The 269770-nt window shown below is 45.0% G+C and overlaps 3 protein-coding genes across 7 annotated transcripts; all 3 read right to left on the minus strand.

Annotated features, from left to right (window-relative positions):
• Positions 1-62035: 62035 nt before the first annotated feature.
• LOC142587574 (uncharacterized) lies at positions 62036-191534 on the minus strand. 3 transcript variants are annotated; one of them, XM_075698684.1, is made up of 8 exons: positions 191346-191534; positions 186706-186842; positions 186567-186640; positions 185508-185594; positions 79406-79479; positions 78637-78661; positions 71976-72062; positions 62109-62555 (listed from the first exon to the last, which is right to left on the minus strand). In XM_075698684.1, the coding sequence occupies exons 1-8, from the start codon at positions 191460-191462 to the stop codon at positions 62395-62397; spliced, it is 762 nt and encodes a 253-aa protein (XP_075554799.1). In that variant the 5' UTR covers positions 191463-191534; the 3' UTR covers positions 62109-62394. The 3 variants fall into 3 exon arrangements, with proteins under 3 accessions (XP_075554800.1, XP_075554801.1, XP_075554799.1); XM_075698686.1 differs by lacking the exon at positions 186706-186842 and having other exon boundaries at positions 62048-62555; positions 191346-191528; XM_075698685.1 differs by lacking the exons at positions 78637-78661; positions 185508-185594; positions 186567-186640; positions 186706-186842; positions 191346-191534 and adding exons at positions 79545-79681; positions 86204-86468 and having other exon boundaries at positions 62036-62555.
• LOC142586880 (uncharacterized) lies at positions 129909-161023 on the minus strand. Its single transcript, XM_075697758.1, has 5 exons — positions 160724-161023; positions 142245-142381; positions 142082-142179; positions 137007-137093; positions 129909-130198 (listed from the first exon to the last, which is right to left on the minus strand). The coding sequence occupies exons 1-4, from the start codon at positions 160838-160840 to the stop codon at positions 137047-137049; spliced, it is 399 nt and encodes a 132-aa protein (XP_075553873.1). The 5' UTR covers positions 160841-161023; the 3' UTR covers positions 129909-130198; positions 137007-137046.
• Positions 191535-207746: 16212 nt separating the features above from the next.
• On the minus strand, positions 207747-239729 carry LOC142586881 (uncharacterized). 3 transcript variants are annotated; one of them, XM_075697760.1, is made up of 5 exons: positions 239533-239729; positions 238044-238137; positions 223348-223415; positions 209890-209973; positions 207747-208743 (listed from the first exon to the last, which is right to left on the minus strand). In XM_075697760.1, the coding sequence occupies exons 1-5, from the start codon at positions 239663-239665 to the stop codon at positions 208568-208570; spliced, it is 555 nt and encodes a 184-aa protein (XP_075553875.1). In that variant the 5' UTR covers positions 239666-239729; the 3' UTR covers positions 207747-208567. The 3 variants fall into 3 exon arrangements, 2 of the variants coding, with proteins under 2 accessions (XP_075553875.1, XP_075553874.1); XM_075697759.1 differs by having other exon boundaries at positions 207764-208743; positions 238044-238180; positions 239533-239715; XR_012829273.1 differs by lacking the exon at positions 223348-223415 and having other exon boundaries at positions 207758-208743; positions 238044-238180; positions 239533-239715.
• Between the last annotated feature and the right edge of the window lie 30041 nt (positions 239730-269770).

Genomic DNA, 269770 nt, shown 5'->3' on the forward strand with positions numbered 1-269770 from the left:
CGATCGTGTATGATGTATTTGACTCAGCCAGGATGAAATCACGTCAATACACGGCTTCCTTTTGCAACGTGGAAAAGTGAACTTGCATTTAAGGTAACAGTGTCTTTTCTTTATGTTGCAATTGAACAGACATAAGTAATCGCCGAGATTGCTTCTCTGTCGCCGTGCCCAGATATCTGTATTTAGTTTCATGCCTTATAATAAGGAACCACGTATTTGCAGACACAAATTCACTATAAACATCATTATACATCGTTTAAAAATGTACTACAAACAGTTCAGTTGAATGGCACGAAAAAAAGCAGAAATTCTACAACAAGGCTTGCAGTAAAATGAGAATATGTATTCCAATTGGCCAAAAAGGGCAGGATGGTGCAAAAAGCGCAATGTCTTCCTCTGCTCCTTCAGTGAAAGGTGATCGAAAATTTTCTGAATGGTAGTAGTCACAAAATATTATCCCGGAAATATAAACTGGAAGGAGATAAGCATTGGCGGGTGGTTAAATTGCAAAATAATTACTTCTAGCTGGTGAACGTGCACAATATCTATCATTTATGTCAAATGTTGAAGGCGGCCTTCCGGAAAGCCCGAGGTCGCGTTCTTTCTTAAACCATTTGTATAGAGCGGAAGAGCAACTAAACTACGCTGCGCAAAGTTTTTCATGTAGCGCTTATGGTGGACGTGCAGTAAAGCTCGCAATAACGTCAGGAAGTGAGGTTAAAAAAAAAGAACATTCGATAATACAATGCGCGAAATCACTGTGCAGCTCATATGCGATAGGTATTTAGGAAGACAATAATGACTTCAACCGTACCACCAATATTTCAATAAACAGGTTATATATTAATTCCAAATTTTACATTGATTGTTCTAGCACTCTTTTCTAAGGCAATTGTGTAACATAATTTATGGGCTCAATGCTGAATGATGGCGAGTTCAATAAGGGCTCATGTTCGGATTACATTGTGCTTGTCAACGTTGGACATCGTTCGGCAGCTATGCCACGTCATAGTTGCATTTGAAAAGCCAAGCATTTCTTGGGGAACAGTTACCACTTTCAGAGTATCTCTCTAGCCACCTACGCCTTGGCGTTCTAGTGGTCGTTTCATTAAATTAGAATATGGCAATATTGTCATGGTGTGACAAAAGTGTATGCCAAACATGAATGATCAGTCATAAACGGAATGTCATGGTACGTGTGTCAGGTAGCTCATGAAACAGCTGCCTCCATCTTGGCCCCCTCATCGTCGTTTCGTTAACTTGGATGTACCAAAATTGGCATAGTAGGACAAGTTTGTAGGAATAACATAAATGATAGGTCATGAAATGATAGGTCATCACATGCTTGTGATGTAGGTCATAAAACAGGCACCTAAGTTTTTGTGCTTTCATGGTCGTTTTGTTAACTTGGTAGGCTCCAACAAACTGCTTCGCATAACATCGATTCCGGCAGCGCGAGGGACCTGCCGGTTTTTCATGATTCTCACTCATCATAGCCTCATCAACGCCTGACGACGGGGAGTACTTACTTCCTTTGCCTCAGGTAAGAATTGGCCGCAAGCTGCTTTCACGACAATAACTGATTTGGCCATAACATGAAAGAAGAGGGTGATCTTCAGGACGCGATGGTCTACGTGTAAGAGGACTCTCCACAACTGCATCCGCTGTGCCAGACTGGCAGATGATAGCTTGGAAAAGGAGGGCTAGATAAGTGGAAAAGAGGTTACTGCAACATGAGGGGGCAAGAGATATATAGTGAAAATTTTGATGTACACACTTTTTATTAATATAGTTTTCAAATAACCTACTTGCGCACCGAGTTCATATGACGGAATGTGTGGCATATGTTTGGTTTTCAGATGTGAAATAATAAAAAGAAAATACAACTCATATGTTTATTTCTCAATGCTTTAGTACTTAATGCGAAACACGCAATGGGATTTCTCGCTGGCAGTGGTAAAAAATATGGTGGATATTGTTTATTTCGTTTTTCTTGGTATTGACGGGGGACGAGTCATTTGCGACCCGTAGCAAAGCTTCAAATGGTTAGTGAATCAAAATATTTTCAGTAAATGCCGCATTCAAACGGTCCAGGGTGTTTTATCTTTTACGAGCCACATAGAATTTAGCCCTTGCCGCAAAGTAAAAATTTGGCTAAAACAGAGGTAACATGTAATGCGTAGGCAAATGTTATGGAATTACATTTTTCGCCGTAAATAATTACGTTTTGCTGAGTATTCACACAGCAGTTACCTTAAATGAGTTTATTCACATCGAAGAGCTGTGTAGTGCACGTTTTCACATTTGGTAGAAATGCGTGCAAAATGGGAGCTGTATACGGCGATGAATTGATGGTTGCTCGAGTAATCTGGTTCGCTGAATAATAGAAAAAACTCATTTACTTCTTATTCCGTCTATTACAAGTTGTATTCCAAGTTTTGTTGAGGTTCGGCATGAACAGAGGGTGACATTGTCTTCATATTGTGAGGAAAAAAAGGGAAATGAGGCACATCATGCCCTAGTGCATCGAACTGAATCGTTGCAGAAACGCTTTTCGCGTGTTTTCTTAATGCACAAAGAGAAGAAATGCTGCATCAACTTTAGGTTTCTGCAATATATATGCTTGTACTGACCGATAAGCAAGCAGTGCTTTCAAGAGAGTGATTTCGGTATGGAGTCACAAAAGAGTTCTGTGTTTTTTGAGAAACTGAAGTCTGGAGCTCTCTTATCTGCCTTACTCAAGCTACCGACATTAGACTGTATTCATCAATAAAAATTAAAATATGGGTTTTTACGCGCCAAAATCACTTTCTCATTATGAGGTGCGCCGTAGTGGAGGACTCTGGCAATTTACAACAACTGGAGTTCTTTAACGCGCACCTAAATCTAAGCACACGGGTGTTTTCACATTTCGCCCCCATCGAAATGCGACCGCTATGGCCGGCATTCGATCCAGCGACCTCGTGCTCAGCAGGCCAGCTCCATAGCCACTAAGCAACCACGGCAGGTTAAATAAATAAAGAGAAATGATATTAGCTATTTTTTATACCTGATTTACGGAGTTGCATCACGTTTTGTTCTTGCATTGGAAATATTCCCATGTAGTTGTTAACAGTTGGATGCCTGAAATAAAGAAAGGTATGGTAAGTTCTATTGCAGATTTTTAATAAGAGCTTGAAGCATCTTACAATTCGTTGTTAGTGTAGAATGTTCTTGTGAAGATAATAGATTTTTGTGCCAGGCTCTTCATCTGGTCCACATTACAGGAAACATGCTCCTTTGTGGTGGTATTCCAAGTCCATATAGGTTCCCGTGTACCTACAAACTGCAAGAATCAAAGGAAGCGCAGTCGCCAAACTGGCTGCTCGTCAACGTCGGGTTTAAACTTTCGAAGTGCAAGGGGATGTCCTCACCACAACGTGTGTCATAAACGCTAATCCTAACGAAGGCTGTCTTTAAATTGCAAGTTATGCTTTCGGCCGATTGGTACAGCATGTTGCTCACTGGAAGGAAACCGACAAAACCTTAAATCAAGGTTCGAAAATATGTGTTCAGATGCAAAGTGTAGAGATGTAAATGTTGAGCGAGAGTGTACGGCGTAAATTATAGCAACTCTACCTGCACCGCAGAGGAAGTATTGTGTAAGAGGGCTCCTAGTGGACTATACCTTTTGACAACTGCTGATTGGCTGGATCTTTACGAGTGAGGAAGGGACTGGCTCAGGCAACACTGGCTGGGAGTGCTTGTCTCCTTGTTGGTCGTACCGCTCCAGCCAATCAGTGGTGAGCGCAGCAGGCAATGCAGATGTCGCACCCACCGACGCCGCTAGTCGGGGACGCTATGGTCGTCCCTCTAAGCCGGCGCCTTGTTGCCGGTTGCGAAAGAAGAGAAAAATGAAGATAGGCTACGGTGTGGTCGAGGCACAAACAGGGCATTCGCAGTTTTGTTGTAAAAGCCTAATAACTGGTCTACTTGGTGGGGTTCTTCGCGGAGACCCCTCGGTTGCCGACAAAACACGGCTTTCATTGAGAGACACGTTTCCATTGCTAACTGGCTGTAGCTTCTGTTCAGCCCACCGATTCCACCATTGGGGTCACGCTACGTCGGTACATGGTTTGCGCAGTGTGAGCCGGCCTTGGAGCTGAACAACATCACGATCCAGTAGTTAAAGTACAGGGTGCTGCTCCACGCACTGCCACTTGACCTACAACTCCACCGGAGCGTTCTGTCGCCTGGCCCGTGCCCTCACGACGAGCTACGACAGGCCATGCTGAACTTCTGGGGCGCTACGTACTGCCCTCTTCCGGACGTTGACTGCACGATACGCGAACCCTGCTCATGTCCTAGTCACCATTCGTCTACGCCAACCTAAATAGCTTCTGCGTGTTTCGCAGAAATTTCGACGTGCCTCGCTAAAAGCTCACCGACGCCACCGCGACCGACGAAGGTGTGTTGCTGCAGTGGCAAGTGGACCTTCCATCACATGGCGCCACGCTGCAGTCCCAGGGTACGGACTGTACCGTCTACCACCTCCAACCGGAGGTCGTTCAGCCCCACGCTACACCGCAGTATCACAAGCCAGCAGATTCACCGGCGATCTCTGTTCCTTCCTTTCGCGACCCATCCTCTCCTTCAGGCAACTTCTACAAAGTCCCTCGGGTGAGTGCTCTGACAAATTCGAGATCGACGGCTGCCAACGCTCTTCACGCGACACAGACAAGGAAGCTGAACGAACACTAGCATCTTAAAGCACGAATCCCAATGGCCTCTCGCGTCTGCCATATCATGCTGTCTTTTATGTTGTACCCATACCTGAAGACGTGAAGCCGCAAAAGTAACCTACTAGAGCTACGACACGCAGCGGCTTACGCATCTCCGCGTGAGAGTCATCGAGCCATCTCGAGCGCCACTGGCGTCTAATGCCCTTGAACATGCTACGCCCGGAGCTCCAGCCAACGCATCACAGAGGCTTGTTGCGGCCCATGTGATGTCGACCGCAGATGTCTACGACTGGCAAAGTCCATCGCAATGCAGACTGGAATAGTAGCCGAGAATGTGAATATGTGTCATCCAAGAAGGCTTGCGCCTTCGACCAATAGTTGCGATAAGGCCTGCGTGATGGCCTATCCTCTGCAGACGACTTTACTTCGTTGCCCTGTTCGCGTATTCTCCCTCACCTGTTCAGAGAAGCTAGGTCTCTCCAATACTCTTCGCACAAAGACGTCGTTCGGGACCCGTCCGCTGCACTACTCCCAGCCTCGACATTCCGAATGTCTTCGCCGAACCATTTCGCTTGCAACGGTCTCAACTTGCACTACATAGACTGACCACGGACCGTTTTTTATGCGATTGCAGTAAATGGCCTTATGATCATTGCGTCTTGACGGGGGAGGAGTGCGGCGGGATATAGCGCTCACCGACGCCACCATCTGGGGACGCTATGGTCTGCGCTGTAAGCAAGCGCCTTAGCGCAGCTGCGAAAGAAGAGGAAAATAAATATGGGCAGCGCTTGCTCGAGGCGCAAGCACAGCACGCGTAGCTTTATTTTAGAAGCCTTCTACATTAGCCCTCGTAGTCCTACGCATGGTAATACGCTGGCCTTCCGCGACGCGTCTCCTTGGTTCCCGACAATGCTATAGGTACTTCGGCATCTGTGGACACATGCCATAGGATTTCCCAGCGACCCAATGCATGAGTGACTTTTTCGATGTTTTAATTATCACAGCAGCGCTGCAAACCACCATGTGTGTAAGGCTCACACCGACGTAGATATAAAACCTCAATCGCAGTGTCAGTCCAGTTCACCTATATTGCTACAGGTGTGCTGTTAACAGCTCTGTGGAGAGAATTATGCAATGCCACAATGAGTTAGGTGTTTCAACGGTGTCGCCACGGTAAAGAAAATATTGGTACTCCTACGGATCGTGTCTTTAGCATAGCGAACAACTTTCTAGAAGCGTTTGGCTTTAAGCTTACATTGATAATCATCGTCAATGATTTGTGCATAATATTGTTTGCTTGTAGAAACTTCAACTATCAAAATGCAGCATATCTCTAACTTTTTACTAGGCTATTTGTTAATCTAGGGGATGATTTAGAGCAGAAAAAACATAACACTTTGACCGAAAGACGAAGCACTGATAGTGATTGAAAAGTGTGACGCAGCCACATGAAGTTTTGCAGAGTTGATAGTCGTGGTAATTGAATTTAACACTATCGTTCTAATCAAATTAGGAATTCTGGTTTCACGCAGGCACAAGAAAATAGGCACAAATATCACTCAATGACTAAAACCAATTTCTGTTACAAGGCTGCCGTGATGAAAAGCACAAAGGAACGGAAACGAAAGCTTCTGCTTCCTTTCGCTTCAACGCGTCTCCGAAACTGGAAATTAGGCGTTCTCTAGCACAACGGAAGTGGGAAAACAGCGGAAACGTAGCCACCCGCCATATTGGATCGAATAGTTTTATAGACACTGAGATTGCTTCCAACACAGGGCGGAGATGCCACGTGGCAGGGCTAGTTGAGATGACGAGTGCTTGCGTGTCCTCGCTCTTCCCTGTGAGACTTGCGGCCGCTTTATCACGTGACCTCTATTATTGTGTGGGCAAGAACCCACCATGCTTCACGGCTCACCCTCGCGCGGTTCCCTCACACCCACAGCTCAAGGAGTCTGGGGCGTGATATCATGATAACCTTTACACGGAAACTCATGGCGACACGGATGACACCGGGGAAAATTCGCCTGAAGTAAAATATACATCAAAGAAATACAAACGCCTGAAGGGTTAAATACGCTAGCATGTGAATATGAGTGAAATGCTGAAATGTGTGTCAGCCGGCCTGTCGACGGCGTGCATAGCAGCCCTCTATTACCTATGCCGCTGGTTGTCGGGGGCTATCGTATTCGTAAAAGAGATAATGAAGAAGTCCACTTGTCGAAACGTAGGCTCCTGCTTTCACCTTGCTCTCGTTTTGCGTATCCTCTTTCTGATTATGAGGCGAGCCGTAACAGGATACTGCGAAAATTTGGACTACCTGCAGTTCGTTAAGATGCACCTAAGTCTATGTACAGCGGGGTTTTCGCATTTCGCACCATCGAAATGCTGCCGCCGTGGCCGCGATTCAATCTCACTACCTCGTGCTTAGCAGGACAACACCATAGCCACCTGTGTTTGAATGTTGTTGATGCGGTGTGAAAATACACGCTGAACTTGAAATACTCTAAACATTAGAAGCATGCGGTCTTGCGCATAGACAAATGTTAGGACAAATGTTTAGTCATTTCTACCTAGATCTTTGCCGAGAATTTCTTATGTCTTGAGAACGTGTGTCAATTAGAAAGTTTTTGACGGGTCAGGGTCAAGAAGGTGGTTATTGGGGCCAGCAGGTACTGCTTTTCTTAACGAATATCAACTCTAAACAAAAAGCTCTATGCTATTCATTCAAAATAAGAATGAATAGAAGCAGATAACCATAAGGTGCCATCAATCTGTGATGTGAATCCAGGCATGTGCCCCATGGTTGCAGCACTTTTATTCACCGTTGATTTCTCGGGAACTGCGATGATCCACGGATCTGCCTGTCAAGCAATGATTTCGCCACACAAACATCTCACCAAAATCTAAATGACTCATTGAAAGGTAATGTACACGTCTACCCGCAGCGTTCACTATTTTTGACGAGCGCTTTTACTGTTTTCAGGATGATAAGTTGTAATGTCAGTATCGAGATACCCCTTGGATATCAGGGCTTCTTGTAACGTACTGATCGAATGTATCCTGGAATTCTAAGCTGCATAAACACAGACTTTAAGTCCGAAAATAAGCTTGGAACAAGTGTGCCAATGCTCGGTTGACTAGGTTAAGGCGCTTTTCTTTTACGGTGACAGCTCATCCAGGAACATAGCTCAGGCGTATTGATACGGAACAGCCGCCACAGTGTGGCTGCGCTGAGGAGGAAGAAGACGACGTGTGTGCACGCTTCATATAACGTCGCCATTTTGACTTCCGTTAGCTCCCCTGTAAATAAATTGTAAATAGGATTGGGCATCAGCTTCACGTAACATTCATGTGGTGGGGCGGGCGTTCCCCGTACCCGTCATGGAGCTCTGCAGCGGTCGCAACGGCGGCAGTGCATCTTCGGCTCCTGCTGGTGGCATTTCATCTACGCAAGCGTCTCCCCCTGCAGCCCCGACTGACATCGCTGTTTCCCCCCTCGGGATCCTGGTGTTTTCACCGGAGTCGGCAGAGCTAATGTTGACGACTGGCTCCGCTTATACGAACGTGTCAGCACCAGTCACAAGTGCGATACGATTATTATGCTTGCCAAAGTTCTTTTCTACCTCGACGGTGCTCCACTGGCATGGTTCAAGACTCACCAAGAGGATATCTCGAGCTGGGTTCTCTTCAAAGAGAAGCGCCGCGACCTTTTTGACAATCCGTTCGGTCGCCAAGTCAATGCCAAGAAAGTCCTTGGCGCACGTGTACAGACGTCGGTCGATTGCTACGTGTCGTACATTGTCGACGTCTTGGCGCTTTGTGCCAAGACTGACCCGAACACCTCTGAGGACAGTAAGGTTAATCAAGTCCTCAAAGGCATTGCTGATGACGCCTTCAATTTCCTGGTGTTTACAAAGGTCACCAGCATTGATACGATCCTCAAGGAGTGCCGGTGTCTCGAGCATGCTAAAAGCCGCCGGGGATTACAGCACATCACTCCACTTCCCAACACAGCTGCTACGTCATCCTGTGACGACCTCTTCCACCGGCCGTCACGATGTGTCAACTTGACCCGCATCATTGATCGTGAGGTCGGAGCAGCACAACCGCCAGCCCCTTCATTCCCGTCACATGATCATTCTTCGGTGACAATCTCTTTGATCCAGGCCGTCATCCGTCAAGAGTTGTCCAACGTCGGCCTGCGATACATTCGTTCCGTACACTCGGTACCTCTTTCTGCGCGCACGTCCCCACCCCGCTCTTGTTACTCGTCTTATGGACAGCGCAACCTCTCGGAATGGCGAACCGTGGGCGACAAGACGATCTGTTTTAACTGCCGACGCATTGGACATGTGGCTCGCCACTTCCGCAGGCGCTGGATTTCTCCGACGCGCCATTCTCCTAATTACCACTCTCTTCCCTCTAGCGCGTCCTTTTCCTTCGCTCCTTCTGTGCCCGCCCCATCATCTGACCCTGCGACAACTTTGACACGACCCCACTACTCCCGCTCGCCTTCTCCGTCCCGCCGTCAAACTCGTTCGCCCCTTCACGCCGTGCTCTTTCTCCGACCTACTCGCAGCACCCCGACCGGAAAACTAGACAGTACAGCTTCCTTCCAGAGGTGAAGCTGCAATGGCGACATCGGCACGAAATCCTCCCTTCATCTTACCACGAACAAGAATCTTTTGGAGATTCTCGTCGATAATGTTCCTGTGCGCACGTTCATTGACACCGGGGCGCATGTGACCATTATGATTGCTGCTCTTCGCTGTCGGCTCAAGAAAGCTCTGACGTTTGCCCCGAATTGGGTTGTGCAAGTCGCCGACGGAGGGACTGGCGCAATTGTTCGCATGTGCTCAGACTGACCACTGCTGAGAGGCACAGCGACGTTCTCTTTACCGTCACCGACCATTGCCCTCACGAACTCATTCTCGGTCTGGATTTCCTTGCCAATCATTCTGCCCTCATTGACATTTCGGCCGGCTCACTTGGCTTTGACTTGCCGGTTCTTGCCAACCCCGTGGACGCGCCTCCAAGCTTATGGATTTTATTCGCCTACCGCCTCACTCTGTGACACACGTCGACTTGTTGACCTCACCAGCTGCACCTGACGGCAATTACGTGGTCGTACCAATTCCGACTGTTGTACTTACACATGGTGTTACCGTGCCGTACACTGTGCTGACAATTACTGGAAACCGTACTTGCCTTCCCCTTGTCATTTTCCCGCTAACCGGGCAAGTTCTGCGTCAGGGGATCTCATTGGCTATAATTAGCGCTTTGCAGGATGATGAGGTCGAGTCATTCATAGTGGATGTTTACAGCCCAGCCTCTATCGTGACGTCATCTCACGGTACTGACGTCGACATTGAGAAGATGGTTTCCTTTGGCCTTACACATGCTCAAGATGAAGCCGTTTGCCGCGTTCTTGAAAGCTGCCGCGAAATTTTGGACTTTGACAATCGACCCTTACGTCAAATGTCCGTCGTGACCCATCACAAAAATACTAGCCATGCGAACCCTATTCATCGACGTCCATATCGAGTTTCTGTGTCGGAACGAGCTGTTATCCAGCTGGAAGTAAAAAACATGCTTGAAAAGGCCATCATCGAGCTTTCCTGTAGTCCCTGGGCTTCTCCCGTCGTACTTGTCAAAAGGAAGGATGGAAGGTGGCGCTTTTGTGTAGATTATCGCCACCAGAACATAATCACAAAAAAGGACGTGTACCCTTTGCCGCGAATTGCTGACGCTCTAGACTGCCTGTATGGTGCCACCTATTTGGTTCTATCGACTTATGGTCCGGCTGCTGGCATGTCGACGATATGGACCAAGAGAAGACTGCGTTTGTCACCCCTGATGGCCTTTATCAGTTCAAGGTCTCGTTTCAAGTTCTCCTTTCGGTCTCTGTAACGCGCCCACCACCTCCGAACGAATGATGGACTCTTTGCTTCAGGTGTTCAAGTGGTCCACCAGTTTGTGCTACCTGCACGACGTAATCGTTTATTCGCCCACATTCGACACGCATCTAGACGTCTTACAGCAATTCTTGACGTGTTCCACTGCGCCGGTCTCCAGTTGAACTCGTCAAAATGTCACTTCGTTCGTCGCCAAATCAACGTCCTTGGAAACCTCGTGGATGCCAGAGGCGTGTGGCCTGATCCAGACAAAATTCGTACCGTTACGAACTTTCCTGCTCCGAAGTGTACCAAGGACGTTCGTAGTTTTGTAGGGCTGTCCTCTTATTTCCGACGCGTTGTGAAGAATTTTGCGACCATCGCACGTCCCGTTACGGACCTCTTGAACAAAGACGCCCAATTTTCTTGGGGTACTGGCCATGCCGCATCTTTTTCGCAGCTCAATACCCTCTTTACCACGCCTCAAATTCTGTCCCACTTTGACCAGTCTGCTTCAGCGGAAGTTCGATCTGATGCCAGTGGTCACGGCATAGGAGCGGTGTTAGCACAAAGTCAGCCTGGGCATGATCGCGTTATAGCCTATGCCGGCCGACTTCTGTCACCCGCCGAGCGCAATTATTCAGTCACAGAGCGCGAGTGCCTCGCTCTTATGTGGGCTGTTGCGGAGTTTCGTCCTTACTTGTACGGACGCCCATGTTGTGTCATCACCAATCACCACGCTCCTGCTGACTATGGGACCCTATGGGACGACTCGCGCGCTGGGCGTCACACAGCTGCAAGAATATACCACATCCGTGGTAGATAAGACGGGACGCTTGCACCAGGATGTCGATTGTTTGTCCCGCTATCCCCTCGACGAACCGGCTGATGCAGACGCCATCGCTTGCCTTTTCTCTGTGTCCCAGTTGCTTCAAATTGCAAAGAGCAACGCCGCGATCCTTCATTACGAGCCCTCAGCGACCATCTGGAGTCAACGCCTGGCCGCTCCTCTCTCCGGATGTTTCTCCTCAAGGAGGGCACATTATACCACCGCAATTTCGATCCACGTGGCCCAGACCTTCTGCTCGTCATTCCATCACACCTGCGTTCGACTGTCCTCCACCAACTTCACGACGCTCCCTTGGCTGGACACATGGGCGTCTCGTGTGCATACGACCGCGTACGCCGTCGATTCTTTTGGACGGGTCTCGCCTCTCCGTGCGGCCCTACATTGCCGCTTGTGAGCCTTGTCAGTGCCGGAAGAAGCCCTCCACACTTCCAGCTGGATGTCTCCAGCCAATCGACATCCCACCCGATCCCTTTTTCTGTGTTGGTCTAGATCTTCTTGGACCATTTCCTCCCTCGCTTCGGGAAATAAATGGGTCGCCGTCGCCACTGATTATGCTACGCGGTACGCAATCACAAGTGCCCTCCCGACAAGTAGTGCGACTGAAGTTGCTGACGTTCTTCTCAATAACATCATTTTAGTGCATGGTGCTCCGCGCCAATTACTCACTGACCGTGGCCACAGCTTTCTCTCGGCAGTCGTCGAGGACATCCTCCGCTCCTGCTCGACAAAGCACAAGTTCAGCCCGTCCTACCACCCACAGACCAATGGCATCCCGGAGCGCCTCAACCGGACCATTACCGACATGCTTTCGAAGTACGTTGCGACCGACCACCACGAATGGGATCTTCATTTACCATATTTGACGTTCGCGCATAATTCATCGCGTCACGACACAGCGGGCGATTCACCATTCTATCGCCTATATGGCCGAGAACCCGCGTTGCCCTTGGACACTTTGCTGCCCTCGGCCGCGCGTTAAGCCACTGAATACACCCGCAACGCGACCGCACACACCGACCACGCGTGCCAGCTCACCCGCACCCATCTCGAGGCCTCACAGGAGCATCAGAGACGCCTCTGTTATTGCCACCATGGCGACGTGCACTTTTCTCCGGATTCTCTGGTGCTTCTCTTGTCACCTACTCGACGTGTCAGCCTTTCTGAAAAGTTGCTGTCGCGCTACACTGGGCTACACCGTGTGGTGCGACAAGTGACCGAATTCACGTATGAAATCATCCCCGCCGACCTCTCAGCATTATCGTCAGCTGCAAGTGACATCGTTCACGTGGCGAGACTAAAGCCCTACCACGCACCTTTCACCGCAGATGTGTAGATTAAGCACCGGGACGGTGCTTCTACTGCCGGGGGTGATGATATGGAGCAGCCGCCAAAATGTGGCTGCACTAAGGAGGAAGAAGACGACGTGTGTGCCCGCTTGATATAGAGTGGCCATTTTCGCCTCCGTTAGCTCCCTTGTAAATAAATTGTAAATAGCATTGGGCATCACCTACACGTAAAGGTATGATCTTTTCGCTGCCAAGATGAACTTTTATCGGCGACACAAGAACCACTTTCAGGGGCACATTAATCTGCTTTTCCATTTTCGAGATCTGTCTGCAGTATTACTATTACGCAATATGCTATCGCTGGTAAATCTTCGGGGCACCGACTCCCACACACTTCCTGCTGACAAAGATGTCTATCCTAAACGCCATCACAGAAGCCTTAAAAGGGCCTACTCGGAAGCCTGGGTTCACTTCCCTCGCCCCTAGATCAGCCTCGTAAACCCAAGCAGTTTCTTACACAAAAAAAATATGGACGGGGACCGACAGGGTTTCATGGATAAAGATGGCCATATGTAAGCCCTATTCTGACTTTCGTCATCCATTCAACAGCCCGCTTCGTCGTTTTATCCCATCCAGTTATCGCTGACCCAACTTCAAGTTAATGCCGGGTAAACAAGGGAAATTAAGAAAGGTGAACGATGCACGAAATTTGACCCTTCTAAAAATAACTCATTGTAAGAGAAAATATCTTATAGAACTTCTACAGGCAATGATGTCCAACAAATAGCTACATAGATTTGCCTATGGTGAACCTGCTCGTTTCGCACAGAGGTGGGAGTCTATGTGCCCCAAGTTTTTTTTAATTTTCGTAGAGGAAAACTACGAAAACCACTGAGTATTGCGGGCGCCTATTCATGCGGCACAACGAGAAATGACAACAATGGCCTCTTAATTCTGCCCTTCCACCTGCACGCTATTGACGTTATATTTCTTGTTTCGGAATATGAACAAGCTTCACTATACCTATCCCTAGCTTTCCTGTTGTGAACAATCCCCAGTTATCACAAACTCAATCTCCTGATAATTATGTTGTTTTATAATACTACAAGAATATTCTCTTTTTCGCCTTTTGTTCTCTTTGGGCTCTTTCTTGCCCACTCCTCTTTAAACGATAGATTACTGGTCAATTCTACTTACAATCCCGCAGATTCACCGTCGCCTTATTACTGAATACACTGAGTAGCTCTAGAACTATGTAAATTTTCACTTGATCTAGCAAACCTAAATATACAAACAAAAGGATATTTACGTAAGCATCGCCCAACTTGTCATCGCCTAATGGCCATGTTGCACTGGTCAGTTACACTTACTACTTTCTACGCGGACAATCGGGTTCATCGTTAGTAGTGGTAACATTGTGAGACCTGAAGTTATCATTTACGTCGCAAGGGTGAGACAGCAGGAACTCCTCAAAAGCGTAAAAAAAGCGGAATGCGCCGGCTGCGGAGTTTTGTAGGAGAAGACTAAATCCAACTGATGCTGGCTGATTAGGTAGGCTCTACGTATATGAGACTTCCAAAGTAGACTCTGACAACGTATTTCGAAGTGTCAGAATTCTACGAAGTCTTGAAGTGGGTTAATACTTTTTCAGCTGCAACTATGTAATTGCGAACTGCAATTAGTTATTTCAGACAAGCTTTTCTTTAAACCCTGAAACCTGCAGGAGCTACTGGCCTTCAATCAGCGTTCATCGACGAAGGCACTTTGCAACTGTATCTCACGACAGAACGTTCCATTTCATGGGCGCTGAAAGTCCCGCCGCCATCGGCCACCACAATAACCGGTGAATAAGCAAAAAAGCACTCGCTTTAATATGTTACTAATAATTGTGGTTCAATTGGGTTTCTGCGTCTACGTATTATAACAGCATATATGTAGGTTGTCATACCGTCTTAGAAAAGCTTCGTCACGTCCTACTCTCTTCTCCTGCGGCAATGAAATACTCGCTCTTGCACCTTGATAAGCTATCATAAGGAGTAACATGCCAAGTGCACCCTCAATAAAACGTAAACTACTATAGTGATTTACAATGATTTCAGGGTCTTGCACATGTTGTACAGGTTGTCGTGCAGGCGTTTTTCACCGTGCTGCCGTGGGCACTGGCGTATTTATTCAAGTGGTGGCGCATGCATTGCTTTCCATTGTCGGGCGCCGCTGCCTCTGTGCAGTAGCAGAGCATAATGACGGCACGCAACTAGCTGCTGTTTCAACAGCCGTCGTCAGAAATTTGCGGGTAAAGGAAAGGAGCACTTTGCCCAAAACATCAGAGGACCGCTCCTTGTCCTATATCCGTTGTTGCCGAACTTCTTAAGCTTCCTAAAAATGCGTCGAGCTCTACCGCATGTTGCGCATACTGTCAGGCAGAGCTGAAAACTATTCCCCGTATACACAGTGGTACACAACTTCAACCGCCGCAATAAATAAAAAAAAGTTCGATGGCTTTTTTTATTGCGATTAGATTTCAAGAGACAAATTTACCTCTATTTGGTGCAGTAATTCTTTTTCCGGCAATGCCATGCAATTACTGATTTTCTGCCTAGTCATTCATGAATGTGCCAGTTACGTTAGCTTTGTTTATGGCGTGCTCGGAACTATAACATTCAGTTGAATCCTGGTGTTTTACGCCAAAAAATCATGATTTGATTACCAGACCCGCTATAGTGGGGAACTATGGATTACTTCTGACCACCAGGGGATCTTTGACGCGCATTAGAAATGCACCGGACACGGGCGTTTTTGCATTTCACCCACATCAAAATGCGGCTGCCATGGTCGGGATTTAATCTCGCGACCTCTTGCCTAGCAGCGCTACACCATACCTGCTAAGCCTCTGCGGTGGGGGAGAGCTAGAACATTTAAATCTGGGCATTTTGTACACACAAGACGTAATACCATTCGTCCCTCGGTTACGTTGTGGGTTGAGAAGAAACACTGAGCTTCAGACATTCTTGCTCAACATAGCTAAGCCACACATTAGTAGGAAACTTTCTAATAAGTTCAGTGATTCCTAATACGCGACTTCCTCGCTAGTCTTAGTGAGCTTTAGTGAATAGGTCTACGTGTTGGCGGATGCAAGAGAAATAAATTTTCCGAGCACCAACGAGTGTCACCTCAAATAACGGTGCCATACAGACGTCATATTTTTCCTGGAACGTCGCTTTTGCTAAAAACAACCGCTAGACCCTTCCGCTACCGCAAAACCATGGTTTGAGTATGATGATGGTTGGACGTTTGAATCCTCGGTTGGCACGACTAGATGCAAGGCTGAAAAAATACAACAAAGCAGTCACCTAAAGCAGAGTTAGCAATACTTTGTTGTAAAAAGGTGTACATTATAAATAATTGTTCTTTATTGGTGAAGGAAATCTGAGCTGATCAATTTTCTTGCACAGATATCCATGCGAAAATGTCGCACCTGTCAATCCACTAACCGGGAAAAACGAGCCTTTCTGAAGTATGAACGCGAACAGCGTGTTTAGCTTTACTTAGCCTCCTCGGGTTGTACTTAGCCTCCTCAGACTGCTCAGACAGCACAGTGTGTCATGAGGGATGTGCACGCCCGGACTACGTTTGACCGTCTGCCATTTTTTAACCTGTACCTAAATCTAAGTACATAAGGGTTTCGCGATCCCCCTCCTATGGATTCGCCGCTGCGAAACCGGGAATCGTAGTGCTGCGGAGGTGTCATTCCATTTCGTGAATCATGAAGTGACCAGGCGAGCGCCATCCCATTCATATTGACGCACGTACTTATCTTTATCGGGCGACCACGTTTCGCCGCCTAACAAATGTCATCGCACAGCGCGGGACGCGCCTGCATGTATCTGAAGTTTCCGGAAAGTTATCGATGCTTCTATCCGCTGCCTGTTGTCGCCGAACCTTATCTTATCTGATTTTATCACCTGAAGCGAATGGTGTAGAACTTTGTGGAAGGCACGGGGGTCCCAACGATTAGGCTGGAACATTCGACGATTCATGTATAAAAGCCGACGCGCTTGAGCCGTTGATCAGATTTTCGACGATCGCCGACCGTGTTCGCCGCTATCGTTGTGCTATAAGTGTAGCCTGTCGTGTGGGCACAGGTTCGCCCAAGAAATGTTAGTTTTGTCGTTCGCAGCATTGCGACTGTGTTCTCCAACGTCACCACCACGTGACAATTGATTAAACTAGCAGGTGAAAAGAGTGTGCAGCATGGACTGTAGGCGTTTGCGCGAGCATGATTTGCGGAAGAGATATCACTGCCGCTATAGTTCACGAGTAACGCAGACGACAATATTGACGTATCCAGTTTACCTTTCTGATATCCACTTTTTTGATGAGAACTGGTGCGCATTCGGAAACACCATTCAACGTCACGGATGTCACTGATGTGAGAAGCAAGACAGCTCCAAACAGCGCCTTTTCTGGCATGTTTTAGCGGCAACAATTTCAAGAAACTTAAATAGAATCTGGAAAGTTAGCAGCTGCTTGTTCGTGCCAAAGCTTTTTAGATATTACGAATGAGCTGCAACGTCGTTTGGGTATCTTATAGGGAGTTTTGCAGGTGTGCTATAAGAAATAATTGATGACTTGCCACAGGCCTTAAAAACTTCGTCCTATTCTATTCTTTGCGGTATGACTCTGCGGAGCCCTGTTTTTAGTTTTAAGAGAAATAATATACACCAAGCCTTGGTGTGTGCGTGTTATGTTTTCAAAGAGACTTTGGAGAAATTATATTTCTTCTAGTCGTATAGTTATTGTCCACAAAGGAGGAAAACAAAAATAAAGCACATGCAGTTTCAGCCTCATTTATTTCATCACTAACATCGCTGGGCCAGCTCCACAAATATTTAGACTAGCTGAGCTGAAATACTTGTATAATATCTTAATTGTTTTCACCTATGTAAATTTTCTCATTGCTACCTAATTTATTGATTGTGATGACAAGAGGTTTCGTCATAAATGCGAGTGGTAAGAATAAAACTGAGTGGAATAACAATAATATTGATGTGATCTTTCATCTATTTCATACCTGCAACCGTCTCTCCAATATTTGTAGCTGTTAAATTATTTTAGCGAATTACAAGAAAAAGATCGTCGTATGCCCAATAAGACCAAGCAAACCCCTCTACCAGAGACACATAGGCTCAGCACACTTTATAGAGCAGACCTGCCCTCAAATTCATGCTATGCTTTAAAGAAACACTGATATGTAATGTCATGCATTTTTTACTAGCGAAGTGCTTTTGGAACATTTACACAAAATGGTCTCCTTGGAGAAACATTAGCTAAGCATGGCAACAAATAAAGATAATTCGTGCACAGCACAACTTGTCATGTCAGATACAACTCCAAGTTTGGCTGGGAATAGATCATGGAGACAATCCAGCTTACAAATCACTAGGTTGTGGTCCTCCTGGTAAAGTCATTCATCATAAAGCGGCATACTATGAAAACAGTATATTTGTTAATTATTGATTCACAAATAAAAACGGCGCTTTACTTTCATAAGCACATTGGGCATCCTAGGTTTACTGCAGGTTAGGAATGTGAACACTGGCAAATCGGAGATTGCAATAGTTAAAAATGCAGTTTGTAGCGATGGTGGAGTTAACATGATCTGCATTATTTCGCCGTTGACTCTTGTGCTCACTGACGTAGTTGGTGCACCTTACTTGTACCTTTGTACTGTTTGTATCAACTAGGCTGCGTGCTGTGTGTGTCATTTGTTTGTGTCACCTGTGCGTGGTTTATATCATTGATCAATTATATGCCACAAAATGTGTGCCTTTTAATAAAGACCTTCGCTCTATCTCTCTCTCCTCATGTAGCGCTCTACGGCAATCCAATGATCGTTGTTTAACCTTGTTAGTGAACTTAATGAATTTCTTATGTCATATTTACCTGCGCACGAAGCGATCTAATTGTTTCCAGGAGAAATACATTTTGTTTTAGTTTGTCTTTTTTGAGGACACTGCAAAACAAAAGTTTTATGTGATCGTGCTTTCATAGTGGCGCATTAAACATGCAACAAATATGCACTGAACCTTTGCGTTTGTGGAGCCCAGCCTTCAGACCGCCAGCACTTTGAAAGGGGTACGAGCTGCTAATCATTAGTAAATACAGGTGAACATTTGGCGCAATAAGAATATAAAATGAAACGTTATTTGTTTAGCCCAGAAGTCACTGCAAATTTTGTCTAATATGTACCTGTCGAAACACTTGCGAAAGGAAATAACTTATGTAGCAGATAGAAGCATGATTGACGAAAGTTGCTTTAGTTTTCATTACGAAAGACATCTGTTAATTATCATGTGAGCTCCTTATTGAATTTGGAAACTACCTGCGTTTTGACAAACAAAGGCTGCAGACCTAACTGACCAGATAATTATTGTGGAGCCTCGTACTCCCTGAGGCGTTTGAGGTTTCCAGTGAAAAAGGGCTGTAGCTCAAGATAATTCACGTCTAAACAGTCAAGGAATGGTCTAACTTTGCGTATGGTATTTCTTAAAAACGTTTTCCTGGGGCTGTTAGGTGTATATCGCAGCGAAGTTCGCAGCAAGGTAAGAAAGATTCGTTGCCTTCTCGTCATTCAACGTTGAATCAGTAGAAACAAAGCGCTGCATGGCATCTGAATCTTGGGTAGAAACGGGACGTGCATCTGGTTACCCTCCTTCCCTTTCCTTCCTTTGTTTTTCTCCTCCTCCTCCTGTACACCAGGTCATCACAAATTCTTTCAACTTCAAGCTCCCCCGTAGGAGTCCATCCGGAAATGTCGAAAATACAGCTTTGGCTTCCTCATACGAGGGCAGCAGAATGCAGTGACCGTCGACTTCAGAAGACGTGAGACGAATTTTTCGGCGTGAAATTGAAGCAACTCAATGTGCCACCCTGCCTCCACGCGTCGATGATCTCAACAGCTTGCCTGTGGTACCACTTGCTCAAGCAATAGTCCGCGAAAAACTCGAACATCTTGGAGTTCGTTACGTCTGCTCTATTACACCTTCGTGACGCTCTGATGGACCTCGTTCTTAAACTAGCCAGCAGTGTGGTCCATAGTGTCGAAACCCTTCCGAATGGCGAACTGCAGACGATCAACCAATGTTCTTTGCCGGCCGCCAGATCGGGCACATTGCCCGCCATTGCCGCAACCATAACGCTTCTTCACTGCCCTGACCGACCTATGATAATTACTGTTCCGGGCTTGGCCCATGCCATTTCCAGTCCCCATTGCACCAGCAACCGCCAAACGACGGTGCCAGTGCTACGTGAAACATTTTCTAACCGTCATACCGCCGCCACCAGTCGCTATTGCCACCAGCTCGTCGGCCGTCGTCCCTATCGCTCCAGGCTCGTCGCCCCTAGTCCCCAAGGAACCTCCGACGCTCTTCTTCAGAGAACTAACTTCTGCAGCTCCCGGAGGTGATGGCGCACTGACGATCCGCCCTAAACATCGTGTGCTCCTTTTACCGACCAGACAAGGTTTGATTAATGTTACGGCCGACTGCGTAAACGTTCTGGCGTTGATCGACACTGGCGCGCAACAATCTGTGACGCGCCGGCGCTGGAACAAAGTGCTCACAACTGCCACTTCACGAACCGTCCGCGTCGCCGATAGAGGGATGTCCACCATGCTTGGAATGTGCACTGTTCACGTCAGCATCGCGGGGCACTTTACTACTCTTTTGTTTGCAGTTTCGGAACAGTGCCCTAAAGGCAGTATACTAGGATTTTATTTATCGTCTCATTCCGCCCTCTTTGACTACACGTGCCGTGTGATACAGCTGCAACTGCCCCAGAGCTGCGACATTCCACATAAGTGCGACACAACTGCACTTATGTTCCCTCGATGATATCCACCTAGCACCACAGGCCACAAAGTACGTTTATTGTTACTTCATTCCGACTGTTCCTGACGCCGTCTATGTGGTGTCCGAGTGCTCAGGCCATGCTTGAAAGGAATGTCGGCATACCGCACGCCCTACTCACCGCCGCCGACAACTGGACTGCAGTCCGTCTCCTCAACTTTGAGCTACTTCGTACAAGTTATGCCCAAACGCAGGTCGCTGACCAATATCTCGCTTAACAATGACGGCTATATATCTTTATTAGACGCCGAAGTATCGCCCTAATCCGCAGGCAAGTTCTATCAGCGCATTTCTTCATCAGACGGTCTACGCAAGATGATCGCACCTGACCTTTCTACGCAGGCTGCTGACATACACCGTATCTTGGAGGCTTATTGCGACACCTCTGATTTTGGTGACTGTCCTTTAGGCCAGACATCAGTGGTCACTAACCGGACATTTACCGGACACCCCAACCCCATACGTAGACGTCCGTATCATGTTTCACCTGCGTAACGTCTACTTATACAGCAAGGGGTGGACAAAATGCTGAATAAAGGCGTCGTCGGACACTCCTCAGGTCCGCGGGAGTTCCTAGTTATCATTCTTAAGAAAAAAGGATGGCAGCTGGTGGTTTTGCATCAATTGCCGACATCTGAATAAGATCACGCGCAATGACGTCTATCCGCTGCCACATATGCATTACGTCTTGGACTTTGCATGAAGCCAAATAATTTTTGTCCATAGACCTTCGCTCTAGGTATTGGCAGATCTCTGTAGATAATATGGACCGCGAAAAGGCCCCCTTCATAACACTGGAGGCGCTTTATCAATACAAGGTTCAGCCATTCGGTCTTTGTAATGCGTCGGAAATCTACGGGAGAAGGATGGACTCTCTACTTCGCCGATATAAATGGTCCACTTGCCTAAGTTGCTTAGACGACGCGATAGTTTTTTCACCCACATTTGTGAGTTACCTTATGCGTCTGTCCGCCACTCTTGCTGTTTTGCAAGGTGCTGACCTGCAACTCAATTCGTCTAAATACCACTTTCCACATCGCCAGATTACTGTTCTCGGTCACCTTGTCAGTGCCAGAGGAGTTCAAGTCGACCCGGACAAAATTCGCGCCGTCCAAAACGATCCGGTACCGTTAGCCACAACAAAATGCCAGAAGCTTTGTTGGACCATGGTCATATTTCTGTCTCTTCATCAAGAACTTTGCCGACACTCCGAGCCAGTTCACTGACCAACTCAATAAAACTGTTTCCTTTTCATGGGGCCCTGCGCAAGCCGACGCCTTCGCCGGCCTCGTACGCGTGCTCACGGCTCCCCCTTTGCTGGCTCACTACCACCCATCTGCTGCAACTGATGTTTACACAGACTCTGGCGGCCATGGAATAGGAGCTGTTCTCGTCCAATGACAGGACAAAGGAACGCGGATAGTTGGATACCCTAGCGAAGTTTTCTAACACTGTGCGCGAGTGCGTGGCGTTGGTTTGGGCAGTAGCTAAATTCAGGCCTTGCTTATTTGCCCACCCATTTGCCCTTATCACTGATCACCATGCCTTGTGCTGGCTCTCATCGCGGAAAGACCCAATTTGCCGACTTGGTCGGTGATCGCTGCGGCAACAAGAATATACTTTTACTTTACCGTACAAATCTGGTTGTTTTCGCAAGGTCATCGATCTCTCTCGTCACCCGGTCGACAGTCCAGACCATGATTTGCAGGACGCGGTTGCTTGCATCTTAGGCACTTCAGACTTGTATAACATTTGTAATGCACAATGCCTTGATGACTCTTTACGTCTCCCCATCGATCTCGTAGCTTCTGTGTATCCTGAAGCCGCTGTCAGCGCTTTCGTACTCCGTGACGGCGTTCTGCAGCGACGAAATTTTCGCCCTGATGGCCCGGAACTTTTGCTCGCCCTACCTCGGCATCTTCGGGCAGTAGTTTTTGCGCAGCTACACCACGCGCCCACTGCCAGCTACGTCGCTGTCTACCGTACCTACCACCGCGCACAACACCGCTTTTACTGGCCCAGCTTGTATCGCTCGGAGCGTCGCTACGTAGCTGGCTGTTCATTCTGTCAGCGACGCAAACGAACTGCTGTATTACTCGCTGGACGCCTACACCCCCCACCCCATCTATGTCCCTTCCAAACCATTCTTTCGCTCCTTCGTCGATCTTCTTGGTCCTTCTTCTACGTCCAAATTCGGCAACAGACGGGTCGCTGTCGCAACTGACTACACGACGCGTTGCGCCATCACGCGAGCATTGCTGACAAGCTGTGCGACGGACGTTGCGGACTTCATTCTGTGTGACGTCGTACTGCATCACGGCACACCGACGCGAACTGCTTACTGATTGCAGCCGCACCTTCATGTCCCGGGTTGTCGAAGATCTTCTTTTTTGCTGTTCTGACATGCACAAACTACGCACCGCATGTCATTCACGCACAAACGGACTAACTGAGCGGCTCAACCGGACGTTACCGGAGATGCTATCCATGCATGTTTCTCCACAACGCAGTGACATGGATAACACGTTACCGTATACAATATTTGTGAATAATTCGCTCCGTCACGAGACCGCTGGTTGGTCTCGCTTTTGTATGCTGTTCGGCCGCCACTTAATTTTGCCTTTGGACACACTTTTTCCACCCACGTCCAACATTCCAACTGAGTATGTCTGTGACATCTTCACCAGGGCTCACTCAGTTCGTCAGATTGCCCACTCACGGCTCACTGCCACACCGATTGCGCAGAAGAGGAGGTACTGCACCCGCCCTCGGTACGTTCATTTCTCCCCTTGGCGCTGTCACGTCTGAAGACGGCCAAAGGCGTTAATAAGACATTTACCACGAGGCAGATCCCACCCATCCATCAGCACGAAGTCACCTCAGCATTGACACCGACTGCTGACGGGTCCACAAAAGGCACCCACCTGCACCGCAATCTGTCAGCCTGAACTAATAATGAAAAGGGCGACCACCAAATGCTACCGAAGAGTGGTGCCGACGGTGGAGTCCCAGGTTGCTACCCTGTCCCCTGCTCTTTGCTTCGGGTGTGTGAAGGCTTCGGCGAGGTGGATGCTGCGGAGCGTTGCGATAGCCGGGCGTAGTGTCGCAACCAATTTGACGATGTTGATTGACTGCAATACAGTCATCAGGGTCCCTAGTCGAGTCGCCTAATAAAGACGACGGTAATTAATGCGGAACTTTTCGTGCACTGAGGTCATGGTGTCCTGATGTGAACTCGGACGTTTAAGTTGCGCATGCATAGATTGGGCTTCCGCAACTGGAGCCATGTCACTAATGTCAAATAAACACTTTTTCCTTAATCCCTTGTATTAGACGTATTTGTCGATGGGCTTTGTGGATTACTTGCCTTAACTCCATCTTGAGCCGGAACAGTCTGTAGGGCTTCTAAGGATACCGTACCGCCGCATCAGATGGTCCAAAAAGCTCCTGCGCTACACAGGGCCTTATATCTTCCTGCGCTAGTTCGGCTATTTAAAGTACGAAGGATCCCTACTGGAATATCGTTCATCATCTGCCCCTATGCCCACTGATGTTGTCCACGTTTCTAGGCTGAAAGGCTACTTCACCGCAACTTCGACCCCATAAACACTACCGCCGATACGGCAGCTTTCCGGCCGGGGCGTTATGTAATGGAGTAGTTCGGCATTTTCATATTATAACAATGAACAATGACAACGATATGTCGAGGAGAATGTGCTGTAGGTTCGGGCAGCCATCTTGTGCACGCAGTGTTGATGCCACTTGTATATATCTTATATACAGCTCCGCTTCTCTAATTGTGCCCCGTGGCAATATGTGGCGCATATTGGCCACTGTAGAAGCTGGGCTTATTAGGAGCCGCTATTGGAAGAGGCACTTTGACGCCAACTTGCAGCACGGCCTCTGAAGGAACTCAGAGACCATGCGCGTACTTGTCGTTCGTTTACTCGAAGCGGCGGCCACTGTTCGCATAAAAAGATTTAAACGCATGAACTACTAAATAACAAATACAGAGAAATTTTTGCCTAATTACCTTATGGCCTCATTGCAATATACAAATTCTAGCCATGGAGTTCGCAAGGCGGGTCCATTTGGAACGAATTCTCAGGATGACACCACTTTCGAGATATTAATTCCCGAACTTTGCGAGGAAATGCATTGGCATTCCAGTTACTTTCTTAAAACGCAATTTCATTAAAGCACAAAAGTTGTTCGAAATTAAGTGTCGCCATATTTGTCGCATATATGTTATTATTTCTAATTAAGAGCGTGCACACTGTACAAGCCCTGTTAGAACTCCAAGACGTGAACTGCAAGGAATTTCGAAAACATTTATTTAGGAAGACCCGCAAGGGCTAGTGAATCAAATTACTACAAACAGATTGTCTACCTTGGAGGGTGTAATTTGCAGAAAAAATAATGACACCCTCATAGGAATTCACTCGCGAGATCAACGCTTCATAGTGCCGCTTGCGTAACCAACTAAACTAAACAAATAATTTGACCCCAGCTATTTTGGTTTGCAGGGCTCTTTTGAATGGCAGACTTTTATGACTATTCCCTTCAACATTCCAATACAAGCATGTCCCATAAAGTTGCCAAAAACAAAGATTTTTGTGGGAAATCCTTTATCTAGCAAATTAATTGCTTCGATTTTGTCTTGCAAATGATGTCAGCTTGGGCGGATAATTTATACGTAGAGACATATATCAATCAAGTATGGCGGTTGAAGTGAAACAAAGCATTGAAAGCAAAAACATCAACAACATTGTGTATGAATATACGAATACAGTTAAGGACACATTGTATAAAGGCATAAATATTTCAATATACTACCGAATAATTTTATGTCATAATTCAAAAGGAAAATAAAGAACTAATTTGTTCTTTGTATGCCACATGTTTGCTTTTTCCCACATGAACCGGCTCCGGACACATCGTGATCGGAAGCGAGATCTGGTAATTGTTAGAAGAAATAATACGCAGCAGGAAGTTACGGCCTATTTTTTTCCTAATGGCAATAGTACAAAATCGGAACTCTGATTTTAAGACTAATTGCCTCAATCTAATTACTCTAATGCCGTTGGCCCCATATGAACAGACAGAGAGGGCTGATGAGTATCTTAAATTCGACGTATATTACAGCCGGAGCTGAGTGAAGAGTTAACAAAATGAGCTTGGCTGTTCTTGGGAGACAAGGGAGTGATCGGTGTAGTCAAACTGCAGGTGACTGTTCACATAGAACTATTCTATATATCCTAGACAGTTCTAGCGATTTCACGATATATATGTTTCACGTTGCTAAATTGGTACCAGATGTTGAAATACAAAAAGAACTGATGATTTTGTTATCATGTGTAGCTCTTTTAAAACAACTATGCACAACGCAAAATTCATGAGGGCCGGAACCAACTATTCTGACAGCACATGGCCTTCGGTATTGAGAGAAACAGTGAATATATATCACCTGAGAGTGCAGTTCATCGTTGGCACTCATTGCTTTCGTAAGCACATATTGTAAAGACACGTTGGTGTGAGTCAATAAAGTACAAATTCGACTGTTTCGACCGAAAGACGAAGACGATTGTTATACCCGTGTTTCGCTTCGAGCTCAGATTCATCGGGTAGTGTTCTAACTACACGCAGTTGCGACATCTTGGTGAGAGGCAGAACGAAATGCAACTCTTGCTAGTGTTACGGCTCGCGCCGGTGACACAGTATTTGAGACAACCGCGAAAAAACGCTGGCGGCGAAAGCTATGCACGAAGGCGAGCATTCTAGTAGAAATGCGGCCTCTAGGGCCACGATACGGTGGAGGCGAGCGCCATCTGGTGGTGTTGCAATGAACCGTGTAAGCCGCTGCGTGGGCTTCAATATTTGTGTACGCCGGCACGCACAAACCTCGGAACCGCGCCAGAGTGGTGTGCAAGTTTCGTTATAGTTATAGTTACGCAGAATAGAGCGTAGTGACTAATTTTGCTGAGATATTAGGTCGGTGACGTGAGTTATATTACTAGGCACTCATATCGCCGAAACATATTTCAAATGTGGCCGGTTTTTAGTGGTGCAAAGCAGGTAATAACGGCTAGCGTTTCGAATGATTTAATTTACTTGTGAGTTGGAAGTTATATCAAATTTGACATATACACGTAGATATTTATATGATCACACTACATCAAGGACCGTGTTAAACATCAGAAGTTCGTATAACGGGAGGCGCGCACTCATCTGCACTTGGACGTGTTTATTTCCACGTGTCACGTCTGACACCAGTTAAAATGTAATAAAATTGACTCTCAAAATAAAGATTTGCTTATGGCTTGTTATGTTGAGTTATCACCAGCAGAAAAATACTCAGACATACATACTTTGGAAGAGGTAATAGTTAGGATACCATTATAATCAATAAATATATAGATCCTAGAAATGAACTTTCCAGAACACCTGAAAGCACAGCGGATGCAGAATTGTCAAATCCATTACTGGACACAAATTGAGTAGGGTTAGCATGGAAGACACTCATTCATTTGATGGCATAATGTTGTCTAGGAAGCCTGACTTTTTTAGGTGGACGCTAATGAGCCACATTATCCAAGACATTGAAAAATTCACAAAAATACAATCAGGTGTTGATACACAACCAGGAGAGATATTGAGATCATTATTAGTAACTAGTAAGTGGGCTTCACACAGGAAGAGCTAACGGAAGCAGTGCTGCGGGGGTGAGAATAAAATGCTGTTTTGCAGAAAAGCAAGTAGGCCGTGAGGAAATGATATTCTCAATAATTTTGCATGATATGAACGCGAGAGAAAATGGAGGACAGTATTTAGAAATAATATGATCGAGACTTATCAACGGGAATGTCTTTGCGCATCAGCCGGACTTCCAGAAGGGATTATTGAAGTGATTGCACGAATATGCGCTGTATAATTATAGAGGGTGTCTTTTTATGAAACACCATGCTTCACTACAACACGACCACCTCCACCACCGAGAAGATTGACTGTAGCGCTAACAAGTAGTCCACTTCGTCATTTTCACAGCCAAACGCACTCGGGTCTAAGGCACTCTCTGGGATGTTGGAAATGTGTGGTGTTTCCGGAGCACCATTCAGGTATCAAGATGTAATGTATTTGTGGGGGCTCCACACATTTGCGATTTGTATGTATGTATGTATGTATGTATGTATGTATGTATGTATGTATGTATGTATGTATGTATGTATGTATGTATGTATGTATGTATGTATGTATGTATGTATGTATGTATGTATGTATGTATGTATGTATGTATGTATGTATCAGAGTTGTACATACCAAACTGGATGTGAATGACTGCTTTCAATCGATTATTTTTTTGCAATGTAACTCAACGATTACATTGTTTACTTGTTAGCGGTCCCTATATTTCAATTACTTTTTTTAGTAAGTGATTGCTTCTAATCAGACGTATTGTTGATGACAGACGCTTATAGAGGCGATGCAGGATTGAGAGCCTAAATTTGGCACGAACTACAGAGTTCAAGATGCAGAAAAATTTACTTGCTTTGCCTCTTTCCCACAATCAGTGTACTGCCGCTATGCATGGCTGACCTCGCTGAACACGCAGGCTTGCATATTTTATTTTGCAGATCCGACCGCTGAGCTTTCCTTCCAGAATAAATTTGTCTTCTCCTCTCCTTGAAGCGGTTATATGAGGTCTTCACAGGAGCTAAGAGCGGATGCGTAATTCTCCTATTGAAAATTTGCCAGTTGCTGGGCGTGACGGGATCCATCATCCATCATCATGGTGGATTATGGTGCTGGGTGGCATGCTGCGTGCTGGGTGGCATAGTGGGTGATTGGTGCCATGCTGGCTGCGCAATGCATACTGGATATGACACGAAACACCAGTGGCAATGCTTCACCAACCAAGTGGCCTACGTCATTATCTGTGCTACAGTGCAGTGCTTCGACGATCATAGCGTATTGTCTGCGCGAAACATTACAGCAGTTGCTTTTATGCGACGGTGGAATTTCTAGTACTTTTGTGATAGAACAGGAAGGAAGAAAACGAATAGAATTATCCTATACTATGGGGGCATAAAAACCGAAAGGCAAATCTATATCCCTTAAATGTATTGCACTCAGTAAATAATTCATAATCTGTATTGCATATACAGCCGCTAGTTATTGCCAATAAAGATCTGTGATAACTACGCCTTGTAATTTAAAGATATTTCTACCCATCGTCAATTACAATTAAATGGCATACTTCTCACAAATTATAGAAGCACCTGTGCTTTGAAGCTCACCCTGCAAGGCCTATTAATCACTGCAATTTCTTATGCAAATCATCGTTCCATACTTAGCGTCTATGCATGTATGCGCTAAATGCCAGGTTAAAAAAATACAGCAGATCGAAAATGCACTAGAGTGCGTTTTCGGATACGCGTGTGATTTGCCCAGTATATCCGTCCTCGTATTTAAGGTGTGCCGAGCCTGGTGCATTCGACGCAGTGTGTTTGGTATCCCGCCTATTTTTTTTTGTATCCTGGTGTGGTGTCTACATGGCACCATGTTTGTGTCTTCTGGTGCGCTGGCGAAATTTTCGCGCATCAAATATCCATACGTAGAATTGCTTGAATCACATTACCTTAGTTTCATTTCGTAGTATGCACATTTACTATGGGAACCGATTTACGTTTATCAGTAGATGACAAGTTGTTCTAGTATAGGATGTAAAAGAGCAGTGCAAATATAAATTTATTCAGTTTATGAACTGAAAATGTAGATTATGCTATGAAAATATAGGCATAACGTAACTAAGAACACCAAATTTCCTATCACGCGCTCCATTTGCCACGCAACCAATTAAGTTGTCAAGGCGAAATGCTAAGACAGAGTTGCTTAGATTCTTTATTCCCAACCAAATGACAGTGCAGCTTCATGCCTAGAAGAATGTTGTTATGAAACATGGAATCCTTGCGGCCGATGCAACCAGCTCACAGTCAGTCGCACCCTGTGAACCTCCAGAGAGATGCAGCACTGCCTAAAAAGGACAAAGGAATTTTTACATCACAGGAAATTATTTTACAGCAAACCTGTCTATGGAACAAATCAGGGGAGTTTTTCGACTCTCTCTACAGGAAAAAACCATTTCATGAATTTAGAAGCCAAAATGGCTATCTGCTACGGAAGCACACGTGCAGCATACCTCACAGCATTTGTTTCAATAAAAAAATCGCATGCAACAAGCATCCAGACCACGTGATTGATGGTAAGGCGCGCCGAACAATGCCAAGCACATAGCGCTCCCCCGCATGTGTTCCCGGCAAGACTGCTTCTATGTAAACTGCCACGACAACAGAGGAGTTCGAAGTGGGGAGTGACGTCACTAGCGCGGTAACAATAGGAAGCAAGTAGTGCTCCTCGCATATATTTCTCGATTGCGGGTGCATACGCTGCTGCGCAACCGGTAGCCTATAAAGTCTTTTATATATAACATATCCAAAGCAGCATGCTGGTTGCTCTCTACAGCTTCGCTGATCAACCACCTTCAAAGAGTAGATTGGCGTACCCTTTCACTTCATCGCACTAATAAAAATGTTTCACGTAATAAAGTTACCCCATTGCCAGTTTTATGTCTTTAAGCACTGGTTGCAAAAGGAGGCCTGTGTAACTGTACTCTAAGTTTCACTGGAAAGAGCAGGTTCATCCAGTGGCATAAGCGTAGGAGCTGCTCACAAAATTACGCGTATATGGCACACCTTTGTTTGTAATTAATTTATAAAGTGGGTATACAAGCAACGCGGAAGCAGTTTCAGTGAGCCCAAGTAGAACATTTGATCAAGTACAGAAAGAGGTACATGTTGTGCCAGCCAACCAGAACAGCTTTCCTAGTATGTGCATCTCATCACCCTGTGAGCAATTCTGACAGCCCAAAAACAGCTTGTATCTCTACAACACTTCGCGTGTGCTATAATGCTATAAGTACATAAACCATAAATGCAGAAGTGCGTGAATTTTGACATCATAACCTGCGCAAGGGAACGCTCGCAGAAAGAAGAGACACATAGACCGGACTGGCGCCAGGCGTCAACTAAAGGGCTTAATGTGCAAAAACATACACAAAGAAGCAGGAGGCACAGTGGTCTCTCAAAAGAAATCTTGTGTACCTTGAAATATGCTTTTTTCTTTAGCACGCTAGGCCAGGCAAGGAGTGGTCACACGTTTTCCAGTTTGGTTGTTAATGCAGAAGGCCTCGAAGCATGCTGCATTGCAAAGCTACGTAACATGCAGCCAGCAGTGATCTGCCAAATGTCCACCCACTGGCAATGATTTAACAGCGGTGGGATGCTATTTAACTCTTTCATTGACGGATCGACCGGTCTGGTCAACATAACATTTTCTGCATGAAAGTCAGATTCTGCACACCAGACCAACTCTACAGTCCTTGAAACGTGCGCTGTGCTTTCCTGTGGAGCCGACGTTAGCAGCATCTTTCACGATACTTCCCATATGGGCAAAGCTTACCAGGCAAGAAAAAGCGACCGGGAGGCCGCATTACCCCGTCACCTTCTGTATATTGTGGGACAGGTCATCAACGTATGGCACAAGCACAGACCGCGTCCTTTTTTAATTTCAAGCTAATTGTGCCATGTGTCGCTCCCTAAATTAAGTTCTTTAATCAGGCTTCCACCTATAGACGTCAACTGTTCGGCGGGAAAGCCAGCATGCGCAAGCGCAGCACTTGGAGCTGAAGGTTGGAAGTATCTTATAGTCACAAGCATCTTTTAGAGTTGCGTGAAAGGCAGTTTTTGCAATACCCGTTTTCAAATTAGGAATGGGTCAAATTGTAGCTAAGGACTGTTATTTTGGACTGTACACATTATCTTCAACACACCTGCCCATCCTGCTAAACGTTACTACATCGAGAAACTTGAGGCGTCGGTCTTCAGGTAACTCAGAGGTGAATTTGTGCCTTTTGCCACAAGAATCAAAAACACCAAGCACTTTTTTCACTGGCTCCTCAAAATGCTCAGGGCGCACGTCCTTTTGGAAAGCTCAGTAATCAGCAGCATATCCGAAAATGTGTAAAACCTTAATTGCGCATGCTGTGTGAAGGCATGTAGAAATAAGTTAGTCACAAAAGCATAAAACATCACTTAAAACTGGAGCCCATGCATGATACATTACAAATCCGCTCTTTTTGAATGGGAGGGGTGTGAATAAAGTTAACTGAGGTGGAGCATCGGTAAAATCTTATGAATTCCCTAAACTCATCAATGTTCAATCCAGTACAATATACAATACAATATTGATAGACAACAGGGCCAATGTGGTGGCTGCCTTCAATGACAGTACGAAAAAGTTGGAGTTGTGGAATAGAATGAAAGATCTATCCCATTAATAGAAAATGTGTATAGCGGCGGCAGAGAATACTAATACTTGGAAAGGTAATCTAACACACTCTCCAAATTAGGCACGAGATAACGGTGATTTCTTGAAGCAATTTGAGATGAATTTGCAAGAATATAGAGAATGCACCTTGCCATGGATCTTTCTCAGTAATAAACAGCACGTAATGGCATCCCATTCTTTTGCGTTTTTATAGAGAAAAACATATCCAGGAGGCCGCTTTTTGAACCGCCTATGGTATTCTAGAGGCTCTGGAAGTTCATCTCCACACAAAGAGCCAACGATTTCATCTTCAATTCTTTCGGCGAGAACTTGAAGGGCATGTAATTCTTTGGTACTGCTAGTTGAGCAATTTCCAGGTAGACTACCTTATCAGGTGCCATAAATCCACCCTATTTATCATACTCCGGTAATGCAAAGGTATTTTTCCTAATTATTAATGAGGTTCGCCCACAATTATACAACACCTGTTAATGTGTCGGCCTACTGTAGAGCATCAAACGAGGTTGTAGCCGGCACTTTTACAAAATTCAAGACGCCTTGATTGATTATTACCCTTGACACGCTGTCATTTGCCCAAATATCTGGGAAGAACGGGAAATAAGATGACAAGACGGTCGAAAATGCTTTGTTAGCAGGCGCCACTAACTTTGGTCTGCAGTCAGTGAAAGCATACTTCGCGCAAGTGCGCATTTTTATGAAATACAGGGCAATTCATTGGACAATTTCAAAAATTCCTACATGTTTCCTGTGACAGGCATATAGCACAATTCTTTTTCATGAAGTGGTCAACTAGATGCGGCGAACAATACTTGCACAAAAAAATTGAAACGCGTAATCGACTATTTATCAAAAATTCGCCAATAACCTTTTTACCTATTGACCTTATGGTCCATGTTGCAATTTGCAAATTCTAGCCATGAAGATCACAAGGCGGATCAACTTGAAACAAGTTCTCAGGATGACACCAGTTATTTTGTGATTGAATGCATTAAACGACGTTTTGTTAAGAAAGTAACTCAAACGCTAACGCATTTCTCCACAAAGTTTGCGATGAATGTTTCAAAACTGCTATCATCCTCAGAAAGCATAATTAATAATAATAATATTTGGGGTTTTACGTGCCAAAACCACTTTCTGATTATGAGGCACGCCGTAGTGGAGGACTCCGGAAATTTTGACCGCCTGGGGTTCTTTAACGTGCACCTAAATCTAAGCACACGGGTGTTTTCGCATTTCGCCCCCATCGAAATGCGGCCGCCGTGGCCGGGATTCGATCCCGCGACCTCGTGCTCAGCAGCCCAACACCATAGCCACTGAGCAACCACGGCGGGTGAGAAAGCATAATTAGTCAATTATGCATTTCAATATTTTTGTGCAAGCAGTGTCCGTCTCTCCAAGTAGACCAGCTCATGAACTCGAATTGTATCTGCTACAGCAACCTTTTAAGAATTTTGAAACTGTTCGCTGAAACACCTGTTATATTGACGCTGTGGCGTTATGTGGACAATGGCGAGGTTCCTATTGAAACTGGTCCCAACACAAAAGTACACTGTACATTTTAACTACATAATCATATTTGTGAAAATTTCCAGTACAAGTCAAATTACTGGAAAGTGGTCACGACTTGTCGCATACTCAACAGTCCACCAAGAAGATGCACAGAGACTCGGTCCACAGAATGTAAGATTTATTGCAGAGTGAGATGGACCCGGTATAAACGTAATAGATCCACCGTTTGCACAGGTCAGCACATTCTTCAACGAGCAGTTCCATTATCCGGTGCTTCACAAGCTTGTTCGTAATCCCTATGATATATCGTGAGAATTGAAGTCACCTAAAAGTAGGACGTCATATGCAGAAGAAATAGGAACCCTATCCAGTGTGTGTGTGTGTGCCCCTGTACACCAAGAGGAGACTATTCGTTTACATCCGTAAAGGGGCAAAATCCAGAGAGAATCACAGAATTTTACACTCAGTAGTAGAAAGTAGAAATGACATTTGGTGCCTTATGGAAATCATGAGACGAAGTAAATGTACTCCCCCACTTCTAGAAGCACAGTCTAGAAGAAATGGTCTGTAAAATTGTATTTCAAATTGCTTCGCACAGTTCAACCAAGTCTCTTGTAAAAGAATTAAATCAGGGTCTTATTGATCAGTCAGACAACACAAATATACTGAACGAGAATACAGAGAGCGACAGTTCCACTGAAGCCCTCTCAGCCACCGTATGGTTTATGAAGTGTCGAAGCCGAAACTGCCATCTGCTGAATGCTTTCTTTTGGCATAGCGCTGGGCTAGCGATTCTTAGCTTGTTCGGGAGGACAGGAGGTGGGAATCATTGGTTGATGACATCGTCTTGTATATGCCCTTGAGTTTTGTTCCAGATCTCTCATTTCCAAACCTGTGTTAATTAGCTTACAAGTAGCAGGCCCCACGAATAAGGAAGTCGGAGGCTTGATACCGTGATTAGAAGGATGAGTACGTAAGCTTCTATCACTAGTTTGTTGCTTAGGATCAACTGTTTGGGTCGCCGCACGAATTCGACAAGTAGCTTTCATCAAATAAGTGACTAGAGATTGCATGCGATATACACTCCACAAGGCTCATAGCCGGTCGTTTCACAGCTTTTGTAACTGCCTTTTCCGCAGCGGCTTTATAGTTGCTGTTAGCGATACGTCAGATATAAGAGTTTGTCTACCTGTAACGCCCGCACAGCAAAGCACTATTTCTTTCACAGTGCCTGTCGCCTCCTTCCTAGAGCAACATAGTCTGTCAACTATTTCAACCACCCTCAATTCTTCAGCCGTCACGCAGCAGTAAAAATAATTGACTGGGGGCTTCCACCACAGATGCAGCATCGCTCATACTTGGTGCTACAACCACTTTGGTTATTCCCTTCCCCACATGTACAACAACGCTTGCTTCACTTGCACCCTGCACTACTTTAGCCATCTCGCCAGCAATTACGCCACTGTAGCAGACTCGAAGTAAAAGGTTCAACTCTGAACTCAAGGGGCCACTCCTTTAGTTCTGATCAACAGGAAGTTTCTGCGAATGTTCCAATCACCGATTCCGCTGGTGCCATGTTAGTGTCTACCACTCGAGTGCAGCGATAAAGAGCAATTACTCCAGTCCATGACAGTCTCTCTAATGTTTCTGATGGAGACAGATAAGCATCGACAGCTCTCACTATACCCTTAGTGCATTTGAGGGGAACAGGGATGAAAGCAATAAGCGGCACTGAAGTTAATGATGAACAATTAAGCAAACCCGTGAAACAGGTCTGGTCTGGTGACCTGCACGCGATACCTCCGCGGCAGAACCGTCTCACTTCTTTGATGATCTGGTATACAACGCCAGCAGCACGTATAGATTTCTGGATAGGCTGAGGGTTGGTCAGCCGTATAGAGCCCCCAATGGAAGGAACCAGAACTACTCACACCTTTGTGGAAAACAAATCCAGAGGTAATTCGTCTTTTGGATTAGAGGACGCACAAGAGGAAAACGCCCTGCCGGGGGGATTTTTGGACATCAGCCTCTGATGGAGGAGGCGGCATTAGGAAATCAACCAATAAGCCCTGGTAAGCCTCATACCTCCCACAACCTAGCCAAGTACCAGGAGCCTCAGAGGGGTCGAGGAACGTCCCAGCGTGGTAAGCCCGGGAGTGATCACTCGGAAAGGGATCTCTGATTATATAAATCCGGTGAAATGTAAAGCTTTGACTTGTGGTTCAATTTCCCTTGCTCTTCGACATGATAGCCTCCTTGTTAACTCAGAAGATAGAGCAACGACCTCGGAAATGTTTTGCTCCAGGGACAACATGTGGCCAATGGTATGCAGTTCCATGATGACTAGAAATTCGAATATAGTAACTGTATATTACCCTCCCCAATGCTTTCGCGCTTGTCGCAAAACATGCAGCGATTTTTCCAGCTTTTAATATTGAAATAAATAATCTACATTGTTGTAAGTATTGTGATGGTGGTTAAGAGGTCCAGTCATCTTCTACAGGCACATGTGGGACGGAAATTCAACATTTCTAGTAAATTCCTGATTGACGCTCTTTAGAGCGTGATGTGTTTTACAAGTAACGTGTAATTTATTTCTATGTCCTTGTAGGTATTAAAGAGCCACAAAGATATAATTTGGCCAAAACAAGGGCAACGTCCAATATGTCTGCAAAGGCAAAGCAGCGAGTAATTTACGTTCTTGCAGCAATTATTTATTGAAGTGCTGCCAATCGTTCTACAGAAATTGTCCTCAAATATTTATAGTTCCCGGGAAATGCTGTGCGCTACATGGTTTTCATATTAGGTAGAAATAATCAGCAAATTGCAGTTAGTGTAGCAAAGGTTGAAGCTTGTGGGAATAATACCATTTGCAGATTCTTCAATAATACTTATTTCTTTCTTACATTCATGTTTATTATTGGTCATGGAATATTCTTCTGTACACACTAAAATTACTTGGAGATCTTTATATTTGGTGAAAATTGGCTTAATGACGCACGTCAGGTCTGCTGTGTTCATCCGGTTTTTTTAATTTGAATACACTGCAGGCCCTTCATGGCCCGTGCAGGAGTGGTACAGAAATGCAATGAAATGGGTTTGGTAGATTAGCGAAAAAAGCTCTTTGCAAACGGTGTACACGTGGTTATCTGATGCACTAAAATCGAAGTGCGTCATGAACTGTTAGTGTACAACAATCTGATTTTTGTTCTGAATTGGGCAGAAGGTTTTTGAGTGTCTGCGGTTTGATTCTTTGCTTAACAAGACAAAGGGGGCTTGGCCTAAAATTTTTCGATTGATTTTTTTTCTTATTTATTATGCACAAACTGGGAGGCCTAATGAAATATGCAAAGCTTTAAAAACTAAGTTGGACGCAGTAGGTTAGCATTATTTTTGAGTTGCCAGTTGAGTGTATCGTCCAAGAATATTGTTTCGAGTTGCCCATAAAAGACAGCATCACACCATATTTAGAGATATACAAAGGATGAAAAGAAACAAAGAGCTCGTTTGGACTCTTCAAAAGCAGGAACTGATTGCGTGTGGAACTTGTGAACCACGAAGCGTCTGTGTGTTACAAATATTACAGTGGCCTTTTTCCTAACTAGTGGCTGGATGAGAACTGAAGAGTTAGTTTCCTGCTACAACTAGGGAGCATGCGGCAATATTTTCGTGCGTCAGCATAAAAATATTGCTTTGTCTTTGCTTAAATTTGGTCTCAAAGAGGTGTTTCTTTTCGTTTTGTTGCACTCTGTGCCTTCACGTCACTAATGGGGTATATAGAATATGTAGCTTGTTGGTGTCTTCAAAAACGTGTGACTTTGGTTAACCTACAGTAACGTTTAGTATGTTGTGGCGTAGGCCCATTTCGTCCACGAGAGCCTTGCACTTTTCTATGGCCTTAATAAGCTGCGGCTTTCTCTGAATTTTCCCGTCCTCAATCCCCAACTATTTACAAACATAATTACAACTCTGGCTTTCTCCATTTGCTGAAATCCATGATCAAGCCTGAATGAGGACTTTCTAACTCTGCTGTGATGTGCGGAACCTTTGAATAGGAGCCTGCACTAAAAGAAACTAATGTGCCGTTTTAGAGAACGCAAGCGCTCACAGAAAGTCACACATTCTCAAAGAAAGTCAAGCGCTCACCATTCTGCTGAAGCCAGGATGAATGGTGAAGTACCACATTCATGATGACCCTGTATGACACTTCGACGAGTTCCAAGTGTCATACAGTTTTCAAACCATGTCGCAAAGTAAAAACTATATGCAGCCGGTTTTAATTTTTGACCGAGACATATGTGGCCATTCGATTTTGATGTTTTGACTCAAGGATCCACAATGGTTCAGCACGAAAGTTTATAATTAATGCTGCTCTGTAAGCTTTGTAAACGGAAACTTTCTTACGAAAATCGACACTACTCTTCTCCAGGTACCCGTACCTGCGTAGTGTTTCGCTCGGAGGCAAACGGAGAGGTATTCTGCGAATGTTATGCTCTATATGGAAGGGGAAGGGTCATTCCTTATGGTGGCGCAAGACGTTACGTCAAATTTGTTAAGGCATTAAGTTTGCCTGATTTGCGCTTGTAGTCAGCACAGAATTTTTTTGTGTCGATGTATATAACCTAACTGTCTATTTTAACTTTTTTTAATCTTCAGGTTTTCTCAGGATTCAAAATTTCCTGCAGATGAGACTTATACACACTGCTTCCTTGATACACACCAAATTACATAACGCTGACCCTATTCGCAATGTGCATATTTGAGAGAGGCGGGAATCACCTGCTGGATATTTTACCTCGTCCGAGTTGCAAACCCAAACCCTCATAAATTAAATATGGGTCATTCACTTCAGCAAACATTCCGCACTTGAAAATTTGAAGATGAGCTGGAGTGAGGACATGTTTCCCTTGTAAAAATGCGAATAGCACCACTTCGAACATGTTTAGCCCCTAAAGCGTGTCACAATATTGACACACGTAGTAGTTTGCCTTTTTCCGTTGACCGTTTTTGATAGGATAGCAAATGTTAGAGTTCTCACTAAGAGTGAGACGAGTCTTGCTGTGTCGGAACATTATCGATAATTGGTGTCAATTCTAGGTATTGTCCGTGTTGTTATCGAACTTTCTTGGATCATATTGGATGCACGACGCGAGCGATGTGATAGATTCTTCAACGTGCGTGAACGCACATGATTATGCTGAACTTACCACGAGTACTGTATAATTAGCGAACGCGCTTGACGCGTTGATAATTTTTTGATGACCTCAGGCTCTGTTCGCCGCATTCGCTGTGCTTTGAATGTTGTTTAGACTGCTGGATATAAGTTCTCGCAGTAAAGAGTTCAATGTTTAACCAACATTCTGGCAGTTCCAGTTTTTTCACGTGAACGTGACAACTTTTGGGGCTGATTTTGCATTCATGTTTTGGACACCCCTCAGAGCCCCGAAGAAAGCGCAATGCGTGAACGAAATACCAACGTTGCCCCACACATTTGAACTAGTATCAAGCCTTCAAGTATTGCCCTAGTAGCACGTACCTCCTACACGACAAAATTAGCAAGACGATGACCAAGAGAGGTGCCATGATGTTAGCTCCCTTGTCTCCTGCACTCATCGTATTGCAACAGCCTGCTTTCTATGGAGCTTCATTGAACGAACCCGATACCCGACACCTGGCTCTAAGCTTGCAACAGACAGTCTGCCTACTACATGCGGTACTCTTAAGACAAATTGCCCCAAGTCTGCTTTTCATTGAAAAACAGCACCAGGACTTGATTTGAAAGTTCAGAGTCCTAACTTACGACATGGCACATGATCTGCAATGAGTCCCTAAATACCTTCACAAGTATCGTCAGAAGGTACTGCGCTTAATTACTACTGCAAGTCCAAGTGTAGCTTGCCAACGAGAAGATAGTCATCCGTGTGGAAGGGATAACCCATGTTTGCCGCTATGCCGACCGAGAAATTTTGGAGAAAAAAAGTTCGTTTGCTCATGAGGTGCTGCAAAAAAGTAGGCAGACTCAGCTCCAGTTGTCACCTCCCTAAAATGAAGCATTCTTGGTGTCAGTGATTCATGAACAATGTGCGCATGTTTTTCACGGTACGAATAATTGTATTAAAGACATGCTCGATATTATATACATATATTTCCATGAAGAACATCATATATATATATATATATATATATATATATATATATATATATATATATATATATATATATATATATATATTATTTCACAAATTTTCAGTGGCGATACGAAGTGTCGCGTCGTACTCGTGGTGTTTCCGCTGCATCGGCTTCTTGTCATGCATGACCAACTAGGAAAGGTACTCTCATTGTCCTAGCCCCAAGAAGGTTTGACATCTCACATCTAACATCGTCCATTAAGAGATGCTTCTGAACTACAGGGTGCGATGCCGCAGCCAAAAGCCATGACCCATGTAGAGCGACAGAAAGCTGAGCTAGTTGGTAAGGATTCATTATGCAAAAAAGAAGTCAGGCATGCAGACAGCACAAAAGAGTTGAGAAGTCAACAACACGCTTGTGTCCTGTCTGCACGCCTCACGTCTTTTTTGCATAATGACCCTAGTAACCGGCGTCCAGTGCCATCATGTTCCTCTCCGTGATTACGTCAGTCAAGGCTCCGTAAAACCGCAATTCCGTGGCAAGTAGAGGCCGTCACCAACATGCGCGTGAATGCCTCAAGCGACTCCCCAAAGAAGATGGACATTGGGCGTGTGCCCGGTGACCATCTTCTGTGCTATGACACCGAAGATTCTAGCCACATCTTCCACCGTTGCCCAGACAGAGACTCTCCGTGAACGGACTCGGCAAGGACTGGGCGTGAACGTAATGCTCCCCGGAGAAATGGAACCAACGCGAGACATTGTGAATACTATGGTGGCAACTAAATGGACAGCTTGACATGCTCTCCTTAAGCCGTCACCAGACGGTAGTTGTCGCCGCATCGCCAATGGTACATTGGCCTGATTTCCAGCCGATTCGTTAACTATCTCTAACGCCTTATGCAGAAAACAGAAAGCAGCAACTAATGGAAGGGCAGGTGTAGTTTGCACCTGCACCGCTGTCAACAACGCGTTTCAAGATCCATACCGACGTCGTAGCAATGAGATGCTGGCATTTACACAAAGCCTCGAAGCCAAGACTCCAGCGCATAAGGAGACATGACGATGCGACCTAAGGGCAGTAGAACATTGCGACGCAACCCTGACCCGACGCCATGATCTGGCTGCAATGCGAGACCAAGGACTAGCGACCATGATTTGGCTACTGATGGCCACTAGTTGGCCGCGGTCTGTTGTAGCCGGCTACTCAGCTTTCAGCCGGCAATGCGCCGCCAATCTGACGAAATAAAGAGAGCATGAAAAGACTGAAATTTGTACAGTCGGAGGTCACTTATTGACACGGGCTTGAATATGCATAGCGAGATTTATGGCTTATAACGACACGCACCTTGCGAGTTTGTCACAAAAGTGCGAATTATCAAAGAACACGCCGCGTATAACCCAATCCAGCAAAGAGGTACGTGCGCCCCGCGACAGCTTCGAAAGAGGGAGCGAGTGCACACACCAAAGACGAATGACGCCATCCGCGGCAACTAGAAGCTTCGACAAGTGACTGTAGAAGAGAGAGGAGAACAGCATGGCCCAACATGGTCTCTAAGACCTCGTAAATTGCGTGCTTATAGAGAGGGGAGGGCAACAACCCAATCGTGTGCCAGCAGATGGGCCACCACCGTTCTCAAAGAGCTTACAGTGGCCGCTGCCTAAAACCGGGAAATGTCTAGATAATTCACAGGGTTTTTTCATGCTATTGAAGCACTGGTTCGTCGAAAAGTTCTAGAAAGGCCAGTGGAGGTGATAAAAGCGTCGTGACGAAATCAGGCAGATAAGATCACGCCGGTGAAGAGATGTGACACGTAGGCCGGCCGTCTGCTGAAAAAGGGGGGATTCCCCGGAAAGCTGGCCGACTAGTTTCTCAAGCGTCTGAATTTCCGAAAGAAGTTCCTTCTTTAATATTTGCCTGGAGCAACGCCAAGAACCTCTTACCGAAGACCAAAATGGGCGAATAGGAGTGGGCACTTGGTGCTCCTATTCATTTGGTACTTGAGGCGTTGAACTCTTTGTGTTTGTCCTTAATTGTTTTTGAGAGTTTTGTCAATACCCATAATAATATCATTGTGATGTGCCAAATGTAAGTGTGCATGCAGGAAGGTAATTGCTTTTTTGAAAACAATATTTCGTGGAGTTTTCACAACTCGGGGCTCTGACTCGGGCTGTGGACCCCAACCGCTATTCATTGGTGCATCAGAATTCCTCTTAATATTTTCCGTACTTTTGTGGGGCAATCTTCAGAGGCTGATAAGTCGGCTTTGGAATATGATGGGGCGTTAGCGTGTGTGACAATATTTCTGGCGTCCGCGACAGGATCCTCTGGTGCAAATGATGTGTCCAGAGTAGGGTCCATAGTCCGTAGCACAGGGTGTTTTACATTGTCATCGCAAACAATTTTGAGTGTTGCACCACCTTTCGCTAACTGGTGCACAGAAAACCGTTCCATGTTTGAAACCTAGGCAGGTACTTCTTGCACGCGGCTAGCACGTGTTTGAATGACGACGCACTTAGTGTGTGCTGCAGACTGACCCTAGCGGATGCCTCTAATTTTGGAATGGTGAAAGCCACTCTGCTAAAAAATTTTAGGTTCGCAATAGAGAGTTCCGATATAAGTTTAGGACCAGAAAGCACGCCGATGGTGAGACTGCTCCGCAATTTCCCGCACGGCTCAGCCACTATTTTGATAGGTGGATCGAAGTTTCAGAGACTGCACAAGAGTATGCTGCACTTAGAGAGCTTCTGATCAAGCAGCAATTCCTCATCTTCCACTTTATCTGAAAGAATGGAAAGCAAAGCCGGTTCAAGATCTGCTCGAATTGGCAGACCAATTTCTGGAAGTGCAGGCAAGTACCAATCTTCAAGGTCAAAAAAGAGGTGCCAGAACACGCAAGGAAACCGGTATCTGGCGAAAGGAGAAATCCTCAGACGCCTGTTCTGAGCTGTTATCTTTGTAACCGACGGGGCCACCATGCTAGCAATTGTCGGATAAATTGTACGCGCCCCAATGAAGGCAAATGTATTAAATTTGGGCAAACTGGTCACAAAGCCAACACATCTCACTACGGAGGAAAAGAAGCTCTTAGGTGTCATGCGTGTATGCTCGGACAAAACTCTAATTAGAAATCATGAACGCCGGCTTTGAAAAACTCCGAAACGCGAAAAAATTCTGGTCGTTAATGCTGTGATGATAACCCGGCCAGAACTTCTATGTAAAGTAATGCCTTTATTTGCTGGAAAAGTTGTAGGAAAACTAATCACGGTGTTAAGAGATACCGGCAGAAGCGCAATGATCACGCGAAGGGACTTGTTCAACAAAGGCGAGCATACAGGCGAAACCAGTTTAGTTTACCTGGTCGATGGTGCGCCTAAGAAGCTTCCCAAGCCGAAATTGAGGTCGAGAATGTCTATTACAGCAGGAATGTGACTGCTTTTTGCATGACCTAATCCTACGAAACATCAAGAAAGTTCCAGCCCAAGATGATCCGAGACCTTTGGAGGAAGAGTCGAAGACAGAGCGGTCAGTACAAGTGTTGTCAGAACTTTGGCGCCGATTAGCTTAGTCGCGTTTAAAATTGCTAACTATAACGTGTGGTGCAGACTGTTTTGTGAGTGAACCGAGCCTTTCTGCACGTATCATGGTTTTTTTGGGTTTACGTAAACTACCCTGACAAAATTTTGTATACGTGATGTACATGCAGTGTTTTGAATTTACTTCAGTTTGCATACGATCTATTGCGAGTGAAGCAGCGTGTTGTTTATGGTGGACTTATTTGTGGACCTACGGACTTTTTGTGCGCCACTTTTGTGTTTTTTTGAATTATAATTGCATAATATTTTGAAAGTGGGGGTATACCGTCACAAAGGTGCGCACTATGAATGGGCGCGCCGCGTGTTACCCAGGCCAGCAAAGGGATATGTCGGCCCCGTGACAGCTTCGACAGAGGGGAAAATGCATACACGTGAGATATCCCATGCGATCAACGGTGACTAGGAGTTTCAAAGAGGTACTCCAAGAAGAGAGAGGAGAGAGAGGGCGCGCACCGGAACATCCTCTCAGACCACGACACATAGGGAACATAGCGAGAAGGAAGGGCAACAGCTGGAACATGCGCCAGTAAATTCGTGACAACCCTTTTCGAAAATCTTCCAGTGGCCGTTGCCGAAAACGTGAGAAATCTCTAGAAGATTTCCAAGCTTTTTTAATGCTGGGGAAGCACGACTCTGTCTGAAAGTTCCAGAAACGCCGGCGGATGCGATAAAAACGCCGTGTTGGAATCAGGAAGATGAGACCGCACCTATGAAGATATGTGTCGCGCAGAACGACCGCCCGCAGAAGAGGGGATTCTCCGGCAAGCTGGGCGAAGAGTTTCTCAAGCTTCTGCATTTCGGGAAGACGTGCCTTCTTGGACATTTGCCTCGATCTACACCGGGGACCTATAGCTCAAAATCAACACGGCTGAATATGAGTGGACACTTGGCGCTCCTATTCATTTTGTTACTGTACGCGTTGAACTCTAAGTCCTTGTCATTAATTATTTTCCAGAGATTTCTTAATACGCACCTAAATTGTATGGTGATGTGCCTAGTCCAATTGTACCTGCGTGGATGTAACGACCTTATTTAAAGAAAAAGTTTTGTTGAGTGTTGACAACTCTGCGCTCTTACTCTATCTTCGGACCACAGCAGGCATTCACTGGCGCACCAGAAGGCCTCTTATTAATTGTCCGTGCTTCCGTCGCGTCAGTTTCGGAGGCGAATAAGCCGCTTTTCGAATTTGACCAGGATTTGGCGCGTTGTTCACAGGGTGTGTGACAGAGTTCCGTAATCCTGCAGGATTGCTCACAGGACGTCCACTATGGCATCGACTGTTTAAGCCAACACCGTGCAGTCACCTTACGATTCAAGTAAAGACTTCTATAGATCAAGCAATACCTCTGGATGGGACTCATGGTTAGGATTTATTTATACAATTCGAAGCTCAATTGATCATCGCGCCTCACTCCAACTTGATGGTTTCCGTCGGTACCGAAACAGCCGCAGGCATAGAAGGCTGCGTCGAAGAAAGCCAACATGTGTGGCTAGATTGTGAAATATCGCGAAAGAAAATCACCACTTCACTGCAGGACAGGAAAGCTAAAGCGATGGCCACAAACTACAGCTAAGAAAACAAACAGCTAAGCAAGGACATGACTATAGTAAATGACGAAGAAACTGCGGAGACTAGCAATTTGCTTGGCTTCCCGGATTCCGCGACATGTGATCGATAGCTCTTGTTCTCAAGCGAAATTGCCTCTTAAGCATTGTCTATGCATAGCCAGGTACACCTCTGAAGTTTCCTACAACTGTACAGAAACTGCTTATCGGCGTAATTTAATATTCGCCAAACACGAAGAGCTAAGTTCCACGTAATGACTGCGTATTGCGCCCCACCCCACCGCCATAGTCTGCCCAAGTTTTGGCGCGAGGACGAGAAGTCAGAAGGCCACAAGTCGGACAAATGCTGCCAGACAAAATTGTCCGCCAATCGAATACCCTCTCGGCGTCTCCTGTACTTTTGGTGAACAAGACTGGAATTCCCCATATTGCGTCCAGTATAGGCACCTGAATAAATTCACGGGTAATGTATGCCCCTTCCTCGGGATAGATGTCGCGCTGGGCCTGGTTCTTATTGAAAACTATTTCTTGGTGACGGGCCTCCCAACGCTGGGTACTTTCTAAATGAAGTCGACGAGAGGGATCTACACTAGGCAGCTTTTACCACGCCGAGCGCTATGCAAATTTAAATTGGATTGCAAATTTAGAGAACCCATCAGGCAGCCTAGAAAAGTAGAGCATAGACTGCAATGTAGATGACTTCATTGTGATGTACGGATGCGGAGGGAAACACCGTGATGCTGATTGAGCTTCCCGCACACTTATTGATCCGCCATAGACAGCACAGAGAGGACTATGTCACCTTCCCAGGATGAAGGCAACAATCACCCATTATACTAGTCCATACCTAGACTATTAGCGACAAAAGAAACCACAAACATCAGCAGGAATGCTTGAAACAATAAAATTTGCATGCCGATTTTTTCAATAGTTTCGGACAGGCTTAGCCGTGCTTTTTTGACGTGAAGGCCTGCCCAAAGGTAGTGGGACCTTAGGGATGGAATACTTGTGCAGAGCATACTGCTACGACACCTTCTCCAGGGGTCCTCATCACTGACAGAGGAACGGTTTTTACAGCGTACTATAGTAAAGCGATCTTGGAATACAGCCAGACAAGACATGGAACTTCAAACTCCTACCAACCGCAAGCGCTTGAAAAGTGACATGTGAGCAATGTACATTAAAGTAGAATACAAGGCGTGTCACGTCGTGCTTCTATATGTAACCTTCGCGTACAGAGCGGTTGTGCAAGGAACAACAGATATGACAATCTTGAGCCTAATTTCAGGTGGCAGCCCGGTAATGACGCTTCACGTAATTCTGTTGAGCGTCAGCGGCGAAGAGCGAACTGGTTTCAATAAAAGTTTCCTGTGATACTTGCGTTATTCAGCAATTCAGATAAACATAGCCCATTTTCTTTCTATGAATGAAAACGCCGTCAAAGCAGTTCATCAGCCACTAATTTATGACACCTCTGTAGGCACCGTCCTCTACTCGTGTTCCCCGATCCGCGAGAAACCAGTTTGCCTCGTTTGGGGTGCTTCCACACATGGGTCATTGTCCCCTGTTCGCCAGACGAGGTATAACCACAACAACTCGGTAAACCTGCTTTTACATCTGAATAAATCCAGCCGACTTTCCGTTCTCAGCCTGTAAAAACGTGTACTAGTTGCATCCGTTTCAATGAGCTCCCAACAGGTGGTGAAACAGAACATTTATGCTTTTTGTCTAATGCTAGCCATGGACGACGCTGCTCCTACTCCTGCTGATAGAGTCGATTCCACAAAGACGTCTCGTGTCTTCGCCGCAGAACTTCAGCTTCCCCTCTTTTGTCCCAAGAATCCTTGTGGTTTGTTTATGCAAATAAAAGCCAGTTTTCAAGTCCAGCGCTTCACTTTAAAGATAGCAAGGTACCTGCACGTCGCCGCCACGTTACGCTTCGACATCGCCGATGCGCTATACAACTTACTAGCGGGTACGCCTTCGGCTACAGCATATGACGACCTGAAACATACTGTCCTGCAGCGCCTCTAGCCATCGCAAACAGTAAGGTTCTTACAGCTCCCTTCCCAGGAAGTCGCCCACCAACGACCGTCCCCACACCTGCAGTGATTGCGTCAATTATTGGGCGAGCACTCCACAAAGGAGAGCCAGCTACAAATTTTGGGTGAGGTACGTTACAAGAATGTAACGCCTCCCACAGTCCGCACGCATGATACTGAAGGGTTCCGACGAGACTTGTCTCGATCGGCTAGCAGCACGCGCTGACCGCATATGCGGCTGCTCGCCTGTAGCACGGCTACCTATCACCACCGCGATAGCCTGAGAGCCAGGAGACTGACTGCCGCTGCTAGAAGGAACAGCCGATCGCCTTGCCAGATCACTAGAGAACCTGACGACGGGATGCAACATTCGCGGCCACCTTGGGCGCAACTATTCGCCTACGCAGTCTCCCAGTGCACCTAAGGACTCGAAGCACCCGTTGTGCTGGTAGCACCGCTGCTTTCGCGAACAAGCAACTCGCTGTACCCAGCCCTGTTCGTGAATGCGATACCACCGGCCAGTCGATAACGACGGCATGCAGCAACGACCCTCACGAAAGCCGCCTATTCTCCGTAGTCGACCGCATCACCGGCATCCACTTCGCCTTTGACGCCGGAGCTGAACTGTCAGTTGTTCCCACCACAGCCGCACATCGCAACTCGGCAAGTCCACACCAATGCTCTACGCAGTGAACAGCACTGCCATCGCATCGTGCGTGCTCATGTCAATGATGCTATACATCCGACTCCGGCTCTTGCACAGATAGGTGCCTGTGTTCGCCGACGCCAGCTTTGCCACACTGGGAGCAGATTCCCACAGCCATTTCAACGTAGGTGTGAGCGTTCGCGATTGGAACCTAAAGGTTAACGTCACATCGCTCGGTGCAGTTGGCCTACAGACCAACGTCACTTCATCTTGCATCCGTACGTTTCAGCCAGTCTCAACGTACTACAACGTACTTGTTGAGTAACCGCAACTCACGAAACACCGAAACGGTGCGCCGCCCGTTATGCACAAGGTGGCGAATCATCTCGCCACCACCGGCCGACCTGTTGCCACCTGGCCACGGAGGCTCACTGGGCGGAGATTGGACGTCGCCAGCTGTGACTTCTAACACTCTTTTCAGCACAGCGTTATGTATTCTTCCTCCAGCAATTAATTTTCACCTCTTCACATGGTTCCAAAGCCGGACAGTAGCGACTGACGCCCTTGCGGCGATAATTGATCTTTCAATGCCGTAATTACTCCGAATCAATATCGTCTTCTCCACATACATAACTTCGGCGCTCGTCTGGCAGGTATCAAAATCTAGAAGACTGATTTGATAAGCGTGTACCGCCAAATTCTTGTCGAACCCAGCGACAATACGATGCCAGCCATCACAACTTTTTTACCTATGTGAGTTTGTCCACATATATTACGGTTTAAAGAATGCGGTACAAACATTTCAAGGGTTCATGGACGAGGCTACGCGCGGACTCACGTGCTTTATCGCCTGCCCTAACGAAGTTTTTGTTCCAAGCCGCACATGCGGAGAGCACAACGATCACTTCCGCCTTTTATTTGCGTGACTGGGGGAACACAGCCTATTCCTAAAGCCCTAGATATGCATTTTAGGAGTTGAAGCCGTAGATTTTCAACGCCTTCACATTCCACCCCAAGGCAACAAGCCACTGCAATCACGGGTACGGGCCATTGAGGATTGGTCCTCTCCGTCCTCCTTCCCAAGGTTGCACAAGTTTTGGGGGCTCATCAATTTTCACTGACGCTTACCGCCTACCTGCAACTGGTCTTCGGAACGCGAACACCCCTTCCGGGAAGCCGAAGCGTGGTGGGCGACTGCAGTGTTGCCGGCTCATCCGTTGCCCGACGTGCGAACTCGCCTTATGGCAGACGCCTCGACAACGCCAGTGGGCGTAGTAGTGCAACAGCACCTTGGCACAGACTGGAGGCCGCTAAGCGTCTTCTCAAAGCGCCTTAAACCAAAAGAAGCTCGTTACAGCACCTTCAGGAGGTAGATGCTGGCCATCTATTGCACTGTATAGCCTGGCATGTACGTTCTTTATTTCGGGAAATCCTCGGCGCAGGCAAACACACGCTGCCTGCGTTTCGGGAAACCGCACTACACGCGGCTTGCTCCGCCGATTTCTTCACTCACTCAGTTCGTTGTCCGCCGCAGGGGTGTCTGCGTCAGCAGGCGTTTGGTGTGTTGCGACACCACGTACCCGAGCACACGAGAATTGGACCCTCCCGCGTGTTGCCGTGCGCGGCTTAGCCGTGTCTGGGGAAAAGGGGATCCTGGGGGTTGGACCCGATGCCTGGTGTTTGGACCTTTAAGGCCCCCCGGCGGAGGCAACACACCTCTTCGCCCTCGGCTTCACATAGACGGCACCTCCAGACTGACCCACCTGGAGGACATCGGCAGTCGCCTTTTCCTGTCTCTCTCTCCCTACAAACTTCGTCTTTCCCTTACTTTCCACCTTTCCTGTCTCCTTCTCTCTTCTATTTACTTCCTTCTTCTTGGCGGCAAGGGTTAACCCTGTGTGGTTATCCAACCTTGGGTACACCATATTTGGTTATAGTGGCGGCGTACGACTGGCGTCGTGCAGACTTGCATGCAAGCTCTGCCGCGTCCCCTGGTTGGGCTCCGTGGTGGGTGGTCGGCGCTGTTGCCGAGTGTACACATATTTTCATGGAAACTTCTTTCCCCTCCCTTGTTGATCGCCCTCAGAAACGAGGGCGCAGCGAAGATGTCTTCAAGTATTTTGGACACCAAATCCAGAATTTCCCGCGCTTCCACGTTATCCACTCTGAAAAGCCAAACAAAGCAGCTCGAACCATTTCACCATTCCTTGTCTCAAAGTCCTTTACTGATGTTTTTGGTCCAGGTTACAAGGTGTCAAGAATGGCAAGCGGTGACCTCCTCTTGGAGCTCCGCGATCTGAAACAATATGAGAATCTACAGAAACTAGTATCATTTGGCGAGACCCACATAACAGTAACGCCGCACCGTACCACCGACATAACACCACCCGTGGTGTTATGTTGGGTGATGATCTGCTTGACCTGACTGAGGCGGAACTCCTCGAGGGCTTCAGTGAGGAAAATGTGATCAATGTCAAAAGAGTTAGGATGAGGAGGGATGGCAAAGTGATCCCGACGAAGCACCCAATAATTACCTTGGCTCAAGTGTCTTGCCCGAGTAAATCGAGGCCGGGTACATCAAGCTCCGTGTCAGACCGTACGTGCCCAATCCGCTCCGATGTTTCAAATGCCAGCGCTTCGGCCACAGTTCACAGAGCTGCCGAGGCCGCCAAACATGTGCCAAATGCTGTGCCCACGAACACACATCTGAAGCTTGTGAGAATGCTCTCCACTGTGTAAACTGTGATGGGGAGCATGCCGCGAGCTCGCGGTCGTGCCCATTCTGGAAAAAGAAAAGGAAATTGTAACAGTTAAAGTAAAGGAAAATATAAGTTTCAAGGAGGCACGCAGGCGGGTATCGTACCTGCCCAAGAAAACCTTTGCCGATGTGGCGCGTCAGGGGGCAGCGTCACAACGGCCTCCGGTGGCTGTCCGACTCACAATCAGTGAGTCGGCAGCTACGTCATCTGTCCCAGCATCGGTTGCAGCTAGCGCTGCTCCGCCAACTCAGCAGATGGGGCCATCGCCCTCGAAGGTGGGTGCAGCCGAGGCTGCTCCAACCTCCCCGGCCCCTTCCAGCGCTGGCAACAGCCGGTGCAGCCAAATCCCCAAGGGTGCCCCATCGACCTCCGGGCAGGTGGGCGCAGGGGTCTTGCCCTCCAAGGCAGGACTCCTTGTAACTTCTCGCTCGCAAGAGGACGTGTCCGGCGCCTCAAAAGAGGCAATAGACACTACACCTGTCCTCAAGGCGGATCAAACGCCTAAGCAGCGGTGAGGCTCCCTCGAACGCTCCAGAAAGGGCAGAACACCCGTTACAGGGCCTCGAAAGAGCCCTGTAACCTAAGGCATCACTTCCGTTTTCGTAAACACAGCACAAATTTTCTTTAAATATGGATAGACAAGTCATTCAATGGAATGTCAGAGGTCTTCTTAGGAATCTTGATGATGTGCAAGAACTCATCCATAAACACAATCCAAAAGTGTGCGCTTACAGGAAACACACTTAAAATCAAAATACACAAACTTTCTTCGACAGTATGCTACCTTTGGCAAAGATCGCGATGATGCTGTCGCATCATCGGGCGTGTTGCAATTGCAATACAAAAAAGCATAGCGTGCCAACGTTTACAGCTACGAACGACCCTTGATGCAGTGACGGTTCGAGTTGTACTGCTAAACAAACTTATCACTATTTGCTCGCTTTATATACCCCCCATTACAAACTAAGCAAGCATGAATTTCAGTCCTTTATAGATGTATTACCAGAACCCTATGTTGTTCTTGGCGATTTCAATGCACATAACTACCTTTGGGGCGACCCTGGTATAGATGCGCGAGGACGTCTTGTTGAACAGTTCCTTTTTTCTTCTGATGCTTGTCTTCTGAATAAAAAGGAACCCACATATTAATCTCTTGCAAACAGTACATTCTCTTCAATTGACCTCAGCATAGTTTCGCCGTCTATACTGCCTGAACTTGAATGGGAAGTTAACAGCAATCCTTACGGGAGCGACCACTTCCCAGTACTACTAAGAACATCAAAAGAAAACGAATACCCACCACAGGCTCCTAGGTGTAAGGTTGATACAGCCAACTGGGAGAAGTTTTTTGGGGGGTTTTACGTGCCAAAACCACTTTCTGATTATGAGGCACGCCGTAGTGGAGGACTCCGGCAATTTTGACCACCTGGGGTTCTTTAACGTGCACCTAAATCTAAGCACACGGGTGTTTTCGCATTTCGCCGCCATCGAAATGCGGCCGCCGTGGCCGGGATTCGATCTCGCGACCTCGTGCTCAGCAGCCCAACACCATAGCCACTGAGCAACGACGGCGGGTGGGAGAAATTTCGAAATCTCACGAGTATCTCATGGGATGAAATGTCTTCTTTAGGAATTGATGCTGCTGTGCAGTATTTTACAGCCTTTTTTATAGATGCCGTATCTAAATTCACATCTGAAGTAAGTGGCTTGGCATGCAGACGACGTGTCCCGTGGTGGAACGACGAATGTAGCATCCCCCGTAAGAAACAGAACAAAGCGTGGGGGTTGCTACGCGCTTCTCCCACTGCAGAAAATCTTATCAACTTTAAAAAAGTAAAGTCCGAAGGGAGGCGAACCCGCCGTCAGAGCAGAAGAGAAAGCTGGCACAAGTTTTTATCGGGCATCAACTTGTACATAGATGAGGCCAAAGTCTGGAACAGGGCTATTAGGATAAGAGGGCGACAAGCACATTCACTCCCTTTGGTAAACGCACAAGGCGATACGCTGCAAGATCAGGCAGACTCACTGGGGGAGCACTTTGAGAACGTGTCGAGCTCAACCAATTATTCTCAGTCCTTCCTCAAATATAAACAAACAGAAGAATGTAAGCCACTAATGAGAAAATCCAGACAGAATGAACCCTATAACCGGCCTTTCAGTATTGCCGAGTTGAGAGCTGCCATGAACACATGCAAAAGCACTGCACCGGGACCTGACAGAGTCATGTATGACATGATCAGACACTTACATACTGACACACAAGTTACACTACTTACAATTTTCAACACTCTGTGGGCTGCGGGATACATCCCATCTACTTGGAAAGAGGCGATTGTGGTTCCTGTCCTTACCGTCCGATAGCTCTAACAAATTGTCTGTGTAAGCTTTTTGAAAAAATGATAAATCGCCGACTTATAGATTTCCTTGAGCTCAACAATATGCTCGATTCTTATCAGTGTGGCTTTCGAGAAGGACGGTCGACTAGCGATCATCTTGTGCGCATTGAAGGAAATATCCGCGATGCATTTATACATAAACAGTTTTTCCTATCGATATTTCTCGATATGGGGAAGGCATATGACACGGCATGGCGTTACGGGATCTTGCGAGACCTGTCGGAAATTGGCATCCGTGGAAATATGCTGAACACAATTCAAAGCTATTTGTCAAATCGTACCTTCCGAGTAAAAGTCGGTAACGCACTGTCACGTCATTTCACTCAGGAAACTGGTGCACTCCAGAGAGGCGTGCTCAGCTGCACTCTCTTTATCGTCAAGATGAACACACTACGTGCTTCACTGCCACCGGCCATTTTTTATTCCGTATACGTAGACGATATACAAATAGGCTTCAAATCCTGCAACCTCACAGTATGTGAGAGACAGGTACAGCAGGGCTTGAACAAGGTTTCCAAGTGGGCAGGCGAAGACGGATTCAAAATCAACCCCCACAAAACCTCTTGTGTTCTTTTTACAAGAAAGGGAGGCCTGGTACCAGATCCTTGTGTTCAACTGTGTGGACATCAAATACCTATCAACAAAGAACACAAATTCTTAGGTATTATTCTAGACTCCAAGTTTACTTTTATACAGCTCATTAAATATCCTAAAAAAATGTCTAAGGACAATGAACTTACTTAAAATTCTATCCCACACACAAGGAGTAGCGATAGGAAGTGTCTGATGAATATTTATAAGAGCCTAATTCGAACACGATTGGACTATGGTGCCGCAGTGTATAACTCCGCCCCTCCGAGCGCACTAAAGATCCTAGATCCTGTCCACCATCTAGGTATCCGCTTAGCCACTGGCGCTTTCAGAACAAGCCCGATTGAAAGCTTATACGCGGAATCAAATGAATGGTCCCTCCATCAACAGAGATCTTACATCAGCCTTACATATTTCTTAAAAATACACTCCAATCATTAACATCCATGTTTAACACTGTTAACGATATGCCCTGCACAACACTTTTCCATAATCGGCCCTCTGTAAGAAAGCCTTTCTCGCTTCGAGTGAGGGAGCTTATTGATGAAATGCGTGTCCCACTCCTCGAGCTTCGCCTAATGTATCCAACCAAGTTGTTACCGCCTTGGGAGTGGCAGGTCATAGAATGTGACATATCCTTTATTGAAGTAACAAAACACGCACCAGAGATCGAAATACGAACTCATTTCCTAGAACTCCAGCACAAGCACTCCTGCGCAGAGTTCTACACAGACGCTACGAAGTCTAATGCCGGGGTGCCGTATGCTGTCGTCGGCCCATCCTTCTCAGAATACGATGTACTACATACCGAAACAAGTATATTTACGGCCGAGGCCTACACATTACTGTCTGCTGTGAAGCATACAAGAAAATCAAAACTCCAAAAGTCAGCGATATATACAGACTCCCTAAGTGTCGTGAAGGCCCTCATGTCACCCTATACACACACAAATCTAGTACTTAATGAACTATATTCCGTCTTGTGTATAGCGTACAGATCTACCCAGCGTATCATTATATGCTGGGTGCCTGGTCATAGGAGCATCGAGGGTAACGTTCTGGCGGACGAGATGGCCACGTCAATCGCATCGCAAGCTGTTAACCCTACCGCTGCGGTGCCTGTCATAGATCTGAGGCCTTTCTTGCGAAGGAGATTACGAGACCACTGGCAACGCATGTGGGACGCGGAAACGGATAATAAGCTCTACCTGATAAAACCACAGTTAGGATTCTGGCCCTCTACTACAAAATCGCGCCGAACAGATGTCCTATTCTGTCGTCTCAGAATAGGACACACGTTTGCCACCCATAATTTTCTACTCACCGGAAGTGAGCCTCCAACCTGTGGTAGATGCGGGGAGAGGCTGACCGTGCTCCACGTCCTCCTGCAGTGTCGGGAAGCCGAATCTGAGAGAATGAGACATTTTTCCTTCGCATACAGACAACACATTCCTCTTCATCCAGTAATGTTCCTCGGCCCAGAACCGCTTTTTAATACAGGCACAGTCCTAGGTTTCCTGAGAGATGTGGACTTACATGTTATTAGCCCCATCATACATTCGATGCGCTTCCTCTCTTTGGAGGATGCCGCTGGGATAGTTGTACTGTATAGCGCTTGCCTCCAGACCCTTGTGTTTCAATGGCTCTAAGGAAGCAGTAGTGCTCTAGCACTTCTTATAATCTGATATATTTTACCTATCGTATCGTTCTTTTTAAATGCATAGGAATGTTCATAGTACAAGTCATACGTCATCGCCATAATCTTATTATACAGATTTTACGCATTTTAGAGCGTATATTTTAAGGCCCCTTTACAGCCACGTCACACCAACTTCGTAGTAATCATAAGTACACTGCAAACCCATTACCACAGACATGTCGCTCTTTGGCCATACCTGGCCCTTGCGCCATAAAACCCCATACATCATCATCAGTTCGTTGTCGTGCGCTCCCCGCATGCCGACCGTGCACACACGCCTTTCATGTTCTCATCTGCGCCGCACACCGTTGCATACCGTCCCGTGCCTGCTACTCTACACAGTGGCATGCCGTCTCGCGTCTGCGACTCTAAGCGACCCTACGTCGGCCTGGTACCCTCACAGATACCCACCCCTTTTTATATCCTGTTAGGAGGGCTTCCAACGCACATCATAAGGGCTCAGCTGGTGTGCATTAGCGAGGCCTTCCTGTTTCCCTGTAGACGGGTCTCTGAGCCTATAGGTGTTGCATCCAATGTGTGCAGTTTCTCTAAATGGTCCAGTGGGTCGAGCGGCAAACTCGGCTGTGAATCCACGGCTGCCTTACTCAGCGGTTGTGTGTCCCAGAGAACACAGTCTCCAACCTGGAAGGTAGCTGGAGTGCGCGTTTTGTTGTAATAATTTGCCTCGCTGGTTTTTGCATAAGTTTGGTGGTCCTTTGCAAAGGCCCAGGCACCTCGAAGGTACACATCCAATTCAGCAGCTAGGGCATGAGGCAAGCTGCCTGATTGTGATGGCTCCATGGGTTGCGTAGCTCCCGCCTATACTTTAAGTTTCAGACGTGCACATTGAAAACACCATTTCCGGCTGCCTTCTTTCTCAATCCCTGTGGGAAGTGCAGTAGCCCGTCAGGCATTGCTCAACCGTTGCGTTATGGCGTTCCAATTTTTGTCCTGCTTATCTGTATGGGACTGCGTGGCTCTCTCTGATTTCCCAGTGCTGGAGAGTGCCTTTCCACAGTTTGCTTAGGAATGATTTGCCATTGTCGCTAGAGATGGAGTTAGTCACACTATGTCAGAAGAAACATGGATAATGTTATCGATGATTAATTTGGAGGTAGGCGCACGTAATGGGAAAAGCTCCACGAACCTCGTGAACTTGTCTAGCACCACCGGGATGTACTTGTGTCGCCGAGGGGTTGTGGGCAGTGGCCCAAAAAGGTCCAGGCTCAGCTGCTACAATGAGTGGGTGGCCCATGACCAGCCCATGACTCCTTTTGGTTTTTGCCGGTGAGGTTTGAAAGCCTGGCGCTGCTTGCAGGTGCGGAGGTTACGGGAGATATCGGAGCGCATACTGAGTCATGTGAATCGGCTCTTCACACGTCTCCACGTTTTAAAAAAGCCTAAATGCCCACTTAGGAGGTGGTCATGCTCTATTTTCAGTGCCACGTCTCATAAGTGTTGGGGATCCCCGGCGACCTTACGTTCACCGATAGAATACATAAGGATACCATTGCTCGAGATTTCGCTGTCGTCAACTAGGTCCTGCACACTCTTGGACACTTTAGCGTCACCGGATAGTAGGCCATACTTTAATATTACAGCAGCCGCAGCATCAGTGGATCTTTGCATTTCTCCAACTGGAACTTTGCAGTGTTGGTGAGTGGGGACATATCAGTATCAGTAACCCCAACAGGGGCTGCTAACAAAAAACGAATGGTTTGCTGTGGCTCTTGCATTTCGGTTGGGAATCTCTGTAGAAGGATCGACATTTGGGGGAGCTAGTACTGGTTGAACATCATGAAGGGGTAGCGCAATAAGACGAAGACAGAAGGCAGGAACACACGCGACAGTGCTGTCCTGTGTGTTCCTGCCTTCTGTCTTCGTCTTATTGCGCTGCCCCTTCAAGATGTTCATTGGAAGTCAGTCCTCTGCCAAACAAGGCTGAGCAGATTCGGTAGCATGGATGCGGCACCTGCTTAGTGCATCCGCTGCGATGTTCGCCCGTCCTTTGCGATGCCTTGTGGTACACTGAAGCCTTGTAATCTCAAAACCCTACGTCGCACTCTGCATGATGTCTGCTCAGTTGTAAACATCAAAGCCAAGGATGCATAGTGACAGGGCACCTCTAATGATGTGAATTCTACATATGGTCGGAATCTATCCACAGCCCACACCACAGCAAGACATTCCCATTCTTGGACAAAATAGTACTTTTCAGCAGCGCTGAGGGTCCTGCTTAGAAATGACAGAGGCCTGACTTCCCCTTCGACTTCCTGCAACAACACAGCTGACATGGCAGTGCCACTGTCATCTGTTTCAATACCAAAGGACGTGTTCAGGTCAGGCAATACATAGCCATCTCTCCTGCCAGCGTGAACCTCAGTCTCGAATGCTGTCTGTTGCTTGGCACTCCAAACCTAAGGGCCTCGTTTCTTGAGGAGAGCTGTCAGGGGTTTGGCTTTGTCAGAAAACCAGGTGATTATATTTCTGTAGTATTTCACATGGCCCAAAAATTTTGAGCTCCTTGACTGTTTTAGGGCATGGGAACTCTGCAACCGCTCGCATCTTGTCCGGGTCAGTTTGGCATTTGCTTGCAGTGATTACATGTCCAACAAATTTTAATGCCTGTTCACAGCGTGTAACTTTCCTGGGATTGATTGTCAAACCTGCAGAGCCAGTTCTTCGCAGTACGTCATCAATATGTTCTAGGTGGTAATCAAATATTTCTAATAAATGAGCACATCGCCAAGAAATGCCACGCAGTAGTTGTGTTTTATTCCTTCTAACACTTTGTCTATGAGAGACTGAAATGTTGCCTGCCCACCTGCTACCTCCAATGGCATTCGCTTAAATCGAAACACTCCTTTATGGCACAGGACTGCAGCCTTCGGTACATCTTTGGGAGCAACCGACACTTGAAAGAAGGCCTGAGTAAAGTGGAGGCTCGTAAACCACCTAGCGCGGTCGAGCTGAGCCAGTACCCAGTCTGTGCAGGGCATGGGATATACTGTCACAGTTGTGATTGCATTTAAGGGTCTGTAGTCGACCGCAAGGCGGTATCCTCCAGTTTTATTTTTTACTAATACAAGAGCACTGGCCCATGAACTGGAGAGGGGCTCAATAAGGTCTTGGTCCGCCAAATATTGGAGACATCCATTAAGAATTTCTCTCTTTTGGCTTTTAACCGGATGTAGCTTGCATTTTCCTGATGGTGGCTGCCTGTGTCTATTTTGTGAACCACCAGGGACGTGCAACCTGACATAGTGGTCAAAATATTGTTATGTTCTGCAAGGCTGTAATTAAGTTTCTGTTCCTGCTCCTCCCGAAGGTTATCTAGACTACATTCGCCACTCTCCTTCGTATCGTGGTATGCATTCTCCATATCTGCAAAAAGTGCCTGTAGAGAGCTGGCCACATTTTTCTCAGGCTCTTGACCTAGATTATCGCATTGCAACGCTGTCTTGCAGACTGACAGGGTTGGTGTCCAGCATCCGACGCACATGACCGCTTCGGTGCATTTTAAAATTTGGCGAGCCGATATGGGTCACAGTGCAGTGACCATCCGCCAAGGCCCATTGGAGAGAAATACCTGGCACCTCAAGAAAATCCTGCCCAAAGACAACATCATGACACAGTTCTGGCAAAAGAAGAAAACGCTGCTTCCTGAACCCTCCTTGCCAACGAATACGACAGCGAATCGATTGTGCTGTGTGTGACCAGCCCTGAGCAAGCCTCAGGCTTCGTGATTTCTCCCTGAAGGTGGCTCCCGTGCACATGGCCGCTGTGATGGCACGACTACCTGTTAAGCTCACGCTTGCCCCAGTGTCCATGAATGCATAAAGGACACTTTTACCAATCAACAGTTCAAGTATTGAGTGGTTCTTCATTTCCACCTGTTGCGAGCACTTGCAGGGACATCAGGTAGCCGTCAGGCGGAAAAGCGACTACGCTCGTCCATTTCCCAGGCAGTCTGCTTCTAGGTGCCCCAGGGAATTGGAGTGAAAACAGCGGGATTGGCTGCGTGGACAAGCAGTAGTGCATTGACGTGCAATGTCGCCAAGACCACGCCGCCACCGACACGTGATACTGCGGTTTGGCGGATCAAATCGCCGCATACCTTGCGTCGCTTGAAATGCGAAGTTCTGAGGCGCTCTCCCTAGTCGTTGCCGTACCGAAGTATAGTTGCCCCGTGTGTTTGAAGCGCGAGCGAACGGCACAGGTGAGGGGTTCCACTCCGGGTCTCCAGCGTGAACCATCGTTCTCCGTGGACACTCAGAAGCCGAAAGTGGCGCAGGCTGCAGCTGCCACTCTCGTTGATGGGCCAGTAGGGTTTGGTTGGGCGTTGCAGTGGTGTGAGAAGACCAACAGACGAAGGCCAAATGAGCTGCTACTTGTGCAATAGCGGTGGTGGCAGTGGCGCGTAGCGCAGGCGATGCCAAGCGCGTTCCATGATAGGGCTGGCCACGTCCGCCATTTCTTGCCTGTTTGCGAAGCTCATGCTGGCTGTAAGTCTTGGAATGTTGGATGCATTTGTCAGCGCACGCGTTCCACATTTTTCGGCATCGTCGGGCTTATCTATGCCGGTTGTCTCGTCAGGCCTAAGTATGTCATTGAGCAGCCTGGTGCGCAAAGCTTGAGCTATAGCAGCCGTGATACTCCCCCTTTCCATTGTGTTCCCGGAAGTCGAAGCCAACAGTCCTTGGACGACCGAGGCTGCGTAACTGGCTGGGTGGCACTAGACGATTCTTGGTCCTTCGTGTTAGGTCCGGTTGGACAAGCCCCCACTTGTCAAGTATGTTCTTTATTTCGGAAAATACTCGGTGAACACACACACGAACTGTGCGTACCGTCCCGCCACAGCGCCAGCGGCTTGCTCTGCCGATTTATTCACTCACTCAGTTCCTTGTCGCGCGCTCCCCGCCTGCCGACAGCGCACACACCGTTTCATGTTCTCCCTCCCCGCCACACACCATTGCCTACCATCCCGTGCTTGCTACTCTACACAGTGGCCTATCATATTGTGCCTGCGACTCTACGCCACCTGACATTGGTCTGGTACCCTCACAAGCATTTCAGTTCTTTTGTTGAAGGCTGTAGTGGCTGTAGCTTTTCTATTCTGACCGACCGCAAGCCGTTAACCTTCGTTCTCAAGAACAACAGTCCCTTGTACTCAGAGCGTGAGCTTCGGGAAGTTTCCGTTAGCTCTGAATTTTCTACGGACACCCGCCGTACCTCTGGTACCGAAAATCAGGCAGCTGACGCACTTTCGCGGATCAGCGAAGTGGCTTCTAGCCCTGTAGATTCCTGAGCTCTAGCCTCCGCCAAGCAAAACGACCCCGAGCTGCGCCATTTGCGGGAAAAAAAACTTGTCACTCGTCCTTGCGGAGGCGCCGCTCGCCTAAACAACATTGGTCACGTGCGACGCACTTATTTATTTTATTTATTTATTTATTTATTTATACATACTACAACCCCATTGATGGGGCTATTGCAGGAGCGGGTTAGACAAAATAAGCCATACAAAAAACAAGTAAACAATAACATAATAAAAATTCACAAGGAATAAGGCAGATGACACAAATGAAACTCAAAATACGAGCAACACGGAGAGTCAGTACAAACACGAGAATGAGTCAATACACTGTAACAACAAGAAAATACATAAAATCAGGTATATTTATTTTTTAACAGGAAATCATTTCATGGCAGTGAACTAATTGCTCCGGGAATTAAGTTCCAGAATTCAATAGTACGTGGGGAAAAGCTGTATTTACATTTATTCGATCGAGCAAAGTAAGGCTTAATATTAAGGCTATGGTGACTCCTACTTGACCGAAGAATGTCTGAAGAAATATATATGGGATGTGAGACAGGATAAGAAAAATTGACTATGCCATGCCGAAACATCAATGACTCAATCTGATGGCGTATGGATGAAGGGGTTAGGTTCAAAGAAGATAAGGCACGAGAGGGTGAAAAACAGTCATCATAGCGACGATATATGAAGCTAATAGATTTTCGTTGTATGCTCTGATTGGAGTTAATGTCGCCCTGCTTATGAGGGTTCCAGAAAAGAGAAGCGTAATCTAGGATTGGATGAAATAAAGTTTTTTACATCAGTAACTTAGTTTCCTTTGGAGAATTGATGAAATTGCGCCTCAAGTACCCGAGCTTCCGGATTGCTTTAGGGAAAATGAAATTAATGTGTTTTGACCAGGACGCGTTAGTGGTAGATGTGACGCCAATATACTTTTATTCCGATACCCTGTGCAAGGACAATTCGTTGAAAGTGTAATTGAACAATAAAGGAGAGGCACTATTAGAAAAGGACATTATCACAGTTTTAGTAAAATTTATTTTCATTTGCCAAGTGTTGCACCAGGTGCGGAAGCTGACAAATGAGGAATTTAGTCCAAGATGATCTTCTGGTGTGTTAATCACGCGATACAAAACACAGTTGTCCACATAAAAGCCTATGCGTGAAGTGACCTTTCGAGGTAAGTCATTAATGTATAGTAGAAATAGTAAGGGACCAAGAACCGACTCTTGGGGTACACCAAATGACACGTCAACAGAAGAAGAATTAGTTGAACTATAACATACAAATTGTGACCGATGAGAAAGGAAACTGGCAATCCAGCTAACCAATTGAGAATTTTTCGAGATCATGTTAAGCTTTATCAAGAGATTAGAATGCAGTACAGTACCGAAAGCCTTGGAAAAATCTATAAATATAGTGTCGACCTGGGTGCCGATATCAATGGCGCAGAGAGTGTCGTTTGAGAATTCAACTAGTTCGCAGACAGCTCCTCGACCATTCGTTCCCCATCAGTTTCGGCAGCCAATATTCGATCCACAGCACAGGCTAACCCATCCAGGCGTCAGAGCGACACAGGGACTTTTGGCGGACCGCTTCGCCTGGCCAGGGGTCAACAAAGATTTTCGCAGCTGGGTAAGAAGCTGCCAAGCCTGTCAAGCCATGAAATTAACCCGGCAACCGCGTTCAGTGGTGAAGCCGTTTGACCTCCAGATGACCGATTTATACGTTCTGTGGCCTCTTCCACCCCAACAACGTTTCAGATACCGCCTTCTGTGTGTCGACGGGTATCCAAGGTAGCACTCAAGGAGGTACTCAATACGTGTAATACTTGCGTCCGCAAACCAGAGCTCCCAACACCGCCACCACATTTCTTGAAGGACGGAACCACCATTGTGTACCTTTCAAAGGTAAGTTACTAAAATTTTATAAATTGATTTGCAGCCATGTTGCGCAGATTTTATTTCTTCGGATGAAGCAGTGCCTCCATGGTCTTCGTTTTATTGTTCTACACCTTAATGCCACTACAACAAAAAGTTCATGAAATGGCCATGCTGTTTCGGTTCTTCATGCTTTCTCTCTCCTAAACTAAATAGCCTTCATGGTGCAGATTGTCATGGCACTGCAAATCATAAATGACGTGTCCGCTGGGTGCCAGCTTCATGAATCGTGCAATACATTTTTCGTGAGGGCCTTGCCGAACTGCGGAATTCCATAGACGGAGGTCATAATAGGGTAGGTGACCTGAAAAGAAGGAAGAAAAGGATGCGAAGCATCAAAATACAAGGAAATAAACAGTTATGTAGCAATAATATTGTACCGCAAAAACACTTCGTAGTTATAAATTGGGCCTCATCATTTTTATATTTAAATATTGCCACGTGCGTTTATTTCGGCTTGTAGCGACGCAAGCGACGCAGCTCGCTTCGCTGCGACGCGACCGGTGTCACTGCGACGCAAGCGCCGTCGCTTGATGCGTTTCTGTCGTGGACGCGAAACGTATAAATACGGGACCACTGCTTGCGCTCACTCCGACGAACGCCCTAGGCGCGCTTGCTGCTTTCGCCATCACCAAGTTGTTCGCTTGCTTTAGGGCACAAGTTCCCCTTATAAACTCTAAATTTACCGCCAACGCAGTGTCCTTTTCTGTCTGCCTGAGTGCCAGGCAGCTCGTCGTCACCAACGTGACATCTTGATGGAGCTCCTGTTCCTCCGCCACGTAGTTAATCACGAAGGTGTGCGTACTGACCCAAAAAAGACGGCAGCCATCGAACGTTTCCCTTTACCCAGTGAAAAAAAAAAGCTGTTCGTAGATTCTTGGGGCTCATTGCGTTTTACAGGCGGTTTGTCCGAGATTTCTCACAAATCGCTGAGCTTCTATATCGCCTTACGAAAGCCGACGTGCAGTTTACATGGCAGAAGCCCCAAAAAGATGCCTCTCGCGAACTTCAAAGACGCTTGCAGTCACCGCCAGTACTTGGCTATTTCGACGAGAGCGCTGACCCCGAGATCCACACGGATGCAAGCGGCATGGGACTCAGTGCTGTGTTGATTCACAAGAAGAACGGTCTCGATCGAGCCATCGCCTACACCAGCAGATCCCTGTCGAAAGCCGAAGTGAACTATTACGACGACCGAAAAGGAATGCCTCACTGTCATTTGTGCGGTCACAAAATTTCGGCCATATCTTTACAGGAAGCACTTCAAGTTCATCATTGACCACCACGCTCTGTGCTGGCTCGATAACCTGAAAGGCCCGCCAGGTCGCCTCGCTCGTTGGAGCTTGCGAGTATAGAAGTTCGACGTCCCCGTCGTCTATAAGTAAGGCCGAAAGCACACAGACGCCGAATGCCTTTGGAGAGCGCCTGTCGAATCACCATGCCATGAGACGATGAGGACAATGCCTTCCTTTGAGCCCATAAGCGTTAACACCTTCGCACAAGATCAACGCGCCGATCCTGATCTACGCTTTGTCCTTGAGTAAATCGAATGCAAGACCGATTTAGCGCCAAAGGCATTTATACGTGAACTTTCGTCGCTGTGCCTGCTCCAAAACGTGCTTGTGAAGAAAAACTTCACGCCGTACAAAGCGGCATACCTACTCGTCGTGCCAGTTAAGCTACAGGAAGACATTTTAGAAGCGTCTCACGATGAGCCGACTGCAGGGCATGTGGGATTCATTCGAACTCTTAGAATTCAACAAAAGTACTACTGGCCGGGCATGAACGCAGACGTTGCAGGCTACGTGACAATGCAGAGATTGCCAACGTCGTAAAACACCGCCTACAGGGCAAGTCGGGCTCCTGCAACCAATCCAGCGACCATAGAAACCATTCCAGCAGATAGGAATAGATTGCTTGACTCCTTCCCGACTTCTACTTGCGGGAACAGGTGGATAGTGGTAGCAATGAACTGCATGACGCGCTATGCCGAGAAAACGACGTTAACGTCGGGAAATGAAATTGAGGTCGCCATGTTCTTCGTAAAGAACACCGTTCTCCTTCATGGTGCACCGGAGGTCCTTATTACGGACAGACGTACGGTATTCACAGCACAACTTACGCAACAAATTCTGCACTTCAGCCACACGAGCCATCGGGGCCCTACAGCGTGCCATCTGTAGACAAACGACCTTACATAGCGTTTACATGAAACCCTGGCCGACATGCTCGCCATGTATGTCGACGCCGGGCACAAAACTTGGGACGAAGCCCTTCCGTACGCGACGTTCGCGTACAAGACCGCGCCACAGGAGACAACGCAGATCAGGCCATTCGAGCTTGTTTTCGGTGGCCAAGTCGCCACGGTGGTGGATGCGATCTTGCCTCACGTTGAAGAGGACAACATACTTATAGACGTTGCCGGCTTCCTTCAACGCGCCAAGGAAGCTCGCCAGCTAGCTCGGATGAGTATTAAAGAGCAGCAAAATGTCGACGCCCGACTTTACAATCTACGACGACGAGACCAAGAGTACCTGCTTGGTAACCTCGTTATGGTGTGGACACCAATTCATAGCCGCAGGCTTAGTGAGAAGCTCCTGAGCCGTTATTTCTGGCCCTACGAGATAACTTGACGACTTGGGCCGCTGGTCTACGAGGTTGTGCCCGATGGAGGGACATAGTCACAGCGACGTCGCGCGGGACCTATGGTCCGCGTCGCGCGCCTCAAGAAGATATTTAAGCGCTATAGGACTACCAGACATTCTTTTTTTGTTTCGCATATTTGCTGGCATGCTTACAGGTTTCTTGTTTTGTTGAGCATCGGGGCAATGCTTTGGCACGGGAGGGGGGGGGGGGCGTAATGCCACCTGCCTTTATTTCGGCTTGTAGCGACGCGAACGACGTCGCTTGACACGTTTTCATCATGGATGCGAAATGTATAAACAGGGAACCACCGTTTGCGCTGTCCGACGAACGCCCTAGGCGCTCTTGCTGCTCTTGCCGTCACCGAGTTGTTTGCTTGCTTTAGGGCACAAGTTCGCCCAATAAACTGTCTTTAAGTTTACCGCCGACAGGCACTGTTCTTTTTGGTCTGCCTGCGTGCCAGGCAGCTCACCCTCACCTACGTGGCAATATACACTAGAATATGCATATTTTGTAGTCAGTGAAGGTTTATATTTTACAAAATATATGATTTCTGCGTTTAACTTTACGTTCATGAAGGTATGTCACGGTTTGTTAGAGGGCCGTGAATACCAAATTTTTCGAATACGAATGAAATACTAATAGTGTGTCTTGAATAATGAATTGCCTAATGCAGATGTATACATTTTTAACTGAAATATTGCTTTCTATACTGTTAAGTACCAGGCTTGTACTGACAAGGAAGAAAAGACAGCTAACTATAGTTATGATCAGTTTTATACAAAAGGTTAGTAAATAAAGAAAATCCAGGAAAGGCCTCTAAGTATCTTGAGATCCTGGCGGCAAGCTAGCTTTCAAAGAAATAATGGTTGTTGTGTGGCCACATTTCCGAAAACACTAAATAAATGGCTGCCGTAAAAAAGATCGCAAATTGCGAAAATGATAACAATAGCTGGGGCTGCAGGATGTGCATGTGCGCCGTACACGCATGTGATATAGCCAATTACAATAAACAAACACTGATTGCAGCGTAAAAGATGAAACTGCTTCATGACTACGTCACCATGCACACAAAATGATAAGATATTAAGCAAATAGAACAGGTTGTCCTGTACGTCTCAGTCACAAAAACACAAAGGAAGCTTGCATTATAACAATTTTCTTTCTCCGTTCCTTCAGAACTTTCCCGTTGTTTCACTTCTGACAATGTGTAATGCCTTGTTTATAAGACAAAGAACTTTAGCCAGGCTTTACGAGTTCGTTGCTGCCCAATGTTTATTTAGCTTAATATTCATCGCCATCATGATCATTATCAGCCGATTTTGTGTCCACTGCAGGACGAAGGCCTCTCCCTGCGATCTCCCGTTCCGCCGTCCTGGACTGCGCCTCCCTTCTTTTCGCACACGTTCTGTAACCCTAACGGTCCACCGGTTATCTAACCTACCCATTACATGACCTGTCCAGCTCAATTTCTTTCTCCTAATGTCAACTAGAATATTGGCTATCCGTGTTTGCTGTCGGATCGACACCGCTATCTTCTTGTCTCTTAACGTTGTGCCTAACATTGTCCGTTCCATCGCTCTTTGCGCGGTCCTTTACTTGTTTCGAACTTCTTTGAGAATGTCCAGATTTCTGCCCCATATGTCACCACCGCTAGGATGCATTCATTTATACTTTTCATTTTAATGATAATGCTAAGCTTCCACTCAGAATGTCACAATGCTTGCCGAACGTTCTCCAACCCATTTTTACTCTTCTGCAAGTTCCCTTCTCATGATCAGGGTTCCCTGTGAGTAATTGACCTAGGTAAAGCGCACTACTTCAGATTCTAGATGCTCACTGGCGATTCTGAACTAATGCTCGTTTGTTTGGCTATTGATCATTGTCTTCTGCATAATAATCTTCAACTCCGCTCTTATACGCCCTCTGTTAAGGTCCTCAATCATTTGTTGTAACTCATCCTCAGTGTTAAAACACCAAATAGTTCAACTTTCAATACAGATACGACGGCTCAGACTGTAACATTCGATTCATATTCGAAACTTACAATATTCGCGCACCTCCAGTTTCTTAAACAGTGTACATGTAGTTGATGACAGGTACTTTGTTGAGCAATTGGGATTTGGAAATGAAAGTATGTTTTCCAAAAGCGGAGTTGTAAGTATGATTTCCTGATTGTTAGAGACTAGATAAGAGACGGGCATGAACAGAGAAATGTAATATGTAAATTCAATACTTCAATGCTTATGCACAAGAAAAATATTTCATCTGCCACACTCATACGCTTGTAGCATGCAGTAGTATTTCAATTTTTTATCAGCATTATACGGATATTTGAGGTGCCTTCACACCACTGCAGTCCCCACCGATGCGGGAGACGCAGTGCTCTCTCCGCAGCGACGGCGCATGCCCGAGACGCTTGGAAGCGGGCTTACGAAGACATGAACATCACGTGTCATATCATTTACTGCGGATGCAAGAGAGGCATGAGAGGGCAGAGCATGAAAGGCTTGTATCTTGATGCACGCTGTCTCCCCACTCCTCTTGATGGCGGTTACGTGACGTGCTGAATAGCTCGGGTCCAAAACGTGATATCCATGACGTGTTTTTGGCTCACGCTATCTTTTCCACCGCATGTGGTCAACAGAAGTATAACCTTCGAGAAGCCTATTTGCTATCGAAAGGAGACTTTGGGCGAGCATTTGTATATCCTATATTGCGCAAATGGCCGTATTGAAATCGTGAACAAATCGGAAGTGCGAAGCATTCGCTTAGGGACAAGTACGCGCTCTGTCCGGACCGGTGACCTTTGTCACGCTCGTGCCGTGACCCTGAGTGCTCGCGCCTATTGGGTAACATCTGATCATTTCTTTCAGTGTGCGTTTGACAGCACTGGTTTCTTAGGAAGTGAATGTTAACTGATATTGCTCACAAATTTACGAACTTTACTTCTGGTAACGTTCAAATAGGAACTTGTTACGCAACGCGAAGTAGAGGAATGGCTGTGGTAACAAGGACTAAATGCGCTCCATCTACGCACCAACTGGTCGAAGGAAACGCGTAAAGTTGAAGTTCTAGAAGTGGCAGTTGATTCCCTGCTTAAATCCCGACACTGTGACCCAATGAAGACTGATGCATGCGCATGGGTTCTTGCTTGTCGTATGCGATGTACAACACGCGGAGATTGTTTGAATAACAACGTTTTATGACTAATAAGCGAAAGTTATGGCAGCAAAGCTTGAGCGTATGCATTATTATGCAATGTACTGCGGCCGAATCTATTGGCGGTTTTCGGCTTATTCAACCCTGAATATTTCGTATAGTTTAACGACGGCACACATTTTTGCAGGTAATTGATGTTATGAGATATGAGATCTATATTGAATTATGAATTAGGAGGAAGAAATTATCTGCCTCATTAAAATGTAACGAGTGATTGTTTGACAGAAGTGCTCGTGGTATTGTTCCTTTTGGCATAGCTTAATTTTTGTTCACTGCAAATCTTTTAAAACTATCATTTTTTTTAAATGCATCTCCATTGTTGTCGATTTTCGTGAAGTGCAGCGCTGCCGGTGTTGAATGTGAAAGGCGACCTTTATAGTGCGTGCCACTTGGCTCAAAGTTACGTATGCAGGGCCCAGTCATAAACATGACCTTGAATACAGCATCGAAATATGCATTTCGAAGTATGTCAGCGCGTCTGTAGCACATTAGATAAGAAGGGTGTTGATTACATATTGTTCGGCGGCCGCTGCAATGGCATCTACCTAACCCTTCCAGTTGTCCAAAGACATGTCCCACACACTTATTCTGTGTGCTTCGACAGCCATATTTTCCTCAACCTTCACGTCATGTTAGTCTTTCAAAAGTGCTGACCGGTAGGTGACAAGACCACCGACAATCAAAATAAGACGCGGGCGCGATTGGCGCTTGACATGAGTATAAACTTGTGATGGTTCTGCACGTGTGAAAGCCTTATACGGTACACTAAAACATTAAAAAAGCAATTTTTTAAGCCATGCTGTTTGTGTTAGGTTAGGTTAGGTTAGGTTACGAATAGGCACGAATAGATTTGTACATGTAAGATTAGGTTAAATGGTTTATGTGCGACAAAACAATAATATGTAGCCGTGCTATCCTTGCACTTACGGTGCACAATATCATTGTTTGCTACCCATTTTGTGTTTGCTTCTGTGGCCTTAGAGAAAAGTATTCGACATGATAACTCTGATGTTGCTTTTTTCTACATTTTCTGTTTCAGTTTTCCAGTCAGAAATTAATACAAATGCATACATGCAAGAGAGCGGCTCTCACAATACATGCCATTTCGCTTTTTTATAGAAAAATAAAGCCGTAGCTCTATGTAAGTTCTGCACTTTCTTTGTTGCGCACGAACTGTCTTAAAGGGTGCGCTAGAAGAGACACTACGCCTGAAGCTCGTGTACAATGGTATCGTTCTAACCTCCGATTGTACTGTAATTTTCAGCCTAATTGAATAAAAATGAAATTGTGCAATTTTTTATATGTAATAGCTTCATTGAAAAAGATGTGAAAAACGTCCAAACCTATTTCTGTTTTAGCTAAAATTATGAATACAGCGAATAAATGCAGAAATTAGGGGCCCATATGACTTTGCATTACAAACAGGTGCACATAAACTACGGTGCGATCATGGAAATTGGGCCGCCTGCAGCACGAACAATTGCAGGTTACTTAGGGCACCAACTACCTGTAATGTTCACATGATCTTTTGTGACAACGGAATATTTCGCGTTTCTGAAATGTCGCTCTTCCAGTGTTATGTATATATATCATATAACGTTCTGTATATAAAAATTCAACAGAAACACACGGTCCGTGGTTATTTTTGCAGGAATGGTTTGGCAGTGCAACATGATAGCAAAACTTTACCTATAATATCAACGAATACCCAAAAAATAACATTGATACTTTTTAGATCACAGCTATTGCAAAATGCCATCGATGAGCCAAAGAATGCATCGCATGGAAATCGGGCTTCTCATATTCCCTAATTTCTTTTGACTCATTGCGTATTGAATGCCCCGATTTTGACAGTATTGATGTCATGTAGCAGCGCAACAGGGTTCATTAGTGGGCTCATTATACGTAAACGCGCACACTGCTTGACAACTGCGGTTATCAAGGCGTTCTGCGCACGCTGCAATGGCCGTGAGTAGCGCTTACGAACACACCCTGGTTAAACAATGTGTACACGCACCTCTATACATCATCGCTATATCTTGCTTGGGTATTTGTTTCTTGTACTTATTCCGTGACTCATTTATTCTGAGAATAAGTTTGGAATGGAACCGACATCCTGATTTTGTTGGTACCATCGCGGACAGAGGAAACTTCAAGACAGCGGGGCATAAGTTTTTTTGCGTGCCAATGTTAAATTATGCACATGTTTTCCTAAAAACCTACTCTTTCTTTTGTGGCGCGTGTGGGTATTGCATGTAAGTAAGGAAAAGAAATAAAATGTATTAATGAAGAGGAGCCTGCTGATAGTATCGGCGTAGTATAGAGCGTAGAATTGTGGTTGTTGGCGCCGCTCTTACTAGACCCACGTAACAATTGTTTGATGGTTAGCTTCGATGCACATCGAGCAAATATGCGTGAAGTATGAAAAGTAAGACAACCAAGAAAAGCAACATAACACATCTTGTATTCAGTACATTCTCGCAATGGGGAAATGTGTGCTCGTGTTAAACATGTGGACGCTGTACCGTAATAGTGGGTAAGAGGAGGTTACTATACAGCGAGAAAAAAACACTGTAATGGCGTACACCACAACCGCGCTATTAGGGGACAGACAGCAGAAGACAGAAAAGAAAGAGTGGAAGAAAAAAAGCGTAACTGTGGAGTGTGCCCAGCTCGACCGCAAAAAACATCATGGCTGGGCAGAGTTAATGCTCACACAACACTGTTGTTTGGCCTGGGTATATGGGCCGTGTGGGCATAAAGGCAGGCTGAATTATGGAAGTCCTCCGCGAAGTCGAGCAGAGCCGGGATAGCTCTGGTGGCCTTGTATGCGTGACGAATGTATTCGTCACGTTATTCACCTTTCTCATGTGTTCAGTGAAAACGATCCCACACTACTACACCTTTTTCTCTGATTTATACATTTTTACGGCTCTGAATATAATTGCACTGTGTCCTACAAGAATATTCATTTTGCTCATATTATGTTCATGCTTAATTTTGCCCGCAGTACACACAAGTTTGGGCGCGGGCCTCTGAAAACCAGTTGGCGGACGAAATGTGACTTACAGGCCGAACGTCGTGCAGCCTTGGTTTAGAACATACGAGCAGCCAGTCAGCGCCTTTAGTTCATAAAAGGCCCACAAAAAGCAGTGCCGCGTGTCTGTTTGGGTGCATATGTGACAAAAAGTCACTTCTGAAAGAAGCTGTGCTTTAGAGTATATGAGAACATCTTTGGATGCTCGATTTACTATTTGAATTACATGCAGTGGGAGTTTTTTGGCATACAATGCATTCTTTGGTTTGACTAAAAGACCATGAATGTTTTAATATGACTACAGAAAAGTACACAGCAAGCACCATTAACCACCATCTAAGTAAGTGGCACTTCTTGTTCCCATGTTCACGCTTCTGAAATTTACTCTCCAATTTGCAAAGATCACGCCACTGTTCACGCCAGTGTTAGCGAAGTGTTTGTAACAAACACGCGGGTAATTGTGTGTCAGTTGCATCAAGGCAGAAATAGCGGCTTACATTGTCTAGGTCCATATTTAACACATCCACCCTTTCATGATTCTTGTTTATGGCCTGGATTTCTTCAAGGGGCCTGTTTTGTTGATGGTTAGTTATTTAGTATGTGGTTAGTAATGAGTATGCTCCTGTCATTGCGCGTATTATTACAGTTTTAAATTCCGTTTTCGTATACTGTTTAACCAAAAGAAAGTATTTGCATGTTAGCACTTCAGTACATAAATGATGCAATAAAGCAGATCATTCCGTAGCATAGGAATGTCCCAGTAAACGCAAACGCAATAATATAAAGCGATTTGCCAATTTAGGAAATATCAGCATTACATACCTCGTAAGGTAGGTGTCACCTTAATGACTGCGCAGCGATATGTTTCACTGAGAAAAAGAATAGTTTGCTTCGCCACAAAGTGGTAACCTAGAAAAACAGACGAAAATAAAGCAGTCGCTTATCGAGCCCAACTTTGATGAAAACGTTATTAGCGCTGATTTAGCAGTGTAAAGGAGCAGTCGATCGTGTGTGATACATTTGGGTTAAGCAGCATGAAGTCACGTCAATTCAAGGCCTCCTTGAGAATTGTGGTAATGTGAACTAAAATTTAGGCGTACTGTGTTCTTTATTTATTGGGCAATTAGACAGATATAAGTAATCACAAAGATGACTTTTCTGTTGTCGTGCCCAGGTACCTGCGTTTAGTTTGACGCCTTCTATCAATACAACACCTATTTCAAAACACAAATTCACGATAAATTTGATGACACACCGCTTAACCATGCGCTGCAAGTAGCCCAGTGAAATGGAAAGAAAAACAGAAGATGCACATGTCAAGGCTCTCAGTAGAACGAGAATATGTATTCCAATTAATAAAAGATGAACGGGATGATTCAAAAACGGCAGACGATGTGCTCATTGACTCCTAGAGTGAAAGATGACGGATGAGTTCCTGAATGGTTATGATTCCAAAATATAAATCCGGAAATATAAACTGGAACAAATAAGCATTCATGGGTGATGAACATGAAAAGGAAACTACTTCTAGCTGGTCACATTTCGCATCATCAATCACTTATGCCAACTCTTACAGGCGACACTGCAAGAAGCACGCGGGCACTTGTTTTCTAACACCGTTAGTATTCAGCGAAACAGCAACAAAACTACGCTCCACTAAGTTTGTCCTGTTGCGCTTATGGAGGACGTATAGTAAAATACGGGACAGCGTCAGGTAAAAAAATATTGTGAAAAAAAAAGTATTGCTCAGTAAAATGCTGCAAATCACTTTGCCTCTTGTAAACCCTTTCGGGAGAGGAATTTCGGAAGTTTAGTTCAGTTGAATCACAATCTCGGTAACACAGGACGAGGGAAAAGGGGAAGAAGACAGGGAGAGCGTAGAACAGCCGGATCAATGAACGAGTGTTATTTCTGTTGTCTCCTTTACCATGACGCTCTCGCGAACCACGGATCCATCGCATATTGATTCGCCTCCGCACACGACCCTTGGAAGCAGACGAGTCCTTTGTCGCCCGCAGTCACTACCACCCGCGCCGTCCCCGAGCCTCCACGGGGACTCCAAGGTAGGGCTGTAACGCCACCCTTGCCCTGGCCCTGTTCATGTTGTCACAACAGATGAACAACATGAGAAACAGCTCTACTGCCGCCATTTGGTACGCCGCACTTACTCCACTTTCTGAAAATGCAATTACAGATTTTATTTGGTTTAAAGACGACTTCACCACTTGGGTCCGCACCGTAGACTCTGTTGCGTCAAAACACTCTTGGCCAGAGTCCACCAAGAAATCAATCACAGAAGGGCATCTCCGATGTGTGGCTGAGGCCTCGCATAGTTTTGATGGAAGCAAATGTGCGTCATGGCCAACTTATGCGCTGCTTTCACGACCGCGTTTGCAGCTCTTCGAGTGCTTATGCGTTCTGTTGATGGATATGCGGTCACGCCAACAAGCTCCAGATGAAGACATAGCCGAATACATTTACCACAAGCTGTGGCTCCTTGGCACCTGCAACATTACTTGGGCTTCCCCTACGGGCAAGCACTATGACATAAATGTTATTCGCGACCGCACACATGCTGTCGTCCTGTCAATGTATATGTTAGAGACAGCTTATGTCACTTTCGTTCACAAGGCTTCAGTGCTACAGGGCGTAGCTAGATGGCGTAGGGCATCTACCATGTAGCCATGTGCTACCTCGTAAGTTTCCGTGCTGCAATGTGGCCGCTTCCCCGTTGTGACGCTAGCCACTGCTCCCGCGATGGATTGCATGGTGCAAGGCAGCACATACAATATCAGAGTGGCTCACTGCCGTTGGTGCCGATTCGCGCAGACGGTATCGAAAGCTGATAGCACTTGTAGACACCGGCGCTCAGAGTTCAGTGCTGCTTTGGCGACACGCTCCTCCCACTGTACAGCCCTTGACTCAGTCAAGCACGCGAAGCCGAGGTGGAAATGTACAGCCAGCAGGTACTTGCGGCTACACAAAACTACTGGGACTAGGAGCGTACGCGACACACGCGTATTCAGCGTCCTGCCTGCCGACATCATTTTTGTCCCGCACTACATCATTTCCGACGACGTACAACTGAGCATTGACGCCGGTAAAGTTAGGCTCCGCTCAGCGACCTCCTGTGCGCCACCGACTGATTCACACAGAGGTGAGCCTTCGGGCAAGAAGACCATTTCTAGCGTTCTCGACCAACACCGCACCATGTTTGCCGAGAAGATTGCACAACTTACCGGCTCCGACTTGTTTGAGCACCGCGTTCTAAGAAAGGCCATCCACCTATATGCGTATTACGTCGATGGTATGTTGAACGCGAACCGACTGTCATAGCCAAACAAGCACGTGAGATGCCAGCTGCCGGCCTGATTACACCGTCGTGCAGTCCTTGGGCCGCAGCTCTTGTCTTCGTTCGAAAGAACGAAAACAAGACAAGCTGAACTGCTTGGTAAGCAGTTCAGGATGTTAACAAATAATGCAGCAATTTCATGGATGTTCTCAAAGCAAGAGCTGCAGTATAACTACGCACGATAGATAATACGACTCCGAAAGTATGACTACTGCGTCCGACATAACGTCAGTACATTTAACCAAGTAGCTGACACATTGTTGCGAAGTTATAGCGGAAAGGACTCATCTGGCCTGAATGAAGCGTGCGTAATATATTTACAGCGAGACGTCACCGAGGTGTGATTTCAAGACACTGATGTCGTGGTTATCATAGCTTCAGTTGTGGACGCGTAACCCAACAGCAAATTTATCATGCGTGACGCAACTCTTCTTTCTTGCGAATGATACAATAACTGGAAAGATGAAGAACAACTTCTGGTTATCGCCGCTTCATTATGGCCTGCTATTTTTCACGCCATCGACGACACACCTGACAGCGGGCACATAGGTCAGCGAGCGACGCTGAATGAGTACACCAGAGCGTCTTGAAGTCCAAAACAAGTAAGAGTGTTGGCTCTTATGTGACTAGCTGCGAAATATGCCAACGACACAAACGGCTTTCATAATGCCAACCTGAGCTACCGCTGCAATTGCACCTCCTACTACTATATTTTACACGGTTGGCAAAGACCATGTTGGCCCGCTAGCAACGACAGCTGCTGGCAGTCGCTACATCCTGATTGCGGTTGACGGCCTATGAAAATTTGATGAAGTTGTTGCCATGCTTTCTCTCGCACCCAGCTGTGTGACAAGATTTTAGAGAGTGATCTGAACTGTGGCATGGTCTTTGGTACAAAAAATATCGGATCGGTTACCTACCTTCCGCAGCTCCGAACTACGCGCCTACCTACGCCAAGAAAGAGTTCGCCAAATTGCCTCAGCCTACCATCCGCAAGCAATCGGCCTGACGGAGAGAGCAAATCAGACAATTCAAGCATGTTTGGCTTCCTATTGCAGCCATTGCAAGCCGAGATAATTCGACTGGGACGAACATCTCCAGGCGGCTGTTTACTCATTGAACACTTCAGTACGGAATTCAGCTGGGAAATTGGTGCATGAAATAGTCTATGTCCAGCTGCGCCGACTTAACGCGCTGAATTTGGATGAACTGATCAGCTTTGGTCGAATCATTCTGTGACATACCTTATACCACAATATTAGTGAAGAAGCTCGCAAGAGTCCCGCAAGAGCTAAAGTCGTTCAAAAGCGGCGTTACGACCGTCGTCACAGTCCCGTACCTCAGTACCTGATGGGAGATGAAGTATCGTTTCAACGAGGTAGTCAACCACCGGGCAAGAAGCTATGTGTCAAATTTGAGCTGCGCTTTGTTATCACAGAGCGCCTAGGGAAGAACTCTTGGCGGGCTCGAACTCTAGGTCAACAGGAAACCTTGGACAGAAGAAATAACCATTTCGCCATTCACGTGACTTGTCTCAAGGAGAGAGTCCACCGACACATCTGATATGGTTGTACGCTAAATTTCAAAAACGTAGTGTGACCAAGTGTAGCGAATTAGAAGCACAAGCTCGGTAACACAGCACAAGGGAAAATTTGAAGAAGACAAGGTGATAATAGAACAGACGGCCAAAGTTAGCGGGTATTGGCACTGTTCTCTCCTTCACTGAACCTAATGGTGACTTCAGGAGTACCACCAATACTTTAGTAACGAATCAAAATATTCCTTCCCAATTTTACATTCCTTCTTCTATCACTGTTTGTTCAGGTGATATTACAACATAATTTATCGACTAAGTACTGACTGATCTCGAATTCAATAAGAACTCATGTTCGGATCCCATAGTTCGACAGTGCTCGGTGGCTCGGCAATGGCTGTGTTTGTTTTTGGATGGTTCTCACTCGTTATAGCCTGTCATAACTTCCGACTACTGCGAGTGCTTTATTTCCTTTGTCTAAGATCAGAACTAACCGTGAGCTGCTCTCTCACTAAAATAATTGATTTCGCGATATACACGAAGATGGGGATCTCCAGAATGCTGTGGTCTACGTGTAAGCAGACTCGGCATGACTTCATTCAATGTGCCAGGTTGGACGCTGATACCTCGGTAAACTGTATTAAATACGTGGTAGAGCGGTTATTTAACAAGACGGGCGTGGATATATAAAGTGAAACTTTCGATGTATTTGACAAAAGAAAACTACGTTCTCAAATCCTTAGGTAACGGACGCGCTCATGCTTTCTAATAAAACGAAATATAACATCTATAGGGAAATAAAAAGGCAACCTTATAACACTTCCTTGAAGGAAAGATACCCTATGTATTCGCAAACTCCTAATACAACACTTTATGCAGCAAATCAAGCTTATTTTAGCAATCGCATTGAACAGAACAGAAAGAATTCGAAAAAAAAAACTGGTGGCTTTTCAACCAGTTTCTAGGGCAAGACGTAAAACAAAATCCCCCAGAAAAAATAATATACAATGACTTTGTGTACACTACACCCGAAAGTATCTGTAAGGCTTTCAGTGCCTATTTTTGTCCCACATTAACTCAACTGGTAAGGATATTGATGCAACGTGCATTCCGCGTACAAATGCTTCTTTTTACCTTTAACCTACAGATGAGCTTTAGGTAGCTTCAGTTATTTCTCCTTTGCGAAACACAGCCTATGAAATTGACAATGTTTCGGGGCATGGCGTTAAACTTGTAACTGGCATCGTGTCACCAGTTCTTGCGCATATCTTCTATACTATATTTGTCACGGGTGTGTTTCCAGCGCGGATGAAAATTGCCAAGGTGCGGCCACTGTACAAGTCAAAGGACAAGCACAGAATAGAAAACTACCATCCAATTTCAGTGCTACCGTTCTTCAGCAAAATACCCGAAAATATATTCGCGAAGGGCCCTAATGACTACCTACACGAGTACAACATTCTTTCTTTGCACTAATACGGTTTTAGAAATGGCCTTTCCACACAAACTGCTGTCTCAACATTTACGGACTTAATTAGAAAATCAATAGACGGTGGTTATCTTGTCGCGGGACTGTACATAGATTGTGCGAAAGCTTTCTATGCTCTCAGTTATATTATATGCAGCGATAAATTGCTTAGTTACAGAATTAACCGAATGCTTTTGACGTTGATTGACAGTAATTTTGAAAATCGGCAACAAATTGTTCGTCTAGACGATTTTCAGTCCAACAACACCGTTATTAACCTTGGCGTTCTCCAGAGATCCATACTTGGACCTTTATTTTTTTTATTAATATAAATGACTTCCCTTCACAGCTTGTATGTGCTACTCCTGTAGATTATGCAGACAATACTAACATTATTATAGCTGATCGTGAAGAATGCAACCTAATTAATGAGCTTCACCCGTATTACAAATTTTGCACCGTTGCTGTACCCTGAAGGCCCTTCACCTTAAGGCAACGAAGACAGTTTTTACCTTATTTTACTCTGAAAAAAAGAAAGCGACTATTCATTGAGATGTCGTTTACAGTAACCATCCCATAAAACAATCTAGTGAGACAAAATGTTTTGGTGTTGTTATCGATAACCACTTAAAATTCTGCCTTCATGTGCGTTCTGTAGTCTATAAGGCTTCATATGGCTTGCATGTGTTGTTGAAATGTAGAAACTATTTCTGTCCCAACATACTTATCAATCTTTACTACGCATTTTTTCAATCTCACATTAATTACTCCTTAGCGATCTGGGGTTGCACATACAAAAGTCATCTGTCACCGCTGTTTGCACTTCCAAAAAGAGCTCTTCACAATATAGCACCGAACAATATGCATATTAGGAGTGAAGATTGCTTGACAAGAGTCTCGCTCCGTCCCTGACTTCGAAAAGTAGGGAAGGCATCTTGTTGTCGCTTTTTATTGCCTAGGGTAAATACTAATTACGGTAGCTCTACACTACAGTTTACAGACACCTCAGTTTAGAATAAGCTTGATAGTGACCTAACCATTCTATGAACATTGCATACATTTCTTAAACTATTAAAGCACTCACTTATGATCAATGCGTAACAATGCGCAAGCTTGCATATGTCCCAACCTTTATATTTCTTTATTTTCTTTTCCTGTGCCAATGTTTTGGATGACGTAAAAAAGAAAATTGTTAGAAAAATGTGTCCCATTTGTGAAGTTTTCCCTACTACTGTATTTTGTTGTGCGTAGGCAAAGGTTGATCAATAATGTTTTTTTGCAGTGAATAATTGAAGCAGTGTTGCTTAGTGTTGATAGTTCAATTATCCGTAAGAATTTTAGGCACCTAGAATAGCTGTTTTCAGCACGTGTTTACATTTAGTGGAAATGTGGGGCACATTGTGAGCAATATCTGCCAACGGATTGATCCTTCGTCAAAAAATGTGATTGGCCGAATAATAGAGAATATTCATTTCCTTCCTATTGCGCTGTTTATTACAGTTGTTTAGTAAGTGTTTCGAGAGTTCAGCATGAATTGAGAATGACATCGTCCTAATTATAAGGAAGTAAGAGTAATGAGACAAATCATGTCTATTGTGCATTCATTTTAGTAATATGAACTACACCGTTACCGAAACGTTTTACGCTCGTTTTCTCAGCACATTCATAGAAGAAAATGCGACGTCAATTTTAAGTTTATACTAAATGATATTTTTGCACCGATGTAAATCCACGGAATCTTTCAAGTGCATGGTTTAGGTACGAGGTCCTACAAGACAGTGGTGCTTTTGAATAAAATGCAGTCTGGCACTTTCCAATTTACATTACACCAACTACACGACATTAGACTGTATCCATAAAAAATGAAAGAAATACCATATGAGCTTCATTTTTCATACCTGGTTTGCGGAGTTCCATAACGTTTTGCTGGTGCTTTGGAAAGATTCCTTCGTAGTTCTTTGTAATCGGATGCCTGAAATAAAATAAATATGGTGAATTCTATTGCAAAATTTTTAATAACGTTTTAGGATATCTTACGATTTACGGTCAGTGTGAAATTTTCGTGTGAAATAAATGGACCCTTGCGTCATACTCTTCATCTCGTCCACTTCACAAGAAATATGGTCCTTTGTGGTTGTATTCCAAGTCCATATAGGATCCTTGGTACCAACAAACTGTAAGAATCAAAGGTAGCGTAATAACTAAACCGCCTGTTTGTCAATGTCTGAAACTATCTAAATGCAAGGAAATGTACTCACGCAAACCCTACCGAAGGTTATCTGTAAAAGACAGGTTCGGCCGCACCTTCATTCGTAGAGAATGCTACTCACTGAAGGGAACCCGGGAACAGCTTAAATTAAGGTTTGGAAATCTGCGCTCAAATATAAACTGCAGAGACATAAATGTTGAGTGCCAGTGTACAGCGTAAATTATGCCAGCTCTAACTGCATAGCAAATGGAGTATTGTGTAAGAGTCTTCCTAATGGGCTTTCCAGTTCGGCAACTGCTGATTGGCAGGAGCTGTACATGCGAGGAGGAGGCGGGCTGGTGCAGCATTGCATGGTGACGTCTGTCACCTTCTCGCTCGTACCACTCCGGCTAATCAGCGGTGGCCGCAGTAGGGAACGCAGGTGTAGCGCCCACCAACGCTCCAGCGCGGGGCTGCTATGGTCCGAGCTCTCAGCCGGCGCCTTGGCGTCGGATGCAAAAGAGAAAATTAAATTTGGGCAGCACACGCTCAAGGCGCCAGCCCAGCAACTGCGGTGTTGTTCGAGAGGCCCCTGGTTCTTACGCTTGGTACTACGCCGCTATATGAACTTCGGCACCTGTGGGGACATACGATAGCCTTTGCCGACAACCCAATTATCTATAAATTGCTCTAGGCGTTAACTGTCACAGCTCCGCTGCAAAACACCACGTGTCTGAGGAATAAAACAGTGTAGTTATGAACCTTAATTCCCAGTACTACTTCAGTTCACCTATACTTTTACCACAGGTGTGCTGTTAACAGCTCTGTTGACAGAAGTATGCAATGAAACAACCAGTGGGACCTCAGTTCCCTCACTCTACTGCTATGTAGCCGCTCCAGTGGATTTTGTCTCTAGCACAGTGAATAACAATCTAGAAACGTTCGGCTTTACGCTTACATTCAGAATTATCGTCAGTGGCTTCTGCATATTTTCGTTTTGTATAGGAAATACAGCCTATTAAAATGTAGAATGCCTCTAGCTTATAATATAAGGCTTTCGGATGATCTAGATGATAATTTAGAGCAAGAATAATGTCACACCTTGCACGAAAGGCGAAGCGCTGATAGTGGTAGCAAAGTATAACACATCCACATGAACCAAGTTCGTAGAGGGGATAGTCGTGTCAATTGAACCGAACACTCTCTTTATAGTTATATTAGCAATCATGGTTTCCCACTGGCACAACCAAATAGGCACACATATCACTTGGTGACTACAAACAATTCCTATTGCAATGCTGCCTTTATAAAGAGCACAAAGAGACGAAAACTAAAGCTCCAGCTGCGTTTCGCTTCAACAGGTCTTCGGAACTTTAAATTAGGCCATCTCTAGCAAAACGCACGTGGGAAAACAGTAGAAACACAGCCACCCGCCGTATTGGCTAGAAGAGCTTTACACACACTGAGATTAGTTCCAAGGCAAGGTGGAGATGGCGCATGGCCGGGCTAGAGGAGACGACGAGGCTTACATACCCCCGCCCTTCTTTGTAAGACCGGTGCGCGCTTTATCACGTGACCTCTGTTATTATGGGCTCAATGAGACACCATACTCCATGGCTAACCCTCGTGCCCTTCCCTCGCGCCCACAGCTCAAGGCGTCTGGGGCGCGATACCATCTTATCGCATTTGACCTTTACGCGGAAGCACAGTGCAACATTGACGATTACAGTGAAAATTCGCAGTGAGTAAAATATGCATAGAATAAATATAAATGCATAAAGGGTTAAATACGCCAGCATGTGACTGCGAGTAAGGTGCTACAATATAGCCATTACGCGAAACCATGGCAAAAGTGCCCCAGGACGTGCTTGAAAGTTGGTGGGGTGTGAAAATGCACCCTTAATATAAAATGCACTAAACATTCGAAGCTTACGGCCTTGCTCATACAGCTACTGGTGCCAGTGTCCCACATGCTCTATTTTAGGACAAATTCGCGCACTCTCTAACTTCTTCAGCCTATTCTTCATAGACCTTTGCCGAGAAAATCTTATGTCTTATGAACCTATGGCAGGTTGGAAGCGTTTGTCGTGTCAGTGTATCAAGCAGGTGGTTATGGGGCGAGCTGGTAGTAATTTTCTAAACAAATGTTAGCGCGAAAGTAAAGGGGACCGCGCCTGTGCCTAATCGCTTTCTGTTTCGCTCTAGTAAATATTCAGAAAAGTATGACTGAAGACAGACAACCGTAATAACTAATCGATCTGTGAGACGGATCCCCGCATCTGCCCCATGGCTGCAGACTACTCAGGGCCAAACATTTTTCAGGAGCTTTGTTGGCTCACGGATCTACACTGCGAGCGATGATCGCGCAACACATAGCTCTCAAGAAAATCTAATTTACTCATTGAAAGCTCATGAACACATCTACTCCGCATCTTTCAGTATTTTGGCCAAGTGCTGTTATTTTAATCTGGGTGCTTCCCGAATTTCTGCTTGTATTCTAAGCTGCATAAACAGAGACTACTTCGCAAAGATCGTTTGGAACAAGCATGACAATTCTGTGTTGATTAGGTGAAGCGACTTGGTTTTTACTAGGACAGTCCATAAATGAAACTAGCTCGTACCTACGATCTTTTCGAAGCCCAGCATAACTTCCATCGGCAACACTCGAACAACATACAAGGGGACTTCAATCTTCTTTTGCACTTTCTAGCTCTGGTTGCAGTAGTATAATTAAGATATATGCTATCTGGTAAGGCATCGGGACACCTACTGTCACGCAGTTGAAGCTCACAATGATGTCTATACTTTCTCGGAACGTCTGATTTGCACGAGCGGCTTTGACTCAATGACTGTCTCTATACCCTCTCTATCCCTTCTCCCTTTTCTTCGCCCTTTCGCCAGAGTAAAGTAGCCAACCGGCCTCTTTAATGGTTAACATCCCTGTCTTGTATACCCTCTCTCTCTCTCTCTTGTAGGGGAACACTACTAAAACAACCAATTATTGAAGGAGCCTATTGATGTGGCACAACAAGAAATGGCCGCAATGGTCCCTTGATTTTACACTTGCACCTGAGCGCTAGTGGCCTTATATATTTGCTGTTTACAAATATGAACAAGCTTTTATGTACTATCATTAGCTTTCTTTTTGTGAAAAATAACAATTTATGACAAATTTGAGTATCCTAATAAGTAAGCTGTCTAATATTACTACAACAATATTCCTTTTTTTGCTTGCTTTCCTCTTTAGGCTTTTTCTTGCCCATTCCTCTTCACTCAATATTTTACTGGCCAGTTATCCATACAATGTCTGTCACACCGACTCATCATCGCCTGATTAATGGACATGCAGAGTAGCTCTTCAACTATGCAAATTTTCACTTCATCTAGCAACCCTAATTATGCAACCAAAGGAATGGTTATATACGCGTTGCTTAACTTGTCATCACTTGATCGCCATATTTCCCTGGTCGGTTACTCTTTCGACTTTGTACGCCTACAAACGGGTTCATCGTAAATAGTGGTAACATCGTGAGACTTGAAGTTCCCCTTGACGTGGCATGAACGAGACAGAAATAACTACGCGAAATATGTGCGCTTCGACAACCCAGCGTACAAAAACCGAATGTGACTTCTGCGTAGCTTATTACAAGGAGATCAACTTGAGCTAATGCGGGCTGATTAGGTAGGCTCTAGGTACATGAAATTTCAAAAATAAGCTGGCAGCTTATTTCGCGTTTTCGTAAATCTAAGCAATTTGAAGTTGAAGAATTCTGTGCAAACACACAAGGGAAGCTCACAAAGAAGTGATGCTATAGCGCCAGTGCTTGTGTCATCTCTTCTTTGAGCGTTGTCCTTTGTATCTGCGCTGAATTTTTCACCTTCAAAATGCTATGTAGGAACTATCCCTGGCAGAAGTTCTACTGTAAAAAACCTAAGAAGCATTGATGTTGGCTAATACTTTTTACTGCTGTCACTATCGTATCGTGCACTGCAATTCTTTATTTCAGGTAAATTAAACACCGAAATCTGCAGGAGCTACGGACATTAAGTTAGCGTTTGGCGAGGAAGGCAATCCGCAAATGGCTCACGCAAGAGAATGTGCTCTTTCCATGAAGGCTGAAAGCTCCACTACCACCGACCACCAGGATAAGCGGCTAATAAGCAAAAAAGACACTTGCTTTAAAATTTTACTAGTTCTTGTGGTCGAATTGTGTTTATGCCTCGACGTGTTATAACAGTGTATATAGGTTGTCATACCGTCTTAGAAAGGTTTCGTCACGTCGTTGTTCCTCCTGCACCAATGTAACAGACGCACTTGCACATTCTTCAGCTATTATGAGTTGTGACGTGTCAATGTATTCTCAACAAACTTGAACCACTATCTTTGTTTACAATGGCATCACGGTGTTTGATGTATCGTGGCCAAAATGTACAAGTTGCCGTATGAATGTTGTTTCACCGCGCTTCCGTGGACCCTGTCGTATTTATTCAAGTGGTGACGCGTGAATTGCTTTCCATCGAAGGGGGGACGTGAGGTGGTGTCACCGCGTGCGGACGTGTCTCGGCGGCTCCGCGAGTTTTTGTGTGCAATCCCTGTTTTTTTGTTCTATTCTAGCGGCTCTTTCATACGACGTGTGTGAAGATTTATGTTACGTTTTGAGACTATTTTTGAAGAAGTCTGCGCCCTAGAACGCCTTTAATCTGACATTTACAGTTCCTTGCCTACGATTGTTTGGTAGGCAAGGAACTGAACTGTTGTATCAAGACTCACTCTGTAAGGACGCCATCGCGGCCACTGCCAAGGCTCCTGTATAGAAATAGATGATCTCCAGGAATAACAAAGTGAGGCATCCCATGTGACCCGAAGGCTCATACAAGGCTATTTTTCGCATTCGCGGAAGTTTCGAGGCCTCCCGCTTCAGCCACTTCCAACTCACGAAGCTTCTCTATACGGCAGCCGGCTTGCTAGCCACTGTTACGCTGCGCCAAGACGTCATTACCATCAACCCCACGGCCTACGCAAATACCCTCAGCACGGAAAGCTACGATCGCCTGACGAAATATCTCGCAAGCGAGTCGCTCACGGTCGACGGCCAAGAGTACGAATTCACCTCCTACAGCGTTGCAAACTCCAAGACGTGCAAAGGCATTATCTGCATTGATAAAGAATGCCTAGGAGAAGTTATCTACGAAAAAGACAGCCTACCCATGATTCCTGAGTGCAACCCACAAATGTGTTTTTCAGATCAGACGAATGGGAAAAACTTTCGACGCAGATTTCAGGTCTTCCTTGGGCATTTTTTTTTATTCAAATACGAAAAGGTGGTGCTCCTCCTACAGTAGTTTCAGGAAGAAAATTGTGTTCTGCGTAAACAAATTCTTGACCTCCCAACCCCTTCTCTATGTGCGACTACTACCTCTACATCTCAACCTTTTACTGATAAACAACCGTCTATAACCTCTTCCCAGTCTGAGAGAATAGCGATCCTACTTTAACTATGGACACTTCTCCTCCTCCCACTACCAGTACTGCCACGAAGCGCAAATCTATTGATGATTGCAGAGGTACTTGGAGGGAACACGATAAGCTAATATTTAATTTGGCGACACACATTCGAAAGTGTAACAATCACTTTGAGGACCCTAAAAATGCATGCATGCTGTAGAACCGAAGCATGAGTCGCTTGCTACTAATGATCATAACCTCAGTACCCATATAAACGCTAAATTTAGTCAGGATGACACCCGACTTCCCCAAGTTGATCAAATTACCTAAACACCCGATCTACTGCATGGCCGCATCCCCTAAGCGCTCCAAAATAGTCGTGCGGCAGTGCAACTGTAGAGGCTTTTAAAATAGAAGACACAATCACACACAATCGCCCGCAGTCATTGCTTTATAAGAAACGCATGGTTACGTTAAAATCTCGGGCTACAAAACATTACAATTCAGAAGGTGCGAACGTCCCAATACCGCTATCCTAGAGCAAAGTCATTTGACCGTTCCTTGCTCCCATTTCGAAGGTACCGAGTATGGACATTGATCACTACTTTGTTGAAATACTTTCTAAAAAGACGGGGTCGGCTCCTGCTTACACCCTTAACATTTACAGCAGTCCCAGCTCTAAAAGGCGCCGTTTTATTACCGTTTTTGCTCGTGCTAAACAGGAAGCTCGGAGAATCCCGCTCCGAATGTTGGGAACTCGACCGTATGTTGTGCATACTACGATGCAGGGCTACAAATAGTTTTCCCAATACACAATGTCACACACACTCAATCTCTGTGATAAATCAAAAACACTTCAACGGGGCCATTGCGTTTCCTTTTACGGCAAGTTGATGTGAAGAGACACGTTTCCTTCTTTTGTTGTAGTAACGTCCTTTTCCTGCAATCACATCATGTATTAAAATTTTTACCCAATCATTCGTGTATGTTCCGATTCCTTTAAGTTTGCTTACGGCGCGTTCCGAGCTGCAGCATTGAATTAAATTCTGTGGTTTTACGTACCAAAACCACCATTTGATTCTGAGGCACGCTGTAGTGGAGGACCGTTTTGCTTCTCGCATCAGTAACATTCTTTTCTTCGAATGATGTTCTAAAATGCGCACCCGTTCTCGACAAAAAAAGTGGATATGTGACCAACAGGGGATCTTTAACGCGCCCCACATGAACAGGACACAGCCGTTCTTGCATTTCGACCGCTTTGAAATGTGGCCACCGTGAACGGCACTTGATCTCGCGACTTCTTGCTTAGCAGTGCAACGCCGCACCCTGTAAGCCACCACGGCGAGTAAGAGCTGGAACAATGATATTTTTAAATTCTGTACAAACTGACACAAAAAATATCATTTGTTTCTCGGTTACAATATGGTCTAAGGGAAAAAAACATTGAGCTTCAAACATTCCTGCGTAACCTAAGTAATGGACTGATTAGTCTCACACTGGCGAATAAGTTGAGAATTTTCTATTATGGGACTTAATCGCTAGTCTTAGTTTGTTTCAGTGATTGGGGCTACACGTTAGTGGATAAAAGAAGAAGATTCTTTTTAAAGCACAAGCAAATGTCAGCTAAAATTTGCGCGCGATCTAGACGTCATATATTTCCTGGAACGTCGCCTTTACTAAAAACAGTCTCTGGACTCTTCCGCTACAGCAAAACCTTCGTTTCAGTAAGATGATGGTTTGACGTTTTATTTGTCAGTTGTGGCGTATATATACAGGGTTGAAAAGAACACAAGAAACATTTAGAGGACATTTAAGCTTCAGCTTCAAGAGTGGAAAGCGATAGCATTGTAAGAACCCTGACTGCTTTTCATGCTTCCCGGCAGCTGCAGATTATGTTACCGTAACGTTTACCGGGAAGCCCTGGGGGCGAATGCTACGCCTGACGGCAACCTTTCTGGTAGAAACGAGGCCTCATGCGTGGGCCGATCTCCGGTTACTGCTAGCACTTTTAATACGTCAGTGTTAGAAGATCTAGCATAAAAGGTAGGTGCTGTCGATGTTCGTTTTACGTTACATTTGTTTGCTAGCTTTCACAATCAACATTCCGAGGAATAACTTTCCAAAGAATGAAAGACAAGCTATGAGCAACATTGGTTATAAAAGGGGGGTTGAGTAAACACCTTTGCGCGAGCATGGTTGTGCGAGCAATAGATGTAACTGCCATTGTAGTTCACTACCCAAGTAACGCAGATGACAATATTGACGTGTGAAGTTTACCTTTCTGATATCCAGTTTTTTGCCGAGAACGGGTGCGCACTTTAGAAAGTCATTCGAACAAACAAATGTCACTGATGCGAGAAGCAAAACCGTTGCAAAGAGTGCATTTTCTGCCATACTTCTGCAGCATCTATTTCGGAAAAGCTAAAGAGCATCTAGAAAGTTAGCAGCTGCTTGTTCGTGATCAAGGCTTCTTACATATTCCGAATGCACTGCAGCGTCCTTTAAGTATTGTGCAGGGAATTTCGCAGGTGGGATATGCAAAATTATAGATTACTTGCCACAGCTCTAAGACTTTGTCATACTCTATTCTTTACGGCATGAATCTGCATAGCTCTGTTTTTAGTTTTAAGAGGAATCATATGCGCCAGCCTTGGCGTGCATGTGCCCCATATCCTCATGAACTATTTTCCAACTACGTTTAATAATGTCGTGTAGTTACGCTCCACGATGGACATAAAGAGAAATAAAGCGCAGATAGTGTCAGCCTTTTTTTCGACCACTAACATTTCTTTACCAGCTCGGCACATCTTTAGATTAGCTGAGCTGACAAAGTTGCAGAATATCTCAATTTTTTACACTGATATAAATTTTCCCTAGCATTGTTGCCTATTTTCTATTGCACGTTGCCGGCTCTAGCTGGTTTGGTTTCATAGTAGACATGGAGCAGCGCAACACGACTGTGACCAAGAATGTGAGGACACATAAACAGCACCACATAGCGTTGCGCGTGTTTCTTCTCATTCTTGGTCCAGGTCGTATCGCCCTGCTCCGTGCCTACTACTGTCACCTATTCTATTGATTGCGAAGAGAAGATGCTTGCCATTATTGTGGGCGCTCGTGTTGTGTACTTCTTCTCGTCCTTCGTCCGGGTTGCGCTGCCCACCCATAGGAAAGAGAAGGTCCGAATGGAATAATAATAATGTGGATGTGGTCTTTCACCTTCTTGATACCTGCAACCATCTATATCATATTTTTAGGCGGTTGAAATATTTTTCCGAATTAGAAGCAAAAAAAAGCGTCGTATCATCATCATCATCATCATCTTTTATGGCCACTGCAGGACGAACGCCTCTCCCCGCCATATCCAATTACGACTTTCCTGCTCCAACTAATTCCAACTAGCACCCGCAAAAAACCCAATTTCGTCGCAACAAGTAGTCTTCTGCCATCCTTTATTGCGCTTCCCTTCTCCTGGTACCCAATCTGTCACGCAAATGGTCCAACGGTTATCTACTTTACGCATTAGATGACCGGTCCAGCGCCATTTTTTTCTCTTCGTGTCAATTAGAATATCGGCTACACCCGTTTGCTCTCTGATCCAAACTGCTCTCTTTCTGTATCTTATTTTTGGTAAATATTTGTTCTTTAGATTATTTGGCAAATATTTGATAGGATACTGAGAGTAAGCTAATAGGCATTTATTTTCCAGTTCTTTAATGTCTCCCTTTTTGTTGATTAGTATAATGTTTTCATTCTTCCAGTTTTCTCAGACCCTTGCAGTTGACAGACATTTCGTATATAGAGCCGACAGTTTTTCAAGCATTATGTAGCCTCCATCTTTGAATAAATCGACTGTTATTCCATCTCCGGTCGCTTTTGCCAATTTCATGTCTTGCAAGGCCCGTCTGACCTCATTTCTATTTATAGGAGGAGTTTCTGTATCCTGTTCATTATCGTTTCTAATGGAGTTCTCCCGAGCCCTCTGGGTACTGTACAGGTCAATAAAGAATACTTCCACTGCATTTTTATACCTTCGTGATTGCTGATGATATTACCCTGCTTATCTTTCAGTGCATACATCTTGGTTTGTCCTATGTCAAGTTTCTGTCTCACTGATTTCAGGCTGCGTCCATTTTTTTACGGCTTCCTCAGTCTTTCTCACGTTATAATTTCGAATTATCACCTTGTTGATCAGTTTTGACAGTTGTGCGGATTCTATCTTATCTCTTGAGTTGGAGATTTTCATTCTTTGTCGTTTCTTTATTAGGTCCTTTGTTATTTGGGAGAGCGTGGCTACTGGTTGCCTTGGTGCCTCGCCTCCCACATGAGTTGCTGCCTCTGAAGCGAGCCTCGTTACAGTTTATTCATTATTTCTAAGTTATCATCATCATCTCTATGTTCTATCCTACAAATTTGTTTGCAACTACCAGCCTAAATTTGTCTGCTTTTACTCTTGCTGCCGCTAAGTTGACCTGCTTCTTCTTGACAAATTTTACGCTTTCTCTTTTCAAATTGAGGTGAACCCTAGCCATCACTAACCTATGATAACTGCACCTTACCGTACCTATCACTTCTACATCCTTCGCTATGCTGGGATCGGCAGAAAATATGAAATCAATATCATTCTTTGCTTCACCATTAGTTCTTTTCCAGGTCCACTTTCTGGTGCTATGCTTCCTGAGCAAGGTGTTCATTATTCTCAGCTTATTCCTTTCTGCGAATCCTACCAGCACCTCCCCTCTATCGTTTCTAGAATCGACGTCATAGTTGCCCATTGCCTGCTTTTGGCCCACTTTTGTGTTGGAGTCGCCTATTACTATTGTATACCGAGTTTGCACTTTTCTCATCGCTAATTCAACATCCTAATAAAACTGATCTGCTTCCTCATCACCGTGGCTGGGTGTTGGAGCGCAGGCTTGTACTGCCTTTACTGCCGTAGTCGCTCAGTGGCTATGGAGTTGGCTGCTGAGCACGAGGTCGTGGGATCGAATCCCGGCCATGGCGGCCACATTTCGATTGAGGCGAAATGCGAAAACACCCGTGCACTTAGATTTAGGTGGACATTAAATATGCCTCATACTCATAATCATACTCGTACTCATTAAATATGCCTCATAATGAGAAAGTGGTTTTGGCACGTAAAACCTCATTTATTTTTTTTTGCACTGCCTTCAATTTACACCTCTTTTTTAGTTTGCCTAAGACAACTTCTACCCTCTCATTAATGCTGCACAATTGGTCAATGTTGCCAACTATGTCTTTATGGATTAAGAACCCTACTCCCCATTGCTTCTGATCAGGTAGACCTCTATAGCAGAGGACATGGCTGTTATTGAGCAAAGGATAAGCCTCCCCATTTCTTCTAATCTCACTAAGGCCAATGATATCCCAAACACAATGTCTGCTAGTTCCTCAAAGAGTAATGCTAAGGTGGCCTCACTAGACAAAGTTGAGCAATTAAAGGTAAACCGGGTCAGTTTATACTGGCGGCCTGTCCGGGCCCAGGGATTCTTACCAACCTCTGCTGCATTACAGGTCTGACCACTGCCTTGGACAGCAGTTCTGGGGACTGAGAGCTGTGATATCATTGGGGAAGTTGTGTGCGCAGTAAGTATAAGCAAACCCCTCTATCATAGAAGCATAGGCTCGGGGCACATTATGTATTCCACCTGCCTTTAAATTCCATGCGACGCTGTAAAGAAACACTGATATGTAATGTCATACATTTAGTCCATGCCATGTACTTTCTGAAAACTTGACGAAAACGGTCCCCTTCGAAAAACATCATAAAAATAAAGAAGGTTTGTACACATAAATGTCCATGTTAGACACATCTCCATGGTTGGCGGGTAATAGACCAGAGAGAACATACAGCTAAGAATCACTGGGATATGGTCCTTTTGGCAACACCATTCATTATAAAATGGCGTACTATGAAAATAGTATGTTAGCTCTATGGATGGCGGGTAATAGTCCTGAGAGATCATACAGCTTAGAAATAACTGGTATGTAGTCCTCTTGGCGAAACCATTCACTAGAAAATTTTCGTACTATGAAAGTAGTATGTTTGTTTAATATTGATTTTCAAATAAAATCGGTGCTTTACCTAAATAAGTACACTGGGCGTCATTGGCTTATTGCAAAATACTAGCCAGCTGGGGAAATGATAACCGTACAGTGAGCACTCCAAACACCATCAATGGGATAGTTTTGCAGTTTGAAGCGATGGTGTGGCGAACTTGATTCACTTTATCTCGCTATTCACTCTTGAGCTCACTGATGTAGTACGTGCACCTTTCGTGTACCTTTGTACTCTTCGTAGTTGTTATGCGTATTGTGCAGTGGCATCTGCGCAACTTTTATATCAATGGTCAAATGCATGCGGCAGAAATGTTCCCCTTGGAATGAAGATCTTCGCTCTCTTTCTATATGTAGGCCACTGTGATAATCCAATAATCTTATTAAATTGGTGTAGGTGAATTTGATGAATTGATGTTGCCTTGTTCACCTGTGCACGAAGTAACCAAATAGCTTTAAACAGAAACATTGTTTCTTTTAGTTGTCTTTTTTGGAGAGTACAAAACAGTAATTTGATGTTATTGTCCGGTCAAAGAGGCTTATTGAACATCCATTAAACGTGCACTGAACTTTTTTTATAGTTTTGGAGCACAACCTTCCTACCCACAGCGGTTTGAATTTGGCAATATCTGTCACTCATTACAAAATAGAAGTGACAACTTGGCGTAAGAAGGCAGAAAATTATCATTTTTTGTGTGCCCAATGTGACTTAGCATTTAGTCTAATATGTGCATGCGCTTACAGCTGGCGAAAGGAAATTGCCTATATAGCAAAGAGAAACATGATTGACCCATGCTTCTTAGGCGTGTTTTTATTATTAAACACATCTGTTGATTCTCACGTGATGTCTTTTTGGATTCGGAAAATTCCTGCGTTTTGACAAACACGAGGTAGCTTCAGCGCTTTCATAACAGAAGGCCACATCTAACTGACCATGCAATTTTTGTGGAGGCTGTTGCTTCCTGGGGTACTTGAAATTCCCGCTTAAAAATGCTGTGGCATAAGATAGTTACCGCTTCCATAGTCAGGAAATATTATTTGTTAGCATCGTTCTTCCGAGGATGTTAGGTGTACTTTGCAGCAAAGTTACCAGCAAGATCAGAGAGTACGGCGCCCTACTCGTCTTTTAACGTTGAATCGGCAGATACGAAGCATGCAAGGCGTCAAGATATTTTGGCCGAACTCGTAGACCATGTTTAGCACAAATTCATGCAGCTTGAAGCTCCCCTTCAGGAATTCATCCAAAAAGCTATCAAATTTGTCAGTTCGCATGTACCCTAATGGGTAATTACAACTTTGAACTCTTTACTGCATAGGTAGGACCTAAGTATTGCTCTAGATTGCAAGGCTATTCTGTTGAACAGCCCTGTGCCTGTAAGGGAGGCACAATCAAAAGATCCTCTTGCTCATTTCAGAATATAGGTGGCGTGAACTTAGACATATTAGCAGGCCTGTGTGGCTAAGGACAGATTTCAGGCTTTCGCTGACGCCGCCCAGCATGAGGAGCTCTTCATACGCTAAGCGGCACTATTTCGATGTGAACATGATTTCAGAAGACTGCATTGCTTGGATTACTTTACAAGCTGGCTGAGTAGACAGTCATAACTAGACAAGGGACAACCACGTCAAGTAGCCCCGAACAAGTCCGTCATTTCAAAACTGAAAAAAGCGTGTCTATCGCGGTAGGTTGGTGGCTCGAATATTGCGGGCGCTGAGCATAAGAGGAATGCCGTAATCAAGAACCAGAAGAAATACTCAGGCGTAAAAAAGCAGCCTTCCCTCATGTCCTGCCTTGTCGTCTAATTGAAATTCACAGTACCCAGTCTTAAGGTGCACCGACAAAACATTGTCGAATTATAGAGCCTGTCTAGTCGATCGTGTTTCCGTGGAATGTTTGTGTTACCTTCGCAATTTCTCTCAAGTGACAATATTCTGACATTGTTATTTTTGAATAAAATTGTAAAATATTCTCGCATATTCTTGCATGGCAGAGTAATTGCTTCGCCAAAGCATTCAGCACAAAATTTGCTTTATTGTGTTCCTCGTTCTTGTCGGTGCACTGCATAAGCTTTGAAGTTTCAACGCCCTTTGGCCCTCCTAAATTATATTATCGTCATTTGAAAGTGGGCGTTTCTTACCAATTTGAAGAAACTGCCGGCTTTATAACCCAGGAGGAGATTTCGCAATATTTATTGTCTATGCTTCAGAAGATCCAGATGGTTATTGCCAATCGTAGCCTCATGAACTGTGGTCACCGAGGCACTTGGCGAGGAATGCCAGGAGAGAGACACAGTGCTGGCTTCTGCACTGTCTTCCGTTATATCTGTCCCAGGCCGCACACCGGCAATGGTCCAAGCATGGTCCAATCGCGGCAGAAAGCGGTACCAATGTTCAACCAGTGTTGTCATATTGGCATAGTTCAACCCAATTCAATGCTGGCCCAGACTTAAAGCCAAGAGTAGACCAATGTTATGGCAATGCCGGAGACATTGTCCTGCCAGCGTAGGACCAGCGTTGAGCCATATGGTTGCCGTTATTAATGCCAGCTTAGAGCCAATGCAGCAGCCATTGTGCTGCCAGCCTAGGACCAGTGTAGAGCCATACCATGGCCATTATTAATGCTAGCTCTGAGCCAATGCCGTTTGCATGTATAATATTGTACATACGCTGGCTCTACAGTACGCGTATATACTAGAGTATCAGTACATAAACCATAAGTACAGAAGTACAAGAATATTTACATCATAATCCGCGCAAAGGCACCCTCACACAAAGAAGAGACATGGACTGGACTGGCGCCAGGCGTCAACAAAGGGCCTAATGATGGAAAAAGAGCAACGCATATAGTTGCGCAGAACCATGCATAGTTATCCTTCGTAGGCAAGCCAAGGCAAGGAGTGCTCAGATATTTGTCAGTATCGTAGCTAATGTAGAAGGCCTCGAAGACTTTTCTAGCATGCTACGTGACAAAGCTGCGAACGACGCGGAGGCCCTGCAGTCAGGTGTGCACGACCACTGCCGGCAGTGATCTGCCAAATGTCCACCCCCTGCCAATCACTTGCCAGTGTCGCGATGCTCTCTGAATTTTTCATGGGCTCATCGGCAGGTCAGGTCAACATAACATTTTCGAAATGAACGCGGGATCCTGTGCATCACACCCACTCTGCACTCCTTGAAACGTGTGATGTGCGTTCTTCTCGAGCCGACGCCGGCAGCACCATTCGTGATATTGCACATATCTGCACCCTTACCAGGCACGCACCGAAAAAGCGACCGCGATGCCGCATTTCCCAGCCACCTTCTTGATCCGGTGGAACAGGACAGGAACGTACGCCAAAAGCACAGGCCATGTTTTTTTGGTTTCAAGTTAATTGTGGCATGTCTGGCTCCCTAAATTCAGTTCTACAATCAGGCTTCCTGCTATAGACGTCAATTGTTCTGCGGGAAACCGAGCATGCGCAAGCGTTGCAACTGGAGCTGAAGGTGGCACGTACCTCATGGTCAGAAGAACTTTTGGGAGTAGTATGCACGCAGTTTTTGCTATACCCCTTTTCAAATTACGAATGGGCCAAATTATAGCTAAAGACTTTTTTTGAACTGTGGACGTTATTTTCAGCACCTCTGACTGTCATGCTAAATGTTGCTGATACTGAGAAACTGGAGGCGTCGGTTTCGAGGTAACCCAAAGGTGAATTTCTCCCCTTTGGCACAAGAATCAATATCACCAAAAGTTGGTTCACTGCCTCTTCAAAATGCTTAAGCCGCACAGCCTTTTGGATAAGACAGTAATCATCAAGATATCCGAAAATGTGTAAAACCATAGTTGCACGTGTTGTATCAAGGCGTGTAGAAATACGTTAACAACAAAAGTATAAAAAACACTTCAAACAGGAGCAATACACGATCCATGACAACTATCTTCCTTTTGAAGGACAGGGGTGTGATGAAAAATAACTGAGGTAGAGCATAGGTAAAATCACATGAATTTAATTAAAGTTGTCAATGTTCAAACCAGTAGACTTTTCAAAGACAACAGAACCAACGTGACCAAAACCAAAAAATGTTGGGTTTGCGAAATAGAATAAAAGATATATTACTGTTATGTACGGGGAATTACTTTATTCCGCACATAGAACACACAAAGAACATAGCCTTGTCGGTGAGATGGCGACCACACTACATCACTCGGCGCGAACACACTGTCCACGTCATTGTCCCACACCAGGGCTTGCCAGGGATGTGGCTCCCCCCATCGGCACAGTGGGGAACGTTCACATGTAGATCCAGACACTGCCACTATGCGGCTGCACCCGTCCGCATCCGAGGACCGAAAGCAGAACTAATCACGGACACAACAATTACATAAATATAAAAGGTGTGTAGCAGCTGCAGAGAATACTCATACTTGAAAAGATAAGCTAAGACACTCTCGGAATTAGGCACGAGGTAAGGGATATATACTTCAAGAAATTTTTCATGTTTTTCCAAGAATCTAGAGAAGGCGCCTTACCATGGATCTTTCTGTCTCTGAATAGCATCCTGAATAGATCTGAATAGCATCCCCTTTTTCTGCGCTTTTGTGGAGAAAAACATGCCCAAGAGGTTTTTTTTGCACTACCTATTGTCTTCTACAGGCGCTGCAAGTTCATCTCCTCACAAAGAGCCAGAGCTTTCATCCTCAATTTTTTCTGTGAGCAATTGACGCGCATGAAATTCTTTCGTACTGCTAAATGAGCTTTTTCCGGGAAGACTAGCTTAGCAGGTGCCATAAATCCAGCCTATTTATCATACACCAGTAACGCTAACGTATTTTTTCTAAGTTCTAGTCAGTAATATTGTCCACCAATTATACACCTGTTAATTGTGTCGGCCTAATGTAGAGCCTCAAACTAGGTTGTTGGCAGCACTTTTACAAAATTCTCGATTGACTATTACCATTGACGCACTGCCGTTTTCCCAAATACCTGGGAAGAATGAAAAGTACTGCGAGCAGGCAAAGGAGAATTTTCTCTTTGTAGGCGCCACTAACTGTGGTGGGCAATCAGCGAAAGCATTCTTCGGGAAGTGCGCGTTCATATGAAATACAAGGCAATTCATAGTACACCTTCAAAAATTCAATCCTATTCAATTCAATTCACTCTATTTTCAACACGACAATCTTGAGGACCGCGAACAAAAAGCCTTTTATGGCTTGACAAGGTCCGCAGCCCCTTTTAACAAGCAGTGACAGAGCATAGGGTTAGGTATTACATATTAAGCTAGAATCACCTAAGTCCCAATAACGCGAGTGTCAGGCATAATGCATATGCATAATATATACATAGATATATGTGTAAAATGAATTCAAGTGAAACAGAATGTATATCCAGTACATATAGCACTCACGTACAAATGAAAGCAAAATAATTAACGCTAATTACTAATGCAGATTATACATATATGAAATCACCAAATGTGTCACACAAAACATACTGCAATGCACAATTCGGCAAATACACTGTTACAAAAACAATTTATTCCATTTTTGCGGAAACAAAGAAAAAAAAGCATAATATTGAAACTTATACAGTGTTGATTTTATTTAGACAAGATGGTAATGTAAAGCACAACATTTGGTATGTGTAATTAGTCCTTGCCCGTGGCATCTCCCAGAGTTCGCAACTGCGCGTATTTAGCTTCACATCTCTACGTTTTAAGTTCGATATTGTATTTACCGTGTTATTATTTCTTTTAATACCTGTCTTATATGGGTGAATTAGTGTTTGCTCATAAATATCAGGCATAGGAAGTAAATTCAGTTTTTTTAAAAGTGGGCGCGTGTGTGTGTCGTGGGGAACGTCCAGAATACTACGTATGGCCTTTTTTGTATTCTGTGTAATGTGGTGATATTAGAAAGTGTCGTAGTACCCCAAACAAGATGGCAATAATGAATTTGGCTGAGAAGCACGGATTTGTATAGGAGAAGTTTGATGCTTTTAGGGAGAAAATATCTTAACCTGCATAAAATTCCACTCACACGGGATATTTTCGCAGCGACTAAATCCACATGCAAATTCCACGACATATGTTGTTCGAATACAACCCCAAGGCATTTAACAGTAGGCACAATCGGAATAATAGAAATATTAAGTTGCAATGTTAGGTCTGTAGCGACATTACGATTTCTCGGTCTGAACAGAACAGCTGTTGTTTTCTTAGTATTTATACTAAGTGAATTTGCGGTAGACCACGAGGACAGTTTTGTTAGTGCTTCAGTTGCGATACCGATAGCCTCTGTCGAATTCCGTGCGGTAACCAGAATAGTTGTGTCGTCCGCGTACATAATAAATTTAACATTATTATCTATAGTAACTAAGTCATTGATATAAATACAAGAAAGCACGGGCCCTAGAATACTTCCTTGTGGCACTCCCGCGTGAACTGGCTTTAAATTCGACACATATCGTTCTATGATCACTTGTTGCATACGGTGTTCCAGATACGACTGTAATAATTCATGAAATACGCCACGAAATCCACAATGTTCAAGTTTGTTGAGTAGTGTGGAATGATTCATACAATCAAACGCCTTCGAATAATCAACAAAGAATTCTTTAATGTTGCCTGTGACATGCACATAGCACAATTATTTTTTATGAAGTGGTCGACTCGAAGAGGCAGGTAACACTTGCAAAAAAAATTAAAATCCGTAATCAACTATTTAACAAAAAATCACGAATTACCTTTTTAACAACGACCTTATGGTCGATATTGCAACTTGTAAATTGTAGCCGCGGAGTTCCCAAGGCGCATGAAGTTTAAACGAATTCTGAGGATGACACCATTTACTTATGCGCTTGAATGCATGAAACAACGTTCTCTTAAGAAAGTAGCTAGAACGCTAATAGATTTCTCCACAATGTTTGGGATGAATATTTCGAAACTGGTGTCATCTAGAGAATTTGTTCCCAGAATTGGTGCCTTGCGAACTTCACGTCTAGAATTTGTAAATATAATTGTAGGCCTTAAGGTACATATCTGATAATATAATTAGTGTTTTTCTTAATTAGCCGACAATGCATTTCATTTTTTTCTGAAACTAATGCCCGCCCCTTCGAATGGACCAGCTCATGAACCAGAATTGTGGTATCTACTACAGCAACGTTTCAAAAATTTTGAAAGTGTTCGCTGAAACACCCTGTATATTGACGTTGCGCCGTTATGTGGAGAATGAGGAGGTTCCCATAGTACCTCTTCCCAACAAAATGGTACACCGTATATTCTAAACTACAGAGTCATATTTGTTGAAAATTACCAAATAGAAGCCAAATTACTTGAAAGTGATCACTACTTGTCGCATTCTCAACAGTCTAGCAAGAAGATAAAGATACTCGGCCCACAGAATGTAAGATCGACTGCAGAGTGAGGTGAACCTGACATGAACGTAATAGATCCGGAGTTGACACACGTTAGCCCGTTGTCCAATGAGAAGTTCCATAATCTGGTGTTTCATAAATCTGTTCTTTATCCCTATGATATATGGTGAGAATTGAAGTCACCTTACAGAAGGACGTCCCATCCACAAGAAGTGGGAATCCTATCCAGTATGTGTGTGCCTTGAATGCCAAAAGGACAATATGCATTTAAATTTGTAAATGGGCCACATCCACGGAGAGTCAGCTGTGTCGCTAGAATTTTACGCTCAGGAGTAGAAAGTTAAAATAAAATTCGGGCCTTATGGCAAATTTGAAACCAAGTAAATCTAATCCGCCAACTCTAGTAGCACAGTCTAGAAGAAATGATCTGTAAAATTTAGTTTGAAAATCTTTGGCACATTCAACCAAGTCTTTCGTATATAAATTAAATCAGAATCATGTTGATCAGTTAGACAAGAGAAATCTACTGAACGAGAATATAGAGAGCGATGGTTCCACTAGAGCACTTTCAGCTACCCTATGGTTTAGGAAGGGCCATAGCCAAAACTGCCTTCTTCAGAATGCTTTCTAGTGGTATAGCATGGGATGGAGGGGGAATTTTCTTAGCTTTTTAATGAGGACCGGAGCAGGAATCTTTGAATACTGACATCGTTATTTTATACGCCCGAGAATTTAGTTCCACATCTATCATTCCCACATCTATGAAAATTAGCTTACCAGTAGCAGGTCCCACGAAGCAGGGAGTAGAAGGTTCAATACTGTCAATAAAACGATGGGTACCTCAGCTTCTATCACTAGATTTTGGCTTAAAATAAACTGTTCCGGTCGTTGCACGACTTAGGCAAGTTGCTTGCATCAAATAAGCGACATGGTAGCGATATAGACTCCACAAGGCTCATCGCCAGTCGTTCGATTGCTTTTGTAACTGCCTTTTCAGCAGCGGTTTCTATAGTTGCTCTTAGCGATACGTCAGAGGTAAGAGTTTGTCTACCTGTAACACCCGCACAGCCAAGGTCCCCTTCTTTCACAATGCTTATCACCTCCTTCCTAGAGCAACATCGTGTGTCAATTATTTCAACCACCTTCATTTCTTCAGGCGCAACGCAGAAGTAAGAATAAATAGGTGGGTGACTTCCACCACAGATGCAGCATCGCTCATCTTGGGTGCTACAATAAATTTGGTCACGCTCTTCCCCACATGTACAACAACGCTGGCTTGACTTGCGCCATGCACTACAATGGCCATCTCGCCAGCAATTCTGACACTGTAGCAGACTCTATGTCAGATATTCAACTCTAAAGGCAATGGACCACCCCTTTCTTTCTGATGGACAGGACATTCCTGCGAATGCTTCAATCACCCATCCGTTTGTGCCATGTTATTATCTACCGCTGGAATGCAGCGATAAACAGCAATTACTGCAGTCCCTGACAGTCTCTCTAATGTTTCTGAGGGAGACATATAAGTATCCACAGCTCTGACTGTTCTTTTAGTACATGTGAGCTGAACAGGGATCAAGGCTCTCGCCAGCTGTGAAGCTGATGATGAACACTTCAGCAAAACCGCGACACATGTCTGGCCTAGTGATCTGCACGCGATACCTCCGCGGCCGAACTGTCTTTCCTATTTGATGGTCTGGTATACAGAGGCAGGAGCACGTATAGATTTCTGCATAGCGTGGAGTTTGGTGAGCCTCATAGAGCATCCATAGGAAGGAACCAGAGCCACCACGATACTACACACACCACTGCGGAAAACAAATCAAGAGGTAACTTGTCTGTCCAATAAGAGGGCGTCCAAGAGGAAAAACGCGTGCCGTGGGAGTTTTTCGACATCCGCCTAGGACGAAGCAGGTGAAATAATATTTAAGAAATCAACCAATATGCCTAGAAAAGCGTAATACCACACAAAACCTGGCCATGTACCAGGAGCCACAGATGGGTCTGAGGAACGTCCCAACGTGGTAAGCCCGGGAGAGTTCACTTGGAAAGGGAGTTCTGATTATGTAAATCTAGTAACATGTAAAGCTTTCACTTGTGGGTCAATTTTCCTTGCTCTTCGATCTACTAGCCTCCTGGTTAAATCAGATATAGAGCGACCACCTCGGAAAGGCTTTGCTCCAGGACAACACGTGGCCAGTGGTTAGTGTTTCTATGATAATTTGAAACTCGAAGTTAATAATTGTATAATACTTTTGCGATGCATTCCTGCGTATTTCAAACAATGCAGCGAGTTTTCAAGCTTTCAATATTCAAATAAATATCTAACATTGTTGTATCTTTTGTGATGGTGATTAAGAGGGTCAACCACCTTTTATGGGAACATGCGTGAGAGAAATACTACATTTCTAGTAAATTCTTGATTGGTGCTCTCAAGAGCGTTACGTATTTTACAGGAAGCCTACAATTTATTTAGCTATCATGGCAGAAATTAAAGAGCCACGAAGTTCAAATTTTGCCAAAACAAGGGCAACATCCAATGTGTATGCATAACAAAGCATCATCGCTCATTTTTGTTCGCGTGACAAGCAAAACGAATTCTTTCGGAAAGCTTGAAAAGCACGCCTGCGTACGTCTCCGATAGGTCTGACAGGAAGCAAGGATAGCGCTATTTACGTCAACCTAACCATTGACAACAAACGACTATTCAGCAAAGCGCTGGCCGTCAAGAAAGTAAAATAAATGAAATGGCGCTACCTTTGGACCGAGAATTGCCATATCAAGGCGCGCAAGACTGATGACAGCAGGTTCTTCAGAATAAGTTCCGACTCAGATCTGCGCATCTTCACGTAGATATAATTCGCAACTTTTGTCATTTTCATAATCTGTTCTCGACAATATTTCCTCTATGGCATTGCTCTCAACAGCAGAAACAAATTCGTTGCTCGCTGGTTATAACTACTCATTATGACACATCAATGCGCCAAGTTTATGCAAAAACCAAGATAGCATTACTGCCTTTATTGATTCACTTGGTCAATCCTTTTCATTTTTGCGCACTTCCGAAACTTGGCTTGACTCTTCTGATGGTAATTTATATGGTTTTCGATCGTTCCGTTCCGAATACTGTCACCGCAGTTCGGATCGGCATCGCGCTTCGGCTATCTTCATATCATAGAAAATCAAGTAGGAACGTAGGATTGACCTATGTTTAAACGTATCTAAACGTGAATCAGTGTCGATCTAAACTAACCTGTCGCCTTCTAGTAATCCCAATGGTCTAATCTTTGGTTCCATTTATCGCTTCCCATCTTCATCTATTCCTGATTTCTTGCACAACCTTTTCACAATTATTCATAAAGTTTCAGCTGAAAATAAACAGATTTTAATAGTTGGTCACATTAACATCTATTTAGTGGATACTGACAATAGTTCAGTAATATAATATAGCGATTGTTTTGTTGGATTGGGGCTTGAGTCTTCTTCTACTAGATTTTTCGCTTCTGGAACTAATACTCTTCTTGATCACGGCTTAAGCAATATCACGCCATCTCCAAGTGCAGGTGTCATTGACATGTCTATCACAGATCATCTTCCCATTTTCGTTACCTTTGTTACAGAAAAACCTTACTATGACACTAGTTACTTCACATACAGGTTCTAGCGGGATAACTTTGTTAATACAATAGATAGTACCAACTGGTCAACAATCGGTAATCTATGTGATCCTGAAGAGGCACTCGAAAACTTCTGCTCATTATTTTTGAAAGCTGCGCGCGCTAGCACTACAACTGTCAAATGCAAAAAAAAGTTGAAATTTCCACGTAATCCCTGGATAACAAAAGGTTTGTTAACCAGCATGCGTAAAAAAGATAATCTCTACAGGAACACTAAAAAACAGCCGTTCAATGTGAACCTAGCGCATCGCAATAAAAATACAGTACTATGTTGAACAACCTACCCAAAAATCAAAACGCCTTTATTATGAGAAAGAATTCTGCAAAGCTAAACATAATCCTAAGAAGCAATGGCAACTTCTCAACGACTTTTTGAATGCACCCCAGGCTAGTAGAACCATTGATAAGATAACTTATAAACATGACACTTTCACTGCATCGTCTTGCATAGCTAACTCATTCAGTGATTACTTCCATGAAGTGTACAGCAATAGCCCGATAGCCTCGTCCAATCCATGTAACCGTTGCAATCATACATTCTTTCCTTTTCCCGTCACAGCCGACGAGGTCTGTTCTGCTATATTAAATCTATAAAGCACTTGCCCAGGCCTAGATAATGTCTCTGCCTATCACTTAAAACTTGTTGCCCCTTGCATTGCGGAAACACTAAGCAGCATATTTAATGTAATTTTTGAATGCGGTACCTTTCCAAGTTCGCTTAAGAAGGCAAAATTAATTCCTGTCTTTAAAAAAGGTGATAAATCTCTTGTGTCTAATTATCGCCCAACCTCTATTTTGTCCTCCATTAGTAAACTTATCGAGAAATTATTTCTGAAACGTGTAAACAGTTACCTAACCAAGTTTAAGTTGTTGAAATCTTGCCAATTCAGTTTCCGTAATGGCAGTTCGACGAGCTGTGCTCTTATTGCCTTAACCGATTACATAAGGTGTTCTATTCACAGTGGTAAATTTGTTGGCTCAGTATTTTTAGATTTTACTAAAGCTTTGGACACTGTGAATCATACCATTTTATTTGCCAAACTAGAATATTTAGGTATAACAGGTCCAGCTTTAACTTTTCTTAAAGATTACTTACATGACCGTGAGCTAACAGTCTGTGCAGTGGGCGCTTATTCCCAGTCGAAAGTTTTTAATCGAGGGCTACCACAGGGCTCAATACTGGGACCCTTGCTGTTTTGCATTTGCATTAAGGACTTACCGGATGTTCTTGACCATTCTAAGGCCATTTGATATGCTGATGGTACCAGTATTTTCATGTCTGATAACTTTTTTACCAACCTTACTCCTTAAGCTGAACAATGAAATAGCAAGAATTGTTGAATGGTGTCATTTAAATCATTTATTTTAAACCCTCTCAAAAATCAGTTCATTTTATTTAAAACAAAGCAGAAGATCGTGCCGTTTTTCCCTCGTTTAACTCTTGACAGTCACCTTATTCTTGCAACTGACTGTGTTTTGTTCCTTGGCATAAAATTAGATACTCACTTGAAATTTACTAATCATAATGCGTTTGTTAAACAGAAAGCAGCTTTTGGTATAAGAGCTGTCATAACACGTCCATGTTTTTCAGAACACGCATTATTATCTTTATACTTTGCTTAAATTCACAGTCTTATCACCTATGGTATTGCTTCCGGGGGAAATACCTATAACTGCCACCTCTCGTCTATTCAACACATACAGAACCAGGCTATTCGGATAATCACCAACAGTTCCTTATACACGAATGCTCTCCCGCTACTCCAGGCAAAGTTTATACTACCTGTATCTGGCTTGTTTAAGTATCATCTGAGTGTTTTCTTTTTTAAATTACTTAACAAAAAGCTTCCTTACGAATTTGTGGACTACAAATTACTCACTAATACGAATCCCACTGGGTTTGCGCATAATTACAACTTTTTATTACCTAAATGTAACACAAGCTATGGGAAAATGGCATCCTCGTTTTCCGCTTTAGAAATATGGAATGACCTACCCCATTCACTTAAACTAACGTCATCTTTGAATGTATTCAAACATGAATTAAAATGGTTTCTTTCTTTTTGTAAATAGTTTCATATCCTATAACATATTCTCTGTAGAAATATGCTTTTGGATTTATGTGCTTTTTGTTTGTTTTCTCTTACTGATGTGTTGCATTACGGGCATTCATTTGTTTTCCTTCTACTTTTTGTGTTCATTGCTTTAACCCACGTTTTGTGCACATCCTTTCTTTTCGTTTTCGAACCGAAGGTCCCGTTGCAGTCATTGACTATGGGACCCTCGTCTGCATACTATTCGCTGTTTACTTAGTGTTTTTTGAGTGACAAATAAACTGAAACTGAAAGTGAAAGTAGCTAGTAATTCACGGTTTTTGCTGTAAATATTTAATGAAGTACTTCCAAATGTTCCACATCAATTATCCCTAAATATCTATAATGTGCGGCACATGCTTTGCGCTACATGGTATTCATATTTCGTAGAAATATTTGGTAAACATTAATTATATGTCGGAAATATTTGAAGCTTGTGAGAATAATGTCAATTGTACATTATAAATATTACCTATTTCTTTCTTAATTTCATGCTTATTATTGGTCACGTAGTAATCTCCATGCATGCACGAGGAAATTGCTTGGAGATCTTCATATTCGCTGAATATAGGTTTAATGACGCACGTCATTTCTGCTGCGTGCATCCAGTTTTGTAGCCTAAGGTACGGCAGTTCCGAAACGCTATACAAGTGTTCTTCTGATGCACTAAAAACGAAAGGCAACGTGAACAATTGGTTTACAAAAATCTTATTTTGGTTCTGAATAATTTGCACAGAATTTTTGAGTGTGTGTGGTTTGATCCTTTGCTTGACGAAACACAAAGGGCTTGTCCTTGAATTTTGCGATTGCTTTTTCCTTATTTATGATGCACCAATTGCGACTCAATGAAACATAAATAGCGTTATCTAAAAACTAAGTTTGATGAAGTAGGCGACAATTATTGTTGAGCTGCCAGTTAAATGTATGGTTCTAAAATATTGTTTTGGAGTTGCCCATAAAAGACAGCACCACATCATTTTTACTGGTATACAAAGGCTGAAAAGAAACTCGAAACTCGTTTGGACTGTTCAAATGCCGGAAACGATTGCGTGTAGAACTTGTGAACCACGAAGCACCTGTGTATTCCAAATGTACGGTGGGCTTTCTACAAAACAGCGACTTGGTGAGAACTGAAGAGTTAGTTTCCTGCCATAACTAAGAAATATGCGGAAATATTTTCGGGCGTAGGCATCAAAAAAGTGTGCTTTGTTTTATGCTTAAATTTCGTCTCAAAGAGGTGATTTTGTTTTCTTGTACTCTGAGCTTTTGACGTCACCATTGTGGTAAATACAAAATGTAGCTTCTTGGTTTCATCGAAAAAGTGTGACTTTGCTTAACCTACAGTAATGTTTAGTATGTTATGCACTAGGCCCATTTCATCCTGAAGAACCCCACACTTTTCAATCGCCTCAATAATCTGCGGCCTTCAAATTTTCTCGACCTCGATCCCCAGCTCTTTTCCTATACAATAGCAACTATGGCTTTATCCATTTCGTTAAATCCATGGTCATGCCCGGATGAGACTTTCTTACTCTGCTGTGACGCCAGAAAGCTTTCAACAGAAGCCTGCACGTAGAGAAACTAATTTGCTGTTTTAGAAAACACGCGAACTAAAACTTGGCGAATGCTCACATAAACTCAAGCGCTCACCATTTTGCTGAAGCCAGGATGAACGGTGAAGTATTTCATTGCTGCCAACCAATGAATACGATCTCGACCGCGTGAGGTGGATCTTCACTGCAAGAATCACGAAATGACGACAAAGCCGGGCGTTGTGAAGATGAAAAAAGCAGAAATGATTGTATTCACTTCATTGGTACATGGTTTTGACTCTCATCCAAGTCTGGAGCGGTTCTTAATAACACGGAGGCCAGGACGGTCTTAAATCTGTGATCACCAAGGTTTCTTCGGGAGACTAATAAAAATCAGGCCCCTCGATCGGCCCCTCATCCCATATAAGTGTGATAAAACACTAACACTAACATAACACTTGAAACTTTAGTTCTTGTAAACAAACACAAATACTCCTGAAAGTGGACGGCTATACGCACCCTATGTAGTTCAACTGATAAGAGCATCTCACGCGTAATGCGAAGAGGTGGGTTCGAATCCCATATGTTGTCAGTTGCTTTTTCAACCAATTTTATTTCCATTTATTTACAATTTTCATGTAATGATTAGGAACTACAGGTAATTTCCAATAGGCTGTTCTTGGTATCACTGTTTGCTGAATTAACAGAAGCCCTAAGGTGAACATGAAAGACAGTAAGCGTGCAAATGTACGCAGATGATATACTTCTTCCACTCTCGGTGCCAACGCTAGCGCCTAGCAGTGATGTCTATCTGCACTTCAACATCTTCGAAAATGCAGCAAATTTGGGCGAAAAATCCAAGCTAACCACCTGAAGAGATCAAGTAAGCATGCGACGAGGTGGTTGCATCACCCGAACTGAGGTCGACGACGCTGATTGCTCATAGAAAAAAAAAGTGTCAGTAGAGCAACGCTGCTTGTTTCTATAACGCAGTTGTTAAATATGGTTAAGGTGATACTTTACATAATCCATAAATTATGCGCGTATAAAATTGAACTTTCATAACGAAAATTCCACAGTATCAGGTAAGAAATATGCCACATGTCTAAAGCACAACTGTACTGTTCAAGCGCTCTCGAACGCAAACCTTGACAGTCTACTGATGTCACAATGGTTGCAAAAAATCAGCTGCATAGAACTGTTTCTTAACATAGTACTATTTCCAAATCTGCGAGACTGGAAGCTTTGCGAAATTCGGACTTGGTTGCACAATAGTGAAAAAAAGCAACGACGAGTTCTATGTATCGTACAGTTGTCAAACCCATGTTGCAAAATAAAAACTATATACAGCCGGTCTGAATTTTCAACCTGGACATATTATATTGTCATTGCATTTGGATGTTTTCACACATGGACCTACAGTGCTTTAGGCATGAAAGTGTATGATCGATGCTGCTTTGTAAACGGAAACCTTGTTTTGATAATTGACACTGCTCTTCTCCAGGTACCCGCACTTGCCTACCATTTCACTCGGAGGCAAACAGAAGGGCATTCTGCGAATGCTACACTCAATATATCATCTTTTTAAGGTGGCACGAGACATTAAGTCTGACTTGTTAAAGCGTAAAGGCTGGCCTGATTTGTGGTTGAAGGCAGCACAGAATTTTTCGCCTCGATGTAACTAACGTAAATGTGCATTTCAACTTTCCTAATTTTGATATTTTCTGAAGATACCAGATTTCTTGCATGTGAGACGGATACGCCCTGATTGCTTGAAATACGCCATATTACATAACGCTGATCCTCTTGGTAAAGTGGATATTGGAAAGAGGCGGGAATAACCTACTAGAGATTTCGCTTTGTCCATGTTACAAACGCAAACCCTCACAAAATTAAATGTGGGCCATTCACTTAAGAAAATGTTTCGCAATTGAAAAATTGAATATGAGCTGGAGTGAAGACATGTTTGCCTCAGAAATGCGAATATCATCACTTCGATCATATGTAGCCCTAAAGCGTATCACAATATTGACACACGTAGTTGTTTGCGTTTTTTCTTTGACCGTTTCTCACAGGATAGCAAATGCTAGAGAGATGAGTCTTCCTTTATCGGAACATTATCGATAGTTGTCGTCAATTCTGCCTGTTGTGTGTATTATTGCCGTGCTTTGTTAACGATTATGCTGCAATTTACAACGAGTATTGTATAAAATACCAACGCGCTTTACCCGCAGATAAGTTTTTGAATAACGAAGGCTGTGTTCACCACATTAAATGTACACTGAATGTCGTTTAGTCGACTGGGCGCAAATTCTCACATTAAAAACTTCAATGATTAACCAACATATTGGCAGCTCTAGTTTCTTCTCACGAATGGGACAACCGTTGGAGGTAAACCTCCGAGCCGCGAACCACGAGCAATGCGAGAAGGAAATGACAACGTTGCCCCACACAATTGAACTAGTATCAAGCTTCATACATTGCCCTAGTAGCACGTACCCCCTACACGACAAAATTAGCAAGACGATGACTAAGACAGGTGCCACGATGATAGCTGCTGTGTCAACTGCACCCATCGTGTTGCTACAGCCTGCTTTCTGCAACCCGACTCCTGGCTTGAAACAAAGGATTGTCTGCCTAGTACACGCGGCTCTCTGCCGACATATTGCCCCAAGTGTACTCTTCGTTGAAAAACACCACGAGGCCTTGATTCGAAAGTTGAGAGTCCTTGCTTACGGCATGGGACATGACCTGCAGTGAGTCCCTATAGACCGTGAGAAGTATCATCAGAAGATAACGGGCAGCATTTCACTGCATGTGCCATTGTAGCTCGCCAACGAGATGACCATCTGTGTGGAAGAGACGACCTATTTTTCCCGCTATACTCACCGAGAAATTTTGAAGAAAAAAGTTCGCTTCCTAATGATGGGCTGCAATAAGGTAAGGTAGGTGACGTAACTCTAGTTGTCACCCACCTCAAGTGAAACATTCTTTGTGCCAGTGGCTCAAGAACCACATGCGCATGTTTTTCAAGGTATGAAAAATTGTGTTAAAGAGTAGCGCATTAAAAAAAGAAATGATTACATTGGAACGAATTACAGACATGATGAATATGATATACATATATGTACATGAAGGACATTATATATATATATATATATATATATATATATATATATATATACCAACAGTATTTCTCAAAATATTATGTGGGGATCCATAGTGTAGTGTCGCACTCGTGGTGAACCCGTTGCTTCTGTTTCTTGCTGTTCTGCGCGAACGACTAAGCAACATACTCCCACTGTCCTAGCGCCAAGAAGCTTTAACATCTGGCATCGTGGACCAAGAGATTCCTCAGGGCTAAAGGGTGGGATGCCAGAGCCACAAGCAATAAACCATGCGACCGCCGTCAAGTGCCATCAGGTTCCTCTCCGTGACTACGTCTGTCAACTCTCTGTAAAACCGCAATTCCGTGGCAAGTACAGGCCATCACCAACATCTGTGTGAATGCCACCAAGCGAATTCTCAAAGAAGACGAAGATTGCGCGTATGCCCGGTGGCCATCTGCTGTGCTATGACACCGAAGAAGCTAGGCACCTCTTCCACCATTGCCCGGACAATGACTTTCCATGAACGGACTCGGCAATGACTCGACGTGAACGTAATGCTCCCCGGAGAGATGGAATGACCTCGCGACATTGGGGACATTCTGGCGGCAACTAAATAGAGAGCTTCGCATCCTCTCCTTATGCAGTCACCAAAGAGTACTTGTCGTCACATCGCCGATGGTACACTGGCCTGATTTGCCACCGATTCGTTACCACTCTGGAACCCCTAATGCAGAGAAGAAAAAATAGCAGTTTATGGAAGGGCGGGGTGTTGTAAGTTGAAGTAACAAAGTTCCTTCACTGTCAATGACGACGCTCCAAGATCAATACTGACGTCGTAGCAATGAGACGCTGCCATACACAGAAAGCCTCGAAGCCATGATTGCACCGCCTAAGGAAAGCTGACGATGCGACATGAGAGCGGCACAGCACTGCGACGCAACGGTGAACCGACGCCATGATCTGACTACAATGCTAGACCAAGGACTAGCGACCTAGATTTGTCTAATAATGGCCACTAGGTGGTCGCAATCTGTTGTAGCCGGCTACACGGCTTTCAACGGACGATGCGCCGTCAAGCTGGGGAAGTAAAGACTGCATGAAAAGAAATTGAAATCTCTACAGCCTGAGGTCCCTTAATGACGCTGGCTTGAATATGCATAGCGAGATACATGCCTTATAACGAGACGCACCTTTTGAGTTTTTCACAGAAGTGCGGATAGTGGAAGCACGCGCCGCGTATAACCCAAACCAGCAGATAGCTACGTCCGCCCCGCGACAGCTTCGAAAGAGGGAGAGAGTGAATACAACAAAGACAAACGACCCCATCAACGGCGAGTAAAAGCTTGGACAAGATACTGCAGAAGAGAGAGGTGAAGGGCTTGCGCCGGCGCACCATCTCAGACCTCGACAAATGGCGCGCATAGCGAGAGGGGAGTACAAGAGCCCGACCGTGCGCCAGCGGATTGGCCACCACCATTCCCAAAGACCTTCCAGTGGCCGGTGCAGAAAACAGGGTAATGTCTGGAAGATTGTAAGGTTTTTTTCTAGCTATTGAAGCACTACTCCATCGGAAAGCTATAGAAACGCCAGTGTAGGTGATAAAAGCGTCATGGTGAAATCAGGCATATCAGATCACGCCGTAGAAGAGATGTGACACGTAGACCGACCGTCTGCTGAAGAAGAGGGGATTCTACGGAACGCTGGCCGACGAGTTTCTCAAGCGTCTACATTTCTAGAAGAAGTTCGTTCTTCAAATTGTTCTCGAGCAAGGCCAAGAACCTCTGGCTGAAGACCAACACGGGTGAATAGGAGTGGGCACTTGGTGCTTATTCATTCTGCACTTCAGGTGTTGAAATTTTAGTGCTTGTCATTAAATATTTTTGAGAGTTTTGTCAATACCCATTATGATTGCATTGCGATGTGCCGAGTGGAAGTGTGCATGTGTGAATGCAATTGGTTTTTTGAAGACAATATTTCGCGGAGTCGTCACAACTCGGGGGTCTGACTCGGTCCTTGGACCATAACCGCCATTGATTGGTGCATCAGAATGCCTCTTAGTATTGTCCGTGCTTTTGTGGGGCAATCGTCAGAGCCCGATAAGTCGGCTTTGGAATTTGGCCGGGTGTTGGCGTTTGTGCAAATATTTCTGGCGTCCGCGACAGCGCCTTCTGGTCAAATAATGTGTCCATGGTGGGGTCCATAGTACATAACCTAGGATTATTTACTTTGCCATCGTACGCAATTTTGAGTGTTGTACCACGTTTCGCTATCCTGTGTGCAGAAAACAGTTCGATTTTTGAAATCCAGCCAGATACTCTTTGCACGCGGCCAGATTTGTGAAGGGCATCATGGATCTCGACAAATTAATTGCCCTCGGTGAAAAGATGGGTGTTTCCGCATTTGAACTACGGAAGTGGGTTAGACCGAAAGAAAAAAAACTATAGAAAGAGAGAAACTAGCGACCGAATTGGCCAGAGAGGAATGAACGGAGAAGGAGCGAAAACAACAAAGAGATGCTACAATAACTGAGACAGAAAGACAAAAACAGCCTGAGACAGCCACACGCGCAGAGGCGCTGCAGATCAAGCAACAGTAGATAGCACTGAAAGGCCAGAAACTAGCTTCCGTCTGAACCCAAGCAAGCTTCGTGCTGCACCGATTAAAAAGAATCTGTCCTGGACGCTTACTTGCACAAATCTGAGACAGTTGCTAAAATCAAGAATTGGCCAGGTGATCGATGGGCCACTTCGTTGAACACGTGTTTGAATGAAGACGCCCGTGGTGTGTATAGTAGGCAGACCCTAACGTATGCCTCTAATTCTTCAATGGTGAAAGCCGCTCTACTAAACAGAGTTAGGTTGACCATAGAGAGGTTCCGACATAAGTTTAGGACCAGAAAGCACGCCGACGGCAAGTCTGCTACGCAGTTTACCGCGCGGCTCAGCCACTAATTCAATAGATGAATCGAATTTTGAGAGACTCCACAAGTGTATGATGCGCTTAGAGAGCTTCTGATGACGGAGCGATTGCTCTTCAGTTACCATCCGAGCCTGGCACTCTGTCTGAAAGAAAGGAAAGCGTAGCCGTTTCAAAATATAGTTGAATTGGCAGAGCAATTTTTGGAAGTTCAGGGAAGTACCAAACCTCAAGATCAAAAAAGAGTGGCCAGAACACGCAAAGGAACCGGCATTTGGCGAAGGCAGGAATCCTCAGACGCCTGCTCTGAGGTGTTATCTTTCTAACCCACGGAGCCACGATGTTAGCAATTGCCGGATAAATTTTGCGTGCCCGAATGAAGCCTAAAGTTTTATACTTGGGCAAACTGGTCACTAAGCGAAGGCATGTGACAACGGAGGAAAAGAAACTGCCCAGGTGTCATGCATGCATGATGGGACAAAACCCCGATTAGAAAACATGAACGCCAGCTTTGAAGAACTCCGAAACGGGGAACCAATTAAGAGATGGAGTGTTAAAAGATACCGGCAGCAGCGCAATGATCGTGTGAAGGGACCTTGACAACAGAGCTGAGCTCACTAGTTCAGTTTACCTGGTCGATGGTGCACCTAAGAAGCTTCCCAACTCAAGAGTGAGGTCGAGACGACCTATTACAGCAGGAGTGTCGCTGCCTTTTGCATAACATAATCTTACTAAACATTAAGAGAGTTTGAGCCCGAGATGACTCGAAACCTATGGAGGAAGAGCCGAAGAAAAAACGATCCTTAGTGAGGTTTAAATATGCTGGCTTTAAAGTGTGGTGCAAGCTGTTTTTGTGAGGGAACCGAGTCTTTCTGCATGTCTGTTTCTGCAATTCACTTGACTTTGCATACAATATATCGCGAGTGAAGGAATGTGTTCTTTGTGGTGGACTGATTTAAGGACCTACGGACTCGCTTGTAGTGACTTTTGTGTGCCGCTTTTGTTATTATTTGAAATATTATTCATAATATTAAAGTAGGGGTTGTGTCACGAAAGTGCGCACTATCAATGGTCGCACCGCGTATTACCCAAGCCAGCAGTGGGATATATTGGCCGTGTGACAGCTTCGACAGTGGGGAGAGCGCATACACCTCTGACAACCGACTTGATCAGCGGCGACTAGAATCTTCACAAAGGTACTCGCAGAAGAAAGAGGAGAGCAAGGGCACGCGCCGAAACATCCTCTCAGACCACGACAGATGGCGCGCATAGCGAGAGGTAAAGGCAACAACTGGAACGTGCGCCAGCAGATGAGTCAGCACCCTCTTCAGAGACCATCTGCTGACCGCTGCCGAAAACGTGGGAAATCTCTAGAAGATTCCCAGGTTTTGTTCATGCTGTGGGAGCACTACTCTGTCTGAAAGTTCCAGCAAAGCCGGCCGAGGCGGAGGAGGTGGGCGACGAGTTGCTCAAGCGTCTACATTTCGGGAAGATACTTCTTCGTCGACATTTGCTTTGAGCTACGCCGAGAACGTATGACTGAAAATCAACACGGCTAAATATGACGGTAGACTTTGTGTTCCTAATCATTCTGTTACTGTACATGTTGAACTATTAGTGCTTGTCGTTAATTATTTTCCAGTGTTTTCGTAATACGCACCTAAATTGTATTGTGATGTGCCTAGTCGAATTGTGCATGTCTGAATGCAATTACTTTATTTAATGAGTGAGTCAGTGAAACAACTTTATTCCGTCCGCAATAGACGCGAGAAAACTCTACGTCACCTGGCTAGGCCAACTCGGGGATCATCAGGTGAAACCTGGCGGCCCTCTGGCGGGCCCTCATGAATGCCAGGACTGCCGCACTGCCACCACACAGGGGGTCGTCAGGGCTTGGGAACCGTTCGGGGCTCATTGTGTACAGCGCTGCGGGGCTCGCGTAAGTGCTTGCTTGTAAAAGTCTGACAGTGACCGCCTGGGCCCTGCACAGCGAAGAGTGCGGCAAAGGCAGGATTCTTCTTGATAGATAATTATGCTTGCAGACCTCGTTGTAAGAGCAGACAGGCTCGGGACACCTAGGAGAGGACGCTTTACCCGGCGCGCGGTCAATCGAACCTCGTGCAGCCGAGTGCGCCTCCTCGTTGGCGTTGAGTGAAGCACCCTCAATGGTTAAACGGTGTGCCGTGAACGATGCCAATGAGGGATGTTTACGTCTTTAGCATTTTGTGTTATACGCCGAGCCTGGGGAGCCACCATTTTCCTCTGAATGGCCCTGACAGGGGCCTTGGAGTCTCAATAAATCGTGTCATGTGCACTGTCCGTCAGTGCAAGAGGAATTGCAACGTACTCTGAAAAACGCTGGAACTACAAGCGCGGATGGTAGAGCAGCTGAGGACTTTGGAAGCAGAGTTGATGACCACTGCGGAGAAGGCTTCTTCTAGAGCAGCGCCTACGAAACATATTCGATCCTTGTCCAAGGAGGCACTGGTGAGCAGAGCTTTATCCCTGGCTCGTCTTCATCCTTCGTTGTGGGTCGAATGCATATTGCGTGGCTTCCGGTGCATGGAAATCTTCCCTATTGCGTCGTTGGGCAGCTTCACACCGTCGGGACCGACGACCGTGTGGTCACGTCTCAGCTTGCCAAGTATGGCTCGGCCCACTGGGGTACGAGAGAGTCTGACAAACCGAGCAAGCTCTTGTGCTTCAACAATTTCTTCGAACGTGTTGTGAATTCTCAACTTGGGGTGGTCTTCTGTGTGCGTTCGGATGGCAAAGCTGAGGGCAAGCTTGAAGGCTCTTCTGATTAGGGCATTGCTCTTGTTGAGCTCCAACACGAGCCAGTTGTTCATAGTCGCTGAATTCTCCTCCTTGATTCCGTTGTACCTGTTGGCGATTCTCCGGAACAGACCGAGGGCGCTTTCGGTCTTGGAACAAATGCGTTTGGAGACTGCTTCATCGGCCCCGTTCGACTCAATAAAAATTCCCAGAACCTTGATAGGTTCCACCCGCGGAACTGGGGAGCCCTTATCGGTGAATAACCTAATGTGGCTGCCCGTTGCTGGCTTCCAGGACCGTTGAGACCCGCATCTCGGCCTCTTCTTGTAGAGAATAAGCTTGGATTGAAAAAAAGTTTTACAATTAGTTTACAGAGGTAAACAGAGTTTTACAGAGCGCAGAGTTTTACAACTCTGCGCTCTGACTCTATCTTAGCATCACAGCAGGTGTTCACTGGCACTCCAGAAGGCTGGTTATTATTTGTCCGTGCTTTCCTGCCGCATTTTCGGAGCCTGATAAGTCAACTTTTGAATTTGACCCGGTTTTGGCGCCTCGTTCACAGGGTGGCTGACAGAGTTTAGTAATCCCACGGCATTGCTGACTAGACGCAGTCTTGGGAATCCACTTCTTAAAGGGCCCCTGAAACGGTTCGGACAAATTTTGTAGACGCGTAGGGTACAGCTTCAGTAGAACATTCGCACCCCAATTTAAGTGAAGCGTTACGTATTAATGGAGCTACAAGCGATTAGACGTTACCCTCCTCCCTAGCCATGCTTTTCCTCCTCAACTCGTTCGCCGAGCGAGCGGGGCTAAGCTCCGCCTTCACTGGTTCAGCGTCACGATGCGACGTCGCATCGTCCACTTCCGGTTGTTTTGGAACCCGCCCCCGCGAGACCTCTCCGCTAGCCGCTTGGCCGTCGACCCCAAGCGAGAGCTATCGAAGCAGCGTGCGTTGAGAGCATTCTGTCGTAGCGCCGAACGTGTTTTGTATTCCGGTAACCACAGGCAAGCTGGTCATTTCGGCAAATAACTGGAGGCATAAACTCAAGCTGATGAAGGAACTTTAGCGTAGACGTATGTGAGCGGCCTGATCGGCCTGTACGGTCCATGCACTTGTTGTGCAGCGCTTAACCAGCCAAACAAAGCGCTAATATTGCTCTAACCAAGTGTAAAACATTTTAAACATTGATAAAAACAACGTGTTGATGATTACACTCCTGCGAAAAATACACGCCAGCAGCAAAGAAGAATACACTTCGTTGCTGCTACTGTGTATAGTTGAGCTTTGTGCCACCAGGTGGCTGCACCGTGCAGACCATTCACATTTGCCCTTCTGCTCATGTCATGGCTCATCCCGTTACGGCACAGTTAAGCGGCCAGACTCTGTCCCCTTGTGCTTGCGTTCGCCCTAATACCGGACTCGCGAAACGCTATTGCGTTAGTAATCTTCCGATTAAAGTGACGGCCACAAACGCGCAAATCCTGGCGCCGATCAGATAGCGGCAGTCCGATGCGCAGCAGCCAGTTCGCTCGTACGCTGCCTTGCAGAGGGACACGATGTCGCAGCTTGACATACTGCCAGTCGCTACGTTTGCAGTCCACAAGGCGACAAAGTCGAATCATAGTGTTCGCGAAAAGACTGAAACCGACTCTGACCGCGGAGCTCTCGTCAAAATGGAGTACGTTGTAACACTAGCAGACGACACTTGCTGTGTGCCGGAAGTGCTTAAGTGTATTGAAAAATTATTCTTGTGCATTCTCTTCATGTTACTTTCTTTTCAGAAAAACAAATTAACTAACATTCCAACTATTACGAAGATCATTTGTTTACCATAAAGTTGGAAAAATTATCGATCACGCGCCCTTGTCAGCCAATCGGATAGCTCGCCCCACTGACGTCCTATGGGTGATTTCGGTCATATGGGTAGGGGCGGCCTAAAATTCCGCCGAGAAGTGTGCTGCGATCGGCAGCGATGTGCATTTTTAAAACCTTATAATAAATTACACGCTTTACGCGGGGCACTTCGATGTGTCAATTAATGATCAGAAGGACCTACTCTAACGACTCAGTACGTTTGTAGAAAATCGTCAAAAGCGTTTCAGGGTCCCTTTAAGCCAACGCCATGCAGTCAATTTACGATTCAAGCCGATAAAGCTCTCCATGGACCAAGCAATACGTGCTGATAGAACTCACGGATCGCATTTATTGATACAATTTAATGATCAAGCGATCATCGCGCATCACTCCAACTTGATTTTATCCGTCGGCGCCGAAACACCCGTAGACGTAGAAGGCGTCGTCGAAGGCAACCAACACGTGTGGCTCGATATTGAAATATCGCGAAGGGGAATCACTCGACTGCACGAAAGGAAAGCTAAAGCGATGGCAATAAACTACAGCTTGGAAAACAAACACCTAGTCAAGGACATGACTGTTGTAAGCGACGAAGAAACTGCGGAATCCAGCGATTTGCTTGCCCTCCCGGATACCGCCATATGTAATCGATCGCTCTAGCTCTCTAGCGAAATTGCGTCATAAGCCTAGTGTCTGCAAAGCCAGGAACACCTTGGAAGTTTCCTACAACAGACCAGAAACTGCCTATCAGCGTCATTGACGATTCACCAAACACAAATAACTAAGTATCACGTAATAAATGTTTATTACGCTCGCCCACTGTGCCAAACTCTGCCCAAGTTTCGGCGTGAGAACCAGAAGCCAAAATGCCATAAGTCGAGCAAATACGTCCAGACAAAATTACCCACCAGTCAAATACCCTCTGGGCATCTCCTGTACTTTTGGTGAACAAGACGGGAACTCGGTGGTTCGCGTCCATTATAGGCGCCTGAACAAATCCACGGAGGACGTATGCCCCTTGCTCGCGATAGATGACGAGCTTGGATGGCTCCTTATTGCAAACAATATTTTCCGCGACGGACCTCAAAGCTGGTTATTATTAAAGTGAAGTCTATGAGAGGGATCTACACAAGGCAGCTTTTACCACGCCGCGCGCCGTGCAAATTTAACTTGGCTTACGTATTCAGAGAACCCCTCAAGCCGCCTAGAATAGTAAAGAATTAGACTGCAATGCAGGTGCCTTCATTGTGATGTACGTATTCAGACGGAAACACCCTGATGTTGACTGAGCCTCCCGCACACTTATTAACCCGCCACTGACAGCACAGACAGAATCTCACCTTCCCAGGATATAGGCCAAGATCACCCATTATGCTAATACATACCTAGACTATTATCCAAACAACATACCACAAACAACATCATCACGAACGCTAAAAACAATAGAATTTCCAAGCCGATTTTTACAGCAGTTTGGGATAGGCGCAGCCGTGCCTTTTCAACGTCATGCCCTGACCAAAGGTAGTGGGATCTAAGTGGTGAAATACTTGTGGAGCGTATACGGCTACAACATCTTCTCCAGGGACGTTCATCATCGACAGAGGATGCAAAATATAGAAAAATATAGTAAAATATACAAAATATAGTAAAGCGATGTTGGAATACAGCCAGACAGACAGGGAACGACAGCCGCCTACCAACCGCAGGCGCCTGCCAAGTGACACGTGAGCAATGTACTTCGAAGTCGAAAACAAGGCGTGGCATGTCGTCCTTCTAGATGTAACCTTCGCGTATAGCGCGGGTATTTAAGGAACAACACATATGAGAATCTAAGCCTAATTTCAGGCGGGAACCCGGTAATGACACCTGACATAGTTCTGTCGCGCGTCGTTGGCGAGGAGTGAACTAGTTTCAATAACAAATGTCCTGTGATACTTGCCATATTCAGGAATTAAAAAAAAAACATCCACGATTTTCTTGCAGTGGTTCAAAACGCTCGTCAAAGCAGTTCGTGAACAATTCAGCTTCGAACAAGTCGTGGAACAGAACATTTACGCTTTTTATCGAACAGTAGCCACGGACGACGCTGCTCTTACTCCTGTTGACAGAGGCGACGCCACGAAGACGTCTCGTGTCATTGGTGCAGGGCTTCAACTTCCAAACTTTTGTCGCAAGAATCCTTGAGTTTTGTTGATGCAAGTGCAAGCCCGTTTTCATGTCCTGCTCATCACTTCACAAATAACAAGGTACCTGTCCTGCACGTCGTCGCCGCGCTACACTTCGACATCGCCGATGCGATAGATGACTTGCTAGAACGTACGCCTTCGGTCACAGCATACTACAACCTCAAACGCATGGATAGGCTCCAACAGCTGCGCTCTGAGGGGCTCGGCGACCACAACGAACGACACAGCTCCACTACCAGTTGCGTCAGTTATTGGGTGAAGACTCCGAAAACGAGAGCCAGGTTCCAATGTTGTGCGAGCTGTTCTTGCAACGGCTCCCACAGTCCCCACGCATGATAGTTAAGGGTTGAGACGAGACAAGTCTCGATCGGCTAGCTGCACGCGCAGGCCGCATATGGGATCGCTCGTCTGCGGCACGGCTACCTATTAGCATCGCGAGTCTCTGAGCCTGGAGATTCACTCTTGCAACTGGGAGGAACAGTCGATTGCCTTACCAGTGCACTAGACATTCGGACAGCGGGATTCAACATTCGCGACGAACTTGGGTGCAACTATTCGCCTCTCTTTCGCGAGCAAGCAAGTCGCTGCACCCAGCCCTGTTCGTGAACGGGATAGGCGATGGCCAGTTGCTAACGGTGGCATGCGACAACGGCCCTCACGAAAGCCGGTTATTCTTCGTAGCCGATCGCATCACGGGCATCCGCTTCCGCCTCGACACCGGAGCCGAACTGTCAATCGTTCCCGCCACAGCCTCAGATCGCCAACTCGGCAAGTCCACACCAATGATCCACGCTTTGAACAACCCTGCCATCGCGTCGTACGTGTTCCGGTCAATAACGCTAGACATAGGACTTGCGCGCTTACACGGATGGGTGCTTCCGATCGCCGACGCCAGCTCTGCTACGCTGGGAGGAGATTTCCTGAGCTATTTCAACGTGGGTGCGAGTGTTCGCGATCGGAGCCTACAGGATAACGTCAGATCTCTCGGTGCAGTTGGCCTGCCGACCAACCTCACCTCATCTCGCATCCGTACATTCAGCGCAGTCTCAACGTACTACAGGGTACGCGCCGAATACCCGCAACTCACGAAGCACCGACACGATGCATTGCCCGTTAGACACAAGTTGGGGCATTATATCACCACCACAACCGGCCGACCTGTTACCACACGGCCTCGGAGGCTCATTGGGCTGAGATTGGACTTCCGCCGCCGTTAGTTCTAACACATGTATCAGCACGGCGTTATTTATCCTTCCTCCAGGAATTAATTAGCACCTCTCCATATGATTCCATAGCAGGACAGCGGCAACTGGCGGCCTTGCGGCGATGATTGATCTTTGAATGCCGTAACCCCTCCGGAACAATATTGTAGCACTCTTCAATGAAGCACACTAACACACTGGTTTATTGCGGGCGAACTTGTGCCCGCAAACTCAATAGAAAGCATTCACACACTTTAAAAGGAGAGTTAACAGGAGCCTATTCTACAGTCAACCACGTCTCTCCACCGAACGCACTTTTCACGCGCCCCGAAGGCCCAGAGCCACACCGTGGCTTCTCATTAAACGTCAGACTCGGGCGCTGCTGTGAGCGCGCGCATGGAAGACAAGCGCTGTATCGCCATGCGCCAGGCGTTGCCGGCGCTCTTCTAATAGCGATGCGACGAGTAATGGGTTTTAGGGATGAGGCGCTTGGAAAGGTACCTCACGAGAGTGCTCGTAACAGGCATGTGGAGAGCACTCTCTGCGGCATTAGTCCCCCTCCGAAAACGCATCATCCCGATGCGTATGAAACAAATTTATCTATAGATGCGTTTTCATTACCTGTCGTAGTAAGGCTTCATGCGGACTACGTGTACAACCTCCACATGGATATGCCGCTTTGATCGCTCTTGGTCATGAGGGATGACTTCGTAATTCAGGTCACCTACTCGGCGAATAACTTCTTAAGGTCCAAAGTAACGGCGAAGGAGTTTTTCACATAGTCCGCGACGACGCACTGGTGTCCATACCAACACTTTCTCGCCTGGGTGGTACTCAACTTCTCTGCGGCGCAGGTTGTAGTAGCTTGCGTCCCTACGTTTTTGCTGTAGGATGCGGAACCGTGCCAACTGCCGGGCTTCTTCAACTCGTTGTAGGAAGTCGTCGACGTCGTACGGGTTGTTGTTGCCATCTACCGGCAGCATAGCATCCAGTGTGGTTACTGTGCGGCCATAGACCAGTTGAAATCGAGTGACCTGGGTTGTCTCCTGTACTGTCGTATTATAGGCGAAAGTGGCGTAAAGCAAGATTGCGTCCCATGTCTTATGTTCGAGGTCGACATACACGGACCGCATATCGGCCAGGCTTCGGTTCAGACGTTCCGTCAGGCCGTTTGTTTGGGGATGGTATGCAGTGCTTTTTCTGTGACTGGTGTGAGTCATCTTCATCAAACATTGCATCAAATCAGCTGTGAAGGCCGCTCCTCGAGCGGTGATCACGACCATTGGTGCACCATGTCGCAGTACTATGTTACAAACAAAGAAATTTGCAACTTCAGCTGGCGTTCGTCGCTCAAGGCAGCTACTTTCAGCATATCGTGTTAAATAGTCCGTCGCTACTACGATCCATTTTTCCCCTGACGATGACGTTGGGAACGGGGCAAGAAGATCCATTCCAACTTGTTGAAATGGAGTCTTTGGTGGGTCTATGGGTTGAAGAAGGCCGGCCGGTGTCACGGGTGGTGTTTTGCGTCTTTGACATTTGCGGCATGTCTTTACGTAATGCTGCACCGACGCTAACAATTTAGGCCAGAAGTACCTGAAACGAATTCTGGCGAACTTCCGGCTGACACCTAAGTGGCCCGACGATGGTTCATCATGGCATGCTTCCAAAATTTCTGGTCGCATGGCTGATGGTACGACGAGTAAGAATTTTTCCTGGTTGCGTTCAAAGTTTCTCTTGTAGGGCTCATTATCTCGGAGGCAAAATGACGATAAACCTCTGATAAACATACGTGGGATTTGGACGCCGTATCCTTCGAGGTGTTTGATTAGTGGGAGCAATTCTGTGTCCAGCCGTTCACGCTCTGCGATTTCGAACGCTGTCATCGCTGTAAGAAACGGGAAATCTTCTTCTTCTGTAGGAGTAGACTCCACTGGAGAGCGGGACAAGCAGTCAGCATTGTTATGTTTTCTTCCAGACCTGTACATGACAGTAATGTCGTATTCTTGGAGCCGGAGGCTCCACCTCGCAAGTCGTCCAGATGGGTCTTTTAGGTTTGCCAGCCAGCAAAGAGAATTGTGATCGCTGACTGCACGGAACGGCCTGCCGTACAGGTATGGTCGGAACTTGCTCATGGCCCTTATGACAGACAAGCACTTCTTTTCTGTCGCAGAGTAATTTGTTTAAGCTTTCGATAGAGTGCGGCTAGCATACTCTATGACTTTCTCTTCCCCATTTTGCTACTGAACTAAAACCGCGCCAAGGCCGAGATTGATTGCATCTGTGTGGACTTCTGTGTCCGCTGTCTCGTCAAAGTGGGCGAGGATCGGTGGGGCTTGCAATCGTTCCTTTGATTCCTTGAACGCAACCTCTTGTTCAGTGTGCCACATGAAGGGCACGTCTTCTTTAGTAAGTTTCGTCAGAGGTTCGTTAGTTTTCGAGAAGTTTTCTACAAATTGCCTGTAATAAGCGCATAGCCCCAAAAATTGCCGTACCGTCTTCTTGTTTGTAGGCTTTGGAAATCGTGCAATGGCAGCAGTCTTGTCGGGATCCGGACCAGTACCTTGCGCGCTAATTACGTGACCCAGCAAACGAAGTTCTTGGAATCCAAACTGGCACTTTTCCGGTTTAATAGTTAGGCCTGCGGATCTGATGGCTTGAAGCACTAAACGGAGCCTCTAGACATGCTGGTCGAATGTTGCGGAACATACCACGACGCCGTCTACGTAAACTAAGCCTGACTGCCATTTGAGACCCGAGAGGACACTGTCGCTCATGCGCTGGAATATCGCCGGCGCACAGCAGAGGCCGAATGGCAGCGCTTTGAACTCATAGTGGCCGTCTGTGGTTACGAAAGCAGGTTTTTCACGGCCTCTTTCACCTACTTCAATTTGCCAATATCCGCTCTTGAGATCTAATGAAGGGAAACATTTTGCATGCCGTAGGCGGTCCAACGTGTCATCAAAGCGTGGAAGGGGGTATACATCGCGCCTGGTCACACTGTTCAATTTCCGGTAATCAACACAGAATCTCAATGTATTGTCCTTCTTTCTCACAAGGACCGTGGGTGACGCCCACGGGCTGTTTGATGGCTGAATGACATCGTCCTCAAGCATCTCTTGCACCTGACTCTTTATGATCTCTCGTTCAACCGGTGACACTCGGTACGGATGTTGGTATACTGCCCTAGTCGCTTCGTCTGTTATTATACGGTGTTTACCAACTGGTGTGCGCTGTCCCTTTAACGAGGTGGAGAAACATTCTGCGAATTCATTTATAAGGTCCCCCATCATTTCCTTCTGGACTGGTGACAGACTTTGGTTGATCGCAACTGATCTTACGGCATCATGCATAGTTTGGACTGCAGGCGGGCCTTGACGCTAAGCTACATACATCTGTGACCGCAGTAGCGCTGTGCAGGAAGGCGATGGCTGTGTTTTTGCTACGTGCCGAAATTCACTTCCCAAGTTCGTCAGCAATACATCAGCACACCCATCGCGTAGTTAATCAATACATTGTGCTACGCAAATACCTTTTATTTATTTTATTTATTTATTTATTATACCCTCAGGGCCAAAGGCATTACAGAGGGGAGTGGGTAATATAGGTTACAAAGACAATAAATACAATACAGTAAATTTTGTTAGGACATAATTTCAACATTCTCCAAAACAAACAAAGGTTGTTAGTGCATCACGAAATCGTTGGTTATCCTCGATGGCTGCAATATCGGGAGGGAGGCGGTTCCATTCGACAGCTGTCTGGGGAAGGTATGACTGAAAACAAGCTTTAGTTTTGAATTTTTGGATGCCAACCTTGTGCCGATGATCAGTACGATGGGAGATGTATTCCGGTGGTGCAATAAGATCGCCATGTAGCGTGACGTGATGATATACCTTGTGGAATAGAGTGAGGCGACTGATTTTCCGACGAGATCTTAAAGATGGGAGAGAAAGGTTAGTTTTCATGGCTGTGATACTTGCAGTACGGTTGTAATTTGAAAAAATGAAGCGAACGGAGTTCTTTTGTATAAGTTCAAGAGAATATATAAGATTTTCATGCCCAGGGTCCCATATAGATGACGCGTATTCAAGTTTAGGTCTTATTAGTGATTTATAAAGTAGGAGTTTTAAGGACGAAGGAGCAGCAGAGAAGTTGCGACGTAAATACCCTAACATGCGATTAGCGTTATTGGTAACGTATTCAGTATGGGCATTCCATGTTATGTTTCGTGATATATGTACGCCTAGATATTTATATGATGTGACGGAATCAAGAGGAATGCCATTAAGACAATAAGAAGAAGGGGGAGTGTTAGAGCAGCGAGAAACACGCATGAACTTACATTTGTTAATATTTAATTCCATTTTCCAAGTTTTACACCAGTTAGAGACCAAATTAAGATCGGTCTGGAGAGTATTAATGTCGTTGAGGTTACATATTTCGCGGAAAATTACACTGTCGTCAGCAAAAAGGTGGCTGGCAGAAGATAGGGTGGACGGAAGGTGATTATTATAAATTAAGTATAGAAGGGGTCCGAGGACGGATCCTTGTGGTACACCAGATAGTACGTTAGTAAGCGGTGAAGTTGTGCCATTAGTGAAAACAAACTGCCTGCGATTGAGAAGGAAAGATTGAATCCATCTAAAGACATGTGGATCAAGATTAAGATGACTTAATTTATAAAGCAACAATTGATGGCATACTTTGTCAAAAGCTTTCGCGAAATCTAAAAATATGCAATCCGCGCAAGATGACTTGTCAAGAATGCGATGCAATTTATCAGTGAATGAGAGTAGCTGCGTTTCGCAGGAGTATGTTTGACGGAAACCATGTTGCGCAGAAGAAAAAAAAACAGTTATCATCAAGAAAGGTGGCGATGTGTTTAAAAATTATATGTTCTAGTAATTTGCAGCATGTGCTAGTGAGTTAAATGGGCCGATAATTTTGAGGCAAGTGCTTATTACCGGATTTGTGAAGTGGGACCACCTTCCCGATTTTCCAGTCGTTAGGGAGGCTTGATGAATCGAGCGATTGCTGGAACAGTTTTGTTAGTATAATGGAGCGATAAGCGCAGGTACTTTTTAGGAATTTACAACTAATTTCGTCACACCCCGGAGATGAATCGTGCTTCAAAGACTCGATTAATTTAGCAATTCCAGGAGCATCAATAGTTATTGGTGACATAATGGAAGATCTGTAATGTGGCATATCTGGAAAATCAACTGTCGTGCTAGAGGAAAAGCTTTCAGTGAATGTTCTATTTAGTATGGTAGCGCAGAGGTTATTTGGGATTATGTTGCCGAAGGTATCTTGCAATGTAATTAAGGGGTCGTGTGCAGGGTGTATAATGCGCCAGAACTTTTTAACATTTGTTTTCAAAATAGATGGTAAAGTAGAAGACAAGAAATTGTTTTTTGCAAGTTTTAGGGTTCTTACGTATGTGTCGGAAGCAGTCTTGTATGTCGACCATCGCTCAATAGAAGGTGAAAGTTTAGCAAGACGGAACAAACGTTTCTTTTTGTTAGATGGTCGCCTGATGTATGAATTGTACCAGGGTGCTTGAGGGTTAGAGGTGACGATGCGCTTAGGAATATATTTGTCTGATAGTTGGTGTACCTTCGTTTTGAACAGTAGCCAATTTTCTTCCACAGAGCGGGTATCGAAATTAAGAAGAAAATGATCAATAAATGTAGATAGTTCTTTATTAATAGCGGCAAAGTTAGCCCGTTTGTAATCTAGGATGGTTTTCTTTATTTTATTCGCTTTATGACGTGGCGTATTAATGACGAAATTGAGCAGAAGATGATCACTGATACCTGGCAGATATGTTAGATCTGTAGCTAGTTCTGGATTTGTGGTTAGGAATAAATCTAGAGTATTTGCCGTACTTGTTACAGTCCTAGTGGCTTGCGTTACCAACTGTGTTAGCGAAAACAATGTACATAGATCTAAGAATTCTTTAGTTTACGTTTTCAACAGTAGCTCGACGTTGGCCTCCGCTATACCTTCCAAGTCGTCGAATGCTTTGTTTCTTACGCGAACCAGCATGCTGCAACGTGGTGGCACGCTTATGTCATCGTAAGTAACCCGCAAAGCAACGTGTTATAGTTCCTCCGACTCTTGCATGTCTGTAACCTCCTTCGTAGAAAATGACACGCTAGAATTCTGCAGGTTGATTATGGCACCATTTGTTAGGAGAGAGTCCATTCCGAGTATTACATCCTTCAAACATTCTGGTAACACGACAAAATCAGTGACGTAAGAAAAGCCCGAATTCCAATTCTCGGGGTACATCTACCCAGAGGCGTAATGAGGTGCCCACCAGCCGTACGTATCTGGGGTCCACCCCACGGCGTCAAAACTTTTTTCAATTCCTTCGTGAGTGCATATCTTATGACGCAATAATCGGCACCTGTGTCAACTAATGCACTCAATTCATGACCGTCTATTGTAATGCGCAAGTCTGAAGAAATTCTCTGTTCACTTATCTTATTCATCCGCTTCTGCTCGTCGCGGCTGCTCGGTAAACTTGACGGAGGATCTTGGCTTTTTCGAATGTCAGCGGCCTCGCCTCCACAGGTCGCTCGATTCAGTTTTCTGGACGTGGGCTCAGTGAACGACGCCTTGGTCAAATCATGGATAGCCGTGGACTTGGTGACCTGTAGCGTGCAGACATTGTTGATCGGGACTGGTGTTCGTATCTAGCAGCCGAATCCTGTTGTCCGGTCAAGTAGTCCTGAATTTCGATGGGTCTTTCGCCATTACGGGGACAAGGCGCATTTATCGTAAAGCCGCGAAGACCTTCTTTGCGATATGGGCGCATTCGGTAAAGGTGTCCAGCTTCCCCGCAGTGGAAACAGAGTGGCGTCCTGTCGGGTGCACGCCACACGTCACTTTTTCGTGGCCTCAGTTCTGCTAGAAGGGGTCCACTGCGCAGAGTCGGCTGGCGGCTGATGCGGGTCGCGAATGGAGAACTATGCCCGGTCGGTTGACATACCACATCACCGTACGTTGGCACGCGACGTACGGGTGGTGGTTGGTCATGATGAACAGGCGGTTCCTCACGTCCTGGCTGCAGAATGGCATGGCGAACTTCATCTCGAATGACGGCGGCGAGAGTTGAAACTGTGGGCGTGGCTTCCAGTAGCTGCAGCTTTCGAAGCTCCTCCTTTACGATTGATCGCACCAGTTCCCTTATTGCTTCGTTGTTACTGCCTGGGCCTGCTGACAGGATATCGGCGGGTGCGCTGATGACGTCACGATTGTAGTGATGGGCACGCTGCTGCTGCGCCTTCTCTATGGTCGACGCTTCGGTGCGAAACTCAGAAACACTGTGTGGTGGGTTGTGGACGAGTCCTGCAAACAGCTCCTGCTTAACGCCACGCATCACACGGCGTGATTTCTTCTGTCCGGTCATGTTTCGATCCGCACGCGTGAAGAGACGGGACATTTCCTCTATATACATGCCGACACTCTCGTTAGTGCGCTGGTTTCTGGCTTGTAGAGCGTGCTCTGCCTTCTCTCGCCGATCGGTGCTTGCATACGTGGCAAGCAGCTGTCGCCGAAATTCTTCTCATGAAGATAGCGTCGCTTCATGATTGACGTACCACGTCCTCGCTGACTCTTCTAACGCGAAGTACCCGTTGCGAAGCTTCCGTGTCTCGTCCCAGCCGTTGAAATCTGCCACTCGATCGAAGTGCTCTAACCAGTCTTCCACATCTTCGAACGTATCGCCGTGGAAGGACTCGGGCGTGCGTGGTGGGTACACGATGAGCTGGGACGATGCCACTGGGCCGGTCATGGTTGCACCGTCGCTGGTAACTGTTGCCGGCACTGCTTCAGAAACAGGAAGCGGTCCGAACTCAGGTGGGTCTTCTCGGATGCCGCGGCTTGTGCGCTGGTGTACTGGAGTCTGTTCGCTGGGTTCCAATCGCTGAGGGTCGGGGCTCCGTTCTCTTACGAAATGCGCACTTCCTATCATACTCAGCACCTCCACTAGAAATGTAGCGCTCTTCAATGAAGCACACTAAACACACTGGTTTATTGTGGGCGAACGTGTGCCCGGAAACTCAATATTAAACATTCACACATTTTAAAAGAAGAGTTAACGGGAGCCTATTCCACAGTCAACCGCGTCTCTCCGCCGAACGCACTTTTTACGCGCCCCGAAGGCCACGAGCCACGCCGTGGCTTCTCATTGGACGGCAGACTCGGGCGCTGCCGTGAGCGCGTGCACGGGAGACACGCGCTGTATTGCCATGTGCTAGGCGTTGCTGCGCTCTTCTAATGACGATGCGACGAGTAATGGGCTTTAGCGATGAGGCGCTTGGAAAGGTACCTCACGAGAGTGCTCGTAACTGGCATGTGGGGAACTCTCTGCGGTAATATCATATTCCCAACATATGTCACTTCGGCGCTCGTCTCGCAGTAATCAAAATATAGATCTATTTGATATGCTCATACTGCCAAATTCTTGTCGAACCAAGCGACAATCCGAAGCCAGTAATCACTACATTTTTTACCTATCTGAGTTTGCCCATATGCCTTCCGGTATAAAAACTGTGACGCAAACTTTTCAAGAGCTCCTAAACGAGGCTATGCACGGATTCCCGTTCATTTTCGCCTACCCTGAAGACGTTCTTGTTTCAAGCCGCACATAGTAAGAGCACAAAGCGCACTTCCGCCTTTTATTTTAGCGACTGGATGAACAAGGCCTAGTCGTAAAGCGCCAGAAATGCATTTTAGGAGTTCAAGCCGTTGATTTTCTCGGCCGTCGCATTTCACCGCAAGGCAACCAGCCACTGAAATCACGGGTGCGGGCAATTGAGGAATCGCCCTCTCCAACCACCCTCCGAATGTTTCGCAAGTTTGTGGGGCTAATAAATATTCACTGGCGCTTACCGCCTACCTTTAACTTGTCTTCGGAGCACCAACTCTCCTTCTGGGAAGCCGAAACGTGGTGGCTGACTCCATTGTTGCTGATTCATTCGTTGCCCGATGCGCCGACCCGCCTTATGGTAGACGTGTCGACAATGTTAGCGGGTGCAGTACTGCAGTAGCACGATGGAAGCTACTGAAGGCCGCTGAGCTTCTTTTAGAAGCCCCTCGATCCTACGGAATCTCGCTTCAGCACTTTCAGGAGGTAGATGCTGGCCATATATTGCACTGTCAAGCATTTCTGTTTCTTTAAAGGCTGTAGTGGCTGTAGCTGTTCTATTCTGACCGACCCCAAGCCATTAACCTTTATTTTCAAGAAGGATAGTTGCTTGTACTCAGAACGTCAGCTTCGGGAACTTTCCTTTATCTCTGAATTTTTGACGTGCAGCTGCCGTAACTCCGGAAAATCAGGCAGCTGACGCACGTTCGCAGATGAGCACTGCTGCTTCTAGCCCTGTCGATTTCCAAGCTCTAGACTCCGCGCCGCAAAATGACCAAACGCCAATTGCGGGAAAAGGCTCGTCGCTCTTCCCTTCAGAGGCACCGTTCACGTAAAGAAGAAAATTGGTCACGTGCGACAGATCGCAGGCAGCTCCTCGGCCATTCATTCCCCATAAGTTTCGGCGGCGAATATTCGATTCACACGACGGGCTAACGGATCCCGGCAACAGAGCGACACAGGGGCTCTTTGTGGACCTCTTCGTCTGGCTAAGGATCAACAAAGATGTCTACAGCTGGGCAAGACGCGGTCAAGCTTGTCAAGCCGTGAAAGTAACCCGGCACACGTATTCGGTGAAGCCGTTCTCACCACCAGAAAACCGATTTAGACTCTCTTGGGCCTCTTCCACCCTAGCAAGGTTTATGAAACCTCCTCACGTGTGTCGACCGGTACTCAAAGTAGGATTCAAGGAGGTACGGAATACGTGTATTACTAGCCTCCGCTAACCAGAGCTCCCAACACAGCCACCACATTTTTCGAAAGACGGAACTACAATTGTTTACCACTTGAAGGTAAGTTGCTAAAACTTTAAAAATTGATTTGCAGCCATGTTGCGCCAAATTTTATTTCAGCAGGGCTCGCGTAGTCTTCGTTTTATTGTTCCACGCCTTAATGTCACTGCATCAAAAAAGTCTATGAAATGGTCATGTTGTGTCAGTTCTACATGCTTTCTCTCTCCTAAACTAAATAGCCTTCATGTTGCAGAATGCCCTGGCACTTGAAATGATAAGTGTCGTGTCCCCTGCGTGCCAGTTTCCTGAATCGCGTAATACATTTTTCGTGAGGGCCATTCCAAACAGCGGAATTCCATACACGTAGGTTATAATAGGGTAGGTGATCTGCGAAGAAGGAAGAAAATAATGGCAAGCATTAAAATACAACGAAATTGACTAGTTATGTAAGAATATTATTGTTCCGTTAAAAAGCATAACTTTACATTGAATATAATCTTTCTTATCTATTAATATACACTAGAAATGCACCATGTATTGTACTCGGCGAACGTCTATATTTTACAAAGTTTATAATTTCTGCGTTTTGCTTTACATTCAAAAAGCTTTGCCACTGCAATTTATGTGTGGTTTTGTTAGAATGATTTTCCTAATGCAGATGTATGTATTTATAACTGAAATAATACTTTTTATATTGTTAAGTGCCACACTTGAACTGACAAGAGAAAGGAGACAGCTAACTATCAAGACAATAATGAGAAGTTTTGCGCAAAAAGGTTAGTAATTTAAAAAAAAAACTGCAGGAATGGCTTCTAAGCACCTCATGATCCTGGTGGCAAGCTAGTTTTCCAAAAAATTGGTTGTTGTATGGCCAGATTTTTGGAAAACGCTAAAAAAAATGGCTGCCGTAAGAAAAATCCCAAATTGTGGAAAATAAAAAATAGCTACAGCAGGACCTGCATGTGCGCCGTACAGGCACGTAATATAGCTCATTACAAGAAAAGATCAGACATTGCAGCGTAAAAGACGAAACTGCTTCATTACTAGATGACCAAGCACACTGAATGATAAGACTTTAAGCAAATATAACAGGTTGTCCTGTGGTCTTCAGGCACGAAACAACAAAGGAGGCTTGTATTATACCAATTTTCTTTCTCCTTCTTTAAACAGCTTTCCCGTTGGTTCACATCTGACATTCTGTAATGCTTTGTTCATCAGACAAATAACATTATGCAGGCTTTGCCAGTTCGTTTCTGTGAAACGTGTGGTTAGTTTAATATTCGTGGTCATCATCATCATTATGAGCCAATTTTATGTCCACTCCATTATGAAGGCCTCTCTCAGCGATCTCCGATGCCGCCGTCCTGGACGGCGCTTGCCTTCTCTTGGCACCCATTCTGTAACCCTAATGGTCCACCGCTTATCTAACCCAGGCTTTACATGACCTGCCCAGCTCAATTTCTTTCTCTTAATGTGAACTAGAATATCGGCTATCCATGTTTGCTCTCTTCCACACCGCTCTTTTCCTGTCTCCTGACGTTATGCCTAACATTCTTCGTTCCATCGCTCTTTGCGCGGTCCTTAACTTGCTTTCCAGCAGTCTAAGTTTCTGCCTCATATGTCAGCACCACTAGGATGCATTCATTAGGCACCTTTCCTTTAATGATAACAGTAAGCTTCCAGTCAGGATCTGTCATGTCTGCCGAATGCGCTCCAATCCATTTTTAATCTGTAAATTTCCTTCTCATGAACAGGGCCCCGTGTGAGTAACTGACCTAGGTAAAGCGTACTCCCGCACAAGCTCTAGATGCTGAGTGGCGATGCTGAACTCTTCTCTTGTCCGGCTATTGATCGTTGTCTTCTGCATATTAATCTTCAACCTCGCTCCTACACTCTCTCTGTTGAGGTGCTCAGTCATGTGTTGTAGCTCGTCCCCAGTATTAAAATCCCGAATAGTTCTATATTGAATACAAATACAAAGGGTTAGAGTGTAACATTTGATTCATATTCGAAATTTTCAATGTTCGCCCGCTTCTAGTTCCTTAAACAGTGTTTATCTAGTTGAGTGGTACTGTGAACTGAGCAAGTGAGATTTGGAAACTAAGATATGTTTTCCGAAAGTGCACGTAAGTAATTGGGAACTGCAGTTTTAACTGTCATTTCCTGATTGTTAAGAGACCAGATAAGAGACGAGCATCAACGTAGAAATGGAATATGCAAATTGAAAACTTCAATACTTATGCATAAGAGAAACATTTGTTCTTCCATATTTGTACGATTTCAGCATGCAGTAGTATCTGAATTTTTTATCAGCATTACGCGGACATTCGAGCTGCCTTCACGCCACTGCAGTCACCATCGACGTGGGAGACGCAGTGCGCTCTCCTCAGCAACGAGGCATTCCCCACACACTTGGAAGCGTGCATGCCAAGGCTTGAACGCCATGTGTCCCATCATTGACTATGGGTGCAAGGGTCACATGGGAAGGCAGAGCGTAAAAAGGCTTCTATCTCGATGCGTGCTGTTTCCCCACTCCTCTTGATGGCGGTTACGTGACGTGCTAACTATCTGGTGCGTAAAACGTGATAACTATGACGTGTTTCCGGCTCACGCAATCACCTTCGCCGCATGTGGTCAGCAAAAGTATAACCCTAGAGTAGCCTATTTTCTACCCAAAGGACATTTTGGGCGTGCATTTGGATACTTACTTTTGAGTTAAGTTCCACATTTAAATAGTGAACGAATCGGAAGTACGGAACATTCGCTTCGGGACAAGTCAGACCGTTGTCACGCCCGTGCTGTGTCCCTGAGTGCTTGAGGCTCTTGGGTAACTTCTGATTTTTTTCAGTGTACGTTTGACCTCACTCGTTTCTTAGGAAGTGAAAATTAACATATATTGCTCACAAATACAGGGGATTTATTTCTGGTAATGTTAAAATAGGAACTTGTTGCTATGTGACGCGACGTACAGGAATGGCTGTGGTAACACAGGCTAAATGCCCTCCATCTACGCGCCAACTGGTCGGGGGAAACGCATAAGCTTTAAGTTCTAAAAGTGAATGTTGGTCACCTGTTTTAATCCAGACACTGTAACCCAATAAAGAGGGGTGCATGCGCACGGGCTCTTGCTTGTCATATGCGATGTACATTACGCGGACATCATTTCAGTGACAACGTTTTGTGGCTAATAAGCGAAAGTTAAGGTAAGCGAAGCTTGAGCATATGTATTCCTACGCAAAGTAGTGCGGCCGAATCTATTGTCGGTTTTGGTTTCCGCTTATTCAACCTTGAATGTCTCATATATTTTAACCAAGGCAGGCAAAATTACCTAGGCATGAATATCTGCAGAGAATTGATGTTATGTGGTATTACATTTATATTGAGGTAATAATTAGTAGCAAGAAATTGTCTCCCTCATTGAAACGCAACATGTGTTCGTTTAACTGAAACGCCCGTGGTAATGTTGCTTGCGGCACAACTTGATTTTTTTCACTGTGGAGCTGTGAAGGTAAATGCTACGTCGGTGTTTGAAGTTAAATACCTTTTTTTGTCAAGTACAACTACAGTGTTGTCGGTTTAAGTGAGGTGTACCTCTGTCAGTATTGAATGGGAAAGGGGATCTTTATAGCGTGTGCCAACGGGTACAGCGTTACGTAAGCAGGGCCCAGTCATAAACATGACCTTCAATACAGCATCGAAATATGTATTTCGCAGCATATCAGCACGTCTGTAGGACATTAAATGAAAGAGGGCCTTGATTACATATTGGTCTGCGGTCGCTGCAGTGGCATCTACCTCATCGCTCTTGGTGTCCAAAGATATGTTCCACACATTTATTTTGGGCGGTTCGACAGCCATATTTTCCTAAACCTGCACGTCAGGTCAGTCTTTAAAAAGTATTGGCCGATGGATGACAAGACCACGAACAATGAAAAGAAGACGCGGGCGCAATTAGTGTTTGACATGTGTATAAACTTGTGACGGTCTCGCACGTGTGAAAACTTCACACGGTACATTAAAACATTAAAAAAGCAACTGAGTAAGAGGTGCTGTTTCTGATAGGCACTGCCGTGGAATATGTTGCTGTGCGTAAAATTAGGTTAAATGGTTTATGTGAGACAAAGCAGTAATATGTGGGTGTGCTACCCTTGCATTTGCGGCGCATAATATCATAACTTGCTGCCCATATGGTGTTTGCTTCTGTGGCCTTACAGAAAAGTATTCGACATAATAACTCTGATATTGATTTTTGTTGGTTTTCTTTTTCAGTATTGCAGTCACAAAGTCATACAAATGCATACCTGCAAGACAGGTGGTATAATTCTACTTGCCTATTCTCTTTCTTAATGGAAAATAAAGCTGGAACTCCATGACAGTTGCTGCGCTTTCTTTGTTTCGCATGAACTGTCCTAAACTGTGCGCCAGAAGAGACACTACGCCTGAAGCTCATGCACAATGGTATCGTTTTCGCCTCCGACTGTAATGTATTTTACAGCCTATTTCAATAAAAAGAAAATCGGCAAATTCTTTTAGATGGCGTAGTTTTAAAAAAAAAACGTGACAAACGTCGAACTTTATTTCTGTTTTAGCTAAAACTGTGAACACACCCAACAAGAGAAGAAAATAGCAACATATAACTTTTCATTACGAACAGGTCCATATAATAAACGGCTCGATCATGGAAAATGGGCTGTCTATATAACGAAAAATTGCAAGCAATTTAGGGCGCCAACTATCTGAAATGTTCACATGGCCTTTCGTGACACCGGAATATCTTACGGTTCCTAAATGTCATTTTGTTAGACGGCTGTACAATTCGTATAAAGTTCTGTATATAAAAACTTATACAGACACACGCGGTCCGCGGTTATTATTAAAGGAATACTCTGGCAGCGCACTTTGATAGCAAATATATACATCTAATATCAACTAATACCCGAAAAATAACACATACTTTTTTACATTGCCGCTATCGCAAAATGCCATTGATGAGCCAAAGAATGCTTCGCGTGGAAATTGGACCTTCCCGATTCCCGTATTTCTTTTGACTCATTGCGTAGCGAGTATACCGATTTTGCAGTATTGATGTCATGCAGTAGCACACGAGTTTTTATTGGAATGCTGGTTGTACGTAAACTCGCGCACTGCTTGACAACTGTGGCTAGTGAGGCGTTCCATGTAGGCTGCAGTACCCGTTAGTAGAGCTTGCGAACACTCCGCAGTTAAATCCTGTGTACATGCAGCTGCATACATCTTAGCAATCTCACTCTTGGGTATTTGTTTCTTGTATTTATTCCATGACTCCTTTGATCCGTGAACAAGTGCTTGATGGAGCCGACTTCGTGTTTTGTTGGCACCATCGCGGACAGACAAAACTTCAAGACAGCCGTACGACTTTTTTTTTGTTACCATATTAAGAGATGTCTATATTGTGCTAAAACCTACTCGCTTTTTGTAATACGTGTGGGTATTGCAAGTAAATAAACAAAATGAAATTAGACTTCATACTGGAAAGGAGCCTGCTAATAGTATCGGCGAAATAAAAGCGTCGAATTGTGTTTGTTGGCGTTCCTGTTACCAGATCCAAGCAACAATTGTTTGAGCCTTAATCTTGATGCGCGCATTGAGCAAATATGTGTGAAGTATGTAAAGTAAGGCAAGCAAGCAAAATACCATAACACGGCCGCCATACAATTGAGTCATGCCCTAGCGAAATGCTTGTTCTTGTTAAACATGTGGATGCTGTGCACTAATAGTCGGTAAGAGGAAGATATTGGACAGTGAGGAAAATCACTGTAATTGTGTACACCGCGACCGTGGCGCTTGGGGAGAGAAAGGAAAACAAAAAAGAACAAAAAAAGAGCCGAAGAAGAAGAGCGTAAGTGAGGGTTGTGCCCAGCTTGACTGCAAATAACATCAAGGCTGGGCGGAGTAAATGTTCATAGAGCACTGTGGCTTTGTTCGGGTCTATAGGTCATGCGGCCATCAACGCAGGCTGAATGATGGAAGTGCGCGTGAAGTCGAGTATAGCCTGGAAAGGTCTGGTGGCCCTGTTTGCTTGACCAATGTATTCGGAGGTGTTTCACCTTTCCCATGTGTTCAGTGAAAAAAATCCCACACTTCTACACGTTCTTCTGCGATTTAAAGCGTTGGGCGGTTGTGAATACGATTGCGCTGTCTCACAAAAATATTCATTTTCATCATATGATGGTCATGCGTAATTCTGCTAGCAGCGCGCTAAAGCTTTAATTTGGGCGCCGGCCTCTAAAGATCAGTTCGCGGACGAATTGTGACTCACAGGCCGAACGTTGTGTAGTCTTGCTTTAGAACAATACAGCAGCCAGTCAGCACCTTCAGTTCGGAGAAGGAGTGCGTAGGATTTTCAGAAGGCATAGACCGCCCACAAGAAGCCATGCAGCGCGTCTGTTCGGGTGTATAAATGGCAGAAAGTCACATCTGCCATAACCTGTGCCTTCAAGTATGTCAGACTATCTGTGGACACTCGATATATTGTATGAATTACATACAGTGCGAACTTGTTAGGATACAATGCATGCTTCGATTTTACTAAAAGACCGAGAATGTTTTAACGGGACTACAGAAAAGTACATTGCAAGTACTATTTGACGTCCGATTATTTTTTTGCGTTTAGCCAAAGATACGTATTTGAAGATATTTCTTTCGCCAAACGTGTACTGTAGTTGGTCAGGATGCTTAAAGTTAGTGTCGATTGCACTTCCCGTCTTTACATTTCTCAAATTTACTCTCCAAATTGCAAGGTTCACACCACTATTTTGGCATCGTTAGGTAAGTTTTTATAAGAAAACACGCTGGTAATTGTGTATGAGTTGCATCAGGGCAAACATAGTGCCTTGGATTGTTGCGTCCGTATAAACACATCCCTCCCTTCATGATTCTTGTTCATGGGCCGGGTTTTTCTAAGGAGCCTGTTTTGTTGATGGCCTGTTATTCACTTCTCTACTGTAATGAGCATTTTCCTGACATCGCGCGTATTAGCGTTTTAAATTGGGGTTTGGTATAGTGTTTTACAAAAAGAAAATATTTGTAAGTTACCATTTCAGTATCCAGATGGTGCAATAAATCAGATCATTCCTTAGGATAGGAATGTCCATGTAAACGCAATCGCAATAATATAAGGCAATTCGCTAATTTAGGAAAAATCAGTATTTCATACCTCGTAGGATAGGTGTAACTTTAATCACGGCGCAGTGATGTTATTTACTGAGAAAAAGAATGGTTTTCTTCGCCACAAAGGGGTGACCTAGAAGAACAGACGAAAGTAAAGCAGTCACTTATCGAGCCGAACTATGATCAGAAGGCTATTAGCGCTGAATTAGCGCAAAAGGGTAGCCGATCGCGTGTGATATATTTGCGTTAAGCAGCATGAAGTAACGCCAATACAAGGCCTCCTTCAGAAAGGTAGTAATGTGAACTAACATTTAAGCTAACAGTATTCTTTCTTCATTTTACAATTAGACAGATATAAGTAATCAAAAAGATGACTTTTCTGTTGCCGTGTCCACGCTGCTGCGTTTAGTTTGACGCCTTCTATCAATGCACCACCTATTTGAAAACACAAATTCACGATAAACTTCATGATACACCGTTTACCAATCTGCTATAAGTAGCCCAGTCGGATGGAAAGAAACGCAGAAGATACGCAACGTGAGGGTTCAGTAAAATGAGAAGATGTGTTCCAATTGACAAAAGAAGAGCGGGATGGTTCAAAAACGGCAGACGATGTGCTCCTTGTCTCCTAAGATGCAAAATGATGTCTGATATTCTGAATGATTATAGTTCCAAATTGTAAACCAGAAATATAAACTTGAACGAAATAAGCATTCATGGGTGCTGAACATGAAAGGGGAATTACTTTTAACTGGTCACTTTTTGCAATATCAATCACTTACGCCAACTGTTCGAGGCGACAATGCGAGAAGCACGAGGGCACACGTTTTCAATCACCGGTAGTATTTAGCAAAACATCCGCATAAACAGGTTGCGCAAAAGTTTGTCCTGTTGCGTTTATGGAGGATGTATAGTGAAATAAGGCGAAATCGTCAGGTAAATAAATGTTATGGAAAATGCTCATTCCTTAGTAAAATGCTTAGTAAAATCAACGATGCCATTGGCGCAGTACGGAAAGCAAAATTCTTTTAGTCGTTTGACAAGCTGGCTAAGTATTCGCAAATCAGTGCTGCTGAAAAAGACAAGCTCAAGACTGCGCTCTATACAAGACCAGTGCTTTATAAATTCACCCGTGTGCCATTCGGCTTACGGACAGCTCACAACACTTTCCAACGCACTATTAACACCGTGGTAGACCAGCTTCAGGATCACGGCCGTGTTTGTACATAGATGATATTTAGTTGTGGGATCAACAGCAGCAGAACGTCCTCGGAACCTAGACGAAGTGCCTGAGAGGCCTCACAACGCCTGATTCCGACTAGACCATGAGGAATGCCAGTGTCGACTTCTCGTATCTGGCCATCTTGTTTCTGGGTTACTCCATGTCTCAGAAACCTGTCGAACCTCTCCCTGAAAGGATGTCAGCCGTTACAAACTTTTCCACTCCGACCTGCGTAAACAGCTGCAGTTGTTTTGGGGAATCGTGTGTTATCTGCGAAAGTTTGTTGCTAACTTTGCATCGACAGTTGCTCCCGTTACTGACCAGCGCAACGAAGAAGCGCGGCTTAAAGGGGGCCAATCACATGAATGTGCGTTCCAATCGCTCAACAACAGCTGACTGGTTACCGTGTACCGAGCCACGTCAATGAAGGCTGGACTACAGATGTGCACAAAGACGCTAGCCTAATAGGCTCGGAGCAGCACTTGTGCAGCGCGATCGGGTGGTGCTTAGCATGTTGTTGCCTATGCCAGCCAAAGGCTTCCGGATGAAGAACATCACCATCACTCCAACGAACTGGAATCCCTAGCCGTTGTTTGGAGCGTTGACGACAACTTCAGACACTATCTGCGTCGTAAAAACTTCAGTGCGGTAATAATTAATGCAGCAATTTCATGGATGTTCTCAAAGCAACACCTGGAGTATAACTTTGCACGCTGAATAATACGACTCCAAAAAGTATGACTACCGCGTCCGACATAGCGCCGGTACACTGAACCAAGTAGCTGATGCATTGTTGCGAAGTTCTAGCGGGGACGACTGATCTGGCATGAAGGCAGCCTGGATAATATTTTTACAGCATGACGTCACCAAGGCTCAATGGCAAGACACTACTGTGGTGGTTATCATAGCTTCCCTTGTGGACGCGTAACACAATAGCAAATTTGTATCATGTGTGACGCAACTCTCTATCGTCGTCAATGAAAGAATAAGGGGAAAGATGAAGAACACCTCCTTGTCATCCCTGCTTCGTTGCGGCCTGGTATTCTTCACGCCATCCACGACACACCTGAAGGCGGACACATAGGTCAGCGACTGACGCTGAATGGGTACACGAGCTCTTCCGGTGACTCAAAATTAGCATGAGTGTTCACTCTTACTTCGCTAGCGGCGAAATATGCCAGCGACACAAGCGGCTTTCACGATGCCAGCCTGGGCTCATCACTGCAATTGCACCTCCTACTACTATATTTTACACGGTTGGCATAGACCATGTTGGCCCGCTACCAACGACAGCAGCTGGCAGTCGCTACAACCTGATTGTGGTTGATTGCCTATCCAAATTTGTGGAAGTTGTTGCCATGCCTTCTATGGCACCCAGCTGCGTGACAAGATTTTAGAGACTGACCTGAACTGTGGCATGGTCTTCCGCACAAAAATTATCGGATCGGTCACCCACCTTCCGCTGCTCCGAACTACGCGCCTACCTACGTCAAGCATGAGTTCAGCGCCACATTGCCTCAGCCTACTATCCACAAGCAATCGACCTGACGAAGAGAGCAAATTAGACAATTCAAGCTAGTTCGGCTCCCTACCGCAGCAACCGTAAGCGGGGAGAATCACACTAGGACGAGCATTTCCAGGCTGCTGCTTACTCATTGAACATTTCACTATAGAATTCACCTGGGACATCGGTGCATGAAAGAGTCTATGTCCTGGTGCCCCGACTTGACGCGCTGAATTTGGATGCCCTCATCAGCTTTGGACCCACCATCCGGCGACAGACCTCATGCCGCAATATTAGCGAAAAAGTTCGCAAGAGTAGCGCAAGAGTCCAAGACGTTCAAAAGCGGCATTAGGATCTTCGTCATGGTCCCGCACCGCAGTACCTAAAAGGAGATGAAGTATGGGTCCAACGAGGTTGTCAGCCATGGGACAAGGCGCTATCTGACAAATTTGAGCTGCCCTTTGTAATCACAGAATGCCTCGGGAAGAACTCTTGGCAGGTTTGCACTCTGTCAATAGCAAACCTTGGACAGAAGAAATAACTGTTTTGCCGTCCATGTGGCTCGTCTGAAGGAGAGGGTCCACCAACAAATCTGATGTGGTTTGGCGCAAAATTGCAAAAACGCAGTAGGACCAAGTGTAACGAAATGGAAGCAAAAGCTCGGTAATACGGGGCAAGGAAAAAGGGGAAGAAGACAAGGCGATAATAGAGCAGCGTCAACGGGTGTTGACGCTGCTTTCTTCTTCACAGAAGCTAATGACGACTTCATAAGTACCGCCAATATTTCAGTACACACCCTAAATATTCCCTCCCAATTTTACATTGGTTCTTCTATCAGTGTTTACCAAGGCAATTGTACAAAATAAATTACCGATTCAGTACTGAATGCTTTCCAATTCCGTAAGAGCTGATATTCGGGTCGCATGTTTCGACAGTGCTCGGCAGCTAGGCAATGCATGTGTTTAGATTTTGATGGGTCTCACGCGTTATAGCCTGTCATCACGTCTGACCACTGCGAGTGCTTCCTTCACTTTGCCTAAGATCAGAACTAACAGTAAGCTACTCTATCACTAAAATCATTAATTTGGCGACACACACGAAGGTGGTGACCTGCAGAACAATGTGGTCTACGGGTAAGGGGACTCGGTACGTCTTCACCCACTGCGTCAGGCTGGAAGCTGATAGCTGGCAAAAGCTGTATTATATAGGTGACAAAGGGGCTATTCAACCTGAAGGGCCTGGACATATAGAATGAATCTATGGATGCCTTTGACGAAACAAAACTATGCTTTCAAATACGTTACCCACCTGGTATGCGTTGTGTCCAAGTGTTTTTAGAGAACCTAAACGGCAGCGAGTTCACGAAATCGATAATGGGAGGGCCGATTCTAGGGGTGATATATGACCAATGTGTAGTTTTCGGATGCCAATTACAAACAAAAAGATACAATTTCAATATTTACTTCTCCATGAATTCATGCCTAATTCGGAGCACCCACTGGGATTGCCCGCTTTTGGTGTTGAAATATACGGTTCACGTTGGTTAAAATTTTTATCTTAGTTAAGGGAACGAGTCACCTGTGACCAATACCAAAAGTGTCAAATGTGTGAGCGAAGTGCCATCTTTTCAGTAAATGCCTCATTCAAGCGCTCCACGGCGTTTTGTCTTTTACGAGGCGCGCAGAATTTAGCCCTCTGACTTGCCCGAAAGACAACAGCCGCAAATTCAGATTTGGCTGAAGCAGACGTCCCCTGCAGTGCGTAGGAAAATGGTAAATGGTAATCAATTATGTTTTTGCATTAAATAATTGAAGCAGTGTTGCCTAGTGCTTATAGTGCAATTATCCGTAATAATTTTAGGCACCAGGAATAGTTGTGCGCTGCACATGATTAGATTTCGTTGAAATGTGGCGCAGATTGTCAGCAATATCTGGCAATGAATTGATTCTTGCTGACAAAATGCATTTTGCCGAATAATAGAGAATACTCATTTCCTTCCTATTGCACTGTGTATGACACGTTGTTTAGTAAGCTTTTCAGTGTCCAGGATAAACTGACAGTGGTATCGTCATAATTATGACGAAATAAGGCTAACGAGACAAATCATGCTTATCATGCATTCATTTTAGTTTTGTGTACTACAGCGTTACACAAACATTTCAAGCGCGTTTTCTCAGTACATTCAGAAAACAAAATGAGATGTCATGTTTAACTTTGTACGAAATGACATTTTTCTATCGATGGACACGCATGGAATGTTTTAAAGAGTGTGATTGGGGTAGGAGGTCACAAACGACCCTTGTGGTATTGAAACATATGCAGTCTGGCACTCTCCAATTTACATTACGCAAACTACTGGAGATTGGACTGGATTCATAAATAAAGAAAGAAATACCATTTGAGCTTCCTTTTTTGATACCTGCTTGGCGGAGTTGCATTACGTTGTCTTGTTTCCTCGGAAAGACTCCTTCGTAATTCTTAGTAATCGGATGCCTGAAATAAAAGAAATATGGTAAGTTATATTGCAATATTTTTAATAACAATTTAGAATATCTTACGTTTCACGGTAAGCTAGAAATTTTCGTGTGAAGAAAATGGATCCATGCGTCAGACTCTTCATCTGGTCCATTTCACATAAAATAGACTCCTTTGTGTTTGTTTTCCAAGTCCATATAGGTTCCTTGGTACCAACAAACTGTAAGAATCAAAGGAAGTGCAATAACCAAGCCGCCCGTTTGTCAAGGTCTGTTTGAAACTATCGCAATGCAAGAAGATGTCGTCACCACGACTTGTGTGATGAACGCAACCCTACCGAATGTTGCTTGTAAATGGCAGGTTAGGCAGCACCTTTATTTGCAGAGTATGTTGGTTACTGAAAGGAACTTGACAACAGCTTAAATTAAGGTGTGGAAATCTGCGTTCAAATATAAGCTACGTAGATGTAAATTGTGTGTGCCAATTTACTGCGTCAATTAGGCCAGCTGTACCTGCACAGTACAGGGAGTATTGTGTAAGAATCCTCCCAGCGGGCTGTCGAGCTCGGCAACTGCTGATTGGCTGCAGCTGTACGTGCGAGGAGGATACGGGCTGGGGGCGCCTGTATTTTTCTCTCTGGTATCTCCAGCTAATCAGTGGTGGGCGCTACAGCTTCATTGCCTACTGCAGGTCGCTATGCTATTGTCAGCGCTCTCAGCCGGCGCCTTGGCGTCGGGTGCGAAAAAAAGAGCAAAATATTATGTTCAGCACCTGCTGGACGCGCAAGCACAGCAGCCGCGGTGTTGTTGTAGAGGCCTCTGGGTCCTTTGGTACTACGCCGGCCCTTTGTGGTTACCCCTTGCTTGCCAACGCAGATATAGGAACTTTAGCACCTGTGGAGACAGGCGATAGCCTTTCCCGACAAACCATCTATCTATTAATTACTCAAACCGTTAATTGTGACAGCTCCGCTGCAAACCACCGCTTGTCTAAGGCTTGAACGGCGTAGTCATAAACTTTCATTTTTCACTTTCACTTCAGTTCACTTATACTACTATTAAAGGTGTGCTGTTCACAGCTCTGTTGACAGAATTATGCAAAGAAACAACCCGTTGAATCTGAGTCCCCTTACTCTAAAAAAATATGGCTGATCCAGTGAATTGTGTCTCTGGTACAGCGAATAACTTTCTAGAAGCGTTCGGCATCATGCTTACATTGAGAATTATCGTCAGAAGTTACTGCATATTTTCGTGTTGTTATGAAAATACAGCCTATTAAAATGAAGGGTGCCTCTTCCTTAACATAAACTGCTTTTTGATGATCGAGATGATGATTTAGAGCAGAACTAATGCCACACTTTGCCCGAAAGACGAAGAACTTGTAGTGATAGCAAAGTATAACACAGCCACATGAAGCAAGTTTGTAGAGTTGCCAGTCGTGTGAATGGAATTGAACACTCCCTTTAAACTTGAATTAACAGTCATGGTTTTCACATGGGACGAGTAAACATGCACACATATCAGTAGATGACTACGAAAAATCCCTGTTACAATGCTGCCGTGATGTAGAGCACAAACAGACGGCAACTAAAGCTTCTACTGCCTTTCGCTTCAGCTTGGCTTCGAAAGTTGATATTAGGCGATGCCTAGCCCAAGGCGCGTGGGAAACGGCGGAAACGCAGCCACCCGCCGTATTGGCTCGAAGAGTTTTTCACACACACTGAGATTAGTTCCATCAGACGACGAGCGCTTACATGTCCCCGTCCTTCTTTGTAAGACTTGCACGCGCTTTATCACGTGACCTCTATTACTATGTGCTCAACAAGACGCCATACTTAACGGCTTACCCTCGCGCCCTTACCTTGCACCCACAGCTCAAGGCGTCTGGGGCGCGATAGCACCTTATCGAATGGAACCTTTAGGCGCAGACACATTGCGACATCAACAATTACGGTGAAAATTGGCCTTGAGTAAAATATACATGAAATAAATTTAAATGCGTTAAGGGTTAAATACGCCAACATGTGACTATGAGTAAGGTGCTACAATGTAGTCATTGCGTGAAAGCTTGGCAAAAGCGCACCATGCTTGAAAGTTGATGCGGTGTGAAAAGCCACCGTGAATATGAAATACACTAAACATTGGAAGCTTCTGGCCTTGCCCATAGACCTGCTGGTGCAAGAGCCCCATAGTGTCTACTTTAAGACGAATACGTTCATTCTGTAACTGGCATGGTGGTAAGCATGGTCCCCACTGATCATCGGCTCAGAAGGCAGTAAAGACACTCTTGTGCTTTGTGTCAACGTCTAATTTCCACGCGCGGCTTTGACTAAATGACTGCCTGTGCATGGCTCTATACTCTCCCTCTCTCCATTTTCTCTCCACCCCTTCTCCATTCCCCCAGCGTAGTGTAGCCAACCAGACTCATGACTGCTTAATATCCCTGCCTTCTTTGTATACCGCTCTCTCTCTCTGACTAGTAGGGGAATACTACGAAAACCACTAATTATTGAGGGAGCCTCTTGATGTGACACAACAAGAAATAGCGACAATGGTCCCTTTATTCTGCACTGGCACCTGCACGCTACTGGAGTGAATTTTCACTTGATTTACCAACCCTAATTATAAAACCGAAGGAATGGTTCCATAAGCACTGCTTGACTTCTCATCACTGGATTGCCACATTTCACTGGTCAGTTACTCTTTTTACCTTGTATGCCTGCAAACCGGTTCATGGTAAGTAGTGGTAACATCGTGAGACACTAGGTTCACCTTGACGTCGCATGGACGAGACAGAAGGAACTACACGTAATACGTGCGCTTCCACAACCTAGCATAAAAGAAAACGAAATGTGACTGGTGCGGAGTTTTGTACAAGGAGGCAAAATCGAACTAATGCGGACTGATTAGGTAGCTTCTAGTTACAGTGAATTAAAAAAAAAAATTTACTTGCATCCTATTTTACGGTTTCTCAAATCTAATAATTTTGAAGTTGATGTATTTTGCGCAAACAGCGAGGACAACCAACAAAGAAGAGAGGAGACAGCGCCAGTGCTTGCCTCGTCTCTTCATCGTGGGTTGTCCTGGATTGTTTCGCGGAATTTTTCACCTTCAACATCTTATGTACCAACTAGCCCTAACCGACGTTCTACTGTAGAACCGGCCACGGCGGCCGCATTTCGATGTGGGCGAAATGCGAAAACACCCGTGTGCTTAGATTTAGGTGCACGTTAAAGAACCCCAGGTGGTCAAAATTTGCGGAGTCCTCCACTACGGCGTGCCTCATAATCAGAAAGTGGTTTTGGCACGTAAAACCCCAAATATTATTATTAATATTACTGTAGAACATCTAAGAAGCCTTCAAGCTGGTTAATACCTTTTACTGCTGTCAATATCTGATCTTGCAGTGCAATTGTTTATTTCAGTTAAACTAAACACCGAAATCTGCAGGCGATACGGACGCTAAATTAGCTTTCGGCTAGGAAGGCGATCCGCAACTGAGTCACGCGACAGAATGTGCTCTTTCCATAAGCGCTGAAAGCCCCACCAATACCGACCACCAGGAAAACTGGCGAATAAGCAAAAAAAGCCACTTGCTTCAAAATGTTATTAGTTATTGTGGTTGAATTGTGTGTATGTTTCGACGTGTTATAACAGTGAATGTAGGTTGTCATACTGTCTTAGAAAGTCTTCGTCACGTCGTTGTCCCTCCTGTAGCAATGGAACAGTCGCATTTGCACATTGTTCTGCATGAGTTGGGACGTGTCAATGGCATTCTGATCAAAACTTGAACTACTATCTTTAGTTACAATGGCTTCACGGTATTCTATGGATCGCGACCGTTATGTACAAGTTGCCGCATAGATGTTTTTTTTAACCGCGCTCCCGTGGACCCTGTCGTAATTATTGAAGTGGTGACGCGAGCATTAGTTTCCAAAGGCGGGGGGCCGGTTATTGTTGAAGTGGTGATACGTGGATTAGTTTCCAAAGACGGGGGGGGGGGGGACGCGAGGTGGTGTCGTCGCGTGTTGACGTGTCTCGTCGGCTCCGTGAGTTTTTGGCTGTAACGCCAGCTTTTTTTTGTATTCTAGTGGCTCTTTCATACGATATGTGTGAAGATCTATGTGACCTTTTGAGACTATTTTTTAAAACATCTGTTCATTAGAAAGCCTTTATTATGTTTTTATGGTTCCTCGCCTACGAGGGTTTGGCGGCTCACCGACACCATAGGCTTAACACGCCTCGTTGGGGTGTCATGAGCCAGGTTGAGATAGTCCAAGGAGAAGATCTTTTCCCTGGAGTGGACACTCATGCGGCCGCAAAGGCACATATACGACGCCGCATATCAAGACTTATTCTGTAAGGACGCTGTCGGGGCCACTGCCAAGGCTCCTCTATGGAAACATATGATCTCCAGCAATAACAAAGTGAGGCTGCCCAAGTTACCTGGAGGCTCATACAAGGCTATTTTTCGCATTCGCGGAGGTTTTGACGTCTCCCGCTTCAGCAACTTCCAACTCACCAAGCTTTTCTAAACGGCAGCCCACTTTCCAGCCACTGTTAAGCTGCGCCAAGGCGTCTTTACCACCAACTCCACGACCTGACCTACGGAGTCACCCTCAGCACGGAAAGCTGCGATCGCCTGACGAAATATCTCGCAAGCAAGTCACTAAAGGTAGACTGCCAAGAACATGAAGTCACCTGCTACAGCGTTCCAAACGCCAAGACGTGCAAAGGCATCATCTACATCGACAAAGAATGCCTGGGAGAAGTTATCTACGAAAAAGACAGTCTACGCATGCTTCCGGAGTGCAACTCGCAAATGCTTTTTTATAAGGCAGACGAATGGGAAAAACTTGCGACGCAGTCTTCGTGTCTTTCTTGAGAACGAATGTTTATTTTTGGGTCAAATATGAAATAATTATTCTGCGGTACAAGCCTTTCCAACAAGGAATTCAGGCGTGCACACGCTGTTAGAGAGTTGGACATCTACCGAACGTCTGCCCTACACGACGAATATGAAATGGTGATGCTCCAGTGCAAGCCTTTTCGCCAGATAATACTTGCCATAAATGCAGAACGGTGCATGTGCGCGTACTGTGTAGTGGAACTCAACAAAATGGATCTATTCAGTGTGCACTACTATATAAGCCTCAAATCTCGCTCCCCAAGTCTTACAATACTCCTCAATCCAAGAACAAGTTTGCTCCTTCACCCAAAAAAGCAGGGACCTCTTTATAAGAAAAACCATCATGAAGATTGGCCTCTTCTATCGCCTGCTCCTTCTAACAAGAAATCAAGCTCTCTCCTCCGGTAAGTGTGGCATTGGTAGCTTCCCACAGCTTAACTAAACCTAAACAGCCTGATGCCTCATGTATGCCTTCCTACAGCAGTTTCAGGAAGAAAATCGCGTTCTGCGTAAACAAATTCTCGACCTACAAGCCCCTTCCCTATGTACAACTACTACCAATACATCTCAACCTTCAACTGATAAACAAACTACTATAACTCCTCCTTGGTCTGTGAGAATGGCGATCACAGTTTAACTATGGACACTTCTCGTCCCATTAACATGACTGCCACGAATTGACGGTTGCAGAGATACTTAGAGGTAACACGATAAGCTGAGACGTAAAGTGGCCGCACACATTCGAAAGTGTAACAATTGCATTGAGGCTCCTGAAAAACGCATGGACGCAGTAGAAGCGAAGCCTGAACACCTAGCTAATGTTCATAACATAACTAACCATATAAGCGCTCAATTTAGCCAGGATACCCAAATTGATCAGTGATTCAATGAAATTATCGAAAGGCTCGATCGACTGCATGGCCGCGGCCCCTAAGCGCTCCAAAATAGTTGTGCGGCAGTTCAATTGTAGGGGCTTTTCCCAAAAGAAGGCCACTCTGCAACAATACATAGCCAATCTCACACAATGAACCGCCGTCATTGCTTTACAAGAAACGCATGGTTACGTTAAATTCTACGGATACAAAACATTCCAATTCAGAAGTTGCGAACGTCCCAATACCGTGATCATAGCACAAAATCACTTGACCGTTACTGGCCCCCATTTCGAGGGTATCGAGTATCGACTTTGATCACGAGTTTGTAGAAATACTTTCTGAAAAGGCCAGGTCAGCTCCTATTTACATCCTTAACGTTTACAGCTCTCCCAGCTCTAAACGCCACGGTTTTATTACCGTTTTTACTCGTGCTAAACAGGAAGCTCGGAGAAACCCACTTTTCATTGTTGGCGATTATAACTCTCCAAATCACCTGTGTGGTCACATTATATCCACACCTAAAGGACGCGCTTTGTCGACCCACATTCAGGATCATCAACTAACTCTTCACAATGATTTCGATGCACCTACCCACTTAGGAAATAGTGTCTCCAAAGGTACGTCACCAGATTTGACCCTGAAATCTCTGGTAAACTTTAATGGGAAGACTAGAAATGGGAAGACTTTCAAATAAATTTTGGGAACGATCGTTATCCCTTTGAATCCCAGGTGCCACAAACGTGGCAGTGTTATTTTAATTTTTTCGAGGTAGAAAATATGCTCTAGGAACCCCTTGTTCCTAGCTGCCACGAACGTGGCAGCTGGTGCTTGCACTGGCTGTCAGTAGATGGCGCCACGGGGACCGCACAACAGCATTTTGAGCATCGAAAACATGGAGTCCACGTGCAGCCGGCCAAGGCGGTAAGTGTGCGTTATTTTTCTGTTGTGGTAACCTGAACTCTGATAATTTAATATTGAAAACACTGACAGCAGTTTTGCGGAAGTCTAGCGAATATACTTATGCAGTTTCATGTTGCTAGGACTGCTCCTTATAGAGCATTTCACTTCGTTCAGCTTACATACACATTTGTGGCAGCCAGGCAGCTGGGGCCCGTCCTTCCAGAGAAATGCATGAACGAGTATGATTTCATTGAATGCTTATGTCAGAGTGTTTGCGGCACCGAATTTATTTCCATCAAGTGAACCTTCATACTCGTTGTCTAGCAGCGAATTGTGTTGGTGTATTGATTTTGAAGAACGTTCTTTATATGCAGGCAGCGCTTGACTGACAAAGAAATTCAAGCAGTTCTTCTCGAATACCCTAGTGGAAGTGAGGGCGAAAACTTGGAGGGGTCGGATTGCGATGAAGAATACACGCCGCAGCAGAGAACAGTGCAGAATGTCAGCGAAAGTTCTTCACACAGTGAAGAAGAAGTGCAGGTCACATCAACCAAAAAGAAGAAGCAAACAAAAATTTGGCACTGTGTGAAAAAGGACATCAATATCAATCGGGGAGAGGAAGAAAGTGTTTTGAAGCCTGCGGACGGTTTAGAAAGGGTGAGCCCCTTGATCATGTTCCTGAAACTCGTTGACTCTGACCTCATTGAGTTCCTCACTTTCGAAACGAACAGATTCAGGACCCAAGAAAATCGCACGCGAATCCTTTCGGTGTCAGTCCTCGCGATGCGCACGTTTATTGGCACTGTCCTTTACATGTCTGTTGTTGACCTTCCTTTTAGAAAGAAGTACTGGTCAGCGAACACTCGTCAAGCGGATATCGCCGACTGCATGACAAGAAAAAAGTTCGACGAAATCATGTCCCTATTTCATGCAGGGAACAATGATGAAGCGCGGGAAAAAGGAGAAGAAGGCTATGACTGTCTCCATAAGGTGCGACATGTGCTTACCAGCCTAAATAACACATTTTCACAAGCTGCCAAACTTGAAACTCGCGTTGCTGTAGATGAAATGATTATCCCTTTCAAGGGCAGACATTCTCTGAAAGTTTATATGAAGAGTAAGCCTAAAAAATGGGGCTACAAAGCTTGGGCCCGGGCAGGCCGGTCTGGATACGTATATCGGCTTTACATGTATGGTGACAACCTAATCGAAGACCCCCCGAACACCCCGGAAGACGTACGCGAAAGTGGGAAAGTCGTTTTGCGACTCACTCATGATTGCCCTCCGGGAACAGAAGTATTTTTCGACAACTTCTTCGCTTCCATTGAGCTTTTAAATGAAATGAAAATGAGAGGCCTTGGAGCGACTGCCACCATCAGAAAAAACAAGATGTGGGAACTGCCCTCTGAAAACTGAAAAAGAATTGAAAAAAGCAGAGAGAGGATCACTCGACTTCCGCTCAGAAAAGAGCACAGGAATTTTCATCTCTGCCTGGAACGACAACCGCACAGTGACAGCTGCATCAAACATCCACAGCATTGAACCTTTTGATACATGCAGGCGCTACGACAGAAAGACCAAGACTCATGTGGATGTGCAGAGGCCCAACATCATTAGGGTGTACAGCCAGAGCATGGGTGGAGTAGACAAAGCAGACATGCTTCTGTCATTTTACAGAAATGACTTCAAAACAAAGAAGTGGTACGAAAGGATATGCTTTCACCTCATCGATCTTGCGGTTGTGAACGCTTTTCTGCTTTACCGCGAAGCGTAATCGGCAGATATGCAGCTGGTTGACTTCAAGTTCCGGGTGGCACTTGGATTGATGCGCTCACTCGAGGGCATGCCCGGATTGAACCGGGATGGTGATGATCCTGTGCCTGCGAGTGTTGTGTCACCAACTAGTTCATTGAAGGCATCAGGCTCAGCAGCTGGAGTTGTTTCAAAGAGAGCCCATCATGTTGAACATTCTGTGCGGCACGACAATGTTGGCCATTGGCCAGTGAAAGTTGCGCAAAAAAACGCCCCCATGTGCAAGTTAAACTCATGCACCAGGCGCACAAGGTTCTTTTGCAAAAGGTCTTCTGTCTATTTGTGCGTTGATGCGCAAAAAATCAACTGCTTTGAGAAATTGCATGCATCCTAAATTTTCGGGGAATTTCCACCCCCCACTCCTAGCTGCAACGTTTGTGGCATAATAAAATTTCCTATAAAATGAAGAGGAGTCGTTTTAACTTTTTTCACGTGTCTTTCCATGAACATGAACTCTTTAAAAATATAAATTTCCGCAATGTTCCCCTCGTGAGACACCTGTGGGATATAAAGGGTTATGTCATTCCAATTTATATTACCTTCTCTCAGAAGCTTTTTAACACTTTACCTTCCAAAGTTATGGATTGCGATAAATTTCGGAAAACTCGCGCAGATAATGCTCCCAATTCCATGCTTGATCTACAGCAAGGGATCAATCAATTCCAACGGACATTGACAATCATACTACAACTATGCCACCTGATATTCCCTTTCAAATAAGTTATGCCAAACTGCTACGCATATTGCACGCGAAGGAATCGCTGGTAAAGCACCGGGAAAGCCGCCACCATAACTGCATGCTTCGCGGTCGTGCACTTAGCCTTGATGATGACATCCAAGCATATGCGACCCAACTAGTCTACCAACAATGGGGAAATGTATATGAGAGCATGCATGGTAATCTTAGGAGTAAAAGCACTTGACAACTGCTGAGACATTTTCTTGGTACCTCGACCTTGCGCGCGCCTCACAGTCACTATATCACTGAAATATTGCATAAGCACGAGGATAATATTCTCTATCTTTTTCAGGAGCTTGTACGATGACACCTCCCTTCTACCGCAACTAACCAGAATTCAGACTATACAGGCCATGCTAATGAACTTGTCGGCGCCCCAATAACGCAGACAGAAGTACGACATTCCCTAGCGTCAGTTAAAACTGCATGAGCTCCTGGCATAGATAATGTAAATGATAAATTAGTCTGAAGTCTGGACAACAAATCTATTTCGGCCCTCGAAGAATAATATAATCACTGCTTCGACAACAGTTCTCTCCCGAACACATGGGAAATCGCTAATGTTGTTGCCCAAACCCTGTAAACACTCTGGCATAACTAATCTTAGACCTATCTCCCTCACGTCATGTTTGGGCAAAACGCTCTAACATGCTATGCCTAATCGCTTAACTAAATACTCGGAAGACAATCAGTCATTCCCGCCAGAAATGTGTGGCTTTTTCCAGTTGCAATTTTGCCAGGTGCCATGCTAAGGCTCAAGCGTGACCTTCTTACTCCTACCGGTAGTAAAGATACACAAGCCATCTCAGGACTCGACCTTCGCGGTACATTTAACAACATTGATCATGGATCTATCTTACGTGAATTGAATGTTAATAACTATGGTAGAAAAATGCATGACTACGCTTACGAATTTCATAGCAATCGCACAGGTGTCATTAGTCTCAATGATCGAACTTCTCCCACAATCACCCTAGGTAGCTTTGGCACTGCTCTGGGATCTGTGCTCTCGTCGTTTCTGCTTAACCTAGCTGTAGGTTCTATTGGTCGGACGCTGGGGCAAATACCGGATCTTCAATATTCTTTATGTGCAGACGACGTTACTCTCTGGATTAAGGGTAGCTCGGACGACAACATTTGAGTGGGCACACCGGCTGGCAGTCCAACAGCATCGCGATGAATCCATTCCTGCTTTTCACGCAGGTACTGCTACTTGGAACGACAGAGACGGCCAGTGCAACGAATGAAGCTGTGTGTCGAGTTGGCTCAGCTCACTCGAACGGAGACTGCGCACAACTGCCGCATCAAGTCGACACCGACAGCTGGACACCGCCCCCTTCATCGTCGTCGTCTTCCCTCTGCATAAGGAATAGCCCGGTCTGGGATTCCTTCAGTGGGCACACCGGCTGGCAGACCAACAACATCGCGATGAATCCATTCCTGCTTTTCACGCAGGTACTGCTACTTGGAACGACAGAGACGGCCAGTGCAACGAATGAAGCTGTGTGTCGAGTTGGCTCAGCTCACTCGAACGGAGACTGCGCACAAGAACTGCCGCATCAAGTCGACACCGACAGCTGTACACCGCCCCCTTCATCGTCGTCGTCTTTCCTCTACATAAGGAATAGCCCGGTCTGGGATTCCTTCAGTGGGCACACCGGCTGGCAGTCCAACAACATCGCGATGAATCCATTCCTGCTTTTCACGCAGGTTAGTAACAATTATGGTTCTATTCGAACGAGTGATCGTTGTTTCGTCCAGCTGGTGTGCCCTCACAATGTGTGTACATTATTTTCGCACTTACGGAATGTTTTTGTTGCTCTTCTCATGCTCTGCGGAGACGCTGAGTGTAACCCTGGGCCCGCTACTACTGAGGAACTGCTTCGTCAACTACTGGAAGTACAGAAAACCATGCAAAAACGGTTGGGTGCAATAGAAGTTCAGTTAAAACAGGTGGAAGAATCTATGTCAACTGTAAAAGAACTAGGCTCTAAGATTGCCGGTTTGGAAAGCACTGTCCAAAGTCTTGAAAGGAAACTGGTTGACCTTGAGGATAGAAGCCGCCGAAATAATCTTATCTTATTTGGTATTAGCGAAAAGGTGTCTGAAACTTCGGCAACGCTTTCTGAGACAGTGGTTAACCTATTTCAGGACAAGTTGGGAGTACAGGTCTCCTCGATATAAAGAATCCATAGGCTAGGGCGCAAACAAGCAAACAAATCTCGGCCAGTAATTCTTAAAATGTTCAATCACTGCGAAAAAGTGAATATACTTAAGAATTCTCATAAATTTAAGGGAAGCGAAATCTCTGTGTCTGAGGATTTTTCCGCTGCTACAAGAACAATTAGAAAAAACCTCTGGGCGAGTGCAGCTGAGGACAGAAAAGAAGGCAGGAAAGTGAAACTTGTATACGATAAGATTCAGATAGATGATGACATGTTTCAATAGGACAGCACTTTGATGAAAAGGGTTCCAATTGTTCAAGAAAGCCGCAGTGTAAAACGAACACAATTGAATAAATGATTGCCCTAAAAAGACGTTCCGGTGCATCAATGTCAATGCCCGAAGACTAGCGAACAAATTAACTGACTTAGACAGCATTATCTTAGCACATCACCCTCACGTTGTAGTGATGACGGAAACGTGGCTACATCCAGATATTTATGACAGCGAAGTAACACCGTGTAGTTATAATATTTTCCGGAGTGACAGAAATGGTCGCGGTGGTGGCGTCGCAATAATATACAAAGAATCTCTGCCAGTGTCAAGGTTAGGAAACATTGACGGGCTAGAAAGTGTAATAGTTAATGTATTCCTAGAGGAATTCCATTTAATAATTGGGGGATTTATCGGCCCCCGAGCTCCAATAATACATTCGTAGAAAAGCTTAATGAATTCTTATGCCAAAATGAAATCTGTTCTGCTAACTTGTTGTTGACAGGGGATTTCAACTTTCCGTCAATAAATTGGTTAACCGATACTTCAGAGGCTTTAACTAGTGCCTGTAAATCATTCCTCGATGTGGTGCTCTTGCATAATCTGACTCAGCTAGTCACTGAGCCCACTCGCGTACAAAATTGCTCGCAGTCAACTCTGGACCTCTTCCTTGTTACCGCCAACCTGCTACGCCGTAAGCTCCATGTGGATGTCTTAGAATGAATTTCAGACCACAAAATGCTAAATCTAACCTTGGAACTGCACACTACACCTAAGCTTCAGAAGAAAGAGATAGTTATTCCCTTGTTCTCATGTGCAAGTGACGTCGATATTTTAGATGAACTATACAGTTCATTTTCTTCTTTTTCTGGTTTGTATGCATCACAGAGTTGTTCTGTGGAGCACATGTGGGCCTTCTTCAAAAACTTAGTTCACCGATGCATAACTGATTTTGGGCCAAGAAAATGGAAAATAGTGCGCAGCACCAATCCATGAATGACAAGGGACATTGCGCGTCTGGGGCGTAAACTGAAAAAAGCAAGACGTCAGCATAAAAAACGTCTTTCACAGACCACAGCCGATAAGATTTCCGCACTACGCCAGTCGTTACGGGACTCTATCAGTAAGGCTAAACAATATTTCCATACTTTGCGTATGAAAAACTTTCTTCTCTTATCGCCACGTAAGTTCTGGCGATATCTCGCGCCGCGCAGGAAATCGGTTCTTGGCCTCTCTACAGATAGCGCGACTACGTACGACAAGTTAGAAATTGCACAAGCGCTCAACCAGTACTTCAGTTCGGTATTCACACATGACGACGGCGGCGCACCACCGTCATATTCCAAGGTTGATTTACCTCCAATCACTGACATTTGTGTAACTGAGGAAGGCGTGTAAGCTCTTCTGCTCAACATAGACACCAAGAAGTCGCCAGGTATTGATGAAATACCCAAAACCTTTCTTGTCCGTTATGCTAAGTGGTGTGCAAGGTACTTAACCTTAGTTTTGAAGAAATCGCTAAAACGCTGAGAGTTGCCATCAGATTGGACATTCGCAAAAATTACTCCGATTCCTAAAGAACGAAACCCGTGAACACCTTCTTCCTACAGGCCGATTTCTCTCCTGTGTACTTCCGTAAAGCTGCTAGAACACATCATCTGTAAACACATAACCAATTTTCTCGAGAAGAATCACATTATCGATAACCGACAGCACGGGTTCCGTCGCGGTCTTTCCACTATTACTCAACTGATTGCAACTGTCCACGACCTGGCAGCAGCATTAGGTAGGCAAAGTCAAGTCTATATCATTTTTCTTGATTTCGAGAAGGCGTTTGACCGCGTATCACATCATAAATTATTCTGAAAATTAAAACCCATATTAAAACACGACTGCCTTCTCTCGTGGATTGAAGCCTATCTTTCGCACAGGCGTCAAAGTGTAGTTGCCGAAGGTGTCCTTTCTGATGCGGTCCCAGTGGATTCCGGTATTCCGCAGGGCTCTGTCCGAGGCCCCCTTTTCTTTCTAGTGTTCATTAACGACATTGCTGAAAACATACATGTTAAACTGCGACTGTTCGCTGATGATTGTATAATTTTTCAAGAAATTTCTAGTCCTGACGATCAACTTCTTTTAAGCGATTCCCTATCTACAATTGAAAACTGGTGCTCGACGTGGCAAATGACTGTGAATTTCAAGAAGGCCGTAGCAATGACTGTCACACGTAAAAAGAATCCCTTAAGTTTTACATATCGCATAGCCAAGAAACCTCTTTTAGTCGTAAATACCTTTAGATACTTAGGAATTCACATAACCTCTGGTCTTCGATGGAATGCACATATCTGTTATATCGAAAAAAAGCTCTAAAACAACTGCATTACTTGAGGAGAACACTAGCTCAATCTACTCAAGAAATAAAGGTTTTAGCCTATAAAACCTATGTACGACCGCTATTAGAATATGCTGCGGCAGTATGCGATCCCTGGACCGAAAGTAACAAAGTGAGACTAGAAAATGTCCAACGCAAGGCATTCAGGTTTATATTTAATTGTTACAGCTGGAATATAAGCCCAACAGCCCTGCTGCACACCGCAGGACTCGAACAGTTGGACATCCGACGTCACCGCGAACGACTAAAATTATTTTACTTATATTATTATAATAAAATAAATCTAGAGGAAGGCATTCTAGTTGAGCCCCTTAGCCACCGCCCTACGCGTTCCTATCATTCCAAAGAAGTCGGCGCAATCTTGTGCAAAACAAATGTTTTTAAATACTCTTTTTTTCCCCACACCATTGTTCAATGAAATGATCTTCCTGGAAACGTGCTCAGTTCCGAAACGGTGAACTTGTTTTTACAAGGCCTGAATGAACAATAGGGCACACATGCAATTTGTTTTAAGTCGAGTGTTTTGTTTTTTGATTCTACTGTGTATTGCACTCCAGCCGAGTCTCGTTGTTTGCTTCTTTTGTTGCAATGTACGTTTTCTTTGTTCCTGTTATCTCTGTACCCCACTCCTGCCTAAGGCTTGTAATACAGACCGGCAGTATTTGCTAAACGAAAAAATAAAAAAAGATGCCTTACAAGAGGCTGTGGATAGAGTGGCTACGACAACCGGGCTCATGAACCTCGAGTGCTCGCCAGCAAAAATCTCCAGCAAATTTCTATCCGCATCTAAACGCGATACGCCCAACATTAGGTTAACACTAACGGGAAGCAAGTACCCGTAATGAACGAAATTCGTGTACATGACAAGCACATTCAATCTAACGGAGTCAATACTTATGCACTTCAAACGGTTACTGCCGGCACGGGCCACTCCGCAAGGCTTATAGGAAGGGTGTGAAATAAGCACGGAGGCCTGCGCGAGAAAGATTCCCTAAGACTGATACAGGCGCTTTCTATTTGTAAAATAACATTTTCCCTTCCTTCTCTAAAGTTAACTCGGGCCGAGGAAGATAAAATTAAGTTACTGATACGTATACTATAGAAATTTGCCCTTCGGAGTGCCACGTAGAGCCTCCACTGAAATACTTTTGGCTACAGGCACCTTGAATACATTTAGTGAGCTCGCAGAAGCCCACCTGACAGCTCAATAGGAACGCTTATTGAACACCCACACTAGTAGGCACACCCTAAACACGCTATGTGTTACCCCATCACCAATGAGAAATCAAAAAATTCCCCACGCGATACATGAGCACTTTCATATCAGTCCTGTTTCTAAAAATAGGCACCCTGTTCATCACGAACCTAGAAGGCAACAACGAGGTAAAGCCCTGCAGAAAAAGTTATCTAACTATAAAGGCGTGGTCTATGCCGATGCGCCGAGTATCTGTGCGGACACAGATTCGCCATATCAGAAGTTGACTCCACTGGCAGTGTTGCGGCGGGAGCATCCATTGTAGCCTCCTCGCAGGAGGCAGCGGAGGTGGTGGTGGCGCTCGCCGGAAGAATACTCAATCGCTCTGTCAGAGTAAGTGACACAAGAAGTGCCATACACAACATTGGAGCGCGTACGGTGTGCTGGACCGCATTAGCCATCCCAACTTCTGAGTTTGACCTTGACACCTGCTCATGCAGGCCTGATGGCCATGCAATGGCCCATGCAAGTGCTCGAGCTTTCACAAACCGAGCGCAGTCTAGCATAGCGGGTGGTTCAGAGGCCAACAGTCTCGCGCCAGCGTTCACTTTCAAAGATATATTACTTACATAGCATAACATTTGTGGGCATTGCCGCTTAAGTCGCAGAACCCTCCCACCTTTATTCCTTCGGTCGTTGCGCATACGAAGTACTAAGGCCTAAACTAAAGACTCGCACTTCTCTATCCTCTCGCTTACGTCACAAAATTCACCTGGGTATGTACCCTACCTCAGCCTGCAAGTTTTGTCCTGCTAGCAGAGCAGTACAGAACCACATTATGCGGTAATGCAAGAAGTGCTTCCGTCCCCCAACCTCTGTAGAATATTTAGTAGGGAGCTGTGGTTGGGGTCCCCATGCGTAGCTAAAACTGCGAACTTCAGAGCAGCTTGGAAGAACTTGTTGCTGTCCAATTTGGTGCATATTAGCAAACAGTTTTATAACTGCGCAAACAAACGACCACACAAAGAGAAAGAGAGAGAGAGCACACAAGGACAGGCGTTATTAAACTGTCCCATATTTCAGGAAGCTATCCTGACGTGGGCGGAGGTGGTAGAGGAGGCCTACCGCGAGTAGGATAACCTGCCTTGCCTTCTTCTCGGAGCTCCTTTCTCTTTAAGAGGGGATAAATAAAATTGTTTCTCTCTCTCTATCCATAGCCAGGCGCCACTGCCTCTATGCGCATTAGCTGATCACAAGGATGACGAGACGTAGCTAGCTGCGGTTTCAGCGGCTGTCATCCAAAGTGTACGCCTAAAGGACAGGAAAGCTTCAGCCAAATCACCAGAGAACAAGTAATTGTCGTGTATTTTCTTTTCGAGTTCCGTAAGCCTACTTTAAATGCCGCGAACTCGGCCGTATGTTGCGCATACTAAGAGGCAGGGCTAAAAATTGTTTCCCCAGTACACAGTGGCACACACACTGAATCACTGCAATAAATCAAAAGCACTTCCACGTGGTCATTGTGTTTCTTTTTACTCAAAGTCGATTTGAAGAGACAAGCTTTTTCGTTTTTTGTAGTAACGTTGTTTTCCTGCAATCACAATATATAATCAAATTTTTACCCAATCTTTCGTGATTGTTCCAGTTACCTTAGGATTTCTTACATCGCGTTGGACCTACAACATTGAATTAAATTCTGTGGATTTACGTACCAAAACCAACATTTGCTTAGGAGGCCACGCCGTAGTTGAGTATTCCGGATTAATTTTGACCACCAGGGGATATTTAACGCGTCCCAAATGAACAGGACACAGCCGTTTTTGCATTTCGCCCGCTTTGAAATGCGGCCACCGTGAACGGCATTTGATCTCGCGACTTCTTGCTTAGCAGTGCAGCGCCACACCCGCTAAGCCACCACGGCGAGTAATAGCTAGAACATTCTCATTTTGAAATTCTGCACTAGCTTACACAAAAAACCTAATCTCATTTGTTTCTCGGTTACGTTGTTTCCTTAGAAAAAAACACTGAGCTTGAAACAGCTTCAAACTGAGTGCAGGCGCGACATTATCTATTAGATACCGCTCAGCTGTGGAACAACTTCTATGGGTCAAACGGGACAGTGTTTCAATGAAAGAGCTCGTCAGCACAGCAGTAATCCAAAGAAAGGCTATGCGAGTCATTTAGCAGGACAATATAACAAGCGTCACTGCACTCCCATATTTGAAAAAGCAAAATTCATGGAGAACGGAAAAGTTAAGGGAAATAGTAGAGGCTTATCACACTAGAACAGGAGATAAATGTGTAAGCACTCCCTCTGTTGCCTTGTCAGGAAAAGAAATAGCATTTTTGAATGAACGATTACGACGTTGGTGATTGCATTTGTTCTTGCGACTGGGTATGCGCATGCCTATGCTGAATAATGTATAAATGGCTGGTGAATTTCAAATAAACTTCCAGTTGGCAGTCAGCGCTCGTCTGTGGTTTTTTGTTTCCTTGTGTCCTTGTTTTATTCGCAATGTTTAAAGTCAGTTCTAAGCATATTCTAATACGGGACTAACTCGCCAGTCTTAGTGAGTTTCAGTGATTAAGGCTACACGTTAGTGGATAAAACAAGAATACTTTTTTTTGAGCAGGAGCGAGTGTCAGCTAAAACTCGCGGGCGATCTAGACGTCGTATATTTCCCCGAACGTCGCCTTTACAAAAAAAAAAAAACAGTCTGTGGACTCTTCCTCTACAGCAAAACCTTCGTTTCAATAACGTTTCAATGGTTTGAGGTTTTATTCCTCGGTTGTCGCGAATAGGTACAGGGTTGAAAAAAACGTAACAAAAATTGAGGGGACGCTTAAACTTCGCCTTTAAGAGTGGAAAGTGATAGCATTCAAAGAGCCGTGACTGCTTTTCATGCCTCCCGGCAACTGCAGATTATGTATCCCTAATGTTTACCGGGACGCGCTGGCGGCGAATGCTACGCGTGACGGCGAGCTTTGTTGTAAAAACGCGGCCTCTTACGTGGGCCGATTTCCTGTTACTGTTTCGCACTTTCAATATTTCAGTGTTAGAAGATCTAGCATAAAAGGTAGGTGCTGTGGTTGTTATTTTTACATTATATTTCTTGGGGGGCTTTCAAAATCAAAATTCGGAGGAATAGCTTTGTAAAGAATGAAATATCAGGTATGAGCAACATGGCTTATGAAAGAGGGGATGAGTAAACGTCTTTGGGCGAGTATGATTCGTTAAAGAGATGTAACTACCAATCTAGTTCCCTCTTAAAGTAACGCAGGTCACAATATTGACGTGTGAAGTTTACCTTTCTAATGTCCAGTTTCTTGCAGGTAACAGGTTCGCATTTGAGAACATCATTCGAAGACACGAACGTAACTGATGCGAGAAGCAAAACGTTTGCAAAAAGCGCATTTTCGGCCATGACTCTGCAGCATCTATTTCAGAAAACCTAAATAGAATTTAGAAAGTTAGCAGCTGCTTGTTCGTGATCAAGGCTTCTTACATATGCCCAATGCGCTGCAGCCTCCTTTAGGTACTGAGCAGGGAATTTCGCAGGTGGGATATGCGAAATTATAGATTACTTGTCACAGCCCTAAGGCTTTGTCATAGCCTATTGTTTATGGTATGACCCTGCGTAGCTGTGTTCTTATATTTAAGATTAATCATATCCACCAGCCTTAGCGTGCATGTGCCTCATATCCACATGTACTATGGACAAATTACGTTTAAAATGTAATGTAGAAACACGCCACGATGGACAAGAGAAATAAAGCACAGGCAGTTTCAGCTTTATTTTTCTGACCACTAACATTGCTTTGCCAGCTCGGCACATGTTTAGATTAGCTGAGCTGACACATACTTGTAGAATAAACTAATTCATTCCACTGATATAAATTTTCCCTAGCATTGCTGCCTATTTACTATTGCACGTTGCCGGGGCTTATTGTTTTGGATTCATAGTATACATGGCGCAGCGCTATAGGACAGCAACCAACAATGAGAGGACACACAAACAGTGCCACATAGCGCTGTGTCTGTGTCTTCTCATTCTTGGTTCCGGTCATATTGCGCTGCTCTTTGTCTACTATTGTCACCTACTCTATTGATTGCGAAGACAAGAGGTTTGTTATTATTTTGGGTAGCGAGAGAGGGACCTGGTGGGAAAATAAGAATTCTCATATGATTTTTCATCTTCTTGATCCTGCAACCGCCTCTCAAATATTTCTGTGCGGTTAAAATATTTTGCCGAATTAGAAGCAAAGAACACAGTATGCAAATAATAATAATAATAATAATAATAATAATAATAATAATAATAATAATAATAATAATAATAATCCTATTTAGTGTCCACTGCAGGACGAAGGCCTTGGCCCGTGAACTCCAATTACCCCTGTCCTGCGCCAACCGATTCCAACTAACACCCGCCAATTTCCAATTTTGTCGCACTACTTAGTCCTCTGTCGTCCTCTACTGCATTTCCCTTCTCTTCGTACCCACTCTGTAAGCCTAATCTTCCAACGGTTATCTACTCTACGCATTGCATGACCGGCTCAGCGCCATTTTCTTTCTTCATTTCAATGAAAATATCGTCTATACCCGTTAACTCTTTGATGCAAACCGCTCTCTTTATTTCTCTTAAAGTTATGCCGAGCAGTCTTCGTTCCATGGCTCTTTGTACAGTCTTGCACTTCTCATGTTCCTTTGTCAGTCTCCAAGTCTCGGCCCCATAAGTCAGCACCGGTAAAATTCTCTGAGCGTATACTTTTCTCTTCAATGACGACGGTAAGCTTCCAGTCAGGAGCTCACCATGACTGCCATATGCGATCCAACCCATTTTTATTCTTCTGTTAATTTTCTTCTCAAGGTGAGGGTTGCCTGTGATTAGTTGACATAGGTAAACGTACTCTTTCGCAGACTCTAGAGGCTGACAGGCGATCCTGAATGCTTGTTTCCTTGCTGGGTTATTCATCATTATCTTTCTCTTCAGCATAATAATGTTCAGCCCCACCCTTACAAAGTCTCTGTTAAGGTCCTAAATGATTTTTTCTAACTCGACTGCAGTGTTGCTGAATAGAACAATGTCATCGGCAATCCGGAAGTTGCTCAGGTATTCACCACGGATCCTTACTCCTAAACCTTTCCAGTTTAATAGCTTGAATATTTCTTCCAAGCACGCAATAATTAGCGTTGGAGAGATTGCGTCTCCCTGTCTGACCCCGTTCTTTATAGGTATCTGCCCGCTTTACTTGTGTAGAATTAAGGCAGCTGTGGAACCTCTGTAGATATTTTCAAGGTATCTGCGCAAGCGTTTTGTACTCATTGATCACGCAATGCCTCTATGACTGCTGGTATCTCTACTGAATCAAATGATTCTTTCGTCATCTATGAAAGCCATATAGAGGTTTATTGTACTCCGCGGATTTCTGTATAACCTGATTATTGACATGGATGTGATCCATTGCAGACAATCCCTTCCTGAAGCCAGCCTGTTGCCTTGGTTGACTAAAGTTCAGCGTTTCACTTATCTATTTGGAGATTATTCTGGTAAATATTTGATGTAATACTGGGAGTAAGCAAATAGGCTTATATTTTTTCAGTTTTTTAATGTCTCCGTTTCTGTTGATTAGTATAGTGTTTGCATTCTTCCAGTTTTCTCAGACCCTTACAGTTGATAGACATTTCGTATGGAAAGCCGCCAGTTTAACAAGCATTATGTATCCTCCTCTTTGAATAAATCGACTTTTACTCTATCTTCTCCTGTCTATTTTCCCCGTTTCATGTCTTGCATCTCATCATCTCTAGTTATAGGAGCTGTTTCTGTATCCTGTTCATTATCATTTCGAATGGAGTTCTCCTGAATCCTCTGGGTACTGTACAGGTCAACATAGAATACTTCCGCTGCATTTATTAAACCTTCGAGATTGCTGATGATATTACCCTGCTTATCTCTCAGTGCATACATCTTGGTTTGTCATATATCAAGTTTCGTTCTCACTGTATCAGGGCGCGTCCATTTTTACTGCTTCCTCAGTCTTTCTCACGTTACAATTTCGAACACCACTTATTTTCGCCTTGTTAATCAGTTTTAAAATTTCAGCGAATCGAATCTCTTGTGTTGGACACTTTCCTTCTTTGTCGTTTCTTTATTATGTCCTTTCTTAGTTGGGAGAGCTTGCATACTGGTTGCTTTGGTGCCTTGCCTCACACTTTAGTTGCTGCCTCTAAAGCCAGCCTCGTTACGGTTTCATTCATTACCTCTATGTCACCTCATCATCTCTCTATTCTAAGGCTGCAAAGGTGTTTGCAATTTTACCCTTACTGCCTCTAAGTTGACCTGTTTCTTCTTGACAATTTTACTCTTTCTCTCTTCATATTGTGGTAAATCCTAGCTCTCGCTAACCTATGAGTATTGCACTTTGAAGTGCAATATGAAGTGCACTATTGCACTTCATAGGACTGATACACTTCCTCATCATGGTGACTGGATGTTGGAGCGTGGTTTGTACAACCTTTAAGCTGTACCTCTTATTAAGTTTGATTACGACTACTGCTGCCCTCTCATTAATGCTTTAGAATTCGTCAATGGTGCCCGCTATGTCCTATTGGATTAAGAATCCTACTTCGTATTGCTTTTTACCAGGGAGACTTCTATAGCAGAGGACAGACTGCTATTCAGCAACGTACGAGCCTCACGAGTTCTTCTAATCTCACTAAGGCCGATGGGATCCCAAAGAATCTCTAATAGTTCTTCAAATATTACTGCTAAGTTAGCCTCAGAGTTCAGCAATTAAAGGTTGACAGGGTCAGTTTCCATTAAGGGCCTGTCCGGACCCAGAGATTCCAAGCACACTCTTCTGCGGTACAGGTCTGACCGCCACCTTGAACAGGTACTCCGCAGCTGCTTCGTATTGAAGAGGCACCGTCCAGAATCTACCTGGAAGGTATTTACGAGTCGACCTCTCTTGTGGCACCGCGAGTCTCCCCACAACGTGTTGCGAACGTTGAAATCACCCACAGCTGTGTAGTGTTACGGAAGCCGATCATTGAGGTTACAAAAATCTGTTTTACCGACGTGATTATTTGGGACCATGCACATGAAGCATACACTGACCAATTCCTTAAATAAAATTTCCCGTATTGACACTGCCTCAAGGACCGACTGGAGGGCCACAGTTTGAAAAACTACCGACTTGCGTGTAACTGTTGCTACACCACCGGACGAAACACTAGCGTCATCTCGTCCTTTTCGGAAAACGACCTACTGCAGGAGAAAGTTTGTTAGTGTCCGCTACGCATATGTCACTTGAAAAGGCAATATCGTTGGATTGTACTTATGTAGGAGTTCTTTACTAACATCCATATTGCGAAAGAGACTGGCATTCTAGTATGCTATTTGTGTATTTATGATGAAAGTCATTTGTGGGGTGAGTGTTTGAAAGAGATGAATTTGCTCACAGGGCCCTTGTGGGCGCCGTGATGCGAGATTTGTCTGTTTTAGAGAACACGAGAGATACGCGCTGCTCCTTAGGCGTGGACTGAATTTATGTCTGAGTGGGTGCAATATCCATCGACTCTTGTGATGAGCCATTTGACGTCAAGTCCTCGTCTCTGCGGACAAGACCCTTTGAGATACCATGCCAGAGTAAGCGGCCTCTTTTGAGATGACGCAGCAGTGCTCAAAGTAGTACTCACAGTGCACACGAGCTGCACTCACAATGTGCACCGCCGTCTCAATGTGAGTGGGTCGGACAGCTGCCGGACCCTGTTGCGGCACTGCCCCTGTCATGTTACCTCGCAAAGCTGTTTTTGGCAGGTGCTCAGCCACTTGTGTGTTTCCTTTAACGAAATAGTTTAATGTTTTCCTTCAGTTTGGTAAAATTTAGTTTTCGCTTCTTCTAGGATGAACCGAACAACGACTATGTGGCGTGTGCCCCATCACATTTCACGCAGTGCGGGTAATTTTGGCAATTTTAATATCAGTGCTTAAGGGCACAATATACAGCGCACGTCTTCGGTCTCGGCACTTCTTTGAACTGTGGTCAAATCTTTGGCAATTAAAGCGTCGGAGAGGATTGGGGACGTGCGGTGTGCTCCGGATCCTTACGTACCCTGCCTGTGTTGTCTCTGGTAGCATACAAGATCCGGAAGTTAGAATTAGGTGCTTAGTTTCGACTTCTTTGGGACGAAGCCTTTACTTGACCCTCTTGACATTGATAACATTATGATTACCCCAGCTCTTTAACAGTTCTGCTGCAGTCAGCTCCAGGAGATCAGCATCAGAAACGATGATACGGCTGGAGTTCATTCTATGGTTTGGAGTCACTGCCACTACGACATTCACGAATGATACTAGATTCGACAGTTTTTAGTGTTCCTTCGTGCCACATATTTCCAGAAAGAAATCCCTGATTGCGAAATCAGAAGCCTTAAAGACTTGGCCAAGAGCTGCAAGGCTACAGTCACTGATTTCGCAACCAGCAAGGTTAAGATTATTCCTACTGTCACTTATGTTTTGTCAGGATGCATCACATCTAATTGTGGAAAATTGTTAATATTTTGGCCAAAATACTTCTAAATTTCTCTGTTGCACACTGAGTTTTGAGGGCGATCAGGGGGTGGGGTGAATGAACTCGCCATAAGCATAGATTAATTTTTCAGCAGCTCCGCCAGTCACCCACCATGCAGCTCAAAGGGGGGACGCTGCAGGACCTGGAAATGGCAGGTCCTGCAAACGCCAGCTGTAAACCATCACTATGAGCAAATATAGCATATCCAAGTTTGGCTACCCACAGAAGGTTAACCTCTGCTGCCTGGCAAGTTTGAAGTAAAATGGAATTAAGGGAGAATAGGAAAGATTAAAAGCGGGACAATGACCATGACTGGAAAGGAGAATAGGACAAGGCAACTATAGATGTACCCCAGGTGGGTCAGTCCGTGGGTGCCACGTACGTGAAGCCGAAGCCAAAGGCGTGTGTTGCCTTCACCCAGGGGCCACAACGGTCCAAGCTCTCAGCATCGGCTGTATCCCCCGCATCCCCTCTTCCCCAGACACGGCTAAGCCACGCATGGTTAGGCGCGGGATGGTCTAGACCTCGTGTGCTCGGGTACATGGTGTCGCAACACACGAAATACTCTCTGACACAGGCCCACTGCGGGGGCGAAAATCATTTTTAGCACTACGTTATTATATGAAGTATAAATTTTGAATGATTCTTCATTGCTCGCAAAAATACTGGCGTATGATCAGCATTTAGAGCAGAGATCGATGTGATAATGCGACCGCTGTCAATTTGGATTTTAGCTAGCGCCCTCAGTCTGCACAATGAGTTATGAAAGACGAGGCCGAGTGGACGCCCCGAAATATTCCTCATTTCTCCTTCTTTGATGCGCACCTAAATCATTGTACAGATGCGGTTACTGCAGCAGGGAACACAAGAGCTCGTGGCATCGTTCCACGGAAAGCTGACACCAGTGCCTCGAGAAACCTTCGCTGGCGAATCGCCTTAGCAAACGTCTCGTTTGGTTTTTCGCCGATCGCTTAGATTGGTTTTTCGCCAATCGCTACGAAGCAAAGCTTCATGAGGCGCCGGAGGTCGGGCACTCGGCGAAGCTACGCCATGGCTATCGCTCCGCCCCTGCTAGCATGTTCCCGCTCGCAGTGGCTGCGCCTGTACAGAAGTACTTTTAAATTCTGCCCCTAGTGAACATGGTTACCACTACCGGGAACTGAAGTGCTGCATAGGGGACATGGCCGGTCATCAAGTAACAAATGCCGAGGCGGGGTGCAGGTGATATCGCGTTTACAGTGAATGAACTTGACAGTAAAATATTTGCTGAAGAAATATGATTGCCATCGCAGTTTCCTAGGTAAATAAAGCGGACGACAATATTCAGGTCACAAATTTACCTTTCTGATATCTCGTATTTTGAAGGACATCGATTTGGAATCGCCAGTCAATTGTCACGAGTGTGACTCATTCAAGAAGCAAAACGCTTGCAAAAAGCACCTGCCCTGCCATGCAGGTGTAGCAGACAATTTTCAGAAAGTTAAAAACAATCTGGAACCTGAATGATTGGCACTGAAACTTTCGACATATTAGGTATGGGCTGCAGCGGTTTCATGTATTCTGTAGGGCATTTCGCAGGTGCGCAAAACAACATTATTTATCTCTTGCCGCTTCTGTGAAATTTCCTCATATGTTATTCTCCGTGGCTATGACTTTATGTTGACTTGTTTTCAAGACTAAGAGAAATAATATAGATCGAGTCCTGTTTTATAAATGCACCATTTTCACCTGCTGCTCTGCATTATATGCGTTAAGCAGTGTGGTATAGTTATGTTGTTAAAAGCAAAAAGAAACAAAAATAGGTATTCTTAGACTTCAATAAGCAGTAATATATCCCACTCTACCTAACAAAAAGTAACTAGAGCTGAGTAGCACAGAATAAAGCAGCAACCGGCAGGATACCATCATTCCTATCACAGTAGGAGAGTGAGAGAAAAATTTATTACGTCCTTGATGGGGTCCCGTGGTGGCGAGGGTCGGGACAGGTACCTTACTTCAACGGCACTGAATTAGGCACATTTCGATCTCCACTTTTATAAAAAAAATGTGCTTTGAGTGCCCTGTGTAGCTTTCTGTGTTTTTCAGCAGAGCTTAGAAATATTGTATTAAGCAGTTACTTCTACAACACCTTCAACCTCTGCACTAGTCAATGTTTCTTCGCGTAACGGATCAGTATAACTGCCTTTGGGATAATGTGAAACATGAAAAAAAAACAAGATATTAGCATGTGCGAATCGTTCACCACATGACCGATAATTCAAGGTTAACAAAGTAGTGTCCTCTCGGTGACCAAGTCTTCATGAGACCGTCTTCGTGCCATCTAAAGATTCACTATAGACTAACTCGGCTTTATTCGAGTTCCCACATTGCTACAAGAAACACTGAAACAGCCAGAGTTTTCGCAGGTGTTGAAATAATGCGTACATTGTTGGGATTTCTGCTGGTGACCTGTTCTTGCGTGTCAAGGTCGATAAACCTATTACGCGGTGGCAAGTCCAAAACACATATAATCATCAGCATCGTCATTATCATCATCATCATTATCGTCGTCGTCGTCGTCGTCGTCATTATGATCATCAGCAGCCTGGTTAAGCCCTCTGCAGGGCAAAGGCCTCTCCCATACTTCTCCAACTACACCGGTTATGTACTAATTATGGCCATGTTGTCCTTGCAAACTTCTTAATCCCATCCGCCCACCTAACTTTCTGCCGCCCTCTGCTACACTTCCTTCCCTTGGAATCCATTCCGTAACTTTTAATGACCATCGGTTATCTTTCCTCCTCATTACGTGTCCTGCCCATGCCCCCAATTTTTTTCTTGATTTCAACTAAGATATCATTACCTCGCGTTTGTTCCATTACCCAATCTGCTCTTTTCTTATCCCTTAACGCTGCACCTATCATTCTTCTTTCAATAGCTCGTTGCGTCGTCCTCAATTGAAATAGAACCCTTTTCGTAAGCCTCCAGGTTTCCGGAAGTTAGAATTAGGTGCTTAGTTTCGACTTCTTTGGGACGAAGCCTGTACTTGACCCTCTTGACATTGATAACATTATGATTACCCCAGCTCTTTAACAGTTCTGCTGCAGTCAGCTCCAGGAGATCAATATCATAAACGATGATACGGCTGGTACGTGAGTACTAATAACACACAGCTGGTTATAAATTGTTATCTTGAGGGATAATGGCTACCTGATGTTCATGATCTGTGAATGCCTCGCAAACGCACCCCAGCGCATTCTTATTCTTCTGATTATTTCAGTCTCATGATCCCGATCCGCAGTCACTACCAGTCCTAAGTAGATGTATTCCCTTACCACTTCCAAAGCCTCACTACCTGTCGTAAACTGCTGTTCTCTTCGGGACAGTTAAACATTACTTTAATTTTCTGTAGATTAATTTTTAGACCCACCCTTCGGCTTTGCCTCTTTAGGTCAGTGAGCATGCATTGCAGTTGGTCCCCTGAGTTACTAAGCAGGGCAATATCATCAGCGAATCGTAAGTCACTAAAGTATTCTCCATTAACATTTATCCCCAATTCTTCCCAATCCAGATCTCTGAATACCTCCGGTAAACACGCAGTGAATAGCACTGGAGATATCGTATCTCCCTGCCTGACGCCTTTCTTTATTGGGATTTTGTTGCTTTCTTTATGGAGGACTACGGTGGCTGTGGAGCCGCTATAGATATCTTTCAGTATTTGTACATACGGCTCGTCTACACCCTGATTCCGCAATGCCTCCATGACTGCTGAGGTTTTGACTGAATCAAACGCTTTCTCGTAATCAATGAAAGTGATATATAAGGGTTGGTCATCTTCCGCACATTTTTCTATCACCTGATTGATAGTGTGAATATGGTGTATTGCTGAGTAGCGTTTACGGAATCCTGCCTGGTCCTTCGGTTGAGAGAAGTGTAAGGTGTTCCTGATTCTATTTGCAATTACCTTAGTAAATACTTTGTAGGCAACGGACAGTAAGCTGATCGGTCTATAATTTTTCAAGTCTTTGGCGTCCCCTTTCTTATGAATTAGTATTTGGCGTCCCCTTTCTTATGAATTAGCGTTTTTCCAAGATTCCGGTACACTCGAAATCATGAGGCACTGCGTTTACAGGGTGGCCAGTTTCTCTAGAACAACCGGCCCACCACCCTTCAACAAATCAGCTGTTACCTGATCCTCCCCAGCGGCCTTCCGCCTTTGCATAGCTCCCAAGGCTTTCCTTACTTCTTCCGGCGTTACCTGTGGGATTTCGAATTCCTCTAGACTATTTTCTCTTCCATTATCGTCGTGGGTGCCAGTGATACTGCATAGATCTCTACAGAACTCTTGCAGTCTCCTGCGTTCTCCTGCGATAGCTTACTGGTACCCTGTCTAACGGAGTTACCGCCCGACTTCTATTGCACACTCCTTAATGATGACCTCAAGATTGTCGTTCATTGCTTCAACACTAAGGTCCTCTTCCTGAGTTAAAGCCGAATACCTGTTCTGTAGCTTGATCTGGAATTCCTCTATTTTCCCTCTTACCGCTAAGTCATTGATCGGCTTCTTATGTACCAGTTTCTTCCGTTCCCTCCTCAGGTCTAGGCTAAATCATGTTCTTATCATCCTATGGTCACTGCAGCGCACCTTGCTGAGCAAGTCCACATCTTGTATGATGCCAGGGTTAGCGCAGAGTACGAAATCGAAAGAAATGTTTGCAAACTACTAATTTACTAATTCTCTAGAAATTTTAGCCACACATCCCCTATAAGATAAATGAATATTTCATGTTTGTTGAAAATACAGTTGTTTAAGGACCGTCGGCCCCATTCTTACGCGGTTCTTTATATACGGCTGGAATGGTATGAAACCCTTGAACTGCTAATTTTCTACAAAACCATATTTAACGTAGGATGTCCAATTTTTTTGCACAACCCTAACAAATTGTTCGTATTTGTTTGAAGTTTAAATGACGTGCTTTATTTAGATAGCGTGTAGATAATAAAAACCCAGGTACTCGCCGCGTTTAATGCATTAAAATAAGGTTAAAACATGTATTTTTCTGAACATTAAATTCGTGAATGGCAAAGGTTGTCAGGTCACGGTACACCCTCGGCCATCCTGTCCTCTGGCGCTTCTACTTTCGCTACCACCTTTGCTGTGATATTTGCGTTATTCTACAACTGAACAAACCATAACTGATTTTCTCGCCCAGAATGAAAACCCCGTCAGTGAAGTTCGTGAACCATCAACTTTCGACACCACTAGCACATTTTCCAAAGGACGGAACCACGATTGTTTACCTTGGTTGCTTCAACGATTTTAAACGTAGGCTACTAAAATTTCATTATTTCAATTGCAGTCACATTGCTCCAAATTTTATTTCCTCGCGTAAGACAGTGCTGCTGTGGTCTTCGTTTTATTGTTCCACACCTTGATGCCACTACGTCCACAAGGTCCATTAAATAGCCATGTTCTTTCTGTACTGCGTGCGTTTTCTCTCCTACATTCAGCGGCCTTTATAGGGCAGAACGCCCTGACAGGTCGATATATAAATGACGTGTCCGCTTTCTCCGTGTTTCATGAATCGTGTAATACATTTTTTGTGAGGGCCTTGACTTACTACGGAGTTCCATACACGGAGGTCATAGTAGGGTAGATGACCTAAAGAGAGGCAAGAAAGTGTTAGCAAGCAGCAAAATACTACGAAATACGCAGTGATCTTGGCATAATATTTTTTCAGCACAAACAATGTATAATTTAACATAATACAATATAACAATATAAAATCTTTTATACTTTAATATACGTAGTATTAGGCCTCACATTTTGTGCTCAACAAATGTTTACATTTCACATAGTTTAAGGTTTCGGAGTTTCACTTTACATTTATGAAGCTATGCTAGTGGAATTTAGCTGCGGTTTTGTTAGCGGTGGGCGAATACGAAACTTTTTTGAACACGAATCAAATGCCAACAGCGAATGTGCAATACTGAGTTGTCAAATGCAGATGTATGTATTTGTAACTGGAATGTTGATCGTCATACTGTTATGAACTACGCTTGTACTGAGAAGTGGCGCGGACAATTATGATGAGTTGTTGCCACGACCTTAGTAATTTCAATAATAAAACTGCAGGAATATCCTTTAAGCAACTCGAGATCTTAGTGTCAAGCTAGGTTTCCAAGAATGAATTGAAGACCGGATTTCCGAAAACGCTAAAAAAATGGTTGCTCTAAAAAAAGAATCACAAAGTCTGCAAACACAAGAAGAAAGCTGCTGCAGGTCCTGAATTTGCGCTGTACACGCATATCAATAACCTGTTACAACGAAAACATCACTGATTGCAGCCGAAAAGATAAAACTGCTCCATGACTAGAGCGCCATACATACTAGATGATACCAAGTTGATACCATGCGCAATAGATGATACACACTAGATGATACCAAGTTCTCAGGTATGCTTCAGTCCCGAAACCACGAACAAAGCATATACCCATGAAGTTTTGCGTTCTTTAACTTCCGATACTGTGTTGTACTTTGTTAAGTGGACAAAGACCATTGGCCAGATTTTACTAGTCCGTTGCTGCGAAACATTTGCTAAGTTTTCATATTTGAAAATACGGCGTAGTTCATTTTCGAATATGAATGGGTAGACTGTAACGTTCGATTCATATTCAAAATTTCGAACACTCGCCCGCCTCTAGTTGTATAAACAGTTTACATCTAGTTGATGCCTGGAACTCTGAACTGAGTAATTGGGATTTTGAAAAGAATATATGGTATCCGGGAAGGCACATGAGCAATGGTGAACTACCCTATTTAGCACCGTTTGGCAATTGTTAAAAAACAAATAGTTCGACAAGAGGCGAACGTGAACTCAGAAATTTAATATGTAAAATTATTATTTCAATGGTTTTCCATAATAGAAACAGGGAATCTGCCGCAATGGTATGCTTGTTGCATGCAGTAGTATTTTATTTTTTATCAGAATTCTACGGACATTTGAGGTACATTCACTCCGCTGTATCCACCACCGGCACGGAAGACGCAGTGCTCTCCCTGCTGCGACGGCGCATTCTCCGCACGCTTGGAAGCATGCATGCGGAGGCTTGCGCACAGTATGTCACATGATCTGCTGCGGATCCAAGGAAAAAACTTGCGAGGGCAGAGCGGTAAGGCTGGCGGTGCCTTGATGCGCACTGTCTTCCACCTCCTTTTGTTGGTGGTCACGTGATGCTTTGAATAAGTGGTGTCCCAAACGTGGCGCTCGTGTTGCGTTTCTGCCTAACGCAATTACCTCCGCCGTCTGTGTTCAGCAAAAAGTATGACCTTCGAGTAACACAATTGTTGTCCAAAGGAGCCCGTTCTTTGGGTGTAGGTTTGCATAACCTATATTGCGGAAAGCAGAGAGAAGGTGGGAGATGGTAAATGAAGGTAATGGACAAAACGAGAACAAGTTAAAAGGGGGAGCCAACATTTTCACATGTGGACTTGTCTTCTTTAAGGCAAGCGAAGTGTCTTATTTGAATGGTGAAAAAATAGGAAGTACAGAACGTTCCCTTTGGGAAAATTTTGCGCTCTTTCCGGATCGGGGACCATTATCACGTCCGTGCCTTGACCATGAGCGCTTGTGACGATTTGGTAAACTCTGTTCATTTGTTTCAGTGTCCGCTTGACATCACTTGTTCTCTCAGGAAATGAATGTTGACGTATATTGCTCACAGATGCACGAGCTTTACTTCGGTTAACGTTATAATAGGAACATGGTGCTCCGTGACGCGGCGTACACGAATGGCAGTAGTAACATTCACTAAGTGCCCTCCATCTACGCACCGCCTGGTCGGAGGTAACGCTTTAGGTTTCAGTTTGAAAATTGACTCTTTATCGCGTATTTTGACCCCCATACTGTAACCAAACGAAGACTGGTGGATAGGCATGTGTTTTTGCTTGTGCTGTGTGACGTACAGCACGCGGAAACTGTCTCAAGGACAACATTTTATGGCTAATAGGCACAAGTTTTTGGGGCGCAGCTTGAGCACACGTATTACTACGCGTAGTAGTGCGGTCGAATCTATTGGTGGTGTTAGTTTCGGTTTTTCCAACCACGAATATTTCATATCCTTAAGCTTAGGCAGGCAAAATTACATGGGTGGGAATTTCTGAAGATAAGTGATTTCGTGGGAAGCTAGATTTTGTATGGAGTTGTGAATTAGTAGCGAGAAATTGTCTGCCTCATTTAAGTGCAGTAAGTGATTGACAAAAATGTTCTTGTTAATTTTGCTTGTAGCACAGCTTGAGTTATGTTCAATGCGGAGATGTTAAGAGGAAGCCTAAATCGGGGGTCGTGGTAAATTGTGTTTTTGCAATACATCTCGACTTGCTATGCTTATGATGTTTGCTTCTGTAGTCTTGCGGGAAACATAATCGACATGACAACTCCCGTGCCCTTCTTTATTGGTTTTGTTTTTCAATTGTTCAGTCAGGAAACCATACAAATGCATATATGGAAGATAGCTGCTTAAAATCCACGTGACATTTCCCTTTATTTAGAAGAATAAAGGAGTAGCTCTGTCAGTTGCTATACTTTCTCACTGTTTTGCACGAACTTCACTAAAGTGTACGCTAAGAGAGACACGACGTCTGAAGCTCATGTACAGTACTATCGTTTCTGCAGCTGACGGAATTGTAATTTTCAACCTACTTGAATAAAAGTGAACTAGTGAAATTTTTTTCTAGATTGCGTAGTTATTTGAAAAGAACGTGAAGAACGTAAAATTATATTTCTGTTTAAGATACAACTCTGAATGCAACAATAAATGAAGAAATTATCTCCATATGACATTCCTTTACGGTCGAGGTGTAAAGTTATCGGAAATCGCTTTTGTCATAGAGCATTCACTGCATTTTTCTCGCAAATTTAGTTTGCAGGCAAATTAGGGGATCAACTACCTGTAATATTCACTTGACCTTGTCATTTTTGGGAAACATACACTGGAACACCTTTAAAAAAAAGATATATTTCCCGCTTCAAAAATGTCATTTTTACAGATGACTCGATATTTCTCATGACGTTCTGTATGTAAAAATTAAAAAACCACATGCTTCATTGTTCATTTTGCAGGAATACTTTGACGGCCGAATATCACAGGAAAAATGTACCTGTAATATCAACAAATGCCTGACAAAAGAACACTGACACCTTTTACATTGTAGCTATCGCATAATGCCTTTGTTGAGGCAAAGAATGCTTCGCATTGAAACTGGGCTTCCCGCATTCCCTTATTTCTTTTCACTGATTGTGTAGCGAATACACTCTTACACTCTTTGGCACTCTTAATGTCAACGAGTAGTGCGCAAGGGTTTATTGGCAAGGTCATTGTTCGCATGCTCGCACGCTGCTTGAGGAATGCGTTTATTATGGCGTTCCACGTGCGCTGCCATGACCTTGAGTAGCGCTTGCAAATTCTTCCTTGTTAAATCCTATGCACATGCACCTTTGTACGATGTCTTTTTTGTGTATTTGTTTCTTGTTGTTATTCCATTACTCCTTTATTTAAGAGGAAGTGTGGAATGGAACCGACTTCCTCATATTGTTGGCGCCATCGGGGGCACAAAAAAGCTTCAGCAGTACGTAAGTTTATTTTGTGACCATAATAACTGAGGTATGTACTTTGCTAACAATCCTGGCCAGTGGTCATCACGGCCGTCTTTCACGAGGAAGAGAGGATGCGTGCTGAGTAACACTGAGGACACTGAGCTATACTACTTGTCGCGTGAAGACTCATCGGATAATAGCTTCATCTCTGTCCGCAGAAAGAGCGCCAAAATGAAGACAGACAACGCGAATACATCAACGCAAGCGAGCGCGGCTACTCTGAAAACAAAGCCCGGACGCTGGCCTCACGCCATGGTGTTCATGCCCAAGGAACCCTCAAGCAACCTCCCATTGCTGAACAGGCAAGAACTAACTGTTTTCTTAGAAGGGGATGTGCCGAACCAAATTAAGGACATTTGGATAAATACGCGAAAAAATGTTCTCGCAATCGATGCTTCCAGTGGGAGTGCGCTCAAGAAACTCCGGCAAATCTCGGAACTAGGATGCATCAAAGTGCATTTCTATATCTCGACAATGGTGCATCCACAGCAGGTGTGATTTATGATATTGATGTCGCCATTCCCAACGCAGACTTGCATGTCCTCGTCAAACCAGCAAGTGAGGGTGTCGTCATCACGCATGTGAGCCGCCTTGGAATGTCGCGCTGCGTCAAATTGATTTTCAAAGGAGATTGCATACCATCTCACGTCAAAGTCAGTCACTTCCGACACCCTGCTCGACCATTCCTACAAAAGCCTCTTCAATACCATCAGGCTTGGACATGCCAAGGGGGTCTGTGCAAACTCGTTACTGGTTCCCCGGTGTTGAACCTCACGCAGAAGACATTTGCCGCGCTACTGTCCTAAAGTGCAGCAACTGTAATGGTTGCCATACAGCCTCGTCTAAGCACTGCCCAGGCATAAAGAAAGAGGTCATAGTTCTCAGGCAGATGATTCGGGACAATTTGTCACCAAGGGAGGTTGCTAAAACGATCTGGCGTCGGCGTTGGCGTCACCAAACCTCCTCAAAGAAGGCAGAGACACGAAAGAAGAGGGGTCCTTTCATTGTCGCCCTCACATTCTCCCGCCAGGCCACAGAGGGGCTGAACAGCACAATACAGTCAGCTGAAAGGAATATTTCTCATGAAGAAGGGCCTGCGCTTCCGAGTAAGCAACTCTCCAAAGAACCACAGATCATCCAGCCAACTCGGCAGCCTACTCCTGCCACTGATGACATGGTGATAGCAGATCGTCAAGTTATTTCGATGCTTCATGCCCTCAAAGATGCCATTCGAGTGATTTTGTCGAGCCTTGTAACCATATCTGCTAGAAGTGCGCTGAAGGTACTGGATTCCCTAAGCCCAGTGCTTGAATCTCTCGAATAGAGACATGGCCAACCATCGCTCATCCTTTCGAGAAGAAGTCACGCCAGGGTCAATCAACACGTGGAACGCAAAAGGGCTAAACAGACGCCTTTCAGACGTTCGTCAGTATATATATATATATATATATATATATATATATATATATATATATATATATATATATATATATATATATATATATACTAAATCGTTCCCAATCATTGTCATATGTGAGCCTCACGTGTTAAAAACAGCAGATTATCGGGATACGAGGGTGGTATGTCCGCCAACGTAACAATTACAGAGGGCAAACTCATGTTTACACTTGCAGGCGTTTATATATTGCTTTCAATTAATTTTGATTCCAAAAGATTAGCGAGCATCTTGTCGATGTGTCCTGTTTCATATGTCATCATCGGAGATTTTAATGGCCACCAAAATGCCATGGGGAAGGACAAGGACAAATGCAAGAGGGCAAAGATTGGCAAACTACGCCTGCAATCGCCGCCTTTTACTCCTGAATGACCGCCGCCCAATGTTTATACGAGGCGTGAATTATGACAGCTGTCTTCACCTGGCTTTCGCCTCCAGCTCTATCATAAGATGCGTTAAATGGGTTTTGGCCATCGAGACACGCGGGAGTGATCCCATTCCCACGTACCTCGTCATCAAAGGGATGTCCAGGTAGTTCCAACGGAACCCCATTCGATTAATCGACTGGGCTAATTTTACTTCTGTTTTGCAAGATACTTGTCGAGAGGGCTTTTCCTCTGGATTAGAGCAAACAATGAAGTCTGCAATGCGAGACACCACGCGGACGGTCACGGTTTCGTCGAAGCACACGGATTTGGATATAGAGTTGCAGCGTCTTCATGCATTACACCGTCTGGCGGATCAGCGTTATCGGCGTACAAACCCATCGACGACCTTAGGAGAGCCAGACGACTACAAAAGAAAATTCAACGTCGCATGGATGGATTGGCATTTCGACGTTGGACAATCTTTTGCCAGTCACTAGACACCCGAAAGCCACTTTCCCCCATCTCAAGAACCATACGTGGTTTGCGTTTCCTCTCTGAATAACGCTTTCCAATCAAAGCACTGGCGCTCTTCCAGTGGCGAGTGGATGCTGATGTTGCAGAAGACTTTTCTGCAAGGGTCGCTGGCGAAGCAACCGGTGCAGGCTCTTCAGCCTCCAGTGACATCCCTGTTTCGCGTGACGGCCGCATAGATCTTCCGTTCGAAATGAGGAACTTGAAGCGGCCCTTGCTTTATGTAGTCGTTCTTCATCCCCGGGACCAGAAGGAATATCCTACCGCGCCTTGAACAACCTGAGTGAAGGCGCACTGAGAAAAATGTTAGATCTATACAGCGTATCCTGGCAAGATGCCATGGTTTCCGAAGAATGGAAGACAAGCCGGTTCGTCTTCCTCCTGAAGCAAGACAAATCCCTACTTGAACTCACCTCATACCGCCCATAGCGCCGGCCAGCTCTGTGGGAAAGATTACGGAAAAGATGATCCTTGCCCGCTTGGAGTTGTACCTAGAACACTATAACAAGTTCCCCAAATTGCATGTCTGGTTTACGTCGAGACCATTCATCGGCGGACAGTGTTGTTGATCTCGCTATGTATGTCCAGCATCAAAATTCATGGGAAAGATTATCTGCAGCTTTGTTCTTGGATGTCAAGGCGACATACGATAACGTATCTCACCAGCCTCAATGATCTTGAGATTGTTGGCCTAGGTGGTCGAGTTTTTTCAATGAATTTGCCACTACCTTTTTATGAGATCGTTCTTTGTGGGTACCGACGATGGTAAAACCACACGACACTACACCTACCGAGGTGTTTCCCAAGGCGGTGTACTAAACCAAACCCTACTCAACATCACACTCATTGGTATCGTTGAACATCTGCCAGCAGCGATCAAAATATATATGTACGCAGACGACATATGTATATGGAGATCAGGTGTCACACCTAATCACATTCGTGCAAAACTTCACAAACTGCTACTCTGACAGCTATGTACCTCCGCACACAAGGTCTTGAAATCTCGCCACAGAAATGTGCACTGCTGACATTTACTCGCAAACGAATGGCACCCTACAACAACTCAATAAATGGCCACACAATTTCTTATTAGAAGACCCACAGATTTCTTGGCATAATCATTAATAGAGATCTCTCACGGAGCCCACACGTGTCCTGACAGCAGCGTCTGACAGCGATCTCGCAGCTTTTCAAGTTTCTGGGCAGAGAGACTTGGGGAATGTCAGTTAATGGAATGATGTAGTTGTACAGGTCTCTTTTTCTGGGCTTCTTGAGATACAGTTTGGCTGTACTGATGAACGCTTACGAGGCACATCTTCGTGCTCTACAGGCTGTACAAGCTCGGCTCTCAGGGTTTGTCTTGGTTTGCCAAAATGAACATGGATAGTGACGACTTTTGCAATCGCCCGGGACCAACGCATACAGACACACATTGCTGTTGAGTGTTGAGAACGCACATTAGGTTCTTTGACCAAGCCCGTTCCCACCATCTGGCAACACTACCGTTTGAAAGGCCACATGCATCATATTGTGCTACGATTTTGGATTATTACACCCGCCTTCCATCAGGCTTCACCCCCGCAACTAAGCCATCGATTCCTCCATGGAGTTTGGCTCGACCTGCAGTGCACTTCACCGCACGACGAATCAGAAAAAAATGAGCTGTCATCGCCTGCTCTTAAGCAACTTACGCTGCTCCTTCTGCACGAGAGGTACGACGACCACGTGCGTATTTATACTGATGGATCGGCAACTGCCCAGTGTTCTTCTGGAGCCGTGGGTTTTCCAGCGATAGCCACCACCATTAGTTTCAAGACGTGTCACGCAACTTCACAGACGGCTGCGGGACTTGCAGCCCTTCATGCTGCACTTCGTCTTGTCAGCCAAGAAAAACCTCGAAGATGGTATATATTTAGTGACTCGAACGCAGCCCAGCAGTATGTGCTATCAGCCCCGCGGCGTGGACCACACGAGCAACTGGTATTCGAGATTAGAGAACTAATTTATACCTTGACTGAAAAAAGGACACCACGTGACATTTCAGTGGCAAGTCACTGCGGTGTCATAGCGGACGAACACGCCGATGACACTGCTTGCTTGGCTCTTCAAGGCGACGAATAGGACCAGATACCGTTATCAAGGACAGATGCCGCTAGAAAACTTCGAAAGCTAAGCCGTAGTATCACTTTCTCCTTGTGGAACGCAGGAAGGTTTCAAAACAACCGGCTGCACAACCTAGACTCCTCTCCATGCCTTTGCATTCCAGCTGGCCTCTGCCGTCGCCAAGTTACCCTGGTTTGTCGAATATCGCTAAGGGTGGCCTTCACAAAGTACTTTGCATTCTGAATCGGATGGGCCGACAACGCCTCGTTTGATGAATGTGGTAGGGAGGAGACTCTTCAACACCTATGTGACTGTCCTCGATACAGTTTACAGAGACGATCGCTCAAAATTGCGATAGCGCAATTAGAACCAAATACCTCTAGCAGAGAAACTTAATTTCGAATGCTGAAATCACAACCCGTCGCAGCGGAGGGCGACGAGGGCACTGTTGCACTTTTTAAGAGCAAAAGAATTAGACAAGCGGCTGTAGCATGAATAGATGTTTCATCATCATCATCATCATCATCATCAGCCTAGTTACGCCCACTGCAGGGCAAAGGCCTCTCCCATACTTCTCCAACTACCCCGGTCATGTACTAATTGTGGCCATGTTGTCCCTGCAAACGTCTTAATTTCATCCGCCCACCTAACTTTCTGCCGCCCCCTGCTACGCTTCCCTTCCCTTGGAATCCAGTCCGTAACCCTTAATGACCATCGGTTATCTTCCCTCCTCATTACATGTCCTGCCCATGCCCATTTCTTTTTCTTGATTTCAACTAAGATGTCGTTTACCCGCGTTTGTTGCCTCACCCAATCTGCTCTTTTCTTATCCCTTAACGTTACACCCCTCATTCTTCTTTCCATAGCTCGTTGCGTCGTCCTCAATTTCAGCAGAACCCTTTTCGTAAGCCTCCAGGTTTCTGCCCCATATGTGAGTACTGGTAACACACCGCTGTTATACACTTTCCTTTTGAGGGATAGAGGTAACGTGCTGTTCATGATTTGAGAATGCCTGCCAAATGCATTCCAGCTCATTCTTATTCTTCTGGTTATTTCAGTCTCCTGATCCGGATCCGTGGTCACTACCTGCCCTAAGTAGATGTATTCCCTTACCACTTCCAGTGCTTCGCTACCTATCGTAAACTGCTGTTCTCTTCCGAGACTGTTAAACAATACTTTAGTTTTCTGCAAATTAATTTTCAGACCCGCCCTTCTGCTTTGCCTCTCCTGGTCAGTGAGCATGCATTGCAATTGGTCTCCTGAGTTACTAAGCAAGGCAATATCATCAGCGAATCGCAATTTGCTAAGGTATTCTCCATCATCTTTAATCCCCAATTCTTCCCACTCCAGGCCTCTGAATACCTCCTGTAAACATGCTGTGAATAGCATTGGAGATATCGTATCTCCCTGTCTGACGCCTTTCTTTATAGGGATTTTGTTGCTTTCTTTGTGGAGGACTACGGTGGCTGTGGAGCCGCTATAGATATCTTCCAGTATTTTTACATATGGCTCATCTACACCCTGATTCCGTAATGCCTCCATGACTGCTGAGGTTTCGACTGAATCAAACGCTTTCTCGTAATCAATGAAAACTATATATATATATATATATATTTATATATTATATATATAGATGTTTATATTGCTGCAAATGCTGCTGTGCTGTGTAGTGATGGTATACGGTGACAGTACTTGACTGGGATTCTATTTCTATGCTCCTTTCTTTCTTTATCTCTACTTTACCTCCCCCTACCCTCTCTCCCCAGCGTTGGGAAGCAAACCGGATCTACCCATCTGGTTAACCTCCCTTCCTTTTCCCTGCCTTCTGTCTACCTCTCGCTAACAATCTACTCGTGTTTGTAATGTGTGCCGGTATTGAAAGCAAATAAATGAAATGGAATTAAATGTATTATTGACGACGATGCCGCTAATAGTAACGGCATAGTACAGAGACTCGAATACGGCTGCTGGTCGCACTGTTACCAGACCCAAGGTCCAACCCGGCACGCTGATTGAGCAAATATGTTTGAAGTATGAAAAGTAAGCCAACAAGACAAAGCAAAACAAGCTGGTCTCCATTCAGTAGAACCGTGTATAGGGGGAAACGCATGTTCCTGCTGAACATATGGGCGCTACGCCTTAATGTTGGGTAAGAGGAAGGTTATAAAAAGTGAAGAAAACTGCTGTAATGGTGTCACTCAAAGGTGGACACCTCGACCATGCTATTCGGGGTCAGAATGGGGAAAACGGGAGAGAAATATGAAACGAAAGAAAGTGCAGGTAAGTGCGGCGTATGCCCATTTCAACCGCAAAAACCACCAGAGATGGGAAGAGTTAATGTTCGCACACCACTGTCTCGTGTACATAAACGTGGGCAGAAATGTCGAAGTCCTGCGCGAAGTCCAGCAGATCCATGAAAGCCCTGCTGCCCTTGTTAGCTCGCCGAATGCATTCGGTGGTTGGGCAACTTCCTCATGTGTTGAGGAAAGACGATTCCCCTTTTTGCACCTTTGGTTTGATTTATAGCGCTATACGGATCTTACAATTATTGTGCCGCCTTTCACAAAAATATTTTTCCTCCACAACACCTTCCTGCGGAATTCCACTAGCAACATACAGGGTCCATTATGAAAGTAGTGCGCATTTTCTGGGAACAATATATTTATTGAATGGACCTGTAAAAATGGTTAAACTTCCTCAAAATACTCTCCCCCTAGACCAATACACTTGCAGAGACGTGTCTGCCACGCCTAGAAGGCACCCTCAAAGTCCTCGACGGAAATTTCTCAGTAACGCTGTAACGTCCTTCTGGAAGTTTTCCACCGTCTCCCAATGCTTTCCTTTGAGCGCTGTCTTCAATCGGAGAAACAAAAAATGTCCCACGGAGCGAAGTCGGGACTGTAAGGGGGATGAGGCCACCGGGGTGTTGCTCCAGGTCAGGAATTCGGTAGCCATGAAGGACGTGTGACTGTAGGCATTGTCATGGTGCAGCTTGACCATGTCCGTGATGTCAGGTCTCACTCGCACTACCCGGCGTTTCAATCACTTCAGCACCTCCAGTTAAAAAGCTGAGTTAACAGTTTCTCCTTGAGGTACAAACTCAAAATGAATCATTCCTCGGGCGTCAAAGAAGACAACCAGCATCGCTTTGATTGGCGCTTTTTGGCGCTTTCATACGGCGGGGGATGATTTTATGTGCCACTCGCTGCTCTACCTTTTCGATTCTGGGTCGTACTCCAACATCCAGGATTCGTCTCCGGTTATGACAGCGTTACGAAAGTCCGGCTCATTTTGAATCAAATGCAACAATTCTTGACAACGCCAAACTTGATGTTCTTTCCGATGTTCCGTCAACACTTCAGGCACAAGCTTCGTGCAGACCTTGCACATTTGCCCATCTTCGGAGTAAATTAGCGACCGGGTGCTTTGGCAGGCCAGAACCCTAGCCACATTTCCCGACCGGTTTTACCACGCTGCCATGCATAGTCGCGTCATAATAAAATCATGCGCATTACTTTCATAATGTACCCTGTACCCAATACCTAATTTGGCTGCGGGACTCCGGGACTTTAAAAATCAGTTCGTGGGCTGAATGGGACCACCAACCCAACATAGTGGAGCCTTGTTTTAAAAGAATGCTTCTGCCAGTCAGCCCCTTTAGTTCGAGGACGGAGGCTGTAGGCGTTTCTGAAGGCATCGAACGCTCAGAAAAACCAGCGCAGGGCTACTGTTTGGGTGCATAAATGACAAAAAGTCACCTATGCAGTTTGCGAGCATACCAACGCATAGTTTCATCTTACTGAACGATCCATATTGCTTAATGTTACTACAGAAAAGTACACCTCAAGGACCCTTGGACGTCCGAGTAATCTGTAGTGTTTAACCACAGATACAGGTTTAAAGGCACTTTCATTCGCCAAAGGCAGTACTAGTGTTGGTGAGGACGCCTATCATTATTGGCAGTTCCTTTTCCGGTGTTTACGCTTCTCAACCTTACGCTCCTAATTGCCGGGTTTGTACCAGCAATGGGGTATACTTAGGCCAATTTTTATAACAACGAGCTGGTAATTGAGTGTGGGTTTCATCAGAGTAGAAATAATGGCTTTTACAGTTTTGGTCGTGATTTGAAATATGTAGCCTTTGATCACTAATCTAAGTTCCCTCTGTTGGCGACCTTCAGTAGATCTCAAGCCAAAATCCAGAGTGGTTATACAGGCACTCAAAAATAGAATGGAACGAGAACATCCGGCCATCCTAGCGAAAACAAAAGGAGATCATCCGGACTACCAGTCAAAATGTAAAAGAAATGCGGGCAGTGGCCAGAAAGCACTTGCACAGAACGGCACTACATGCGCTAGTTACTGCCCAAACAAGGTACAAAAATATTGCTTGCGATTTTTTCTTAATCTTAGTTCACAATATCGCTGAAACTTTAACTTCTATTACGCAGAAATTAATTTCTCATTTCCAATAGCGACGTTCAAATGGCAAATACAGGGAATCATACGCTTGACTACAATCTTTTCGCAACGAGGCAGCGTTTCCTGTGCGCTTTTGAACGCCAGTGGTCCGTAAGTTTCGTGGATCGGGTTTGGCGCCGTCTCAAGAGGTGGCGCCATGCTGCCTCACGAAGCCGGCAACAACCGGTGCGCCGCGGATGCTTGTTCCGCCGAGACAAGACTTGCAATAAGGTTCGATTGAAAGCAGGTCCATTTCGCCTCAGTAATCTTTCACGTCTGCGACGCATTGTGCGTGCGTACGATTTTGCGTAGTTCACATCAATAAGGTCGCCGTCACAATTGCTTAAGCTGTGCAATGCAGCTAAAGTAAGGAAGCGGAAGCAAGCGTTTTCCGAAACCGATCGCCTAGTTAGTTTTCCGCCAGAGGAGAAGACTGCTGGACTCTACAAATAAGGGCAGAATTATGCTGCCGTTCACGAAGGTGACAACACTGCCGTTGACTGTGGCCGCCTACTTAAGGTCGCACATTTGCAGCCGACCATTTCCAAGGGGCAAGGAGAAGAAATAGCGACAGACGCTTAGCGCGCGGCACTGTTGGAAGAAGAAAAGCAATTAAAGGCGCCGGCACTACAGGGCAGCAAAACGCGCTAACCATATTAGGCTTACCTCTACTCTCGGTTATGGAAGAGCCAGAATTTTTCTCCAAGGCCACTATTTTGTTGATGCCAAGCTATTCACTGCTCCCCTGTAATGACTGTGTTCGTGCCATCGCGCATGTTATCCGCGTTTTAAATTTGGTTTCACTATATTGCATTACAAAAACAATTTTTTAAATTCAATTTTCAGCACACAGACGACGCAATAAATCAGATTATTCTTTAGGATACCAGTAACCCTGTAAATGAAATCATAAAAAAATATAACATACTTCCTCGGTTTAGAAAAAAATCAGCATTACATACTGCGTAGGGTAGGTGTCACCCTAATCACTGCACAGTGGTATTTTTCACTGTGATAAAGAATAGTTTCCTTCGCCATAAAGCTGTGACCTAGAAAAACAAATGAAAATAATGCAGTCACTTATACAGCCAAACCAGCATCAGGACGTCCTTTGAGGTGAATTATCAAAGCAAAAGAACTGTCGATCGTTAATGACATATTTGCGCCAATCAGCATGAAATCATGTTGACAGAAAGCTTCTATTAGCAACGTTGTATAGGGAACTAAAATTTATTGCAATGGTGTTCTTTCCTAATTTTAGAATAATAGAGATTAAAATAATCGCAAGAATGGCTTGTGCATTGCCTTGCTCAGGTACGTGCGCTAAGTTTTACGCCTTCTACCAATGTACCACCTAGTCAAAAACACAAATTCACATTACCCTTCATTAAACACCGTTCAACAATGCTACAAGCAATCGTGTTGAATGAAAAGAAAAAATCACGAGTCATTCGACATGACCAGCGAAGCTGTTTTGCACTAAGCACAAATATGGCACAGCATTTTGAATAAAGGTACGCACACATTCATAGTTTTGATCAGTCGCCACCGTGACGAAAAGTAAGCACAGACCGGAAGAAAATGAGGGACAGCGCTAGGCAATGGGAGGACACTGACACAAACTAAGCACTTCGTTGGTTTCATTCATGTCCCGTTGTCCGGCACTGTTACTCGTTTTCGTCTGACATGTACCAACCAGGCCATGTTAGCAGTTAGTACGCGCACCTATTTATTTATATGCATTTACATATACATTTATGCACGCCTCACGCACCTTTTCTGGGCGCATTAAGGAAAGAAAATACGATGTCAAGTTATGTTTCTGCAAAATCATATTCGTGTACTGACCTACATGTACGGAATGCTTTCAAGAGTAATATAAGTAGGAGGCAACGCAAGACTTCAGTCTTTTTTTCAAAAATTGCAGTCTGGGACTCTCCAATCTGCCATACCTAAGCTACGTGACATTAAACTGTATTCATAAGTAGAGTTAAAAACCATATGAGCTCCTTTTATCATACCTGGCTCGCGTAGTTGCATCACGTTTTGTTGTTTTTTCAGAAAGATTCCTTCGTAGTTCTCAGCAATCGGACGCCTGAAATAAAAAGAGTATGGCAAGTTCTATTGCAAAGATTTTAATAACAATATAGAATATCTTACAATTCGCTGCTAGTGTGAAATTTTCGAGTGAATAAAATGGATCGTTCGGCCAGACTCTTCATCATGTCCACTTTACATGAGATATCGTCCTTTGCGGTTGTATTCCAAGTCCATATAGGCTCCCTTGTACCTACAAACTGCAAGAATCAAAGAAAGCGCAATAACCAAAGCACCTGTTTTTCAATGTCCGTTTAAAACTGCCGAAATCTAAGGGGATGTCTTCACCCCGTCTTGTGTCATGAAAGCCAACACTACCGAAGCTTTTCCATAAATTGCAGGCTATGCAGCATATTTATTGGTACAGCATGTTGATCACTTAAGCGAAGACGACAGCAGCTTAAATCAAGGTTTGGAAATATGCGCCCCCATATAAACTACATATATGTAAATGTCGAGTGCCAGTGTGCTGCGTAAAGTGTACCAGCTCTAACTGCACAGAAGAGGGAATATTGTATAAGATTCCTCCTAGTGCACTGTGCGATTCGGCAACTGGTAATTGGCTAGAGCTGCGCAAGCGAGGAGGAGACGGGCTGGTGCAACACTGGCTGTGGGCGCCTTCCTCCTCACTCGTACTGCTAGAGCCAATCAGCGGTGGCTGCAATAGACAATGCCGCTGCAGCGCCCACCGACGCTGCAACACGGGAACGCTATGGTCGGCGCTCTCAGCCAGCGCCTTGTAGCCGGCTGCGAAAGAAGAGAAAACTAAAGATGGGCAACGTCTGCTTGCGGCACGAGCACGACTTGAGCAGTGTCGTTCTAGAAGCCTACTACGCTAGTATTCTTTGTCGGGCGCTTTGCGGCAACCCCTCAGTTCCGGACAACAGAACGCGCTTTTCACGGAGAGACACTCTGCCATGGCTAACTGGCCATAGGCTCTGTTCAGCTCACCACTACCGCCGCTCCGGTCACGCTACGTCGGTACACTATTCGCGAATTTCGGGGGGGGGGGGGCCCTGGAGATGAGCAGCATCACGATCCAGGAGTACCGAGGCAGCCCGCGAACATCAGGGCTTCTTGTGACATACTGCTTGCCCTTATGCTGGAAGGCTGACCTACAGAAACAGAGAATTTAAGCCCGAAAGACTGTTTGGAACAACTGTGGCAATTCTCAATTAGTTAGGTGAAGACGATTTTCTTTTCACGATGACAGCTCATCAAGGACACTAGCTCAGGCGTATCATCTTTTCGTAGGCGAGATTAACTTTTATCGGGAACACACCAACCACATTGAGGGGGCCCTCAAGCGGCTTTTGCACGTTCGAGCTTTGGTTGAAGTTGCAGTATTAAGCAATATGCTATCTCTGGTAAAGCATCAGGGCAGCTACTGCCACACAGTTCCAGCTGACAAAGATGTCTATCCTAAACAGCATCACAGAAGCATCAGAAGTGCCTACTTACAAGCCTAAATTCACTTATAAAATTATAGATTCAGCCGTATAAAAGGAAACAGTTTGTTATCCAAAGGGAAAAGGAAAAGTACGGGGAGAGGCAGGTGTTCGCTGAAGGATATATTCGTATACTGACACCATCTTGATTTTCTTCATCCAGTGAACAGCATGCCTCCTCGTTTTCTCCTATCCAGTTATCACTGACCGACGTTTACTTGACTGCTGTGTTGGCGAGTTGAAATTGCGATACACGGAATTTCACCGTTCTCAAAATTGCTCACCGCAAGAGAAAATATCTTGTAGAACGTCTACAGACAATGACTTCATACAACCAGCTACCTATAATTACCGACGGTGAACCAGCTGGTTTTGCACAGAACTGTAATTCTATTGGCATGATTTTTTTTTCAATTTTCTTAGGAGAATAGAACTAAAACCATTAATTTTTGAGGGATAGTATTGACGTAGCTTAACAAGAAATATCAAAAAATGGTCCCTTTATTCTGACCTTCCACCTGCACGCTAGCGACGTTATGTTTTTTGTTTAGAAATATGAACCAGCTTGAATTTACCTATCCCTAGCTTTCCTGCTGTGAACAATGACGATTTATCACATATCCCAGCATATTATTACTAGAATATTCACTTTTTTACCTAGTTTTCTCTTTAAGCTATTTCTTTCCCATTCCTCTTCAAACGATGGATTATTGAAAATTCTCCTTGCAATATCTCACACAGACTCACCATCTCCTTATTAATGAATACACTGAGTAGCACTAGAACGATGCAAATTTTCACTTGATCTAGCAACCCTAATTATAAAAACGAAGGGATATTTAAATAAGCATTGCTCAACTTATAATCACTTCCTAGCCACTTTGCACTGGTCAGTTACTCTTACTACTTTCTACGCCTACAAGCAGGTCCATCGTTAGTAGTGGTAACATTATGAGACTTGAAGTTATCCTTCGCGTCGCATGGATGAGGCAGCAGGAACTCCTCGACATATGGGCGCTTCGACAACAAAGCACGAAAAAGAGAATGTGACGGCTGCAGAGTCCTATTTCGCGGTGTCCTATATCTACGAATACGAAGTTGGTAATAGTCTTTCTGCTGTAACTATTTAATCGCGTGGCGTAATTGGTTGTTTCAGTTAAGCTTTTCGTCAGCACCAAAATGTGCAGACGCCACAGGCTCCAAGTTAAGTTTCGTCAACGAATGCACCCTGCAACTGAGTCGCGCGACAGAACGTGCCCCTCGCATGGGCGCTGAAAGTCCCACCACTGCCGACCACCACAATAATCAGCGAATAAGAAAAGAAAGACATTTACTTTTAAATCTTATTAGTAATTGCTGTTGAATTGTGTTTGTGCCTTAACGTGCTATAAGAGTCTATGTAGGTTGTCATACCGAAGTAGAAAAACTTCGTCGTGTTCTTCTGTTTCCTTTGGCAGTGAGAGAGTCACACTTGCCCCTTGATAAGCTATTATAAGAGTTGACCTGTCAATGGCATTTTCAACAAAACATGAACTACTATAGTGATTTGCAATGATTTCACGGTATTCGATGTATCGCAACGGTTATGTACAAGTTTTGGTAGAGATGTTTTTTCACCAAGCTGCCGTGGACGCTGTCGTATTTATTCAAGTGCTAACGCGTGCATTGGTTTCCATAGCTTGGTGCCACTGCCTCTCTGTTCAGCAGCAGATCACGTGGACGACGTGGACGACGCGACGCAGCTAGCTGTAGTTTGAACAGCCGTCGTCGGGAATGTGGGGGTAGAAGAGAGGACATATTTGACCAAAACATCGGAGGACATGCGATTATCGTATATTCTTTGTTTCCGAGCTTCTTAAGCTTTATCTAAATGCTGCAAGCTCTGTCGTGTGTGAGGCATACTACGAGGAAGGGCTAAAAATTTTCCCCCCGATACACAGTGGTACACACATTCGTTCGCTATAATAAATCGAGAACAATTTCACGGGATCGTTTGTTTATTTAAAATCGTTTTTAAGACATATTTTCTTCTTTCTGGCGTAGTGTTTTTTCCTGCGATGTCTTTATTTTACGGATTTTCTACATAATCTTTCATGAAGGCGCCAATTACGCTCGATTTGTTCATGGTGTGTTCGGAGCTGTAATAGAGAATTCAAATCTAGGGTCTTACGTGCCAAAAGGAAGGTTCAATTATGAGCCACGCCGTAGTGGGGGACTTAGGGCTCACTTTGACAACCAGGGGATCTTTAACGTGCCCGCAGTGCACGCAACGCGGGCGTTTTTCCATTTCCTCCCCATTAAAGTGCGGCCGCCGCGGTCGGAATTTGACCCCGGGGCTGTTTGTTTGGCAGAGCAACACCATACCGGCTAAACCACCGTTAGGGATAAGAGGTAGAGCATTCATTTTTTTGAAATTTCGCAGTACGATTCACATTAAGCCTGTCATCCTTCCATTGGGTTTGTTGAGGTTGAAGAAGAAACAGTCAGCTTCAAACATTCCTGCGTAACGTATGTAAGCGCCTCACTAAGCGGAAACTCGTCAGTAAATTCAGTAATTTCTAATGCGCAACTTCCTGGCTATTCTTATTGAGTTTCAGTGCTACACGTCAGAGGATACAACAAAAAAAAAACGATTTTTTGCGAGCATGAGCGAGTGTCAGCTAAAATTCTGGTGCAATCTAGACGCCATATGTTTCCTGGAATGTTGTCTTTGCTGAAAATAAACTGCCGAATATTGCGCCACTGTAAAACCTTGGTGTGAATAAGATAATTGTATGATGTTTTACCCTTCCGTTTTGCCGGATTGATGCAAGGTTCAGGAAAGCACAACAAAAGAAAATCAAATAAAGCAGAGTTAGCAATACGTTATTGTAAGAAGTCATACATAATAAGTAATCCTTCTCCACTGCCGACAAACAAAAATTGGAGCTGAAAAATGTTCTTGCACAATTATGCATGCAATAATGCCGCGCCTGTCAATCCAGTAACTGGGAATAAACGTCGATATGTATACGCGGCTGCAACGACCGGGAGTCGAAGTGCTGCAGAGGCGTCACTGCATGCCTTGAAACATGAATAGGCAAGGCGAGGCGTAAGCTCCATCCCATTCGTACATGGCGACTAAACTTGCAGGCGAAAAGAGTGCCATACGCACTAAACGCCTTCGCGCGAGCACGATTTACTGATGAGGTATGACTGCCACTATATTTCGCTACCCAAGTAACGCAGATGACAATATAACTGTGTGAAGTTTACCTTTCTGATATCCAGTTTCTTGCAGAGGATTGGTGCGCATTTGAAAACATCATTCAACGTCACGAATGTAACTGATGCGAGAAGCACAACGGTTGCAAAAAGTGCCTTTTCTGCCATGCTTCTGCGGCATCGATTTCGAAAAACCTAAATAGAATCTGTAAAGTTGGCAGCTGCTTGCTAGTGACCAAAGCTTTTTACATATTACGAATGAGCTGCAGCGCACCTTAGGCATTGTGTATAGAATTTCGCAGGTGTGCAACGTGACATTATAGTTTACTTGCCACAGGCCTTTAACCTATATCACGTTCTATTCTTTATGGCTACGACTTTATGGCGCTCTGTTTTTAGTTTTAAGAGGAATCATATATACGAAGCCTTGGTGTGCGTGTGCCCCATATCCACATGGACTATGGACGAATTACGTTTATTATGTAGTGTCGTGTCGCTGACAAAGATGTCTATCCTAAACAGCATCACAGAAGCATCAGAAGTGCCTACTTACAAGCCTAAATTCACTTATAAAATTATAGATTCAGCCGTAAAAAGGAAACAGTTTGTTATCCAAAGGAAAAAGGAAAAGTACGGGGAGAGGCAGGTGTTCGCTGAAGGATATATTCGTATACTGACACCATCTTGATTTTCTTCATCCAGTGAACAGCATGCCTCCTCGTTTTCTCCTATCCAGTTATCACTGACCGACGTTTACTTGACTGCTGTGTTGGCGAGTTGAAATTGCGATACACGGAATTTCACCGTTCTCAAAATTGCTCACCGCAAGAGAAAATATCTTGTAGAACGTCTACAGACAATGACTTCATACAACCAGCTACCTATAATTACCGATGGTGAACCAGCTGGTTTTGCACAGAACTGTAATTCTATTGGCATGATTTTTTTTTTCAATTTTCTTAGGGGAATAGAACTGAAACCATTAATTTTTGAGGGATAGTATTGACGTAGCTTAACAAGAAATATCAAAAAATGGTCCCTTTATTCTGACCTTCCACCTGCACGCTAGCGACGTTATGTTTTTTGTTTAGAAATATGAACCAGCTTGAATTTACCTATCCCTAGCTTTCCTGCTGTGAACAATGACGATTTATCACATATCCCAGCATATTATTACTAGAATATTCACTTTTTTACCTAGTTTTCTCTTTGGGCTATTTCTTTCCCATTCCTCTTCAAACGATGGATTATTGAAAATTCTCCTTGCAATATCTCACACAGACTCACCATCTCCTTATTAATGAATACACTGAGTAGCACTAGAACGATGCAAATTTTCACTTGATCTAGCAACCCTAATTATAAAAACGAAGGGATATTTAAATAAGCATTGCTCAACTTATAATCACTTCCTAGCCACTTTGCACTGGTCAGTTACTCTTACTACTTTATACGCCTACAAGCAGGTCCATCGTTAGTAGTGGTAACATTATGAGACTTGAAGTTATCCTTCGCGTCGCATGGATGAGGCAGCAGGAACTCCTCGACATATGGGCGCTTCGACAACAAAGCACGAAAAAGAGAATGTGACGGCTGCAGAGTCCTATTTCGCGGTGTCCTATATCTACGAATACGAAGTTGGTAATAGTTTTTCTGCTGTAACTATTTAATCGCGTGGCGTAATTGGTTCTTTCAGTTAAGCTTTTCGTCAGCACCAAAATGTGCAGACGCCACAGGCTCCAAGTTAAGTTTCGTCAACGAATGCACCCTGCAACTGAGTCGCGCGACAGAACGTGCCCCTCGCATGGGCGCTGAAAGTCCCACCACTGCCGACCACCACAATAATCAGCGAATAAGAAAAGAAAGACATTTACTTTTAAATCTTATTAGTAATTGCTGTTGAATTGTGTTTGTGCCTTAACGTGCTATAAGAGTCTATGTAGGTTGTCATACCGAAGTAGAAAAACTTCGTCATGTTCTTCTGTTTCCTTTGGCAGTGAGAGAGTCACACTTGCCCCTTGATAAGCTATTATAAGAGTTGACCTGTCAATGGCATTTTCAACAAAACATGAACTACTATAGTGATTTGCAATGATTTCACGGTATTCGATGTATCGCAACGGTTATGTACAAGTTTTGGTAGAGATGTTTTTTCACCAAGCTGCCGTGGACGCTGTCGTATTTATTCAAGTGCTAACGCGTGCATTGGTTTCCATAGCTTGGTGCCACTGCCTCTCTGTTCAGCAGCAGATCACGTGGACGACGTGGACGACGCGACGCAGCTAGCTGTAGTTTGAACAGCCGTCGTCGGGAATGTGGGGGTAGAAGAGAGGACATATTTGGCCAAAACATCGGAGGACATGCGATTATCGTATATTCTGTGTTTCCGAGCTTCTTAAGCTTTATCTAAATGCTGCAAGCTCTGTCGTGTGTGAGGCATACTACGAGGAAGGGCTAAAAATTTTCCCCCCGATACACAGTGGTACACACATTCGTTCGCTATAATAAATCGAGAAAAATTTCACGGGATCGTTTGTTTATTTAAAATCGTTTTTAAGACATATTTTCTTCTTTCTGGCGTAGTGTTTTTTCCTGCGATGTCTTTATTTTACGGATTTTCTACATAATCTTTCATGAAGGCGCCAATTACGCTCGATTTGTTCATGGTGTGTTCGGAGCTGTAATAGAGAATTCAAATCTAGGGTCTTACGTGCCAAAAGGAAGGTTCAATTATGAGCCACGCCGTAGTGGGGGACTTAGGGCTCACTTTGACAACCAGGGGATCTTCAACGTGCCCGCAGTGCACGCAACGCGGGCGTTTTTCCATTTCCTCCCCATTAAAGTGCGGCCGCCGCGGTCGGAATTTGACCCCGGGGCTGTTTGTTTGGCAGAGCAACACCATACCGGCTAAACCACCGTTAGGGATAAGAGGTAGAGCATTCATTTTTTTGAAATTTCGCAGTACGATTCACATTAAGCCTGTCATCCTTCCATTGGGTTTGTTGAGGTTGAAGAAGAAACAGTCAGCTTCAAACATTCCTGCGTAACGTATGTAAGCGCCTCACTAAGCGGAAACTCGTCAGTAAATTCAGTAATTTCTAATGCGCAACTTCCTGGCTATTCTTATTGAGTTTCAGTGCTACACGTCAGAGGATACAACAAAAAAAAAAAACGATTTTTTGCGAGCATGAGCGAGTGTCAGCTAAAATTCTGGTGCAATCTAGACGCCATATGTTTCCTGCAATGTTGTCTTTGCTGAAAATAAACTGCCGAATATTGCGCCACTGTAAAACCTTGGTGTGAATAAGATAATTGTATGATGTTTTACCCTTCCGTTTTGCCGGATTGATGCAAGGTTCAGGAAAGCACAACAAAAGAAAATCAAATAAAGCAGAGTTAGCAATACGTTATTGTAAGAAGTCATACATAATAAGTAATCCTTCTCCACTGCCGACAAACAAAAATTGGAGCTGAAAAATGTTCTTGCACAATTATGCATGCAATAATGCCGCGCCTGTCAATCCAGTAACTGGGAATAAACGTCGATATGTATACGCGGCTGCAACGACCGGGAGTCGAAGTGCTGCAGAGGCGTCACTGCATGCCTTGAAACATGAATAGGCAAGGCGAGGCGTAAGCTCCATCCCATTCGTACATGGCGACTAAACTTGCAGGCGAAAAGAGTGCCATACGCACTAAACGCCTTCGCGCGAGCACGATTTACTGATGAGGTATGACTGCCACTATATTTCGCTACCCAAGTAACGCAGATGACAATATAACTGTGTGAAGTTTACCTTTCTGATATCCAGTTTCTTGCAGAGGATTGGTGCGCATTTGAAAACATCATTCAACGTCACGAATGTAACTGATGCGAGAAGCACAACGGTTGCAAAAAGTGCCTTTTCTGCCATGCTTCTGCGGCATCGATTTCGAAAAACCTAAATAGAATCTGTAAAGTTGGCAGCTGCTTGCTAGTGACCAAAGCTTTTTACATATTACGAATGAGCTGCAGCGCACCTTAGGCATTGTGTATAGAATTTCGCAGGTGTGCAACGTGACATTATAGTTTACTTGCCACAGGCCTTAAACCTATATCACGTTCTATTCTTTATGGCTACGACTTTATGGCGCTCTGTTTTTAGTTTTAAGAGGAATCATATATACGAAGCCTTGGTGTGCGTGTGCCCCATATCCACATGGACTATGGACGAATTACGTTTATTATGTAGTGTCGTGTAGTTACACTCGTGATAGACGAAAAGAGAAATAAAGCGCAGTCGGTTTCAGCCGTATTTCTTTGAACACTAACATTGCTTTGCCAGCTCGGCAGATATCTAGATTCTAGATATCTAGATATCTAGATTAGCTGAGCTATGTGTAGACTATCCTGATTATTTTCACCGCTGTAAATTTGTAAGATTGTTGCCTACTCTATTGATTTCGGAGACACGAGGCTTCGTCTTTACTGTGGGTGGCATGAAAGGCACCGAGTGGATTAATAATATTGTTGACGTGATCCCTTACCTCTCTCATACCTGCAACGTCTCTGAGTTGTTTGTAGCTGATCAAATTATTTGCCGTTTTAAAAGCAAAAGACCGCTACCCCTCTACCAAAACCCTCTACCAAAAAGCTACCCCTCTACCATACACATAGCCTCACCGTGCTATATGAATAGATCTGCCTTAAATTTCATGTGGCTCTGTGAAGAAACATCGATGTGTAATGTCATGCATTTATTCCCTGCTATGTGCGTTTCAAAAACTTACACAAAACAGGCCGCTTCAGAAAGCATGACAAGTAATAAAGACGATTAGCGCACATAACTTGCCTGTCTGACGCATGTTCAAATTTAGCGTTGAATATACCAGAGGTCACACCGCTTACAAATCAGGGGGTGTGGTCCTCTTGGCAAAACCATTCGTGCCATAAATCGCGTAATATGAAAGCAATGTCCTTGTTTATTATTTATTTACCCACAAGAACGATGAATTACTTCCATAACTACACTAGGCATCATTCGCTTATTGCAAAACACATGACCGGGTGGTGAAATGGTAAACTTTAGAGTTAGCACTATAAACAAACCGGATGCTGCGATAGCTTTGCAGTTTTAAGTGATGGTGGAGTGAATTTTATTTTTTTATTTCTCCGTTCACTTTTGTGCTCACTGACGTAATTGGTGCACTGTTGTAGTGTTTGTAGCAACTGTCTGCATCATGCTTTTGCATGTGCGCCGAGCTTATATTAGTGGTCAAATGCATGCGAGAAAAAAAAAATGTGCCTTTTAATAAAGACTTTCGCTCTCTCTCCCTCTTTATGTAGCGCTCTACGGTAATCAAATGATCGTTTTCCAACCTTGTTAGTGAACTTGACGAATTCATGATGTCTTGTTCACCTGTGCATGAATTAATGCAATTGTTTCCAGCAGAAATATTATTTCTTTCATTTGCCTTTCTTGATGACACTGGAAAACGTAAATTTTATTGTTATCGTGACTTCGTAGCGTGGCAATAAACATCCACCAAACATGCAGTGAACATTTCCCAATCCTAGAGTAAATGCAGCCTTCCGCCACCTGGCAGTTGGAAACGGGTATGAAGTGTGAGTCATTAGAAAATAGAGGTGACAAGTTAGTGTAACAAAGCTCAGAAAACAGACGTTCTTTGAGCCTAGAAGTCACTTAACGTTTAGTCTATGATGTACATTCACTAACAATTGACGAAAGGAAATCACTTACGTAGCAGACAGAATAATGATAACTCTACTTTACACCGCGTTTATATTTAATGAAAATGTGGAAGGGGCGATAATGTGAAATCTAATGCGTGTCATAACGGTAACGTTGCTGCTTCAGATCGGAACATTACAAGTGATTGCAACATTCAGGTAGTGTGCAGAATTCGTAGCGCGTTGCTCCATATATCATGGCTAACTAAAATGGGTATTATCTTGTATCTCGTGAAAATAATACCGAGCTTGTAGGTGATGTGGTGACGACGTTGAAAGAAAGGCGGGTAATTACGGCTTTTGCAGGAAATTAAGTATAAAAACACGCCGGCGTGTTACAAATCTGTCTTGCGAACGGTGAAAATTTAGTCCTGTGCCATGCAAGAACTATAACTGCGGTTAGAATAAATGCTTTCGAAAATAGGCATAGCATCACTGATCGTGTGCATGAGCAGATAAATTTGTGTGCAAAAATTACAGCCTCTTCAAGAAGTTCCTAAAACGTGCGCTCGAATACCTCATACTGTGATTCGATACTGCGCATATATTTTAGTTTTTTATACCTAGAAAAAAAACAGAGTTCTAGCATCTCATTTTTGATAATAATCTGCCTTATTGTTCAATAAACTTTCCCTGGTTGTCTGCACCTGAAATAACGATTTGCACAGTACATAGACTTCTAATAAAAACTTTTGGTTTTGCATAAATTCATTGTATTAATGCGCAAGCATTGTAGGGGTAATTCACTCAATTAACACAGCAAGCTGAGACACTTGGTGAGTGAACATTTTCCCAGCGGTGGGCAGTGCAGCCCGGACGAAGGGCAAAAGGAAGTGTATGATAAGAGTGCCGACTAACAACTGGTTTATTTTTTCGAACAACCTATTAACGCATTCATGCATTTTCTCAGGGGCCTACTTTCTATCTACGTATATTCGGATATAACTGTTCTGGATATAACTTGGGTAAATGGGTAGTCTGTGGTTCAATGGTTTGTGCATCGCACTGCTGTGCTAAGGGAACAGGGTGTCGAAACCAACCATTGATTAAACTTGTATCGCTGAGCATGTGGCAATCTCTACATATGTGCCGCATTTGGGAAACTAGATGTGGGGCTGGGTAGGATCCGCAGTTGGAAGAGACACCTTGACGAGGATTTGGAGCACCGTATATGAGTCACTCGGTCTGTGATGGTCTTCAATGAACCAATTTGATGCCTATTTGGCTCATTGGGCGTGTACCAGCGCGTGTGTGCTGCTGTTCATTGAAGGTTTTTGGCGCAAATTTTGGTAATTACGTGTGTGGCACTGGGAATGTGCGGCTCTACAATGACGAAAAAAGGCACGCTAAATTTATCCGGCCTTGAGTGGAACGGAACCCATGTCACAATGGTTCCTGAAGGGCATCAACCCGACGCTTTATTAGACTGCGCTACAAAATGCGCTGGATATGTGCCACATTTCACTGAAGGCCTTTCATGCCAACGCTTTAGCGATTTGCGCCAGGGATGCAGTAGGTATGTGTCGCTCTTCAATGAACCCTTCGCTAACTTTGGTGACTGAGCATGTGCCGCAGAGTGTTACGGCAAGCGGGGGAACAAGTGTGAGCGTTCGCACGAGCCAGCGCGCTACACTCGAAGACCATGCGCGGGCTTCTCAGAAGTGTCACTAGATGGTGAAACGTGTCCAGAAAGAAGCTGGAGAGAGGAGGTCGGTTGGCCACACAACGGGTTTATGAGCATTTGGACGCAGCAGCATGCGATGCATTTCGGAGGAACCGGCAGGCTTGGAGGCGGCGGCGCTAGATGGCACAGATTGTTCTCAGGAAAACGTGGAAGAGGACTCCCGCTGCCGTACACGAATCTTACATACCTGCTTTCGGCGGTGATAATAAATTGTGTTGCTACAGTGATTCGGTGCTATACCCAATACCGTAATCATGAGATGGGCTCTGCCGAATTTTTATTTCCAAGAAATCCCTAGGCTGTTCACAGACAGAACTTTCCGTATTTACTCGATTGAAACGGCTTTTTTAAAATGATTTTTCTTGCTTTAACTCGATTCTTGTGTTAGGTTCGAATAACGACAAAATTTACGGCTTTAGAAGAAATATCCAAAATATAGCAGCTTCTATCGTTATTTTGACTGCCTGTAGGTCTCGATGAAATCCATGAACAAGTTGATCGAAATGAAATTTTTTTTGTTGGAATCGTCGCCATTTTCACTATGTAGATGACTCGTGTTACTGTTACGGAGCTGCGGCACCCTGCGGCCTTTCGCCGTTTGACTGTTTATTCGTTACGTCATGGTGACATATTCAATTCGGTTTGACGTCAGCTTTTAGAGAAGACCAATTTCGTGGCGAGAGGATGGGAAAATCCGCCGTGGCTAGGCGGTTCGATGTCAACGAGTAGATAAATCATTGATGCAAAGACCAATGGGAGGTTTTCTTTAAAACCTAGGCTGGTCTGAACGGCTCTAGGGACCTCGTAGTGTCTTGTCAGCGTCCCCAAATGAAATGATTTTGCCGCCTATTAAGAATTTATTAATCTCAAACAAGCTCGAAGATGGCGTGATTCTCGGTTGTTCGCGTTCGGAGGTAGTTTCGTTTTCCTGAGTATTTGCTTGTCCTGCCGCTGAACTTAGCGAAGTATACAGCTGATAGCGCTCTTGGCACTCATAACGAGCGTGGCACAGCGCTAAAGATACTTGTTGGGACGTTTTCGGCGCCGAGACACGCAAATTTTTGCGAATGCGAAGTATCTCTGAAAGGGATCACCCAAGAGAACTTGTTTTCATCTGTTTCACTACTTGTTCCCTTCACCTGGCAACACAATCGCCGTTTTATTTGTTTATAGAGTTTGACTAGAAAATCGGCCCTCGTGTTACTCTCACGGTCTAGTTTCATTCGAGTAAATACCGGTATCTTGTCTATTCTCATATATTTTCTGAGTTTACAAAGTGCCTAAAGCCAAATTGCATAGGTAATGTATCCATTTATTACTCTAAAACACCGCTTCATAGTCTGTATATAGGCAACAGACGTCTATTTTCTAAGATTCTGGGGCATATGATGTCTACAGACAAAAGTCAATAACGTTTCACATTTTTTCTTTGTCCCCAATCTGTAGACGTATTTTTCTTCTATTTCCATGTACCTGTTCCCACTTTAGAGAGTTTAGACACGCGTTGTTAAGGTGTATGTTGTGTATGTTTGTTTTAGCTGATGGCGAGTCTGAATACTCTGTATATTCTTTCTCCAATTTCATCTTTTTCCGTTTTCCAGTGGCTTTTGACATGTTGTGCTATAAGCATTTATTTTATAAGCTAGTAAAGCCAAACTTTGAAAGGAACATTATAATGTTTGGGGATTGAGGTGTCTCTCGTTAATCTTTCTGAGTTTATAACCGCTAATAATCATAACTTGTCTCTTCGCAACGTGCCATCTGGATACCCACAAATATCCCTTCTGTGATCGCAGTAATTTTTTATGATGTGGACTTGCCTAAACAATAACGTATGAAACACGCACGCGCACAAACCAACGACAGTCGTTACTACGAAATTGACAAGTTTTCATTGGCTGGTGGTTTCAGTTGGAGCTCTTCTAAGGACAGTTTAAATGTGAATTTGTGCATGAGAAGTGCTGCCATGAAGTTTGCACACAGCCTCTAATTAGAGAACGAAACGATGAAAGAAATAACGATTCTTTAAGTCCCTGCCAATATTTGAAATATTACATTGAAAGGGATCCCGCACTTTCGAAGGTTATCACGGGCGATGGTATGACCCCATAAGTAAGCAACCTTTGAGTGAATTGAAGATTTTAAATTGAGCAAAACCGAAACGAATGATCATTTGTTTCTTTGTGTTCTGTGCTTGTGCAATTTCACAGCGGATATTTGTTCCTTATCGACAGACTGTCAATAAACGGTCTTAATTGAAGGTATTGAGGTGACTGACAAAGAAGGTATCAGGAAAATTCGCAGGATTTTGTAATGCCGCTTATTGCATTAATAAACACGACTGCACTCACATCACTTTGCCTTTTTTAGTAAGACATGTTATTACACTCTCAAGGATCGGTTACCATTGCTTCTCCCCCTCCTTATTTTTTAGCGCAGCCAACTCCTTCCTGTTATTACAGCGGCGTTGAAATCAAAAACATGTGTATAGCGGCCCTATAGAAAATTCAATCGCTTGCACTGGAAATATTATTTAACTCTAGAAACAGTTGTCCATACAACTTCCACATGTTATCCCCTATTATCTTAATATTTCGTCAGCGGTTCGTAAAATGCGCTCACAACGCCATGAAGCACCTGAATGAGTAATTGTTTTGAACGGTGTATTTGCCTTGCACAGTGACAACTTTATTGTAAATCCCCAAAGCCAGTCTTTCCTCTTCATCGATCTTAAGGCAATGTGCCTCGTTTACATGCCAAAGCGGCAAGGTGAAACCAACTACACGACTACTACAACACATGAAATCATGGAGATACCTGGTATTTCGTATTCATTTCTAAACGAAACGTATAGCAGTATGGACTTGAAAGATTTAGTGCGCAGTCTCCCACATTATTGCCCCCATTGATTGGCAAGGTTTAAATGGCTTTCGCTTTGAGCTATCCTTGAGCTACGGGAATAACTTGTAGGTGTTATCACGCCTCAAAGGAGGCACAAAGCAACTGCCCCCCCCCCCACTTTTTTTCTGAACACAGACTGGGTAAACTATCGAATGTTTTGTGCCTGGCGTTTTTCAGCACTACTAGCTGGACAAGAAGCTTCGTCGTCATGTTTTCACCAGCAACAACACCAACATTCACCAACATTCACCAACAGATTCACCAACAGATGAATGCGGAGCCGATTTTCTCACAGTGAGTCAAAATGGCAGAAAAATACTTACGAACCCACCATTTTTTTTGCACATCCACTATTTGTTTTTCATCAACGGAAACATGATGGCAGAGATTACTTGCCACAAAGATTTTAAGCATAAGTTACTGGACTTCTGTAGACTGGTTTGCAATCATGTTGCGTCCCATTTCTTCGCATGGAGCAGTGCTGCCATATGCCTTCTTTTTATTGTTCCATATCTTGATGCTACTACATCAAGAACATTTGTAACTTAGCCGTGCTCTTACAGTTCGGGTTATTCTTTATCTCTTAATAGGACGGACTTGCTCGTGCAGAATGTCCAGGCACCTCCGGTCGTTAATAACATGTCTACTTTGCCAGAGCTTCTCTTGAACCGCTTGACACATTTTTCGTGAGCGCCTGTTATAACCGCCGAATATCAGACATGGAGGTAATAATAGGGTGAGTAACCTACAAAGAAGGATGAATATGTCCACAAGAATAAAATTGCTACAAAATACGTATATCTCTAACAATTTCATAGTTCTAGGGTATGCAGTCTACAACAGTAAATATAAACCCATGGTATTATTTAATAGCAATGACCTATACTTATACTGCATTACCCCACGAATATATTCTTTAAATTGGTTTATGATTTGTCGAACATCGTCAGTTTTACGTTAAGCATGAAATGCTTTAGGCCACAGTTGTCGGTGACCATCAAACGACCTTGATCCTAAAGCCAGAGCCGTTATCCGAGCACTCAAAAGAGCATATCTGGGCAAGTAGCTACTAGAACAAAACCCGATCAACCGGGAAACCAGTAAAATCTAAGATGTACGGTTTCTGGCCACCAACACTTTGCACAGGAGCACATTACATACACTAGTTACTACCCAAACAATTACAAAAAATATTGTTACCGAGTTCTTCCTAATGTTTGTTCATAATATCACTCAAGCTGCAACTTCTAGGAGGTTGAAGTTTTATTTGCAATTCCCAATAGCGACGTCCAAAAGGCAGATACTAGGCACAACAGACTTCACTGTCATCTTTTTGCGTCGTTTAGAGAGATCGTGCCACACTCCTTCAGGCGCTTCTACTCGTCGCAGTGGCTTAGCGGTTATGGCGTTGCGCTGAGAAGCCCGAGATCGCGGGATCAAATCTCGGCCGCGGTGGCCGCATTTCGCTGGAGGCGAAAAGCAAGAACGCCCGTATCCCTTGCATTAAGGGGCACGTTAAAGATGCTCTGGTGGTCAAAATTAATCCGGAATCACTCACTACGGCGTGCCTCATAATCAAATCGTCGTATGGTACGTAAAATCTCAGAGTTCATTCTTCTTCTATGTAGGCAGTGCTCTCTCTGGCGCCTTTCGAGGTCTGCCGTGTGGCCATCAGTCGGCTTTCTTATGGCTGGGCAGCGTCCATATGGACCAGCACACAGTATGATGTGGTGGGGTGTGGTGCTATGCACTACACCCATTTTAAGATTGTGGCTAGTCCAACCAATCTGATCTGCCGGTTGCTATTTCATGCTTACATCTATTCTCTGTTACGGGAAAACCAGCATTTTTTTTACTTCACTTCATAGAAGCTATGTCGCTGAAGTACCGGTAAGGTTTCGGTAAACAATGTAGATTCGTTTTATAGCTTCCACCCGACCTCAACAAATGAGCTTCGGTATGAAGACGAAGTAGAAGCTACGAAGTAGACCAAGCATATGGTTTTTTGATCAAGCTTGAGTTGGGTACAATTTAGTCTTTAAATCGGGAGCAATGGCTGCAAAATTTCTGCGTAGAAACCCCAGCATGCGATTAGCGTTACTACTGGAATGTTCAACGTCCATATTGCGTGACATGTGGTGAGCTATCTTAACGACTAAACATCAGTAACATGCACTTGGGTTAAAGCGGAGTTCTTAAGGGTATGAGCCAAGGTGTAGTTAAGAGTTATTGTGATGCATTACTTTCAAGGCCTTGCACTTACAAATATTTTGCTTCATGAGCGACTTGTCACACCAGTTAGAAATAGCATCAATGACCGATCGCAAAATATACACTTTCTGTAGCTCATTACTTAAACATCAAAAGCACGAAATCATCTGCAAATACCTTAGTGCTAGAGTTAATACGGGCAGGTAAGTCATTGCTATTAATAAGGTATAGTACTCGGCGGAGAACCGGCCCTTGTGGCACAATAGACGTAACAACAACAGGAGAGTCAATCATTAACGTGGACGCACTGTGAGTGGTTAGTCACAAAACACAAATTCCACTCTAGGTTACTAGGATCTATTTTATTAGGATACAGTGTTGAAGGCTTTAGGGTGATCTCGAAAGCTCCAATCAGTTGGGAAATTTTCGTCGAATGCTTCAAAAAGGTCATTAGTATATTAGAGTAACGGCGTTATACACGAGAGAAAAGACAAATTTAATTCAAAGAAAGATACGAAGTTTGAATAAATATGGTGTTCGATAAGTTTACATGGTAGACTGGTTAAAGATATAGACCTACAGCTGAGGGTGGAATGGGCGTTACATGATTTGTGAAGTGGAACCACGTTGCCCCTTTTTCAATCATCGGGAAAAGCACATGTGTGCAACGACTGGGAATATATTTCGCTTACAATAATGGTCTAGCAAACGTTTCTATAATCTAAGCCTTTATCTTTATGTTGTCCTTACCTTCAGAGCTAATCAACTTCAAATCTATTGTTATGCGACGGACCCCAGCTTAGTGTACTGAAATGAAAGCCGTTGAAAACAAGCCACAGTCTGCTATTGTTAGCGTAGAAAAGGCGCTACAAAGGCGCTACAAAGCCAAGAACAAAACATGATTTCTCACATTGGAGAAATCACCACTATGCACACCATCAATACTGCTATCGAGCAAGTGAATCGTGTCGGATTTGCGGCCACGAAATAAGTTATAAAACTTTAGGTGATTATCTTTAGACAGAGTGGGCAATGTGCAATTATGGAACGAGTCTTTTGCCTCACAGCCGCTTTTATGAACACATGATCAGCCGAGTTGTAGGTTCGCCCTCGTCCTGGCTTCATTACCAATTTCGCCTGGTGTAATTACCTTTTCTCTCTTTTTTTAAGAAGCGCTTCCGGTGAGAGTTCAACCAAGGAGTGCTAGAAGAAGAAGCAATACATATTTTTAGGAATGTAGGGGTCGATCATCTAGGCAACCTTCCATATAAAAGAGACCAATTTTCTTGAACGGTGTGACTGCAAAGATTCGGTTAAAGTCAGTGATAAATTCTGGAAGTTCGTTATTGATGGCAGAAATTTTATGTTTATGCAGATTAATAAATTTATTCTTGTTCTTGTCAGGCGCACAGGCCTGAATACTGCACTTAACAAACCAATGTCCGCTTAGGCCAGGCAAGAAAACGAGGGGTGAAACGAATTCTTGAGTTGTCGTAAGCAGAAAATCCAGTACATCAGCGGAATGAGGTGAGTGACAGTTACGCTGAAGGGGGACAAGTTGGATAAGGTTCAAATTCGGACATTCCATCCGACATTACAGCCTGGCGGGAAATTCAATCAGTCCGATCGGAGCGAAATTTGTACCCTGATTCGCAGTTTAGTATCTCATGGTTAGCAACTCCAGAGGAAAGCAACGCTTCACTTAGTAACACAATATCTGCGAAGCATGTGGCAATGATAGTAAACCATCGCGCCTGTTACACAGACTACGCACTTTGCAATATAGGATGGACAGATGACTGGGTGTTCGTGCTAGCTACGTTGATGGTAAGCGTCAACGCCCGGCACTTTGAGCAGGGACGCACGAAGCATTATGAATATTACCGGTGTTACGCGGCTTGTGAGATTTAAGATGGTACACACGGTAACACGCACACACGGCAATACACACCTGAGCACGAGATCGCGGGATATACTCCCAGCAACGGTGCCGCATTTCGATGGGGGCGAAATGCAAAAATACATGTTTACTTAGATTAAGGCTCATCTGAAAGAACCCCAGGTCATAAAAATTGCCTCATGGTCGGATTGTGGTTTTGACACGTAAGCCCAAAAAATTTCGCAAGCGTCATCTCTGTTTGCTCCTCCGCTTCAGTCTTCGACCGAGTGCTATTGAAAGCATGCGTCTCGATCCCGCAAGTGGTGATCTTCCAATCGGCACCGCTTCGTCCCGGTGCCCTGCTCCACGGCCGCTCGTTTGGAGTGCCGCGATTCATTGGACGCGCGTCGCTTCTCTTGTTGCTCTCGCTCCGCGCCCGCGCGCCTCCCGATGACCTGTCATTTCGACTCCTTCCTCGCCATTTCAGTACGCATAGCATACCTCTGCAGATTTTGCAGATACTTTTCACAATTCCGCATGATGCTTTCTATTGCTCATTGTTGCAGTTTTAAGTAGAGGCCTAGGTGCCACATAACCCAGCTAGCGCCACCGAACCCTATTACTCCTGAGGCGCACACCCGTACCGCCAAGTTAAGCAATGAGAGGAGGCAGAGGGGAGGTCGTGGGCTAGCGGGTGCGTGCGGCAGCGCACGCATGCGGGTGCATTTGTGAGAAGGTCGTCAAAGTATGCGACCTCGGACAGCCTCCCGTCCCAGTTGGGCCCTAGGTATGCAAAGAAATGTTCCGCATATAAAAAGAACACTTCTAAGTTGTCACCTTTGCACTCCATTGCACTAACTGATCAGCTTCGCTATTTTTCCTTTGAACTACTTTCACACATCATGACCAAAGCTGAACATCTACACAAGAGTTGCCTGACCGCAATAAGTTTTAGCTTTTAGACCCGAGTCTGTCTATGAATGATCGACGTACGTGTGGGAGGTACTGTCCTCGTATTCTTTAGGATTATCTTTCATTTCACTTGGCGCCCTTGAAAACAATAAAAATAGCTATTTGCTACCATGTTCCCTCTGCTTTACCGAGCCGTGGACAACAGGGTTAATACCACTTTTCATCTGCAAATTTCCAAGTTGAAATCGACCGCGTCCTATTTGCAGTGCTACCCAGTATTTTAGAATTCCATGCTGAAGGGGCTGAAATGTTGAGGCTGTAGAACTAACTGCACGCAACAGGAAAGAAGGCTTCAGGTGGCCTTAGGTGTAAAATATTGAACACGACATCAGTTTGGTGGCGAACAGAAGAAATGTGTTTCAGGTTTATTTATCACCAAAGAAACTACCGAGACTATGAGTCTAACTTTAGCAAAAGAAGTACAGTTGGCGTTCGAGGAAAAGCAGCCTAATGCTTCGCTGTAGATGTGGTGTACACGAACATCTTCACGGTGACAACGCATATATCTGGCAAACCTGCAGATTCGTTCAAGAACGAGTAAGGAACCGGGGTCCTCTCGAGTAAGGATGGGTCTAGGTGACAGTTGCCATTCCACAGTGCTCGTGCGGCTGTGTGCCATGTTTGTTGGCATGTACATGCTCGGAAAAAGCCGTCACAGGATGGCACGAAAGCTGATTATAGGTTACTCTATCTGGCATGGTCTTGGCGGTAGCAGTGGGCAGAGTGCTGTTCCGGAGTTCCAGGGTGAGGCCTTAGGATACCCCGCACCTCCACCAAATACTACGAGGTTTACTGAGGCTTAGCGCGTCCAGCGCACAGAGCAGCCGAGCAGTCCCATCCAAACGGCAGCTCGGGCCAAAGCAGGGACACTGACCCTTTTCTCGTTAGCCATGCGGCCGCAGTAGGTTTTTTGCTATCTTCTTCATTACAATATATATATATATATATATATATATATATAACTATTTTACTTTCATGTTCTGTCCAATATTGTACCTTATTACTTACCTTACCATAACGTGGCATACCGATAATTGTTACCACTTGTCCCTGATCACCAGGTTTATTTCTCACAAAGAATACCTCCCTCTTTGAACTGAACCTTTACAGGATGATAAACTTTTTCCTAGCCCAGCGTATTATTGTTGCTTATTCTGTCGTGTGTGAATCATTGTAATGAGTCATGTGATTTTGCTATAACATTTTATTCCCTAACATCATACGCAATACCTTCTCAAGTAGTCGTTGAGAACTTGCCCATAAAAATGAGGAGTAAAGGAGAGTAGACTACAGCAGCTGTATGGCTCACTTGAACAACACGAGGGTTTGCACACAACGGCAAATCCAGAGCATTACCAGATAGTATACTCGCGCACTAATCGCAGAAGGCAAATATTGTGCTTTTAGCTGCCGAAGTTGATCAACAATACGCATAGGTGGCTGAATGGGCCTGTTGGCAATGTTACACCTTTGGTTTGCCGAGCAATGGTCTCTAAAACCGAAGGTATAATAACTAATTGCATCTAGGAAAGTGGGGCTCACAAAAAAGCTTTCTTTTTCTAAATTTAATGTATCTGGCATTGCTTGTTTTTATCATCTCCGATGGACGTGATATCTTATCGCAATTGAACTATAAGCTATTAGAAGAACTGCATTAACTTTTCTGCTCCTTTATTTTAATGGATATCGGAGCTGGTCGTGGAGACACGGCCAGCTTTTCGTCACTTTCCTCCTATGACGCATTTCGTTTTTGTTGAAATAAACCACACCACTTGTGGTGTGGTTTATTTTTTGTTCCATTGTAGAGAATTAGATTTATTAGTGATGTCCTTTTATTTTTACGTTTGCTTCGGCACATCCTTCGACTCTCACTGAAAAATTTCTTTTTGAAATTTTTAGCGACCATAACAAGACGATGTTCGGCAGCCTGGTTCAAGTATCTTCTGGCAATCAGCTGTATAAACTCGATGTCCTTGGCTATGATACTCGTCAAATTTCTTTAAGCAGCCACAGTCAGGACCAGTCAAAATGGACGAATTGCGAACACGGAGTTCGACATATTCAGTGTTATCTGCAATGAAAAAGATCCAGAGGTCAGAAAGGGGTTTATGCAGCGAAATATGTTCATATTAAAAAAGGAGGAAATGCTAGACACAATATATTTTATTTAGTTCTTAGGAGGAAATGGAATGGAAGCATCTTCACCACTGCAGTTAGAATAAACATTTGCCTGAAATGAGATTGCAAGGGCAACAAAGGTATATAACGCATTAGTAAAATTGGGAATGGAAATTTAGTAAAATAACTTTACTTTCACAATTACTCTTTTGCTAGCATTCTTTCATAATGGATTTGTGAACCAGTGGTGTCTTGATCTTGGTTGGGTGCACCAATAGCGTTTCAGAATTGTCATTTATAAAATTAACTTAGAAACATTTTTTTATTATTTTGTTTTCTAAATTGTACATAGTTCCTGTTTCCCTCAAATGTGTCGCAATGCGAAGGGATAAGTACAGTGGTAGCTTAACAAGTTTGTAAACTTCGGTGTGCTTCGCACTATTTACGCAAGCGTTATATAATGATCAGAGCAAGGCGTTTAGAATAAGAATTGTTAGATTTGAATTTCCCCTCCCTTGACCTAACTTTCCCGTCTCTGGGAATATTTCATTTTGGGTGGACACACTGCGTGGGAGCATAAAATAAAGGTGACTTCCACTTGTAGCATGAAATTGACAACGCCATTTCAAGTCCCGAATTAGGAGTATAAAAACCAAGCCCAACAACCTCTTTCCAAAACGTTCTGTCTAGTGCGAAGAAACTCTTTTGGGTTCTTGGAAGCGCCACTGCCTAATAAAACGAACTAGGTGACCTCAAATCAGGACTCATTAAAATATTCTGGTTGAAATATCCCTAAGAAGAGAGGGGGCAATATGTGCCCAGCTTATTCATCAAAAACAATTTGTCTTTCATTTTTAAAATAGTTGGCAGGGGTTACTCGTTAGTATTGTTCCATTCTCAGTACAAAAACTAAGACCGAACCAGAGATGATGGCTTTAGGAATCGTACACGAAGATTTTTGCAGAATTGCATCGCAGCGCTTCGAGGCTCGGAGAGTTAAATACATATGGACATCACACGTTCGGGAAGTAGTTATTACGAAAACGCAATATATCCCACCCCTGTGTATAACAAAGCTCTACTGAAGCAATATACGTACATGGGCAGTTCAGGCGAACCGAGACCACTGCACAGCCACGGGTATAGGCCATGTAGACGAGTTGCTCCCGTTGACACGTGTTATCTGAAAGGAAATAGGGAAATTTATATTGGTATTTCATTTTAGGAAGCAATTACACATTCGGACTAGAAGGAAACTTTCATGCCTTGTCGTAAAACTTCTGACTGAGTGTGTAGCAACGTCAAGGACTTTGCTTGTGTAAAGCGTGCCGCTTTTTCAAAAACTTGCTTATGACTCTCAATTTGATCATTTCACTGGTTGGCCAATGTTTAAGTGGGGCGTTGCAGTAGTGCTCGTTGCTAGGAAAATCAACACAATTGGTCAACTTCTGTGTAAGTTCAGACTCAATGCAAGTTACACAGCCCCCAGGGTCTCTAGCCTCTGCCATACAAGTGATGAGAGGGGTAAAGGCCTGTTCGTTACTGCCTCCACTCGACAAGGTTTACATAGGACGGAGCTGACAGAAGCAGCGAATAAGGCGTACTTGTCACGGTGAATTTTTTTTTTGTTAAAGATCAGCGATGGGGGAAGGGTGGCCTCATCAGAACTAAGCCGGCAGTTTGAGTTATGCAGGAAAAGAGAGCATTGATGTTAAATAAATTTCAAGACGCGATACAATATAGTGGAAATCGTTACTCTCCCATAATTCATAATAATGCAGCCACTAGAACATTACCCAAAACATATTATCTATAAATATTCCTTCCAAAGATCAGGAACATGGTTGTTCAATCTTCGTTGTGTTTCTTACGCACGTTTTCAGTGGTTCGCATAACGAGTGATCGCGTATCGTAGAATTTCCGTGCTATATTTCTTGCTACGATAATGGAGGTCCATTATTCTCCAGTATTCTCGAGTACCTGCAGTGTTCTCTCAAGGTTCGTGTTTTAATGTTTTCAGTGACGGTTTGGAACGGTCAGTGATGGAAGTGACGGTCAGTGATGGAAACTTTGTCTTGGTATTGTTTTATTCGCCACTGTTACCGGCTTCTATGATGCAGAAAAAAAATAGTGATTATGGCAGTGAACACCCTATACCCCAGCTAGATGCACTGTATACGGCATTGCGTCTTGCATTATTCGGGAAATGTAGGTTCTGCTATGAGCAGGTACTTAATTTCGTATTCGTGCTTCATAAAGATATTTACAGCGCGTTGAAGGTGTTTTTAATGCAGGAAAGAGCAGCGCTGTTGCATTGTCACCACTGAAGAGAGACTCCAGCCTGCAGTGTAAATTGCCGGATAACATCTGCTCTCCCATTTGTCTACACCGAACGCGCTGGCCTCCTGCTTCGTTTCAATGCCTTCTGAGCTGAGCCTATACACTCACATTAAACAATATGTCAGAGATCATGTGTTAGTCACTCCAATAACCACAGATGTTGACCACAAAGGCGTCAGTTAATAAAGGTACATGTCTACACATGTGCGTCCGCGAAAGTCGCGGCTTGATGTAGAACGGGAACGCACAATTGGAGCACCATTACGTTGCTCAATATGAAGTAAATCGCTGCATGTGTTCATTCACAGATTATTGCTCTCCAATAGGTTATTTTACTAATTCTGAAAATTCCCCTCACTCATTATGTATCCATGATCAATGGGGCGGATGATTGTGAAATCCGTGTACGGTATCTATGACGTGTTATTTTGGAAGGATTGTTTTGCTGTTATCAGCTGTGGCGATCGTTGTACGCATATAGTACCACAATGAATCTTGATGAGGTTGGTGGCTGTTAAAACTGAGTCACGCACACCACGCATCTCGAAACGCTAGAAGTCTCGAATTTATAACTAATGACTGAAAGCGTCTGTTACAACACATGTCTGTTACATATAGATGCGTGCTCTATGTAGACAAGTAGCCGACGAGGAGGATATGTGTTTTAACAGACTCGATGTAGTTGGACTGCGGAAATGCAGAGACAAAGAATACTTCTTTTTTCTGGTAGTTTTAAAGCGATAGCTTTAATAACCACGTCGAGCCGAGTTTCGTCGTCGCCAGCAAATTGACCTTCATTTGGCTGCAGCTGCATCGTAGCCTTGGCAGTGCACCACGTGACTCGCCGCGCCGAGTTCCGCCGCCACCGCTAGCTTGACGCATGCGGTCTGCGCAGCTGGGCCGCCGTCTGACCACGTGACTCACCGCGGGCCTGGCTAAGAGGAGTGCCGCGGTCACACAGTGACTGCGAACTTGGCCATGCATGATAGCTAGGCCGGGCTGTCTTCTGCGAGCGTTGCGTGTGAGCGGGAGGCTTTGAGCCGTCATCGAAAAGCGGCGTCTGACCACCCCGCGGGTATGGCCCGGCGAGTTGCTTCACTGGAGAGGGTCCGGAATGCAGCAGGTGTCGCACTGTCAAAATCAATGTAGCGACCGCGTTCGCACCCTGTCCGTTTACGCTTCGACGTTGCGCATGCTCGCGGCGTCTCATTGCATGTCTAAAGCTTGCGCTTTTTTGTTGCACAACAGGCATCACACCGTCGAACGATGCGTGTCTACCCAAGCCAAACCACAGTCATGTCTAGCCACCGACTTAGGCACAGCCATCATACCGGTCTTAAGGATGATTGTATACCAAAGTGTAACAAATAAAGCTAAACCAAAGGTTAACTAAGTGAAACCAAGACTTCACCGGGCTAAACAAAACTTTCGCATTCATATCCCGGGTTATCGTCGCTAAGGCGCAGCCAATTTCTTTTGAACAAGCTGTTCCGCTATCTCGCTCACCGTGTCGTGTCTTGTACGCGTTGAACCACAACGCTGGTGGAGGTGCGGGGTACACAACCCTGCCTGATGTTCCGGACTCTTTGTGAGAGCTGGTCATCCAGCCGGTCTCCAATTACAACTCCTGTGCCTCGCTTCGGTCCCCATTCGCTAGGCCTTTCCCCCGAGCTCCACCCCCTACAGGAACATTCGCCCGGGCACTGTCTACCTCTGCCAATGGGCATCGGCAGCACGCCACAGGTCCCATGAGTTCCACAAGACAGCTCTACTCACAGTGCATCCCGGATAGCCCTCCTACAACCACTGGCTTCCGATAGATTTCATGGTGATTCACACAAAGACATTTATTACTGGCTTGACCAGTACGAACGCATTACCAGCGTCAAAGTCTGGACTGCTCAGCAAAACTTCTCCCACCTTTATTTCGCCCTTAACGATACAACCGTGAGAACAACATTGGCACATGCAATGATTCCCAGCGTCAGCTTCTTGAAACATTTGCGAGGGTCGATTGACGGGACCGTGTGCTGCTACTCACTGAGTTGCGTATCCAGACACGGACAAAACCGTAGGAATGCTTGCCGAGGACAGGACGCACTTGTGTCGTAGAGGTGACCCTCACATGACTGAGAAAAAAAGCTGCGATACCTTATGCGTGACGTGACAGAAGAACTATTCGCCGGGCTTGTGCGCAATCCGCCAGGTACCGTGGCTAATTTTTTTAATGGAAGATACTGGTATTCAACGCGCACTCCATCTATTATGGAGGCAGTACGATAGCTTGCCTGCAAGCACTCTCATCAACGCCGCCGCAGCGACCATTATCAATCACAGCTTGCTCCGTGACCTAATGCGGGAGATTCTTCGCGACTAACTTCAGAGCCTCTGGACAGCGGCAGTTAGCACACTCATGGCGTCAGTCGTTGAAGTCGTCCGTAATGAAATTAGGCAAGCGTTCTCTGCAGGCGATCCTAGTCACGATCACGAGCAGCCTCCCATAAGTTACGCTGATGGTCCCCGGCGCCAAACCTCTGATACGCACATGCGGTCGCACCATGGGCCGTCGAGAGCCACACCTTGGTGATCACCCCCAGAGAAAACCTTGAGAAGTCCGCGCCTTGTGCCGATCCCGTCCTACCAACAGCTGCCGTCAGCTGCATTCTGGCCACCGCCACAAGACGAGGTTTATAGGCCTCCGCCAATTCGAAAAGGGACGCATGGCTCACTTTCGGTTTGTTATAATGGTGGAGGCATCGGCCTTATTGCCCGCTTTTGCTGGTACCCTGACGCCTCATTCCGACCTCGTCAGTTCAGGCCTGACGGTGGACGTAACACTGACGTCTACATGCTACTCCGCGACGACGCTTCTTTTCAAAGTCCTCCGGTAACCCGCAATCTTAACGGTGACTCTCTGCCTAAAATTGGGCCGATGGTTACGCTCTCCGTCTCGTTGTTAGTCTAATCGAAAACCACGTAGTCATGCCGCTTTGGTTATGTATCCTTGTTTTGGTGGCCTGTGACGCACCGTTTGACTTTAAACGTGGTTTCAAACCAAGTAACTTCGTTGTTGTTTACTCACGGTATCTCCGTTGCACGAGGCATTGTAAATGTCACCGATGGCCGCACGAACCTATGGGTAAGCTATTTTAGCACAGATCAACGGCACCCACCAAGGATCAAGGCTGTGGCCTGCTTTGACGATGTCCTTTATGTTCGCGGCTGCTATTCAGTACTCAAGGAAGCGTCTGCACAAGACGCAGCACCTATGCTAGATGTGCGCACTTCTTTACTGCAACACGAGCGAGAACTTCTTGCGCTCCTGGCCGACTTCTACTACTGATTTGCGCCGGTGTGAAGGGTCGGCCAGACGCCCGAAACCAAGTACCGAATAATCACAGCGGACGCCACAAGATAAACTCATCAAGTCCCTTATTATATGGCCCTAAAAGAACACTAGGAGATACAACAGGAGGCAAATCAACTGCTTGAAGACGACGTCAGTCAGTCTTCCAAGAGCCCCTAGGCATCACCAGCAGTTCTGGTAAACAAGAAGGAGGGTAACCTACCTTTCTGTGTAGATCATCGAAAGCTGAATCAGGTGACCAAAAAAGACGTGTATCTGCTTGCACGCATAGGCGATTCACTTGATAGGCTTCGAAACGTTCGTTACTTCTCTTCCATGGACACAAAAAGTGGATATTGGCAAATTGAGGTAGACCTCTTGAGAAAACCGCTTTTGTTACGTAAGATGATCTATACGAATTGAAGGTCTTGCCTTTCGGCTTGTGCTCTGCACCTGCTACTCTCCAACGGCTTATGGATACTGTGCTTTTGGGCCTGTAGTGTAAAACATGCTTAGTCTATCTCGACGATGTCATAGTGTTTTCTGCAACACTTTAAGAACACTTTAACCGGCTTAAAGCGGTTCTGCTGTCAATACGGTCTGCCTGCCTCACCATAAAGCCGGAGAAATATTACCTTTGAGGAGCTAGAGTTTTTTGGCCATGTCAGTGACGCTGGTGTCCGCCCGGTTCCTAACAAAATGAGCGCTGTGGTACAGTTCCCTGTACACTCAGATAAAAAGACTATCACGCACTTTCTGAGCCTCTGACAATATTATCTTTATTGCTCGCATTGCGTCCCCGTTAACACGCCTGACACGGGAGGACGTTGCTTTTTTGTGGGGCGACGAACATCAAGCTGCATTTACCGATTTGCAGAACTATTTACAAACGCACCTTGTGCTTGCCCACTTTGAAGAGACGTCTACTACAATGCTTCAATCTGATGGCAGCAATGTTGGTCTCAGAGCCGTGTATGTGCAGTGAAAGGAGGATACAGAAAGAGCGATCGCATGCAAGGAGAACGCGTTGACACACAGAAGCTAACTACTCTACAAATGAGAAGGAGTGCCTCACCGTCGCATAGACGGTTACTAAATTTCGCCCATATTTGCGCAGTCGCCCCTTCAAAGTTATCAGCGTCCATCATTCGCTCTGCTGGCTCACAAACATTCAAGATCCTACCGGGTGATTCGTACGTTGGAGCCGTAGACTGCAAGAGTTTGATATGATGGTCGTTTACAAGTCGGGAAAGCGCCGTACCGACGCGGACTGCCTGTCTCGGTCATCCGTAGTGTCGGCTCCTACTTGCGACGAAAAGAAGACAGCATTCCTCGGTATTGTCCACACGTCTACCAGCGCACAACAACAACGTGACGACCCTGTGCTCCTTGGCCTGAGGTATTTTCTGGACGGACAAACACAGACCGCACATAAGGATTTCGCAAGAGGATCGTCATCCGTTTGGTTAAGGAACAAAGTTCTGTACAAAATGAACTTCTCTTTGGGTGGATCCAGCTATTTGCTCGTCGTTCCCACTGCTCTTCGTTGTGAAGTACTGGAAGCGTGTCACAACGAGAGGACTTCGGGCATCTAGGGTACACGTGAACGCTGAGCAGAATGAGAAAAAGATACCATCGCCAAGTACTGCCCATTACCGTGAAACACCGTGTTCGCACTTGCCTAGATCGTCAGCCGTGCAAGTCGCCTCCAACGAAACCAGCCGGTTTGCTACAACCCGTTCAAGTACTGGAAACAAGATCCGACCAGAACGGAATGGACATCTTGCATCCAATTCCAACCTCTACTACATGTATCCGCTGGGTTATTGAAGCAACCATCTTACTCGCTACGCCGAAACAAGAACTATCCAGTGAGGCACAGCAGTAGAGGCGGCCCGATTTTTCATTGACAATGTTGTCCTGAGACGTTGCATACCTATCACCGTCATAACAGACTTGGGTATGCATTCACACCCCCGCTTTTAGATCACGTCCTGATGTTTATTGGCACGACCCATCGAAAGCCAACATCCTATCATGCACAAAGAAATGGTCTCACAGAGCACCTGATCAAAAACTCGGAGATGCTTTGAATGCACGTGAATAAAGAGCACAAATATTGGGACGAGATTCTGCCTTATGTCACGTTTGCTTATAACACGGCTAAAGATGAAACTACACGGATGACTCCATACAGCCTCGTTCACAGACGTAAAGTACGGACCATGCTCGAAGCCATGCTACCAGGCGAACCGGACGACACTGACACGGATGCCAATGGGTTTACGCAAGGTGCAGAAGAAGCCAGGCAGTTCGCAAGCGTGCGAATACACCTTTTGCAAGGGTACGATACAGGTCGCTATAATGTCCATCATAGAGCAGTTACTTACAAACCAGGTGACAGGGTATGGGTCTTGACGCCTGTACGGAAACAGGGACCATCTGAGAAACCCATCGGGTGGTATTTCAGACCCTATAATGTGTTGCGATGGCTAAGTGACGTCACATACAAGGTCATGTCACAGTTCAACATGAACAAAAGACAAGAACACGTTGAGCAAGACGGCGCAACAGCCTTTTGAAAAATTACCCGAACAAAGAAGTCTTCCTCGTCTCTCCATTCTCCCAGTCCCACCAGACAGAGTCAGTTAAAGCACGTATATGCACATAGAGCACGCGTCAATATATGTCTTGTCATAACGTGCCAATCGACTCTGGTACTCTTGAGCTTGAGGGCGTTTTTGAAGCAATCTTTTTTTAATTACTGAAGATGGAAAAGTGGCACTATGGATGTAGATGAAACAATACGTTAGCAAAAGGGACAGTACCTGAAGTATGAAAGATATTATTCCGCCCAACGGTGCTGTTATTAAGTATAAGTGCCATGAAATGTGCGTTGGGCGGTCACCAATTGAACACCATCACCTTATTTATGCCATTCATGCTTACAACTAGCGGGCATGCGCACTACTGCCCTCATTACCTGTACAATTGCTTCAAATAGATAAGGCATCGTTGAAGGATGCAATGCGAATTTACGGCGAACCATACCACTGCGGGACCAACCTCTCTTTGTGGAACTTCTGCGCTTGAAGTATGAGCGTTCATCAATGCTTTTGTGGTCTTAAAATTATTTAGTAGCTTATCTAAAGTAATGCGTTGTTTTTGACCTATAGTCTCAAAATATACTTTCGATTATTTATAATGATATATGTATACAATTCAGCGACAAGCTTTCTTCCGGATTAGCCCGAAACATTTGCTTTGCAGTGTGATAAACTCTTGTTCGCCAGTGTGGTTATACCCCTGTACCGTCCCGACTAAACTATATACCACTCAATGCCTAGTGAAACTATCCCCCGGCTCTAAAGTAGGGGCACCTGCAGTGCGGTTATATATGTCTTTAAGGTGTTTTTGCATGTTCGGCGCTATTATGAACCTTATGGCAGGGGAAACGACGACGTAGACATGGCACTCTGAGGCCTGTACCTGCCAAGATATACAGATCCGTTCCTCGTACGCATGTATGACCTGAATAAACAACGGAAATGTTGGCGAGAGTGAAAGCTGTGCAAGTTCGTATGCATTTGTGGTGGTGAAATAGCAGAAAATATAGCACACGCACGTGGACACAGCCCAAGGATTAGGTGAGGGGATGAAATTTAACATGTTGGAGGCATAACTTAGAATAAGCTAACGCAAGATGAGTATGTGTTTGTCCTATTGTGCGTGTAATTATTGACTGATTATGATGATGCTGGTTGTGGCGGTGGGTGCGTGCGGACACCAGTAGCGATTATTATCACTGTTGCTACCGTCGTTCATTTCATGCTCGTGCTTGCAGCTCAGTTTTTCGAGCTCTTACTTAAAGAACTAATACATATGGCAGCGCTCAAATTAACAACAACGCTGTATGGGCAATCATTTTCATGATGTTCAAATGAATGGTACTATCCAACACTTGATGTTTAGTTGAAGCGGCAAAAAGATTATATTTTGAACAAGAAATCTTACAAGCCGGTAATGACAGCAAATTGAAATGGAACATCGTCTACTCCTTTCTAAACAGGAATTCTAAACCAGAACAGCCATCAAAAATTACGTGCAATAACTTTGAGTATAACTGCCCTATCCAAATAGCCAACGGCTTCAGCTCCTATTGTTTTGATAATGACACACCGTCTCCTTCGCAAGTAACTCAACTTAATCGTCTCCCTCACTCATTTTTTTTCTCTTCCCCACAACGCCAGAAGAGATTTATAACGTAATGTGTCATCTAAAGCCCACAAGTGCTGGAATAGATGAAGTTCTACCTGCTACCATTAAAATGATTGCCCACCTAATTTCTCATATGATGTCTCATATTACTAATTCGATATTCAAGACTGGTGTTTTTCCTAACGAGCTTAAGCGCGGTAATGTAATTCCAGTTCTAAAAAAAGGTAGCAGAACATTATTACATAACTAGCGCCCTATTTGTATTTTACCTTCTTTTTTTCGGGAAAGCTCTGGAGAAATTAATCGCATTGCGTCTAACCAAATATCTCACTACATTTAACGTTCTCTCTTCATGCCAATTTGGCTTTCGTAATGGATTCTCCACAGATTTGGCACTCACACATCTAACTGACAAATTAAAGATATAATCGATGATGGTCTATTTGCAGGTTCAGTGTTCATTGATCTAACAAAGGCATTCGACTGCTTAAATCATATGATCCTTTTTGCTAAGCTTGAGGCTATTGATGTTTGTGGTCCTGCGCTCTCACTATTAAAAAGTTACTTATCAAACAGAGTTCAGATAGTGTCTGTGTCTAATGTCTATTCCAGAGAACAAACCACTATCATTGGCGTCCCTCAAGGATCTATTTTCGGACCACTACTGTTTCTGAACCCGCCGTGGTTGCTCAGTGGCTATGGTGTTGGGCTGCTGAGCACGAGGTCGCGGGATCGAATCCCGGCCACGGCGGCCGCATTTCGATGGGGGCGAAATGCGAAAACACCCGTGTACTTAGATTTAGGTGCACGTTAAAGAACCCCAGGTGGTCACAATTTCCGGAGTCCTCCACTACGGCGTGCCTCATAATCATAAAGTGGTTTTGGCATGTAAAACCCCAAATATTATTATTACTGTTTCTTATTTATATCAATGACCTACCTAACTGTTTGTCGTCTACTAAGTGCATTCTGTACGCTGAAGGTACTACCATATTTGCCTCTGAGAAGAACATGTCACTTCTTATTAAGAAGCTAAATACTAATCTCGAAAATGTTTAAGTTGGTGTAATGCTAACCTATTATCTATTAATGCCACCAAGGCTACATTTGTTGTATTTTCCTCACATCAACAACACTCGGCATCCTCCCCTTCTTTAACAGGCGGCTCACACTCTATCTCTCCCAGTCCATGCACTTCTTTTCTTGGGATTTCTGTTGACTACGCACATGTAATTATCTGTATTTTACTAATAAATAAATTATGAAATTATGAAAGTAGCTCCCACGAATGAAAGTGCATTACTGGTGCTTTGAAAAAGATCAAATACATTGTACTGAATGTTGTTCGAAACACTTATATAGCTTGGTGTTGAGATAAACATCAATTGCTCTTTCAGTGGTGCCCATCAGCTCAGTCTCATAAAAATATAAAGATCACATTTCTCACACGAAAAAGAAAATAGCATACGGTATTCGCGTTAAATTAAAACTCGTCCCTACGTTACACGTAATACATTAATCTCGCTATACAACTCATTCATTCACTCTCATATTAACTACGGCTTAATATGCTGGGGTAACACTTATAACACTCAATTGGCATCCCTCTAGGTAATCCAGAACCAATCCATAAGAATTATTACAAGCAGTTCACGCTTTGCAAATGGAAAATCCCTACTACATAAAAACAACATCCTAACTATTTCAGAACTCACCAAATATAATCTAGGAATTTTATTCTACAAATATATGACTAAGGAACTACCATCAATGCGCTTCTCACCTTGTGACCTGATAGCTCAAGTCAGACTACATTTGCACTGAATAATAATTTCCGTCTGCCTAAAGTGCGAACTAACTATACTAAACAGACTGATGAATTTTCCGCGATATCGCTTTGGAATACTCTACCACCTATAATGAAAAATCCAAAAAATTTATACCAATTTAAAAGAGAACTAAAATCATTCATAATATATACTCACTGAAATTGTCGATGTCTTTAATAAATATTATTATATTTTTTATATTGTCATGCTATTAACAAGTGTTCTTATTACTCATATGCTATAAACATGTTTTGATACTACTCTTAGCTCTCATTCGTACTACTGTTGCTTTAAACATTGCATAACATCATAAGTGTCTTTAAAACGAGGACCCCATAGAGTCTTTGACTATGGCACCTCCTTATGTATACTACGCACATGTAATTATCTGTATTTTACTAATAAATAAATTATGAAATTATGAAAGTAGCTCCCACGAATGAAAGTGCATTACTGGTGCTTTGAAAAAGATCAAATACATTGTACTGAATGTTGTTCGAAACACTTATATAGCTTGGTGTTGAGATAAACATCAATTGCTCTTTCAGTGGTGCCCATCAGCTCAGTCTTCTGGAATAATACAGCCATCGCTGATGTATCCGCCACGTCATTATATGGTGGAATGGCCAGTGGGTGCTGGTAGACCGGGAAACCCAGGGTTAGTTCGACTGCGAACTTTGCTAGTTTAACTTTGCCAGGCACATGTATATACGCTCAAGGGATATACGCTCAAGGATGACTATCACCGCGCTCTAAGCTCAAAACTGCGGCAGAATTTATGCATAACGAAAGTATTGGCACAAGCTCTGTCGGAATAAGTCAGTGATTGGGTTTTGAACTCCGCACTACACTCACGCGAGGCGACGCAAGCATAATTCACCTGACTTTTCTAGACGCAGCGTCTACTCACCGCTAGGCCCTTGTCGGCTGTGTGAGCAGCCGGAACTGCGAACGCTTCGAAGTATCTCAGACTCTGTAACACCTGCTTCGCGAATGCCCTCTGTACAGTCGGCGTCACCCTTGCGTAACACGTGGGAACAGCAGCCTCCGGGGTGCTCAGGAGCTAGCCACAGACGTCTTACGGTAGTTGCTTGGCCTAAGCGTGACCCGAAGCTACGCTAAGACGTCGCTGGCTGCCTTTGGTACGCGCTGAAGGCCGCAGTTCGAGCGCTCTACACAAGGGTGATGACAACTGTACATGTCACAGCGGAAGAGACTATTTTCTACCCTGGAAGGCATTGGATGGAAAACATTGTCGGACAGTATTATTTTGTCTACATTGTGTGACCGCACAGTAGGATAAACAGCTACAAAGACTCCCGTAGGCCTCAAGGAGCACCTGACCTGACTCGTGACGTTGAAGATGTCACTAAGTTACGGGGTTATTGTAAATACGCATTCATTCGTCCGGTCCTCATCTTCATCTGTAATTAGTTGACTTTTGCAATATGGCCCTTTTGTCATGTGCAGAGTAGCAGGTTAGAGCACACTAGCTCAGTCCCTGTGTCTTTATTTTTCAATTTATAGTGCATTTATGCTTTTGATACCTAACCCAGAGTTGATTCTTTCATTTGAGTCGTCATACCGACTGCATGGCTGGTGTTTATAAAGCCGATAGCGTGCAGGCTTTCAGAGATTCAATGCCAGAGTAGTACGTTGCGTTGGGTTGTGCTGAGCAGGGTGCTCAGGGTAACAGCAATATACCCGCAATTTCAGCACATTTATGCTTTCTGCAGGTTGTTCTTCTCTTGCAGTCATCGCGATTGTTGAGTCCCTCAAAAAAAGCAATACCTAAATGACGGTTGTGGGCGCCACCGTAACTGATCGGCAATCCCAACATTCTTATCTACTGATGCCCGATTTGCATTAAAGCATTTATATGCCCTATATAGAAACGCCCACAAGCTTGATCAAATTCTCCCAATCCCGTGCGTTAACCTCTGAGGCCGACGTAGCAGATCGGCTGCCAAGCTATCTGCGGCATTGAAACACGTTTAGAGGCGCAGAGTACTCACTTAGCAGATATTCTAAACACGTCTGCATGTCACCGACGATGTTTTAAAGCATAAATATTTGTCAACTATTTGAGCCGTAGATAAATATACACATCTGGTGAAGCGGCTCTGCACATGGCAGAGATTGTGTGCTGAGCACAGCATGAAATGTTTTGGCTGGTTTCGAAGTCATTTGCGCTTGCGGCACGCGGGCCAGTGAAGACTACAACGTAAAAGGTAGAATGGAGGACATGCAAAAACTTCTACAACAATTTATCGCGAGTAGCACGTACAAACAAGCAGCTGCAGATCTGTAAATCCTTTGATTCAGGTTTTGGCATTCCCCTCTATACGACTAGACCTGTAAAAGACCTCGACATTTATTCTTGTAATTGCTCTTTGCTTCTTACCGTTATTGCAGAGTTTCTATCAGATCTATTTGTATCCACTCACACATGTTGTCGGCATTTAGTTTTGTTAAGGGAAAGAAAATTGACGAGTCCTTTCAGCCTCCAAAAATGATTTCTTTGTTTTAGCCACCACACCCAAATGTTAAGTAACGTCATTGTAGTTTTTCTTGGGATATATGTTTGTATGCATAAGAAAAATGAGGCTGTGGTGGAAGGCACAGCACTACGCACAGACAAAGGCTGACATTCTCAGCAGATGTTGTATTGGGGTTTATTAAAATGAGTGTTTTGGTGCTGTAGATCCGATGCATGTCAAATGCCTTTCGGATCAGAAGCCTACACCTTTGCCAATTCGCATGTTGAAAATGTTCGAAAACTGATGTTATGGGATTACATAAAAATGCAATATGGTCTTCTTACCTTGTGCAGTGATGAACATTGTGTCCTGTTGACCCATGGGAATATTTCCGGAAATATTGTTTCGATGCCTTTAGGAGTAATGAAGATTATTTTAGCAGCAATCATTGTTCGGCGAGTTAGTATGTATTGAAATAAAGGCGAACTCGGAACTAGACAAAGGGGAAGCTGAGGCAGAATGATATATGAGCTCAAGGCAAGTGCTTCAAATTGGAATAGGTAGCAGTAGACATATAAAAATGTGCGGAAGATAGAACTTTAAAAATTAACGAAATAATAAACAACTACCGACGCATTAAGAGAAATCTGCCAGCATTTCTTGTTTTCTTTTCTAAGAACAATCAAATGATTTAAATGCTTGCAGAAAGATAGAAAAATAAAGGTAATCGAGATAGAGCCAGAAAAGATGCCCACAGCTTGGCATCGGTCTTTTCCCCAAAGAAATTATCTTCATTACGACAGCCACAGGCTAACAATGCTACGATGAGGAGGAGAGGTACCTTTGCTTATATGCTGCATCCAGCTCACGGCTTCGCCTACTAAGGACGAAAAATCAGGTATCTCGGACAGATTATCGTTTGGCGGATGCATGGAAGGTAGCCTGTAGTGATGACGAGCAGCGCAACAAAATATTGGAAAAAGTGTGTATACATTGCATTTAGCAGTACCTAAAAGAGGCATCTAGGATTGGGAGGTAATAATGAAGCTTTGCGAATACAGCATACCTCGCTCTGGAAGCGAGCGTCGAAAAACGTATCAGCGCTTGCTTTAGAATCTATTTGAAATCTCCCTTGCCAATTGAAGCACTGGCTTAGGGGAGTTAAAACTGCAATGAATCCAAGGGCGCGCGGGGTTGTTAAGTACCTGTCATTGTTTATGCGGAGAAGTTTGTATCTGTTCTTTGTTGAGGTCGCTTCCGGTGGTTTGTTGTCCAACTGCAATTTTTACCATAAAATTGAAACGATTAGGGGTATAGCGTAGCACCTCCCTTTTGTAATATATGATTTTGCTTTCTGTGACAGGCATATCTCTAGTAATCTAAACAAGGTTCATTGTCTCAATTTATGTTATTGTGAGGTTTCTTACACCTCTTCGCCGAGAAAAACGAAGTCTTCAAAGCAGGAGCAGTAATAAACCAGTCTGGAATAAAGGTTGACACTGGTTTCTGTTCCTTGAGCCTCGAATCTACAATGAAGTCCTCGAATGACCGAACACAACACCCGTGTCCATCGCATTGTCTTTATCGACAGTACAACCAGGAATTTATTCACCTTAACCTTTTCTGGGTGCCTGAAGGTATGTTTAGTAGAGGTACCTGAAAGTATGTTTAGTAGAAGCTGAATTATTCTTCCATTTACACCGCATCACAATTCAACATGGTACTTTTTTCTGTCTCTCTCATTCTCTCTCTCTGTCTTCATTCTCTCTGTCTACTTTATTAGATTTGATGCTGAAAGTGTACGACGCCTTTTCCAATCCACGTGTGGCTAATGAGGGCGGCGCACTAATGGTAACCCTCGCGTGTATTTTGATCCGCGAGTGTTGCTGGGTGTTCTAACATGAACATTTGAAACTATTGTTTTCTGCTTGAGACTCGGTGACCCCTACTTTTAGTGAATAACAAGCACGTTTATGAGGTGAACTACAACGCGCCATCCGCAGCTCGAGCGATAACATTTCTTAGGTACTGTGTGCCGGAATTTAACGAAAACAAAAACAAAAGAATACTATATTTTTTACCATAGCGAAAGTGAAACCGAAATAATTGTATCGGTTTTCACTGTAAGGGTGAAGACGGCAATTCGAAATAACCGACGTCAGGCAACGTCGGTTATTTCAGGGGTTCAGGGGTTCGCATAAACACGTATCTCGTACAGGGATAGAGCGAGTAGTAGCTAGTCGAGTGCACCATTTATCTAAGTCCGCCGCCCGGTGCCAGAGCAGATCGGCTTCGTAGCGAAACCTAGGGTTTGCACGCTGATGAGCCAATTGTTCCGTTTTGTATGGGCACAACGCTTCGTTACCGATGTTTTACCATTAGTTTATGCTACTTTAGGTTTGTTTTATTGAAACAGCGGTCTCGCATTTAAACGAACACAGGCGGTGACACGCTGCTTTTATCAAGCTAAGTGCCTTGAGTCAAGGCAGTGATTAATAAATATCAATGCTAGTTTTGTATCTTTACTCTCATTCGAAAATATTTCCGTTGAACGAAAGCCGTTATGAACCATTAGAGATCATTATTTTCTCGTTCCGGAGCAGAACCCGAACGGAACGTTTTTCAGTGGAACAAAACTAGATGCAAAGCAAAAAAAAACATTTCGTACCGACACCCTGCTTAGAATCGACTACGAATATCACAGCAGATGATCTTGACCACAACGTGAGACGTCGTGTCGGCTTTTATGCCTGCTTTAAAAATACGGAAAGTGCCGGACAATTGCCGCCATCCCAACTGTTACATCGGTGGGAATTCCTGACACTCTTGTTGTTTCGCCACACTGCCCACCCACTCTACTTCCTTATTTAACGAGATCACGACAGTGAGCCAATGACGAAAAGCTCTCGGGAACTCATCAGTGCCTTGTTACAGCATGCCTGTCAAACTGGCGGCTTATGCTCCTTGTTCTTCGGTTCCAAAAATGAATCCTACACTCTCACATCATCCACCACGATTAATTTCTGCACCCCGACTGTTCAGTCATACAACGCCCCACTCTATTTTGCTGATACTAGCAGCGGTACGGCTCTACCGCACAGTCCAGCACACGGCCATGTACCTGGTCTGAAAACAAGGACGGCGGTGAGTGATAGCGGCAAGCGGTTTTTCCAACACAAATGCCTCCCAGTGTTAAAAAACTGACTTCAACAGTAAATTGAAATTTCTTGTCAATAGTGGCACCGAGGTCACTGTCCTGCCAGAAAATTTTGTTGGCTGTACATTTCACATGTCTGTCACCTTCAAGGCGTGAATGTTATGAACAACATTGTCTGTGGTCGCAGATCACTGCTCGGGAAGTTCGATCTGCGCCGCATATTATGCCGACATTTCCTCGTCGCCAACGTCAACCAAGGTGTAGCCTGAGCAGTCTTGTCTTCTCATCTGGTTGAGCAAGCCAGACAAATTGTTCTTGACTATATAATCAAGCCAGAGGCACTGCTCTTTGCGGGCGTACGAGTACCCCTTCCATCATCACACTGGGATTCGCTTTTGAAGTTTCCTTCTATTAAAGATGCACATGACAAGAGTAAGTCCGTGAAGCTCGACCTATTCGATGATATTGTCCCCTGTTATGTTATTGGGGCCGGATCACTCCAGTAAGAGGCAGACGCAGCGAGCAGAAGCACAAACACACATCAGACATGTATTGACTTACATAACCCAGATAACGGCACACACACATGACACTTCCCCAAATACCCCATAGATGACATGCAGGTATAGCTCTCTATGGGTGACTTATAATTGGCCTACAGTTCAGGCGGAAGCGCGTGTCGCCGTGTCGGAGACCTCGTGGAACAGATGTCGGCCAGCGGGGTCGGACAGCAGTGTCGGCCGGGCGGGTTGGACAGCCGCGTCGGACAGCCGGGTTGGACAGCCGGGTCGGACGGCCGGGTTGGACCACCGGGTCGGACGGCCGGGTCGGACGGCCGCGTCGGACGGCCGCGTCGGACCACCTCGCGGGGCTCAGGTGGCGGGCTGCAATCACCGGGTTGCGTCCACAGCTGGCGGGGTAGCCCTGTGGCCGCTCACCCGAACGCTCGACCGCCCCGGTTCAGGACCGCCAGCTCTCCTGGACCAGTGCTCAGCGGAAGAGCGGGGCGAGGTAACCTACCAGCGGGCGACAGTGTTGACTGGGGTGTGGCGTATTGGCGCGGGCGGCGATAGCTCCTATGGGCCAGACGCCCAGCGAGGAAGCTGTTTTCCGTCGACCGCCGAACCTCGCGCACTGCTCACTCCACGGGCCACGGGCCACACTCTCGCGCCACGCTTTTTTTTTGAGGCGCCACTGCCGACGCTCCCGAATCGTCGTCGATGATGATGATGACTCTCTTGCGGGTATTTGCCAAGAGTCGTCCTCTTCTCCCCCGCATTGCGCACCGTATGGTTGTTTTGCACTCCCGCATAGCAGATATTATAACAATACCCCCCATTTCGAGAAAGTTGATTGCAACTATTCTACACAAGGACGCGGGATGAAAAACAGAAGAGGAAAATTGTCACGCACGTTTGGCAAATTGTTCATATGGGTACATGACACATTGTTCACAGGGCATTGCGCTCAGTTAAAAAGCACAGGTCTGTTCGCTTTCAAATACGACTAAGCACTTGAGTGGTTGCATTGTCCAATCGCATTTTGTTATAGAACATGTGATTACGCGCGACTGAAGTAGTCAGCTCCGACATTGTCACAACCTTTTATGTAGTGAACAGTAAAGGAATACTCCTGTAAAATGAGACTCCAACGCAACACTCTGTTGTTGACGTGCTTGGCGGAATTTAAGTACAGTAAGGGTTGGTGATCTGACTGAACAACCAAAGGCTTGCCATATAGGTAAATGTGAAATTTTTGTACAGCCGAAACGAGTGCTAAACATTCCCGTTCAATTGTCGAATGCCGGGTTTCTCGGGGTAATAAGTTACGACTAGCGTAAGCAACAGGGTGCAGCACCTGGTCGTCTTCTATTTGGAGCAATACTGCGCCCAGGCTTGTGTTGGAGGCGTCCGTGCGCAGTATGAACTCTTTCGAAAGGTTGGGAGCAAGGAGGATGTGAGCCTCACTTAGCTTGCTCTTTAGTGTCGTGAACGCTTCTTCTTGAGTTGGGCCCCAAACAACAGTACTGCTTTGTCCTTTCTTTGTAAGGTCCGTCAACGACTTGGTCAGTTCGGCGTAGTTCGGGATAAACTTCCTGTAGTAGCCGGTCAGGCCAAGAAATGACTGCACTGCTTTCTTGTTGGTAGGACGCTTAGTAGCAAGAATCTTGTCTAGTGTTTTGAGAAGTGGTTCAACTTTAGACTTCCCAATCCGATGACCCAGGAATGCTATGCTGCTCTCTCCTATTTCGCATTTACTTGGCTTGATTGTGAGGTTGGCTTGTTTGATTTTCTCAAAGACTTCTCTGAGGGTATCTATGTGTTCTTGCCATGTATCGGTGGCAACGACAACGTCATCGAAATAATGATGGACGTTCGCCAAGTCTCCCAGTACGGATCTCATGAGGCGCGCAAATACTGCAGGGGCCGTTTTAATACCAAACGGCATGTAGATGAAATGGTAGAGACCAGACGTGCTGGAGAAAGCAGTTTTTTCTCGACTTTCGGTAGACATGGGTACTTGCCAATATCCCTTAGTGAAGTCAAACTTGGAGAAAAACTTCTTTTGACCCACAAACGCAAGTACTACATCAATACGTGGTATTGGCTCGCAATCCGGGATGAGTATCTTATTTAGCTCCCTGAAGTCGACGCACAGCCGAATAGTGTTGTTCGGTTTCTTTACGACTACAATTGGCGCGTGGTACGGGGACTTTGATCTCTCAATGACACCCATTTTCAACATCTCTTGTACTTCTTTTTCGACACTTTCCTGAAAAGCAAGGGGTATTGGGTACTGCGGAACGTGCACTGGTTTATCAGTGGTTAGACGAAGCGAACATTCGAAGAGCGCAGTTTTCCCAGGTATGTCAGAAAAAATGTCTGCATACACTTCAAATAACTCCTGTATTTCCTGAATTTGTTCATCCGTAAGATTTGTTGCCAACTTAACGTCAGTAGAAAACTGTGTTCGATGAAGGCTTAAGACAGGCATTTGCTTCACTTCGTCCTCTTCCCTGGTGTCACCTTCGGATGACCTTTCGTTGACCTCTGCAACAACAGAGACTTGGTGTGGTTGTGCAGGTTCCCGCTCCTCGTACTTGAGCATATTTATATGAAAGATCTTGTTCTTTCCAGAAACTCCAATTACATAATCAACGTCATTTTTCCGTTCCTTAACCTGGAACGGTCCTTTCCATTGCATTAAAAGCTTGTTCGAGTCAGTTGGCAACAAAATTAGCACTTTGTCGCCTGGATATAATTTCCTAGGGCGACTTTTCCTGTCATAGTAAGTTTTTTGTTTGTCGCGAGCTTTCTCTAGCTGATCATGTGCAATCTGGCATGTTTCCTCCAGGCGATTGCGCAAATCAAAGACATAAGTGTATGTCGTTCGCGTTTCTCCATCCAATTCCTCGTTCGTCCACAGTTCTCGTAATACCGTCAACGGTCCTCGAACGTGCGGGCCGTAAATGAGCTGAAAGGGAGAGAATCCGAGGCTTGCCTGCGGCACTTCTCTATATGCAAAAAGCAGAGGAGCAAGGTATCTGTCCCAAGATCGCGGTCTCTCTTGGCACATTCTCTTTAGCATCATCTTTAGAGTGACATTAAACTTCTCGACGAGACCATTCGCCATCGCATGGTAGGGTGTCGTCTTGAGTAGCTTCACTGAGAGTAATCGACTAACCTCTTTCATTTTTTCTGAGGTAAAGCTTGCTCCTTGGTTCGTGACTATTTCTTTGGGCAAGCCGACGCGAGAAAAGATCTCGATCAGCGCTTCTGCAACATGAACTGCGTCGATTGCAGGGAGTGCCACAGCATCTGGATAACGAGTCGCAAAGTCGATTAACGTAAGAACGTATCGGTTCTCACGGTCCGACTTTGGTGAAAATGGCCCGATTAAATCAACAGCGACCCTTTCAAAAGGTGTATGGATCAAAGGCATGTTGCCCAGAGGAGCGACTCCTACTTTCCCTTTAGGGGTTGTCCTTTGGCATTGGCCGCACGACTTCACGAAGCGTTTGACGTCTCCGTGTACATCTGGCCAATAGAATTCTTGTAGGACGCGATCGGTTGTTCTCTTGATACCTTGGTGTCCTGCCATGATGCTCTCATGTGCCACTTCTAATATGCCAGATCTAAATGCTTTTGGTATGACCACCTGCTTAAAGGTTCTGCCAGTGGCCAGGCAGTAAAGGCGATATAGCAATCCTTTTTCTTCGACGAATTCGTAGCTGTGCCCCTTTCCAGAGTGAAATGACTTGCTCACTTTGGCAAAACTATGTTTGAGCGTCGGGTCTTTGCGCTGTTCTTCAATGAGTTGTTCTTTTGTGACGTCACGTAAGACAATTGTCGGAACGCACAAGGGACGAATCTTGCCTTGTTCTTGTTCTTCAATTATTGCTTCAGCCACGCTCGATACATGGTGAGGCTTCCTAGGCGTCTTATTAAGCTTCATCCCTATCGACGACGACTCCTCGTTGGGAGCATCGGGGGGTTTCCAGTCAGAGTCTGGATCATATGGTCCTCTGACGCCTGGAAGATTTCCCAGAATTACGTCGTAGAGGGGCTCGTCCATACATGCTACTGTTAATTTGCCTGTAAAGTACGGCGTGTTCATTTGTACGACAGCTTCAGGTAGGTAGCTTGTTGATCCGTCCAGAAGAACAACGTTTCTCGTTCTTCCCGTCATATTCATCTCTGGAACGAGTTCTCGTCGGACAATTGCCGTATTACAACCGGTGTCTCGTAGCACACGAACACTTTTTCCTAGCAGCCGGCCTTCAACCACTGGCATCCCGTCGATGAGGAAAGTTACAGCATTCCCAGGGTTCTTGTCGTCGCTGTCACTTGATCGGCGAGTCCTCTTTCCTGGACGCTTTGATTCTTTCACTGGACGAGTCCGGACAGGGTGAGATTCGGTGAGTGTACACGCAGAACTTGGTTTGTTGTCCCCGTACCGAGTTCGGCAATTTTCAACGGTATGTCCCGTTCTGTCGCACAACTCACACTTCAGCATACGCTTAGGTGGGGCACGGCAGTCAGGAGCCAAATGTCCAAACCGGTGACAGAGGGTGCACATAAGTTGCGGTTTCCTGGGAACTTCAATGTTTTTCCCACCAGAATCCTTTGTGTTATCCGTACCTTTTCCTAGGTTTGTCCAGTTCTGCGCTTCTAGAAAGCGATCCGTCAAGCTAGCAAGTTCGTCAAGGAATTTGCACTCTCGCTCCTTCAAGAAAAGTACTAGCTTTGGCTCGCAACAATGCAGAAACTGCTCAGAGATCATGTGATCTCGGAGATCTTCATATGTTTTAGGCACATTAGCCATCTCAATCCAATGGTCGAAATATGCTGCAATTCTTGCTGCTAACTGTCTTCCAGTTTCGCCCTCTACTGCTCGTGCTTTCCGAAACTTCTCTTGGTAGCCTTGAGCCGAGAATTGAAACCTCTGTAGCAAAGCTTTCTTTGCCTTCCGATAATCTAATGAATCGGCGGCAGTCATCCGACCGATCACAGTTAACGCTTCACCAGTTAGACACATGCTCACAGCAAGAGCCCATTTTTCTTGTGGCCAGTCCTGTCCTGTTGCTACGCGCTCAAATCGCTGTAAATACGCGTGTAAGTCATCGCGTTTCTCGTCGAACAAAGGAAGTAACTTCTGTGGATTGAGGGATGACGAGGAGGTGCTGGGCGCTGTTAAAATTTCAGAAGCCGCTACCGGCACATTCCGAGCTCCTTCCTGAAGCTGCAGCTTTAGCTGGAGGATCTCACGCTGCCTCTCGTCAGCCAAGCGCGCTAATTCAGCAGCTTCCTTGGTTGCCTCTCGCTCCGCAGCTCTCTCGTCCCTTTGTTTTGCCTGTTCGGCCTCAATCCATCTGCGAAGTTCTGCGCCTGACAATCCTATTTGGAGTCCTATAGCCGTGATTTTCTCTAAATCCATGGGGCCGTCTACTAATGCGTGTCTGCGCTCAAGCGAAACTGCCCTCTTTCACTGTATTTACGAGTGGATCCTGGCAGGCTCGCCAGTTTGTTATGTTATTGGGGCCGGATCACTCCAGTAAGAGGCAGACGCAGCGAGCCGAAGCACAAACACACATCAGACATGTATTGACTTACATAACCCAGATAACGGCACACACACATGACACTTCCCCAAATACCCCATAGATGACATGCAGGTATAGCTCTGTATGGGTGACTTATAATTGGCCTACAGTTCAGGCGGAAGCGCGTGTCGCCGTGTCGGAGACCTCGTGGAACAGATGTCGGCCAGCGGGGTCGGACAGCAGTGTCGGCCGGGCGGGTTGGACAGCCGCGTCGGACAGCCGGGTTGGACAGCCGGGTCGGACGGCCGGGTTGGACCACCGGGTCGGACGGCCGGGTCGGACGGCCGCGTCGGACGGCCGCGTCGGACGGCCGCGTCGGACGGCCGCGTCGGACCACCTCGCGGGGCTCAGGTGGCGGGCTGCAATCACCGGGTTGCGTCCACAGCTGGCGGGGTAGCCCTGTGGCCGCTCACCCGAACGCTCGACCGCCCCGGTTCAGGACCGCCAGCTCTCCTGGACCAGTGCTCAGCGGAAGAGCGGGGCGAGGTAACCTACCAGCGGGCGACAGTGTTGACTGGGGTGTGGCGTATTGGCGCGGGCGGCGATAGCTCCTATGGGCCAGACGCCCAGCGAGGAAGCTGTTTTCCGTCGACCGCCGAACCTCGCGCACTGCTCACTCCACGGGCCACGGGCCACACTCTCGCGCCACGCTTTTTTTTTGAGGCGCCACTGCCGACGCTCCCGAATCGTCGTCGATGATGATGATGACTCTCTTGCGGGTATTTGCCAAGAGTCGTCCTCTTCGCCCCCGCATTGCGCACCGTATGGTTGTTTTGCACTCCCGCATAGCACATATTATAACATCCCCAACGGCAAACCGACCAATGTCACACCACAGTATGCCTTCTCGCTCTTAGAAACCTACACTTGCGCTCCGGGAATTCCGACGCGTGGTATACCTCGGCGATGGCCTCGCGGTATCCAGCCGCTGACCACCGACTTTACACGTACTTCCAAAAAAAGTACTTTACGATGACCATGCTTGGATACCGGTTATACTTTTAAGTGAGCCCGGCTTGCTCATCAGCTTAGAGCAATGTAAAATCGGAGTTTCTTGCTATGAATGCTTGGGTTATTTAGTGGACGGTGGCGGCAACAGTTTTCATCTTTTTAAGACGATAGACATCACAGCATTACCATAGTCCAATTTGTTGTGCCAAATACGCTTCCCTTTCAGTTGTCAAGGGGGCACTCTCTCGGCCCTGTTTGTTCTTGCAGCTGGGGAACAGGGCCTGTTCACGGGCGTCTTCTTATATACTTTGTCATCGTGGTGCCATCGGCGCTTTCAGTCGGCAGTTCCTCCGCGGCAACTGATAAGCACTAGCCTGTTTCTCAACTTAGCTGATATAAGCGCGGCAATGACACGGCTCGTTCGAGGCCGTACTCAATCCCGCCAACTATACTCTTTTGCAGGCAAAGCAAGGACACGAAGACGAGATGTGTGTTACCGAAAAGCGATCAGCACAGCAAGAGAGCGCTTGCCCTGCGAGCAGCGAGAAGAGTAAGGAAGCAAGCAGGGCGCGAAAGGTTGGCCTATGCCCTGTTTCAGTAATTCCGTGCAGCACTGTGAACATAAACTTTTTCAACCAATCTGGAGAGCGAACGCATCTGAAATGTGTCCTTCCACACCATAACGCCTACTAGCGGGGAGCGCTGCAGTAAAGGCGGCGATAGCATCTCCGACTCTTCTGCTGCAGCGCACTAGAAGGGCCAGTGTATTCAGGGAGAGTACAGCGGCTGAAGGTCCCCTTGTAGGCGTGACCAGGTGGAGCCACTCTTGCATGGGCTGTATGGAAGCCGCCGTGTTTCCCTTGGCAAGCTCTGCAACGACGGCTCGTTGCGGCCGTTACGCGTAGGAATGTTGGTAGCGTTATTTTTTTAATACAAGGTCTTCGGGTACACCGAGATGCAGTATTGTGAGAGGGGTTGTAAGAAAAGGCTAGACCTATTGAAAAGCAGAGCGAGCCAACTCGTCACATAAAATTAGGCAGCACGAAATCAAGTGTTATACAATAATTAGCTGTAAAAGCCACAATTGTTGCTGATACATCATTAGGCTGCAGCAAATTAACAACTGTCGAAATGCATGTATATTCTTACAATTACGCGTCACATATGAAAATATTTCTCAATGAAAACATACTGCTTTGTATACAGGCACTAATCGAACGACAGATGTACATTTCAGTATAGAGACCGGCTACTTAATTTCTAAGAGTCCCAGAACGAACACTCGATTGGAGATAGGAAAAGTTATAATAACATAGTTAATATTTACCCAGTTGTCACAATTATTTAGGTAATATGAGTGTTGCAAAAGAACAGTGCATGTAGTTCTAATATTTAATTAATCAGTCGATTACTTTATTATTAAACCAAGTAAAATTAAAATAAATTTTGGGGTTTTACGTGCAAGAACCCCTATCCAATTATGAGCACGCCTTAGTTAAAGGCTCCAGAAATTTTGGCCACCTGGGGTTCCTTAACGTGCACCTAAATCTAAGTACACGGATGTTTCCCATTTCGCCCACATCGAAATACGGCCGTCGTGGCCGGGATTCGATCCCACGAATTAGTACAACAATATCTAATTCTTTGTTTTGTAAGACGGCTAAATTACCAAGCTAGTTCGTTACACGGTGCCCAGCAGGTCTGTTCATCAAGCGTCGGGCACGGAACGCGCGAGCTCTGTTGTCGAGCGAGGAATTCACGATGCGCCTGAAGCACACGCCGGTCTTCTTCGCTATAAGTTAGCCCCGTAGAAGAGGGCGCCATCCTGGCGACTCAAGGGAAGTGAGGACAACTGAGTCATACCAAGGTTTGAGTCGCCGCACTTGAACTGTCTCACTTCCACGGCGCCTTAGGAGGATGCTTTAGCTCGAGCCAAGCTCCGACGCGACCTGTTCAAATACATGTAAAACGCAAATAGTTTTTCTGAGATAACCCCTGTACCGATTTTAATGACATTTGTTGCATTTGAGAGAGAAAGGTAACTTCTAGCGACTACTGGAAGCGGAATTCCGATTTAAGGCTTGAATTATGGCTTGAAAAAGATTTACAAATATTTGACCGTTTGAAAAATATAGAAGCACGAAGTTTACAAATTCATAGCTCTAAATAAATAACAGACATCGCGGTTCTGTAAACAGCATAGTTATGATCATTCAAGGTGGGCAATTATGATATGCCATGTTACATTTTATGTGACTTGGTTACGTTGGTTACAGGGGTCCTGGAAAAGCTGTATTTCCGCATTATAAACTTCTTTATATTCATATGTAACGTATAAATTTTTTCCGCTTTAGATGTAATGTTAGATGCAATTCACAGAATTGTATTACCATTTTTCGTTGTTGAGTTACAGAGTTATAAAGTTGATAGTTTCATTTTTTGAGAATTTTTGATTTTTGCCAATTTTTAATACACAATGGACGAGTCAACTTAAATGTTCGAAACCAGCCGTCACTAGAGTTTAAGTTTTCGCTTTAAATGCATCAACCCTTGTCAAATTTGGTGCAGTGGTTTCCGAGAAAAACGAATTCTCCTTTTACATGTATTTAGATAGGAGCACCCGAGCTCAACAAGGCACAGGGAGCATGTGTACTTGGCTAGACCTTTAGGAAAAAGTCCGGAGCTGGTGGAAGGTATCTCGAGCTGACCTAAAGAATTCCGCTGATAAGAGCTGGTGGGTCGGTCCTCATCGAGACGGAACTTTCGCTTGCATTGGTCTGCAGTCCTAAACGAGCGGGTTAGCTGGCGGCATTCCTCGGCGTATCGGGAAGCATCAGACAGTGACGTGCACTCGGATGGGTCAGGACGGGAGGGGAGAATCTCGTCGAAGGTGCAGGGAGGTTCCAGGCCGTATAATAGAAAGAATGGGGAAAAGATTGCCGTGGCCTGTGAGGCGCTGTGATATGCGTAGGTCACACATGGCAAAACGAGCTCCCAGTTGGTGTGGTCGGACGCAGTGTACATGGAAAGCATAATGCCCAAAGTGCGATTGAATCATTCAGTCATGCCATTAGTCTGCGGGTTATAGGCAGTAGCTGTGCGATGGACAGTACGGCATGCAGTAAGCAGCGCGTTAACTACCTCAGAAAGGAAGACATGTTCTCTGTCATTGAGAAGTTCCCGGAGCGTACTATGGCGAAGTACTATGTGTTGGAAGATAAAGGACGCAACGGCCGTGAGCTGTGGCGTATTTTAGGGCAGCTATTTTTGCATAACGCCTAAGGTGATCTACGGCAACAACAATCAAGCGATTCCAGCACGTGTGTAAGATAGAAGGCCGTAGAGGTTGGTGTCGACGCTTTCGTGTGATCAAGAAGGGCATAGGATTGGCTGCATGAGACCACAAGGACGCAGCGAGCTGGAGACTTGCGACCTTGGCACTCTGAACATGAACGTATGCACTTCTGGAGAAAACAGTACATTCTACCCCAATAAAAGAGCAAGCGGAGCCCGGTATACCCTTTGAAGAGGCCACCGTGGGCGCAGTGTGGGAGGAATTTTTGGAGGTGACCTAAATTCCATGGTAGGGTCCAATATGTGGAGTCATCTGTGGCGACTATCCGGGTTATCCCAGTGCTTTTATGTCGATTTTCGAACTACACCGGAGAGGAGGCAGTTGGCGTCCGCTCTTGAAAAATGAATTGCAAGCAGTGATCCTGGTTCTTCGAGTGCTTTCTTCGCTTCGGCATCGGCCAGTTAGTTGCCGTGTATACCACAGTGACCGCGACACCGCTGAAATCTGATGTGGTAGCCGTTTTCTTGCGCTAAAGTGTAGAGCTCGGCAGTTTGAAGAGCCAACACTATGTAAGCGCTTTCTTTCAACACCACTATAAGTAGTCAAAGAACCGATTTTGCGTCACTAAAGACTGTCCATAGATGAGCAGGCTGTCGAGAGATATATTGAACGGGTTCTCTTCCGTAGTTACGATAATTATTTTGTATGAGACTATTCATTATTACATTTATAGGCCCATCACGCACGAGATCTTCAGTGAATGTATTGATCCTTAACATATTATTAACAACAACATTACCCGCTTTTGCCTGCACCATAACCTTCTTTTACCTGAGGTAATGACAAATTACAGCAAGTTAATAGTCCTCTTCCCTGGCATAGCGATACGAAATTCATTAGCTTTCGAAGGAAAATCATAACACAACGTTCCTGCATTCTACGTGCTCTCCAAGAAATATTTCATTCTGGAATTCACTCATTCTAATTTCTTAATTAACTATTAGTACCTACGTCATTTTGAGAAGAATACTTTTGTTTGTGTATAAGTAATGATTATTACTGATAATGAAGCGAGTTTGGTCTCTCATGTCGGGATGATTATTCTTGGCAATATTCGTTCTTATTCAACTTATTCACACGCTTCCCATTATTTTCCGTGTTTTTTTCAATGGTTAGCATTACCATTACCTTGTTTATCCGATGTCCTATTCTTGACAACAAGCTTACCTAATTATTATTCTTATTGTTCACATGACCCTAATTTGCTGTTTTTGTATAACAACCCCATTTATGTTATCAGAGGAGGTCCCCCTGGCAGTTTTTTCAAAGCTCTGGGACATATTGCTGCAGTACTATTGCCCTGTAACTACAACATACCTTTGCAAAAAACTTGACTTCTTTCAAGCGAAACCGTCCGTACTGGCAACACATAGAGTCAAATATCAATGTTATGTTTCCTCAAGATTTTGATCGACCTTATATGCTAGGAATCTAAGTTCTTATTCTATATTATTGTTGGAAACGGGAGACTTACGTTATTAGGTGTTCTATATAAAGCCGTCTCAAAAGAACTCTTGTCCAGGTATATTGCTGAATCACGTCAACTTTGCACACAGGAGACGTAGTTGCTGTCGAATTAAACGTCCATATAGGCTCACTTGTATTCAGAAACTGTAAGAATGCGAATATTAGTACAATCATAATGTCCACATTAATCTTGAATGAACCTGATATAGCTCCTTGCATGCTGAAACATGCAGTAAGTGCCACTACAGATTGTTGTTTCAGCAGCACACTTGGCTTGATAGTTTGCCACGTTTATTACCTCATTACTACTAAAGCTAAGCCGAAATAAATTTAATAAAGAAGATGGGATACAAAAGTGCAAATATAGTGCTTGAGTGGGCCTCTATAATGTGTGCTTATACGAAAATGCCAGGCGTGGATCATCATCAGCAGCAGCCTGGCTACGCTCACTGCAAGGCGAAGGCCTCTCCCATACTTCTCCAACTATGCCGGTCATGTATTAATTGTGGCCATGTTGTCCCTGCAAACTTCTTAATCTCGTCCGCCCACCTAACTTTCTGCCACCCCCTCAGTCCAGTCCGTAACGCTTAATGACCATCGGTTATCTTCCCTCCTCATTACACGCCCTGCCCATGTTCATTTCTTTTTCTTGATTTCAACTAAGATGTCCTTAAGTCGCGTTTCTTCCCTCACTCCAATCTGCTCTCGTCTTTTCCCCCTTAACACTAAACCCATCATTCTTCTTTCCATAGCTCATTGTGTCGTCCTCAATTTAGGTAGAACCCTTTTCGTAAGCCTCCAGGTTTCTGCCCCGTAGGTGAGTACTGTAAGACACAGGTGCTGCACACTTTCCTCTTGAGGGATAATGGCAACCTACTGATCATGTCCTGAGGATGGCTGCCGAACGCACCCTAGGCCATCGTATTCTTCTGATTATTTCAGTCTCATGATCCGGATCGGCGGTCATTATCTGCCATAAGTAATTGTATTCCCGTAGTACTTCCAGTGCCTCGCTGCCTATCGTAAACTGCTGTTCTCTTCTGAGAGTGTTAAACATTACTTTATTTTTCTGCAGATTATTTTTAGAACCACCTTTCGACTTTGCCTGTCATGTTCAGTGAGAATGCATTGCAATTGGTCCCCTCAGCTACTAAGCAAGGCAATATAATCAGCAAATCGCAAGTTACTAAGGTATTTTCAATTTACTCTTGGACTCTTGGGCGGGTAAATGCACCCAATTTCGTATTACTGGAAGGCAGGCGTGCAAATAAACTCAAAATAAGAAATAACAATGTCCTCTAACAACAGTATCAAGATCATTGTCGACGCTCTTGGGATTGGCTGTGAAAAAATGTAGCGACACAACCTAATGCTACAGTCGAAGAACGGTATTTGTGAGGCAGGTTCATAAAATATGTTTTCATTTCAACAAGCACGCGATTTACTTTATTTCGACAAATGTTCTCTCGCTATTTACTGTAAAAAGAAAAACTTACCTCTGTGATATACAACGTGTCTCGTCGACCTCCTCCTACACATTGACCTTGAGAGTAGTGAACTCTTGATGCTATAGCTGTGAGCAGAGCAGCTACATGAAACAGATTTGCTACCATAGCTTAACTTCTGCATGCAAGAACCTTTGCTAAGAGCAGCATCTGCTGCACTGCGTTAAAGGAAACCTATATAATATCCGAATCGCAACTGTTAGAATGGTATTTTTCTGAAAATGTTAACCTCTTTGTTGAAGTAACAATGCACGAGATTGCGTGCCAGTGTATTTTTAGAATCATGACACACGGTTCCGCAGTGTCACTTTCCCAACCGCATAAAGTCGGCGCCATTTCACAAAGAAAAGCCGATTTTAGCATCAGTAGACCCCTTGTATACGCCATGTACGCTCCCTCTATACGTTCAATTTTGTTACAAATAGAATGACGTGTACCCTGTAAATCATGCATTGACCTCTGTCGTGTACTTTACAGTGGAATTATATAGTTTCTTTAAACTTACGTAAGACTTCTTTTACGTGTTTCATCATTTCAGTGTATATGTTACTAACTTTATGGAGACAAAATGTTCATACACGAGGCATTTCTACAATTCATGTGGAAAGTGGTAATAAAGAAGGGGCTCAGCTGTAGTAGGACTATCAGTTGAAGCAACTGTGGCTTGGTTTCTTGAAAATAGCCATACTAAGACTACAAGTAATAGCATTTGTGGTTTAATTGCCACGCAACAGCTCTTGAGAAGATAATGCTGCCGCTACAGCTGCTTTGAAACCAGAACACGGTTGTTAGATTTGAAACTGTACAAGCTGAAAACTTGACTCTAAAACCATGTTTTTATGAGTGTTGTAAAGCAAAAATAGTTTTTCAGCGTTGTAAGAAAAGAAAGCGAGGCGTTCTTTGGCACCTGATATAAATATTTTTCGTTGTTTTATTTCGCAGTGGGAGCACAACGTCATTACATGCAGGAAATGGAAATTGCGCACATAGTAGACAAAGTTTTGTGCTAATATGAGCGAAAGTAATTGTAGTATGGTCGGGTGTGTCCTACGATGAGACAAGAACCACACCACAGGAACAATCTAGTAGCCTGGAGTGTCTTTTCTCACTTAAGAAATGATATGCGAAGCGTTTTGCTACTTTATTCATTACAGAAAGCTTTACATGACCCGCTGATATAAGCCTGCTGTAGCAGCTTGTTGTTAAGGTTGTTAAAAGTGATTCTCGATTGGTCGGTTATCAAATGTTTTCTTTATTTTCAAAGGAACTTAAAACGCATGTCTCGAAGCGCATAGTAGAGACTCAGTACTCTACTACTCCACTACCCAAATACACCTCCATTACAATTGGTGGAGAAGCTGGGTACAATAGAAAATCTGGAACTTCGCAATGGGATACTAGAGCCCATCTTCATTACACCGGAAGAACGAACACCATAACCACAACCCGCTGCCCCGGATTTCGTCTATTCGCCAAAATTCTAATAGCAAACTAAAGAAAAGTGGGGAAACCCGTACCTGCTAAAAAGCAACAACGGGTTTAAAGCCAATAATAATTTAAAAAAAATGAGGGGTGAAATTCCCAAAGTGCATGATTTAAAATAAAACCAATTTTGGAAAAATAAATTGTGGGTGCGGTAACTACTGTTGTCTGAAGACTCCTTCAGCGAGGAGAGAGGCCTCGCATAAACCGTTTAATGATAAAACATGAAAAGTTTCACGATGGAGTACAGGGATCATGAAACAGGTGCCCGAAGAGTTGATGGCCTGGATCATCATCTGATTTCCGAGAGCAGCAATGGTTGAATTCAAGTCCAGAGAAAGGGCATGGCATGGCAAGAACTTATTTTGGTCCAGAGAAGCTAGGACCTGAGGGCACAAGCCCCCAGGCTAAGTCGGTGGCTCCGCCCGCGTAGGCACCGGTAGGCCAAAGGCTTTCCCGATGCCGTGAGCTCTCCGGACGGCCAGGAGTTGATCTTGGAGGACTTCGCTGGATATGCGCCGACTCCAGTCCTCCTCACTGTGGAGATCCGAAGCCCTTTGGTTGGGGCACAGCCAGAACATATGATCAAATAGACACGGAGTGTGTCCACAACTTTTACATTCCCCGGGGAAATCCTGGTCAATTTTGTTAAGCAGATAAGGTGTGGGATAAGATTTAGCTTGAATCATTCTTAATGTGACTGCCTGAGCTCGGGTGAGCTTCTGATGGGGGGGAGGAAATAACCTCCTGCCGTCTCTATAGTGTGAGGTGATCTCGTGAAAAGTAGTAAGTGGGTCTTTGTAGGAGTCGCAGCCATCCTGGAGCAGTTCCTGATCTGATGCGTTGCATGTGACATTTCGCACAGCAGAGTGAGCTTGTTCGTTAGGATTGCAGCCATTGGGGCTGACCGAATGGCCCTGATGAGCAGGAAACCAGACTAGATGTGAGCTATCTTGTTGCTCGTAATTATGAGTAATAATACTGTGTATAAGTAACTTGTGTGCTTCCATTGAGACGAAGCCGGCTGAGTAATTCCTAATAGCTGTACGGGAATCGGAGAAAATTGTGGAGCCTCTTCTCATTGTAATTGCAAATGCTATGCTTGCTTCTTCGGCGGCATGAATGGAGCTCGTTCTTAGTGACGCCACGCTTATTAATTTACCGCTCTCATCGACCACAGCAATAGCGTAGCGGTTGCCGGATCCATAACTATTTGCATCGACAAAAAGAGCTGAGCTTTCTTGTTGGTGCAGTTTACCCAGAATGTATTTCGCCCTGTCATCCCTTCTGCCCTTGTTGTGCACAGGATGAATGTTTCTAGGTATGGGGTCTACAACTAATTGTGTCTCCACCTCTTTGGGTATTTTGAACTTAGAAACGTCTCCTCCTCGAGGCAGTATTCCGACTTTATCTAGAATTTTCCACCCTGGCTTAGTGTTGGAGAGTCTTGCAATTTGTGAGAGCGAATGTGCCTCAATGAGCTCATCTATAGTGTTATGAAGTCCTAACTTGTTTAGGAGTTCGGTACTCGTTCCGTGTGGGAGTCCCAGAGCCCTTTTGAGTCCGGAGCGTATACGTACGGTCAGCTTAGCCTTCTCTCTTTTCGCCCAGCTCAGGTATGATGCGATGTACGTCACATGACTGATTAAAAATGCATGATATGCTCGGATGAGATTGTCCTCTTTGAGGCCTGCAATTCGAGTTGAGACCCTGCCCAGGAGCTTTAAAATACTGTTGGCCGGACCTGTGAGACGGTTCAGGGCCGTAGCATTGCAGCTCCTTGCGTCAATGAGAAGACCCGGAATTTTAATTGCCTCTACTCTCGGTATGACCCATCCTGTGTTGTCTGTGATGTTAATTGGCAGAGTTTCTAAATGTGCAAGGTTTCTAACAACTTGTCTCCCCTGTCTAAAGGGCAGCAGCTCAGATTTATTAGCTGATAGCCTGAGTTCGGTGCCCTTAGGGAAGAATTCTGTGGGGTCTACCGCTGCCTGTAGTGTCAGGTCTAGTGCTGCGAGTGACCCCCTGGGGACCCACACTGTGATATCACCAGCGTATATGACGTGCCCCAAGCTTGAGATTTTGGACAATTCCTCCGAGAGTCTGTGCATGACAATGTTAAAGAGGAGTAGGGACAATACTGAACCTTGTGGTGTGCCGTTTTTGCTTAAATTGTATGGACCGCCTGTGACTATACCGAGTTTGACCCGAGCTCTCCGATTAGCCAGAAAGGACCTTGCATAATTGTAGAAATTTCTTCCCAGGTTCAAGGTTGAGATTTCATGTAAGATATGTTTATGCGCCACCGTATCAAATGCTTTGATAAGATCCAGACCCAGGAGGCCCTTTGCGTCCCTGCTAGGGTCGTCAATAATAGCCCGTCTGATCATGAGCATGGCGTCCTGTGTGGATAATGCCTTCCGAAAGCCTAAGAAATTGTGCCTGAAAAGCTCCTGGTTTTCTATGTGTTCGATTATCCTCTTATGAATAGCATGTTCGGCCACTTTGCCAATACAAGATGTAATTGATATGGGCCTGACGTTCTCCTTTGTTAGTGGTTTGCCTGGTTTCGCTATAAATGTCACCTTGGCCTCCCACCATTCCGTTGGGACAGTGCCGGATCTCCAGTTATTATTAATTTTGACCGTGGTAATGTCTATGGCATCATCGTCCAGGTTTCGCAAAATTTTATTTGTGATGCCATCCTGACCCGGGACAGATCTCCCATTTAAATTAAAGAGTACATGCCTCATCTCAGCTACAGTGAAGTCACTGTCCAAGTCCGGTTGCGCTATTCCGGAGTAAGGTTCGCTTATTTCTTTTTCGTTCTCATATTCATTTTTAAGTGGCAGGTACATGTGTAGCAGGTCGTTTGCGACCACTCTTGCTGTCCGCCCTATAGTTACCTGCTTGATGACGAGTCTGTTTATGGCGAAGTTTGTGGTACCTCTGGAGAGCTTGTGATTAAGTAGGCTCTTAAATAGATTCCATTTTCCTCCTCTGTGCAATCTGCCGTCTGCTTCTGAGCAAGCTTTGTCCCATTGTTTACGAGAAAGTGAAAGTAGGTTTCGATATTACGATTAACTTGGGCGATCTTGGCTCTAAGTCTTCTATTAAGTCTGTGACTCTTCCATTTGGTTAGAAGGAAATTTTTCGCTTCCAGCATCTGAGCTAGCTTGGAGTTCATCTTTGGGACTTTCATTTCTGTTGAGACTGCTTTAGTAGCTTTCTTATTTGTTGCCTTTAGTTGATCTAAAAGCTCCTCATAAGATTCGCCATCTATGTTGGTTTCCTTACGCAACTTACGAAAGAGATCCCAGTCCACGCACTCATATTTCCTTAGTGCTGGTGGTTGCGTCTGTAAGATGACCTCAAATATGTAATGATCACTTCATAAATTCTCCTGCATATTGTCCCACGAGCCTTCAGTTCCCCGAAGGAATGTTAGATCCGGAGTTGTATCTCTGGTAGTGGGGGTTCCAGTTCTCTTGGGGAAGTTAGCATCTGTATTGAGAGCAAATTTTAACTCACTGGCCGTGGTTGCTAAATTAGTACTCTTGACGCTCTGATTACCATAGCCCCATTCTTTGTTGGGAGCGTTGAAGTCCCCAGCCACTACGACTGGGAATGTATCTGCCTTACTGGAAATGCGGCTCAAGAGGGTCTTAAAATCCCTTTTCCTATCTTGCGGAGAGCTATAAACGTTAGCTGTATATACGTTAGCAGCTTTTTTGTTCTCCAGGATGAGTTCGATCATTTGTGCTTCCAGTCCAACCTTGTACCTGGGAAGCTCGTGAGTTCCATAGGAGGTACCCTTTCGAACCAAAGTCACTATTCCCCGACCCCTGATATGATCAAGGTTTCGGAGTTGTAACCCGGTAGAGAGATATCCTCCTTAGCTAGTGTTTCCTGTAAAAGAATAACGTGCGGCTTAACTTTAGACGGTCTAATGAGCTGCTGCAGGGGAGCCTTGCGCCTTCGGAAACTCGCACAATTCTACTGCCATATTTTAATGTTATTGTTGCCGTTTGAAGCCATTATGATGCCATTGGTTGACTACCCGAGCCCCTAGAGTCCGCGCTCGGGCTACCGTTTGTGCCTCCGTGGACTGCTGATGCAGCCGCTGCGCTTGCCTTTGCCTTAACTTTGGGCCTTTCTAGTTGACCCACTCGAGCATCTAGATTAGTGACAAGGTCAATGATTTTCGCCAGAGTTCTGTCTGTTGTTGCTAACCTTGCGGCTATTCTGACTTTTTTGTGTTTGGGAGGTGCCTCACTCTCTCGCATCTCCTCTTCCTCAGGGGTTTCTAAATCTTCCTCCTCTGTTTCGCTAATGGGAACAGGGTGGGGGGCGTTACGTTTAGGCTTGCCGGGCAACGGCTTTGCAGCCGTTGTCTCCTTCTGACTACGGGGTGTTTCGGACCCTTCTTTAAAGGATTTGAAAGCCTCCCTGAGCTCAGACAGTTCTTGCCTTAATTTCCAATTTTCTGATTCTAATGCCAGTATTCGGGGATTTGACTCACGCTCCGGCTGTGCCCTACCATTAGTACTCGTAGACCTTGCCCTTGTCGGTTGTCCTGGTTGCCAAACGCCTCCGTCCTTGACTCGATCGGCCCAGGTTGCTCTTGGGGTCGACTGTGAACGGGACCTTGATCTTGCAACAGGTCCTCGGGGTTGCGGTTCGACACCAGAAGATTCTCCAGAGCTGGGTTGTCCTCTGGATCGAGAACGCCCCCTGGAGCGGGAGCGCCCTCGTCAGCTGGAGCGACCTCTCGTGCGAGAGCGCAAGTTGGCGTCATTTTCTTGCATGACCCCTGTGCGCTGAAAATATTGAAGAAGAGTAATCCACTGGTAATGACCAGTAGAATGTGCACAGGCAACCAAACTAGTGTTCATTACTTATACAAAATACAGCAACAATGAATTTGAGCAAAAGAATGTGTATTAAAAGAGGCTGTTACTCAAGAATTTTGTTGTTCCGTTGTATAAATATTGGCAGATGTTTAGGGCAGAAAGGGACACTAGATTATATCTGTCATGTTGTCACCGAGAGCTGCCCCTCCCCTCCACACGCCTGTAAGTGGGGAGGCAGAACTCACGGCGAACTGAATGTTATATTAAATGAATGAAGGGAAAAACGAAAATAAATTAATAGTAGGAGGAAACATAAAATGTGTGAGGTGAGACATTAGTAATCTAACCAGGATATGAGACAGTGAAATATACGTCCCAACTGTGGGATTATCAAATGAGCTGATCGTATTGATTACATTAGGCGCAGTTTACTGATAGACCGACAGGGATCCCGCGGACACCTGCGACACGGCCACACGCCCGAGACGCCGTCACTCTGAGCTCCCTGCCGAGTAATAAGCCATGTATGTATACTCTTCCGTGCGCAGCAACCTAGGCTGACCCACTGAGAACGTATGGTTAAATCTTGAAGTACCTCCATTAGGCCAAGTGCCCACCGGAACAAACGCGCAGCGCGGACGCGACACCAGCCGCGCCGCCCACCCCGCGAAACCAGCCGTAACACCCTGGCCTCCCGCAGGCGCCAAACGCGCATGGCAGAAAAACGACGCTCACTCGAAAACACAACAGCGGAGGCGAAAAACAACCATAGAAAGAGAAAAAAATTGAAGAAGAAATAAAGGAAACAAGAAAAACTTTATTCTTACGCAGCGTGGGCGGAGCGTTTCCCAGCTAGATGATTAAAAAGATACCGCTCTGGACGGGAAACGGCAGTCAGCTGAAGCAGGCGACGCGCCTGCCTTGAAAGCAGCTGAGCGCGTTCAGTATCATCATCATTCACACCTATGTGTGATATTTGATGGAATCGTCTGTGCTCCGTGCAAGACGAGTATGCTGCAACCTCAGAGAGCCACAGACGTCCGAGCCGTTAGTATATGCTCGCATACCGCTCCAAGCCGCTGGAGAGCAGGGTCCGCCACGACCCCCAGCCGACCGGTAGGGATATTTACTTACGTGCTTCCGTTGAAAATTTGTCAGCTATGTGAGGCTGACACGTCCCTCTGCAGGAGCACTTCCGACTGTCTAATTAAAACTAATCATTGTGGCACTGGGTCCCGAAGAACCGATCTCCGTAGCCGGGTTCGGGACTGTTAACCCGATTCCCATTTGGTTGCAGCGGGGCGCCTCCGTTTCACAGACTAAACTACACAAACGTTGCCCCGGTGACTACCGCGGTCTGTCCTGGCCCGTTGCGTCAATGCGGCCCGCACATATTCAGCGGTACAGAAGACCATGACGTAAAAGACTTGCTAGCTGAGTATGACCGGGCGAGCGTTCACAACAACTGGGACGACAGCAAAAACTGAATTACGTGTCACATTATTTGAGCGGTGTCGCCAGCGCGTGACACCGCAACCGCGGACGTGATCTCAGAACGAGGGCGGCCTTCACAACTAACATGACGGGTGTATTCCGGTGACCTGCCGTTCGGAAGCTTCGCGCCGAGCAACGTTGGCGTGGTCGTGTGCAACCATGAAGGAAGGAAAATCTGAGGGGGGGTCCTGACCTCACTCTTTGTGAAGCCTATTGCCTTCGGCGCACTACCACAGGTGCAACTACTCCGGGCAGCGGGCCGTAGCATTCTGACCAGCGGCTGTACTGCGGTGTATTCTATCGTGATAAAACATGACCAATTCATCTGCAGTTTATGAGAACTAACACGTATGCTGGTCGTGGCTTATGAGAATCGTTTTGCTTTATCGAACATGTTTCGGACGGCCACTTGCAGGGAAGGTGTGACGAGCCACACCGCCCCTACGAATAGTCTGCAGATGAGAGTGTCTTTACGCCTTTAAATACACTGGTTGCGGCCTGAGGCACATTGTGTTCGTAGTAGGTGAAGCTTTTCGGAAACAAAGCTCGGCGGTGCTGAACAGTACAAGTGCGAATGCGTGCGGTGCGGTTATTGACTGACCCACCTACATGATGGCGTACATTCCTCTGCCGAGACTTGTTCACTGCACTTCACTTTCCTGCGCCCCTGGAGAACACAGAAAATATTACAGCAGTAAAGAGTTTCCTCCATTTATTACTCAAAGCAACGGCTTCTTTACCACCCTTACAAATGGCCGTTTTACGTGCCATAAAAGCATCGCCAGTTGTGAAAAGCACCAACACTGGCACAGCTGACAAGTCTGTGTTGAGACGTTTGCATGAATCCACCGAAAGCGAAAAAATACCTCCCCATCATTCTTCGTTCATGGCGCCGTGTACGGCGTTGCATGCGCGCTCATTTCGCGCTTTTTACTTCTCGCAGTCCCGCTTGGCCACAACAACATCAGGGACAGCACAATCTGGATAACAGCTGTGCAAAGCACGGAGACTAACGCAACCCAGCACACACGACCCCTTTGCCACGCGGTAATAAATCCACGGAGCAACAAGTGTGAGCGCACACAACATATCAAAGCCGCCATTGTGGCCCGAGAATGTGGCCGCTATAGCCAAAGGAACACAAAAATGAAGCAAAAATGAGGAAGTATCACGTCAACTCCTCCACACTTTTCTCTTAGCGAACTTAGGGGGTAGAGTCTCTCCTCAGTTTTTTCCTTCATCCATGTGCGCAACAGAGGGGGGAGACATTTACCACAATACAGAAGATGTTGTCGACCTCTGCAACAGCGTTGAAGTGTCACTGGCTGATGCATGCAAGATCAGGCATATTTTAAAAGGCACTGAAGACGACGCGATCCAGACGTTGGTGAAAACTTGAGCAACAGTGTCTGAACTGATCAACCTCTGCAAACGCTTCGATGAACTACGCAAGCAACGTGTAGCCACCCTCATCATACCTTGCTGGTGAAGCAGCGCACTGACACGGACTCAGTGAAGGCACACAAGAAAAGACGACACTTGTTCACTGTGTCAGTGTCAGTGCGCTGTTTCAGCAGCAAGGTATGATGATTACTCACCACCTAGCGAAACTTTCCACTTTAGTGTAGTTACCTGCCAATATCCTTGTTTGTTTCTTTTATGTAGCGCACGCTTCACCTCCTGATGAAACATTCTCTAGGTAAGCAGCATATTGTATCAAGAAGGCTAATTTTCTCCTTTTATATTTGAATGCTTAAGCAGAGGGTTCCTTTCAGTGAAATTGTTTCTGAGAAATAAACTTGGCAATATGCTGTAGCACGTCACTCAGCAGAACCTGAAGCTCCACTAAAGTATCTAAATATGTTCCTGATAGCTGACTCGTTGGCACTAGTGCAGTATTTTAAGGAAGATTTTTGATAGATTTAGTACCACCCAGTTGAATTTGGCAGTTGTATCACTCTCTAATGGGTGACGGGTGGTAAAAGCATGTTAAGGATATTATTATTGTGCAATTTCAGAAAGCACATGTTACTTTAAAACCTGTGTCTACGCGGGCTTCCCTGAAAATCTTTTCTATGTATGTAAATGTAATGCAAGTAGTAGTAAAAAAGGATAAGTTTTTGCACAAGTCAATAATATTCATTTGTTCAATATTTGCCGCTCTCCTTAATGACATGTGCTTTTCTTATGCGTCAGAGTGGCTCTTCTTAGTGTTACCGTCTTCAGAATGTTTCGTTGCGCCTATGGTTAGTTGTGTTCTGTGTTTGAGAGTGTCGTTGCTTCTGTGACAAATTTATTTTGAGTAAAATTAGCTACTGGAGTTAGGTGCTTGATTGAACCACCACTTCATAAAAGCATCTAATTTCTAAAGGTTGCAGTGACATTCTTGGAAGATAATACCTGGGCAATCAATATTGCTGTGTTTATCGAAACATTAGTTTAGCTTTTTAAGCTGCCAAAAATAAAATAGCCATCTTGCACTTTAGCCTTTTAACCGCATTCCGACCTGCTCTCTTCGAGGGAGTTTTTGACAATACTACCAATGAAGATTTGCACTCTTTCAGCCCGACGATGTGTTCCTACCATCACTAAAGACAATTTTCGGTTTGTCTTCGGTTTCAATTTCCAACAATAAATGGTAGCTGTGCCTCGTTACCGTGTGTTCAGCATGGCAACGAGATCTAAGTTGGCGGCACACATCAGGAATGCCGGTGACAGCGCTGCCTCCAGAATATGTACTGCGTCTTGGAGTATTTATGGCAGCAGCGTTGCTGAAAACCTCGAGTTTGCCTCAGACAGTAACACCGACTTAGATAGCGAGTAGGTGAGTGCTTCAGATGACAACGAGATCGACGATGACGACGCTGACGCGCTGGGTAAGGCACGCGAGTAGCAACGCAATACCACTTAATACCCGGCACCGGTGCCTCCGCGGCTTCCCTTTTGTTCATGCCGGAGCCTTGCGGTAATTGACTGACGAGGAAGACATTCTCGGCTGGTTCCATACTTTTATTTCGAGCGGGGCGTTATTCACCTTGTAGCATTATCTCATGAAATGAGGAAACTGGGCAGACAAGAACAGCTTTTTTTGGGTTAATTCTAGCCAGAAACCAGTCAATATATTCTAACTGTCAGAATGACATAAGAAGATTGGGTCAATAAAGAAATGACATTGGGTGGGCCTCTTTCTATAAATAACTTGTGGTTAGATTGGTTGTCGTAATCGAATATAAGGCAGCTAAATGACGTTGCAGAACAAATTGAGTTGTCAGAGGTGTATTATTGTCCCCCTCCCCCTCTGAATACAAACACCATAGTTTACCGGGGTACAAGTCACTGTAAGTGCCTTTAATTTATTTATGTTTATCAGTAGCTGTGAGAGACGTCGCCGGTCTGTCGCCGCTCTGTCACTAACCCTTCTCTGAATGCGCAGGAAAATATCACGCCTGTGTCTGTGTTTTTTTTAATTTACCACATGAATTCCACCCTTAGAGATAAATTACTCACGCCGCCAACTTATGTTTCATCCCGCTGAGATTATCCATGGAAAGTTGGTGTTCCGCAGTGATGTGCAACAGCCTGCAGGAATTCATTCATCCCAAAAACATGGTGGGAATAGAACCACCTACCACGGGATATTGCAATTTCCGAAGACTTTGATGAATTTAAGAAGAAATTACCCACACAGTATTCCATTTCCTTTTTCCTCGTAATCACGCGCATTCTGTCATATATTTTACCCCAAATTTGCTGTGTTAATATTTGTACTAATCGTGGCGTTTTGCAAATTGAATCACTTTTCTTTGAGTGATTTAGCGTGTCTTGGTATTTGTATAATTTTGAAGTCAGTTAATGTTCCGGGTTTTGAATTATGTATTTGTTCCGGTATATATACATATATATATATATATATTTATATATATATATACATACCGCGATATTTTCGACATCGACGATCGCCCTTTAGGCCAGACGCTCGCGCTCAAGCATCGTATTCTTACTGGCGACGCTACGCCTATTCACCGACGACCGTATCGAGTTTCTGCGTCAGAACGCCGAGTAATTCAAAACCAAGTCAACAAAATGCTCGATAAAAACATCATTGAGCCTTCTTCGAGTCCCTGGGCGTCACCTGTAGCGTTGGTTAAGAAGAAGGACGGCACGTGGCGCTTCTGTGTAGACTACCGTAATCTGAACAGCATTACAAAGAAGGACGTGTACCCGTTCCCACGTATAGACGACGCTCTTGACTGCCTGCATGGTTCCAGCTATTTCTCGTCTATTGATCTTCGTTCGGTATACTGGCAGATTGCTGTTGACGATATGGACAGAGAAAAAACCGCGTTCATCACACCTCACGGCCTATACCAATTTAAAGTAATGCCGTTTGGATTATGCAACGCCCCTGCCACCTTCGAGCGCATGATGGACTCCTTGCTCCAAGGTTTCAAATGGTCCACATGCCTCTGCTACCTCGAGGACGCCATCGTCTTCTCGCCAACGTTCGACACTTACCTTGAACGTCTCACAAATATACTTGATGTATTACGAAAGGCGAAGCTGCAACTTAACTCGTCCAAATGTCGTTTTGGCCACCGGCAAATTACTCTTCTGGGCCATCTCGTTGATGCTTCTGGAGTACAGCCTGATCCCGATAAAACTCGAGCTGTCAGAGAGTTTCCGGTTGCGAAGAAAGCCGCAGACGTTCGAAGTTTTGTAGGGCTATGCTCGTACTTTCGTCGTTTTATTCAAGATTTTGCGGCAATTGCTAGACCCCTCACTAATCTTTTGAAGAAAGGCGTACAGTTCTCGTGCGGTACTGCAGAAGCCGCCGCCTTCTCTCGTCTCGTTACTCTTCTCTCTCCACCACCCATTCTCGCCCACTTCGACCCTGATGCCCCTACAGAAATGCGCACAGATGCCAGCGGTCATGGCGTAGGTGCCGTCTTAGCCCAGCGTCAGCGTGGCCAGGATCGCGTAATTGCTTATGCGAGCCGTCTCCTCACACCATCGGAGCGCAACTATTCGATTACGGAACGAGAATTTCCGTCCTTACCATTACGGTCGCCCTTTTTCCGTTGTCACTGACCATCATGCTCTATGCTGGCTCTCTTCGCTAAATGATCCTACAGGTCGGCTTGGTCGAAGGGCTTTGAGGCTACAAGAATTTTCATATTCCGTGGTGTACGAGAGTGGCCGCCTGCACCAAGACGCTGACAGCTTGTCGCGTTACCCTGTTGACGACTCTGACTCCTCTAATATTGCCAGTGCTTCTTGCGTATTCTCTGTATCACAGCTGCTTCATTTCGCCGACGAGCAACGGCGTGACGCCTACATCAGAGCACTCATCGGCCGTTTTGAGCACTCTCCGGCCGATGCTACTCTACGCCTCTTCGTCCTCCGCGACGGTACTCTGTACCGTCGTAACCTTCATCCGGACGGCTCTGAGTTCCTACTTGTAATACCTAAACACCTCCGCTCCACCGTTATAGAAGAGCTCCACGACGCACCAACTGCAGGAGGTCTCGGCGTAACTCGAACCTATGACCGTGTACGCCGCCGTTATTTCTGGCCTGGTGTTGCCCGTTCCGTACGACGTTACGTCTCCGCTTGTGAAGTTTGCCAACGACGCAAGAAGCCTTCCCAGCTCCCCGCAAGGTTACCTGCAGCCGCTCGACATTCCTGCCGAGACCTTTCACCGTGCCGGCTTAGACCTTCTCGACCCATTTCCGGAATCTACATCAGGAAACAAGTGGGTTGCAGTCGCGGTGGACTATGCGACCCGCTACGCCGTAACCCGTGCTCTTCCGACCAGTTGCGCAACTGATCTTGCGGACTTCCTCCTACATGATATTATTTTGATGCATCGTGCTCCGCGTCGATTGCTAACAGACCGTGGCCGTACGTTTTTGGCCAAAGTCATCGAAGACATCATGCGTGCCTGCTCAATACGGCACAAATTTACCACTTCCTACCATCCCCAAACGAACGGCCTCACTGAGCGCTTGAACCGCACCCTTACAGACATGCTATCCAAATACGTTTCCGACGACCACCGTGACTTGGACTTGGCTCTACCTTACATTACCTTTGCAGATATCTCTTCCCGTCTCGAAACTGCTGGCTTTTCCCCGTTTTACCTCTTGTATGGCCGCGAACGGACGCTACCACTGGACACTGGGCTTCCGTCCGCCACAGCTTGAACTAGCGTTTATGCCCGCGATGCAATCGCCCATGCTGACCACGCTCGCCAACTTGCGCGCAGTCGTCTACAAGTGTCTCAAGACAAGCAGAAGCAACGCTACGACCTCCATCACCGTGATGTCCATTTTGTGCGCGGCAGCCTCGTGTTGCTTTGGTCACCTTCGCGTAAAGTTGGCCTATGTGAAAAACTCCTTTCTTGTTACTCAGGCCCATATCGCGTGCTCCGCAAGGTGACCGAGGTCACCTATGAAATCGTTTTAGCCACGCCCACTACGTCCTCCGCTGTGACAACCAGGGACATCGTCCACGTCGCCCGACTCAAGCCCTACAACTCTCCACGCGCCTTGGATATTTAACCGCGCCGTGACGGTGCTTTTGCCGCCGGGGGGTAGTATTACGATATGCTCAGGCGATGCTCAAGAAACGAGCCGCCGCGAGAACGACGACGAAGTTGGTCGGTGCGCTTGGCTCGAGCGAGTGTCAGCCTGGCTGCCTGGCTCCAGTGTAAATAGCCTGTAAATAGCCTCTTCTGTCTGTGTCTTTCCACACGCAACAATATATTATATGTATGCGTTGTCTTTTTTTGTAACACATTTATTGAAATGAGTGTACCACTCCCCTCACTAATGCCTTGTGGGCCATGGGGTATGTGAACTAAATAAATAAATAAATGAATAAACAGGATCTGAGGGTAAATACGATCGTGACAACACCCTAGGTATCGGTGAGACGCGTGCTTCAAGTAAAGCAATCTCGCGACGCCAGGCCCTCGCGCCTGCTCTTTTTAGTACGTTTAGCATACGAGAGGGGGGGTAGCGTCAATTAAATTTAAACGGCGATTGGATCCGCCCTCTCCTGGTTCACGCACAATCGAAGACGTACCGTCAAATTTAGAATGAAATTTCGGAAGTTTTCCAAACCAGCGTAAATCTAACAATTCGAAAAGATATTCAGCTGCGCTTAAGCCCACCGACGGCTTGCCGTGCGTGGACAAGATCTCGCATGCAGCTTACTCGTTTCTTAGACGAAGGTTTTCGTCGCAATGACACAGCTGCAGTTTGGAAAGGTTCGAAAAGAAACATCGTCTCTACAAGTCCGCACATTGTTGCAGAAATCGCTAGGTTTTCGTTACTGCACTTTTCGTTACATGGAGTTAATTGGGCAATCAATACGAGGTCAACTTCTGATAGGTAGGTTTCCCTTCTGATATATAGTGTCGCCATGAAAAACAAAAGCAATATCAGTTGAATTACAAGAAATGTACTGATAGCTTTTAGGCAACAGATGCGGACGAGATTACAAGTGCGTATTGGAAGTAATTTACACGGTCGCTTTTAACCGGTGGGCACTTTTATGTAGAGCAGACAGGTTGTTCCATCAACCACATAATAATTGAAAATAAGGATTTGTTGACTTACGGAACACCGTATAATAGTTGATTGCGCAGCTACAATTACGTCGGTACTCAGAAATTTGCACGTAACGTTGTTTAGTTGAGACAAATAGCCCGCATGGTTGTCACTTTGCAGGTAATAATTAGATGTACCATATGAATAATTCATTCTGCAATTGCCTTAAGCGAAGAAGAATGTTCATGCCTTAACACTTATCTGCAGCGAGAGCCCACATGTGTCCTTGATTACCGGTTTGGCGCAACGTTTCCTTGAGCAGGCGCATTTCTTTTTGTGTCTTCTCCCTGTTTGAACCAATTCGGCCTTTCTGTGGAGAGTTGATTCGATATATTTTCAGAAAAAATATTGACTGCTTTATTCTGTCGCTTACTTAGTAACTGAGTTAGAAATAGGAGAACATAAATTCTTGTAGCCTAACGGAGTTGGAAATAGGAGAACATAAATTCTTGTCACCATTGCCCATCCTCTTAGCCTGTCCCCACAGAAAAATTTTTTTTGCTACCGCCGGTGATATATGCTTGCAGCTAAAGAAGCTTTATAAAAATATTCCGAAGAAAGTTTCTGACGATGTGCACTGTTTTCTCATGTTGGGCTACAAGAGCTTTCTTGAGAAAACAGGTGCACGGTTATACTCAGAATTTTATTTTAACAAAAAGCGAGCTTGAATGTTTCCTGTTGTTTAACAAGAGCTGTTTTTAGCACTTGTGTCCTTGCACATCTGTGACTTCTAATGTCACAGATGTGCACGGCTAGTCAAAACAGCCCGACAATACACAATGCGGTCACTGCGTCACACTGCAGTCATGCTTTCTGATGATGGATATTCTTTCTTGGCGCAAGGGCCAGAAGTCATGCTTTCTCTCTTTGCCTAGTCCCATGTTAAAAAAAGAAAGCACGCTAGCCAAGGAGCTTTACGCGGGTGAACTTTTTTTTTATTTGAATATACTGCAGGCCCTTCACGGCCCGTGCAGGAGTGGTGCAGAAATGTGATGATAAAAAATTATGGTGAAAAGCCAATACACTGAAAGCGGTTAATAAAAAAGTCGATGTTATTGCAGCACACAATATCCTTAGTTAAATTATTCCACTGGGAAATGGCCGACGAAAAAAAGGGAATGTATGTGAGTATTACCACGACTTGGGGGAAGATATATTGTTTTGGAATGATTTAGCCTGGTTGAGCGTTTTCGAGGATCTTGCAGGTAATGAGAACGTGTTACCTGAAAACGACCGTGGTATAATTGATAGATTAATTTTAGTCCTGAAATTGCTCTTCTCTGTGAGGGGGATTTTAGGTTTGCCCTTTCGAGCAGACCTGAGATACTGGACTGCCTTTTGCAATTCGAATATACTAACCTAATTGAACATTTTCGTATGCATCCTATTTTATTTATAAGGCACTTTTGACGAGGGCTCCGGAGTAAATCAGCGTATTCTAGGCATGGTCTTATTACTGCATTTAGTTGGAGGTGTGGTGATGCTGCGAACAGTTTCCTTTTTAAAGAGCATAGTTTGCCTACGGCTTTTTGACAAATGGTCGAGATATGAGGCTCCCAGGTAAGGTTAGGCGGGAGTTTTAAACCTAGGTATTTTACCTGGTCGCTTTTGTTGATTATTGAGCTTCCGATCGAATGTGTAAAGTTGCGCGGGAGTTTCTTATTTGTGAACGAAATGTAATGTGTTTTTGATGTGTTCAATTTCATTCCCCGAGTGTTGCACCAAGAGTAAATTGTTAGCAGTAAATTGTGAAGTTGTATCTGGTCGTCTGAGTTGTATACGACTGTGTACACGACACAGTCATCAATAAACAGGCGCTTCTGAATGGAGCGTTTAATGGAAAACTCGATGTCGTTAATGTCCATCAAGTACAAAAGTGGTGCCAGAACCGATCTTTGAGGTACTCCGGAGTAGATATTGAGAGGTTGTGAAGGATTACCGATTGCAACGATCTGTCTACGATTTGTTAGAAAACTGTTTATCCAGGATAATATTTCATTACTAATACCAAAAGCCGACAATTTTGTGAGTATATCTTTGTGCGTAACTACATCAAACGCTTTAAAAAAGTCAAAAAGAACTGCATCCATTTGGCCATCATTATTAAGTACGTTAGCTATGTCATGAGTTAACTCAGCTAGTTGGGTTATATTTGACAGGCTTCAACTGAAACGGGGTTGTTGTTTATATAGAAGTTTGTTTGTTTCTAGGTGAGGTATTATGGCCTTAAATATAACCTGTTCCATTATATTTCAGCATGAGCTTGTTAATGACACTGGGCGGTATTTATTTAAATCTAATTTCGAGCCCAATTGATGCAGTGGAATTATTGCAGCCTTGCGCCAATCGTCGGGTAACACTGATGTTTGAAGAGAAAAATGAATATTTTAAATAGATACCTTGATGTCCAGCTTGCGTATCGTCTTATGAATGAGTTAGAAATCTGATCGGGGCCGGTAGATTCTTTAAGATCAAGTTTCTGCAATAGAGACATTATGCCCTCTTCACATTCAGTTAATACTTCCATTGGTGTTTTGACATCGTAAGGTGTTGAAGCTGCATTTGTAGCATGTTTTGTAAAAAACTGTCTGAAAGAAGTTATTCATCTCATAAACAATGTGTTCAGGATCCTGGATAACATGATCCGAGTTTTTGATTTGCGTTATTTTTTCTCCTTCATCTGACAAGTATAGTCAGAAATTGTGGTGGTCGAGCACCATAAATGAAGGTAACATAGTGTCAAAGAGACGCGCTTTTGCTTCCGGTATTTTTTGTTTTAATGTACCGATAAGGTCTTCTAATATGCACTTGGTTGCCTTTTTGCGCCGTCGTTTTATTTTTATTTTTAGTTGGATTATTTCACTTGTTATCCACTGGTATTCTCCGTTAATGCGTTCTTTTTATTTGGAATGAAGGTGTCTTCGCAATACTTAACAATATTTCTAAAACTCGTCCAGAGTTCTTGTACATTTGTTATTTCACGGAATGTATGGAACTGGCATGCTAGGAAACCTAGTACAGCAGGATCATTTGCGCGTGTAGATTTAAAGTAAGTAGGTTGTGGTTTTTTTTTATTTTCGCGTGGTTGAAATGGGACAAGTTCGAATAAGCGCTTTCTCTTGACGCATCAGTTTCATTAGAACGAGATATGCTGGTCACAGAAGAACATGCTACGAATATTAATTCTTGTTTGAGACAAGCTTATCTATACCTTTCAGGAAACAATCGGCTAGGAATACACAATAAACAATTCCCACACATACTTCTATAGGAATTAGGAACCCTCCATTAATGCGTGGCGGCAAGTTATGACGCAAGAATGCCATTCGAATTAAAGCTGCATGTTCAGTAAGACGGAGGTTTACAAAGTCGCAATATTGTAAAAAAACCAGTTTCCACTTCACTGCGAATAAGCAAATGATGGTGTACGTTCATCGTCCCATGTGGAAAGACACTGGAGGGTACAAACTGGGTTCCTATGTTTTCACGAAAATGAGAGTAATGTTTTGCTAATAGCATTCCATGCCTGCTTCAGTCATAATGAATCTATCTATCTATCTATCTATCTATCTATCTATCTATCTATCTATCTATCTATCTATCTATCTATCTATCTATCTATCTATCTATCTATCTATCTATCTCTATCTATCTATCTATCTATCTATCTATCTATCTATCTATCTATCTATCTATCTATCTATCTATCTATCTATCTATCTATCTATCTATCTATCTATCTATCTATCTATCTATCTATCCTCTTACGCCGACCCAGTGGCCGCAGCTATGTGCTTGAGACACTAGGTATGCGCTCCTAAAGGTGATGTACTTAAACTTCGTCATATCTTACTCTCGTCATGCCATCGTAGTCACGCCTTCTCTCCCGACCCAGAGACCGAAGTTGTTAAATAGCTAGTGCCACATCGTATGAGCTCGTGGTCCTGATTGCGCCGTGTTCGTTCAATCGCCGTCACTCAAGCTTTATGATCCATCACTCAACATTACGTCATCGTCACGACATCATCTTCATAGAGTCGTCATCCATTCGTTGTCACAAAGTTATACTAATACCCTCGCCGCCATTCAATGGTCTTCATTCTAGTTTCATGAGGTGCCTGACGTTATGCTGTCGTCGTCAGTCGTTTGACTCCGGCCTATGGTTCAATTAGCCTGATATCTTAAGAGTCATGACGAGACTGTCATCATGCCGTCGTTATCACGTCATGGCCGTGACACAGTCGTCATCATGCCGTAGTCATCACGCTATAGGTTTATCATTGTCATACCGCCTGTAACGTCATCCAGTTGCACCGTCGTCATATCACCTTCGTGAGTTCATTGACGTCCACCTTTTCTTATCATTGTACTATAATCATACTACAGTCGTTCTATCTTGATAATGCCCCCCTTATCTCGTGGACATCGTCAGACAGTCGCTATCTTGCCTCAATTGTCAGAGCGTCATTGTCGTGCGATTATTGTCACTGCAGCTGCGTCACCAGACTGCCGTCGTGCGGGGTGATCGTTGAATTGTCACTAGACTGGTTTAATGATACAATAATTGTATTGCTATCGTCTCTATAGACGGTCCGTCATCCCTTTGTCCTTCTACCCTTGTCTTGCCATCGTTATCACTACATCAACCTTCTGAATTCGTTGCCATACGGTCCTTTGGATGACGTTCTGGTCATTGAGTTGTCGCCATGCTGTAGTATGATGATTTATTTTAAGACATCAGGCACGATCGAGGTCGCAGCGGAAGTACATGAACGCTGATTGCGGGCACAGCAGACGCAAGAGCGTTTTCGTCGTCCTTTCTTCACTACAATGGGCCCCAGGAGAAACGATCAGGCATCTTGGCGACTTACGGCGTAGGTAGGATCAGGCGGTAAAAGTATGGCTTAAGTCGGCTGACATGGACCGCATCACGCACGCGATGCATAACGTTGGATGATTGCGACAGGTTCGATAACGCAGGTGATAATCCAGCTGCGGTCTATGCCGTTGTAGGGGCTATAATAACATGCAAGAAGTTTGGTTGAAAGCGGAGGGCTTTGAGGGGGGACCCACAACTAAACAAGGGAACTAGTCAAAAAACCTGGGGTAGGCGCGCCACTTTCCTGCCGCAGCTTACTGCGATCTTGAGCGGCGGTTGTAAGGGTATTTGGCAGCTTTAGACACAGGCGCGCATTCAGAAGCGTCGGGTAAGTATGTCGACAACGTCGTCAACTTACTGCCACATACTGCGTTGTCGACCTACTTGTCGGTGCATAACAGAAAAAAAAGGCGAAAACCAGTGGTAGCTTGTGTGGCCGTAGTATAGGCACGCGTTACGAACGGCAAAACAGTGTCCCATTTACTGTGGTCTGAGGCGACGTACACAGTAGACATGTCACCGAGTGCGGGGTTGAACCTGTCTGTCAAGCCGTCCGTTTGTGGGTGGCAGGGTGTATGCTTGCGATAAACGAGGTAGTATGCAGCGCAAAAGGCTAAGATTACTTTGGAACGGAAACCACGACCCCTGTCGCTAAGTTACACTTTGCGTTGAATGAATGAAACCACGTTTATTCCACATGAAATGCGTCGAAGACGCTGTGGTGGAAAGAGGAGAGGTATTGTTGGAAAAGGGGAAGGGTAAGACTGCCTCCGTTTTATTAATGAACGTCCTGGAGGCAGCTAAGTGGGGGTGGCATGACGCTTGTGGCTGTCGCGGAGCCGATCGCCGACGGGTGGTGCTGCAGGGTCCTGAAGGAACAGCAGCAGTGCTCGCGAGAGCTCGATGGCATGGTCCGGAGACGTGGTATCCGGGCAAGCCCCAGTCCGGAGAGAAGAAGGCCAGTGTCCCCGCTGTATGGTGGCCAGGGCACGAAGCCTTGGTGGGATGTAGAGGGGGCACTCCCAACAATGGTGGTTTAGATCAGCACGACATGTGCACATGGAGCAGAACCCACTTACGGGTGGTGGTGTGCCACCCTTGTGGAAACGGTTCAACAAGTGAGGAGTAAGGAGGGTGCTTGTCTGGATTCTCCGAAGCAATACTGACTCTCGCCGTGTGAATGCCTTCGGTGGAAGTGACTGTATAGAGAGTGGATTGCCCACTGCTGCGAGGTAGGCGGCACGTCGTTGTTTGGTCGCATGCTTGTCTGCCATTGGGTCTGCTACCTCAGGTGTGGTAGCTAAGAGAGGATAAGGATTATCGGAGGCTCTGGCTAGCGCGGTAGAGAGATGAGCGCGCGCCAGTCTATGAGCATTCTCGTTTCCGGGGATACCGCAGTGCGCAGGGACCCAGTGAATGGTGACATCGTGACCACATTCGCGGAGCAGGCGTGCTTGGTGCCGGATATTCTGCAGTACTGGATCTGTGTAAATAATATTAGCACATGCCCGATGGGCAGCCTGGGAATCTGTGTGCACATGATGGTGAACAGGGTCAGTTTGAGATGAAGTTGCGAGGGCCCACTCCAAATAATCTAGGATGGCCATTAGCTCAGCGCGGGTGCTGGACATTGCTTCTGCTGATATATGATGGCGGCGGTTCTGATTTTCATATGTCTGGTCGTACCACGCAGCCGCATAACAGGTGTTACTAACGTACGATGCGATGCGTTCAGTCAAGGAGAGTGAACTCGTAGCCTTGGCATGCCTCTTGGCATATGCAAGGCGCCGCATTCGCTGAGTAGGGTCCATATTGAGAGGAAGTAGCCTGAGAGGAAGTTCTACGAGATAAAAAACGCAAATTCGCACGCAGAGGCCACGGGGAGTGCAGAAATCTCAGTGTAGCGCGTCAAGTGGTCTACACCTACAATTATCCATCGTTTACCCGAGGAGCTACATGGAAGTAGTCCATGTAGGTCGACGCGATGGAAAGACCGAGCCGGGTAGGACAGGGGCTGTAGCTCATCAGGAGGGTGTTGCTGAATTTTACGGCATTGGCACGCCGTGCAAGCGCGTACGTACTGGCACAGGAAGTGATGCATGCCGTGCCAGTAGAAACGCTGCCTAAGCCGAGCATATGTTTTCGGAACACCATCGCGAGCATTCAAAGGAACAGCATGAAAATAAGCGCATGCGTAGGACGCATGGCTCGTGGCATCACAAGCAGCCATTTTCGACCATCCGGCGCATAATTTCTGCAGTAGAGGACGTTTTTGCTTACATCAAAGTGAGCAGCTTGGCGACGAAGTGATCGAGAAGAGAGTGTGTCAGATGGATCGTGAAGGAAATTCAGCATAGTTGAAAGCAAGCGATCCTCACGCTGCTCTTCCGGCACATCAGCGACATTGATGGGTGACATGTATGTCAAGGGTGGATACACTGGAGCAACATCAGATGCTATCGCTGATCGGGAAAGCGCATCGGTGCCAAAGGGCTTCCTGCCTGTTTGGTAGACAGCGCGGATGTCGTATTCGTGTAAGTGAAGTGCTCATTGGCACAGGGGACCGGACGGATCTTTCAACGAGGACAGAAATGTGCGGCTCACATACACCACGGCGTACTCGTACTATACGTATTTTCGTTGCGCGAGGAATTGCACCCAGTCCGATGCCCTGGGGTCCTTGTGTACATCTGTTGGTGCTGTTGGACCGTAGTGTCGAAAAATCAGTGGCGAAGTAAGTAAGAGGCGTATTTGCTTCAAGGCTTCGTCACACGAAGGTGACCACGCGGTGATGCCGTTGATAATGGTAAGCAAATCGGTCTGTGGTAGGATGATAATTGAAAAAATGCGCATAAAGCACCAAAAATGAGAGCAGAGCCTTTGCCCAATAAAGCTGCGGAGCGCCTTAATAGTAGTGGGTATCGCAAAGTTGTGACCGGGCGAAGCTTGGCTGGGTCAGGAAGCGCACCGTCCTTTGATACAACGTGCCCAAATATTGTTAACTTGCGGGAAGCTAAACGGCACTTTTTCATATTGAGTTGGAGGCCGGTAGAAGTGAGGCATGTCAGTATCTCTCGCAAGAGAACGGCGTGCGACGGGAAATCGATTGATCGTGAGTTACGGCTGTTGCGGCTGTGCAACGATGCGCAGGTGATCGCCGGAATGTGCTGAGGAAGGCCGTTCCACTCAATGGCTGCATGAAAAGAGAATGATGAAGCAAATATCATTGTGCGGGGACGTAGACGCGCTACATGGCAAGGATAGCCACTAGGCCTAGATATGCGCATTGCGGCTGAATTATAGAGCGCGCGGTTAATAGTATCATAATTAAACCTGGTGAAGAGGGACATGGCCTGTAATACGACGGCGCATAGATAACGCAATTTAATCAGACTGTGCTTTGAAATATTAAATGTTGATGTTTTGGTGTGCTTGCTAAACGAGTCTTATGGTGCAATAATAAACTTCTTCGATGAATTTTCTTTAGGTATCCTTTGTGAATATCCGATATGTTTGATGCATGTTCTAGTTTCGTATGAACAGGTAAGCTTTAGGTAAGTATTTTTACTCGAGGTGGCGCGAGGTGCAAGTGTAAGTTTAGGTCGCCCTGACTTCGCCTAGCAGAAAAGATCATGTTAGTAATATGCCCTCACGAAGAAAATTGTTATAGGGGGGTGATGCCAAAATATTTGATGGACGAGACTACTTTAAAGGGGATGTTTGATATTTTGCAGGGAAACAGAAATGAACTACGTCAGCGAGTGAACGGCCCAACGTTACGTTTACTGCAGTTAAAGTTGTGAGCCACTTATCACGCCATTCCTTCATTTGGGTGAGATCAATTGCGAGGGCTGGTTTATCTGACTTGTCAGTGCTGGTAGGGTATATGCGCATGTTACAGGAAACATACGCATCTCACAAAGATATCCATGGTACAGGAAACAGGCGCTGGTAATTTGTTTGTGGCAATACGGAAAACAACAGGGCTAAGAAAAGAACGTTGGGGCACACCTGACGTAACATAAGGTGAGTGAAAATTCTTGCTATATGTTACTACTGATAGAGCGACATGTTAAAAATTATCTGATCGAGCAGAGTATGCTAGAGTGTAACTTTAATTGCGAGAGCTTCAGCACAAGTCTAAGTGGGCTACAATGTCGGAGGCACTTGCGACGTCCAAGAAGGTGGCATCTGTTTGAAGTTTCCAGTCAACGTTACAGTAGATGTCGTGGGTCAATCAATAAAATACCTGTCAATTTATTTCACGAGAGACGCTCGTTTATGAAAGCGTCGATATTCAGGAAGACATTTGTGTCACCTCATTTGAAGACAAGAACGGCCTTTCCCGTTTTCAAGTCATCCGGAATAATGCCTGTGGAAGGTCACGGAGTGGGCAGAAATGGTAAATATGCTAAAAATCTATGTTTTGCGATAAAAAAACTAGAATTGATTTCATTTACGCCTTTTTATGATGGCAGTTCTGTGTTACCTGTAAAAAGGGATATTCAGTCGCCTGTAAACATAGCATGATTCATGGTGGATCATACAGTACTGGAGTCGGGGCAACAACTAAGGGCCATTCGTTAGTTAATACAGATAAAAACGCAGAGGTAAACAGTATGGTGCGAATATACACACGTGTTGTGAATTTATTGTCCACGACGATGTTCTGTATTCTTTAGGAAGTGTGGTAAGTTTGTGTGATTCAATCATTTTTCAGCGCATGCGACTACAGAAAAATAATTTACAGAGTAATAATTTTCTCATTCCCAAGACGTACTACGTACGTATTGCGGCTAAACGATTAATACGCTCTTTTTATTTTATAGGCGTTGGAAGCCGCTGGTGAGCCATGGTTTTCGAGGAATATTGCGAAATGCAGTCATTCGTAAGAATGGTTCTCTTGTGATATAAATTTCTGCCTAAAGAGGTACCAGTTTTCGTGAATTGTGGATTTAATCCTATAGTAGGCCCACGTATCACAAAAGTAGACGTTCTTTTTGGTGTGTAACGTATTACTGGGGCTAAAGTTTAAAATATGACAACCATTCCACTCTGTGAAGATGCAATGGCAGCGAAAGCTGATGACACTTAAAGCTCTGAAACGAAAAGCAAAGTGCTTTCGCGGTCATTCCGTCTTCACAGAGTTCAATGGCTGCCAGGGCTTGCGAGTGTGGTTTTAGTTCAGCATCGTGGGAACGTTCTTCGTGTGCGGTCGTTTCGCGCCGGCGCGGTTTACATTCTCGTTGCTGTTCCCTCCGGCGCTCCTAGAACGTATGTTGTTCTCCGGGTGAACGAACTACACATCCTGCCCCATTTATAATGCAGCGATATTTAGCGCCGATACTTCTCCTCCTTATATACTGCGATAACCTTGGGGTCACGCCATTTTTCACGGCGAGCATTCTAATCTGTTCCGCATTTTTTTACATCTGCGCTGCCGCACTGCACCCGTATGTGATCACACGTAAAGCCAACAATGAAACCCATTGTGTATGGGTTTGTTCAAAATCACTAAGTCCGTTTCTGTTTCCGGATGCCGAAAAAACTAAGGAAAGTTAGTCATATACAGCTTCCGCCGTAAAATTACTGCGGAACTCATCTCACCATGATTGCCGACGGTCATCGAACAGCAAACGAGCAAGGTAGCAGCATAGTGTATTCCGAAAGTCACGGTTGGTCAACACGTGCAGTGGTAATTTTATTATTTGCGTTTCTGTGGCTTCAGCCACATACTGCAATATCGTCCCACCTTGTTATGGCATTCACTTGTCAAGGTCACCCATGAGAATGGAGGCATAACAATGATTGTATAAAGCCGACGCAGAGACGAATGAGTGGCCAAGACGGAATCATTATTGGAGCGACAAAGGCGTATAACGATGATGGCATGAGTGCAACGAGATACCGGTATTTAAATTATGAGCGTGATCCAACTACGACAACCTGCCGACTACAACACCAGTGTTATCAGATGATGACTGGATCAGGAAGATGGCGGTAAGACGACGGTATGGCAAGAACCGGATAAAAAGCTGGAGTGAATGCAATGGCACAACAAAGACGTTATGAAGCCGAAGTATTTCAATGGATGCAGGTAGCTTCATCAGTGAGACGGCGACTCAATGACGACAACGGCATGACAATGGCCGCATATTAGCGACTGAATGAAGAGAGTACGATTGGGATAGAATGACAAAAAATGTAATGACATCGGTTCACTGCAATAGAGCGACTGTGTTGGCATCGCGACGACGCTGTAACAACAAATTCATGACAACGATTGTGTAACGATGACGCAGTGACGACGATGGCCCTACAACTGCATGAACACAAGGGGATGATGACGAGTATACGACCATTGACGCCAAGCACGTGTCAACGGAGTGACGATGACTGTATGAAGAATATTTTATGATGTGATGACGTGACGAATACGGCATGACGAGAATTGGATGGCGAAGTTGGAGTGACGACGATGACATGGCCTGAAAAGAGCGGCAGAATCAGAACTAAATGACGATACCATGAATACAATAGAATAACAAAGAATGATTGATGTCGATGAAACGACGACGTAAGTATGACGGCAATGACATGACAAAAAAGGCTGTTACTGAAGTGACGACAATAATGAAACGAGAGCTTGACAATGATGGCATGACGACGACTGTGTGACGAGGATTCCGTCATGACGACGGCATCAAAAGAGTCGCAGCACAAAGCTGGAATGGCGAAGGTGCAACGACCACGACGGCATCACGATACCAAACACGTACTTAGTGGCTCAGGCTTGGACCACTGGGTCTGAGCAGAAGGCGTGACCTTGACAGCATAACGAGAGTCAGAATACCAAGCTTGATGACGACGATCCAACGACCACATCGACATCACGATGATGGTATGACAACAACTGGACGACTGCCGTATGACGATGACGGCATGACGACGACGGCATAACGAAAGTAAGTTCACGAAGGCATTTCAAGGACCGTGACGGCATCGGCCCGACGAACATACCTACTTGCCTAAGCAGGTAGAAAACTTGGGCCAGTGGGTCAGCGTTATGGACTAGATAGTTAGACAGGTAGATAGGACTAATAGATAGATAGGCTCAAAACGCTAAAACAAGAAAAAAAGGTGCTGCTCGCATTGATGTTTTTTTCCGACAAGGAGAGCGCGAGCATAAGGGAGTGTGGTGCATATTTTCCTTGAGATGTGATTACGCCTAAAAGAAAAGTCGCGGTTACTGTGAAAAGGTCTGTAAGATATAAATAGCAGTGCTTTGAGCAAGTCCAAAATTTGAAGCTTGAATTTGATGTCCACTGCGGGAAGTCATAATAGCAGATCTGCCCGGACTAGGTCACCTACTGCTCCAGCAATACCGGTATTATTTCGAAATATTGAAAGTATGGCAATTCTGCTAAAACTTCATAGGTAATGTTAGGCGTCAAACATGTTACTTTCCAACCAGTAAATTGCTGCGGGATGAGAAAGCCAGGTTCGACACTTATTAAGGCTTTGGAATGAAGCTATCTACGCTAGTGAAAATAACGGAGAAAAATAATTTTTAGGGATCAATTGGGTATTAGTAGTACGGCTGCTGCGGAGCCAGTTCTCTATTCCTCTTTTACGAAACTGGATTGTTAATAAGAAGCACAGAGTACAAGTTACTTTACCTGTGGTACCAATGCACTGCGGTCACCGCTGATAGCCAAAGGCACCAGTATATTGCCTTTGTCTTTTGGCCAACGAAAGAAGATATTCGTTGTTTGCGTATCTCGTCGAAGCTCTGGCACAAGTTCACGAGCTCAGACAAAGTGAGCCGGCCCTCAGTGAGCAAAATTTGAAAGTTATCATCATCTATGCCTTTACTTACGTGTTTGATCTTGTATTTTTCGCTCACTGAAGAATGAATGTGCTTGCGCAACTCAACGACGCCTTGTATATAGTAGTAAAGTGCTGATGCTGTTGCTTCGCACTATCCGCATAGGCGCTGTTCTGGCCTAAACTTGTGCACCGTGGGACTGACTGAGCACTTCTGCGAAGATGGTATTCAAACCTGTTGAAGTGTAGAAGTCAAAGTCGCTGTTACAAAGCGCATGTTTGCGACCTCTGTAAGGTAAACCAGGACATTGTGCAGTCTTGAGGCGTCGTACCACTTGTGCACGCTCCATTTTTTTTCAAGGAGAACGGCCAATCTTCTACACCCTGGTCCTCGCTTCCACCATGGAAAGTGAGATTGCAGTAGCTCTGTACTGTGGACGCGGCAACTGATGGAGATGGGGCCGTACCTCGCTAAATGGCTTCGTCAGGCATTGTCCGGGCACTGGACAACGTCCGACTTCGGAATTCCATGTTTGAAGGTTATCCAACACTATCAGCACTTTGATTAATGCATTTATTCAAAATGAGCGGCAGGCAAGAAACAACCACAACATCCAGAGAACATCAGTCTGGGTGGTCCCCGCTCTGCGCTCGCGCCTCCTAATGATGACAGGAAGGAGGATGATGATGAGGGGTATGATCCTCTTTTATAGCTCGCATCTAAGAAGGATATACCAAGAATCAGAGGGCAAGTAGCGTCTCATATCGCTAACAGTGCCCTAGTGCTGCTTGCTTCTGTCTCTTCTCTAGAACGCGCGGATCAGAGGCAGGCGGAAACAGGTCTGGAGTAGCCCCAAGGCACGTGCCTTCCTTGCGGCCTAAACTCTAAGACTCGACTGCTCCTTCAGCTTCCCAGCCTGTGCATCTTCCTGCTCGCCAGTGCCTCCTTTCTCTGCTACCAAAACAACGAATTGACCTCCGCAAGCAGAGTATCCGTCCAGTACGAAAGGCTGTCTTCGCATGGTGCTACAACAAATTCTGAAGCCAACAAACCGCATTGGCTCATCAGGCAACTTGGAACCAAGGACAATCAGGAGAGTCTAGAATACTTCACAAAGGCAATATTCAATTCCGACACGGGACCAAAAGAGACTTTTAAATTAAACTGAAATTGTCGAATATATGCATCAAAACCACAATCTGATTGTGATGCGCGGCTAAACTAAGGTTTAGAACATCCACTTAAGCCTAAGTCCACGCGAAATGCGCCATGCCACCCAGGAGACGAACATGCGAATGTTAACGAACATGCGCTCACCTTCTTACATTAACGACACAATACCCTACTCACCGCATCAATCTGCTTGTTTAAGAAGCAACAGTTCTTCTGCAGAAAAAGGAAAGAGAGAGAGCGCAGTTTATTTTTTGTTTCGTACGCTGAAACATTCTTCGCAATAATAATTCTAGCGAACACGTTTCTTCTCTTTTCATACATACATGCAATTACTGATATCTGCTTACACCTGCATTGCCGCTCACCATGTTCTGATTGGGACCTGTTTGTGAAATGAGACATTCTCCTTATAAATACGCGCGTTCATGTGCCAAGAAAGAAGTGGCATGTCGGTGCTTAGAATATGTTTCTGTGTCTCATTACCCTTGTCTTTGCCACTTTGCTTTTTATCACCGCTTGGCGCTTCCACGATCGATCCAATATTGTCATTACAGAGGTCACCAAGTTTCAGATGCGTTTGCCATAAGGTGAATATTCTCAAGCTGCTCCACTGTTGCAAACAATATTAGACCAATAACACAATAGGAAAGAGCCTGCGCGCCAATGTATCGGCTCTTTTGGCACACCTCCCATTGCTGCCTTGCATAAAACACTACGAGTGTCACCGGACTGACACGATACGGTTATTTTTGCACAAAATGGTTGAATTAAAAGCAGTCTCTACTTCACAAAGCCAATATTCAATTTCGACACGGGACCAAAAGAGCATAGTTGCCTCATAGATTTTAAATTAAACTGAAATTGTCGAATATATGCATCAAAACCACAATCTGATTGCGATGCACGG

The sequence above is a fragment of the Dermacentor variabilis genome, chromosome 7, assembly GCF_050947875.1.
Source record: "Dermacentor variabilis isolate Ectoservices chromosome 7, ASM5094787v1, whole genome shotgun sequence".
NCBI lineage: Eukaryota > Metazoa > Arthropoda > Arachnida > Ixodida > Ixodidae > Dermacentor > Dermacentor variabilis.

Bases quoted from the DNA above. Each gene is read 5' to 3' on its own strand.
- LOC142586881 (XM_075697759.1), bottom strand. From the start codon at position 239,649: ATGGTAGCAAATCTGTTTCATGTAGCTGCTCTGCTCACAGCTATAGCA. The intron at 209,974-223,347 runs GTAAGAAGACCA...ATTTCCTTTCAG, and splicing joins AATGTTCATCACTGCACAAG to ATAACACGTGTCAACGGGAG. The intron at 208,744-209,889 runs GTACGTATATTG...TTTTCATTGCAG, and splicing joins GGTTCGCCTGAACTGCCCAT to ATAACACTGAATATGTCGAA.
- LOC142587574 (XM_075698684.1), bottom strand. From the start codon at position 191,462: ATGGCAGAAAAGGCACTTTTTGCAACCGTTGTGCTTCTCGCATCAGTT. The intron at 186,843-191,345 runs GTAAACTTCACA...TGATTCTTGCAG, and splicing joins AGAAACTGGATATCAGAAAG to TTTGTAGGTACAAGGGAGCC. The intron at 72,063-78,636 runs GTTGGGACATAT...CTGTTTTTCTAG, and splicing joins GAAAATAAAGAAATATAAAG to GTTACCACTTTGTGGCGAAG.
- LOC142586880 (XM_075697758.1), bottom strand. From the start codon at position 160,840: ATGGCCGAAAATGCGCTTTTTGCAAACGTTTTGCTTCTCGCATCAGTT. The intron at 142,180-142,244 runs GTAAGATATTCT...CTTTTATTTCAG, and splicing joins TTTCTAGCTTACCGTGAAAC to GCATCCGATTACTAAGAATT. The intron at 137,094-142,081 runs GTATTTCTTTCT...CTGTTCTTCTAG, and splicing joins CAAAAAAGGAAGCTCAAATG to GTCACCCCTTTGTGGCGAAG.